General features: G+C 39.9%; 4 protein-coding genes across 13 annotated transcripts; 1 reads left to right on the plus strand and 3 right to left on the minus strand.

The window, feature by feature from the left end:
• Nucleotides 1-34,384: 34,384 nt before the first annotated feature.
• On the minus strand, nt 34,385-69,945 carry GPBP1 (GC-rich promoter binding protein 1). Of its 5 annotated transcripts, XR_010887018.1 has the most exons (14): nt 69,722-69,850; nt 67,766-68,812; nt 66,940-67,007; nt 53,521-53,640; nt 47,322-47,445; nt 46,620-46,843; nt 45,835-45,901; nt 43,569-43,753; nt 42,607-42,747; nt 41,900-42,064; nt 38,910-39,094; nt 35,454-35,556; nt 35,016-35,325; nt 34,794-34,869 (listed from the first exon to the last, which is right to left on the minus strand). XR_010887018.1 is itself a non-coding variant. In XM_067316495.1 (13 exons), exons 4-13 carry the CDS (start codon nt 53,581-53,583, stop codon nt 34,711-34,713), a joined length of 1,416 nt encoding a protein of 471 aa, XP_067172596.1. In that variant the 5' UTR covers nt 53,584-53,640; nt 66,940-67,007; nt 67,766-68,812; nt 69,887-69,945; the 3' UTR covers nt 34,385-34,710. The 5 variants fall into 5 exon arrangements, 4 of the variants coding, with proteins under 4 accessions (XP_067172596.1, XP_067172597.1, XP_067172595.1 ...); XM_067316495.1 differs by lacking the exons at nt 35,016-35,325; nt 69,722-69,850 and adding an exon at nt 69,887-69,945 and having other exon boundaries at nt 34,385-34,869; XM_067316496.1 differs by lacking the exons at nt 35,016-35,325; nt 69,722-69,850 and adding an exon at nt 69,879-69,945 and having other exon boundaries at nt 34,385-34,869.
• A 20,281-nt stretch (nt 69,946-90,226) lies between these two features.
• MIER3 (MIER family member 3) lies at nt 90,227-112,486 on the plus strand. Of its 3 annotated transcripts, none has more exons than XM_067315325.1 (13): nt 90,238-90,315; nt 91,054-91,078; nt 93,032-93,177; nt 95,158-95,292; nt 96,724-96,844; nt 99,058-99,143; nt 99,328-99,400; nt 102,045-102,196; nt 102,655-102,736; nt 104,839-104,933; nt 108,013-108,140; nt 108,320-108,465; nt 108,561-112,486. In XM_067315325.1, exons 1-13 carry the CDS (start codon nt 90,307-90,309, stop codon nt 109,016-109,018), a joined length of 1,656 nt encoding a protein of 551 aa, XP_067171426.1. In that variant the 5' UTR covers nt 90,238-90,306; the 3' UTR covers nt 109,019-112,486. The 3 variants fall into 3 exon arrangements, with proteins under 3 accessions (XP_067171428.1, XP_067171426.1, XP_067171427.1); XM_067315326.1 differs by having other exon boundaries at nt 104,842-104,933; XM_067315327.1 differs by lacking the exon at nt 91,054-91,078 and having other exon boundaries at nt 90,227-90,315.
• A 6,376-nt stretch (nt 112,487-118,862) lies between these two features.
• Nucleotides 118,863-124,982, minus strand: SETD9 (SET domain containing 9). 3 transcript variants are annotated; one of them, XM_067315610.1, is made up of 6 exons: nt 124,824-124,978; nt 123,676-124,040; nt 122,378-122,501; nt 121,355-121,470; nt 120,200-120,305; nt 118,863-119,005 (listed from the first exon to the last, which is right to left on the minus strand). In XM_067315610.1, exons 1-6 carry the CDS (start codon nt 124,907-124,909, stop codon nt 118,918-118,920), a joined length of 885 nt encoding a protein of 294 aa, XP_067171711.1. In that variant the 5' UTR covers nt 124,910-124,978; the 3' UTR covers nt 118,863-118,917. The 3 variants fall into 3 exon arrangements, with proteins under 3 accessions (XP_067171711.1, XP_067171713.1, XP_067171712.1); XM_067315611.1 differs by lacking the exon at nt 118,863-119,005 and adding an exon at nt 119,012-119,989 and having other exon boundaries at nt 124,824-124,982; XM_067315612.1 differs by lacking the exon at nt 122,378-122,501 and having other exon boundaries at nt 121,355-121,531; nt 124,824-124,980.
• A 3,524-nt stretch (nt 124,983-128,506) lies between these two features.
• Nucleotides 128,507-197,561, minus strand: MAP3K1 (mitogen-activated protein kinase kinase kinase 1). 2 transcript variants are annotated; one of them, XM_067315652.1, is made up of 21 exons: nt 183,349-183,540; nt 165,918-166,024; nt 153,972-154,122; nt 151,147-151,353; nt 149,254-149,454; nt 148,301-148,417; nt 147,590-147,738; nt 145,074-145,195; nt 144,273-144,354; nt 143,956-144,136; nt 142,782-143,072; nt 142,217-142,338; nt 140,885-140,976; nt 140,426-140,615; nt 138,827-140,102; nt 137,600-137,752; nt 136,108-136,270; nt 134,375-134,506; nt 133,150-133,292; nt 132,509-132,640; nt 128,507-131,197 (listed from the first exon to the last, which is right to left on the minus strand). In XM_067315652.1, exons 2-21 carry the CDS (start codon nt 165,971-165,973, stop codon nt 131,048-131,050), a joined length of 4,110 nt encoding a protein of 1,369 aa, XP_067171753.1. In that variant the 5' UTR covers nt 165,974-166,024; nt 183,349-183,540; the 3' UTR covers nt 128,507-131,047. The 2 variants fall into 2 exon arrangements, with proteins under 2 accessions (XP_067171753.1, XP_067171754.1); XM_067315653.1 differs by lacking the exons at nt 165,918-166,024; nt 183,349-183,540 and adding an exon at nt 197,065-197,561.
• Nucleotides 197,562-288,358: the final 90,797 nt, after the last annotated feature.

A 288,358-nucleotide genomic window follows, 5' to 3' on the forward strand; every position in this document is an offset into this window, starting at 1 on the left:
CTGTGTAATCTCAGCATCCACCAAAGCTGCTCAAAGTTACACTGAAAAGAAATATTTACATACTCCAGTGGCAGAGTAAGTGTATTACTCAAGGCTGAACTTCTATAAATTAGTCGCATGACCAAATACAGAAGTTTATGAAACCATTACTGACTCAAGTTAACACATACTGAAGTAGTTTACTGGACAAGAGTCAGCATACACTAAAACATGTACTTGCAAGCACAAAATAATGAGTTATGTATCAATAATTTCAGTTAGTCGAAGTTGCTGGCAAGAAACATAAGAGATGACTGAACCAGAAGCAACATTTTAAGAGTCGAGAAGCACAGTGATGATGTGAAAACTTTGAGAATTGAGCGTGACTTTGTAACAGAAATTAAACACTTAGCTACATGTAGCTACATAAATCAGAATGGCTCTACTACTGCAAGGATGGATAGATTATTCAGGCAGGACATAAAAGTAGCTGAAATCAGAGGTAAAATATTCATTAAGAAAAAATGCTAATACCAGGGCAAAGGGAAGTTGGGAGTAACGAGATGAAAATGAAAGCTACCTCAAAGTAGAAGCAAAACTCGATGACTTTGTGCACCCTTGATTAAGGGAACCAGATAAACTCCATCTCGGAATTCCTAAGGCACTCTATGTTAAATAACATTTTTGATAGCAAATATTTTCCAGAAATCTCTCTAGTTAGTGGAGGTCAAGTATGAGTGGATAATAGAAAATTAATACCCTTATTCAAAGAATAGATGGATAAAGTGAATTAGACAAGATAAGATCCATTAGCGAAACTTCAATGACATTTAGGGTTTTAGAACAAATTAGGAAAGGGAAGCTAATTAAAGATAGAGTGAAACAGAAACTGGGGAAGAATGCAACATATTATCAAAGGCAAAGCCAAGCTAACCTATTATCTTTCTTTAGGAAGAAAAGCAAGCTTCTTGACAAAGCAAACAAAGGAAACAAACGTTGATAAACATCAGCTACAGCATCTTGTGGAAGATTACTTGCTCAGTCAGAGAAGAAATTAGTGCAAGAACTGTTAAAACAAGCATGCAGCTAAAGGAGAGCTGTCAGCAAGCTGTGCTGGATGAAGAACTGTCACTGTGGAGGGAAGAGTCCTCTCACATTAGTCTTAGGGCATACCTGTCATTTAATATTCTCACTAATAACCCTGGGATAAAGGCTATAGAAATCTATTGGTTAAATCTATCAATACAAATCTGAAGAAGTAGGAACAGAAAAGCAGCAGGATGCTCTTCAAGAAGCAGGTGATCTCTGAGCCTCCAACACAATGAGCCTCCCACACCAAAACTGACCCCTCAAGTCAGTGTTTCCTTGGTTTCCAGTGACAGGCACATCTCCCTCTGTTTTGTGAAGCAGGAAAACTCCCAGAGAAGGACACCATTCTACCTGACAAAAAGGGTTAGGATGCCAATGTTGTTGCTGGTTTCACAGAAATGTAGGTGCATAGGAAGACTCCACTCCTGATACAGAGTTGGACCATGTCTTGTGACTGACCATGAGCAACTTGGATGATGGAAGCAGTCAAAAGAGAGTATCAAATTCAGTAGTTCATACAGCCATACCACTATGGTACTGGGAACCAAACAGCTGGAAGCAAAGAAGGATGTGGGTACACTAACCGACATGAGAAGAGAGAGGTATACTTGGAAAGTGTCAGCATGGTTTTGTAAGGGAAAGTCCTACTTTATAAACCTCTTGGAGCTCTCTGGACAGATCAGCAGGCATGTGGGTGAGGATGTCTGGTTGACAGCTACAGACTCTCTGAATTTCTAATGCTTTCAGCAAGGTCCTTCACCAAAGACTTAAGGAAATGAAGCAGCCATGACTTAAGAGGCAAATAATCAGTTTTTACCTTGAAGGGAGGTGACAAGTGGAGTTCTGCAAGGACCTGCACTGGGACTTTTGCTGTTCAGCAAATTCAAAGTGACCTGGAAAAGGCAATGTGGTGACAAAGTTTGCTGATGATACTTATTTATTCATGGTAGTTAAGAAGGCCAATTCTCAACAATTTCAGAAGAACCTCACGAGATTGAATGACTGGGTGGTAATAATATACAGATGAAAGTCAGTGCAGACAAAAACAAAGTTAACCCCACAAAAAATAAGATCCTAATTTCAGGTGTCAGGTGATGGATTCCAAGCTGACCATTACCACTGAAGAGCAAGATTTTGAGGTTATGATAAGTAGTTCCATAAACATGTCAGCTTAGTGTTCAGTATCAGTCAAAAGAGCAAACTGAATATTAAGAACTATTGGAAAAGGAACAGAGAATAAAAAAACAAGAACACTATGCCCCTGTATAAATCCAGGGTTCATCCAGAAATTGAATGTGTGTTGTTCCACTACTCTCATCCTAAAAAGCACATAATAGAACAGAAAAGGCTTCAGAGAAGGGACAACAGTGATGCTCAAAGGTGTGGACTGTTTCCCTCTAAGAAACAACAAAGTTAAGACTCCTCAGTCTGAAAAAGACACAGGTGAGGAACAATATGACAGAGGTCTACAAAATCATGAGTGGTAATGAAAAAGTGAACAGGCATCAATTATTCACTGCATCTTCCAATCAAAGAATTAGAGTGTCAAATGAAACTAATAGGAGCTAAGCTGAAAATAAAATGAGTTGATTCTTCATGCAATGGGTGGTAGACCATGAGAAAGCATTGTCAGGGATATTGTAGTTATCACAAGTTTAGATGGTTTCAAGGGGAACATGGACATGTTCATGGAAGAGAAATTCACTTATGGTTAATAAGTATATAGAAAACCCCACTTGTCTCAGGAAGTCACTGAGCTGAAAATAGCTGAAAAGAGGAAATATTAAGGAAAAGTATCACATCTGCTTGTCCTACACCCATTTATGGCCATATACTTGTCTACCAGGAGAGATACCATAATCAAAAAGATGCTTTTCCAGGCTATCCCTTGTTCTCCATGTATGCCAAACCACATATTTTGGCTGCAGCTGGAGACAAGACACCATCCGTTTTCATGTGTGATCTACCTGCATGATGTTGGCATGGAAAGGCAAATGCAGGATTAAGATATGTTAGAAACATTTCCATCAGAGACTGAACTAATTTTCCTTATACACAGAAGAAAGAATTGTAAGTTTTAGTGCAAGAGGTTTTTTCAGGGCTTTGTGCATCGGCATTTTTACTTCTCAAGTGGAAGTGTATAAATATTGGGAGTGTATAAATCTGGAACACAGACTGTCTTCTAGGATGAAGATGACAATGGAAAGCCTATCCTACACTAAAAGAGCTCATTTGTCCAGTGTAGGAAGCAAAGACAGAGATGATATGCTGTTCTGTATGAATACATCAGGGAATTAAACACTGGGGAAGGAAAAGAACTAAATAAAACAAAGGCCATCAGTTAATTCAGCCTGCAAATGGAACAGGATTTCTAACCAGATTCTTTCAAGGAGCAGTGAGAACAAAAAGATCTATTTAAGATCCATTTACTTTTAAGATGGTGCTTAATGATGGTTTATGAATAAGATTATATGATTTAGTTCCTGTGACAGAAGAAAACACCTATAAGCCTTACTGTCCTATCAGTCTTATATCCCTAGAGTGAAATTCAATTGGCGAGCAGGTAGGTTTTCCCTGTATTCCCTTTATTCATGCAGCGATTACCACAGCAAAGTTCTGCTCCAACACCGATGTTTTCCAATGCTAGAGCAATGCAAGCAAGCAACAGTCAGTGTCACACAACGAAAAGCAAGTGTCTTGGCCTCACCAGTGAATATTTAGAAGGGATATGCTTGTGAAACATGCACTCATCTTGAAGTAGGAGTTAACAGCACATACATATCTATACTGAACAGAGGCAACATAATTGGCCAAATCTTTCAACGCACACCTTTGGAAACTCCCACCTCAGAAAACTGCCACTGTTTCCTCCTGCAGGATTTATCAGACAGAAGTAACTGAAGTGCTAAATGGATCTCAGGAGTTCAGCCAACATAGCCTTCAAGGAGAGGTGCTGACTCAGCACCAGAGAGGGTTAATAGCTATGTCCCAGAGCAGGGTGATGGTCCCTTACACTGTTTACTTGCCCCAGTCTAACGCTAAGGGGCATAATACCACCAAACATTACGTAACTGGGCAGTTATCTTGGGTAGCCACAAAACTTCAGAGAACAGTCATGATTTCTTTCAGAGATAATATTGGGTTTTCCATTCTGTATTCCCACTCACAAACAAAACTTCATGAAAGGTGGCATGAACATCCTAGAGGGACAGAGACACAGCATCTGTCAGGCAACTCATAAAAAACAGTGGGGTCTGACTTTCCAGGAAGGGCATTTAGCATCAGTCATAGAAGGACTAAGCCAAGCAAAGTCTACAGGAAGAGGTAATGTCTCATTAGACCAAACAATATAGCTGGGGAAGAGGCAACAAGTTTTTTGGCATGCCAGTCCTTCTTCAGGTTATTTGGCACATACTGGACAAAACATCTGGCAAGAAAATGTTTCTCTCAAGGCCTATATTGAAGTGCCTTAAACCTTTTCATTTTCCTAATGAATTACTTTTGTTCACAGAGCATAATACATGTCAATCATTCTACTGTTCTCACAGTGTCTAAGCACTGGCTGAAACTCAGAGGATTTTACTAAAAATGGATGGACTCCTTGGAGTGGGAACATGTAGAAAGGCCTCTCTGCCTACAGAGCATCAGTTCTAGAGGATTGTATCCTATCCTGCCACAGGACTGTTTTTGTCCTTCTGATGTGTTGCAACATCATTCCATACACTACAAGGTATGGAATCACAGAAAGAAAAGAGCTGCAGTTACTAACAGACAAAACCAAAGATACAAACTCACCTTTGTAGCACAGTTATTCAGTTTACTGGCACTCAGAAAAGCACAAAAACCTTCTACTGATCCACTTATATACTTCATGAAATGCTTACTTAAAAGCTGTCAGGGAACATTTATTGCACTAAATCTGATCGCTGGTTTCCCTACCCCAAATGCCTCCACCTTGCCTTTCTCACCGTATTCAACTCTGCGTGCAATGACTCAAGCTTCCACAGAAACAGGAGAAGGAACCTCTGCTCCTGGGTTACAGATCTTCAAAAGCCATTCCCATCAGTTCTGGGTCCTAGTTCAAAAATACCGATCTGCATATAAACAAGCTGTGATCATGCTGGCCCTTCAAACTGAGACTCAACAGTATTAATTGTATACCATTATTTCTTCCTAAGGTGCAACATACACATAGAAAGGTTCCCCAACAGAGCCATTCCAGCTCATTACATATGGAACTGGAGCCTGCTGCTCAGCATTTTATACCTATGCAGTACTTACATTAGCATGAATGCTAATCAGTGGCTTGCAAGGTTAGCCTGGGATGCAGGACACCCTTAGTCATTTCTCACTGATACTCAGTTCATCACTTAAAAAGAAAACAAAACCAAAAAAAAAAAAAAAAAAAAAAATCCCACACAGGAAGAGCACTTCCTTACATAACAGGAGTACTTAATATGGTTAAGATAATGAGGTAGCTCTATATATTTTTTTCTTGTGGGCGAGTCATATATATAAGTGATATTATTCATTCACAACAGCAATGTCTGTATATCTATTCACACTGCTGCATTACAGGCTGATAAGGAAGCAATGCAGCCTGACCTATCTGCAAAAAAGTGCTCTAGCTGAGCTCTTATCTGTGCCATATGCTACAATGGTATCTTCTCTGATTTACTATCCAGCACATTCAACTCCTATTACGTACAGTCTAGAAGTATTCTGCATTTTCCTTCCTTCGTAGTAGTCCAGTGGAATAAAAGCTTTTTAACTTTCAATTCTCCCCTTGGCCTTTCTGGGAAAAAAAAAAAAAAATCCTTAACATAACAGAATGACAGAGTATCTGTTAAATGGAAGACTACTGAGTAGGAAAGATTTTTTTGTTCTCATGTTTATTATTCCCTTACTGGAAATTAAATACATTTGCCATCTGTTAGCTTAATGACCTAAGGAACACATCAGCAGAGCCCTGTCCTGGCATCACCTGTGATTGCACTGGAAGTCTTTTTCAGAAACAACAAGAGCAAAACGAACAAACAAAAAGCCCTGATAGAATTAGTGGAATTGCCAGAATGCACACTGGGGACACAGTCATTAAAATGTTACAGAAATAATTTCAGTCTGGAAATTATCTATGACCTAAATGCCTTTTATAGATTACCAATTCTAATGACTATTTTTCCTTAATGGCACATTAAAAGCAGCTTTCCATCATTTTTAATTAATTGTTGAAAGCAAACAAACCTCCAAACATCTGATAGCATAGCCTCAATTCTGTAAACCTAAGTATATGTTTAATTTTACTCACATGAATAGTTCTTTTAACTTCATACATATAAAAAGCCCAGGAAACCAAACACATTCATATGTGCTTGCAAAATAAGAGCCAAGGATCATCACCAACCTTCTCTTCTCGCAGTGAAAAATACGTCCTTTCTTTTTGTTCCAGAGTGCTTGTGGTGGAGACTAGTTAATCTCTTTGTTGTTAGGTTGGGATGGGGGAGCAGGAGTTAGGAAGCAATGTATGGAAAGAAGGAGAAAAAGAATAAAATAAACATTTCACAACAATCTCCAATGAAAGCTACCACAAGACAAGCCAGCACTGCCAGACAGATTGGGTAAATATGAATTTCAACAAATTTCCTCAAAGATGTGGTCCTGCTTTGAAAAGCAACTCCATAGAAATTGATTGTTTATGGTTTGTGTTTATTGCATCTCAACAGCTTCATCTTAGATATGTTCGGTTTAATAGAAAAAACACAAAGCAAACAAAATCCCTTCCTCAAAAATGACTTCCCAGGAGGCATTAGAAAGATGCAAGATACAAGTTTATCATATCCTGACTTAGAACTATTGCTGAAGTTTTATTACTTTCAGATCCTGATTTGCAATTTAGTATTACTGTACAAGGTTAAATAGCTGCTGTGCACAATGACATGAATGACTACATAACAGCAACGTGCAGTGATCTTTATGCATATCTTGTACAGGGAGCAATACAACACTGCCTGAGACATATGTGAAACTTCAAGCCAAAAGAAGAGTGCATTGTAGTCAAGCAGAAATCAGTCATTGTATATAGGTATTTAGGAACTGCATGTCTGCCAAGGGCTTCATGGTTTTCTGGGCCATATTTCATCAGATGAAAGTATATACACCAAAGTATTATCTAAGCTAGAATCAACCACAGTAAGTTCCTAAAAGCAAATATTTACTAGTCAGATCTAAAGACCTGATGTATCCTTCAGACCTGCTAGCCTTTATTCTGGGTTCTTGCCGCTAATTAAATATGTCAAAACTAGATCCTTTCAGGAGAATGAATATAAACATAGGCTTATAAAAGAAGCCACAAGCCCGACTACTGCTTTAGAACTTATTAACCAAAGGGAACAGGCAGGCAACCAGGGAAGGCATTTCATGAAAACACCTGACAAAAGTTGAATGTTGGGCTGCACAAGGTTATTGGCCTCTGTTTAGTCAAAACTGGTTTTGCTACCAATTATTACAGTAAAGCAACAACAGTAACATCAAAGTCCTCACATATCCTTGACTACCGTCTCCAGCCTGTTCAGCCCAGGCTGTGAGGGCAGCATGGGAGCTGTATGGGACCTTTTGTCCAGTCCAGGAGAAGCTCATTAGCCAAGCAGCTGTGCCAAGTCTCTTCATCTACCATCTGCCCATCTGGAGAAGAGGTTCCCACACAGCATTTTTCACCTCTATTCCAGGCTTCCATTTTGTTTTTCTCTTCCACAGATAAAGGACATAAGCAGACCTTCTCTGAGAGAAGCATGGCAAGAACTCAAGGGAGCCACACATGGCAATTCACAACGGGAAACAGAGCACAAGAGCTCAACTGCAGCAAAACTGACAAACAACTCCCAGCAATTTCAGCACAGCTAGAATTACAACCCTCAAAGCTTCATGTGATTGATGCATTTCTTCCTTACACTCATGCACACACTGTGGGAGAAGATTATTATTAAGGTTGAAAAGTCAGCATGTACAAGGTGGAGAGCACCAGAATTAGAGTTGCATTTGCAACATAGGCGGGACAAATGTTTTTTCTGTCCTAAGAAAGTCTGACGTTTTTGAATCACTTCTCAGCTTGATTTGAGGGAAAAAGCTGACATTTTGAAAATTGCTGTTGGATTAGTAATTGTTTTCCTTTGATATTTTCAGAACATGTTCTGATTTTGCCTTTTTCTTTTTATGAATTCTTTCCAATAAGGTAAATTTTCAGAGTAAAAAAATCATTTTGCACTAAAAAAATACAAAGTTTAGTTTCCAAATGAAAAGAATCAAAAAATGGACAGTTTCAGACAATTTTGAAGTTTTTGTCCAGAACTACTGGATTGGGTGGTTCTGTTAAACCAAACCTTCCCCTATAATTTTTTTTTGCTCAATCAGCATTTCTGATTCTCTTTGTTCAGAATGTGTCCTCATGTCTTTACTGCCCACTATTCAAACTGTACTCAGACAACATTATTATTACTCTCCCACTGAGTTTTCCTATGGCATTCATCACTAGACTATCTAACCAAACCTGTATGTGAATGGATTTATTTCCACGCTGCCCCTGCTGAGCTCTATCCGAGGCTCCAATGGAAAGAGGGCTCTAGGTAGCCCAGACCCTTGTGCCCAGCCTAGCCCATTTGACCCCTTCTTGTCCACTGCACTCAACATTTTCTTGCCCCAGGCACATCTTTAGCATCAATTTATAGCCTTATCTAGTCCTCGGCTTCACTTCTCTTTTCTCATCCCAGTGGTATTTTTATTTTCTAGCCAGGGCTAATCTGTTCTCTCTGGGTTTGTTGTCCCAAGTGATTTGTGTCTCTTTGCATTCAAAGTTCCCTGCCTACATTCTCAAAGACTGCTGAGCAGTTGTGGCCAAAACCCTCCCCACCCTCCACTGATCCCCTTCAAAAATACATCCATACATGAGTCAGCTTGAGACAGACTCCCAGCACTCAGAATTTCAGCCCATGCAGTTAAAATCTGGCCAAGTAATAAGAAAGTAAAGTCTTCTAATGGAAAGCATTAAGCAGCCTTAATAAATAATGTATTTTTTTCAGCTAAAGAAGGAGACAGACTTTCTACAACACAAATCTGATTCTCCTTCTTAGAGGATATTTTCATCTCTTTTACTACTCTTCTCCAAATGCTTACTGTCCTCCTCTGACTACACTGCCTCTGTACTGCCTCTTCCCCCAATCCCTTAGTCCCTTCTGTTCCTTCCCACATTTTAGGCATGTATCATGCATCACCAAAAAAAGGTGAAGGTCTGATCGACTGTCCTCCTCCACAGTGAAGGAAGACATTGTGCCATTGCGAAAGCAAGCTTAGCTATTCATGAAGCATCTATTAGTTGTGGCAGGTGATGTTAGCACTTCTATTCATTATTAGTTCATGGATTTTAGGGGGTTAAATTAATTTAAAGATAAAGATTTCCTTTTCACCTCAAGTGAGACTATAAAGCAAATAAGCACAGTGGGCAGAGGTTATTGGTGATAGGGACTCCAGATATGCATTATTTAAAGCAATGGCCCTAAGTAAGTCAAAGGCTTTATATTTCAGAAGTTGCCTACAAGTTCAGCAGCCAGAAATCATGCTGCTTTTATGGGAAGAGGGATTACTGCTGGTAGAGAATATCAAGCAGGCAGGACTAGACAGAGAGACCAGTTACACTGCTGTCCACTAGTGTTGGCAGATTGTAAATTCACAGGCTTTGAATAGCGAAAATAGATCAGCCTCTATCAGTGCATGACACAGGCCAAATAACATTATTGTCCTCCTATGTTATTAAAACATTTCTTTCAAAAGACAAGCAAAAAGGGAAGAAAGTATAGAAATAAATTTGTATATTTCCTATCAAATCATCTAATGTCATGTTCACAGCAGTTAGTATAAAAGCAGAAGCATCCCAGAAGCAGCACGCAGTAGGCCAAACTGAAAAAGAGCGGCTGCTCACGCTGGAGGCACTCCGTTTCCCAAATGATCCTGCTCATGCTACAGCAATGCCCAGAGACACCTGAAGCTAATCTGAGGGCCCCTTTCCAGCAGGCACTGTAAGAGCCCATAGCAAGAGAGAATCAGCTTATAGTCTACAGAGATGAAAGCCGAGACGGAAAATACAGAAGCCTAGAGAAGTAAAGTGATGCCTAATATTACCCTACAGGACAACAGCAGACTTGCTTTTAGAGTCTGCATCACAAGCGTAGAGGAGTGTACCCAAACAGGCGCTCACAGCACACAGTCTCCCAGTAAAACTTGACAGCACTGCACAAGGATTAAAAGGCAGCTCTGTAAACTGGCAAAGGCTAAAGTGCACTTAAACATACTCCTCTGGGAATACAGCAGCACAGCTGCTGCACATATTTCAGCACAGCTAATGTCCAGGCTTTAGCTGAGACAAAACTGCTCAAGAAACTTCAAAACTTACTATTATATTCATTAAAAGGTGTCCTTGATGGTGGTAGATAAGAAAAATAACTATTTTGGGCTAATAGTTATTATCTAGTTTAATTAAAGAGCTGCCTAGTTGCGTGCAGATGAATATGCAGAGAATACTAAGCACCACAGAAGTTCCATGTTCCCACACCTTTTTTTCTGTTAGGAGAGTATTAGAAGTATATTTGAACCAAACAGTTTGGCAGCTCTAAAATGGAGAAGACCTACTTTCTTCATTAACTGGGTCAACAACTGCAAAGTAAAAGCATGCCAAGGACTTCTAAGACCCCCAAACTGCTAGCAAAACTTGAACTTCAGAAAGTATCTGTCTAACTTCAATTAGGCTTGAAAATCATTTCCAGTATACAGGCATGTAGTAAGGGTCATCTGCCACAGACAGAGGTTACTAATGAACTTAAGTGCTCAGATATGGCATGCTAAGATGTAAACATAGCTAAGATTACATGACTAGTGTGTTACAAGAAGAAAGACATGAATGTAGAGGATAAATGCAGCAATTGTTGGTGACTTCTTGTCAGCAATCACATTCTGGGCATCTTAAAAAGTGTCTTAAGTACATGAAAACACATTTTAGGTCCCACTTACATAGAAACAATGCAGAATTTTATATAGATTATGCCTACTCAGTAAATAAAATGCCTAAACTAACACACTGTTTTCCTTCAAATCCAGAATAACCTGGGAAGATTCTGCAGCACTGCCATACAGCAATATTACGCATCACCTAAATGAACAGGAAAGTATATAGAACTTCTTTTGGGGGGAAAAGAAATTTATTATTTTGTTCTGCAAATATACTCTAACCCATGTAAACTGGCATTTAAACACCATATATTAGTGACATCTAAAAGCATGCTGAGGCTGGATAAAGAGACAGGAGAAGTTTGGCTTTTACATATAAATGTATCAGGAAGATGGGAGGAAAGGATTGGTGATTTGTTAACAGGATTTATTTCTGTGCTGTGCATTGATTTACAACTGCATAAATAAGCAATAGTCCTGGGAACATGTTGGTTTGCTATTTGGGAATTTGAGGAGGAGGAAGGCCTTGAACAAGCAATGCCATGTTCCAGCAACATGCATTGGATTATCATCCCCAGACAGGCCACACAGTTTGCAGGAGAACTTGCTGCTCCCCCCAGGATTAAACACTTTGGTACAGTGGTGCTCTGCTCAATATTCCTGAGAAGCTGCCTGCTTCTGCTGCAGGTGACAAGTCACCTAAAGCCCTCAGCAAGGTTAGACCACATCATGCTTGCTGCCACATGCTGCAGCCTAAGAGCATGGCTTACCCGTAACCTGGCACACTCACTGCACCAAAATGTATAATGCTAGAGGACTTCCTTACTCTCCTGTGGGAATTCCCAGCTACCATCCATCCTTCTGCACAACAGAAACGGCAGAAAGAGGAGAGACATGGTGCTAAGACCCATCAGGGTGTAAGCATTAAAGCAGGATAAACATGCTGCATTGAGTGCCCAGTATGCACCAGAGCTGGGATAAAATAGGACATCAATGTGAATGGTAAATCTACCATTATTTACAAAACAAAATTACTTCTAAGGAAACACCACTTTTAATGCTCTGCTTCATTTTTGCTACAAACCATAGGGCCTGCAGAACAACATCCTCCTTTATGGAGGACCAGTCACTAGAACAGCAGGATTCATATTCTGCATCCAGAAAAGCGCCTGTTCCTAACACTGGCTCTTGCACATCCTGGAGCATGCTGCTCCCCATCCTGCCGAGCACAACACTAGGGTCAATCATGGTGCTGGGAGGCTTGATTGGGAGCCGGAGGGGGTCCCGCCATGCATAGGCACCCAGAACAACAGACTGAACTAAGCACTGATGAGGAAGCTATGAAAAAATCAAAGGTTGAACAAAATTTAGCAAGCATAAAAGTAGTCCAGATCCATTCCAACGGCTAAAAGCAAGCTGTCACATGCAATTTCTCCTTCTTCACAAACACAGTTGTTACATTTAAGAAATTGTCGTGTGTTCTCTGCTCACCCATCACATACTTTTCCTAATCATGCTTGCATAAAATTACAGGGGAATCTGACTGATTTAGAGGAAAGGCAGAGTATGTAAAAATAGTTAATCTATCTTTGTTTTGTTTAATATTTTTAATTACTTCATTGCATAATATTAAAAAGTCTGGATATGAACCTATTAGCTCAGAATGGCAGAAGATAAACAAGAGATATGAGCTTTATCAGGATAAGATACACACTAAGTCCATTTCATTTCCATCAACCATGCAATCTCCAAACAACATGCTATTTGTATGCACTTGAGGTACTTCTTTCTGGATCAGCTGGTTTCAGATCACGCTGGTGATTTATGAGACGCTACGCTTACAGGTCATGCTAACTTTAAAGTGCATGGAAGAATGTCAGCTGCAGAGCTACACCAGTGATTTGACTTCTTTTTAAAACACTACTGGGAATTCCATTTAAGCAGGCTGGTTCTGTCTGACAGCCAAGGTGAAATTTTCCAAGATGGGCCAAGCAAACAACTCTCAGTTACCCAAAGAAACAGTTCTACTCTCTTCTCAACAAAAAGCAAGTGTGTGTGTGGGGGGGGGGGTTGGTTTGTTTGTTTTTGCCAATGTAAGGAGCTGAATCAGTTCACTGAGAGGTCAGACAGCATCCGAGCTATTTCAATGGGGACTGGAGGATGGAGGACCACAGAGCCAGTAGACAACTGCCCCAGAAGTAAAATTCTTTTGCAATAGCAATGATCTGTTAGATTGGCTCCGGCAGTCTCATGAAACTTCACCCAAATTTGTATCTCATTCTCATTCCCAGATTAGCAGAGATAAAGATGGCTAGTGAACAGATAAAAGATAAGGGCTTTCTTCCTAACAGCTTCATCTAGCTGATCCAGGAGTATCCTTAAACATAGCACTAGATGTTCCCAAGTCAGAAGAAATCAGATCAAATCTAGGATCTTACTGGTTGATATTCAGGACAGGGAACTCCACAACAACCATTACCAAAAGTAGATGTATACAGTAGTTAATATCTTATCTCAAGAATATCAATTTTGAGAACTAATGATGAAGGAAAAAAACACAGTAACTTTCTGAAGGTGTCTACAACGTGCATGATTATCAATGTCAGATTGCAAATCCATATGACCTTTTGTAACACACTGTTTAAATCAAAGCCATTTTGCTTTGTTCGGGTATAAAAAGCCTGGAGTAAAAACAAAAGGAAACAATGGCAAAAACTAGCACTGGATGTACACAACAGTACCTGTTTGGGGAATAGTTGAATTACAAATTCCCAAGTTAATGCAACAGAACAAAGATCCCTTTGTAAGTACAAGTGAAATTATCTTTTTTAAAGTTGCTCAAGGCATAACTCTCTTTCCCCAGCTTCCAGCTGTTGCAGAGCTTAGGGTTCACTGATCAGTCTTTCAGAAGGATCCCACGATATTCAACTTTTCAAATCCAAGACTTAAAAATTATTCTTTTACTGGCATTTGGGATTGACCTTAACTCTTCATGATCCAAGTGTGCTTTGCAACTGAACTATAAGTCACATAAAAAGCCTTTTGAAACATTACTTTTCTAATGAATGGTGAGAGCATCACTTGCTAGCAGGAGTTTACTGCATATATGTATTCACATAAACAAACAAACTTTGAAGACTGTGATGTAGGAAAAAGCCCTAATTTAACTGAAAACTTTTGATTCATTCCTGTTGTACTGGAGACAGTAAAAAAGCTTCAGTACATTTTATAAAGAACCCCAAATGGTTCCCAAAATCCACCTACAATAAAAAATACAAAATAAACAGAACCTCGTGCTCCAATCCCAAGAAGAAGGGTGACAAAAGAAAAAGAGAACTTCAAGTTTCCTGTGGAGATTTGCTTGTTTGTAGCAATCTGGTGGAGAAAAGGTCTGTTTCTCTGCTCCTGCTCTCACATTCTGTCTCCTAAACAAGATACAACTCTAGAGCCAGGATTTCTAGCTGTTTATATCCACCCCATGATAGCTTTGGAGATGAGATAGCTTTCAGTGCACCCGCTGTAACAAGATCCATAACTAAACAAATGCACATGTAATCAGGCAGGAATAACGAAGAACTCAAACAGCAGTGTAGCTGGTCCACGTGAGCTGACCTAATGCTATGTTTCAAAATAGAATCATTTGAGATTTCTGTGGCTAGTTGCTTCCATCCTTTTTGACCTATGCTTGGGATGCAAATTAGAGTAATTTTCATCTTTAGACAAACTTTTTTTTTCAAGGAACAAAATAGCATCAAGAAATAAGCTGGACCATCCTAAAGCACTATCACCAGGGTTATCCAGTTTTAACTCCAGATAGCATTGTCATTGCTTCTTTGACAGCAAAGGAGAAGGAGTGAAACAAAGTGTGAAAGGAACTCTGTTCAGCAATCCCCTTTGGACAATTATAACAGGAGTTTCTCTGATACGCCCTCAAATATGCCAACCTCCTCTTCACCCCAGAGGAAGGAGTGATGTGACAGGATCTAAAGGAAAATGCACAGCAGGTTTTTCAACATTAGCCAAAAAGAATCTCCATAGGGGAGTTGTTTGTATGTCACATAAAAGGGCTGAAGAGGGAAGCTCCTCTTAGCAAATCCACTGTAAGGACAGAATGACTTTTACAGCTCAGAGCCTGCTTGAAAGGATTTGCTTAGGGCCGAGCAGGAAGGACACTAGTGCTTCCAGGCAGTGCTGATGTCCAGAGTTAAATGGTGAAAGAGTGTTATAGCTTAGACAAATCCCAGAGCTACTGCAGAGAGTTTATCGTACTGGAGGCCATAAGGGAGCACAGAACTGGCAACTCAAAGCCAGGCTTGCTCTAATCATGTTCTCTGTTGAATGGCCTGAAAAATTTGTGTTTGTGTCTCCCACAGATAAAGTAGCAAGTCTCAGACTGTACAATTGTGATGAAAAAAAATCCAGACCTGAGCTATTTTGATTCAGGAAGGCTATCAATCTCTGAACCCTTTGACTGCTGCGGGTCAAGACTCTCAACTAGATTTCAATCCCCTTTCAATCATCTCCCCTTATGCAAACAGATGCAATATGACACAAGATAGTCCAAAACAGAGCTAACTGGGAGAAAAAGGCACACAGACTACCAGGAGTCATCCCCAACTGAATCTGAGAATTCAGTTCTTACAATCAGCATGTCCCTTGCACCCTTTTATTCTCTGCTCCCCAAAGCATCTCTAAAGAATTTTCATCCATATATTTCACTGTTCTCTCCTCCATCTCTGCCAAGATACTATACTATGATTTTATTATTTATTGATCAAATCCTGGCTTATGTAATAAACTTTTAAAAACCTCCCACCTTGAAATAGTGTCAGGATGCCCAGAGCATAAAATCAGTGTCCCGTTCTAAAGACCAGCAACACTGATCACAAGCTTGACAGCGTCCAAAAACATCATTAAGTCAACTCAAGACAGAAAATTGAAGTTATTATGAATCCAAACCTCACTAGAGCTACCCATAAGAACAATTACAGTTCAGACTAAGTCCATCTAACTTTTAGTACCCTGCCACCCCCAGTAGCCAGTAACAGAAGCATGGGTGCATGAAGAATTGAACCATAGTGATTACTCCTCAGGACATTACCCCAGCTTCCAAAATTTTGTACCTACAGGGTTTCCTGAACCAGAAACAAGGTTTGTGTGTTCAATTTATTTCCATTATTTGTCTAATGACTTCATGAACCATTTTGACTTAGCTGTTACTCACTTTGCTTCAACTCGCCATCCGATTTTCTGGATGCTTTCCTATTGCTATCACAATCCCAGAAGACAAAGGACAAATCTAAATTTTCACGGCTTCATCCACACCAAGCAGGAAAGAGGAAGCATAGGAAAGCATAGTGAAGACACAGTCAACTTGCATGGATGCAAATCAAACCAGTATAGTTATACTGGCTACTCTATTTCATGTTCTTTGAACCTCTAGGACTTACTTTGGCTTCTGACTGCTTCTCTTTCATGTGGGTAAGAAACCTGGCAGAAGAAAAGAGACAGTAACTCTCATTTTGTTGTGAGACTTGGTTGGTTTGTAGTTCCAGGTGAAACCTGAATAAAAAGAGCCCCAAACCATGCAATCCATACACTTCAGCCATCACTACTAACTTTTATCCTAACCAGTCTCAAAACAAGAATATTCAGGCTGAGTAGAAGAGGATGAGAACTCCACAGGCTTTAGTTTGTGCTTGGAGAAAGGAGGTGGAGGGGGGAGGACAATACCCACTTCCACAGCACTGAACGTGGATCCATATTTTGCTAAAAATTGCTGTTGTCACCTAATTTAATATCATTGCAGTTCAAATGAGCACATGTTGGTAAACAAAGACGCAATGGAGGGGCAGCATCCTGTTTACGTTTCATTGCAGAATGACTCATTTATGGTTCTTCAGCAGGGCAGAGGCTGTAATCATACAAAAGGTCAGCAATTTCTACTAGGGCTTTTGCATTTAGCCTGATAGTGTTTAGGTTAACAATTCCAGTGTTGATATAATCCTGCTGAGCAGTCTTCATCTTTCCTGGAAATCAAGAGCTTGACGTAGATGGAACTTTTTTAATTTAAGGTATGGAAAATACTCCCCATGTTTCAAAAGAAAGTTAACTGTCCTTGAGTACAGCAAATGTAATCCTTCTGCAAACTATACCCTCTGATGGATGCAGAGTATATGTTCTCTCTCACAGGTCCCTAAAGGACACAGCATTGCCAGACTTGAAAGGTGAAGGGAATGAAAAAAAAAAAAAAAACACCTTGAACATTAGTGGCTTTGTTGTCAAATACAGCTGGGGGAAGTTCTGTCATTGCTTGGTTAAATAATGACAAGTGAGCAAATAATCTAAAGCACCTTCCCTTCTTTCCACTCTGGAATCTGTTTTCTCAGTTCATATACCATACCACCCAGGTTCTTCAATAGCTTTGCATAAAACTGGAAACTTGAGCTTTTGATGTCAGTGCATTATGTATTAAATCAAGTTATTTACACATTGTTCTCACAGATATAAGGAGGGAGGTATTTTGCTTGGTATGGGGGCTAAGAAGAGATTAATGTTCAACAGTAAAACATTTGTATTCTCCCCTGTTTACCGGGGAAAGAAATCATAGGAAACCCAAAATGCTTGGAGGGGGAAGTCAATCTATTTATTCACCTAGTGGTCAGTTTTGTTTTGTTCTTTTGCTAGTAGGAAGAAAGACAATGGCCTGTTCAGTTAGTATCAGCCAAGGTCTCACATATTTCATGAGACAGTCACAACTGTTATCATAAGTTCAAGCCCAATTAGGGCTGTCTTGTCACACAATACAGTCTGAAACTAGTGAATTACTACCTCCATTTCATTCCCTCCCCCCCCCCTCCCGCCCCTTGATTCTTTTCTCTCTAATTAACCACAGTTTTTACAGCTTATAACACAAATACCTGCACCGGCATCCTTGACTGCAGCACCTTCAATTTCATGGAAGAAGTTTGTGGAGAAAAGAAAGGTGACTGCTAGTTTTTGAAGCACCTCTTTCAATATCAATAACTTAATTGCTTCTTCAACATACCAACTTAGATGAAAATTTAGCTGAGAAAAGAAGGCATAGGAAGGAATAAAAAGCAGGAACATATGCAGCGTTACAACATATCTCGTTTTCAAGCAAACTGAAGGTGGCTATAGTATTTAGGATTCAGCACTCCCTCCTCATCTATCTTATACCCCAGTCAGATGATCAGCAGAGTTATAAGATAAAAGGCCTGCAGGATCAGCTATTTAACTGCAGCATTAAGACAACTAGCATGAAATCCTGACACAGTAGGAGCTAATGGCACAACTCCATCAGTTTCTGATAAGCTAGGATTTCTTCACGCTTAGTGTTTGCCTGAAATCTAATCTTGAGCTTTACGTTTCTTACGTATTAGTTAGTTTCTTGTGATCTCAATTCAGTGAAAGTCAAAGTCACAGGTAACACTGCACATTTAGGAAGTGCTTGTCCCCTGTGTCCACAGGAACACGTTTTATGGAATTTGTGTGCACGTCCCCAAATGTATCTATTGATTTAGAAGTTGACACTAACTCTTAAAGATTGCATACCCTCCCAAGGTTTATTCTCTTCAAATACTAAACATGAGTCACATATACCAGAATACACACAAAGAGCAACCTTTCCCAGCTGGTGGAAGAGTATGATTTTACAGTGCTACATGATTTATATTATGATCAAACAAATATGACTTCTGAGAAGATTAAGAGCTACTTTGCAGTCTCCAAATATTCCCTCACACACATACTTTCAAGCCAAAGATGTCCTTAAATCAGTAACTACTTCACAAGCCCTCAAAGAACCAGGATGTAATTATTAGAACACCAGCTCCTGATTAAGGACTTGTTTAAAAAAGGCTCATTAATTTGCATGCACATCTGGTTGATTATGATGGAAGGAAGCTAGTAACAAGTTACACAGGGCACTGGCTCCACTACTTAGTGTTTGTAGTGACGAATATGTATCCATTAGAAAGAGAACTGCGACCTATTTGTCTTCCAGCTCTTCCAGGCAAGGATCTTAACCCCAAAAAACTCAGATCTCTTATTTTCTCACTGGCCTCATAAAAAATAACAATTCCATGCAATTGTGTCCAGACTGTAAAGACAGTCACAAAACACAAAATAATTCAAGAAACTGACCTGTTTTCAAAGAGTATATAACAGGAGAGAGGAAGGCTAACCTAGCTGCGGAAGTAACTTGCTTTGAATTATCCACTCCATTACACTGCTACATGAAATAGGGTCATTTTAGAGCAATATTAAAAGTAGCAGTATACAACTGTAAACATTATATGAAGGACTGCTGATGGGAAGAGAACCCAGTTTTAAGAGTACATTTTAATAAGCAGAAAATTTTAATCATAATTTTACTTGCACTGTGAAAATGAAGTAGCCCAACCTTACACCAACGTTATAAATACACTTCCTGCAGCATGCTTTTGCAGCTTTATAAGCCAGGGGTATGTAACTTAATTATCCCAGGGCAACTGGCCAGAGGTCTGTTTGAAACCAGAAGGAAGCTAGCTAAAACTACAGCACTGCTTAAGCAAGGCGGAGGCTGTTGGAATAGGAATTACAGGAATAAAATACATAGGAATATGGAGGCCAGTTGACCCAGCAGTGTTCCTCCAGTACCAGCTAATGTGACCACAAACCCGCCACAAGGATGGATTCCTGCCTAAAGCAAGCACAGGCGCCAAGAGAAACGGTTCTGTATCCAGTTCTGCCACTGAGTCCTGCGCATATGTGAGCTAGTCACTTTGGCTTGTCTCTGGTGGCTGTGGAGGGCTGGCAGGAGGTAACTACCATCTGATTTTAAAGACAATGTATCTGCCCTCAAGCTGACTCTGTTTTGATGAAGCATTCTATAAGAAATGGAAAAAAAAATTAAGTAGTTGTGCAGGGATGTCAGGAAGCCTCATATTCACCGGCACAGTAGTAAAGCAGAGTTAACACATTCATCCTTCCAGTTTCTTTTGCACTTCCTCCAGTTGTTTACCACATCCATTATTTTAGGTTAGACTCCCGTGCTTTCACACAAGCAGCACATCTTGCACACAAAATTCCTCATGTTCTTAATTTTATTAGTTCCACAAGATTTCTCAGTCCCAGGGACTTATGCCTCAAATAAATGTTTGCATGCTCTTTGGGTGCACTGGCTCTCCCTTCTCCCATTTGAGGAATATTTGACACCATCATGTCTTTAGACACTAATCTCTACTCAAATACAAAGATTACACCTAGAACATGAGCTTTTCACCTACTGCTGATTCCACCCATTCTTTAACTTTTTCCCAAGCTGCAATCATTTTTTAAAATATTCACTTGCTTGTTGTATTTATCTTGGCAAAAATGTTTCCGTGTTCACAGTTAAACTTTCAAAAGCCTGAAGAAATCCAAGAGACATACACCTTCTTCCATCATCTCAAAGGCACCTCTGCAGCTGGTATCACTCTTCTGTACAGGGGTTAGAATGTTCTTTCCAAAAATCGTTTCTCTTCCCCCTCCCTAAGGATCAATTCTCACACTCCTAACAACAGAGTATTATTAGATATCTAGATCCTGGAGAGCAGTTTTTATCTGCAAAAGGACCACCACTGATGTGGACTAATGCCAGGTATTCAGGCCTTTTAATATTTTCCTACAAACCTTTCACAAAGAAAGCCTGTTCCTCTGCCTTCCTATTCATTTAATTTTAGGTTTGCTTTCCTTCCTGTGTTCCATATGCTTTTATACTGCTAATAAAAACTAAGAACTGATTGCAATGAATATACACAGCTCTCTATTGTCAATAGCTGTTTAGCAACTAGCAAGAACCAAATGCTCAGAAGAACAGCAATGGGTTCCTCAGGGGATTATTGCCTAATCCATTATTAGGGCCGAAGCTTTCCCCAGCATCCCTGTAACTCTGACAGCGCTACAACCAGAACTGACACACTGCAGTTCACAATGTGTGTTTGCATGCTTCTGCGGTGTAGTAATTGGGGCACTTCAGCAACTAACCTGCTCCGGTGAAGTCAACAGGGTTTAACCATTTTGAAAGATTTGGTTCCATTCTTCTCATTTCTTTGTGTCCAACATCCCCTCTCTCTCTCTCACACACACACACGTACACATTCGCACGCTGTTCCTATTGCAGAAAGGAGACAGAAAATAACCCAGCAGCAAGACTGGTTGGCAGCTCTACAGTAGCCTCCCTTCAGCAGGGAAGCAGCTCTGCAGAACAGACCTGCACGCCTGCCACGAGACAACTTGTTTCAGCACCTCACAGCCTGCTAAAGGAGCAACCGTACCGAGAGGAGGGCGCCTCACTGCACAGCACAGCAGCACACATCTCACAGGGCCATGCAAGGCTCCCTCCTCCAGTACTTAAATCAGCCATGTCAACACTGCACTGACACAGAGCCCCTGAGCCCAGCTACGGCTCCAAGCTCCTGGAGAGCCTGCACAGCGAGGATCCCAGCCTGCATTCAGATGCAGGTTTCAAATAACCCTCAGGGAACAACATGTGAAAAAGCAAAAGCCCACAGAGTCCCTGGAGAACCGGCTCACACACGGCCCTTGCCCCTGCTGCCCTCCCTCTGCCCAGCCCTTGCAGCACTGTCCTAGATACCGTCCCCACAAGGGAGGGTGGGATCTGTAGGCAGCCCAAATTCAAGTTACTCCAGGAGGCAATAGGAAATGCAATGAATATGAGCCCACTCCCCAGCCCAGCCGTTACAGACAACCCAGCAAGACTGAACCTGGCACAACTTCTAATCATTTTGCCCTATCACTGTTCCCCATCAGTATGGCACAGAGAACAGTTTCCTTAAATCTTAAGATCTTGGCCTTGTCTATTCATATTGAAGACAACTGCATACATCAAGGTCAGATATACTGCAAAATTCAGAAGAGTTATAATGTAACCTACTCCACCCAGTGCTCTTGTTGATGGATGTAGAACCAGAATACAGTAAGATTTAAAACAATCATAAAATGCAAATCAGCATACTTAAAGAAACACTGTCAGCTAGTATTAGGTCCAAGAAAATCTTAACTTTGTATATAAACAAGGTTTTTAGTAAGAGCCCAGTAGGAACGGAAATATTTTCTTGAGAAGCAGGAGAGAAAAATGTTTTAATCAAGCTGTCTCTGTCTGGCTGCGAATCAAATATTGTTCTGGTGCATGGGAACTGTGCAGTTTATATAACCTGACTGTAGAAATACTAGACAGATCAGAAAGGAAAAGTGAAAGTTGCTCAAATCAATATGAACATGAAAAAGTCAAAAATCAATACAAGAGAAGTGACTTATCTTCATCGCTCAATTAAACACAGAACAGAATAAAGCTTTAACACCTGCAGGTAAATCAGCTACAGCAACCCTGGTTAAAAAAAACCCTGACTCTGACCTTTTATTTTTTTGATATCATCAGGACTGATAATTAGGAAAAAATAAACAATGTCAATAAAAAACTAAATTTTATAAAAGTGTATTTGTATTCTATTTAGGAAAAATCTGATGCAGAAAAGCTAAGAGCTGCTGATTGATGATTTTGCTTCAAAAATGTAAACCCAGTGTGCATTGTAACATCTATAAAACCAACAAAACAAATATGATGAGTTCATTAAACTAAATGTTCACTTTAACCCCAGCATATATTAATCTGTGTACAAACACTGGGCAAGAAGAGCTTTCTGTTTCTCAGTTACACATTGTGGTTTTTAGACATATGGTAAATAACCTTATTCAAAGAAGTCAGAGACAGTCTTTCTAAGTCAGCCAAGTCACTGCTCAAACATAAAATCACATACTTCTGGGGGGGGGGGGGGAAATCTGCTTTTTGTAAAAACCCTGAGAAGTGGAACCATTTGTCATGCATTCAGTATGTATATTTGGGAAACGTAACTTACAGAGACAGCTTAATTCTCTATACCGCTTTTCATGCCTGGGGAGAACATGGCAGAGGGAGAGACCATCTTAGTTTTGTTAAAAAAAATAATGGTTTGATGTTTTTCAAAGTTACTACATGATTTAATATACTGAAAAATGATAGTGTCCTTTACCAGAAGCAGCCACTGATGAGATATTTTTAGAAAGATACGTGGTCATTATATTGGCATAAGTGCCATCTGACGGCATAGGAAGGAAACACAGCACAATTACTCACAATCTACTTTTCCAGGTCCTTGCCCAGGTGAACTTGTTCAGTCCCTACACCCCACACTTGAAAATAACCTGCGAGCACTCAGACCTCAGTGCAGAGTCTATATTTTGCCTCACCAAGACACAGTTTTAATCAGTAGCAAACATATACAGCCCTAACTTGTTATGACTCTTTTGAAGTAATCCAAGCCAGAACGGAGGATAAGGGTATTTTTTTTTGTTTATATGAGGTAGTATGTGCTGCAGTCTGATGCTCCTCTGAATATTCTCATGTTTCTTCAAACCAGGCGCCTTTATCAAAGGCTGCAGCTGCTGTAATGACTAACCTGTAGCCTTCTTGGGAGAGCAAGCTCAGAAAGAAGCAAACTCATTACCGCAGGCTGAGGCCCAGGCCATGTATCTCATGGCTTTCTTGAAGAGCGAAATTTCCTATTGATGGGTTATGTGTAGTTCTCCCAGTTCTCCCACCACAGTGGTAACAAGAAAGGATTTATTTCCATCCTGTTGGATGGGCACCTCCTGCTCTTTTCCAAGGAGTCTGAGACAGCAGCAGGCAGCTTTATTTCACTTGAAATGATCCCAAGACAAAATCCAGCCTCTCCAACTTCAGCTGCAGGCTCCATGAGTCCCCATAGCTTTAACATAAAAAGACCTTTGTACTGTAGAAGTGCCAAGCCACCATTACACACGTAGCCTTTGATTTTTATTTAGAAAAATCTTAAGCAGCTTTCTAGCCCAACACAGTTCCATTCTGAAGAGCAAAAAGCATGAACTCGCAAATGAACACATGACCTAGGATTCTAGGCCATTTAATCCAGGATGCAGACACCTGCAGCCTCTCTTACTTAACTAGTGTGATGACCAAAAAACAGCGAGGAGAAATGCTCTCCTCCTCTCTCAGCTCAAGAAACAGAATATTGCCAAGACATACCAGAGACATCCTATCATTTTAATACATCTTATTACCTATCTCCCTTAAGTTTGGGCAGTTAAAACTGCTTTTATTTAAAAGTCTAAAAATAAATCATGAAGTCTCATTTTCAACAATGGTGAGTATCTGTTACTACTACTGCTTAACAGGAACTGGGTTGCTTTCCATCTTTGAAAAATGAGGCATTTGTTCATCTAAATAAAGGTGCTTAATGCTAGACACCCAGATTTGAAGATTTTGGCCAAAAGCTAGGAGAATGTTACAACTGTTGAAAGCTTGTTTACAGCAGGCACAGTTTAGTATTAGAGCAGCAGAGCAGGAGAGAGTATGTGAAGAGAACACCTTATAAAAAATCCAGTGGAAAACTCCTATAAGTGAGCTGCAAGTTGTATGTTTACTTTAAAAAGCCATCTCATCTCAACTTAGATGAGAAGCATTCTAACTGCAAATATATGAGAGCATGTTCCAATTATTTCTTTGCTGTCCTCTAGTGTCAGCTTTTTATGCTAAACAATTGGAAGAAACCTTGTTCTGTAGCCCATTGCAATTTTTTTTTTTTTTTTTTAAATGAACGAATGCTTGTCATATTGTGAACTTCAGCAGGAACATTGAGGCCTCCCTGAAGAGAGGCTAAATTTTGATCCAATGATAAGTTTGAGACAGTGCCATTGCAGCACATGAATGCAACTAGAAATCTTCAAGTAGAAGATTTACCCCACAGGAAGAATCACAGCAGAATAGAGAATAAAATTGATTTTGCTCCCAGCTTTTCTTTAAACAAATGTTCGTTCATGCACATCATTTGTGTAACTAAAACTATAACAGAACTATCTTTCCCTCCTGACTGTTTACAACATACCTATATATGCAGGTTGTTCTGCTTAAGAACATCTCTAGCCAAATCCAACCTATACTAAGCAGTTTTACCAGTGGTTTCAAGAGCAGAGTCATAAATTTTACCAAAGTAGAGCAGCTCTATAAACAGTACATTTGTCTCTGCATTTAGGGTTTGGCACAGTAAAGTATCACAAAAATTAAAATATTTATACTAATTTAAAATTTAAAAATGTAATTAAAAAAAACAAAACCGCAAAAAACCTTAACCAAAATAATTGTTGCACAAAACCTGCAAGCATATCAGCAGAGATCAGAGCTAGCCAAAGATCTCTAGCACCCTCTTCTGGTTCCAAGAGTACACGCTGCACACTTGCAACTAGAAACATCTCTACTGTTTAGGGAGCACCAGTTATGATATACCTAGATGCTTGCTCATGGGATATTACTGCCTGCACGCAGTGGCACTGGAGTGGACAATATCGAACATCCTACCATTTTAAAAGTTTCAAGAAGAAATTTCAGCCCTTGCAACATTGTTCCTATCAGTCTCAGGATTCATTACTTGTATTACTTACTGTATCAGTTAGAAGCTGTATGTCCAGGGCCAGAACCTTAATATACACACGGTACAGACACAGGGAAAAATTGCTTACAAGAGGCAGAAGGAAGAGCAGAGGACATTAACATGCAATACAGTCCGAGAGCCCGGCAGAGATCAGAGCAGTCTGGCTTGTCAAGACTCCTCACTGTTTTGTTTCATTTTGGAAGGTGTTTTGCCAGACACCATCTTTGGGAAAGAAGAGAACAACGTAATTTTGCTTGCCTCCAGAGACAGCACAGAAGAACGTATAAGGATGCCCTTTTCAAAACTGAACGCATGAATGTCAAAATATGGAATCACTGGCCAAAGGCAGGTGCCATCCTCTTTAAGATAAACGAGAAGTGATGCATAGGTTAGGGGTGTCTACATTACAGAAGGCTTGAAGGCGGGACAAGCAACCCATGTTTAAAATAACCGGGGCAGGAAACAAAAGGAAGGAAGGAGCCAGAGATGATCCATGATGGGAGAATATTCTTGGCAACACTCTGAGACGGGCAGGGCAGCATTGTGCTACAGCCAAAGAGATGCTGCTGATGTGAGAACTAAGTTGGTGAAAACAATCTCAATGAATATGCTCTAAATGGACAGAATAGGTTATACCTTAGAGATGTTACCCAGCGTAGATCTGCAGTATTTAGATGCAATACCAGAATCTAAAGATTGCGGAAGATTGAGACAGACAAGATAAATTAATACTTAGGAATTGAAACGTGAAACAGTCAAAAGATACTATTTAGAAATAAGAAAATAGAAAGCAGAGCATTGATTGGGAAGCTTGTTCTCTCAGCTAAGCAATACCACTTCCGCACTGCTTGGAGCCATTCATTTTTCTGCCTGTAATGCTGATACTTTACTTCCTTCAAGCAAATTGCTCTGGGGGCCAGGCTACACAACATAAAGCAGATGTTTTCCTCCTGGTGATTGGGTACTCCAGAAATGAGTAACTACAGCTCCCTTCTGGTCTCTTTTAATCATATTGTTTTTTTTCTCTCCCTGTAATGCTTGGAGAGTAATAAGTCCTAAGCGTAGTAAAGTCCAAAGCCCTGGACTTTCATCACCTTGCGTAGATACAGAAAGCACCCCTGAGGGACCACCATGCAAAGAAAAAAATACAAGGCCTTGACCAAGCAGCTGGAAGGGGAAGGATACAAACACAGTCCTGTCATGGCCCAGTACTGACTTTACTCTAGGACTTTGGCTCAAGTAAGCCAAAGACAAAATGATCAGTGTATCCCCAGGTGGTCAAGCCTTCTTGCATGACATGACCAGAAAGAGATCATGGCATGAGACAATACCATCAAGGTGTACATCAGACTAGAGAGGTCAACCAGATGCCTACACAGCCAAACACAGAGGCTCCTACATGTACTCCAAGCTAAGCCACTACTCCCCATACCATTAAAGACCAGGAAAACTGACCATTAGCACAATCATTAAATCTGTATACATCAATGTGTGATGACAACAGCAGTCAGCATATCGTCTGGGCACAACTAACATGAGAAGCATTATTAAATACCTTTTTCAGTGCCACTCTCACCCTTACCATGTGGCAGTGCCACTGTCCCTTACCATGCAGCGTTCCTCTGCAAGGCAAGGGCTCACTCTGCTTACCTTAACACCCACCCCTTCATACTGGTTCCTTTCTCTAACTGCCTGATTAAGCCAATTAAAATATTTGTGCTTTGTTACCCCACAGCTCTGCCAAGATTATAGTAGTTTCAAAGGTCATTAGAAAGGTTTCTTCTTTGCTGCGTTTTTTTATTTATTGGATAAAGTCAATCTGTCCTGGTTTGGCAAATCCTAACACAGTTATCTCACATAGCAAAAATTCTCACTGCGCAGGGAATCCATGCAAGTGGTGTATTTTTATCATTTTTTCCTAAACAATTAACACTGAAACAGAATTGGTCTCCACTGGCTAGCCCTGGACATACTGCCTTCCCATACATTCCCCACACATACAAGTCCTTTGGACACTGCCAGCGGCAACTCATTGCTCAGGAAGAAAGTGAGAACTTCACCACCTTCATTTCATTCACTCACTTGCGCATTTGCTCTTTGACAGGGATTAAACACCATTAAAGCAAACACTGACTGCATTCTTGTACTTACCAGTTTGCAATCAACACAGCACTGGAACCAGGTTTGCAGGTCTTCACTGCACTCAGCAGGTAACTAGCAGTGCCACCAAAGACTTCCAGCTCAGCCCAGCAGCTCTCTTCCCTCTCCCACAGCAATTACTTTCCATGAGTATTCTTCCTTGCAGCTTCTCCTCCCCAACATCTTGCTTAGTACTTGCTCCCCACAAATTCTACTCAGCACCCTGCCACTCCTCCAAACCGCACAGCACTGAGACCTGCTGTCTTCCTCACACTGCTCCTCACAGCTGTCTTTCCCAGCCAGCCTGCAAGGCCCCCTTGCTTCCCCCACCCCATCAGGCTGCTCAGTCCCACCTGAGAGCTAACAGGCAGCTGCTAATTAGCAGCTGCTGCACTAGACTGTTGAGCTAACCCCACCTCAACTCTGATCTGAAGCACTGTCCATCTTTCAAACATTTTCCTCAGCTGTTTCTGCTAAGAACATTAACACTGAGCTCCTTCACTGCCTAGCTCCATAAGCTGTGTCTCTTTACAGTCCTCTTTAACCTGTTCTTACTATTTCTTTTGAAGTTGTTCTCCACCATTAGAGCAGTTCCTGCTCCAGCCTTACCTCACCACATTTGCTCCTCAAAGCAGCTCCCACTGTAATCCCTACCCTTTCATCCTGCATCCAGGGGAAGAACCCAGCAAGTGAATCTTTGTGGTTGAAGACATCTTGGTCTATGTCCTGCTGACTGTGTCCAAAGGGGGCAGCTTCTGGGCCTGTTTTTTTTGCTACTGACTCATTGGTTCTGCACCACAAAATAATCAGCCTAAAATACAAACATGAGAAGATAAGCCTTTAAGAAGTCTAATAGAAGCCAAGCAAAAATCTATCTGTATATATTTGCTAAAGAAAAATGCAGATTAACTCACACTGTAGTTGCCTAGTTTTGACCAATGCATGAGTTAAGCCATGCTGCATATGCTCTTTTGATTTTGTTCATGTAACAGCCTCACCTCTTTAGAGAGCTCTGGCCTCTTCCCCCTTTCTGCCCTACTGTAACAATGGTGCACCCTTTATGTGAGAACATTTCTGCACCACTGGGTTTATTTAAAATATGCCTTCAACCCTTACCTCATAGGACTGTTTTGAGGTTCACTCTTAAATCCTGCAAGGATTTTACAGAAGCTGTAGCCCTTTTCCCTAATCCATTTTTCCCATTTTAATTTTCCCCTTCTAACAATAAACTACTCTAAAATCAGGACCACCGTTGTTAAGCAGTAAGAAACATATTGGAAGGAAAGTAAGGTCAAGCACTTGCAAGATAAGAAATACAGAACTTGACTGAAGGCTAAATAACATAAGCCTGTGCAATCTTCAGACCCTTGCAGACATGCATTATTGGTTAGTCTTTAACTGCACAAACACACACCATTCACTTGACAGCACACCTGCCTTACTCAGTAGTTTGTTTTTACCTACCTAACAAATGTTGTCCAAACTGTACAAAATTCAAAACCACTGGCCTCCTCACAAGTATATCTGTACGGTTGTACTGAGGCCTTACCCAAGATAAACTTCCCTTCACATTCTTGTGATTAGCCCATAACATTATCCACTTTCTGCAAAGTCATAAATTTAGTATGAAAATTTTCAGAAACATCTACTAAATTCAACATCCCATTGACTGCGGGTTTCAAATAAACTATTCTAGTTTATAGCTAAACTGGAACATGAACATAGTCCCACATTTTCAGAATTTAACAACTAATTCATTAACCTCAACTAATCAAATGATTTTTTTCTGTACAAAGATTATTTATGCACATCTACTTCAGAGGTGGACAAAGCAAAAATAAAACCATAAAAAGTAACTCAGAGCAAAGTGCTCAAGTAAACAGTTTGTGTAAAATATCTGTGTACTTAACACTCATACTCCAGCTTCTTTTTGAAATAGCTTTCCAAGGTAGATGAAAGCATCTTGCAACTTTTGGTAATGAAGCGTTTTATAGCTTAACACAAACACTGGCTTGATTCAGTAGGCTACTTATAATGCATATCAATTCCTTATGGAACAACTCATTTCAGACATTACCATTTGAACAATCTCGTTACCTAAAGCAATGTTACAGGAAAACAAACAAATCTGACAATCGATGAGGAAGTCCTTCTGTTTGGATATAATTTAAGTTCTGTGTATCCTGGGTAGGAAAGAACCTGGATACTCAGAAGAAGAGTCACCAATGATACCAAGAGATATAAATGGTAAGAGTAGTAATAACTTATTTTCTAAAAGCATTCTACAGTGTTTCCTTGTGTACATGTATGCCAGATCACTCAAGTCTTGATAATTTTTTATCCATACATAAGGCAATATCACAACCTACACATCTCCAGTTGTTTCCTGAAATGCGGGATCCTAAAAGACTGCCTAACTAGAGACACTGAAGAAAAGGAGGAGGATAGGAGATAAGTGCACACGTGGACAACACATCTCAAAAAAGTCTGCTAACAAGAAACTTCTTTGAGTGACTGTCCATATGCTATCTTCAGCGGCTGACTCCAAAAAGCAATACTATATAGTTATAATGGAACAATGCAGAGTCCTCCACACAAACAGTGATTCCAGGACTGCTCTCTACCAAGTGATGTTTTGGTTCTAAAAGATAATCCAGTAGTGCAACATTTGGAGAAGGCATAAATAAAACTGGAGATTTACGAGAATAGACACTTAAGCTCAGATGGGATACACTAACTCACTAAAGGTGGTTCTGCTTCAGCAGCCTTACAACAGGAAACAACACGAGATGGAGCACGCAAAGGTCAGGATAGCACAGAATTCCCAGATACCAATCTATCATACAGAGAAGAATAAGAATCAAACAGAAGTCACCATACCAAAACAGCCATACTAGGATAAGCCAGATCAAAGCAGTACATCATTTCTTACTATCAGCTAGACTGAGTAACAGATCAGAGGAAAAGCTACGTCACCTGCCTTCACCCAAATGTGAAGCACTTATGGCAAGAAATCAGGATGCTGGTTTGTTTCAGAGAAGGTCAGAAATTGTCTTCTGATATCTGATGCAAAGAGGTCCACTTCAGAATATCTGTAGACTTAGAAGATGCTAATTCAGGACACCACACTGTCAGTCTGGTAGTGCAGGAAAATGAAATAGCTCGAGCTACGAGGGTGCTTGAAGTTTAACTTCCGAGAATTCTGGATCTGTTGCATCAGTTCCTAAATTTGACCGCTTCCTGGCAGACTGGAAGGAGTTTGCAGTTCTTTACTTATGAAGATGAAACTCTGTAGTGCATTGTCTATTATCACCTGAACCAGGAGTCTTCCACATCTCTTAAGGGGAACTCTTTCCCTCATATAGCCCCAGGCTCCATCAGGCTGATGTGGAGAAGCTTGTCTGAACATCAACCACCTTACCACTTGCTGAGAAGTATTCCCCCATCTTCAAAGCAGGATCCTTGATCTGGATAAGACAGGATAGTAAATGGGCATTTGCTTTGTAAATATGGAAGGGATTACAATTCCAAGGGATTGGTAGGCACTGAATTTAGTATCAGAGCAGTACTCTCTGCTTACAAATAGTAGCAGGTACAAACTTTTTTCTAAAATTGAGGCTCTTGTCACAAGTAAAATAGTATAGATGGATATTTTTCAGATGCAATTGTGTAGGAGAACACAGTTCAATCTCCTCCATACTTGATAATATTTATCTAAGATTGGGATTACAAGCAGAAAAAATCTCCTTCAGAATCCTTCAAGAATCAATGGACACCTTTACTGTAATCAACACTGTTTGTAGCTTCTCTTACTAGTTAAGACAGAAAAAGGCCTTCTACAAACTGATGACAAAGGTCTGTGGTCATTCTAGATGAGATAGAGGAGCCACAGCTCCCCTACTATAAATAAAAGTACCCTTCATACCATTGGCAGCCAAGAGTGTATATTCCCTCATCACCAATTGATCAGAAAACTGGTGATTGATTGATAAAAAATTCCCCTCCTCAAAAACAGGATGGGAAAGGGAGCCAAGAGGATACAGTACACTCTCAACAAAGACAGGCTGGATAGAGAAGAGAAACTGCAGTAATTACTACAAATCATACATCAGCGCCAAATCTGTACGAGTACTCAGTGAATACTTTCATTAAAGTTGAGCTCTCTGGACCCAGCACTGACAAACTCTGTATCCACTAGACACTAAAAAATGTCTGTTAATCCTTTCAGAGCATGCTAGAAGCTAACTAAAGGAACAGGCAAGCTTAGTCCAACAACTTTTTAAGCCTTAAGATTTTTTTTTTTTTAAGCCTGAAGGCAGCCATTTTTCCAAAGAAACAAAAACATATCCTGGAAAAGGATTATGATACAGGGAAGACAGAAAAGGAAGGCTGATGAACAACTAAAATTAAACTGCTCTGGGAAAGGAACAACCAAAGGCAAAGATGAAAAATTTGTATTGTTAAATATTAGTGAATCAGCATTCACTTTGCTTTATGTACTCATGTACTGAGCAAAACAGAGGGAGACAGGGCAAAAGACTGTCTTCATACATTTTATGAAAGCAAAACAAGAAAAAAATAAACTTTGTTCCAAATGGTTTGGCTTATTAAATCAATGTCCCTATGTATTTTCATGACTTTAGCTGTGAAGAGGAGACAGGATTCCTGATGAACTACTGAGCTAGCTAGGAGGACAGCAAGGATTGGAAGACATTTCCCAAGAAAATCAAAGTTGAAAGCTCAACAGAAAACTACTGAGAGTTCCTCAGTGAGTGAGTAAAGGAAGTGTTTCTTAATAAGGGGGGAAGAAAGAGGCCCAATGCATTACTCAGCTTTGCCATAACTAATTATAATGTAAGGCTATCCAGTTCCTTAATGGAAAGATCAAAGCTTCACCACTTCTATCTCTTACTACAATGAGGGGCAAACAAAGTAACAGAGCAGACAGATAACCATTTAGCTAAGGGTTACAGTTACACAGAACTTTGACACCAGTTTCTGCACTAGCAAGAAGGGTACTCTTACAGTTTCTGCATGTAGAGAAACAGAAATATTCTGAGTACAATTATTTGCATTTTCTCTAAAGAGAGTATTCTCTATAAAACCTGCAAATTTCCCAAGTCCATAAACTTAGTATAAAATAAGTGTTCTACAATTATAGAATCTTCCCAAAGGATGGGAAGAGATGACTTGTCACTAAACTGAAGACAGGAAAAACATTGAAGTCTATGTCCAACTTTGAGAGATGTCAAGGCAAGAAAGTTTTCAATTAGTAGCAAAATGAGTGCATTTACATACCACAAAGTAGGATAGGCAGAAGACTCTGTTGATAAGATGAAACAACCAAAAAAACCCAATAAAAACTGCATCAAGATGCCAAAGTCAATTAAAAAAAAAAATACGCTGTGAGAAAGGGGGAAGGGAAGAAAAGATCTGCAAGGCATACAAGTACCTAAGACATCATTATTGAGATGGCAGTTTTCCTTTAAAAAAAAAAAAAGATCACTTTTATCCTTTTAAGTTTAGACAAGAGCACAGCATAATACTGCAATATATACTGCCAAAATTAACTACACCAACACTTGTATGCCTGTTCCAAATAAAAACCTGACTTAACAGAAGCCTCTATTTAAACTAAAAAATAAAAACTAAAAATCCCGAAAACCCCATACTTCACACCCTTGTTCCAAAATTTTTAAATGCCACCATATAAAAAATCTTTTCCTAAAAAAAAAAGTTTAAAACATGGAAAAGGACCTCAACTTTATAAATATTTTTCCTTAAGTTTTACATTGCAAATGAGTAAGACAGTGCAGTTCAAAAATATCTTGAAGGAGGGAATGTCTATATATAAGCTATGTTAAAAAAGTATGTGATGTCACCAAGAGCTGTGCTTACAGATTAATTCTATGTACCATTTGTACAACCCTGGGGAAAATATTTAAAGCTAAAATGAACCAAATAAAACTAAGTAACACAAAATTAGTTTAAGAATGTGTGATTATAAAGAAAACAAGTTTTTACAGAAAGTAACTGAAAAAAAAGTGCTTATTGCATAGATATACTAACATTGCTATAAAAGCATGATCTGGTGACAAAAATATTTTTACTCATTCTGAAATGCAGTGACTGCTGCCAGAGTACATTTAATGTAAATGCAAACAGAACTGTTACTAGATTTAAAAAACAATACCCTTGATGCTATGCACTGAGACATTACTCTGTAAATCAGTTTATTTCCCATGTAGTGGACAAATCCAGTCAGTGTAATTATTTTTCTGCATGTGAATAATTTAACAAAGTGTTTATATTCCCACACAAATATGTTCACAGTGAGAACACTGGGTCTTGCAGTACCCCATAAAGCTTTCAAATTAAAGGTTAGTTCTAGAAATTTGGAGCTGTAACATTAGGGGGGTTTTGCTATAACAATGACTACACTACAAATGGCTAAAGAGTAATTATGTGTGGAAAAGTAGAACAGTACAACAGCTCAATTAAGGAAAAGAGTTTTAGTGCACTTTGCTCATTTTAGCCAACATGCTACATTGCCCTTTTTGCGTACAAAGTGGACTTGAGGATTTACATTGTAAGAAAGAAATGGCAAGCAAAACACTGTGTCAATTGCCCTTTTTTTCCTCATAGACTTGGACATTTTAAGACAGAAGCTTTGCAAGACATTACACAATTCTTTTTGTTTTTATTATTAAATGAGAAAGTCTGATTTGTTACATTGTCACATTGCTAGTCAGAAACGCTGCAGTGATGAAGAAAGTCAATGCTGGGTCAACCCAAGTCCTCATTCTACAACATTCGTTTACAAAGAAATTATAGTAATGTTCAACACACTCAACACAACATTCCTCGCTTTCTTCAGAGAGAAGTCCCATCATTCTTTCTCTAATGGGGTATGTTACTACATAAATTAGATTTTTTTTTTTTTGAACAATACACCCCCAAATTTTTGAGAGATCAAAATGAGCTTCTACAGATGTTAGAGAAATCTTCACACATCATCATCATCTGATGTATCGCTGCTGCTCGTCTCAGAATCCTCATTCTCCAGAGCAGGTTTGAAAGTGCTGTTTTTCCAGGGGCTAAATTTAAAATCACAGATGAGGCCATTTTTCAAAATGCCATTTTTCCGAAGGCCATTTTTTTGTAACTGAAATGAAAAAAACAAGATGTATTTAGAGAGACAAAAAGCTAAGTACAACAATTAAGTTTCAATATTTTCTGTAACTTCATCTACGGGCTACAGTAAATCTACAGTACTACCTATTATACGTATACACACAAAGAAAAATTCACCTGAGTGCCTTCACTTCTGGATCAGCTACCTGGATCCAAGAACCTCCAACTGTGCTAAGTTAGGTTCTTGCAGTGAACAAGAGTTTTATCCTCTTCCGCTTCCTCAGATTCCTTGCCCCAATGATCGCTCCCACATGGTCTCTCCTGCGATATAACTCCCCTTTTTTCCAGCCTGCTGCAAACTTCTGTACTAAGGGGGGCAGTGTCTGAGAAGAGGACGGGGCCCAGGAAGGAAGGATGGGTATCCCATTCTCTGTCTACCTGACGCAGTTGGAAACTTGAGGATGGAAGAGAAAGGAAACAACTGGTTCTGAAAAAAACCCACAAAACTGAAATGTCAATCTCCCTAACCACCAAAATTACTGGAGATCCCCCTCAAAGATAGGTATTAAGGACATTAACCTACAAGTTCATAATGGAACATTAACTTAGCATCACCTGTTCACTAATGACTTTGAATTCCCTCATCTCATCCTCTGTTAGGGGAGCACATGTTTCATCATTTTCACTGTCTTCCTGCCAGCCCATCTCCTTTAACAACCTTTAAAATAAAAAGAACAACATTAAGGAGTTTGCTTCATGCACTTGGACTTTTCAAGTTTTGCCTAGGTAGATATGTAAAGATCTGTAATAAGCAGATTAATCAGTCCATAATTATTACTTTTTAAACAAAGAGCTCTTATACAGAAGCATACATCTTAAACTTTAAACATAAAGCACAGAGGCTAAAAAGCTATCGGGTCCTTCACAGCTGACCTTGTTTTACCTCTACAAACTTGATTTCAAAGGTTGCAAAAATTAAATGGCTAATAGTTTAACAACAGAACATATTCTTATTTTCAAGCATATATCCACACCATCGCTCGCATGTACCAGGTATTACATTTCCTGCCACCAGGCTTGGCCTACAAAATACAGTCTGCCCTCTCTGCCATTCCACTAAACGTAGGGCTGCAAAAGCTAAATTTCATATCATCTAGGTTCAAGAGGTAGACTTTTCTTTATTAATTGACAGAATTCCAAGCTATAACTGTTCATAGCATAAGCAGCCCAATTTTTCAAGTAAACTCTTATGGAAACTAGCCTAAAAAAAACCTGATGGCTTTTCATATCCTGTTTCAATGGAATGGCTGCTTTCCAGAACTACAGCAATAAAGAAAGCAAAAGAGACGAGAATTTGGATCATATGTATGTTCAGCTGTTGATGCATAGGGTCTCTCTTAAAAGCAATCTGGAGCTGGCATTATGAACCTTACAGCCCATTACACTGATACCTCTGCAGCCAAGAGACTTACGTAAGAAGGTATCCAAGACAAATGCATTGAATACATCCAATGACCTTGGCTAGAATACGATATTCATCATATTCCCAAGGTTCAAGCAGCAAGAGAGCAGAATCTAAGCCAGAGTACCTTCATTTTAAAGCAAGAAACTTCCCTAAAGAAGAAAAGAAAGAACGCACTTCCTTTGCAAAGCTGCTCTGGTGGAGCAGCAGTAAACCTCTTTGCAAGTGGTGTGAAGCAGCAAAGACTCACACTGAGCTAGTCTACAGTTTTGTCCTGGATATTAAGAGCAGCCATGAGGAACGCTGATGGTGTCCTTCTACGGCAGCCAACAGCAGAGACTGTGTCTCACCTCAGACCCACAATGTCTTATGCATCAAGTCTGGAGATGGGGACAGTGCACATAGGAGGAGCTGCACTGCTGCTCAGTGATAGAACAGGCAGGCATGATTCAGGACCCAATGGCCTTACGTAGTTTCTTTTCTAGCACATGCTAATGCCAGAGCCAGGAGAGATTTCTTGGCATTTGCTTGAGTATCACCCTAAGGGCAGATGCTGACATTCCAGCATAGACATACTACATCCAGGAGTGAGTTTTGGGATGAGGAAAGCAGAAGAAATGGAAACAGATTCCTCTGATGCCAAGAGGTTTCTAAAGTACATGCCAGAACTGATACAGGAATCCTAGGGCTGAAGAACACTGAAAATTTGAAAATATAAGTTAGATGAACTGACAATTGATGTCACATCAGCTACTTCATTTAGCCAGATACCAACAAGAAAAGCCCTTCAACATAACCCTCCCCACACCAAACTCTAATGGGTGAGCACTGGGCAGACCAGCAGATAACCAGTGACAGCACTGACAATTGTTAAAACCAAAATAAAAGGCTGGAATTGGAGGGGGGGAGAAGGAGAGCAGCACCACACAGTTTTTAAAAGAGGAATTAAAGAAAAGAAAAAAAAGGGTTTACAGAACAAATAACAGAAATGGCATCCTCTGTAATGTTTGGACCAAACTGGACAATGTTACAATGAGGAACAGTGTAATCATCAGAAAGCTGGAGAAACAATACACAAGGCTTTTTTAATAAGAGAAAATGTGCATTTGTATATATACATACGGAAAAAGACTCTCCATTATGCATGGCTAAATTCAGTTCAATGATAGTTATATTTTTAGCAACAGTAATTTGAGTTAAAAAGTTCTACTGCAAGCAAGCTGTTAATACTATTATATACAACATAGAGAAGAGTTATACAGCTTCTGCTAATGTAAATAAAATTTAGGGTAATAGCTAATTAACTTTTAAGCAATGTCATCTAAACTTAGCAAGACCACTGTCCCTTTAAAGCAGCACTAGACTTCTAGAAATGCTTGAAATAATGTAAACCACATTAAAAAAAAAATCTGAAATCAGCCAAAGTTGACACCAAGAGGACGAGTACACAATCACTGCGTACCACAACTCCCCCAGCGGAAGGTGAGCCCAAGACATGCTTCATACAAGATGTGCCAATACATTTATTAGGTATGCACAGCTATCCAAAAATTCAGCTGGTCACTTCAAGTCAGATTTATCAGAAACAAGCTTACCATAACATGCGTTTACATGCATGTAGAGGTCACAGCTGAAGGCCTGGTACAATACAGAGACACTGTATGTCTCCAGAACACCACAAGGAAAGAAGCTTGCCCAGAAAGCTGTGAGGGATACTGTTTGAAGTGACCAATGAGATTTAGATTTGACTCCTACCTTCTAGTCTAATATTGCTGTTAATAACCTACAGCAGCGAAGGATTTTTGTCTCCGTTGCCAGTGGAGGAAAATAAAGGAACAGAACAGAGCAGGGTGCATTTCACTTTTCATACTCACGAGGGAAAAGAGGTCATGAGAGTTCCCTTTGTAGGTACTACAAAAGGAAAAGTTCTCTAGTCCTATGTGTACGTAGGATCTATCACTAGAAAAGGATGCTGCATTTCTTTAGTTACCAGGAACAGCAGGAATTAAAACAGACCTCAACAAGCTCACCTCTAGACTTTCAGAGCCATGATTTCCCAGCAGCACCATTCTCTATCAGCTGCTACTACAGTTACTTCTATGAGACTAGAAATGTTTCAATCCTTTTCTGAATTTACTTCCTCCCTTTCCATTGTCTTATGATATCACTGACCGAGTCAACTAAAGTCAGCTATATAAAAGTAATTAATTTCTTTATTTCAACAATGAGGAAAAAGTGTTAACGTAAGATGTTAACTTGAGCACTTACAGTACTATTAATACAGACAGGAATTACATACATTGTTCTTTCAAGATATGCAAACAACACTATCAGAGAGATGAAGGTCATAATGCAGTTTGTTTTACTTACTTATAAGGAAATACATCAAAACTTACTAAAAAGCAAGTTTAAGATGTCAGTACACAACTCCAGTAGAAGCAAAGTATATTCCATGTTAAATTAGAAAACATCTAAGCATTAGGCTCTTACAGTATTCTTATGAAATATTTCATACATTCTCAGTTTTCAGATTATGATTTCTGAGCTGGTAAGAATTTAAGACAAGTTCACTTACCATGAAGGAATACCTTTTATATAAGAGTACATACCTATGTTCTGCCTCAAGTGAGCTTGAAAGAACATTCGCCTGCGGGAAGGTTGAAGATCGAATGATCTGTTGAGATGTAATCGAATCATTTCCATTCTCTTGTGGAATTTCATTTTCAAAGTTTCGGTTTATATCTCTCTCATGATGAGGACTGTTGCTGTTATGCAAGTTAAAGGAGTCATCATCCTGTCAAAAATAATCACATAATCCCATTCATAAATAATCCTCTGCAAATGCTGAAATTCAGTGATTCTGTTTTATTTAAATTACTTTCAAATGGAGAAACTCTATAATTTTGTTCATACTTCAAGAGTTTGCAATACCTAGATACTACAGAAATCTTAAATTATGCCACTGATCAAGTAAAGTAGAAAGCAGTAACTCCATGCTCTACCTCAAACTGTTTTTCTACACAGTTTGTTTCAAACATCTTAAAATCCAAACTTATTTAAGTTGGCTTTCATATTTTAAGAAATGGTAAGTTATCTGTTGAAATTACTAACAAGGTTTCTAATTAAATAAATATCAGAGCTGTGTGTGTCAGGAACAGTTTGAAAGCAAGAGAATTAAGTTTACATCATTTAAGAGGCAGGCTACAGCCACCATACTGCAAATAGCAAATTCATCTGCCACAAATTCAAAAAGATCCAATGTTGCTCTTCAAATCCAGCCAACATCTTCCCCTATACACACACGCACGTACCACAGCACTTCTCAGGCTGTTGTTACAGGAACTGTAACTTATCTAGCCAAGAAATAAGAACTAGGAAGAAAATGTATTTAAAAAGCTGATTGTTTAAGTTCACTCAGATATCAGAAGCTCTTAAATCCTTTAGCCAGAGATGTTTCTTTCGATTCCACTCATTCAGCAACTTGTGACTCTTATTCAGTAACTAGCCAAGTAGCCTTAGAAGTTTTACCAACTGTAAGAAACAAAAAACAAGAACAAAAAAGAAAGAGTAGGATTATCTAGCTAACACCCTTTTGACAATAAAATCCACACATGTGGTGTGTAACACCATTATTCACTGCAGGAGGCAATCACTCAATCAGCCAGTTCCACACTTGTGAGAAATCATACTTCAGAGTCCAGGATCAAGACCATCATCATCATTTCCCTTCTGTTCGCAGTGTTATCTGCTTCCAAAAATTTTAGAACAATGAGCAAGAATTTAAGAACAAATATCCCGGTAAACACATGTTCAGCTGTTAAATTATAAGCCCAGAGAATATGTTGTTCAGATGATCAAAGACAATTCATAGAAATATTAAACAATTTTAATATATTAGGGCAAAGTAACTTCTTGCAAGCATGATTCAGCTGCTAATCATGATTTGCTTCATTATTTTAGAGATGAAGTCTGTTACAGCAGGCTTTAAAATCCCGTCAACAGGATCATATTATGAAAGACTTGTGTGGATATCTCCCTATCCACTCAGGTGCACACTCTGCCTTCTCTTTATGATCATTAAAATGAACTTGAAAGTAGGACAATTATTACAAGTACATGATTTGTTAACCTCTAACCTCTTTTGATGTCCATTAGTGAAACAGCAATGGCAGGGAACAAGATGCATGGACCTAACAGCAAATACTCCAGACGACACCTTATGTATACCTGTCCAAGGACATTAAGACTTTCCGCAACCAAAATGCTATTTTTTTCAAAATATACTAATTCTGAAAGTCAGCTGTGTACAATGGGATAACCAAATGCCTTTGGTATAAGTATCACAAAGATATTAAGAACTCAAGACAATTTCAGGACCAGAAACTCCCAAGTTCATATATGATTTTGCAGAATTCTGAAGTTCAAGGTAGTGCTTGCCAAAATATCTTTTTAATCTTAAATCGAACTCCTCTATTTCTTAAACAAAAACACATGAACATCACACCCAACACCCACCTCAAGAAAAGCATGCTCAGCCATATAATACTTAATGGAAAGATACAGACCATTCTTAACTGACACATATTTAAGTTGTACAGTTCCATTACAGCAAATTTTATTAGAAAACATGAAACAGAAACAGTGTCAGAAGTCACTCTTCCCCTTATAAGGGACACACACTGGCATCACTTCTCTTATTTCTCGAATCGCAATAATCCTTCCTCCAAAATACACATTTTATTAATTTTGCTGATTTGTCATTTGTGCCTTTTTCACACTCTAAATCACTTCACTCATTTACAACAAACATAGGATGAAGCTATTTCAAGCCTGGAAAATACACTACTTGACTAAGCATGACAAGAGTGCTTATGGCTTGTTGCTGGCTGGCAGCACTGACACACTATATCCTCAGGTGCCAGCTAAACACCGCGTAAGCTGATCCATGCTGAAAGAAACCTGACACTTTATATCAGATACAGAACAGGCCTCCCAGCTCTCAATTAGGAAGTAAAAAGACAGGTTATTCGGTGATTCTGCGATTGTGATGGTGTTATTTAAATATGCATAAATCAAACTATTGCTCCTATGACTAGACTAAGAAGAGAGAACTTCTGGCTATCTAAACACTCCAATTAGATAGGAAACAGTCCGAGAAGTAGAACTCTAAAGGCCAGGATCACATTTTTTCATCAATTGTTTTATAGGATAACAGACAGTCAAGATGTGAAACACTGCTCTACAGAAAGATTAGGTTAGTGTACTAAGCTTATTTATTCTTTTTATTGTTGCTTAAGACACAGGACTAAGACATGATGCTATTCATATATATGAACAGATCCTGCGGGGGGGGGGGGGGGGGAACCATCTAAGTAGCACTGGTGAAAGAAGTAATTGGGATAACTTTTTAAAATTCATCAAAAGGTCATTCATTTCCTGTATTTAGAGATCCAAGGCCATGACTTGACTGTAGCACAAGTTTCTCAAATGAACTTATTTTCTTGGCATGGCACATCTGTTTACAGCCAAAGAAAGAGTAATTTATGTTCAGTCTGAAACCTGACATTGCTTTATCTATAGGAGTTATGAACCAAACTACCTTCTCTTGCCCAGCATGATTCTCATCTTCATGTTCCTCTTCCACTCTATCTCGTTTCAAAGCTTTCAAAAATTCACTCTTCTTATCAGTCCGCATTCTTGTCAATTTTGTTAAACGAGGCTGACCAACTTTGTCAACAGGGGATGAAGAATTTGACCGATTACACTAAGGAAGGGGTGAGAAATAAAATAAGAATATTAAAAGATTATCCATTTAGAAAACTTTGAATGAAAGACAAAAAGCCTCTAAAGCACCTATAGTTTCAGGTTTCATGTATATCCACATTCAAAACCAGAGAGAACATATTTGTATTTCAGTGTGTGTGTGTGTGTGTGTGTGTATATATATATAGTGTATGTGTGTATACATATATATAGCATGATGCATATTTATGAATTTATGGAGATGCAGACTTACGGAGCACTGTTAATGAAAGGTAGACTTCCATGAAACATATCATACATTAGCAGTTTTTAAGTTTAAACCTATGAGGTTATACTTCCTAATGCACCATTTTTACTGCATATCAAACCTACAAAGCAAACTGTCAAGCACTCAAAAGGCTCCTGACATTCCCTTCCTATTTATTAACTTCCACAAAAATAATATTATTTAAAAGTTATACATAAATGTATTAATCCAGTCAAATAATCAAGCTAAAGAAATGGACAGATTTGATAAAAAAGAAAAAAACAAACTTGCTTTACCTCTTTCACTGAATTCTGTGATACACTAAATGCCTTGGCAGTTGATTTGAAAGCACTGAAATTGCCAATACTGTATGCGGATTCATGAGGAAATGGATTCCCAAGTTTATTTTCTTTTGTTTGGCTTTTCCACTGTGTTGGCTAAACAAAAGTTTAAACAAAAATTTAAAGACTCATTAACTACAACAGGATTGTTTTCAAGAATCTTTAGAAAAAATGATTAAGCAAAACTAAATCAGCAAAACTAAATCTACAACTATAATTTAATGCAAACACCTTTCTCTTGTGGAAAACAGACTGCTTATAAGCAATTTATCCTTTCTCAAATACTGTTCACACCTTTAACATAAAGGGTTAAATTTAAAAACAATCAAGACCCTGATATCTTATGCATTAAGAACTGAAATACATGAGCTTTTCATATCTGAAAGTAGTGTTTTTAATGTAGTAAGAGAGTTAAGAACAACTCCATGAGATGCCTTCAGGGGCACAGAAAAATTCCTGAAGGAAAACAGGAAATGAACAGGGAATGTTGCAAAAAGAAAGGGACCAAAATGACACTCCTAGGTTGCAACATCACTACATCAATAATTGCGATAAATTCTGAAGGTACTTTTATGTGAACTATAGTTCTCCACTACGTATTTACTCTGTTAAAAACATATAGACAAAAGGCACTGCTACTCCATAAGTTAGAAAAATCCTTCTCCCACTCACTTGGACAGCTCTTGCACATCTCAAAAAAGCTAAATCAGAAATAGAGATCAAAATACAGTACAGTTTAAAACGAAAAATAAAGAAAAGTGTTTCCAAACACTTTGGGGGTATGCTGCAGTTAAAGTACGCAAGACTTGAAAGCATAATACTCTAGGAACAGTATTCTTCGGGTGAAATAAGCACATTCAGAATTAGGGCATGATTTTTTCAGCATGTTGTTCATGCCACCAGTATCCAAAACTTACTTTTGCAGGTGGAGTGGCTGGCTTAGGGACTAATCCTTTATAAACACTTGTGCCGGTTCCATTCTTGACTGACTGTGAGTGAAGACTTCCTACAACAGGGAATCCAGATATCTGTAATTCTTTAGTACTGCCCTTTTTAATGACCAGCATTCTTGGAGATCTAGACTTAGGATTCAAAGGATACTCTGCAGGCGGGGCAGGAGGAAGAAAAATATATATTTTTTATTATATAAATAAAAATACACACACACACTTTTAAGTTTCCAGTTCATAGGGTACTAGGTGGCCATACAGTCCAGAGCAAACAGGAACTTAGTCCAGCATTAGCTTCATCAGTAAACACATTGTACAAAGTTGGATAAATAGAAGTTCTGCTTCATTTTCTACAATCATCATTTGTAACATTATTTGACTTGGCATAGCAGGAATTCTAGCTTTTGGAAAGTAAAGTTATTCTTCAGTCAAAGAAGAGAGCTATATAGCATTTGTTTGCAAATCCAAATACTGTTAGTTGTTAACAATTATCTAATCTTCAAAAGATTATAGTTTTTATATTTCAGTTTAAGGTTACTAAAGAATAATTTTATATATTTATTAAAAGCTCAGTTTAGAGTCAAATGTTCCACACTGAAGCTCTATAAACACGAGAAAAGGATGTGTACTACTCCAGACCATGGCAATGACAGCTTTCTCTACCTCTATGCCTCCGCTGGGTGTAACAACACTTTTGAAGCTCATCCTATTATTTCCAGGCTCAAGAGAGCACTAATTAGAGAGATACAGTCAATTGCCATAGCCACTAAGCAACTGACACTTAACAGTCTCAAGAACACCTACAAAACAGATCTAAAATTTACAAAAAGCAAAATAACCATTTTAACTGATTTTTTTTTTTTTTTTTTTTTTTTTGCACAGGTCTTTTAATCCTGCAGTAATAAACTTTCCAAGATCATCTCTTCTCCCTGCAAGCATTTCTACTTCATGGGCAAAAAGTGTCAGTATATCCTACATTAAAAAAAACTTATCATGAAAGAATAAATTATTTTAGCTTTGTTTAGCTGATACATGTTACAAAACTTATGTAACAATTGTGTATTTTGCTTTCACTGAACTTTGTGAAAAAAACTTTCTGTAACGCCAACATGGTCACATCCCATATACACAAGATAAAATGGCATCAAAAGCATACATTTTTTAACAGATATTAAAAAGGATGGTAAAATTCCTCCTGTCCTGAATATTAAGTTTCCTTGTGCAGGGAATAAGAACAGCCTTAATTTCAGTTTTTCAATTATAATACAAGGCCTGCAATAGCAGATATGTAATAAAGCAAAATACCAAGCTATAAACTTTAACAAGTTACTGCACTGTAGGTTACAGTTCTATTTAGCTAACAGAACTGTTCCTTCCTTCGCTTGTGAAGAGTGATACCTAAAACCTGGAAAACTTCTTCAAATCAAACTGAGCCACATTATGCAGCAGAGTGCTACAAAGACTGTAAGTCTCCTGAGTTGCTATGTAATCTCCCCAAGACTTGGTTAGGAAAAAAAATTAAACTATTACTACCCTTTTATATAAAGGGAAATGTTCTTTGAGTAAGCTTATTGCTTTAAAAAGTGTACAGTCTAACACTGCCTTCCTCTTAGAGCGAATTGTGTATTCAAAACCTACAGAACTGTAAAGTAGTAGCCAAATACATAAGGTAGAGATGAGAAAATAACCCCAAACTACAGTTCAGTTCACTGCCCACTCATGGTTGGCTCTGGAGTAAGTAAATAATTCATAAAACACAGGCAACATGGCTGAAGACATTTGCTTCCAGAAAGAGACCTTAAATCTCAGCAAGCTAGCCTGCTCTCTCCAGCCCTCCCAGGTTTCTTTGCAAGTTCTTCTAAACATCTCTACTCAATTAGCAGCTTTCTTTTATGAAGTCTTCAGCTAGCTATTACATCACTAGCTTAGCTAACCCACTGTCATCCCATTTCCTCTCTGGAGGGGAATTCTTGACGTCTTTACAAAAAGAGGTATACTACTTCTAGGACAAGAACCCTAGCTGTGCCTGCATCCACAAATCAACAGAACAATACCCAAACAGAAGTATTACCTCTCTTATGAAAAGGTAGTTACATTGTGGCAATATCAAAGTTTCCTCAAATTCAAACCATACCATTGTAATATTCTAAAAAACAAAAACCCCCATCTGTTTCAAATAAAACAACTTCTGATCTCTGCTAGATTTTTATATTACAAAGTCAAAAATACTCACCCCACACACCTGCAGCTAAAGATTTATTCTGGTTTGGTTCTCTCTCATATTCAGGATTCAGTGATGGCTGAAAGGAAGTTTGAACATTATTAAAAATGAAATTTAACAGTAAGTTTTAAAATCTGGAATCAATGAAATAAAGAATCACAATAAAATCTGAAGCATACCCTCTGCTAACAAAGATTTTTAAATAGAGACAGACTAAACACTTCCCCCCAGAACACACCCAAGTAAATCAATGCTCACTTGTTACTTTACCCTTCTCCAATAAAATATCTCATGCAGTACTCAACACAATTATATGAACTGTGCAGAGAAAGCAAAAAATAGCGACGTGCAGTTCTTCAAAAAGGAAGCCTACTCTTCCTCTTACTTCCTACAATTCTAGGTTGAAGCGTGTGACCTCAAATGGCAGGTGGCAGAAAGATCACTTGTTAGTACTTCAGATTTCCATTAATGTAGTCATGTAGAATTTAATACACACACATGCCACAGTAAACTGCAGTAAGATATTATGAAAAACTTAGAATCCAATTGTAGTTTCACTTATAAACACTTGAGCTTCATTTAAACACTTAGGTGACAGTAACAAAAACAACAGTAACTGGAGATAAAAAGAGAAACAAGTTAGTGGACAGATGACTAACACCCTCTTACCTATGGAAAGGGTGATCCCTTATAAGATGATCTGTAACTGCTGAAATCTCATCAAGTAGCTTGCAATGGACAAAATGGCACTTGCAGAAACAATGAAAGCTTGTTTATTATAATTACAATTAACTTACAAAATCCTCAGCCTCAAACTGTTTGGGTTCTTCCTTGTCTTCCTTTTTCCCAGTTTCATTTTCAGGTACATTATTTTCATGCAGTCCTTGGCTTTTTCCACAGTGGAAAGTGCTGGTACGAGCGCGAGAGCCTCCGCCATGATATCCCGCACGATGGTTTATATTTTCTGTACCATTTCTGCCTTGTGAACGCCAACCATTTTTCTCTTTTCTCCCAAAATGTCCTTAGATTTTTAAATTTTAAAGAAATGTAATTACAAACAGTTTTGAAAGAATGTTCCACTTTTGTAAAATTGTTAGAGGAGTTTGGCAAGCAGGTCTATACTCTGGGATGCGATAACTTAGTTTACATTCACATAAGCAGCAGGGTAGAATCTCATAGAACAGTGCTAGAGAAAGAAGACAGTAGTCTGACATTAAGACAAACGCTTTTTCTGACTGCTCATTTATGTTGCTGTCTAGAAAATTAACTCCACATTTTTATTCTTGCTAAAAGAGAAATACACCAGCAAGCACACTACTCCAACCAACTGTTAGTCATGCTATCCCGTCCCAGAAAAAATGTCTTTCCTATCTCTGTTCTACTACAGAATAAGGCATCTAGCACAGGACAGCTACTATCTTCAGATTTTTTTCTAGCCAGAACGCTACTAAAAAATAAAGCAAATATATACAAGATGTTCCATGAAAGATAAATCATACCTCCATTATGCCTTCCAATATTAGGATCAAACCCATCTGAAGAGTTGTGTCTTCTGCGATTTGCTTCATAACGACTCTCTGTCCACGAAAAATTTTCAGAATGTTTCTCAAAGTTCAGTGATGACTGGAAAGGAGCATAAGTAGTAGACGGAGATATCTAATTACTAACAAAACTGAGTTATCAGAGCTGATGTGCACATTATTCATGGTATATACAAACCATTTTAAAAAGGACTTTGAATGCCAGCCCATATAGTAGCTCTCAAGTATGCATATGTTCAGAGTTACGTCATTACCTTCCAGGCTAGTAGAAGCTACATCTTCCACTTCAGGGTACTGAAACAGAGTTGCTTGTGTCATTGTGTAACAAGGAAGAAGGACACAGGGTAAAAGTCCCAAGTGTTTTGGTTTGGCAGCAGAAGAGAGTAAGGAGTGATGCATGTTGCAGTAGAGTAAAAAAAATGGGGGGGAGTGAGAAAGAACATAAGAACCCAGTTTTGAAGCCAGGACAGAAATATGGGATCTTGATTTGGGCAGTCAGAGATTGCACGTGTGCACTGCACAGAAAGCTAGGAGAGGCTCCCACTAGAGGCAGCTGTAACCAAAAGAGCCCAGTTTATAAGCCTTGTCATTACAATTTAATACGGCAAATGCAACTAATTATGAAATACAAATAAAAATCTATGGAAGAGTTGAAAGAGTTCAGATTCATCACTATACTTCAAATTATCAGATTGTAAGTAGACATCAGAAATTTTAAAGTAATAAATACTTAATATATCAGTAGGAAGTACTTTATTAACTAAAATATTGTGTTGAGAATAGCACTCAAAGTCAGAAATACATCTTTACTAGAATTCATACCTTAGGGTATTAAACATTAAAACAAAAAACAAACAAACATCTTACAGCAGCTATCTTTCCTATTATTTCTGTCTGGCTTTACTATTTTAATACTATAGCATTTCTTTCACCACCACAGCTCAAGAATTAAAGAACAAATTTTTTTTCTACAAAAGTAATGCTTAGTCTTACTGTTGGATGTACCGCACAACTGCCGATGACAGAGGAAGACTGTGTTCCCCAGCACCTGCCTGTCACACAATCCATTTGGTGCAGATGAAGCAAAGCCCCCTTCTCTCTAGTACCAAACCTACTGAGCACATATATGTCCACAGCGCTGCACCTGACCAAAAGGTCTGGCACTTCCAAGTGCCATATTAGCTGTGAATCATAGATGAACAGCTGTGTGAAAAGGTACCAAGTCAGAAAAGTAGATCTAATGACTTCAGGAAGTATTTGCTTTACTGCACAAGTATCCATTTGCTGCCTGAAGCACTTTCCCTCTCCAGATCTGAAGAATATCCAGGGAAAAAAAGGACAGTAATAATGGCTCATTCACATAATCCTTGGGATCATACAGCCCAAGGTCCATGATATACCAGTTCTTATTCTTACACATTCTGAGTCGAGGCAAAAGAAAAAGGTGAAACATTCTATTCTGATAGCAGTGTGTCTAAGATAAAATAAAAAAATCAGTTTGCCTCCTGTCTTGATCTAGACCTCACTTCATCATGAAATATTATCCCTGTAGAATCCTCGGAAAATATTTCTAAGTTTTAGCTGCTACCTTTCATACCCACCTATGGAGAAAGAAACAGAGACATCCATTCTACTATACCCAAGTAAAAGGCAGTTCTAAGTTTTTCAGACTACATCTGAAAGAAAAAAATCTCTGTATGGTTCAGAAGGCTTGAAGTAGCCTGAAAGGTCCCATGTTTGACTAAAAGGATGCCAATTTCTGGTTCAAATCCTCAGAAGGAGGCAGGAAGACAAATGAAAGAGCAGAATAGTAGTACAGTTGAAAATATTTAATGAAGAAAAACAAAAGGAAATAGGCAGAAAGGTTCTGGCTTTAAAGGAGCAAATGGGATCATAATTTCACCCTGTAAGTTTAAGATAAACATCTAAAGGAAAATCTTTAATGTGCACTTGTAATTTAGAGAGGAGGAAAACAAGCACACATAAAAAAAAAAAAAAACACCACCACACACACTTAACCTGAAGTCTAAGGAAATAAGGAGAAAGACTGAGCCTCACCCTTAGAAAAGAGATTTATAGAAGGATGTAGCTGAGGTGATGATAAAAGGACATTAGAAGAAAAAGTAAGGATAAGCATGATCGACAGGGGAAACTTCCCGAAGGCAGGGGGAATTGTTCATCACTATCATTATGGAACCTCAAGCTCCACATTTCTCTCTCACCAAAAAAAACCTGTCTGTCACATGCTAAATGCCATTCATGTGAAATTTAGTTTTAGAGACCTTGTCATCTTGCAAGGGGCATCTCAAAAGGCCATTTGTGACAAGGTTTGAAATCTGTATAGCCTAAATGCAAGGGTCATATTAACACTGGTACTAGTAAACTTAGATTAATAGCAGCTACAGCTCTTCAGCTTGGAGTTTGATGCTGGCCTGACTTCATTAGGCTGACTGCTTTTTGGTGTTGGTTTGTAGCCGAATAGACATTTCATATAGGCATTATTTGTCCTGTTTGTCACATTAACCTGTGAATTTTCCTTGTCATCACCTAGAGATATTGTGCAACCTTCATGACTACCAATACAAACCTTGACAACATGATTCAAATTAACCATGAATAATGCAGGTCTGAAAAAGAAAGCCTGAAGTTATATTCCAAAAATTATTAGCTATTAAATATTAATATAGCTAATTTAGAAGTACTCCACTGGTCAAAGAGAGCAAGAATAAAAGCCTGAATCACAATGTAAGAAGTTCACCTATTTTGAGAAAAATGTGGCAGAAAGTGGTTTTCTTCTTATGCCCCCCTCTCAAGACACATGGACACGACAGATGGCATCTAAGTTCCACTGAAGATGCCCTCAGGAGAGCTCAAGGTGGTATTCAAAACCTACTGGCTAAAATTCAAGCTCAAGTAGCCTAAAAATAAGTTTAAAATACAAAGCGTATTTCCAGATTGTATAAAGTCAACTTGAGAGGGACAACCCCTTATCATTAAGCTCTGAACAGTGAATTATTTCCTTGACAAATGCAGGGAAGAAAATAGAAAAACCACAAAAAGCAGTCAAGAGATCTAAATAGTTAAATTATCATAATGAATCTTTCTATTTCAATAAAAAAAAAATTTATAAAGCAAACTTTGAATAAGCTACCAAAATTTAAGCAAGCTCCAGATTTGTTGATTAAATACGAAATTTTAGAAGATAACTCCATGATCATTTACATATGAAGACAACTTTCTAGTATTCTCTTTAGAGTTTAGCTTTCATTTCTTAACTTTTAAAAATACATTTTCATAAAGTTTAATTGACAGGATTTTTTTATATATAGTGTTCAAGTTGTACATGATTTAATGCATCTCAATTCACTAAGCTGTGTGCAAAAATTGTGCAGTTTGCATTTTCCCCACATGATGGAGGTATCAGTCTATCAAGCTTTTTGTGCCAAAGATGACAGTAAACTTTGTAATCAACAGGAAATCTACTGGTTATTTCTGGAAGTTGAGAAATTATCTGACTTAATTCAGCTAGTCAAGAAACAAAGCAAAATGATTTTCAAGCATAAGAAGTCTTATTGCTTGACATGAAGGAATAGGACAACCTTGCAAAAAGCATGAGTATACCAGCCTGTTTACAATCTCCTCATACATATTTTATAGGAATGCTTTCAGAGAAGTTTTCTCCATATCCCAAGCTGCCTACACTACTCATGATATGTTCCTGTTTCCACCTGCCCAGCTGCAATACAATACTGACGCAAATACTAGATTTGAACTAAAGCTACCCAGCAGTGGGCTTCGCTATTTAAGTTACAGACAGATGATATTAAAAACAAACAACAACAACCACCAAAAAACATATACACAGCACTTATCCTTAAAAGGAAATCATCAGCAGTAAGTGAGGTGGATTTCAGCCAAGCTGTTATCTGTATCAGTCACATTAAGAAAGCTCATTCACAATCCTGATTTCCTGGTATCTGGTTCTTCCGATGTCAACCTTTTACCTATGCGAGGGAAAGCTTCAGCTATTCAGGACTGAAGGCAACTAAACCCCCAAAGATGTAATACCTAAAAGGTCCTCTTCCAGGAAATAAAAAACTGACAGGATAGAGCTCAGTTTCTCTTCTTAAGTTTAAAGAATGTTGATACCATAGCCTCATCCCACCTCCACTCTGCATGGAACATGAGACACCTTGCCCTCTTCAACCCATCCTTCATCTCAAGCCTTCTTTTCTGCTTTTCTCTGCAGCTAAATTGTTGAGATACGGAAAGAATAATAAAAGGTCTGTTCTAGGAAATGATGGGGTGGAGGCAGACCCTTCTGAAAGACCCACATTTTTGAGGAATGACAGAATGAACCTTTTGCTATAAATTAGGAGTTACTACAAATGGAATAGGACCAAACAGGCACTTTTGAGTGCTTAACATCCAAATGTGCTGTATATCATGGAAAGCTAATCAGCAGGGAGCAGGTGAAGCAAGGAAATAAGCTCCATTTCAAACAAGTGTAAGATGAGGCACAAAAACCGTAATGAAGAAGGCACCTGTGTAACCTACTGTTAAGTTTTTGGAAAAGATAAGAGAGCCTACCTAAATCCCTTGAGGCAAAGATTCACAGGAGAGAGCATGATCCACAATAGATGCTTACAATGACATTACCTACAATTCAGGAAGGAAGTGACAAAGAAGAAAAAAAAAATCCACACCTGGAATAGATTCAAATAGTTCTGGGGTAGTGCTGGAACTTACTTTTATCCTGCTCTATTGACATTTAAAGTCAGATTATTCCAGCACTTTCTTGAAATATGCAGAGAAAGAGTGTTCCGTAAGTGTGATACCATCTTAATCTAAGATCTGATTACTGTTTCTTTAGGTAGAGGTCTATTAAATTGGAAAAAGGAGATCACAAGCAGTTAAATATCCCAGAAATCAAATAGAATAAACAGACCCCAGTTATCATCTAGGAACAGATAGGCCTAATGTTCCCTGAAAGACAACTGACAGTTGCTTAAAGACTATACTAAACAAGATAGCTACAATTAGCGCAGAAGAAAGAAATAAGAGTAATATAATGACCCAACTCAATGACTCAACTTTAAAAAATGTACGTGCATATAAATGTTTATATATAAATGTACACTCACTTAAAGCAGTGAGGACAAAACTAATACTGACTCCGCATTTAACAATAGCACAAGCATATAGAAATAAGTTTATAAGGGTTATTTTGCATGGATATGAAGGACAAGAAAGTTCCATAAATACATTAAAACAAGGCAATGACACTCTCATAGCTGTAGACCATTGTGGATATTGCATTCAAAAGGATTTATAATGAAGATAGGTTTCTTAATAGAAAAATAATACAAACAAATGACTGTAATTTGAAATATCCAGTGCTGCCTCTGCTTCTGCATTCACCCAAGATTTTTTAAAGAAATATAGGAGCATAAGGCAGATAACAAAAAATTAAGGAACATTTAGATGAAACAGATATATTCAAGTCTTCCTAGAATACTTATGAATCCTAATGATTCAGGGATCATGCTTTCTTGTTCCCAAGCTAACCGTCCCATTGCATAAGGTAAATAAGGCACTGTAGATAAAACAGCCACAGGGAGGACACACAACTGTTTGAAAGCACCACACCCCAGGAGTACTTACAAACATCCCACTAGCAACTGAAGAGCCCTTTCAGAAAGTCTATTTCTTTTTTTTCTTTTTTTCTTTTTTTTTTAAATATTCAGACGACAGAATAAAGAATGCTTTTCTATAAAAGGTATAGGACACTAAAGAGAGCAGAATTAGAACTCAGGACATCAAACACATACCTCTGTCTCATTTCTTTTAGTATAAAAATACAGCAATTCAGCTTAAACTACTGATAAAAGTAAACTCAATTTGACAACAGATCTGACAATGTGTCTAAGCATGTATTTCTTTTCATGAACTCAGCAGCATGGACAAAAAGAGAGATACAAACTTGACAACCAAGGTCCAACTATTTAAAAATCACAGCAAGATTTACCAGATGTCATCTGTTATCACTCTTCATGTATTCATACAGAGCTTTATATTTTTACTATGATTGAGGTTATAGCATTTAAACTTCTTTAATAATAAGACTATCTATTCAAAAGGACAGCAAAGAACATACCTTTGTTGATGATGGCGGAGTAGGAAAATTAAGCCAGGCTGGAGCAAAGTCATGCTGCGCCATTTAGGTCCAGTCTCTCCAAATCAGTGAAACAAGGCTTCAGCACCTCATGGCAAGTCCCTGTAATTGGAAAAAAAAAAAAAAAAAAGAAATTAGTACATTTCAGATGTTTATCTTACAAGATTATTATACTCATGATGTTTCAATCATTATTTCCCTTCTGTTTTCTAGTACTATTTTGTCAGACAAATCTGTTTTTGAAACTAACATAACCTCATCTGTCACTATGGCAGCACACTTGCTCTTTTAATACCAAAGTATCACAGTGATTAAATATTTTACAGGTATTGAAAATAGAACCATACCATTCACCTCATTTATAAAAGGAAATTTAAAAAAATGAAGCATCTAGTGTGAGGTCAGATCAGAAAGCTGTGGCAAAATTAGCTTGTGAAACATTTTCTGGTCCTGTCTGGAATGAATTAGAGAAGCTATTTCATTCGCTTACTAGCAGAAGCTAATTTTTCAAGTTAGTTTCTGAAAGTTCATCTCGGAGGCCATACTAAGGTTCCTCATGAAAAGACTGGATGCTCAGGGCCACCAAAACTCCCGAATTTTCTCTAGACTCAATGGAAACAGGGCATACAATTCCAGAAACACTTCCAAAAATCCAGTAAAACCCTCTAGTTTCAGAACATTTTTTCTTCTGGAAAAGCCATCTTCCCTCCCCTCCAAATAAACAGTATTTTCTAACAAAATAAAAAGCTTCTGTAGATTAACTATCTTCTTCATTACTAGTAAAAACTCAAAGGTAATAAATGACATCCCAAAAAGCAAATAATATCTGCTCAAACACTTGCACCCATACTTCTAACTCAAACTAATCTGCAGCCACAAAAAAACACATTTAGACACATTAAATCAGTTAATTTACTACACGTGGTATGCAAAATTATACTATGTTTAAGCTTTTGCAAAGAGAAAAAAGGCAGAGACTTTGAAGATAACACTGAAAACAAGAGTCTCCCAGTAAAAACTATGAAAAATAAACCAAAATACAGTATCTTGTTTAATTTGCTTAGTTTACTAAGTTAACAGTTAAATTACTAATATTATTGCACAAGCATTGAGATGCAATGCATTTTGTGGCTTACAGAAGATAACTGACCACTTCAGGTCAGGTCCTTGCCAGCAAGAAATCCTGCCAGCTTTTGATCATGAGAGAAGACCATTAGAAGAATGGGCAAGAGAATGGCTTAAGATATTAAGACCCAAGAGTACTTTTTCTACCCCATGTTCTCCTCATAGATGGGAAAACATCACTCAGTAAGCAAGAGAATACAAGATAATGTTAACTATATAATTTGAAGCTGAACTATAGCACAGAAAGGGAAGAAATGGATGAAACTACCTAAATTACAAGGACATCTGAACCACGGTCTGTAGTTAGGCAGTGCAAAATTGTCAATGATGCAGAAGTATTTTAAGTGTGATATACACACAGTTAGAAACTCAGCTAGTGAAAACATATTTAATATCCAAGTGCATTTGCTTTGGGGCACCAAATAAACATGTATTCCACCTCTGCATAACTCCCCTTCCTTCATATGCAGCTCTCATTTCCAAGTTGGAGAATCACTAAATCTTTAGAAAGGATAAGACAGATATCAGTACTGGAATATTGGCACACACACACACACAAAAAAAAAGATCTTCAGACCAAGGCACTTACAGTCTAAAAAACAAATGGAGAGACTCGGCATAAATGTACTGAGAACATAAGAATCCAAAAAACATTATCAAGTTATTGGTGAATCAACTATTAGGAGTGGGACAACAGAGGCACTAACAATGTGATTTCTTAATATATTAATCTTACTGTTTATAGAAAACTAGCCAAGTTTTCCAATACTACTATCTATCCAACTGTCATGAGAAAAGCTTATTCTTAACTCATTAATATTCCTAGCTTTAATCTTTTTCACATTAATTAAAAGTTGAGGTGAGACTCTGTGACCACCAAGTATCCCAGGACTGGAAAACTTTTACCAACCTTTGTCTGAAGCTTAAATGCAGGCTTAAATCCTTTAATGCGGACTTAGATGTTTATCCTCAAACTATGATTCAAATCTCCACATTTTCAGTTCTTCAGTTAAAACCTCTAAAATGTTTTTTTGATAAAGTCACTGAGTTAGATGATTTAATTCCTTTCCTCCAAAGCACAAAAGTGAAGTGACAGAGAGAAACCTGGACGTAAAACCAAACAATACTAACAAATACTTTAGTTTATCAATCCCAAGTTTTACCAGACATAATACATACAGATCACCACACATCATCATACAGATGCTACCCTTCCGAGGTTGCCAACAAGTCTGCCCTAGAGTGTATATTAAAATAAAGAGATTTTCATTACAAGCATGAGCTCTGTTTTAATAACCTAGCAAGTATTAGCTAGCTCTAGGATACTCTACCAACCATATCTTCCTGAGAAGGAAAACTGAGAACAGATCACAAAAAGCAAGAATGGAAAGTCAGCAAGGCTACTCTACTGCCTCAGGCTATATTTGTCTTAAACAATTCAGTCAGCCTGGTTGCCAAACATCAGTTTGATTTTTGGTTGCTTTTCAGTTTAAGTTAAACCAATGATACAGACTACATCACTTTCTTCTGCAATGTGTCCCAGTACCAAACTTCTCTTCCACCATCAGAAAAGTTCCCTCTGCTACAAGATCTGACCTAAATCTTTTTTGCTGCTATTGAGCTCTATTACTTCAAGCTATCTCCAACAGTCTGGGACATTTTTGTATACTGCATCCTCCAAAGCACTTGCAACCTCTACCCAGATTAGTACTATCTACCACTTTCATAGCATTTCAATATTAAAGTTATTAATGACAAAATTGAATACAAGCAGACCTTTGCAGAAATTCAGATACATGCTTCCAGCTTGACATCAAACAAGAGCTGCCTTTACAAAGGCTGAGGAGCTGCTATGGCAGATAAGTAATACTGATCTTTGACAGCTGGTTTCCCCGCTACTAGTTGATACTAAAGCAATCTTATTTTAGTAGAACACTTCTGCCTTTCAGAAACATGCAACAAGACTGTCACTTTTAACTAAAAATTCACCTTAACTATTTGAATAGAATGAGGGTTAATAGCACCCATACGAGCATTTACAAGAATCTGCTTTAATTGTACTGACAGACTATGAAGAACTCAGGTGTCTGCTAGCAAGTCTTCTCTTACATATATACCATACAGCAGATCGGCTACTTCATTAATACTGACAGAACAGCTGTTGTATTCCTCACATTAAAACTGCTATAAGAATTAATCTTCTTCAGGTAAATTCCACAGATCCTAACACAATGCCTCCACTGCTTTCAGAATCTCTTTTGATAACAAAAGATTAGGCTCAAAATTCATCATTTAGTTTAATTCTAGTAGCACAACCTCAAAATATAGCTGCTATTCTCTAATTAAAAAGTCATAAATGCTAACTTGGTTCAGTCTATTATTGAAGCAGCAGAGTTGCACAATTTTAAAAAGGCAAGAAAAAAAAGGTACTGAAATACTGCTACCCTCATACAATTAACATTCAAATGCATTCAAGTCTCTCTAATCAGACTGTTCAAAATATTCAATTAATCTCAGGAATAATCTCAATGCTTGATTCAAGAGTTTCACAGTGACTTTAGAAAGGATGTCTTCTATAGACAGTCCATAGATTCATCTAAATTTTATGCTTTGCTGTGTACATGGATGGCAAAATGTTCTTCAATTTTGCTTATTGTGGGGCATTTGAGAGAAGCCTGTAAAACACTGTGTTTTAGGCAGCACGCAATAATTGCTCCAATAGCCCAATATTTAACTATACAAAATTAAACTCACTAATTTTGTGAGGATCTTCAACAATAAGGCAACAAATGTCAAACAATAATGAACAGCAGGTTCCAAAAGATGTACAGTGAAAAGATTTGTTATAAAGATAACTCAGTAACACAACTTTGAGCCACAGCAGCAACTGAAATAAGAAAAACATTGCACCAAGTATGCTGAGCCAACATCCAAAAAGATTTTTTTTTTATGGTTTGATTGGTAGGGTTCTTTTGTAACAAAGTGTTTTTCACCAGTTAAAGTAGCTGGAAGCACTCATTTTTCACTTAGTTGCCTCATCTGAAAAGTATTTGGGAAAATGCAATGTATCACCTTTCCTTAAAATAAAGGTGACACTTGAGAAAAATGTAGCAGAGAGCAATTATATGAATCAGAAATCAAGACTTCTGTGGAAAAGCTAAGAAAAAACATCTAGAGCCAACTCACAATAAAGAAGACTGACCTAAAGAAACAACTCCTATCACTAGCTTGTGCTACCCTATTAAAAGAAGAAATCAAATCTGAAACAGCATAGTCAATTTTCCATACGCTATTTTTTTGTGTGTATGTGAAAGTACCACCACAGAACATGATCCCATTTAAAGTAACAATTCTGAAATTCAGAACTTCACTGAATACAACAAGGAACTATTTTAGTGATCAGGGACAAGAAAAGACTATGAAAAGAACTTGGCTTGCTTCATCTCACCAAAAGAGGGCCTAAGAGGTATTTAAACAGTGGTTATGAATATCTGTTAAGGGGTAAATTCCACTGAAAAATGAGATGTCTGTTAATCCAAAATATCATAAGAATCACAAGACGATAACGGTCACAACAGACTGCGGCTAGAAATGTAGTAGTTTTAAATATCTGAAGAACAAGATTCTTGAACACTAGCACAAATGTTTGAATCTTTGCCAACTGTTATTATGTTTCAAAGTCAGAAACTAATAATTGTAATTAAACAGTTTAACTTATAACACAATGCATGTACACAAAGATAATACTGTAATAATGAATCCACCTTTCCACATCTCACAGCGTAGCTACACAAAAATAAAGTTCATGACCTTTTTTCCTCCCTCTCTCCCCACTGAATTATGCTTCTTTAAGCCAACATAGTGTTTAAAAATCAAACATTTTAAGTGTGAAGAACACACACTGCAACCAATACATAAATTGAATTCTTAATTTTTTTCTGCAATAGAGCAGATAGAATTCAGCATGGTACAAAAAGCAAAAAACAGACTGTACTGATGGACTTGCAGATGAATTACAACAAATTGCTTCTTTAGGCTTCATCTTATATTACAATTTTGACATCAGATGCAAACTTTAATCCACTAATGCTGAGAAAATTATGCAACAGCTGAAATGACTTGTTTTACTTACAAAGCTTGTTTGGAAGCTAAGAGCCTCCATGTGGTTAACACACAAAACGGGCATGAAATACACAGATAAAGGAGAAACCTGAAAGTGTTATGCAATACATCTTAGGTTTAACAAACACACGTACCCACATTTTAGTAAAATGTGCAGTTTCTTGTGGCAAAAATAGAACTTTTTTCCCCTCATGTTCACCAGAAAAAAAGAATATTTGTCCTAAATTAGGGACATAAATATGTCCAGTTACAGATTACACCTTCCTTCACTCCTGAAAGATTTCCCTAAATAGGCAGACCAGGAATACAGGGCAGCATTTTTCTAACCACTAGTGAAGCGTAAGAGCATTACTGGCAAAGCATAGTGTAGAATCCAAGCAAACATCTGTTAGTCCCGCTCATATCTCTGCGTAGCACATTAAAAATCGGAATACAATGCAGACACATACCAGACTCATTTACAGACAGGGTAACTGAAGAGTCACTACAGACAGAATCAGGTGCATTTATTAACTCACTTAGCTACAGTGATAAACCAAGAAGCAGTTATACTGGCAAAAGCCATGGAGCAAAAGGATAAGGCAAAGAGTTATGTAGAAACGTCTGCCTTCCCCCAACCTCCCCCCCATACCAGACATCTATAAAAAGCTGGAAATAATTAGAAAACATTTGCTTTAAAGCAAACAAAAAACAAACAAACAAAAACAGAATCAGATATTGGAACCATTATGATCTAACCGGACTTGCTTCATACACTAGAAATGCATATAATGTCTCCTGCACTGCACCTGCCAACATAGTTGAACAGTAGCATCTTCCTTTACAAAGATCTCCAACCTGGTATTGACAAGAAAACAAAGGTTATGGACACCTTGAATGAACTGGTCACACAAAGATAAATTTAACTGATCACTGTTATCCTATTATAAACATGTTCCTTTTTCCAGAGTTTTCTAGCTTCACTTCTATTCATTAGATCTTTTTAGCAACAAAAATCTTCTCTCTGAATTTGTACACTTACACAAGACCAGGAACAGACAAACAGCATCTCCGGAGCTGCATAACACTCATCAGGAGTTGGAAAAGTGACTCTCAAAAATCCCTCTCAACGGAATCTGCACTGGCTGCCTACATGGAGAGAGTATCAGCAAGCTGCAGATGGGAAAGCCCACAGACAAGGAGGAGTGAGGATGGCAAGAGAAATGATATTCCAGGCTACTGCAGGGACAGAGAACGGATGAAGTAGTTGTAGCCCAAACGTTCTGAATTTTAGTTCTGTTTTGTTTTCTATAAACAGGCCAAATAAGAAAAAGCGTACCTAATTATTAAATAACAGAATGCTGAAACAACTGTGGCATATAATGTAATCTGTATTGACAGTGAACTGTTGTGATTTGTTGAAATTTTCATTTTTGTTTTTTAATGGTTTAAGTAGCTCTAAAAAATGCAATACTAAATGCATTTTCTTTTTATATTTAACTATAAACATGACCACAATTTTGTGACTCATTAGAATCAAGCTTTAAAACATGTAATGCTACCCTTATTTTCCAAGGTCTACATCTATTAAGGATTACAGTGGGGATGTCTCAAGTGAAAACGCAACTCTTCAGCTTATCAAAGGCAGGGTTACGAACCTTAAGCCTCTCCTTGTAAAGAAACATTGCTACCTTACAACATCCTTTTGCGAGCATATTGTCTACTATTGTATCAATAGTTCTGATAGTTCTGTCAATGGCATTAACAAAGATAGTGTCTCCCTGACTGTTTTCACATTCACAAAACTGTAAATAGGAAAGCATGTTTAATTGCTTACTAGTTCTAAAACTGGAAAGTATCTTTTGAAAAATTAAGACATAACACTTATAAATATTCTGAAAGACTAACTTGTATTTACTTAGAATATCAAGAAGTTTTATCCTGTAACTTAATCATAAAATTTTCTTTATTAGTTCACCTCTTGCTCTGGTACCTTAGAAATTACGTGCTTCAGTTTTAAACATTGAACCTCCTAAAGATCAGATAGCATATCTACCATACAGGCAGTTACAATCAGATGTATAATATTATATGTATATATCCTACATAATACTCAACACTATACAATAATTAGGAGTTCATATGCTTATGCCTTTCCCATCACATAAATATAGCATGAACAACTACACTGCTGTAATTGCATTTAATATATAAAATATAAAATACATATAAAACATAGCCCAAGAGTGTTCTGAACCACTTGAAAAGAGGTAGATTCTTCCCTTCATGTAACTTGTCAAATCTGACTGTGAGCCCCAAAATAGCTCTCTAGATTCCATCTCTTGGAACATTTGTGCCAGACTTAAAAAACACACAAAAACCAACCAACCAAACAAACAACCCCCCACAAACCCACAGTTGCAAAGGACTTAAAGGCAACTGCCTTTCTGGTAATTCCTTCAAAGAGCATAGAACTTCTAGGCAGACTACTCCCTAAGCAATGCTGTCTTTTGCTATCATAAGAACTTGAAGAAACATCTCTATAAACACTTTTCTGACAGTTACTTAAAAATAATGATAAAAGAAAATGCACATACTCTAAAACAGAAGAAAGCATATCAGAACATTTAAGATGACAAGGACATGAGATCAGAGACCATCCCCCCGCAATTTTAAGGGCATGTTGTTTAACTTGTCTAACCAGTATTTAGCTGGCAGAGGAAGGACAGTCCCAGTGCTATTCTCAAAAGATCCAACCTCTGTTCTTATCATGAGGGAGGTACATACAAAATAAAAATATTGCCCTAGCTCAGAAAGTTTTATTCAATAATTAAGACAGGTTTTGTTACAGTTGGTGAAATACACCGAGTCCATGATAGCATCATTTGTCTGAACTATCAGAATAAAAAAGAAGTTTTGCTTTTTCACGATGTCACTAGAAGGGGGATATGATTAAAATTGGTGGCATCACTGAAGTAAGGGAAAAGCTGGTCAATACAATAATAGCCAAAACACCAAGAATCTAAAACTATAATTTATTAAAGGATCATATGCTTTTAACCATCTCAGAAATTTACCTTACTAAATTAATTCCATTTAAATGGAGCTGACTAAAATTTTATAGGAAAAATAATTTTTAAAGTAATACTAAAAAGTACAAAACCCTGGCAGCTGAAACAAGCCCACTAGAAGCTAGAGACGAGGAAAAGTAGTTCTGTGTTTTCAACTGGGATACTTTTCACGCACTCTGAATATCCCGAAAAATTTTACAGGAGAAAGTTTCTTTAACACAATTATTTCAGAGATTGTTAGAAGAAAATTAAGATAAAAGGCAATTATAAACTCACAAGCTTCAGGTATTCTTACCTATTTAAGTGGAGCAGTAAGCTTATTAACACAAAAAAAATTAGAGAAGCTTCAAGCCATGAATTCCCAAAGCTTGATCCTGAAGGAATACATGAATTCAAATTTCTCAATGCTCCCTAAAGACCACTTAAAAACTTCAGTGTATTGATTTGCATAGAGAAATTCAGGAGCAGCATAAAGACGTTGAAAGCACATGGATATCTGCACATACATACACAGTCTCCAGAAAATCTAGAATTACCATGTATGCATACACTATGATCTTTCACCCACTGCCTCACAGACTACTATTACCATAAGTATGGCATACCAGAGACCATGTATGGGAACCTTAACTCCACCCCTCAGCTGCAAGCTCATTTGATAATCCACCCTCACCTGTCATCTAGTTTTTAGCATAATATTTGTAAGTGGGGCAGAAGAAGGTTGTAAGCCATCAGCATCTTGCATTACACTCTACAATACACTACAGCATTATTATGATGCACTAGATGAAGAATACAAAGTTATACATTATTCAGTGGCTCAGGTTTGTCCTTGCTCTTGCTGCTGTTCTGCTTCCTTGGTTATGAGCTACAGCAAGTATTTCAAATTCTTCAGTCAGGAAGATAAACCAAGCATATGTGAAATTCAGAGGGGCCCACTAACCAAGTCCATATGACATTTACCATCTACAAGAAGGGAAGGAATTTTCTAGAAGGGAACTGGAAGAGAATATTCACTATCAAAGATATGTCAAACTGACTACTGCATTTCACAACAACTAAAGAGAAAGCTATCTGTCAAGGTCAGAAGTTTTCTGGAAAAATATCATCATCAGGCAAAATTCTCACTAAAACAGAGCAACTCTTGAACAACCAAGCTGCAGACCCTACAGTTCTCCCATCTCGGGCCAGCTTCAAAAACTTGCTTCATCTGGTCTAGCATTAGCCAGTATGACATCTACAAAATTTTGCTTTTAACTAGGCAAAGATATATGCTTAAGTCCCCACCATCAGACGACACAGCTTCTCCTCTTTGTGAACTGAAATGTTCGTAATTTTTTTTTAATTAAGTGAATTAAAATAATCTACTTCCACAAAAGTTTTTTCTTCTGTTGCAAAACATTTTCTCTTAAACATCAAATTTCTTTTGTGATGCGCCCTTCCCCATTATCGCTAGTCAAGAGCAGCACTAATTTAAAGAAAAGTTTGTTTTAAACAACACTTCTGGTCTAAGACCTTGTACATTGCAATTTTTATTCCCTCTTTGAAGACATGGCTTATTAGAGACCTTGCTTGTTCTGTCATTCATTTAGTTTGAACAAAGCAAACAAGCTAATTTCAAGTTATTTTGCTGTCCAAACACAAATTTTACAGAGTTTTTCAAACTCAAAACATTGTTTCTACTAATCAAAAATTTCTGCAAAAGCATGACTATTTGAACTGAAGATTATTTCCCTCATCTTTTCTCCCTGTAAATGCACAGCCACACCCCTAACAACAGAATAAACTTAAATCTTTACAGTTAACCTTTAATGCTTTGAAAGCAATGTATGGGTGCCCCCCCCATTACAATGTACAAGAGGGCTTACAGACATCAGCAAATTTACAAATAAGGTGAAGTGTGGATATGATAATTCTCTCAAGTTCTTTGGTTCTCAGAAACGCATTGTCAACAATTCTCGTCTCTAAGTAAAAGGGAGTTGAACCTTTAAACATTTTCTCTCCCACAGGTTCAACAGATATTAAAAATAAGTTTCTAACAGTCCAATTGAAGCCCCCTCCCTCTCAATTGTGCTACTGTAGACCAACTAAAATCTGCAGTTTTAGTTTCACTGTTCCCACCATCCATCACAGAACTGTTTTGACACGAATTTTGGCACTGGACAATGAGGAAGAATAAAGAAAAATATCCATTCTTTTTTTCTTACCTCTTGTCTCATCTAAAAAAAAGTATGAAAACTAAGGTTACCTGCAGACCACCAGGGGTGGGAGGATGTACTCTGTCAGAACTATCTGAACACCTTCTAAAGTCATATGCCATACTGAGAAATGAGTATATGGAGTCAAACTACATTAGTCAATCTTTCAGTCATCGAAACCAACACCTTCTCTAGTATAGACACAGCCCTCAAACCTAATTTCACAGCGAAAAGAAGAAAAAAAAAACAAAAAAGTCTGCGTTTCTACCTAGTGCTCAAGTACCTGATGAGAGGATGACTCAACTGAAGAGCACTACCTTTGTCCTGTATAAGGATCTAGAAGGTCAGCATACTTTGTAAGACATTCATGTTCTGAAAATCCCAGACATGTCCCTGCTCTTTATCATACTTTCATATATAGATATGGTTTAAATATGGTTTATGAGCCACACAGATTAGGACACTTCTCTGAATCAAATATATTACTGTCACAGAAATCAAAACACCTTTTAAACAGATATTTGAGGAACAAAATTAACAAGAAAGCTTAGAAAGACTTGTTCATTACTTTTATTCCAAAAAGCTTCTTCCGCTGTAGCAGAATCTAAGAATAAAAAAAAACTACTTCATAACACAGAATAATTTCATATTTAAAGGGAAAATACAACTGGGTTCCTTCTGCTTGAAATTCTACACTTGCAGTACCACATAGTAGGAAGATGCATATATACTTATCTTTTTTTCCTCTGCAAGGGTCAAAGTCCAAAAGCTGAAGCATTAGTGCAATAAAATTGCCACTTAGTTCAACATACATTATGTAACAAAATCACCAGGAATGTTTCTGCACTTTGCAGTCTTCACAAGGAATCTTAAGAAAAAGCTTTTGAAAAAGGTGGTAGTTTTGACATATACCAAGAGTATAATGCAGAAGGACAGTTTCAACTGTTTCCCAGAGTATGTTTACCCAAAGTAGAAAACGACTATAGAAGAGTTGATGGCACCAGATTTCTCCCCTCTGTGTACAGCTTATCACTTACTGTGTAATACTATTGCACAAAAACACACAGTAACAAAAAGTAAAAAGCATGCTAAGTCTCATTCAAGTTTGTTTTTAAACAAGGTCTGCAAATAATTCTCACTACAGAGGGGAACTTGCTCTTTTTTCTTTTCTTTTTAGTACTAAGAGTAAGTACTCCAGAAGTCCTCCATGGACCAACATTCTCAAACTATCTTATCCACACAATTTCAGCAGAGGAAACTCACAACAATGGAAAAAAATAACAAAGTATATTAGCTTGTAAAGTACTAGCAAATCTAATTATCTGCACAGTTTCCCTACATCACTTTATAGATTTAATTACACTTCAGCTTTGTTGCAAGTTTAAACTCTGCTTACACTTAAAAGCTTCCAACAGCACAGTTCATTCCTACAGTAGAGCAACCTACACCGTTTAAGACACCTTTACAATACAAATGTACCCATTTTAGGATTTTACCAGAATAACTGTATCAGTAAAAGAGCCAAGCTGCTGACATTATTCCAGTACAAAAGCTATGTTTACAACAAGGCTTAAAGTATAAGCTCTCTGGGGCAAGGACCTTATCTTCATACTTGCCTGCAAACCACTTAGCAGACTGTCAGCACTGTACAAGCAAAAACCTAAAGAAGGTATTAAAATGGACCAGCATGCTAGGCATTTTCTCCTCAATGGGCCTCACCCAAAACTATGAATTTTGCTCAGGGTACACAAACACAGCAGTAAAGCACACCTGACTCTCAAATGCATATGTAGACAAATAAGAACTGCAATTATGAAGTAAAAACACAATGAAAAGAGGAAGAAAAAAAAAGCTGTCCTACTAGCAGCCAGAAATGTATAATGAAAGAGTTAATTTAACAAGACTAAAAGGCAAACTTTTCAACAAATCAACAAGAAAAACAGAGTCCAGAGAAAGAAGTCACTCTAAACAGTAAGTGTTCTACAGAGGGGGATGCAGCTCCCTGATTTCAGTGACAATCCCTTGTCAAGGGGTGTAAGTTTCTCATACTACTCAAAGTTAATAGCTTAGAAAAAGTATCACTTTTTCTAGGAGCTGAGGCACTTGTATTACTATGTGATGGGCAAGCAATAGACAAAGCTTAATGAGACGGTCACTTACGCTTGTATTCTTTCCATTTACCAAATGGTTTGAAGCAAAACACAAGCTACTCCAACTAAAAGGAGGAGGAAGATAATATTTCTCTTTTGGTTTACTTCCTCTATAGGTGGCTCAATTCATCCAGTCTAAGCAGTCAATTCCCAGCCACAGTAAGAGACTCAAGGAGAGCCCCAAGCCACAGCCAAGAGACTACAGAAAGACTCCTATTTATGTTCCGCAGTCTTCATGTTTTCAAAACAGCAAAATTAAAACAGAAGTTAAAATAACAAAACAGCAAGGCCATTCAAAGAAACCAAAATACTGAAGCTAGATCAACCTTTAGATACTGACAAGACAATTCACAACATAATTACTTCAGTGATCCTAAAAATTTATTTAAAATAGTGATTTAAATGTGAGTCTTTTACTTGTGGTCAAAATAAGTCACAGGGAAAAAAACCCACCACAGTAATCCTTTGACTCCGTTTCTTATGCTTAAAGTCACTTTTCTACTAGGCTTCAGTACAAGATGCCTTCCCAAACATCTCTGCAGTGTCCTTAGAGAGATTCAACTGTTTTTATTGCTCAGTATTACTGGTACTTTAGTACTGCAGAAGCTCTGAAAAACTAAGAAAAGGTGGCTACTAAGGTATATGTGTCACTTTTACCAGACACTCAGCCTACAGTCTACCCAATAATGCTTTAGTTATTTAAAGCTTTATGAATAATGGGGGAGGGGTGAAGAATTTAATAAAATTACCACTGACTTTTGAATTAAGTTGTTCTGTCCATCTTAATTTTCTTTGAGGAAGTAGCAATTCAGCTGAAAGCAAACCTGCAGAGAAATTATTGTAAATACATTTATTTCAGTATTTAAACTATATCCATCTTCAGAAATGTTCCCCCACTTGGGAGGAAAGTTGGGGAGCAAACAGCAATACTTCTAACAACAACATTGGTTAGTTAACCAGCCTGCCGGTACCTGAACCCTTCCAGTTTTTTGGGTTTTTGATTATGCTATAATTTACAACTAGATTCATATTTATTTCCATCACAGAATAGGAAATTACCCTAAATGCAACCTGAAAACATCAAACTATTAAAAAAAAAAAGTTTGCATATGCAGTAAACAAGTTTTTGGTAATGAGTATTTAGCCTCCATAAGTGTGGGAGGAGAAAAAAAAAAGTCATGCTACATTATGAGACCTTCATGTTGAAAAATGTCTAATGCAAATGCAAAGGCTGAAACGCCATTCAACAGACTTGAACAAGGAGCGCAACAGATCATTCCTGAGATTACAATATCAACACAGAGAAAATAAGTGACCTAGAGATTCAGTCTAGAAATATGTATTTAATTTCCTCCCTGCCCCTCAAAATTACACTCATACTTATGCACTGCCCTTTTCTGTAATACATATATGCTTACATTTCTTAAAGATATTTATTCAATTAATTATTAAACACTGCAAATGAAAATTAGATTCTGCTAGCTTAAAGTTCTCAAAAAAATCCAGCATCTTCTTTTTCACTATTCTACTGACAAAACATTTACGCAAGTATAAATTGACTAATGAACACTACAATACTTACCTAACCCAAGAGGACTGCACAAGGTGTTACTTCTCTGTGATTTATACTTTTCCAGTTTGTCTTCTTTGAGATAATATCCCAAGTTCTTGCTGATACTACATTTGTAGCTGTTTGACATAGATTTCACCTCACAGAATCAGCTACCCATTCTTCCTGCTTACAGATTCCACAAAGCTATTTCCAAAATTTGCCAAGTCTCTGACTTTTCTTTTTTTCCTCTCACAGCTTTTTCTCTTCTTTATTCCATGTACATATCACTATAACAAGCATCAGCTCCAGGTGAAATAAATACACTTTTTATGCCACAAACAGTAAAGCTGAAAATCCAAATTTCACATCTGAACTGAGGAACATTTCCTAGCTTCAGATAATAGAGGCATCTGTAAACAACAGCTATCTGAATACCACCATATTGCTTATTGGCAACAACATTTTTCAACAAAAATATTAAATAAAATATAAAAGAAAAAGTGATAAACAATTTTCTATTAGACTCTTCATTTAGAAAATAGGTTTCATTGCAAAACAAAAAAAAGTTATGTCAGAAAAACTAAAAAATAAAATAAAAGTAAAAATATCTGCCATGAAACTTTTCAACAATGTCTCTCCAGTGACTCAGGCTGCTTTTGACCTGGAGCCAGTTAACAAAACTAGTTATGCCTATGACTCAAACAGAACTTGGCTTGGAAAAGAAAAGTAACTAAAAGCAAAAAAGCACTTTATTTTGACAGCAGAAGTATTCAGAACTTGATAAATTTAGCCACGTATCCATGTCATGTGGACAAAAGTGTCCAAGGGCAAGTTGTTCTGCACTTCTTTTCTTGAGAAAGCTCAAGTCTTCAAATTTTCAATTCACTTCCTAGATGTCTACTGATTGTTTCAGAAGCGTTTTCAGGAGGAAGTACTTGGACAAACAATTCCAGGTCAGTGTCTGATACTTCTCCCCTTTCAAATGAAGCAACTGCTGCAGGTCAGTTTTCACCTTTCTCCCATTAGCTGAAGCAAAAGGCTCCAAATGTCCAGAACTCTCTTTGTAATCCAAATTGCCTATGGGAAAAAGAACCAGAACAATCAGTTTTTCCTCCGAGATCTGAATTAACATTAGACAAGTACATAAATCTGAATCTTAACAAGGAGAAACACATGCAAGCAGGCCACCAAACCGAATACAGAAGCATCAGTTAAACCTTCATTCACGTGCTGGAGAAAGAAGTAAGGGTATTTATTAGGGAATACAGCATAACAGTGAAAAGGTTCCCCTGTCCTTCTACAAACAGGCATCTCTTCCAATTTCTAAGAAGCAAAAACCAAACAGAAAGGAGGGGGCTCGCTTTTTTTTTTTTTTAAGGGAAAGGAAAAAAAAAAAAAAGCTACAAAAGGCACCAAAAGAGGAAGCCGCTGATCTGGATTAAGAACGCCCAGTAAAAGCGCAAAACAAAAACCAACAAAGACCAAAATCCCGAACGGTGAAGAGCTGCCCGGGGAATCCCGAGGGCACCCCGCCGGGGAGGGGGCGCCGAGCCGGGCGGCGCTGACAAGCGCAGGCGGCTCCCGCCGGCAGGCAGCCTGCCGACCGCGGCCACGCTTGTTTTCGAAGTGTCTGGGGCCGCGCACGCAGCTGCCCCGCTCGCCGCCCCCGCCCCCGACGGCGCCTTTTGTTGCCGAGATGCGGCGCGGCCCGGCAAGGCTCCCCGGGGCCAGCCCGCGCTGCGCGCCCGCCCGCCCGCCGCCACGGGCCCTCGCCGCGCCGCCCGCCCGCCCCGGCCGCCGCCGGGCCCGGGAAGCGGCTGCCGCTCGGCGCCCGCTGCCCTTCCCGCGGGAGGGAAGGAGGGAGGGAGCCCCCCGGCGGCGCGGCGCGGGCGGCCCCGCGCCCGCACGCCGACACCCGCCCCAGCCCACGGGCTCCGCCGACCCCGGCGCCGCCGCGCTCCTGCCCCCGGCGCCGCCAGGCCGTACCTGGCGGGCGAGCTGGCCCCGGGCCCGGCGGCGGCGGCTCCCCCGAAAGAAGCGGAGGGTCCCGAGCGCGAGAGCGCCGCGCTGCTCCGCTCCGCTCCGCCCCGCACACGCGCGCACGCACCACCCACACGCTCACCGCACTCACACACACACATACACACACACCGCTCGCCTCGCTCCCAAAATGGCGCCGCTCCGAGCCGCAATGCTCTGCGCGCCCAAACCTCGCGAGAGCCGCGGCGCCGCGGGACCCCGCCGCGAGCCAGGGGCGGGGCTTCCAGGGGCTCCGGCCGCGCTGAGGAGGAGTTTCCAAGCCCCCCCTCTGCCGGCGGGGAGCCCCCCTGCTGTGACGTCACGGGAACAATCCCGAACGTTCCGAGCGGCTCCGAGGGGGAATCCCCAGCGCGCGCACACGCGCGCGCGCGCGACCCAGCTGCGGCGGCCCCGCCCGCGGGGACTCCCCGCCGCCGCCGCGGGGGCGGCTCGGCCGTAATTAACCGTGTGGCGGCGCCGCCTCTCCGCCTAGAGCTGCTCCTCGTCCTCCTGCTCCCTCGCTGCGCTGCCGCGTACCGAGCGCCGGCGGGTGCGGAGCGCGGCGGCGCCGCGTGTCGGGAGCGCGCTGCGGGAGCGCAGCGAGCAGCCGCCGCCTTCCCCGCTCGGAGCCACGGCCGCGGGGGCGGGCGGCGAGCGCGGCCCCGTCCCCCGGCTCCGGCGAGGGAAGTGCGCGGCCGGCTGGCGGGAGCGCAGCGCGGCTGCGGCGGAGCCTCCTGCTGCCTGTGCTTGCGAGCAGAGCAGAGCCGCGGAGGGCATGCTCGTTTGGGCAAGACTAAGCAGGGCCATTCAGAAATATGTAACCAGAGCTAACAAATGCAACAGAATTACATCACTGCACTAAATGGATTGGAAGCGAGTAAGAGGAAAAGCGGCTATAATCACCTTTTTAAAAAAAAAAAAAATGAAACAGTAGTTTCATTAAAAATAGCTTAAACTTATAAATGTAGTGAAAATATGTTTCAACCACTTGCAGTTATTCTATTTGTGCCTTTTTGGAAGAAACATAATGGATTTTGCAGCCCTCGGCAGGGCTCTTAACTAAATGTCTAAATTAGCTTGTTGCAATTTTGAAATCTCATTTCCATTGCAGGTCAAATTATTTTGCAATGAATTATATGAAAAATTAAATATACTAAATTATGTTTAAATACCATTAGGATACTGGCATTTTTATATCTTGCATTTGATTCTGTATTTTCTTTTATTGGCAGTTTCCTTTATGAGATTTAAATTATTGTGGGAACTTAAATTATGGACTGATTTTACAATAGTTTTCTGACTCCTGCACAGGTTTTAAATGTATTTTAAACGTGTATATGCTCTCAATCAATTTTTATCATTTGATAAAATTATTGGAAAACAAGAATTAACAGCTGAGCAAATTAGAGAGTAGAAAAGTGCACAAGCATTTCATCTAAAAAAACTTGAGAAAAACCCAGAAAGTTCTACAGTCTCATTTACTTTCTGGCCAATTCTGAGTAGTCAACCCCAATTCTATTAAATTTCTAAGTACTCTACAGCAATGGTATTTTTTTGGGTGGCTATCACAATCTTGATTGCATTGCAATCTTATTTCTCTACCCCACCCTTTAAATTGTTTGGTCTTCTATTTCCATTGACCTGTGCTGCAAAAGCTTTCCAAGTCCGGTGAAGGAGCATACACCTTGCCCCTCAGGTACTTTCCAGGTCTGTTGTCAAGCCTGGAAGCAGAGGCAGAGGCGAGAGCAGCACTCTGACAAGGAGGCTGACTCTGAACCTTGGCACTAGCAGCAGAGGCAAGTCTGATGGATCTATGTGTGGCCACTAAGACCATTAGTACCAAAACTGTCCCTGCTTTAGAGTTTCGTTATTAAAATATTTTTCAAAATAGTAATTTATAACCTACATATTGATGAATTTAAGACTTTCTTATATGTTGCAGTGGTACCTAGGAACTAATGGGTTTTTCCAGTCAGGAAAAGTCATGAGAAATGTCTTACAGGACTCACTATGCTAAGTGCTTCAGACACATATAATAAAGAGAAAGCTCTGACCAAAAGGAGCATATACATGACCCAAAGAGACATATAAAACCTAAAATATGATGGTTAACAACATTTAGAGAAAATGAGATAAAAGGTGAACTCAAAGCAACGTGAAAACAAAGTATATAGAGTCACAAAAGCAGAATCTTCAGTCCACCCTGACAACACACATTTAAGGCAATCTTAATGATCTGAAACGATCTTTCAACTCTGCCCAGCTATTTTGAGCATCTTCTGGCTTTGTTATACATCGTACATTGTGGATATCAAAACAGATATAGTATGTAGCAGGATACTATCAATTCATCCATATCAATCCCCCCAATAGGCTACTGTTTGTGTTGCTTCACGCATAATCCTTCCATTTCCTTCCTGTGACAATAACCACATCAATATTAGTAACAGTAACCACAGAAAAAGCTGTAATAGTCACTGGGGAAATTACTTTAAAGTAGTAATGGAAAATAGGTTTGATTCATATCTCTTTAATTGTTTCATAGAAGAATGCATAATGACATTTCCCCATCAGTGAAAACAAGGCTTTGAGCCTCCGAACAGTTGAGGTGAAGTCCTTGCCTTACTGAGTTCAGTGGTAAAACTCACACTGACTTCAAATCAGAGTTCTCCTATTTTAGCACACTTAGGTCACATGTTGGGGGGTTCAAGTTGTTCCAGCAAGGTCAACAGGACCATTCTTAGTGTGTGAAGATTAGTTTAAAGGAACTGGCATAGCAGTGTGAATCTGGTTTGTGAAGAGGTGCCTGCTATGCACAGTACAACTACACCAGCAGATTCTCCTAATATACACACATTTTATACCAGCAAAACAGTGCTTTTACCAGTACAGGTCACTCTGCTTTTGTGGAAATGATTATACTATACTGATAGAAAGCATATATATTCCTATACTGATAAAGAGCTCCTAGTACAAACCTAGTCGTTGTCTGTCACAAGGAGCAAGAGCAAGGACAGACAGATTGTCAGACTGGTAAACTTGTCAAGCAATATTTATGGCAATTTTTGTTGTAAAACATGTTATTTGGTCTTCTGACCCTCAAACTGTACCTAGATCTTCAGAAGTATATACAGCACAGAGGAGGGTGGGAGCCTAGGAAAAATCTTTAGGCCAATAATAGTTTCACACATGGCAACACTCTAAATTTATAGAAACCAAAGACAATTTGAACACACTATTTTATTTTACATGCCAGGAATCCTTCCCTGGTCACTTACTGGCTGTTCCTTCTGGTATTTGCTTCTTCTGCAGGCAACTGGCCACTCCATCCCACCGTTCACTATTAGCATTTCATATACTGTATGAACTCCCACCCACAGCAGGCATATCAGGATGCATCTGCTCATCTTCTGGCCACAACTGGCTCCTCCAAACTGTTCCTAAATCTTACCTCTTCTGGGAACCAACTTCCTTAGCCTTGCCCAACCATAAAGTTCAGCTTGACACCAGAAATGTCACCCAGATTTCTTTATTCGGGGAATATGGCAAGTAACAAGCATAACACCATGTGCTGCTGACAAAACAGCACACACGGGGGCCCAACCATTCAGCCACAAATCTACAAATCTCCTTCACATACACATAATCGCTTCCTTATACAATGTATCATGATCATCTTTGTAATTCATTACTTGTTTTATTTGTATGCTAAGCACATACTGAAGCTACAATCTTCAGTAGCATCATGTGTTTAAGTCACATTATCTCTCTTTACATACTACATTTGGACATTTCTTAGGACGTTCAGCCCTCTTGTTTAATGCCACAGATATATGCAAATGTGTTTGATTATGGACATCCTGCTTTTTTAACCTGTTATCTTGCTGCTTATTAGTCACATTATCAAGTTTCTTCCTACTTCAGCTGCACAGCTGTATTAATTAGCTTTCATATGTTTCAGGTCTGCATAGGTGGGAACTTTAAAGTCAAACTACCAGGAAGACGGGCATGGGAGGAACGCTGGAGAACAGGGCCCTTGTATAGGGGGTTTCTTGTCATTAGCCCTTGCCTCTGCTGGGCTTCCAGGGTCCACCTGGATATACAGGAATCTGCCAAATGAAAACTAGGCTCCTTACCCTTTTCTAAAAAAGCTAATGGACACTGGTGGAGTCACATAAGACAGTTTGAATTTTAACATGATTTTGCCTTTAGCGAGCACAAAGCTAATCTGGAAGGATGTTAGCTGGTCAAAATCATTGGGTTTAACTAGCCAACATGATATTTAATAGGATTAGCTGTGAACAAGATCACATTTAACATCATGCTAGGGCTATAAATGGATGAACTGTAGGAAATCTTCCTGTAGTAGTTTTAGATGTTACCTTGCACACATATTTATTGCACGCTTTCTCTGGAGGTTACAGTCCCTGTAGTATAATCAGTAGATGTGGATGTTTTCCTGCATGTCAGCTGCTTTTGTCCAGTCTGGCAATTAGCCCTTACATACCACCACTGGAGTTTCAGTAAAACACCAGCCTTTGTGTAGGAGCACAAACCATTACCAAATTCAGCCTGGGCCTGGGTTTCATGGACACATTCCAGTTTTTACTAATCAGGTGGTTTTGGACAGACATGGTATGAAAGACAAACATCTCATGGGTAAAACACCATTCTTTTTATTTTTTGCCATTTGTTTGAACATAGACAGGACTAGACTTATTTTTCATGGGTGAAAATTGAAATTAAGTGGAGATTAAGGCAAAATACATATTGACTCCCACTGGTCTTTTCCCTATGTATCAAAGTCTCCCAATTTTCTAAACCAATATTTTGTTCAGCTTCACTTTCTAGCTACAGTCACCTGCCTGTGTGATCCAGAGACTCTTGTGTTGATCTGTTGTCATCTAAAACATGTCACTTGGGAAAAGTGAACAGGATCAGTACTTCTTCATTTATTTCTTAGTCTTACTTCTCTGGGTGTTTTATACTGTCTAAAAAAAGGGAAGTTGATTTAACAGGAACCTGAAGACATCATTAAAAGCTGTTTCCTGGAGGGGCAAGTTCATAAAGGCTTGGTAGAAGAGAGCCTTCGGTTGCCTTCCAGAATTTTGCCAAAGCTCTGGCAATGCAACATGCTGCATTAAAGGGGCAGGGCAGAACTTCCCTGCCAACATCTGACTGCCTGGACTGGGCGGACTGGGCCGTGCTGCTAAGAGCAGCAGGAGGCGTGCTGTGGGATCAGCTTCTAAAGAGCATGAGGTTTATAATTTGATAAGAAGGTGAACTATAGTTTAAAGAAAACACGCACATCATTGACTATATTTCAAAGTACTTCCATGGACAGCTGGTAGTTTACAGATAACAAGGAAGTTCAGAAAGAAGCATTACAACAGAAGATGACAAATACTGAAAAGCTACTACCTAAATTGCTGATCATTTACAGAAAATAAAATATGTAAAATAATGCAAATATAAACAATTAAAATGATTTATAGTTAGAATTTTTGAATGATTTTTCCATTTTTAATGTAAAAGTATAAATCTGGATTCCAGAACCTATTTATGACTTGCTTTATTTTGGCGAACACAAAAATCTGGTGTTGCTTCATTGTTCAGAATACAGTTGAATTCCACACTGTTGTGTCCTAATGACTGACCACTTATACATGAAAAATGTTTCATGCAAAGTTAAAACTGGGCAGTGTTATTTGCAGTTAGTGAAATAAAACTGATAAATGGCTCAGTGTCATCTAAACCACAAGAATTCACAAAGATTTGAACATATTGCAATATAAAATGGTGCCATCGGTACACAAATGTTATAGTACGCCCTGCTAACAAACAACTTGCCTGAAGCAATATACATTTAATAGCAGGCACTAAAATTAAAGCATTAAAGTGATCTAAATTTAACAGAAAAAGCTTCTGGAATTAGGTAGGCTGAGCAGAACATTCTTGTTGTGGAAAGCTACTATAAGAGGTTATGATGACATTAAAGCAGGAAATGAATGTAGAAAAAAAGATGACATCTCCTTATGAACAGTTTTCTTTTGTTAAATGAACTTGGAAGAGTAGGCCAACATATTTGCCACAGATGCTCAGACATGTTTTTAAAAGTCTTTTTAGTGAACCATGATGTAAGCAAAGGGTAAATCATGTGGAATTTAGACAACAGATGAGATTTAAGAACAAAGATAATTACTGGTTTTGAATGACTGAAGTACTTCTGTGTAATATGATGGGGAGAAAAAATTAAACCCCTTTAGCGTATTCATCCAAATTCAGTATTCTGGGACTATATGTAATTTAAGGTTAAATTTGGGTTCAGCTCAGACTACAGTCCCTGAGATAAGTGAACAGATATGTAGTATAGCTCATATTCACGGATTGTTTATATTAGTACACGGAAGCATTGAACAAATACAATGAAATAAAGATTTACAGGAAATGCTGAAGTATAAGAAATAAAACCAGAACCATTTTAACTCCCACCAAATACTAACCCCCCATACTTAAATACAAGTCTTAGAGCTCATTTTAATATGAAAAATATATAATGAATTTAAAATTCAGTCATTCACTGCTCAAACTTTGACTATGTTTAGAAGTGTGAGGCCAAAAGTTAAAAATGTATTTTGGCAGGCAATTGAAATGTCTTTGACTTTCATTTGTTCTATGTGTAGGATACAAGATACTTATGCAACTAAATTATACAATCAAATAGTTAATTTAGCAAAGAGTAAAGAAAAAATACGGAAACATATTTAATTCTTTACCATTAAGCTTGAATATGGTACAAAATATTTACTGCATACTAAAGACCCAGTATGCCAAATATACAACGAGTTTGAACCAAAAATTGGGCAACGAGTTTGAACCAAAAATTGGGCAGAAGGACAAAATCAAAATTTTGATATAACAGATTTAAAACCTTATTAGTACAGATTTGATTTAGAAAGCTTCTGATGCACTGAGCCCAATATTTAAAAAACAGGAAGAAAATGACCACCTAATTTTAATAATAAAAAACAATTCTAATGTATGTGCTTTTCAAAGTAAGAATTCCTTGGTACAACCACAATTCAAACAAACAGCCCTTATTTCAGAATTTTAATTATCCTGCAGCTACATGTTTACAATATGAAATATTTTAAGTAACAAAATTAAAAGCATGTAATGGTTATACAAAAGTAAATAGCAACACCTAATCATTATTATTTGAAGTAACACAAGGAACATTAGTACAAAGTATTTGTGTTTGTCTATGTATAACTACCATCTCTTCTAGGAAAGGAAGGTAAGATTACTTCTCCAGTTGCTACAGGATTTCAGTAGACCCACCGAAATGCAGGGTCTACGTACATAAACAAGGCAAAGGGATTTGACTATATTAAGGAAGTGACCATTATCACTTGCATCATAGGATATATAACCCCTAATTATTTGATTTTTCAAGAGTGCTGAGCATCTCAGCATCCACTACACTTCAATACAACTGACAAGTGCTAAACATGCCTGAAAATTGAGATATAACTGCTTCTTGATTCTTTTCTCAAGAACACTGGTATTAAAATTACCATTGACTTTGATGGCAGCAGCATTCATTCTGTGCTAAGGCTGAAAAGAAGCTGTAGGTAATGGGAATTCATACTTTGAAGCAACACTTATGTATTTATTTTGAATGACACAAGTCTAAATTTGGCTTAAATTACTGAAATTTCTCTTTCTAAAGACAACAACTGTTTCTACCTGAAAGAATCAATATTTTTGTGACACTAGTAAAAAGTCAAGTTAAGAACCCAAAGGCTATTGTTTTGTTATACTAATTGAAAGGTTAAAAAGATTAAGAGTCAAGTTTGTAAAAGAACAGCTTCTCCATTTCAAGTTTTTCACCCATATTGTAATAAAAAATATCCTGACTAGTAACTTTTTCTCCTTTAACAGTAAAAGCATCCATCTCCAATAAAAAGATGCAGAAACACTGGGTGATTTTAAAACAAGGGTTATATGAAACTATTTTTAATGGTTTATCTACCTTAAGCAGTATTCATTTTACAGAAGTTATCCAGCTAATGAATCGAGGTTAAAATTGTGCAACTATTCCCTAAATATGTCCTGACTGAGTGCTGTCTACATATTTATTCTGCTGAAGGATAAAGTTGTGCTATAAAGCTCAAAAATAGTAAGGCAAGTCCTACAGATAATCAATTTCTGTTCTGTTCCACACAGGAAAGTGAAATAAGAGCAAGTGAATACCCACTGTTTTAAATTTCACAAAGAAGTCAAAATAGTAACAGTTAATGATAAAGAACAATGTCAATGAAAAGAAGCCATCTGAAGGGATTATAAACTGAACATCCAATACTAAATTAATAATTTTTCATAAGCTACTTATCTTTACTCTATCCTTCTTGCTACAAAATGAAATCCCTCTATTTTCCCTAAAATGTAACTAGCTAACTTGTGAACTGAGAGCATGTTAACTTTGTAATAAGGAAACCAGATGACCAGTAATGATGACAGGATCTGGCATATACTTAATATGATCAGATCTCATATTCTAAAGCAGGTTCATTTCACAGTCAAATCTATTTGTTCTGTCCCTTTTTCTTCGAAATTTAAATTGACACCAATTTAATATTTTATTTCTCCTATTTTTTACAACTAGATTCATTTAGAAACTTTTCACATCCAAGCAGTACAGTATTTGAAAGGATTTTCTGCAGGTTTAGTTCACAGTCAATATAAAAATTGCCATGTTTTTTAAAAGTTTATGCAGTTATTACAGAGGCTTCCTTTAGGAAAGTGTCCTGGCTTAAGTGTTATTTCTGTATATGCACAAACCTGATGAAGGACTGCAAGCCAAAAAGACTGACAGTCTTTTCCCTGGTCTAACCAATAGTATAATCTCTCCCTACCAAAAAAAAAAAAAAAAACTTGACACACAATTCTATGCCATTTTTAGGTCTCTTTATTAGAAGCAGTAGAAGCCAAGATTGTTGCACATGCCATACACTGTGGGATGTAACTCACAATTCAAAGGTCTTCTGCATTTTGTGATGTGAACCCAAAAAAGAATTGCTGTCAAGGTTGATACAGTAGTCTCAGCTTTTACAATTCCTTACCTTTATTACCAATCAGCCTTTGGAAAAAAATTTGCATCGCATATAAACAAAATAAGATTTATCTACAAGTATTTGCAAAAGAGCCTAAAAATAGTTTTCTGACTAGCAGAAAGTCCCTTCCATATTTAAGCCAGGCTGAAAAGTCCAGCAAAGCTCAAATATTCTAGAAGGTTAAATGCAAAAGGTTAAAAAGAGTGAAATCTACCTCTTACTCAGCTGCTCTTCTTTGTCTATTTTTCCCTTCCTGGACAAAAATAGGCAGCAGAGGTTTCTCCATATCTGTTGCATGGTGTTGTCATCTTAAACTCTGGAAAAAAAAAAAAAAAAGGAAATTGATGACACAAAAGACTGAGAATAGGGCCAAGAGAAAATGAAATATCTTCTCAGAACTCTCTTCCTGGAGCTATGTTATCTTCTCTTACAGGTCCCAGTAAACAGATTTACCAAGGCCTTCTCTTACTTGTTCAGAATTGGGAATTCAGACATATGGTTCCTTCCTATCGGAGACCTGCCCAACACAGATGACACTTTTGTAGTGGCATTTTTGCATGTTGCTATTCAAAACTCCTTGTACTTGGATGTTCTTCAAATAAGTGAAAAATAATTCCAATTTTGAAAACCCTGAAATACAAACTTCAGACTATTAAGATGATGCAATGGTTTCAAATCAGCTTTGTCTTGCTTTTATTTTCCACTTCTACCAGAGATCCTGCATTAGACTTTGGCTGAGTTTTTTAACTTTACTGTGCCTCAGCTTCCACATCTGTAGGATACAAATGATTGTGCATCTTAGTGAACTTTCTGAAAGACAGTGATGATACTTTTTATAAACTTGGTAATTATTATAACTTGGATCAAAAGAACTGGGGAAACACCCTCAAAACACAAGTGCAGGGCTTCCTGTTTAGGAAACATTCCTGCTCATTCCTTCCAAAACCATGATATCCTATTACATTATACTAACTTTGCCAGAATGGCTAACAGCATTACTTTACTAAATAAGTTTCCTGCAAATATTCTTCAAATTATGATGGTTATTATATATGTGCTTTAAAATAGTCTGAGACACACTGAAAAGCATGTTATTTTTTCCATCATATATTGTGACACATATCTGCAGATGCTATAAATGAAAATTAGCAAGGTGTAATACTATACTTATGAGAAATTGATTTTAGTCATGCTCTCAATTGTTTACATTTTAATCACACACACGCCCTTTCATTAAAAAACACCTACACTCCTCTTTGCCCAGCAATAAGGCACACAGATGAAGCACTTGGTCATCCGTTTTTCTGCGCATGGTTGGTTAACAGTTGTTTTCAGTTGAATTACAAAGAACTGGCATTGCTGTATGCAGACATGCTGCGCTGACCGGTGGTGAGCAGAAAGCTGTTTTTTCCAAGAAAGCTGCCACTCCTGGGGAAAGCTGGGCCTTCAAGGGCACCTGGACTTCATCGCCTTCATGCCAGCATCATCCCAGCTCCTCAGCCGTAAAACTGGGAGGAGCACAGAGCCCGGCCCGCGCTCCGTCGGGGACGCGAGGCTTCCCGAGACTGCCCGGGGCCCTGCCGAGCAGGAGCCGGCGGCGGGCGGGAGGGAGAAGTCCCCTTGCTGGGGAGGCTGGGCAAGGACCGGGGAGCTCTGGAGTCCGGGGAGAGGCAGAAGCGCTGGGCAGGGGCTCCGTAAGGAAGGCGTGAAGGAGGCGGAAGGGCAAACCGCCAAAGTATGGGCCACCAGCTGGCTTGAGTGTCAAACAAAAACCGTGATTCCAACTAAGGATGATTCTGAGTACGATGCTCAACGCAAAGCTTCGTTTTCTGGTAAAGGGGAGCTGAGGTAGTGAATTGGCCAGGGAAATCGGCCTCTCTAAGTTCCTTTTTATTTGCAACTATGTATGCTTACATATAAATGCAAATTTTTAAATTCACAAAACAAACCATAAAATTTCTCCTAAATTCAAATTTTTGTTAGGTACACATTACGCTGTCTCTTACATAATGACCTGCGATGTTATCACATACATGTGTTGTGCGTGTCCAGAAGCTTGGGTAAAACTTCCCCTTGCCAAAAATCCACAGGCTATTGGGGAACTTCACCAAAAACTAGCTGATTTGCCTATTCTTAAAATTAAATTAAAATATTATTAGTAATAATATGAAAAATGAATTAGTTAAAACTTTGATTCCATGTTGTTTAGGGAAAAATTAAACTTCCTTTTTTATGAAAATAGAAGACTAGTAAAAGGCTCGGGAAGGAGGTAAGAGAAAGAGTACTTCCTTTGAAAATCTGGCATGGGAGGTAAGCAAGCAAGCCTAACAAAAAAAGTCTGACTTTATTACATCATATGTAAGTTCAGATGGTACTGCAGAAAGTCATACAGAGAGATAGACATATCCAGGGGATTTAAAACTTATTTTGTATATAGCTAGGGGATTAAAAAATGTATTTTATATAGCTAGTCTTACTGCAAATATGGTCCTCAAAACCATGGTATCTGAACATTGAGCAGTAATAAGTGATGTCACGAACACATCTTCGCATCTCTAAGCTCTCAAAGAGCACAGATTTGTGGAAGATGGTGATTTGTATATTTTACAACATATTCTCTATCTTCATGCTACTAGGAGCAATGTGGAAGATGAATAGATACAATTCAAGCTGAAGGAAGTGAAGTTTGTGATGGCTCTGTCCTATAAGGCTACCTCTTTCCTAGAAACGTAAACCGTGCTGGCACATGGCCAGCCCTCGCATTACGCTGCTGGGATGGTGCCGGCATGCCTTGTGCCCTGCTCGGGCCAGCAGCCTCTTCGGGGCAGTTCAGGGACTGCAATGTCCAGGGGGTCATTTGCAATAGGCAGTTTGTGAAGGAAGCAGAGGTTTTACTAGCAGAGATGTGGACAGTTCTGTGCTTTCTGGTGTTTTTAATGTCTAGGAAACATTCCTGAGCACACTGAATTTACTAGTAGAGATATAACCTAAAGGTCTAAGGCCAGCTCCAGCTCCTGAATAAACAGGCTTTACTTTTTGTTGTGAGGAATCCCATTATGCCTAAGAAAACGGGCTGTCTGAGGCCATTAACCTAGAACTTGTGGCAGCGGGTTTGCTGGAGGAGTGCAGACTGAGGAGAAGGAGTATCACAACATTTACACCACTCAGACACAGACTAAATGTGGTTATGGTATTCTCCGAAGCAGCGGTGTAGACATGTTGGATGTACCCACAACAGTCTATAGGAAGGAGTGCAGAGAGTCAAAAGACTTCTGCAAAATAGCAGGCATTTCTGGCACACTCAATATCATCATTCTTTAATGTAAAGGAGAAAAAAAAAAGCTATCTATCTCAAGAGATTCTTTTCTAGAGCTTTTGGCACTCATTTTGTGTCTCCTCATCTATAACTCTTTAGCTTCACCACGTTATTGTTTGGGTTTAAAAAAACCTAGATTCCTCCCTTTTAATTCACTTTAGTTCTTTCCTTTTTCGATATGCATGGATCTGAGTGTAATTTTGACGATAAAAGATAGTCAAAATACAGAAACAAAATTTATCTTCCTCCATTATTTCAGAAAGAATAGGTTAGGTAGATTTGTGTCCCATCTTCTTTGATTCTGATTCAAGAGAAAAGACTAATTTAAATCCAGAACTTCACACACTCTTGCATGCCTCAGCAGCTCTGGAAAACTATGTTTGCATTGATAAGCCTATTTACTCTGTGTGTGTGTGTGTGTGTGTGTGTGTGTATATATATATATACACACATGTGTGGAAGAATGGTTAAGCGAGAGAGGGCATGATCTCTTAGAAGTGAGCAATCCTGCCTTCATGATGAAGGGAGGGCCTCACGTCTATGCGAACTGTCCTTGAGCATTCCTAGACCATTACAAAGGGGGAAGACAAGTAGTGGTAAACAAGTAAGGGAGGGGGCCGACAAGCCCCTCCACATGAATAGCAACCTTGCACCAATCATATATCCGCTTTAGGCGTGTGAACAGAGACTGTAAACCAATCATATAGCTGTTGCTAGCATATGCTCTATCGCCTGTCTATATAGACTCTGTAAAAGCTTGAATAAAGGGAGAACGATCATACTCACATTGAGACTCCGTCGTTACTCCGGGTCCGCCTCCCACTCCGACATCTGGTAGCAGAGGATGGTTCAGCTCGACTAAGATCTCCGAGACTGCGGTAAGCAGCTAGAGGAGGGGAGTGGGAAACCTTGGCTGAGAGAGGTGCTAGCCCAAACTGCAGCAGGCTAGACACTGGTGTGGGGTCGCGCCCCTTCTCTCAGGTGCAGCAATGGAAACTGACGCTGCGGCCGCGTTGCTCGCCGGAATCCTCTCTAAGAGAGGGATAGATGCCCCGGCGAAGCAGGTACACGATTTGATCAAGTTGGGACGGCGTTGGGGTCACTTTTCTGACACCCACCTGTTGTTTTCGGTGTCTGAGTGGCGAGACTTTGGGGGAACAATGTGGCAGAAGACGATTGAGGGAGGCGAGAAGGAGGAAAAGGAAATAAAGGCTGTTCGCGCACTTTGGAACACCGTGTTAGAGACTTTAATGGCAATGAAGGCGGAAAGGGAAGCAGCGTCCACAGTTGTCCAAATGTTGGGCCCTGGAGCTTCCAGTACCAGGCCCCCTCCGAGCAGGCCGGGCCTGGTCTCGCGGTTTTTCGGACCGCATCCAATCAGGGGGCCCACGGGCCCAGCGTACCGGACTGTCGAGGAGGCACTGCAAAGGGCGCGGGAGAACTCTGAGGGGGGGGCATCGTCAGCGCCGTCACCCGCTGCGTCCCAGAAAGCGGAGGTTTCCTCAGAGCCGGCTGGTCCGAGCTCTGAGGCAAACGCGGAAGCGCACCCGGAGGAGGATCAGAGAGGGGCGGCGGCCGCGCCCCTTGCTGACCTCAGAGACTTGGGAGGAAAGGAATGCCGACCCCCTCCTAGTGCTCCCCCCCCGCCGCCGCCTAGCAACAGTCCCCTGCATCCACCGTTGCCGCTGTCTACGCCACCTCAGCGGCCGCCTCTACCCTCCTTCAATGAAACAACCCGCTCACGCCAGACTCCATCAGAGTACCCCCCGCTGCTTTCGTCCAGCGAGTCTTCAGGGGATAACACGCCTGACACCAGAAATAAAGTGCCGCCGTCACCAGGAGAAACCGTAAGAGTGCTGCAGGAACTATCGGAACGTCTGAAAAAGGTAGAGCTGCAGACACAAGTCCCTCCCTGCTTAGTAAATCCCCTCGCCGAGCTTCCAAAGGAGTCTCGCTGGGGTGCTATTATCAAGAACGCTATAGTGGAAGGCCAGTGGCAAGCCACCGGAGGGGTGGGCGGTTCCGCCCCGCTGGCATTTCCGATATTACACCAGCACGGGCAGGGAAAATGGGAGCCACATGATTGGAAGATCTTGCAGCAGGCCCGTACGGCCGTCTCCACATACGGGGTCAAGTCGGAGGCCACTCGACAAATAGTTAGTTGGATCTTTTTGGCTGATCTCATGTGTCCATATGACTGTAAAAATCTGATGAGACTCTTGCTCACTCCTACACAATACCTTTTATGGGTTGCCTCTTGGCAACAGCGGTGCAACGAGGAGGCGATGCGCCGGCAAGGGGACGGCGACCCGTTGAGGGGAGTGACCCCTGACATGCTGACGGGCGAGGGACCATACGCGAGCTATACGACTCAATCTGGTTTTCCGCCAAATATGCTGCAATTGTCCGCGCGCCTAGCACTGGATGCATTCCTCGGGTTGCCAGGAGGAAGCAGCCCGTCTTTCGGCAGTCTGCTTCAAGGGGCCACGGAGAAATATAGCAACTTCATAGACCGACTATGGGAAGCAATCATGCACCACCCTGATTTGTCTGAGGAGAGCAAAAACCAAATGTTCAAGGTGCTGGCTTTCGACAATGCCAACAAACTAACCAAACAATTGTTGGCCAGCTTACCCAAAGTGGCTGGAGTGGAAGAGATGCTGCTGAGAGTGGAGCGAGCTGAGGCTCAGAGGCAGGGATCCACAGTTGCTGCCGCAGTCCAGGGGGCGGTCCAGGGCACGGTCCAGGCCACAGTTAAGGAAGCGATACAACCGTTGGCCGCCGTAGTTCAAAGAGGTCGACCGCGGGCGAACAAAGAGCCTTCGAGACGCCCTCCCGGCCAGCAGTTCCGAGGAAGGTGTTACCGTTGTGGGGATTCCGGACATGTAAAATCCGCCTGCCCAAGATGTGGGAACCACGGCCCGGGTATTGGACTAGGCATGAATCCAAAAGGGTTAAAGGCTCTAGAGCTATGGCAAATGGATGTCACACATATTCCAGAGTTCGGTCGATTAAAGTATGTGCATGTAACCATTGATACCTTCTCCAAGATGGTATGGGCAACTGCATTACCCGGAGAAAAGGCACAACATGTGTGTGAACACCTGTTGGCCTGCTTTGCCATATTGGGCGTGCCTGAGCGTGTAAAAACGGATAATGGACCTGCCTATGTCAGCCAAAAATTTAGGGCATTTCTGTCACGATGGGGGGTTGATCATGTTACAGGAATTCCACATTCACCTACCGGGCAAGGGCTAGTGGAACGCACCCACCAAGTATTAAAGGACTACCTCAGGAAGCAAAAGGGTGAGGAGACGGAGGCCCAGCAGAGGCTGCATCGCGCACTCTTCACCCTGAACTATCTTTGTCTCATGGGCGACCGTGAGGAACCCCCGGTGATCATTCACCACCAAAATCTTAAGTTTAATAATACGACAACGTTACCACAGTTTAAAGTAATGTATAGGGACCCAGTCTCTGGAATATGGATTGGGCCTGCCCCTGTTGTCTTTAATGGTCGAGGTTATATGTGTGTCTCCACAGATCGTGGTCCAGTGTGGGTGCCCAGCAAGAACGTGAAGCCTGTCTTGACTCACCATGACTCATCTAGTGAACAAGAAGACAGAGATCCTGATTCTGGGGATACTGTTCCCAGTGGTAATGACTCTCCACAAGATTGAGCCCAGACAAAATATGTGGGTTACCTGGGCAAATAAGACAGGGCAACAAGCCTTCTGTTTGTCCCTAGCTTCCGCTACACAACCCTTTAGAACCTGCCTAATAGGAGTCCCCAGCTATAATGTAAACAGTTTCCAGGAGTACAGCACGGGACACTGCAGCGGCAGTCCGTCGACCGCTAACTGCAGTGTTGCACTCATTACAGGCCTGAATAGAACACTGCCATGGGATCCACAGGAGCTAAACCTGTTGGGGTCAATGAAAATTGGGAATATGTCAGACAATTGGACTCAAACATGTATATATTTTGGAGGACCTGCCCTCACTGGCGTGCACCCTTACCAGTTACTTAATTGGACAGGGTGGACAGATGTCACCCCAACAGCAGCTTATTATGACTATCAAAACCGTGATTCATTCTGTGGCACCAATGGCACAAGCTGTCAAGGGCTGGGAGCCCTTGGAGCTGAGGCAAAAGGGGGGCACCCAATCTGGAACAATAATACCCCAAAGGCCTTTCCACCAGACGTCTTTTTGATATGTGGTGACAGGGCCTGGCAGGGAATTCCGAAAAACGTAATGGGTGGTCCATGTTATCTTGGTAAATTGACACTGCTGGCACCAGATAAAAATTGGTGGAAAAATATAATGGGGAACAGGACCGCCACCCGTAGTAAACGGGCGGCCATAGGGCTCTCACCAAATTGTAATGATAAGGTTACCCTACTCAGCCCTACTGAAAGAGTGTTTTTGTCTCTCTTTGTGCCTGGGGCAACAGCAGGCAATGCCTTAAATCAAACAGGACGATTGGCTTGCTGGGCAGAGAAGCAAGCTAACGTCACCACTGAGATAATAGAGAGCCTCTTAGAGGACCAAGGTAGCCTGCGACATACTATTCTGCAAAATAGGGCTGCAATTGATTTTTTGTTATTAGCTCAAGGTCATGGTTGTGAGGATTTTGAAGGTATGTGCTGCATGAATTTGTCTGATCATAGTGAATCCATTCACAAACAGTTGCAGTGGTTGAAGGAGCACACAAGTAAAATCCGTCAGAACCATGGGCTATTAGACGAATGGTTAACTAACCTGTTTGGAAATCTGCCACAGTGGCTGATAGGGTTGCTTACTGAAGGCTTACGCATTCTACTAATACTTATAATTGTAGGTTTGTGCTTCTGTGTAGTATTAAGCTGCCTGAAGAACGCTCTGCTGAAAGTAGTGCACCACGCCTGGATTGCTCATAAACAAGAAGGGGGAACTGTGGAAGAATGGTTAAGCGAGAGAGGGCATGATCTCTTAGAAGTGAGCAATCCTGCCTTCATGATGAAGGGAGGGCCTCACGTCTATGCGAACTGTCCTTGAGCATTCCTAGACCATTACAAAGGGGGAAGACAAGTAGTGGTAAACAAGTAAGGGAGGGGGCCGACAAGCCCCTCCACATGAATAGCAACCTTGCACCAATCATATATCCGCTTTAGGCGTGTGAACAGAGACTGTAAACCAATCATATAGCTGTTGCTAGCATATGCTCTATTGCCTGTCTATATAGACTCTGTAAAAGCTTGAATAAAGGGAGAACGATCATACTCACATTGAGACTCCGTCGTTACTCCGGGTCCGCCTCCCACTCCGACATACATGCATATATACACACATGCATGTGTATATATGTATATACACACACATATATATACACACACACACATATTTTGTTCAGCCATCATTAACTCAGAGTCCCTATAACACGAACAAAACAATTCCACATTGATCTTCTGCTCAGGGAAACCTGGTGGAGAGCGTGAGTACACCCACGAAGGCACAGGGCTACCTTCTTTGAAGGGAGATCCCAGGCAACCTCCGGATGACGCCATACCAGGCTGCAGTGAACCACCTAATTTGGTTCATGCTAATTTGGTCTCCACGCTACACTTAAAGAGAGTGCCCCACTCTCACCTCTGTTTCTAGACAAAAATACTAATTGAGAAAGAAGTGATACCACCTGTGCCCACTTCTATCTCCCTCAATCAAGTTTACCCCCGTAACTCCACCATCTGCACTGTTTATCTTGGTCTGTTCTCAGTGAAAATCACTGTAAGGTAAATGTGTTGTAATAACATGGAAGTAATTGCACTAGAGACTTCAGTATCAAAATTCAGCCTCCGCTCAGATACAGGATCACAGCTGCCTTTTTCAAATCTTCAGAATGCAGATTTTTACCATCATTTTCCTTTTTTCCTAGGTATTTGGATCTGCAAGTATCTGTAAGCTTTTCTGTATAACTACAATTTCCAGGTACAAAATTGAATCTCAGTAAAAGACAAAAATAGAAAATGCTCATTTTTATCCCTGACATAATTTAGAACCAGGTAAATTTTAGAACTTGGTATATTTTCTTTTTTTCCTGTCCTGCAACCCCCTGTCCACTACAATTTTGAGCACTGTAATTTTTCAAGAATCCTTGCTGTAGCTTACATGACAGCTCTGGATCACACCTAATGACCTGCTGGGGTAAAACTGTGAGTTTATATTATTTTATCCATGTGAATTCTAATTAAAAAACCCTCTTTGATCTAAATCTGATAACAGATTCAAAAGTAGCATACTAACCGCAGATTTCTCTGTAAAATTGCCCACAATACAACTTGAAAAATGATAGCATTAAATGGTTGACAGACTAGAATAACATTAAGATTGCCAAGCAAACTACTTGGGAAGTTAGGAAATAAATGTAATCACATATCCAAGTTGGGGAGCACTTCTATTGAGAGAAAGTGTACTGAAGTAAGCAGATATTTCCCTGAATCAGGGCCTAGCTGCTGACATGACTTTCTAAGCTATCATGTTGATTAGATTAACAGATCCATGTATTTGTTACACATTCCATCTGCCTGGGAAGCTTTTTGACTTAAGACAGCTGAAACCTCAAGGGACCCGGGATATGCGCTGGGTTTGGTGTATCTGGAGGGAATGAAACTGAAAAGGGCTAAGAGGCGTTACAGTGGGTTATAATGACATTCCAGACCAGCCAAAGGAAAAAAAAAAGTATTAAATCTTCCTTACTTTTTAAGTCATGAGTACATGCACTATATTCTGACATATCCAAAGAAAAAAGATCAGTGTCAAGACAGACAAGCTAATCTGTGTATGCAACTTCTCCTTTGGAGAAAGGAAAAGACAGATCAGGGATCAAAAGAGGTACTGCTGGAGCTGCTTGCGACCATGACAGCTTTTCTGAAAATGAGTTCTGGCAGACTTTTGGGGTTTTCATGTTGTGAGCATCTAATACCCAGGTATGCAAAGAGCAACCCTCTGTATGTAGTCTGTAGGTACATTCACCTCTTAGGCTGCTACGTAGTTTGGGGGTGCACAAACGGCTTTTATGTTGGTCTAGAATCATCAGATTCTAGTGCAGAATTTGACACAACATAATTTACTCCATTTCTCACATCAGCATGTCCCAGTAGAATAAATTAACTGCACAGAGCTCCACTGCTCAGGTACTTAAAATAGCTTGGGATCTCTGTACTGTCTGCAAAGCTGACTTAGGACACATCAGGGAAACTGCTTACTTCAGCATACAGTCTTCAGCCTCTTGAATTCCGAATATGGGACAAAGTCTGGAGAACTGGTAACTGTAGGATATACTGCAATTCCTTGGTGCTGCGAAGCACACTCTTTCCCCCTCAAGCAGATCAGTACTCGATATAGCAAGCGTGGCGCACACAATTTTGGCTAGTAGCAGAGACATATAATTTCCGAAGTTAAGAGCATGAATCTTCACAGCTTGGGCTAAAGAATCAAGCTGCAAATGGCCAGATTCTCATTTCCGGTGGACCGGGACAAAACATACCACTAAAAAATAACGGAATACGCACCCACTCGCGCACCCGATGCGCCAGCCGCGGCAAAGTCCCGCCGGGCCACGAAGCAGGGGCAGGCGGCGCGGAGGCTCGGCCACCCGCTCCCCCCCGACACCCCAGCGTCCCGCGCCCGACGGGGCCGCCCGAGCCGCCACACCCCGCGGCCGCGGCGGGGGGCTCCCCCGGGCCGCCCCCTCCCGCCAGGCCGCCCCTCCGCGGGCGGCGGCGGCGCGGAGCCCCACAGCGCCCGCCGCCCCCGCGGCCCCGTGCGCGGCGGGGGCCGAGCGCCCTCTGCGGGCGGGGCGCGGCAGCGCCGCGAGGGCCGGGCGCGGCGGGCGCCCCGGCAGCCGGGGCCGCGGGCCGGGCCGACGCAGGAGGTGGGGTCCCGCGGGCCGCCCCTGCCTCCGCGCCGCCTCCCGCCCCCGGCCCCGGCCCCGGCCCCGGCGCGGCCCCGGCGCGGCCCCGCCGGCCTGCCCGCGCCCTCCCCGGCCGGCTCCGGCTCCGGCGCGGCGGCTGCCATTGGCTTAGCGGCCCCATCCGGGCACTTGGCGCAGCGCCGCTGCTCAGCCCGATCGTCCCAATATGGCGGAGGTGAGCGGGGAAAGCGGGCTGGGGCGCCGGGGTTGGGCCGGCTCCCCGCGGGGCCGCGGCGGCGCCGGGCCGCCCGCGCCCGTCTCGCCATCCCCGCGAGGCGCCGCCGGGGCCGGCGCGGCGGCGGCGGGGGCCCGCGGCGCCGCGAGGGGGGCGGCGGCGCCGCTCGTGCCCCGGCAGCGGGAGCCTGCGCGACTAGGCCGCACGGCGGGCTGCGCGCAGCGCGGGTGCCGGGTTCGCAGCCCGCGGGCGGCCGACAGGCCGCGGCCGGGCGCGGAGGGGGGCGCGGCCGCCGCGCCGGGCCCGGGGGCCGCGGGACGGGCCGGCGGCGGCGGCGCCGCGGCGCGGGCAATGGAGAAACGCCCGGCGGAAGGGAGGAGGAGCGAGCCCGGGCTGGGAGCGGGGGAGAGGCGGCGGCCGGTCCGGCTCCCCCGGCGCTCGCTGCCCCTGTCATGTCCCGGCCGGGCCGGGCGGAGCGGGCAGCGGGAGCGGGGGGCCGGGCCGCCGTGTGGGCGCCGGGGCTCTCTCAGGGCAGGAGAGGGGAGCGAAAGGGGAAGAGCGGTGAAGGGGGCGCGGGGCCGCCTGCCCGGGCGGGGGCAGGCCGGCGGCGCGGGGGACGGGGCGAGGGAAGAGCGCTGGGGGCGGCGGGCAGGGAGCGGCGCCCGGCGCGGAGCCGCGGGGGGGGCGCGGCCGCGGCCCCCGCCCTCACTCTGCTCTGCTCTGCTCTCCCCGCTGCAGGCGTCCTTCGGGAGCTCGAGCCCAGGTTGGTCCTCGCCCGCCGCTGCCCGGCCCCCGGCCACCGCCGCGCACCTCCGCGCCCGCACGCCGCTTGCTCCTTCCTGCTCCCTTGCAAAGTTATCCCCTCCTGCCTAGTAGCTTTTTAAGTGCTTCCTATTCACGTAAATAACTTCAGGCTGCCTGGTTTTTCAAAGAGAGAGATGTGCGTTGAGGAGTTCTTCTGTTAACTCCCATTGCTCAAAACCGTATAAATGAGAACAAAGTTTTTGTAGCACTTTTAAGTCAGCATCTCAGTAAAGCCGTGTAGTGTGGAGAGAGGCCTCTTCTCTTGTTACTGATAACTGCAGGCTTGTGTAAAATTCTGGCTTCTTGATAATGTCAGATAGATATATATATATACACACACACACAAACATAGTAAATGTCTAGCAGTAATTTTTATATATATTTATATGTGTGTGTGTGTATACACACATACACAAAAGATTACTGTAAAACAGTTGATAGTTCTCTAAAAGCTGTAGGATCAGGATGTAATATCTAACACTAGAAAAACTCAATGTGTAAATGTAATTATTGTAATTGCAGTAGTATTATCAACTATGTTGAGAGATCTATGAGACTATAATGCAAATAGCATGTGAATAAAAAGCATGTTTGTCCTGAATGTTTCCCTGTGGTACCATGAACTTTCACAGTGTTCTTTTAACCAAGCTAAATGCACAAAGTTTACCTTCCTTTCCTGCATATAAGGAATACACTTAGCATAATTGCTAAAAATTAGGCTTTAAGACTCAGAACTGTTAGCGTATGTGTCTCTTCAAAAGTTAAAAGTACTTTGAAGAAGGATACTTTTTTTTTTTTTTTTTTTTTTTTAAGGAGAAGGAACTTTGTAGATATTTCCTAGATGCTCAGAAGATCTCATATGGAAATAACACTTAATAATCCTTTTCTTTACTGCTTGTAAGCCAAACATTGCAACAGAGCACTAGTATGTAAGAACTAGAAAGGGAAACCAGAAGTGAAAGAAAAATATCCTAATCTGTTTATTTTCTCCATCCTGAAAGCCATAAGAAAGTGAACATGAAAGAACAAAACAACACTGTTATTTTGGTAATTTTCACTTGAGAACACCGACTTTGAAGTGCAGAATATTTGCGTCTTTAAAAGTTGTAGAATGTAATGATAACCTTCCCAACAGGTGATAAAATTCACTTAAAATAAGAACAGCACTTTTTTTTTTTGATGACTTATGAGTAGCCTCTTGAGTAATGAAAAAGTGTTGGACTACAGAGCTGTCACAATAACTTGTTAATTATTGTGATCCATAACCAGGGTTTTGTTATTTCTGTTATATTTTCCTCTATTTTACTTGAGGCTCTACTATGTATGTTCTTCTTTTTTTGATCAAGTACTAAATTAGTTTTAATAATTTAGTCCCACAAATGAGATATTTCAATCTGCAGTGAGTCTTGCTATTATTTTGTTGGTACTAGGAAACTGATTCATAACCCATTAGCTGTTTACCAGTGGAAAGGTATACTAGTTATCATAGCTGTAAATCATATAAATGTAATCAAAGGCTACAAATCACGGTCTCTGATTTGTAAGGCACAGTTGATGTGCTTGCAATATTTAAAATCTTGTGACGTGTATTTTTTACCTTAGTGATGATTTCAGTGATGTTTTGGACACTCCTTTTAATCAGTAAAACTTAATTTGGGATGGTACTTTCTGAGACTTTGTATTGTACTGTGTACAGCAAGAGAGAAAGTTGCACCTATTGCTACTTACAAACACAAAATGGAAGGTCACCTAAAACAGCTATATTTGTTAGGTAGATAGAAGTTTATTACCATTACTCCATTGAGAGTTCTGACCCTGTATGTAAAAGAGTGCATATACCCTTATCTTTTACTGCAATGCAGTTTCATGTGTTGGTGTAGAAAAAATGACTCAAATTAGGTTTTTTTGATAGTTGGCTCTTTATCCTCTGAGGATCATGACTTTGACCCTTCTGCTGAAATGCTGGTACATGATTATGATGATGAACGAACTCTTGAAGAAGAGGAAATGATGGAAGAAAGCAAAAATTTCAGCTCTGAAATTGAAGATTTAGAAAAGGTAGGAGTGATTTACCTTCTCCTAAGCGTTTGTATGCGTTGTATCTGTTTTAGTGAAAGCCTGCTCTGGAACTTGTATTGCATAATGCAGTTTCCTGCAAAATGCCTTTGCAGCCTGTTAAAAAAAAAAAAAGAAAAAGTCAGGTTTAATCAGGATGTAGTGGCGCATCCTCACAAAAAGGCTGAATTTAGCTTCTGAAAGCTATTAGTGTTATGTTTGTTTTAAATCCTTCCTTTTCATTTAATAAGGCTTTCACTCTCGAAGAGAAATTACTGAAGCTGGTTTGAGAGTTATATTATCTAATATCAATTCTTAGCACTTCTGATTTTAATAAGTTGAAACTAAGTTAAAATTATACATAGCAAATACTATTAAATGACAGCTGGCTTTGTTTCATTCTATTGGTCACTCTCTGTTTTTCCAATTTGGAAACAAACAGTCCTGTTTTAAGCATGATGGATAACATTCATTTGCATAAATGGTGGTTCTCAGTCTCAGTTTTGTGAATTTGGCATTTGATGGGTGTACAAAATAACCAGCATGCTCTTTGGCTTCTCCTGTTCTATTTTACACTCTTTAATTACTTGTTTTTCCTGTTCATCCATGCCAGTGCATCTCCCCTTTTAAACACCCGTTGAATGCTAAATACCCACAAACTGATGTTAGTTACATTACTGTTCAATGACCCACTTACATCACTCAGCATAACTGCAGATTTTGGTCAAGAAACTTCCAGGAAAGTGTAATTTCTAGCATCAAATCTGAAGCTGTGTTTGTGTATTCAGTGTAAAAAATATATTCTAAATGTGGAATTGACAGTGTTTATACTACTAGATTTTTGTCCCGATACCTTCCTCTTTACAATTACATTTTTGCTGGTAGAAGCTTGCAATTATAATTGTGAAGCAGTTTGCCAATTCTAGTGGTTAAAATGGAGTTATTACTCCACAAAATGATCTTATTGCTTCAATAATACAAGGAAAAAGAACTGAGAGCCACTCATCTTAAACACTTTATTACTTTAGGTCCCGATCCTGGAAAGACTTGGACATGAGTTTATGTTTACCCATTGTGAAAAGTCTTTGCAGGACTAAGACCTAGCTGACTAAATAAAGCAAGTAATTTAATCAATATATGAGTTCAACAAGAAATTTTTAAAGGTAATACAACTTTTAAAGGTATAAATATTGGAAATATTTCTAATTCTTTCATGGCTTGGATCAGGTAACACAGAAATCTCCAGGGTTTGCTGTTTTATTAATTTACGGTAAGAGGTATAGTATGGTGACATTGAATAAAAGGGGTTGAACAAACTGTTGGAAAAGCAAATTATAAACAAAGTCATTCCCTTGATTTTTACCTTCTGTATCATTAGCTGTCTTTCTCCTATTATATTCCCAACAGTCATTATAAATATATTGTGCAGGAGATGGAAAGGAGGAATAAAAAGTTGCTGTAATGATTTGCTTTTGGGGTTTTTTTGAATGCCCATGTGCAGCTGTTACTATGTAGGACTAAAGAATTCAAGTTTTTCTGCAGTTCTTGGTTGTAGAGGAATTGTTACATTTTTGTATTTTCCATCCTGAAGATATTTATCTACTTGTATATCTTCTATCTTGAAGGAACATGGGTAAATTGCTTATGCTGTATAATGTGAATCAGATAATGAGCAAATTTTCAAATAAAAGCCTAAACTGTAATTGATTAGCTTTGAAAAAGTCTTGTTCATTTGTTTATCCAATAAACAATTTTCTTCAATAGCCTGGCAGGACTTCCCTGTACACCAAGACACATGTTTATGAATTATTTTGGTCATGTGCCTGAAAATAGTAAAAAACTGTAATGAAGTTTTCTACTTTCAGTTATGTTTTCCTTTGTTTTTCACTTTTGTCTTTCAAAATGCGTCTTATCCTCTTAGGCCTGAACTGTTTACAAGTATTTGGCATAATGCTGAAACGTTTGTAAATCCTCTTGTGTTAGGAAGGAAACATGCCACTGGAAGATTTACTGGCATTCTATGGCTATGAACCCACGATTCCAGTTATAGCAGGTTCCAGTGCAGATAGCTCTCCAAGTGAACTTGCAGATGAACTTCCAGATATGACTCTAGATAAAGTAAGTCCGAAGCATTTTTGCCTGTATTACAGTTTAAAAGCAGAAGCCCATGTCACCTTAAATTATGTTTCACTGTCTCCTGATGTTACAAAATACATATCTTTGACACTTAGAATATACAGTGGAGAATTACTGTATTGTTCTGAATTCTTTCTTCTTCAAGGACATTGAGAATTGATTCTAAATATACTTACTTACAAATACGTAACAATTTCAGTCGCACTATATTACTGCAGTCTTTCAAAGTGCATCTAAAGAACTTAATATGTTTCTTTAAAAAAACAGAAATGGGTTTTTTCTGAAGAAGTCCTACATCTTATTTTAATGTATGCAAACTCCAGAAATAATAATAGTTCTGGCTTCCAATACACATGTCATGCATGAAAATTTATGCAGATAACTTGAAAATGCACTCTTGAATGCTTTGGAACGTTCCTTTCAAATACATATCGTTTGGAAAGTTCTCGACTTTGGGGGACAAGAGAGAGATTATTTTATCTACAATGACTGCGTGCATTGCATTGCTGATGTAAAATCCTGAAACTTCTTTTTTTTGTGATTTGCAGGCTTATTTTAAATTCTGAAACTTTAATCTGATTTTTGGCTATAAGGCATATGCAGCTAGTAGTTTGGATTATAAAATCTGTAGGTGTTAAATATATCTTTTTTTTTCTTTACTTTCTGTAAGTATGATGTAATGGTAAACTCCACAGAAAGTAGGGTATAATGATGGCTCTGCACATCTGATTCTCATTGGGATTCATGATTGTGTTGAGGCTACAAAAATGTAGTCGGCTTGTTGTCTAATACAGTTCTTTCCCTCCCTAACCTCTATACAGGGGGTTCAAACATGTCGTCTAATGGAGGAAGTGTGCCTTTTTTCTTCTTTTTTTTTCTTTTAAATCTACAAAAACTTCAATTCTTTGTGTTCTGGGAAGATAACATGTCTGTTACCTGTAATTGTCTTCTCTGCAAACGTTTACAGCTATTCTTGGCTGTGTTTTGTTTTGTTTTGCTTTGTTTGCAGAGTTTAGGGGCTTAACAACCTGTTACGGTTTTGATAGATCTGTGACACAAAGTGTGACAGGTCTCTAAGTTTTGAAGCAATTTCCACTGGCATTTTTCGTTAGAGGCAATTGGAGGAACCTCTGAGATTGATGATTGCAGAGGTTGCCTCTTGTATGTTTGATTTTAAAAGAAGAGGAGGGGAAAATGAAGAACTCCTGTGTTCAACTCTGAAGTTAATGGCTATGTTCTCAGATTTAAGAGAATTGAACTAGCTTTTTAATTAAGGGAGTACAGACTGAAATTAGTTTTGGTAAAACAATTCATTTTAATTAACGGGACTTATGATTTGCTGAATCTAAATGTGTACTAGTTTATGCTTAATAGTCATTCTGAGGTTTTATTTTTTGATTTTTAATGATACAGGAGGAAATAGCCAAAGACCTCTTGTCGGGTGATGATGAAGAAACACAATCCTCTGCTGATGACTTGACACCATCGGTTACTTCACACGAGGCTACTGACTTCTTTCCTCGACCGTTAAGATGTAGGAAACCTTATGTCATAATAGAATTCAATACAATCTATGTAACTTTTTAGCTTAAAATATCAAAAGAACAGAATGCTGCTGACTTTACTGGGAGTTGAGGAATAGTGGTTTGCAGGATATTCTGCATGGGTGTTGTCTTTGGTTGGTATTACTGATTACCGAAAAGACCTATATTTTTGGTTCTGTGATCAAAATGAAAATATAATTAATATCTCTACAAATACAATAGCTTTCCATAATTAGTAGTAATGTGGTGTTGAGGAACACACTCCATGATTTTTGATATATTACTGAATGATATGAATATGTAACCATTCTTTTAAATAAGTGTTCCTCTACTAAAATTATTGCTGCTATTTTTAAGCCAGTGGTTCCTCCATTCAGTCTGAGGATGTGAATTGGGCTGTGATTTCTCTGTGGTATTATTTCCCTTCACACATACAACACTGTTCCATCGGACCTCATTGTGGTGTTATATGGGATTGGGCCCATGAACCCAAGACCACCAAAGTTTCACCGTCCATGGAGCTATTATGGGCAAGATCTGAGAACCAGGAGTACAGTTATCCAGCTTGGGCCAGGTATTCCTTGTTGCCTATTGCCATTCCATAGGTCAGTCATGTCCTGGAATTAGAGCAATACAGATGACTTCGTAATGGTTTTAGTTTGAAAAGTATCTTGAGCTGTTTCTATCAGTTCTTCATCCTTCTAGAGAAGAGGGATGATAGAGAGGATATGCTACCTTAGTCATCTCCAGTTGCAGTCCTTCCCATGCTGCTGATTATGTAATGTAAGACATTCATATAGAAAGAGAGATACAAAACCTTTAAAAATGGTAATGCCTTTTTTTTTTTCTTAAGCAAACCCCAAACTTGCTGGCACTTAAATATTGCTTGTGAACTGTTGATGAATGTGACACTAAAAATGTGGCAGCTTCATGGAAAAAGATTGATTTGGCCCTCACCTTGCTGAGGATTAAGGTCATCTTTGTTTTCTGCTATCATAGTTTTCTATTAGGATGTTACTCTTTCTCTGTTAGAACCCTTGATTGGACATTTTAAAATTGAATATTCACTATTTCAGGGAGAAAAATGTCAGTTCTCTGTGCTGTTGGCAATTTCACCTTTCTTCTAGCCCTGTCAGTTTCTCTGATACTAAGATAACATTAAGTTACAAGATAAACATTTCTAACATTTAATTTACGATATCTTATTAAACTTGAATTAGTTGGAAAAAACAGTTGCATATGATTATCCAGGCATGTTATTAGATAATGCATTCATGTTAGCTTCTGGCCTGCTACTTTTAACAGCAAAAAGAGGTAGACCTGTGATTGTAGGAATAACTACAGCAGAACAACATCAGTTCATGCAATCTAGAATATTGTTTCTGGTGTTGACCGTTCTGGTTAGTCATGAAGAAGAAGTTAAAATTGCAACCATACTCGTGTCTTATTATTGAAGTTTGAGAATACAGAATAACTTTAATCTTCTCATAACCATAGATTCCATTTTATTAAGGATTATAAATCTGTAAAATTAGTTACTTCAGAACCTGATACCACAGCATTCCAGGGACTAAAATATGAATTACTCTATGAAGTACTGTCTTTAGTTACTTGAAATGTTATGCTGTCTTTCTTCACAAGAAAAAAAAAAGTAGAGAGGAGTAAGCAGTCAGCTATATTTTGCTTGATGCATTCTGTACATCTCTGCTGTATCTTCAGGTTGAGGCAGTCTTGTTTAAAAGAATGTTTTGAATGTCTATTAAAGTCTTTGATTAAAGGTTTTGTTAGGCAATAAATACTTGCCTTCAATGTTATTTCTTTGTGATTAACTGGGGCAAAATCATAGCCATGGTATTTTTCTGTTCTCTTATACCTTTTCTGTAAGGTATAAGCTTTTATTGAAAAAAATTGATGAAGAAAAGTTGTCTTATTTCCTTTTGACTGTTAGAAATATAGTAGACTGACTCAGTTGCAGTGATGATAAATGTTTCAATTCTGCAGTATATAAATAGCTGTACTTTCTGACTTCATGCTATAGTTTGATAGAAATGTAGATTAACAGATTCTTGATCAGTGTTTCCTTGAATAAAAACAGGTGCTCCTTTCAAAAGTTAAAAAAAAAAAATCTAACAATTTTTTTGTAGTTCTGTGATTGACTGAAAATTCTTCCTAGCTAAAAACTCGCTTCTTTATATGTCTGAAGCAAACACTACATGTGATGGAGATAAGGAATCAGATGGTGAAGATGTGGAGGCGGACAATGGCAATTCATCTGAAGATCTGAGAAAGGTAATAACTATTTCTACAAAAAAGTTAAAATAAAAACTTTATTATTAAGAAGAAATAAAATTTATAGTACACATCGTACCTTAATTCTGGAATTCTGTGCTGAGTACTATGTTATATGGCAATTTTTTAATGTTTCCATGCATTAAATGTTAAGCTGATAGCTTTGTTTCTGTTATGTCTTCAGGAAATAATGGTTGGTTCTCAGTATCAGGCTGAAATTCCACCTTACCTTGGCAGATACAGTGATGATGAAAAGGGTAAGTTCTTCTGACTTTTTATCTTATGCTTATACATAGTCGTTGATGAAAATATTTTTCTTTTAAATTGTAAGGTAGAAAGTCACTGGTTTAGTTAAAGTATCGGAGACCTTTTTAAAAAAAGAGTACTAGAGAACTGAAGAGACACAACCAAGTACTTATTTCTCAGAAACACTATTCTAAGACTTTGAGATGACATTCTCAGGAAGACATTGGGGAGGGGGTGGGAACACAACTTTAAGTCTGAGGTATCCAGTAATCTTAGGAGACAACAAACAGAATGGGTCGAGAAGGAAATATTTTCCTCAGAATATCATAACTGGTCTAAGGGCATGATTTGCACTGAAAAATCTTCAAAACAGTATTTTTCTTTGCTTTCCTTTTGGCAAGCCTAACTTGTATAGGTTACAGAACAAATATGAAGAATATAAAGCAATAAACTGTTTTAAAATTCCATAGCACAAGCAGAAGGTGCAAGTCGTGTGATATATTTTGTGTTTTATAAAGTACAGTATTAAAAGTATGATGCTATTCCAGTGTAAATTTGGGTTAAAAATGCAATTGTGGTAGGGTGGGGGAAAAAAAGCTTTTAATAAGAGTTTTATTATGTATCTTTAAAAATCTTCACTGTGAGGAAAAGCATAGCACATACAGCTGTGGAATTCAAAAAGTAGATATTGAAAGAAATTTGCTTATGGGTGGAACAGCCATGAAATTAAGGAACAATTTTGGAGAAATGTTAATAAACAAAGGGCATTCTTTTTTTTTTCCTGCAAGTTTTCAACATTCTCTAAATTACTTGTTTTCAAACTGTAACTTTTTATGAGAATATTATTTTAGTCAAACATATCAAGTCTTTTCACCATTATCCACTGCTTTTCAAATAACAATCCTTTGCAACAGAGAAGAACAAAGTTTAGTACAGTATAGAGGTGGAAGCATTAGCAAGATGAACATCTCTCTTGTGTTGCATAAAAGATATAGGGGAGTTTGCTGTTTTCTGAGATTTAAGCATGATGCTTACCGGTTGTAAGAGATAGAGGATTAAACCAGTGTTTTTTGGATACTCCTGTAAGTATTTGCATTTTTTGACTTTTCCTTGGCCAAGAGATAGAGAAGGGCCAATAGCCAGAAGATGAGCAGGAAGGGCTTAACTGACAACTTTGTCTGGAATGAAGTGGTGCTAGAGAAGACCAGTGAGAGTCTTGTCCACTGTCACGGCCAAGAACAAATAGGTAACTCCTAGCTGGGAGAGCCTGAGCAGCTCCCATTGAGAATATCGGGTGTGGATTCCAACAAGAAGTGCTGGGTTGTCTTGTTCGATAAAGGAGGCTGAAGCTGAGCTGGAGTGCTCGGAGAGGTTGGACCTCACTAAATGTGTGGAGGTACTGTGTTTGGAACATTGTGCATACTGGGTTAAACAGGCTTTGGGATTTTAGAACTACTTGGCAGTAATTGAGGAAATCATACCCTTCTGTGTAATGGTGATTCTGTGAAAGCTTCTTCTGTACTCCATGAAGAGCTGGTGATGGCAAACAGAGGTTTTATGTTTGCTATGTACTGCCAGCTACTAGAATTGTCCTAGATAGCAGTCTGCTCTTTTATAAACCTTACTCTTTTAATGCTTCTGTTTGAAAGCTTTCCCTATTCTTAAGCCATAACAGCAGTTTTTGAGGAGGCATAATTTTATTCCTCACTTTCGATTGATTCTCTTCACCTCTTGTACTGTAACAGCCATTATGATTATTGTGTGTGTTGAACTGGATAACTCTCTAATTTTGTATTGCTAATTTTGTATTGCTAACGGTACATGAAAGATCATGTGTAATGCTAATCACATCTATTGATCAGAGTAAAGAACTTTTAGTTTGATCTAGAATTTAAATGTGTGTGTAGGCTGACAAAGGTCCAGGCCAACTCTTGTGTATTTCCAATATATTGTCTTTCAAATATGCTACTTGCATATCCACATGTGATTTCAATGTACTTTGAAGTAGAGTAAAATTTAAAAAAAAAGTAGAGATAAATCCTGATAGCTTGTAACATCTGTAATGTAGCCCATAAGGTTAGTTGTTAATGACCAGAAAAAGAAATCATAATATTGATATCTAGATATCCACTCTGTTTTGGCAAACACTAGATTTTTCCACTAAGTTTTGGCAAATTTTAGCTGAGAATGACCAGTTAGCCACCTTTCTCCTTTTTCTTCTGACATGTAATGTTTGAAATATCAAAGTAATATCCTCCTCTCTTACTGTAAACTATAGCTTATTTGTTAAAAACAAGGGAATAAAACTGAGTGGTTTTGCTAGTTTGTTTATATGAAGATGATGTGCACATACACGTAATTTGACTTGAATTATCTAGCTGTCAACAAGTTGCTTGTCTGTAAAGAATCTCTGTCTTCAGAGCTCAGTCCCTTATCTCCTCCTAATGGAGCCTGAATCTCTTCACCACACCACGCTGCAGGGCCTGTCTCTTAACTCAGGCTTCTGGGGAAAAAGTGAGCTGCATTTACAAGTAGCAAGATGGTGCTTGATTTGACTACTTCTGTGTTCCTGTTTTTTGTCTTTGTGAAATGGCTTTTTTATGTTACAGTCTTAAAAATGTCATACCTGATGTTAATAGATTTCTCTTTTAACAGCCTGTGAAAATGAAGACCATTTACTTTGGAAACCTGATGTGATCTCAGAAAGCAAAGTTAAGGAATACCTTTTTGAAACCTCTTTAAGAACAGGAAATGAGAAAATGATTGGCAGAATTCCTGAAGGAATACATACACGGGACAATGAACAAGTATGTTTTGTATCCTGCTCCATTTGTGACACATTGGCTTGTAATTAGCATGTTTTCTTTTTCTTTGGTTGTATTGTAAAGGCAGCAATATTCAACTTTTTATTTATATATTTATTTAATTAGATGTTAATGGGTCAGGGACTTATTTGTAATTTTAAGCCTGCGCTTAAGCTTATGAGTATTCGAATGTTGGCAGCACTGGGGTCTGTTCTTGGCATTGCCATGTTCTTAACAAATCCAACTTTTTTAATAATTGCATATAATATTTTACATTTCCTTAAATAAGCCTTGTCTCAACTTCTGAATGGTTTTCCTTTAGCTTATTTTTTAAACTTTCATCATGTATAATGATAAATTATCTATTTTGATAATGGAAAGGCTGAAAGGCTAGTTTCAGAAGTTTAGACTGGATATTTGCAAACTTTAACTCTTTAAAAAGACTTTCTTCTATTTTGTAGGCACTCTATGAACTTCTCAAAAGTAGCCATAATGTTAAAGAAGCAATTGAGAGATACTGCTCAAATGGAAAGGCATCTCAGGGTAAGAAAGAGAATACTTGATTTTTCAGAAATGTGTCCTTGAATAAATAAATAAATTTGTGTAGAAAAACCTTAAGTAAGAATTAGAATGACAAGCTTGTCCCTTTGCATGATGCCTTTGGCACAAATTAAATATATTCTGACAGTTGACCAGCTGGAAATTCCTGCTAGAGAAATTTGCAACTCATATAAAGGTTGCAGAATCAGCTTTTATACCTTTTATCCCCTCTTTCTTCCACTGCTGTTGTGAGAACTGGGATAGATGGCACAGATCGAGGAGCGAGAGAGGAAAGCCATGATTTTGCTCCCACAAGGCAGCTCTCATCCATATTAGAGTACTTTTTGAGATCATGGTCAATTATAATCTAGCAATATTTGTACCAGAATCAGGAGAACATAGCTGCTTATATAAATGAGCCCCACTTTCTTCCTCACTGCACAGGTACTGCAGTATACTGTTAGTACCTTGTGTTACTTCAGCCTAAACTGGTTCCTTCTTATAGTTGGGTAAAGTGAGCAGAGCTTTGTTTGAATTTACAGTGGAAAATGAACTTCTGTCCTGTCTCTGACTTTTATTACTTCCTAAAATGAAAAACAGAGTTTACCATTTAGCAAAGATGGGTTTTTGACCAATGTTTTAACATATATGTGTTGCATAAAGCTGAAGTGAACTGTGAGCACTGGTAGAAATAGATAGTGTAGCAGATACTACTTGGAACTGGATCCAAAGGGGACTTGAGTGCTTACTAGTTAGGTGCTGTAAAAGCTAAGTATCTATGGTAGAGCTGAAGGGGACACTAAGGAGTAGCAGAATGGTGTTCCAGAAAGCTCATGTGTGAGAAGAGAGTGCATAGAGCTAAACAATAAAGAAATACCAGTCGCAAAGCTGTTTCTGAAATCCCACACCTCTCTGAGATATAGGTTCCTTGTTCAGGACCGAAAAGTACCTCTATCCATTTGTGGTTCAGAGCTCCGAATTCTGTCCTGAGGACTAGTACTTGCACTTCACAAAAAAGTCAAATGGGTCTTACAATATCTTAATTAAAGGTGGTAAGGAATGATAATGCTGTAAGTGCCCATCTTTTAGGGTAACCATTATTCTATGATCTACTCTACCCACTTAAGTTCAGCGCTGTTCTCAGACTGAGAGTTCCAATCCACATCTCAAGAGAATTTCTTAACCGTGAGACTTTACGTGGGGATCCGCTCTTCTCTTTGAAGCTGGGGAACTCTGTAGAAAGGAGTGCAAAATTAATGGGGTGAGAAAGCAGATGGTTTTGTAGCTGAGCGATTATCATTTTCATCTGGGAGCAGAAAGGTCTCCGTTCCAGTATCCACTTCCAGAAATGTTTTGAAATGTTGTGGGTTTTTTTCCCCATTGACTTTAAATGTCATCTGAACAGAAACTTTTTTATCACCACTATGAATTTAAGATAACTGAAATATCCCTCCTTTGTTATATCCAGATGCAAAGCCATAATCAAAGCAGGAAAGCTAGAACAGTTGAGACAAAACTGACCTTTTCATATAATTTGAACTACTTTGTCATAAAACGTGTTATGAAATGCTGCAGCCATGCAATAAATCAGCCCCTTTTTTGATTCTTTTTTTTGTGTGTGTTTTTAATTGTAAAACTGAAATTCAGTTTTAGAAACTATGGGCTTTGTAAAAAATTAAAACAGCTTGCTTCTTTACTCTCTTTTTCCAACAACCGTTGTTCTTTGTAGCCTCTGTAAGAAGAGATACTTCAGAAAAATAATCTTCTCGATATCTTGATGCTTTTTTCCAAATCTTGGGTTTTTGATGACAAGTTTCTTTAAAAAGAAATAGGAAATGAACACTTCTAATGTCCTTTGGCGTTGCCCATCAAAGGTGTTATAAAGACTTATAAGGAAGAGATTATGATTTCTAAACAAGAATGTTAAAATTTAAGTAGGGTATCTGTGCAGTAGGGGAGAGAACATGGTTCCAAATAACTGAACTATTGTTTTTTTACAGTGCATTTGGATTTTCATGCATTAGCAGCACAAATATTTTATTCTGTTTCTCTAAAAGGTTAGCTGGTGAAAATAAGTTTATTGTGTTATTTTTGTAATTGTCTAGAAGAGATGACAGTATGGACAGAAGAAGAATGCAGAAGCTTTGAACATGCACTTCTGATTTATGGAAAAGACTTTCATCTCATACAGAAAAACAAAGTAAGTGGTTTACAGTTAATAGAAGAATTGGTAGATGATGTGATGCTGAAAATCTGTTAAAGCAATACACGTCAGAAGCCATGCAGAAAGGGTGAAATAAGAACCAGCATATTACAACCATCTTGTCATTTTTGTGCTAATTTTATCTCAGGTGTCATTGGAAAAGATAGGGGTTGCAAGATGAGTCAGTATATTATCTCTGAAATCTACTTGTGTTTACATTACTACCATTTATGAATTTATATTATAATTTAGTTTAAAAGTCCGCTTCTCAGAAGTAGTGTATACTATTTGCATACAGTGGCTGTGTGAGGGAAAAATACATCTTTATGTAACCCGTTTTTGCCCTAGTCACCAGAAAGGTGTAATTCTGCTGAAACAGACTTATGCCTGTATTCCCAGAATGAAAAGTGCTGTAGTCATCTATCAGTACTCTGGTTTCTAGCTAATGAAGGCGTTCTAATCTTGATCTGGATTGCTTCTGATTGACTCCATTCCCCTTGAAGAATAGCGATTGTGTTCTTTATCAGAAATATGTATCGTTTGGTATAGTTGACAATCTGTTTAAATAGATGTTTCCAAACTTTCTGTATATTTCCTTTACCTTTTGATGCCATCTTGAGTTTTTTCTTTAGGAGACTAGCCTTTTTGTCATATTTTAGGTAATGTTTAAAAGGGTTGTGGCTGCTGTTGGAACAAAAGTCAGCTAATTCTACTCAATAGTTGGCTGAACCTATCTTAAGGCAAACGTTTGGGTAGTTCCAATTTTAAATGGAATTTACTAATAAACAGTAATTCAGCAGAGATGCCAAAAAAAAGACTTAAAAATACTTTTTTACAATGTGCAACAAAGTACATGAGTTAATGTACCTGTCACGATGGACCAGAATTTGTCTAGGGAATCCACTGGTTTTTTACTGAGAAGGTAAAATGTCAGAAAGTTTGGGGAAAGATCTTTTTTATTGACAGTTTCTGGTACCCAGGACAGGCTGATGTCAGTTCTGTATGGAAAGCATCAGTTAGAGGAGATCTAGTGCATGGAGAAATTTAACAAGAGATGCCTCTTTATCACTGGTACTACAGAATGTTAACTGGGAATTTGGATACTAGGTGGTGCCTACATACATCAGTTCATTTCCTTCCTGTCTAGTACATCTGTGTCTCAAACTAGCAAGGTTCTTCACTATACCCAAGGCGTTTGGGGCTTGCCTCTGATGCTTCTATCAGTTTGATCAAACTCTTAACATAAATATAGTTTACTGCCAGACTATATCTGAATATAGTTGCATATTCTAGCTTATAATAAAACTTATACTAGAACTATGGGCTTTTGATGATCTGAAATATTTCTGTACCTAATAATGGATATATTTCATAAGGACGTCTACCTAGACTTCAGCAAGGCTTTTGACACTGTCTCCCATAGCATCCTCATAGACAAGCTCAGGAAGTGTGGGTTAGATGAGTGGACAGTGAGGTGGATTGAGAACTGGCTGAATGGCAGAGCTCAGAGAGTTGTGATCAGAGGCACAGAGTCTAGTTGGAGGCCTGTAGCTAGCGGTGTCCCCCAGGGGTCAGTACTGGGTCCAGTCTTGTTCAACTTCTTCATCAAGGACCTGGATGAAGGGACAGAGTGCACCCTCAGCAAGTTTGCTGATGATACAAAACTGGGAGGAGTGGCCGATACACCAGAGGGCTGTGCTGCCATTCAGAGAGACCTGGACAGGCTGGAGAGCTGGGCAGAGAGGAACCTCATGAAGTTCAACAAAGGGAAGTGCAGGGTCCTGCACCTAGGGAGGAATAACCCCCTGCACCAGTACAGGTTGGGGGTTGACCTGCTGGAAAGCAGCTCTGTGGAGAAGGACCTGGGAGTGCTGGTGGACACCAAGTTAAGCATGAGGCAGCAATGTGCCCTTGTGGCCAAGAAGGCCAATGGTATCCTGGGCTGCATCAGGAAGAGTGTTGCCAGCAGGTCGAGGGAGGTGATCCTGCCCCTCTACTCAGCCCTGGTGAGGCCCCATCTGGAGTACTGCATCCAGTTCTGGGCTCCCCAGTACAAGAGGGATGTGGCACTATTGGAGCAAGTCCAGCGAAGGGCCGCAAAGATGATTAGGGGACTGGAACATCTCTCTTATGAGGAAAGGCTGAGAGAGCTGGGCCTGTTTAGCTTGGAGAAGAGAAGGCTGAGAGGAGATCTTATCAACGTGTACAAGTATCTGAAGGGAGGGTGTCGAGAGGATGGGACCAGACTCTTTTCAGTGGTGCCCAGTGACAGGACACGAGGCAACGGGCACAAACTGAAACACAGACACTTCCATCTTAACATGAGGAAAAACTTTTTCACTGTGAGGGTGACAGAGCACTGGAACAGGTTGCCCCGAGAGGTGGTGGAGTCTCCTTCTCTGGAGATATTCAAAACGTGCCTGGATGCAATCCTGTGCAATGTGCTCTAGGTGACCCTGCTTGAGCAGGGGGGTTGGACTAGATGATCTCCAGAGGTCCCTTCCAACCTCAGCGATTCTGTGATTCTGTGACGTAGTAATGGTTTGTTCTCTAAGAATCTGACTTTGCATAGCAATCTCCATTTTGGGGTAAGAAACAAATGGTTAATGTAGATTAAATTATACCTGCTCAGAAGACTACAATTTTGTTTTGTTGTTCAGATCATTTACTGTTGTGCACATTTGTTGTCAAAGCTTCAGCAGTTCCTAACTTTACCAAAAGAAAAAGTGCCTAAAGTCTTTCTTGCTTTATTTTTCTTAGGTTATTGATTTGCCGAATTTCTTCCTTCTTAAGAGAGTGTCTGTTGTGTAGTATAAAATTATGTAGCTTGTGAGTTGAAATGCTTCATGTGTAGATATGGTTTTAATCTATTTTTTACATAAGACTGAAGTTAGTACAGTATAACAGATGTAATACATACTTGAAACTGTAGATCTCTTTAAAATCCATAACTGAATTGGCTTTTTCCAGATCCTAGAATAGTAAAATTAACAATATTCTAGGAATATGGGGAATGGGGAGATGACAAAACATAAGTCTTTGCATTTCTTTTGTCCATTCTTCTTGCTTCCTTTAGGTAAGAACCAGAACAGTTGCTGAGTGTGTGGCTTTTTACTACATGTGGAAAAAGTCAGAACGTTATGATTACTTTGCTCAGCAAACAAGATTTGGAAAGAAGAGATACAACCATCATCCAGGAGTTACGTAAGTATAAAGTTTTTGGAATATATGTTTCCTGTTGTAAATTGTGAATGTAGAAGATCATGTTTCTCTTCCCAGCGTTGCAGTGTAATGCTGCAATGGCAGTGGCAACTCAAATCCATCTTCATTTTAGGCCTTATTTTCATGTTAAACAACCCATTATAAATGTAATGTTCTTCTAGGGACTACATGGATCGCTTGGTAGATGAAGCAGAAGCGCTTGGTGGAGCAGTACACTCTTCAACCTTAACGTCTAATAATAGAACAGAGTCCATCCCTGATCAGCAGCTAAGCATTCTGAACTCTATCACTGCCAATGAGTTGACAGGTAAATCAAGAAAAAAAATTAAGTGTAAGGTGATATCTTTTTGTTGTAACTATATAAGTCACTTTTATTTACATTTGTGTTCATCTTTTTTCCAGCATTGACCAATAGTGTAGCTACAGTCTGCCACACTTCTGATGTCAACTGCCTGGATGATGCCTTTCCTCCTATGGACAGCTTACCCCGAGCACCAGTTAATCATGTGCCTGTTGGAACAGAAGAATTGCTTAACTTGCCAAGCAATGGTGAAAGTGATTGTTTTAATTTATTTGAGACTGGCTTTTATCATTCGGAGCTTAACCCAATGAACATGTGCAGTGAGGAGTCAGAAAGACCTGCAAAGAGATTGAAAATGGGAATTGCTGTCCCAGAATCTTTCATGAATGATGTCTCTGTAAATAACCTTGGTGTGGACTTTGAGAACCACACACATCATATTACCAGTGCCAAAATGGCTGTCTCAGTGGCTGACTTCAGCAGTCTATCTGCAAATGAGACAAATGGTTTTATCAACACCCACACTCTACACCAACATACCGCCCTTCACTCAGAATGACTCTGCGGAGAACTAAACAAACAGTGGGTACTTTATGCAGTAGTAGTAAACTTGATGGGAGCTATCAAGTTTGCTTAGTCTTTCACTGGAAGTTTGAACTTTATGACATCAGTGATGTCTTTGTATGTATAGAACTATATCTTGATTTATCAAGAGTAATTTCTTTTTTCAGTCCATAAATGTGGAAATGTCGTATGATGTTCGGCAGAGTTTGGACTAAGAGAACTCTGTGATGCAGCTTTAAGCTCTGCTTCAATTTTTTTTAAAGCCTGTAGACAGAGGCCACCATTTCAAAACCAGCACAGAAGTTCTGAACTGATTGGAGTGGCTTTTTAGTCTAAGTTACTTTTGCCGTAACAGATGCAGTGGAATAACAATGTTTACAGGTACCAATCCTGATCCCTGCTCAATGTAGCATTTTTTTTTTTTTAAATAAAGGCAGGGATGGGTTTCTTTAATTTAAACTGCACAAACATACAAGGATGTTTTTTTAAATGGAACCTTCTCTCATGTGATACTAAACTAGAGCACTTCAGTTTACAAAACAGCAAGTTCATCTTGGTGGAAGCTAGCACAAGGGACTTAAAACGAGTAAAGTATGAAGACCTACACTTGGATGCTGTTGCAAAATTATAGGCCATGGCTACCTTACACAGAAGTAATTATTACTGCCAGAGGTGTCTGTGTACTTTAAACTTACTGGCTTAAACAGATGCATTTTAGCCTATTGTATTCTGATGGGTTTGTCCACAACTTTGAAGAGTAATGTAATCGTGTAACTTAACTTTTCCTAAGGCAGCTGATGTTGTATAAAACTACAGTCTGCACAGCTTAGGATTTACCACTAAATGGTTTACATTTTGGAAGACATCTTAAATTGTTTGGAGCACTGCAGTTCAAAGTGTTACAGTTTTGAGGGACTATCTAGTTTAGATAGAAGTAGTAGAACCTTGAAGTATATATTTGAAAGTTTTTTCTGTAGTGTGGATTGCATTTGCTTGTTTTGGCAAGTCAGCGACTCAAAAATGGCACTTCACTACCCTGGTCAAATAGGAAATGACAAGAGTAAAAATATTTCCCATTAAAGTAACTTTAACTTTGGTAAATTTTTATTCTGAACACTGAGTGCAATTTAGCCATCCACAAAGTTTCTGTCTTGAAAAAGATTGTTCTAATTCTTCTGGAAGTGTCAAACCAAACATAGTATTGGCTTGTAATAGGTTCTTGTAGCGTACAACTTTCAGGGTTTTTTAGTAAGAAACTGCAATTTATTTCAGTAGGGTTACGCCTTTCCCTCCACACTTTTCTTTGCACTGTTCATATCACAAATCTAATTGCCACTAACTTGTTTCATTAACTAAATGACTAAGTTTGACTCCATTGTTGATATTTGTAGTACTTGCTTCAAGGTTATGCTGAGTAATTAGAAAGTAGTGACTTTAATATTTGAAAGGGAAGAGGGTATTTATTATGCATACTGTGAACTGCATTGACATCCTGAGTTTTGGATGCAGCATATGGAGTTTTCTTTAAAGCATTGTAATGAAGATTGCTTTGAAGTGTTTACGCAATAGCACATTTACCATATTAAAAAAAATAGTTTAGCGCAGTGGACAAAAGTAGAGGTAATTGTGTAATCAATTCTTAACTTATACATCTGAAGTATGTGATTCTAATAAGTACACAGTAAATAACAGGTAGCCTTGGCCCTGTGTTGTACTCTGACATTTTTAGCCAAGTTGTCAGCTTCTTGTTGCTGTGTTTTGTGCTGAACTTTGTACCTTGTTTCTTTTGTTTATGAATCAACACATTTTCTGTAATTTTGTAAAATACTGGCCATAATCTTTCATTGTTATACATTCAAGTTTAACTATGGGTTTACAGTGAGTGGCTGGTCTGTATAAAAATTCATTATACAAAGATGACTGAATGCTTATACCAGTTGCACTTAAATGAACATGCCCATTCTCATTAGCTGATGCAGTAATATATTCAGTTTATCTATGCATTGCTGGTATCTTAATGTAGACAGAGACTTGTCTAAGGTTTGGGTTGTCAGCAAGTTGAATGGACACTTTAGTTATTTAATAAAGACTTTTGACCAAAATTCAGAAAATGATATGAGAGAAAAATGAATTCCGGCTAGTCTAATAGATTTTTAAATGCTGATCTTATTTAGCCTGTTGGCTGACTAGCTGGTATCGTTTACTTTTAATTCCTTGTTAAAATGAGGCAATAATTTGCAAGATTTTGTAAATATGTAAATTCTTCATATCTTTTTAGATATCTATTTCAATATTTTCTGACTACTTCTGTGTATAGTAACATTTTTGTGCATGCTTGATGTGACATTCATAAATTTGTACCACTATGACTTTATCCATGTAAAATAGCTATTTATTGAAATTTTTCTTTTAAAAGCTGGACTTACTTATTTTTCTCTCAGTTTAAACATTTAAATGGAGAACTTGTTACTGTTTATTAAAAGAATTGCGTTTTGAAAGTCAGCATGAAGATAACTGAATCGTAACCATATGAAGAAATATTGCTTTGGTTCTTAGATGGTGAAGCACAATTCTTATAACAAACTGTGATGAATTCTTTGTCCTTTGCCACACTTTTTCTTCATACAAACAAACCAAAAATCCATAATGGGCAATTGCAGTGTTGGTAAATGTATCCTTTTTATGTACAGGGAATCTGAAGAGGATAGCTGATTCATTTAGAAGTGTAACTGGTGCTGTGATTATAGCAATACTTTTACTTTTGTTAGTCATACATCATCTTCTCATGCTAGATTTTTAAATGTTTAGTTTTCCTCTTGTCATGGTCAAACTGCTGAATTTACTTGAAGGATGTACAATACTGTTTGAGGAATACTAAATTGTGTACAATTAGGTCAATGAATTGTGCAATTGTTTCCTGTTTTTAAGTTTTAAAACTGAGAGTCAAAAATGTATGAAAACGTCAGATCCAATAGAACATAGTGATACTACTTAATTTAACCAAAGTCTCTAGTGAGTATTTCAGCTTTGAATGTAAACTAATGGATAAACTGACCAACAGGGACACTATTTTGCCCAGCATTACAAGCACATTGTCTACGGACGGGGAAACTAAATACAGTAATTTATAAAATAATGACAAGGTTACTATTTTTTTTACTCCTATTTTTCATTGAAAGAAGGAAAATACTGTCAGCTGTAAAATACAGTAGGTATGGTTATAGTCCTCTTAATAAAACAGAGATTCCAGTTATTCTCAGTTCAAAGTAAGTACCCTGTGCATAACAACAGACTTAGTGACAATCGGAACAGGTTTTAGTATCAGATGTTCAAGAGGAAGTCGCTATTGTTGCATTGGTTTTAATATTTGTACATAAACACTGATTTTTTTGAGCATTATTTTGTATTGGTTGTACTTTAATACCTGGTGTACAGTTCCAGAAATAAATGTCTGGAAACCTTTCTTCACTTGTGAAGCTTTTCATGCATCTGCATCATGTTTACTGCTTCATTTTCAGAATTATTTAGCAGTAACTGAACACATTTTAAGATGCTCCAGAGAACACTAAACTGCACACTACCGTTCTTCCTAAGGTTACAGAGGGAAGAGTGAAAATGTAGAAGGTATGTATGTAGATAGTAATGATTTCCCTCAAACACTGTGGTTTAAGCAGTAGCAAGGGCTTAGATGAGGCTTAAAAGTAGCTTCAGAGTAACTAATCACTGCAGTATAACCCAGTATTCAAGCCACGTGGTAAGCTGAGGGAGGGTACGCTTCAATTTCTTTGTGGAAGAAAACTTGCCCAAATCCTTAAATCAGTTTAAGTCCACACATCAGGCTAGATTATAGGTGTGGATACGAAAAGTTCTACTGTGCTCAGCCTTTAGCTAGAATATTTGAAATACTAAGAGCTTCTTTGCCTATGTTTGCTTTCCATCAAGAAAATAGATACTAAATATTAGAAGTAATACAGTGCTTTTCAGGGTCCAAGAACTTAAATACCAATTCTGTCAAAGAATTAGCAGTGCAACTGCCTAGGCCCAATGTCCTTGTGCAATCGCAAGCACAACAAAGCTTCAGGTAAAGAAAGGATTTATTTTTTTAATTAGTTTGCTTAGTGCAAGGTGATGTAAATCTGAATAGCAAAAGAAGTAATTTGTCAAGTAGTTTGAGAAAACTTCCCCTCCTCCAGGAGCTAGGACAGATAGAGGTGTGTGGGGGGGTCTTTTTTCTTTTCTTTTTTTTTTTACTGATAGTTGCTATAACAAGCAAAAAGAAACTACTTATCCAAAACTGCTTACAAGCAGTACCTCACTTCTTCTAGTGGTTGAGTGTAAAGATCAAAGTTAAATGCTGGGGCAGAGAGGGGTAAAACAAAACAAACTGTAATGACCAACCCCATCTAGTCCTTTCTTGTTTTGAGACAACTAATGGTTAGTCATTTGATGTTACAGGCTTTAAATGGTTTTAGTATCTGTAATTCAAAGTGTCAAACACCCACTCAATAGTTACTTAACCACCTATATTCCCATTAAAATAATCTCAGGACATAATCACTTCTGCTGCTGGAAAGGTTCTCAGCCTCTGAAGTCTATATGGTACTTAGCTAATCTGTGTGTCAGTCTGAGTTGTGTCCAAACTCAAATGCAAAATGAGAGAAGGCAAAGACTAGATAGATACCTCAACTTCAGTTCTTACTACTTTCCTGGAATTTTTCTCCTCTGAAGCAAAAAAGTAATTGAAAAGTAATGTAGTTTCCAGCAAATCTTGGCCTGCTAATATGGAAGGAAGCCAGGGTGCCTCACCAAAAACATGCTCTCCTGGTACCTTGGTGCTATGCTGAAGTCTTGGGCCTCTTCCTGCCCTGGTGTGTTGGTCGTCTTCCCCTGTAGCTGGTCCTTATCCCCACACCCTCCTTTGCCTCAGTTCTAGCACGTCTGACTACTGTGCAAACAGATTTGATTCAATGTATTAACTCGGCAGAAAAAAAATAACTTGCTTTTGGTGTGGTTATTGAATTGGCTGTGCAGTCAGGTGAGCTCCAGAGCTAGCATGGGGAAGGAACATGGGGCCAAGGAGCACAGCTACCCACAGGCAGCTGGGAGCTGTTGGGTAACTACTGAAAGCATCCTGAGGAATGGCCTCACAGGATACAGTGAGTCAAACTAGCAACTCTTGGCCACCAACTATAGACTTACTTGCTTGCTCTTTCTGACCCCTCTATGAGCTGTTTCAACTCACTTGAAACAGCAGAAAATAAAACAAGAAAAAAAGTTTGGATTTTTGTTGCTGTTTGTTACCATGCTGGCAAGTTAGACCAGCTCACCATAGGGTCTGATGAACAGTCATGCGGGAAGACATGATGGCTTTGAGAGCAAGGAGGAGGAGAGAAGGATAAGTGTAATAGCATTTACCCACATCCACATACACTTTCCCCTCTCAGTGCTGGAGCCATGGGAGTTGCTCAGGTACCTGGGGAACTGTAGCCTCAGTGCCTACACAAGTGCCAGTTATATTATATATACATATATTATATATATATATATATATATGTACATATACATCCTTGAGTAGCACAACCGATTTTTTTCCAGTGCCTGCCAAACTGATTCTCGGTACCCCTGCATCTAAAGCAGTGGGACATGGTTTGCCTTGCTCACACACGCTCCACTGACACGTGCAGTGGTGATGTTTCAGCAGGGTTAAGAATGAATCTCATAAGAAAGGTGGCCTCTGAGCTGCAAGCAATTGCCTCCCAGCCTAGTCCTCCACAATGAGCTCTCATCATGGTTTCTCCCCATATGGTCCCACTCAGACAGGGATTTGAAACATGAGTGGGCTAAGCCAGGAAAACTGACAAAGGTTTTTTTCATGTCCAGTTACTCTAAATCATACTCATGGCTGTACACTAGAGATCAAAAATCCTATGAGCATTTTTTCAACCCAGATAAAATAATACTAATACTGGGCTGAGCTGTACTTCCATGCTTTGGCTCTCCTCTCCATAGGGCTCTAAGGGGCAGCTCCCCTTTTTCCCAGCTGCCTGAGGTACTTCCACCAGACACCAGTGTACTGCTCTGGCTTGTCTTAAACCATCATCTTTTCTGTAGGCAATTCTGCTAGTGCCAGCATCTAACTAAACTGCCCCTCTTTCACATTTGTTCCCTACTCTCCTCACTTTGTCAACTGCCATTTTCTCTCTGCACCTAAGCAGGCTACAAGTGGGCTTACAAATATTGGAAACTCATAACCTTGTGCGAGCTCCTTGGCTGCTGTGACCCACTGCAAAGGGGGCTGAATTTGGGGACCTTTGGGGTTCCCTTTCAGACTCAGTACACCCTGTGCCTCATCAGGGTTAGCAGACCAGCCAAAAAGTTGTCTGTCTCCTCTGTTCTACAGTAAACCTTTTGGTACAGGACAGTCATGCTGCCAGTCCCTTCACTGACTTCACTAGCTTGATTAGGATTTGCTTTTTATAACTAGGTTTCCAATTCTTGTGCCAACACTTTGCAGCTCCTTCCTACAGCAGAAACTCCCCTCTCTTACTGAGACAGGTCATCTCTCAGTTCTTGCCAGGAAATCTCTAGCACTCTTGCTGGGTTTGTTAGCTCACCTCTTGATTCTTCAAGCACCTCTGTTATTTTTCCATCTTGAATCAACAGGGATTCCAGTTAACAACTTGCCTCCTGGAGAATTACAGTCCACTGTTTGTTACTACCACCTTTGCCTTTTGTGAGCTAAGCAGCCAGTCAAAAGTTAGGGCCTCACAGACCAATTTTCTTCAGAAGAGACTGATGAGACCAGCTGGGTATCTCTTGATGCAATCATCTTATTTATTCTAAAGTCCTATCCTAATCACTTCCTTCCTTCCTTCCTTCCTTCCTAAGGAGGAAATCTAAATCAAAAAAGACGACATTTAGACTGGCCAGATGAAGATCCTCTCCACACATTGAAGTAACTAACTGCTTAAAAAAACCACAAACATAACAAAACCTCTTCAGAAATTGGTTTCTTCTTCCCAACAGAAAAGGTGGCAAAACCAAAAGAGAGTGCTTACCATTCTATCCTTCTGATTGATAGTACTAACTGAAGACAGATGAAACGAACAGGATCATGATGCCAACAAGTGATCAAAAACAATCTCAAATAAAACAGATTCCTCCACTGGAACATCCACAGAATCACAGAACAGTTGAGGTTGGAAGGGACCTCTGGAGATTATCTAGTCCAAACCTCCTGCTCAAGCAGGGTCACCTAGAACAGGCTGTCCAGGACCCTGTCCAAATGGCTTTTGAGTATGTCTAAGGATGGAGACTCCACAACCTCTCTGGGCAACCTGTTCCAGTGCTCTGTCACCCCCACAGCGAAGAGGTTTTTCCTCATGTTCAGATGGAGCTTCCTGTGTTTCAGTTTGTGCCTGTTGCCTGTCATCCTATTGCTGGGCACCACTGAGAAGAGTCTGGCCCCATCCTCTCGACACCCTCCCTTCAGATACTTGTACACATTGATAAGATCCCCTCTCAGCCTTCTCTTCTCCAGGCTGAACAGGCCAAGCTCTCTCAGCCTTTCCTCATAAGAGAGATGCTCCAGTTGCTCCATCATCTTAGTAGCCCTTTGCTGGACTCATCCCAGTAGCTCTCTTTCCCTTGTCTACCATTAAGTGTACAGGCATATAGAGCTAGAATTAGCTCAGTTAGTCTGCATTTTTAGGCAATTACAATGAAAATTCTCAGGCAAATCATCTTTCAAGACAGATACTTTCTTTATTGTTCTTTCTTCTGAAGAAGCAGCATGACATTGGGACTGCAGTTTGGAAGTACCACCTGATTGCATCTCTTCCACCTACCAGCGTTTGGCCTTCTATAGCCATCAGCAGACAAAAATCAATTGCTGTTGCCAGTTGTAGGCCAGATTTTGCTTTCCTTCATGTTGGATCAGCCCCTAAGGCAGGCTGTAGGGCTTCAGTATTTCAGCAAGGAGAAACCAGTCCCATGTGTCTTGTTAGCGATATGCAGCCTGCATTTCAGCAGTTCTCCACTATTGTGCAGCATTCACATCCAAGAGAGCACAACTGCCGTAAAGCAAACCATTCTTAATAAATTAGTTGTAAATGTAGGTACCACAGTTGTCAGACAGGAGTATACTTTCAAATCTGGTCACTTAAAAATGATTAATAAGTGTATAAGGCAGACAGCTATAGCAATCCATGCCTTTGCATGACAGCATCTCAGCCTAGAGGAATGACAATAGCACTGTCCTTTTCTCACATGCTGAAACTAGTATTCCCCACCTACCCATATACCTTGACCAATATACAAGCAAAACAAAAGCCGCAGTAACTTTTATTGCTTTGTTACCTCCTTGAGCTAAGCAACACTGCAGGCATCCTGACAACCAGTTTTCCCTTCAGAGACCAAGAGATGCCCAATAACTTCCTCCCAGAAGGGGCTAGGGGGAAAAGGCTCTGGAGAGAAGGGACCTTCCGAGTGGTGGAGGACTGGTGTCCTCTTTAGTGGATTGGAGATCACTGTGATAACATATCAGAGCAGGTGGTGAAACACAATAAGGACTGTCACTAGAAGTGTCCCCAGCATCCTCATAAAGCTTGTACAGCCTTTGCTGAGCCCCGCACCAGGGTGCCATAGCTCTGCTGTTCAAATTTCCCTGAAAGAGCTGGCCTTCTCTGGCTGAGGACTTCCAGATGAATATGAAAGACAAGTTGCAGGTGTGGAAGTAGACCAATAAAGGTGCTGAAAAGCTTTGTCTTCTGCAAAGGAGACTGGCTGCTTCTGTAGCTAAAGCCCCCTTACCTCCCTGGTCACCACCAGTTTGGTTAGGACAAACCATTTCCCATTACTCTTTTCTTATGAGCTTATGCCAACCTCAAATCCATTCAGAAGCTTGCCTGGACTTCTGCAGCAAAGACGTGGGTTATTTTTCTTTCCCAAGAAAGCTGTTTAGCCTGACCCAAAGATTGACAAGCTGTCTCTTGTTCACTTTGTGAAAACAGTTTGCAGACAGCATCCAGAATTAATGTGGGAATGGCTGGCTCTGCTTATGTCAGTAACTCATTAAAAAATATGTAACACATTTGTTTGGCATCACTTCCTCTAGTTACTCTGTAACACGAAGTTCTCCCTCTCTGAGAATAAAAGCTATGAAAGATGACACATGCCAGGAAACTTTAACTGAACCACAGAAATTAGGGTTGGAAGGGACCTCAGGATATCATATAGTCCTTCCTCCTGCCCTAAAATAGGATAGCTAAAGTCAGTGGCTTAAGTCAGCTTGTTTGCGACAGTGCACCATGCAGGCACATCAGAAGTGCATACTGACACTCTTCCAAAAGGCTTCATACAAGATTTGGACAACTGGGTACATTGAAATACTTTCTAAAAGACAGAAGATACCAAAGGGAATGGAACCAACTCCAAGGAAAACCAAACAGGAACTAACAATTATCATAAAATGCTGAAGATCATCTGAGGAATACTTAACTAGAGGGAGGCAATCTTTACAAATTATGTCCATTGTAAGCATGAGAATGAAATGGCAAAAGATTAAAACTGAGTCACAGTTATGGACAACTAAACAAACTAGAAGATGAAATGACATGTCTAGAACTTACATTTTAATTTTATGAGCTATTGTATGGACAGCTGAAAACCAATAAACTTTAAATAATACTAGGCAGCTGAGAACCTAAGGACGTAAACAGCTTAAACCTTCACCTCTCCATCAAACATGGAGTATTTTCAGAGAAATACAAGCCTCCAGCTCACTTTCTAAATGGCAAAGCACAGCTCTCCATTATACAAAGATGTCATGAAGCTTGAAGTACATACACAGTTAATTTATTTTAATAAAACAGATTTCTTCAGTCCCTCAAAGTATTAATTGACAACAGTGAAGTAATTGGAAAAAAGTTCCTCTCCTTGCTTGATGTCTCTGAGAGTAACAAGTACGACACACCTCAGGCAGCTGCAGAAAAGAAAAAGAAAAGCAAAACATGGGAAAGTGAGCAATCAGATTTCATTTTTAGTTTCTTAAATTCCTCATAGCAAGGAGCTAAAACAATGGCTCCATCTAGATTATTTAGAGTAACGTGTAAGGCAGGCCAGGCAGCCTGTGAAAACGATGGTGAAATAGAGATTGCAAATATAAGCAAAAATGGTATTGTTACCAAAAAAAGCACAGCCCACATGTGTATGGGCAGATAATGTTTCCACTCATACAACTATTCAGAAATGAAATGGACTAGTCAAGACGTGGGAAAAAGACACTAATACAGACAGGGTAAGAGGCTACAGCAAGGTTAACGGAGCAGAAACCATTCTTCTAAACATGCCTACTCACAGGTGCTGGTTGGCTGAACCAACTCTTAGCCCAACAACATCCAGAAAGACAACTCTGAACTGAAATCAGTCTCCTGCTGTAATGTACAATGAGGGGTGACTTATCCCTATGCTAAATCCTATGCTAACATCGGTGTCTGGCAAAGTTTTCTTATGACTGTTTTAGGAATACCTTCCTCTTCAAGTTTCATAAATAAATGAGCATGTCCTAAAGCTGAAAGATGTGATCTAGGGAGGAGGGTACATTCTTCTGATGACGCTGGATGTGAAAGTGAAGAACACCATCACCCTACACAGTCCCCACTATTCAGAAATGTAGTACTCCCCCACTTTGAAACAAATCAAACAAAAAGATTAGCAAGGACTACAAGCTTTTTTACAAGAGAGAAAAAGATTGATAAATTAGATTACCAAAGTTATTAGAACTGTAAATATCAATATCAAAATGAGCAGCTAGAAGCTATCTCCATTTGAAATATATACTGAAAAACATTATTATGGTAATAGAAGCAAAATATAAGTACTGATTTATAGGATTCATAAATCACACTGTAGTGCAACCATGGCTTGTAGAACTGTCTTCTGAGCTATGCAGATATCATTTGTGAAGCTGTAGAAAAAAAGGAACAAAAAGAAATAGGGAGTCCTGTAATTTGCTTAAAATGGGTCTACTCAAAGAGCTAAGACTTTTCCTTACATATGCACACTTTCAGGTAACTCATCTTTATATGGGAAAACTTTCCTATTCAACCATGTTGGTCTTCACCTACAGGACACTTTTTACCACACAAATCTATGAACTCTTTGATTCACTGCTAACCTCTGTATGTCGTGGCTGTAGACGATGTTTGGAAGATACTGTTTCAGTTCTACTGGAAAAGATCCTGGCACATCAAACTCCTGATAACAGACATTGGCTGCTTTTTCTAGGAATAAGAAAAAAAATGACTCTATGATACTAAGAATTTCTTAGATAGGGTTTAGAGATGTGTAAAAAGATCAAATGTACTGCTGCAAAAGTAGCACCTGCTTCACCAGGCCTGAAAACCATGCTGAAGTTACTTGTAAGTCTGCTTGTAAGTTAAAAAAAATAGTTAAAATAGTTATCCTGGTGTCAATTTTCATGGTGGCAAAAGGTGTTGTAAAGACAGCCAGGGAGAAAAGCACCATCTGTCCAGCAGGGACAGGGGAGTTTTCTTTACACAGACTTTGGATTGGGAAGAAACAGTTACATGGGACAGAGCTTTGTCTCCATTCCTGTCAGTACCTGGTTCAGTATTCCAGCTGCCTTCCCTGATGCTATACTGAGGCAGGATATTATGAGTGTAATATAGGCTCTGCAAGCCGCTTACAGGCTAGGTTTGGTAGCCATTAAACTTTCAGTATTTCACAGCCATACCCCTGAGCCACTTACTCCCCCAAACCTCAGGAGCAACACATTTTCTGAGGAGGAAGAAATAAATAGTTCCTCTCTTCATGTCCCACAGCTATGCCAAAACAACAGTTTCCTAGATTTTGTGCGGACATTGTTTATTTCTTAAGGAAGTCTAAAAAGTATTATAATCCAAACTTAGCAGTGTACACGTTCTTTTGCATATGGTTTTCTCAAGAAGTCTACAAGAACAATACTGCAACTCTGTGGACCACCTCAGTCCTTCCCTAGATATCCTTTCCCACTGTCTCACATTTTGGGATGAGTCCTTCTCATTCTGCAGACCAGCAGGGTGACATCTCGGGGACTCAGTGAGAAAAACACAAGGATACTTGAAGAACTGTTGCACTGAAGGATTCTACCACCCAACTGTCGTAAGAGGCACAGAAATTCTTTATCCCATAACAGTGTTTAATTTTTTTTAAACAGCCAAACAGCAGTTTTGTCCCCCAACATCAGTTTCTGACTCTCCATCCCACTCCCAAAGTAATTTACACCCATAAAATCAAACTCAAGTCTGGAAAAATCTACCTGGCAACTTACCATATGAGCAGTTGTTAACATACTGTCCCACTGCCAGTGGGTTTTGCAAGGCAGCCGTGAGCCAGCTCACATCACTCATTTGAAATGGGCCAAGTTGATCTCTTCTGCTGCAAGACCTGGAATGACCCACAGTATTAACTTGAATTCCTTCCCTTGACAGGTGATCTGTACTTCTACCTGTAGAAATAGCCATGGTAGCTGGGTAAAGTTATAGCTGTCCAATCCACTTGACAGATACAATCATACTTGAAAAAGATATTACTGATACTTTAAAAAATACACTAAAACCTTCCATGAGTGTGTGGTTTCTATCTGACTCTAGTGGAGGAGCCAGCATGAAAACGCCATGGACAACATCAGAAATCTATATCAAACATTACCATTACAGAACTGTCAACACATCTTGTTCACCTCTAGAGGTGTGAAGGCTCATTGCAATACCAATTTCAAATTCATACCCAGAGTTCAAACCAGGTACAAGTAGGCCCTTATTACCCTTTTTACTTTTTATTCATAAGATTTTAGTTGTTACATTTGCACACTACACATTACACTTCAATGGGAGCTAGAACAGCCAAGTACATGGCAGCCTTAGGCTTGCTGTGAAAGCTTACTGCTCCCATATGATGTGCTGTTTATTTCTAGACCAGTGCTGGAGTTGCCAGATTGACCCTTTAGGTGTTAGTAAGCCCATACAAAGGCTTCTTTTTCCATCCACCAAGCAGACTTGATTAAAAAGTTCAGAAATATTTTGAAAATGGTATGTTACATCCCACTCCTATTAAAACTATTTTTTTTCTACAAGAGACAGTCTCTGTGCATTGGTTTTCATCAAGAGACATCCTGTTTTCTTTACAGATGGAGACAGAAGTGCTGTGCTGTTTGTATTACAATATAAGACACATAGAAATAGTCACAGATAGTCACAGAAATATATCTCGACTTAGGGTCAGACAGCATTATTAGTACCACCTTTTAAAATATCAGTTGAGTGACATTCCCTTGTTTCTTTTGAGCACTTACCTGTACACTGCTCTAGATAGTCCTTTGTCATTCCCATCAATAAGAACACCATCTATGCACCTAAAAATAAAGGGATTGCCAAGGGACTGGAAAAAGATGGGTTCATACTTTCTGTACACTGTACCTGTTGCAAGACAGATATGATTATTTCAGAAGAAAATAAGTTAAACTCTCAGAATCGGTTTACCCAAAGGAGACAGAGTGGGTAGGAGAAAACTTTTTGCTTCTTTATTACTACTGTCTGTGTGCACTTTTCAAAGTGTTCTCTCACACAGCAAAGATCCTCCCGCTCCCCCCTCTTCCCCCTCCAAATCAGAGGTTTTGCCTGATACAAGAGAGGGAAAATGCCAAAATGAGGGGAACAGGCAAATCATTTCAGCAGAACATGCCCCAAATACCTGGACAGGATTTAACTTGTCCTGGCCTGGGTTCAAAGCACAGACTTAACAAGTCAAAGGGGGAGGCTGGCTTGCAATTTTTCATGACATTGTAGTCTGGCATCCCTCACACCCATTGCATCTTCTGCAACCCTCTGCAGAAAACCTGGGTTGAAATCTTGCAAGGAGCTAGGTGGAGAAGGCCCTGCTGGCAGGCTACACTCGCTGCCAAACAACAGGCAGGACAGCACAGACCTGTTATCTCCACAGGGTCCCTTCCCCAGCCAGCAGTTTCCTTCCTACTCCTGAAAAAGGAAGGCATTTCAGCTCGGCCATACTGACAGAACTACAAATCTGTTTAAGCAATATAAGCAAATATAGTTCCAAGAAATAAGGAGAAGGAACAGAGAAGCACTGATCTGCCAAACATACTTTATGGAGGAGAGTTTCATTGAATAAGGGTTTTACTTTCATTCTCTAATCTGTATTTCTGTGCTCTGAAAATATTGGTAGTCTGTCTGTCAGTCTGTGCAGAGACCTCAAAACCCCAGTTTTGCAAACATTTCTCCAAAAGAGAAATCCTGAAGAATCAAACTGTTTTCTTCATCTCTGTGAAATTACTCCTGTGCGCTTGTTTAAGGAATCTGGATCAATTTTCAATCAGCTAAAAATCACACCTTGAGTATTCAAAGGTTTTTAAAAAAACAAAACAACCTTCTCCCACCAGAATATTGCTTTCCTTATTTGGAAATAACTCTAGTCAGTTTATACGCAGAAATATTCATCATAACTTGTGATTTTGTTAAGGAATGACAGAAATACAACCTGTAAAATAAAAATTGGTGTGGAACTTTGACAACACAATTAGATGGTTGGAAAACACACCTCACTTAGTCAGAAATAAGAATAAAATTTCATTACCAGGATACATAGACACAACGGTCCCTTTTGGCACAAAACCTTTGGTAACAAAGACTCCAGTTCCAGCAGAAACCAGTGAACTTCGGTCTCGAGTAATACTGAATCCTAGTGTATTAAACAGAACCTCCTCTGGACTAAATACGTGTTTGCTTGGATGGTGACATGAATTTACTTTTGATCTCTCCAGCTCAGCAGTCACTAGTTCCAGATATTTGCATTTAATTTCAGGAAGTAAGGCCAAGATATGTGTTTGTCTACTAAAGTCATTCACGAATAGAGCTTTAAATACTTTCATTAGTGTTGCAAAGACATCTTCATCAGTGATAATTTTGTCTTGGGAGTTTTCTGGAACATATCGGAGGGTCCTGTAAAGAAAAAAAAATATTTAAGATTACATTTTTCCTAAAAAAAATAAGAGACGTTTTACAGGAGCAAAGAAAAAGTTATCTGCGGTTGCTTTAAGCAAATCAAAACTGTAAAGAAGATAGTTTCATACCTGTCCACCTATGAAACCACCATCTGATGTATTTACAGCAACAGATGAGCTGGTTAAACACCCCTGAGATCTTAGTGACTGTTTTATCAAACATTCATTACACTTTTAGTGAGAAGTAGGAATATAGTGACTGTTTTATCAAACACTCATTACACTTTTAGTGAGAAGTAGGAATAATTTTTATACTGAGTAAGGACATTTTAATTAATGCTACTTATAACGATGCTCTACTCATTTAAATTCAAGTAAGAACTATTTTTACCTTTAAAAAAGGACCAGCCACATCATTCTGTTGAAAAAAAAATCCATCTGGCTACTTCCAGCATTGATTTTAATATTAAATACCGTTTTAAATTATCCAATTTTTATGCAAAGTGACATTGAAGACCGAAACAGTTTTTCAAAGAAACTAAACCCCAGTGAAAAATTACACAGACTGCGTTCCTGCAATTACTTAAAACAAAACACAGCAGGAATTAACTCAGGCTCCTCGACGACCGGGCGGTCTCAGTAAAAAAAGCCCCCGCACCACGGAGAGCGGAGCCGCTTCGCACCCAGCGGGGCCGGGGCCGGGGCCGGGGCCGCGCCGCTCCCTCCCCCGGCCCCGCCGCCGCCGCCGCGCAGGGCCGCGCCGCCCCGGCGGCCGCCTCACCTGCGCTTGCGGCGGAGGTTGAGAGCGACCCAGGGCACGAAGCGGTGCTTGTAGGAGTCCCAGCGCCGCCGCAGGGCGCGGAGCATGGCGCGGCGCGGAGCGGCACAGCGGCGCGGCCAATCGCCGCCCCGGCATGGGCGGCTGCGCGGGGCCGGGGCCGGGGCCGGGCGCGGCTCGCAGGCCGCCGGGCCGGGGGTGGCGGCTGCAGCCTCCCGTCGCGGCCCGGCCCCGGCCCCGGCCCCCGCCTTTTCCTAAGCGCTGCCAAAGGCGCCGCGGCGGCGGGTGACGGCGGGCCCCGCCGCGCAGCGCGGCGCAAGATGGCCGCGGCGCCGCCCCCCCGAGCGGGGCTGGGGCGGGTGACGGGCGGCCGCGGCGAGCCTCCCCCGCCTGCGCGGCAGCGCCCGCGAGGTTTCAGCCGCTTCTTCCGCGCTGGGCTTCTCTCTCAGGAGCAGCGGCCCGGCTGTGGGGTGCCAGAAACACTCGGCAGCCTTTCCTCGCGCACGCTGCACCCCTACTAGGCCATGGGTATTGACTGCAACAGTTTTCCTAGATATGTTCAGATACCTTTGGAGGTCTGCCTTTCTGAGGCCCAAGACTTGCTTGGTGCTCTTATGAGCACGGTATTTCGTTCCCAAATTATTCTTTACTCATAAGTCGAGAAGCTGTTAAGAGCTCTCAGGCTCAAGAGCAATCTCACAACGCCCTCGGCCACCGCTCTGCCACAGACTATCGTGATTGCGTTCCGCGCACAAGCCCCAAGCACCAGAGAATCGGACAACTGCTCCGGCAGCACGGTGCTAGTCGCAGCACAAGCCCTGGCACCTGGGAACAGCAGCACAGAACAGCATCTCACAGGGACAGAAAGTCAGGGCTGTTGGACAGAAAGCAGAAAGTTGGTGTTCACTGTGACAGTGGAAGCAGCCCTACAGCAACCTTCACATTGGCTTAAAACAGCCCTTGGTGTACTCCCCTATACCCACTAACTGTTTAACTGAAATACTGAACTCCAAGTTTGCCCTTCCTGTAGGCATAATTTAACTTGTTTTAAAACCAGAGAACCCTCCTTCCACAATACCAACTGCAGGCATGTGCTGCACAGCACAGAACTGGGCAGAATTACCATAGAAAGAACATGACAGCAGTGGCTTAGTTATTTATACTTCCATGTAGCAGTAAATACAGCTGTACTTGCACTGTGCATCATTTTAAATGCTAAAGGTCCTATTCAGTTCCTCTGAAAAGATGTAAATGCAGAAGATACTATTTTTCCTGGAGTGATGGACAAAAATGCATTGCTTATATTATGGATGAAATAGGTAGGATGACATCCTCACTGAATGAGGGGTAGAGAAACAAATTAAAGGAAAACCAAGTCCTGTACATTAAAAACATAACCCTGCAAGCTGCACAGCCAATGAAGTTTTGTATTCTGTAAATGTGTGACCTTCTTAATGTTCAGGTTCAGTAAAACGTGAAAGCCTTTTCACTCCCCCCACCCCCAAAAATCCCAGAGAAAAGCACACACACTTCTCTGTAATTAAGGTGCTCCTAATAACTTTCTTCTTTTCTTTCTCTTATGGGTAAGGATTTGAACTCACATTGCAACAGTAGGAATTTCTTTGAGAGGGACGGACTGATTCAGTCTCCCTTCTCTACTAAGGTATCTACTTTCATAAAACCTGTATCCTTAGATACTCATCCTAGTTTACAGTTTTAGTTAGAAACTGCCAAGGAAGTTAAAAGTTACTGGAAAAACAAGACAGAACATGACAGCATGCATCTGACTTTTAGGAAACCAGTTTAAAAATTAATCACAAGGAGCTGGTGTTTGAAAATCGGTTTGGGGGTGAATAGAGAAAGCAAGCCTTAAATCACTGTCTAGATTTATTCTCCCATATCTGGATCTGAACTTTGGCCAAGGGTTCAAGATTGAGAGTCAGGCCCACCAAAGCAATAAGGCAAGCAGGAAGACTCACTTCTAGTGTATTTATAAATTGCTTCTTGATTTACTGCATATCCACTTTACGTCTATCCCTGGTCTTGCACATCTTTTCCAAGAAAGGGAACTGAACAACAACGAACTACAAACTGAAGTAATTCAGGGAAATAAAAGGAAACAGCACAATATGTCAGACAGCCTCAACCCTAGGCTGAGTGAATGTGCTTTCCTGCCATCTTCTGGACTTTCTTGGTCATGACATGGAAAAAAGATCTCAATTTGCAACTGAAATTCTAAAGTTATGTAGCTATGTATTGAAGTTTTAATGAGAAAATAACATGCACTTATGCCACAGAATATGCAAAAGAACACTGTATTGTGGCTCTTAAAAGAGTGACTGTCATATTCGTTTCAGCTCAGTTAGGAACACTAAGCAGTGAGAGAAAATTTCATTAGGGAAATACACTCTCTCAGAAGTAAACACAGTAAGGGCAAAATAACCAGGTACCCGAGTTAACCACTTGGGAAATGTAAAGAGAAAATATATGAACCTCGTGACATTCCAAGGAGCTCTGAAAGCAAAAGTTACACTCTGCAAGAACTGGCAAAGATGAAACACTGTCAAACCAACCAATAACCACCAGATAGAGCGCTGACTGTAGTTATACCCACCACAGATATCAAAATGAGCACAACTTACTATCTGCTTGTAGAAGCACAGAGTATTTCCTTTGCAAATTAAGACATTTAGTTCCCTCAGTATGCATCTTTTGGATTTACTGCCAACTGCAGGGACAGGCGATCTCTGCCTTCCCTTGTTCCTAAAAAGGAGACATTACAGCAACATTCTAACTACCACAGTATTGTAAAATTCAAGAATTCTACAGTAAATTAAATGAAGGAAAATCTCACTTATCTTTTATTTAACCCTTGTCATGTATTTTTCCTAAATTCCTGTTAATATATTTTTCAGCTTTTAAAAATTAGATATTATAGCTTAATTGAAGATTGCTGCTGCCCAGTTTGACTGCTGAACTGATACATTAATCTGTATTTGCAGAAAATCACGAGTAATGGAGCATATAAAGAGACTGTTCCTTCAAAATGTGGAATTCAGTACAAAACAGACTGCAGAATGCTTAATTTTCAACTTTAAAATGTCAAAAAATTCAAGAGAAAAACAAGCAACTGAAAGAAGCCCTATCTTTGCCATACATTCCAGATTACCTGAATATGAGAAAGGTTTGTTACGATTGCTACTTAAATCAGAAACAACAGAATCACTTCACTAAAAGCCATAAAATAGCACATTAACTTCCAAGACATACCTTAATGGCTTCAGAATGGATCTAAACCAAATTCACTCACCTGATTTGGCAATGAATAACTAGACTTCTGTAGCAATGCAAAACTTGGTCATTTAATGTTTGATCTAAAGACATAAGCAAAATGAGGTTTATAGAGAATTATCCTACCAGAAGTTCCTATCTTTATTATCAATTAAGTGGGGGGGGTTTTTTGTTTTGTTTTTTTAAGTCTTTGTTGCAACCCTTTATCTTAGCTATCTTAGGTATACTAATAAATACATCAGCCTATATTCATATGGGTCATTTCATATTAGAAACTAAATCTTGATATATCAAGTGTTGCATATGAAATGTGTGTAAAAAACAATGAAGTGTACCAGAAATACTTTATTCAGATTGGTAAACTGAAAATATTTACATTATAAACAAAAACCAAATTTTTTCAAAAACTTTTATTTACTATAAAGACAAAAACACCAAAATAGGTACAAATTATACTATATAAAATTGGTTCAATGGGGTAAAAACTTTTAATTAAAATATCTTGATATATTTAAAATAACAAAGGATACAATGAAGCCAAATTTCTTAACCCAGAGATTTCTGTAAAATTTGCTTGCACAGTAAGGTGCTAATAGAAGTTAGCCCTTAAGCCCTGGAAGTCTTAGGAATCAGTCACATAGCAAATATAATTTCATTGTGAAAGTGAACTTTGGTAGAAGAAACTCTATAGGACACCTGAGGTAGTAGAAACTGGAATAAACAGCAGTAGACGTTATTTACAACTTAAGTACCAAATAACATTAAGAACACAAAAAATAATTACACAATACAATTTTCAGTCCAGCTTTGATCCAAAGAAAATAAGAATATTACATCACATCTGCATTTTAAAAACACCACAATTACCAGCAAGCTGAGGGAAACGCAAACAAACTCAAACAAAATGCATTTGGACATCTAGAGGCAGTTTGAGTTTGAAATGTGGTAGGCATGGTGATCTACAAAGTAATACTGATTAGCTGAGGTTCATCAGTTTATACAGTTTACATTTCTGCCAGAAACAGTATTAATCTGACAACTGATCTTCCAGTACATGAATTGGCAAGAGTGCATCCTTTAAAGCTTGCACATAAGAAAGACTTGGAAACAATCTTATTAGAATGAGAAATTCTAAAGTGGTCAAAAAAAGTCAAGTACAAAACAGTTAGAGCTACCAAACTTCACATTTCGGTATTATCTTTTTAACTCTTCAAAGTCTGCTAATCTTTCAAAACAAAGGAATGTAAAATTTCCAAAAGAAATACACATTCACAACTAATGACACTGCTTTTTATTAGTATGAGCACTATCATTCCTGTAAACTTATCTTTAAGATGTTTTACTTCCAATTTGTATTGTACATTTTTAATGTACTATAGCTTATTTAGCTTGTCCTGAGTCTTTGAAAATAACCAATTCTATTTCAGTCCAACAATTCAACTGGCTTCTGAAGAGTTAAAACATGAACAGTATTTTTTTTAATGGATTAAACACAATCAGTACTTGATTTAAAAAGATCCCCCCTCTTAAAAAGCAAAAGAAAAGCTGCCATTTTCCTTCAGAATTACATGCATCAGAATCTAAAAATCTGCCCTTAAAATAATTTAAAAACTGTTTTTTTTCCTTCTTTTTTAAAAAAAGACACCTGTTAAAAAACATGAGTTTTGCACTACAGGTGAAGCTTTACTTCACATTTTACTTTATCTTGCTTTTCAAGTCCAAGCTTATTTCTTGTTAAAGTAAATACCTTTCTTATGGTAATATTTTTAACATTTTCAAATTAAATGATCACTAATGGCTACAGTAAATAGATGATGTACGGCGGAAGGAAAACAGCAGGTGAAATTTTTGTATCAGTGGAGAACATGACCTCAATTTTGTTGCACAAAGAATGAGATATACTCATAGTTGGCACCTGGTCCCACTGAAGGACAGGAGAAAGTCTCCCATAAACTTTCATGGGAGCTGGGTTTGGATCCTTTGACATGGAACTTGTCTACATACTTTGCCAGAAGAAACTGCTATATGAAAAGAAGGCTCAACAACATTTAACATGATTCAGATTGTAAGTTGTTCTATGCATAACAATCTTAGTTTTTCTGTGTTTTTTTTCTTTTTTTTTTTTCCTCAAATAACCTGCACTAGCAGAGCTTGAAACACTGACCTGAAGGTGGCCTCTTATTTTATTCCAGATTTCAAGCAAACCTTTTTTAAAAACTCGTGTGTCAGCAAGATGTTCAGTGACACTATTTGCATCTTTTTATAAAGGTTATTTTATTTTACAAGATCACCTTTCCCTGAACATTAAAAATACAATGAAAATACAAACCTTAATTTCAAAAGAAATTACATGGCCAGCAGTAAATGCACAGTGAACCACAAGAGCCTCCTCTTACTTTAATGAAGGCAAAATGTTTTTAAAGTATCTATCAATGCTTTGTTATTCAGAAAACTTACTTTGTATAATCAAAAGGGACAGATACAGAACTTTCTTTTAACCAGTGCTGAAAACTGACTGTAATTGCAGAACCCTCTGCTTACATCTACATGATGTGAAATGGAACAGTGATTGCTATATTAAAATAGATCCTGAGCCCCTCAGCTGCTAATATTGCTGAAAAAGTGCTCCAAATAAAATAAAACCCACTTATCTGCTAAATAATTTTGCAGATTTAAAGAAACCTAGAGCCAGATGTTTAAAAAAGGCACAGTTTACATTTTTCTGCTCAAGTTGTGAAATGTTGCATACAGAGCTTAGGTAAAGATCTCGATTTGTCAATCACATACTTAGGTAGGGTCCTCCACGGGCCTTAAGTCCTTGATGTATCATTAAGGCCAGCAGAATAATACAAGCTGCTGTGCTTAAGTGCACTGCAAAACAGGTATTACATATTCAGTAGCATCTTCTTCAGTATATCAACCTTTTACATAATTAGCTACCAAGTAGTACGGAAGACTGGGTGTTTCAGCAGCTCCCTTGATGGGGGTCTGTCCTGAGGTTGAAGTTCTAAACACCGAAGAGTCACATCTCTTAAACCAGGAGACAGATGTGAAGGGATAGATGGAGCAGTAGTTGCACTAGCAATCTGAACAAAAGGAAAATAGGTTTTTAGGAGTCAGTACTACTTAACAAACCCTCAAAATAAGTCTCAACAAACTGCTAGTTTTCAGCTGACCTCAATTATACTATGAGCTTTTATTCACATAGGATATTTCCTACTGCAGTTTCTCTGCAGATTACATTATTGCTTCCAATTTACAAAATTTACTTTTTGGGTCTTAAGTTCCCTTTATGCCTCTTTCCTCAATAACATATGCTCTCTCCTGCTTTTCATGGTCTCTGTCTCTCTCCTTGCACTTTTCTCAAACTTTTCTTCCTGCAGCAAGATTCTGCTGTAAACATCTGCTAAGCAGACCACAAGAAATACTGTTATGCTGCACTTAGGGGTATTCTTTAGTCTACTATTTGACATCAGTGTTAAGTGGCATAATGCAAGCAAGCATGGAGATACATTAAGCTAAGGGATATTATGTTATGGTATGTTAAGCTGAGTATGCTCTCTTTCATTATCTTCACTATATTTCTGCTACCACCACAAAGTGCAGATCTTGTTCTCAGATGGAAGCAGCTCACTCTCTAAATTAATTTTGTTTTTCGCTACATCAAATTAAGAAAGATGATGCTTTATTGGGAACACTAGGCTGACACCACCAGATTCACACAGACACAGAACAGAGACACTTAAATCTCTTATCGCAAGTGATTTGTACTGAATTGGAACACTTGAATATTGCTGTGCTGTATCTGTTTTGTGGAAGTGTTTTCTTCATTCATGCCTGCTGTTCAACTAGATTTTTAAAAATAAATGTACCTATTTCACTTTAGTAAGAAACATGAATACCAAAAACAGGTGAAAATACAATATTTATATGTGGCATGTCATAATGATAAACCTGTTACAGCAAAATCTGAATGCTAAATATCAGGTTTCACCAACGGGCATTCCCCATTAGGATGTAGGAATACACATAAATGCTTTATGGCAGTAGGAAACAACAGATCATGTCTCTTATGCTCCCCTATTTTACAGGGCTGCTCAGAGTCAGGATCAACTTCATTATATGTCTTTTTTTTTTTTCTTCCTGTTACATTACGTATTCATATCTTAGAAAGCCTTTTCTGGAAATTATTGTTGGCAGCCATTTTTTTTTAAAACAAGCAAATATGATTATGCTTGTTATCAGTTTTGATTTTGTACTAACAGCTCCAGTATAAAGACAGGGCAATTATAACAATCTCTGCTTGCAAAACTTTCTGAAATTTACATTACTGTATATGAAATTAAGACTAATATCAGTGTCTTCTGTAGTACATTTGTAGCGACGATGTATCTCACCTTAAATATCAGGGCAAGATGATTGGAGTGTTTCTCCGCATTCCAAGGAGGTTTAGCACAAGCCATTTCTATAACAACACAGCCAACGCTCCACACATCACAACTCCTACCATACTGCTGACCTCTCAGAACCTGAGCAGACAAACAAGTCAAAGCTCAGGTTAACCATTTCCAAGTTTCCAACTCTGATTTTTCAGTATTAACTACTGCTCGTACAATCAAGTGCATTTCAATTAACATTTCAGGTTAACAGAGTGACCAGTGACATAAATGCAGGTAAGATTTATATATCTCTATTGTAAAGCAGAGAACTCGGACATAAAGGGCCAGCAGAGAACTCGGACATAAAGGGCCAGACCAAGAGACAAAGCAGAGTATCTTGCAGTAGTTAGCTTTTGACCAAATTGTCATCTGTGCTTTAGTAACAATACTCATGCTATATCCCACGACAAGCTACTTAGAACAACATGGGAAGCAAGAAATGGAAGTGTCCTTAATGGCATATTTGTATCATTCTTATTCTTTAGGACAAGTACATTTAAAATACTTTTGAAACTTTTACGGCAGTTTCCTCTGTTTGACTGTATGAATTAGTGTGGAGTTCAAACTTTTTGATGCAACTTCCAAAACTGGTTTCTTACCTCCGGTGCCATAAATGCAATAGTTCCCAACAACTGTCCCTGAAACTCCCCAGCACCAGTTCCTTTTGATGCCAGCCTGGCTGCAGCTCCAAAATCAGCAATTCTTAATCTATGACCTGTGCTGTCAATTAGCAAATTGGCACCTGTCAACAGCATAATAAAAAACCTGCTAGTTGGCTTTCTATCAAAGGCAAAGAACGAACAGACAACCTCCCTCCCTCCATTTCAGAATTGTTAATAGTTTGACATTCCCCACCCCCAGTAGCAAGGAAATCTAGAAATCAGGGACAAAGTCTAATAATATGCCACTTTTGTGTTACGCCTGAATGATACTGCACACAGCTTGAGGCCATCTGAGAGATTTAGAGAAGCAATCAAACTTTTCAAGTAGGGCAAACATGGGATTCTGGAATGATGCCTGGAACTGGGAGAAAGAAAGAAAATGGTGATTCAAAACCCTGGAGGTTTTCACTGCCTGCTGCTCCCTATGAAATTTAAAATTTTTATCTGATCCTTAGGTAACCTTCTGAGTTCTCTTAAAAGGGAATTAGAGACATAGAGAGCTTTCCTATTTTAATGAAAAATACAAAAAGCCGTAAGTTTGCCATCATTTTGTTGCTAGTTATCTGGATCTCTCTCTACTTTATGGACAGTTATAGTGACATTAAAGGTAGTAAAAGTTTTCAAGACTGAGATTTCCTAGTAAAGTCCAAATTTTGTTTGTTAAACTAAATCTCTTGGATATGCAAAAATCAAGTCAAAACCAAGAGCTTATACAGTATTAGCAGGACATATAAGTATCTCATAAGCAAAACTATTTATGTTTAGTTAGGATGAAGGAAGAAAACCCAACAGAATATTTCTATGCATTAAAAACCTGACCTCTTTTATTTTGTCTTGTTCAGATTTTGCTGTCATTTCAGGGTAAATATTTATGTGAATCTGACTAATCAGTTATTAAAACTATATGGTAATTTGATATTTTATTTGAACTAGTCCAGAAAGCCAGTTTTCCTAAACCTTTGGCTTGGATAGCAAATATCCTCAAATATGCTATGAGCATTCTGACTAACTTCCGTGGATTAAAGGTTAAGTGTGATGAGACAAATCCAAAAAAAATCCCACTCTTGAAATGGTATCCAAGAGAAGCAATAGGTCTTAAACAGGAAAATACACAGTACTTTCTGAATACTACTTGTTAAATAACATTATAAATAATTTTTACCTTTAACATCTCTATGGATTATCTGATTCTCATGGAGGTAAGAAAGGCCACGTAACAGTTGTTCTGTATAATTAATAATTACTGATTCTTTGAAGGCTCCATATTTACTTAACAAATGAGCAACTGAGCCTCCTAGAAGATAAAAATGATACAATTTAATCAACATTTATACTGGAGACTAGTAAAATGCAGCACCGCCTCCTAAAATTGGAGCTTGATATTGGTATTCCAAACTGACAACTAGCTTTCTTACCCACCCCGCAAATATGTTAAAGAGTTCCATAAGCAAAGAGCAAAATACTCAATTACTTAGTTACTTTCTACCTAGAAGAGTATAAGTTTTAAAAAACACATCTCTTCATGCTTCCTACTAATTTCATCTTTCCTCAAAAAAAAAAAAAAGCACACGCACGTGTAAATACACACACACAAATATATTAGTGTACCAGGTATTGTTGATGATTAGAAAAAAAACCTACATATATTTATCCAGATCTTGCATTAAGTTTTTCAAGTAGAAGACGACTATCTCTCTCTGGGGCTATATATATATGTACACACACACATGCAGCCTCCAGTGTATGTTCCCTCTGAGGATCTTAATTTGCTTTTGTTACCATTTAAGTATCAATATATAGAAGTCTAGTATACAAACTAGGAAAAACAGCATCTTCCTCTTTCTTTTCTAGAACTGGTATATAGATTTGTCAAGTTTTTGAAGTTGCACTGTGCTTCTTAAAGTACTGTAATATAACCTGGGCTAGAATGAAGTAAGGACAATTCCTGATATTTTGTTATCTAAATAATACTATTCAAAAAAAAAAATCATATTTTATAAACATTTATTTTTTTAAAGTCAGCCTGAGTTTCAGGAAAGTATTTTCTGCACCACTGCTTGTAACAACACATACTTGGGCTTGCTGGTTAGCACTCTGGTATTACTAAGTGGTTTCTGCCAAAAAATGTGTGTTAAGGTGCAATGCTTTATTTTGTAGGAAATGAGGTTGTATAAAATACCAAATCTGGTCCCTTGGTAGACTAGACAACACAATCTCACAACACAATGTTATTCATAAAATGAATAAAGCTCCATCTTAAGGTATATGAACTTTCTTGTCCCCTGCTCTATGCAATAATTAAAAGTTCTCACTATTTATTACTAAATTACCAATTAATAGATTTAGGCTAAGATTTGAATGTATTCTTCCTGAAGCCTACTAATTATTATAAAAAGATGACTTTAAGTTCTCAAATGCCTTTGCATGTCCTCTCACACAATTTTTATGAAAATGCTTGGGAGAAAAACAAGTGACAGGAATTCCAAACTTTCAAGTAAAATTATTTTTAATAACCATTTAAGATTTATGCAGCTATAATGAAAATGATATAGCTTAAAAATATATCAGACTGAAGCCTCCCTCCCTGCTCTTTTAGATTCAGAAAGTAGTAGTATTTTTGCTCAAGGTTTCCAACTATATTAGCTGTATGACAGACAAAGTATGGAAAAGTCCAGATTAAAAAAAAAAAAAAAAAAAGCCTGTAAGAATACCTCTGACCACTTAAAAGCAATAAAATGTTCTGTAAACTAAACGTCTATGCTGATTATCAATGGCAATGAAGGTACTAATAAATTTGCAAACTGAAGCGATACATGGAATATTTTGCAGTGTGAAACTACACAGCTCAAGATTCAACTTATGCTTTCATTTTCTTTAGCACATAATGTTGTTTACCTGCCATCCATTCAATAAAGAGATTATAGTTGCTCTTCTCACATGTAGCACCCAACATTCGAATGATGTTAGGATGGTTTAGATGACTCATCATCCTTATCTCTTCTCTCAGTGCTTCAACTACCTCTTCTTGCTCAGAGGATGTGTTCCGGACATATGTCACCTGTTTCAAAAATATTGTATTGTATATTGTACCTTTCATAATTATCAGACTGAGTCCTATAACCAATCCCTGCTTCTATACAGTAATGAGAACAGATCTTGTCCTGCCCCTGTTCACCATCTGGACCTTGCAAATGTTTTTACTCTCAAGGCCCTTCAGCTGAGAATGTATCTCCATGTGAGACAGTCATAGAAACGCAAGAGTAATCTCCTAGGGAAAATACCAACAGAATCTCTGCAAGCGTGGAGTGGAAAGATCTCCCTCTTTTGCTTAAGCTACAAAAGTGTTTTTCTGACGTTGAAGAAAAGGGAAAAGATGATGCCTGAAACTGGGTTCTGACAGTGATGCTATGTGCAAAGTTATTTTAATCACACTATTTGCATTATGGCTAAACCTATTATCCCAGAAAGCTGAGAGGCAAAAGCAGATCAAAAGTCCAGAAATGGATTTGGAACGAACCCCAGCTCCGATCCCTACTAAATCTGAAATAATGATATGTTGCAGAGAATTTCCCCTGGGCCTCATAATCATCTCTTTTTCTCCAGGAAGCACCTTGAGGACCACACAGATAGTTGTACTCTTTCACAAGCAAGAGAGTTTCAGAGGAAAAGTACCTGATGACAGATATTCTGTCCCTGATTAAATGATGTGAAACTTCAAGTCCATTGCTGTAAGTTTATTTTAGAACTAATAAGAAAATGTTAAAATTAGGATTCCCTCCATGTTGGCATCACCGATTCAGACCTAGGTCACCTTATGCCTAAAAGATTTACTCAGATATAGAATCTTCCAAAATTCTGCATTAAGCATGTGTATTTGGACCTTTTTTCCCCCCATTCACACTTTCATATCTAAGCATTTAAAAATTAAAATTACTTGCCTTACAAAGCTGGGTGTAGGATCAGAGGAAACAAGCACTAAACTATCTTCCACTTAAAAAAAAGTTTTAAGATAAAATCTTCACAAGTACATGAGGGGAAACTACTTTAATATCTAACCAGCAAATAGGGGATAGATTTGGAATAAAGAGATTTGGTTTTCATTCTTAACTGTCATCAATTTGTGACCTTGATAAAAGCAAAAATGCATTTGAAAAATATATGAAAGGGCTATATAAAAAGCACAGTATTTTTCACTTTAAGGAGAAGTGAAAGAAACTGAAAATACTATGTTAATACTGTGCATATAATTTGTATTATGTGAGTACACATACAACAGGAAGCAGAGGAAGTAGGGAACAGTTTGTGAAAGCAGAGATCTTTTATATTTAATATTCCAAAGAAATATTTAGGAACAACTAGAATATATTCAAGAAAGTGAAGTATTTACCTGTTTTACAGCCATTAATGTCCCTGTTCCTACATCCTGAGCTTGGTAACAGGAAGAAAAAGCTCCAAGGCCTATTTGCTGCCCTTTAAGCCATTCTGCATCTTCTCTGTAATGGTGCTTTGCTTTGGTATGTCCAGGCAGAGTTTCTGGTGTCTGGAAATTAAATTTTAAGTCAATTCCATGTTTACTAGCATGCATCTAAAATTTAAACATTCTGGAAGGATACAAAATACTCGAGTTGATATGCTTCTCTCCCTTACAGTTATTTGTAGTGCATGTTATACATGTTTCAGCTGAGATCAGAACACCAGTCTTCTATAATCCACACACTCTCACTGTACTTAAGAGAGTGCCTCCTCTAACTTACTAACTGAAGGTGAAAGGCAAGCATAAGTGCAAAACATTCTGGCATTTCATGCTTCACATATTGCTACCTCACACAAAGGATGGCAAAAACAGCATATGTTTCCCCCCCGTTTCCTTCTCTAGTAACTATACCTTTCCTAGGCTCACAGCCTCACAAGCTTCCAACTCCCATCTTACTCCCCCCTGCTCTAAGTAGATATACCAACCACTCTGCAAACTTAAAAAAACCCCAAAAAACGAAAACCAAAAACCACACACCTCCTTTCTCTCTATTCTTATCACTTGTGCTTTTGACTATTTGCTAACAAGCAGATCTTTCTTCCGACTTCCAAAGTATCTCATAGCTTCTCTCTCAAGATGTGCTGGCAAAGTAATCTCCTCCTACACTGTCCACTTTTCTTTCAGATATAATTTGGTTTTGCATGATTGCCTTCAAAAGTAAATCAGCATTACAACCCAGTACATTTCTATTCCTGCTTAAAAACATTATTCTCATTTTCTGTGCCTCCATACTTAAAATCCTCCATCACCTTCAGCATCTCTTTGTATCCTCCTTCTATTTTTGCTTTTATACTTTGCCATTTTAAAGGCTGGTACATGACATGATGCCTCTCTTCCAAATACTTTCTCTAAACTTTTTAATAACAGTCATGGATGGATTCTGTTAGTACCCTGAACCGGCAGGCTCTTTATATTGAAATACTTCTCTTCATATGTACATTCCAACTTCCAGGAGAAGGCATTGAGTCTCTATATTTGTATAATGTTAAGAATACAACAGCACAGCTTTATAAATTTAGTGAACCTCAATTCAGACTTAAGAAAGTCACAGTCTGTATGTTAAATTTCCAGTATACTTACATCCTGCTGAATAATTATGATATCTTCACCATTTTCAACCTGTAGTTGGGGTACTGTTGGTAGTGCATCTTGAGATGCTGACATTGCCATAGCAATAGCTAAAGCTTCCTCCTCTTCAGCTTCCATCTTCTCCTTGCATTTTTGATTATGATTTACATCATCTTTGTAAGTATCATCATTTTCTGCCCGCTCAGGAGAAAGCACTGCAACTTCAGACTTGAATGTAACTGTGCCATCACTTGTTGGCATGGAAGCCTCAAGTAGATCCTCAATACTGGAATTGAGTTCTGCATTAACATCCAGCCGACATTTCTCATCTACTGGTGTGAACACTGTCTCTTCACTTGGTATAACCACACTGCTATTACTACTATTGCCATCACATTGTGAAATATCATTCAAGTCAAGTGTCATACTGTTTTTCGAGGTTTCTCCCTGCTTGTTCACATCACTCAGGATGGGTCGAGATGGCTTTGGCCTGTGTATGTGACTGGATGGCAATGGCCTGGCCTGGGTAAAAACTGGAGAAAGTTTCTCTGGTTCTTTATTTTCAGAACAGTTTCTTTGAAACTGGAGAGAAAGTTTCCGCTGTGTTTGAGGAGAAGGTGAAGGGATTTTGCAGGGAATGAATCCCTGAGGTCTGAGTTTAGAGACATCTGTTACAGTGCCAGCTGGTACAGATGGGTTTGAAGGAGACTGAAGCGTTGGAAATAGTGACTGGGAATGACTGGATGAGGGAGAAGAGTTCAAACACTGACTGTGGGGCTTTCCTTTTGTTTGAATGGCTGGCTTTGGTTGCTCAGTGGTTACTGATGAAACAGGAAGTCCCACAGCAAGGCCAGCCAGTGTCTCAGAAATGTCCTCTGGACTGGCACATAATTTTTTATCACCTAAACCTTTCCCAATTTTCCCTGATAATTGGACAGTATTGTTAGGAGTATTATTTTCTGTAGCTTCTGGAGAGTTATCTGGTACAGGCAGCTGCAAAAAGTCATCATGTCGACATTCCCCAGAATGCATTTCTTCCATGCCTAGCTGGATGGCTTCCGCAATTTCCATTTCATCTGCTACTGCCATCAGACGTCGACGCATCCTTGCATAATGAGTAGACCTTGTCACACTCAGCATTTCTAACAGTTTTACAAAAACATGGGGCACTCTTGCAACCATTCTTGCTGCACTCAAAAATACTCTCCGGGATAGTTTACCAACCATCGAGTGTGAATTGTCAATTGACTGCACAGCAAAATTCAAAAGAGAAAGAAGCTTCTTATACCTGCAAGTTAAAAGAAAAAAAAAATTGTCGTATACACTGATATGCTCTGGTTAATTAGTGCTAAGAAAGCCATCTCAAGAAAGTGCACCTGGCTGTCATTTTTGCAATAGCAAGGAGACTTATTGCTGCAGTGGTGTTTCAGAATTGTTTAACAGATCACAAGTTTTTAAAAATGGTAACTGTTTACTCTGAGAAGTAGGCCCACTTTTGCATATAAAGAAACCATACTAGTCATTTAGAGTTAAAGTGGCCAAAACAAGTGTTTTTGAAGAAATCACCAAAAGCTTTCGACTACAAAGGTAAGTCAAAGTGTAAGCAAGTACCTGTCTACTACAGTATCAGCCTGTAAAACATCCCCACAGACAATGTGGGGATAAAATTCACCAGGGAATTCCAACAGTAGTCTGTCTATCAGACAAAGTCTCCCCAGTAGTGCTTGCCAGTTGCTAGATTCAGTCTGGGTTCCAAGAATACAGGTTAGGACATAATCAACACCACCAATACCGATGGACCCTATTTAAAAAAAAAAAAAAAGTTGATTATGAATACATTTAATCTTTATTTAATCTAAATTCCATGAAGATCAGAACTGTATCATATAGAAATACATATGTGCCCAAATTAACTCCCCCCTCCCACATTCTCACCTCCCACCAAACTCCCAAGAGCAACACTGTTCTCTGTGCCATTTTGATTTCTGATAAAATCTGTATTAAATTTTAGACACTTCAGTATATTCGCTTGTACTTATAATTCATTTATATATGAAGAGCTATTATTACCAGATTTAAGTATTTCTCTCCCAACTGCCAGCTCTCCTGCTTGACCTTTACACATCTCCAGTAGCGTTGAGACTGAAAGTTGACTTGTTCGACTAAGAAATTAAAACCAAAAGTAACTCTTAGCAGATGCTTCTGAGGAAAAACATTCTAATCATTACATTTCAATAATCATTAGCAATAGCTTGAAACTCTGCTTGGAAGTTGGTTTCACATCACTTTATGCCAATACACTTATATAATCCTGTAAGCTACCAATCGTTATGCTATTTTTACAGGACACTTCCAGAAGCTTAAGTGTCTATCACTAATAAGTAAATAAGTGAAAAACAAACAAATCAGTTTCTTGCTTAAATCATCATATCCACATTTCCCAAATTCTTTGAGACTTTCAGGGAATAATAATAACAGGGAATAATATTAACAGAAATTCAACTACTTGTTAGGAGCTCATCCTCTTGCACAAAGCAGCTCAAACCCTGCAATCCCACACTACTTAAAAATAGAAGTATAGATCTATTTCACTTATTCCTTTAATTTTAGTTATTCTATTGCTAGACAAGGAAAAAAAACCCACACCCACAATGCATCTCTGGCTGTAGTTTCAGAATCAATGATTCTAACCAATGCTGCTTAGGAACTAAACTGAAAGACAAAAATCTAGTTGAATCACTTCTGCACCTAGTTCACAGCACAGCTGCACAAACGGTTGGTCTGGCAGAGCAGACAGGGTAGCCTGGGACAGGAAGGCAAGGCCCTATGTAAGCCAGAATTGCCAAAGCCATTCTCTCAGAAGAGCCATCTCTTAGCAAAACACTTGCTTTTTATTACATAGCATTATGTTAAGCCTTAAAGAAACAGAAGTACAACAGCTTTCATTGCAGTGAGAAACATGTACAAATATATTTAATATGTAATTTGATGACAGGTACTTTCTGAAGAGTTTTAAAGGGCAGTCACAAGAATTAGACCTGAGCAAACTGAGGGGGAAGGGATGATTGATGACAACACCCAATTTTTTTTTTATTTTTATTTTTTAATGGGGAAAAGGCCTATTAAAGGAGGACATCATTTAAGATCTGCAAGTGCTGGAAAAAAAATATAATCAGGTGCCTTCAAAACAACAGAAATGAGAGGTCTTTCGAGACAAAAGTTGACTGGCAGCAGCTAGACTTTAGTGAAAACATACCATGATTTATTTATAGTCATGACCCATATGTTTTATTTTATCACCATGATTTGGTTTCTTGTTTCCACATAAAATAGCAGCAAATGAAGTTTCAAGACACTTCAACAGCAATCTAAAATGGATTTGAAGTTAATGAGTCACCATACCTGTTGGCATCTGCACATTTAACTAATATTGTCTCTACAACTGGCTTGAGAAGTCGCTGTAATTTAGTCCTCTCTGCCAAAGTATGACAAGGAGTATATACCAGCATGGCTCTTAAGGTTTTCTAAGAGAAAGGAGAAAAACAATATGTATGACATTAAATTAGCTATGCCAACATTTTTTTTTTTTTAATGTTGGAAATTGGTTCATGTAAGTTGCATTAAAAAAATACCAGTGAAATGTTCAAAGGATAAAAAGTGTACTATATATTCAGTTTTAGAATTATTCTTTGAGATTGCTAAGAATCTGGTCATACAAGTACTGTTAATACTAAGCACTGTAGCAAGCATTTTCTTATATTTGGCCATTACAGTCATGCCAATTTGCTCCTCCTGAGGATTTTATTCAGCTCTCTTTCAGATAATGGTTAGACGTTAAGAGCCATTCAGTAGTGATGAAGCACAATTGCTAGGATTCTTGTCTTCATATGTCTCCTCCTTTTCCCTCCCCTTCAAAAACCAAGTCACTTGGAAATTACTAGAATACAATGAAGAAGCAACTACTTACTAAAGCGGCAACATAGACTTTGTAGACAGGGTCGGCACAGACCATGGACAGCACACTGCAGCAGGATTCCACTACAACATCTCCTGAGATACTGGTCTGAGATGACCCACTAGCTGCTCCCAGAGCTCCAGCACTTGTGTTGTTCCCATTGCTGCTTCCAGAATTTCCAGTGCTTTCACCATTAGCTAGTAACAGAGCACCACTAACATCATGCGAAAGACGTCTAAGCGCCATCTCTCGTATATTCCAGTTTCGAGAAAACAAGCAGCCAACCAACTCCATTCCAAATACCTGCAGAGAGAAAAAGTAACATTGCAAGAGTCAAATTGAACAATACTGCAACTTAGGTATTTAAGAAGAGCAGCCAAAAAGAACAAAGAAATGTTTTGGGTGGAAAAAAAAAAATCATCTTATGAAGTCTGACAGCAAAAATATGACAGTAGATACCCAGTCTTAAAAAAAAAATCTTGGATGGAAATGAAGCATCCTAAATGATCATACATCAGTCCTCAAAATACTCTGCTATACAGAAGGGCAGGGGGAAGGACTGTACAGGCACTCATTAGGTATGGAGATGTGATGTGATTCAGAATAAGTTTTCTAATTGTTACAGGTACTCTGGAACTGTGTCAGAGTTAAACATTCATACATTAGAAGTCTGTCACGGCTCTACCTCAAGCTTATTTTCATGTCTGAGCAAAGACAAAAGACCACCCCGTTATAATATTTTGTTTCACCAGATGGAATTGGTAAACACCACACTTCAGCAACCCTCTTCAGACAGAATTAGTAGCATTAAGAAACTCATTCTTTCCTCTACACATACCAAAAGACACTCTCAACTCAAGCTCCTGTGGGTGGTTTGTAGTTTTTCTGTTTGTTTGTTTTAAGCAAAATTGGAGGTGTAAAACAAAACAGAACTCTTCTTATTCCAAACTGTTCCAGAAGAAAGTTCCTCTAATGACCAAAAGCAGTAACAGGAAGGCATAATGATTTTCAGTGTCTTTCATTGCTGGCCAGTAGGCACAATGATCACACCTTCTCCTGAAGATACATGTAGTTTTCAATTAGGAGCTGTAGGGATTGCCTTGTAATTTGCCAAAAGTGACAAAAACAGGAAAACAGTTCAAAACCAGCTTTTACATTTGAAACTCCTTTTACAAGGTAAAATTACCTGAATCCATGGCTCAGCTAAATCTTTATAGGCAGAAGGGATCTGCTGGACCCCATAATGAGTAAGGTTAAAATTACTATCTTGGGTTCTTCTTTGTGATCCAAGCATGGATTGCTGTTGAGTTTGTTGCTGAACCACACGAAGAACAGAAGAAGAATCCACAGGGCTTGGCAATTCATGACTATAAAGGTAACAACAAATTACGTGAATTAACAAAAGAAACATTTGCTGAAGTAAATACTTCAGAGTATTTAGGAACGTCAGCTAAACATCCAGAAACGAACAACTCACTACACTCAGTAAAACTAAGCGCTTACCTATAGAAATCATGTGATCTCCATTTAGATCTACAAAGAGGACATATAAGTGGTTCTCTGTTTCTTCTACATTCTTCTGCCCCTGAAATACAGCAACAAGAAAATAGGTATTTTAAGTTTACAGCGTATCAAGCCAGAAGATGGTGTTACTATTTTTACATTTATTGAAAAACATCAATTTCAGGAAAAACACTCGTCTGAATTGAGCCATCTGCAGCAGTCAGTATTATAAGAATGTGTTTTCTTTTTCTGAATGCAGAAACCTTTCAATTTTAGCACTATAATTAATATTAAAAATTGTTATTAACTGGAATAATACAGTTCTTTCTATACCTCAAACATAAGCAGGATTTTTTCAATAGGATTAAAATATGGAGGATGGACTTTTATTTGTTAAAGCAAACTGTGTAACTATTTATGTAACATAGTACATAAACAAACTCCATAATTAACTACGTAATCCAAGCCAATAGTGGATGGCTTTCACGTCTTTTAATGAGAAGTCAAAGAGGGGTAAAAGTCTTTTCCTAACCTTGCTCTAGTTGGACTTTATCTTCTCTCTCAGGCAGCACAGGTTCAACCTTTAGCCCTGCAGTTAACTTTTTTCCTCAGAGCATCATATTACAAACTTGATTCGTCAATAACTGATAAACCAAGAACTATCAATACCTAAATGATGCCAAAGTCTCAAAGAGCTATACTCTCTACTGAAGAGCAATTTTTTTTTTTAAACAAACCACTAAGATTTAATACTTTTGAATATATACAGTTACCAGAATTGAGACAAAGATGACAACATACATATTGACATGCAATGGTGGTGTAACTTGTTCCTGCAGCCATCTTCACATACAGTCAGGCTCTCTTCATCCAGCATCCCTAACAAACAAATGGGGCACATCTGTTCTTCTTCATCCTTCATACTATAAAAACAGATATTTGAGATTGTAAAAAATGGTGCATCAGAATTCAGAACAGACTTTAACACTGAAAAAGATCAGCCTCCAGTTTGACACAATCACCTCTGAACGGCGATATGCCGTTTGAAAACCATCTCCCAAATCTCCTGAATAAGTGAGCAACCAGATTTTTAGAAGCACTGAATACATTGTTGAAATGAAAGGGAAAGTCATAAAATGCACAACATTTCTTCAAACTAGGTCAGATACCAATTAGGGACCGAAAGGCCTGGCCTTTGGCACTTGCATTTTTCTCCCTAAGGCTTCTTTAGACAAACCAACCTTTGCTTTTTTACTTAAAGGTTGGTTTTGAAAAGTTAAGTTTAGGTTTTGAAGGCTACACACATTTTCTCATCGCACTCCTTTCAAGGCATCAGCTCACAAATTAGTCTTCAACTCACCACAGAACACTAAATTTTATTTTATGAAGGTATGAAATTAAAAATATTAACAGAAGGTAACAGTCACCCTAAATTTTCTGCCATACAAGAAACAGACAAAACAGATTCATATACACAACAAAAACACCTACATATCCCATATAGGTTAAAACACCCAACTCAGAGTCTTAGATGTTGTTTCCTTTTATTTACCCCCACTAAATAATTATATATAACCAGATATAACCAGAGATTTCATCAGAAAAAATATTCAAAACTCAAAGGATGCTTAGCAGAAACAAAACACACTAAATCTTCTGTAACACTATTTAAATGTGGAAAACTTAGTATTATTCATAAAAAAGATTAAGGTACAATTGGCATGCGTCTAAAAAACTTGCAAGAGCCATATATTTGCTTAGCAGCAGTAATTTTTTAAATAAAAATATATTTATGTAGAAGTGAATATATAGTCACAATGTATTTCCTTGCATTTTGAAATGGTTGACAATTTTTTTCCTTGAAAAATCCATAGAAATAAGCTTACAGGGAAAAATTCAGTTCCACAGCATAAAAAACACAAGTATTAATTTTATTTTATATTTTTGAAGAATTAGTAGCAAACCAAAAATAACTGCAAGTCGCAGTAATTATCAGAACTCACTAAGCTTATGTCAAACGAAACCAATACTCAGTGTTCTCTAATACTTACATCATGCAAAATTAGACTGACACAGAACAGCATCTCATTGAACCAATAATGCTATGAACTAATCATCAGCTGTACTAGCAAACAACTGAAAAACCTTTTCTCCTGCCAAAAATTAGAACTAACGTAGTGAAATCCATAACCCAATTAAGCTATTCCTATGGAAAAAAAATCTTCCTGGACAAGATATCTAAACAGAAGGAACTGGCCTGCCAGTAATTCCAGAGTACATTTTGTATTTAACCAGCTGGTTTGTATCATTCATTTACAGTGACACAATTCGACGTTTGGAAAAATAAGTACAGGACGGTGGGAAGTTAAGGTCACAATCTGGACATCAGAATTACAAACCTGTCTAAATATACTGATCTAGCTACATGGCTATGGTCAACGTAACACACCAAGGTACTTCTTAAACTAGGTTTCGCTTTCACTAAAGAAAGCCTCCGTTTTGGTTGTCTTCTACAGGTAGGCCTCTGTATGCCTAGTTCATTCATCCCACTAACAAATTAATGCACAAAACACTTATTTAAGAAGTTAACTAAGATCTTTGCAAAAATCAGGGAAAAGAATACAAGCAAAAGCACTCAAGTAGTAAGAGTTAGAAAAAGCCCAAAGATTCAAACATCAGTTAAAATTGAAAAATAAGACATCTTTTAATATGGTATAAACTATAAAAATCATGATAGTTTAGTAATTCCTTTAAAATAGTTTAATCATTCATTCTACATGAAGAGTGAATACTTTAAAAATACATATAAACACACACACAGAGTATGTTTACCTGGAAACTTTTCAGTATATTGTCACAGGCACATAAACATTTCTCCAAAGTAGTAGAACTTGCTTTCAAAAGTTATTAGGACAAGAGGAAAAGAAATGAAATCTTATTTCTTCATTTGTTAACATTTGCATGCATGCTGTATTTGAACAAATGCACACAAATACACAGGTCTCCAAAGTTAATATATGCTCCAGGCTTGAAGATGATGGCTTACATTTTTAAAATTTATTTCCCAATTCCAAAAAATTCTTTTCACAGCTCCACCTAAATTTTTTTCAAATATAAGGTATAAACTGAATACGCCCACTTGTTACCAGAATGATTAATGTATGCTTGACTCTTGAGTGTTTGCAAATACAAAGATTTAACGTGACTTGAAATGAAAGCAGCTTTGAAACAAAAAGAATAATGTAGGTGATTCTAAACCTCCAAAATTAGAAAAAACTGCAGAATAAAGTTTTTAATTCCTTTAGAAAAATACTAACCTGTTTTCTGAACTAGATGTAGAAGTACTAGATGATGACAATGTATGAGAATTTGACATGCGTGAGACAAACTTCTGGATGGTGTTACGAGATGGAGCTTTGATCCTCGAGCTACGCCTACTGTGATATTTCTGGAACAAACTCTCAACCTGACATCAGAAAAAGATAGCAACAGTGGTGTTTATGCTATGAATAGCTTGTATGTAAAGGTAATGCTACTGAAGCTTAAACTATTGCTTAAAAAAAAAAAAAATCTATTCACCTTCACAATAATACATTAGTTGCACAGCAGTAGCAGGAATTTCAGAAGCCTTACTAATAAGTAGACTGCAAGAAACATTGTTTAAAACAAAAAGCTATTTACTTATCAAAAATTAATAGCTTTAAGTATACACATAAATACTTCTGAACACCCTTATTCTGTCTACCTTTCAACTATCAGTGAGACAGATATACAAATTTGAGATGAAAACTCAAGATTTGTATCATTTACTAAAGCTCTCTATTCATTCCTTCAGTTATTCCTTTTATTTGCAGATTTTTTTTCTATTTACAGAGCTCCTGAAACTGAATTTAAAATATAATTAAAAACACATATGTTTATTGCTTTGAAATGCAGCAAAGTGGTCAGCAATTTTAAAATAACATCCCAAAGATTTTTACCTGGATTTTATTTTAGATCTACTGTTAAATCTATTAGGCATACATTACCTCAAAATTCTTCAGTGTCTTTCTCCACAGCATTGGGTCCGAGGGTTCTAGCTGGAATACTCGCAGCATAACGAACAGCAGATGAATACAAAACGTTCCACGTCCACAGCTACAAGTCTGCAAAGAAAAGTATCATATGTTGGTATGTTAGGGCCACGTTGTCTTGTTAATTACACATTTAAGTGCATAACAGATAAGTGCATGGGGCCAACTGCTAAAAAGGAGAAAGTAGTTAGTGTGAAATAGTATTTTATATATTGGGCACAAATATCTTATGTGAAAATGTGAATTTTCAAAATGTCATTCTGAAATACGTACAAGAAAGACAACAGTTAACTAGAAGCTACTGCTGCTTTTCATACTGAAAGGAATTTATGCATGTAATCGGACATCTGTAACATGATGGCAATCAAATTTAAATGAGATGCTTCTATTTATGCAAAAAACTTAGGTGTTCCCAAAGGCAGAGTCACAGCAGTACTGGGAAAGTCTATTTGGACCTCATTATGGTGTTAATTACATTATTACACCCGTAACAGAACTGACAGGTGTTTGTTACACATTTATGTGCAACATATATTCCATGAATACAGGAAATAAAGTGAGTGAGAAACTAGGAAAATGAAGTGGCCAAATTTCAGCCAAAATACTTTATATATATAATTAGGATCTATGGATAGGAATGAGACATATACAGAATAAGCTAAATATTAGTAACAACTTCCCAATTAAAGTCTATTTGAGAGGTACTCTAGATAAATCTAATACTTGCTGCATATTTGACAAAAATACAGTCTGGTAATTACAGTGCATACATTACATCTTTTAAATGTTGCTTTACACACCAGTTCACATGGGTTTGTGACTCTCATTTTATCTGCTCTGGTTTTGTACAGTTTTTCAAGACTAACTATAAATTACTAAAAACTGCATACAAGAAAAACATTCTCTACCTGAGGCCCAATAAACACTCTGTATTTATTATCAGGGCTGTCCCCTCCAATTAAGAACGAGTTGGGTCCTATCTGCTGCAGCAGGTACAGCCTGGCTCTCATAACTTTGTTGACACGGCGATTTGTTTCCTCAGGGCTATATGGAGAGAAGCCATCTGGAGACGGAGCTCTTCGAGGTGGTGTTATTCGTCCACTCTGAAACTACAAAAGTGGTTCCGTCAAGCACTTCCAGGACAACAGTGAGTTTAGCTATGTATTTCATTCTTACTGACAAAGAATGAGAGTCCCCAAAACTTGAAGAAACTACAACCTGCTTAGACTATATGAATTTAAAAGAATTAACTTTCTTCCATGCCCAGAACTAGTGGACAGAAGAAAAACTGAAGTTTTATAATAAGCTGCTTGACGTTATGACAGAAAAGAAGTCTCTTAAATTGCTTCTATTTTCAAGTCTTCATTGGTAGCCTTATTGTATTACCAAATTAACAGGTACAATTCAACCAGAAGATCGTCATAGGTCTATGACTAGCAACACAGGAAGTTATTATACAAGACAGGATTTCTTTATTTGTGAAATATATTAGCATTATACCCTTATGACTAGAGTTTATAACAGGGGACATATGGCCAATGAACAGTGTAAGAAATTTCAGAGAGAAGGAGAAAGGATACATCTTCCCCTCCTTTTCACAAAGGAAACAACCTTCAGCTCAGGATGCTATTTTTGACTATGGGAAACAAAAATCACCACCACCAAGTGAACCAACCCTTTTATTCCTTTTATTAAGATCTTCTTCATTTAAGTGTCTTACATTTCTAACATGAGTTAATGACTCTGTCCAATTTCAAATCTTCTGCTTTGATTGACATCCATTTTGATTTTTAAATCCTGACACAAAGTTGTAATTGGCTCACTGTGCATCACTTAATTAGAAGACAGACTTCACTTTTTCACATGAAAAGTTAATATAAAACAAAAAAAAGAGAAAATCAGATGGTTTGGTGGGGTTTCCTTTTTTAAATTTGAATTTCTCTTAGCAAAAGAAAAGGAGCTGTACCATGAACTGTAACTTCTAATTTGTCCCCAGTTTAGCAGAACAGCAGTAGAATGTTTTACTTGATTTTGGAAACCTAGTCTAGAGCAATGGGACAGTAAAACCAGTTAGATCCTATTCTTACTTCAACTGCACTGTGAAGTTGTAGATGAATCACCTGAAGCTTAACTGTGGATGAACATTTTTATAACAAACTATTGCTCAAATATTCCATTCTTGATCTTCTCTAATGAAGCCAGTTATTACAGCTAAAAACTTTCCAGTCTTGATCTTCTTGAATGTAATGGTATAGATTTTAGAAAACATTCTAATGATGCATATACCTAAAACTTCCCTAATATATACATAAAGAGCAGCCCTGGAACAGCGAATCACAAACAGCATACTGGTAACTCCTTTCTTCAGGAATCTTGGTCCAGTGTCAACAAGCCTATCCCCTAAGGAACATACCTGCCTGGAGAACTGACATTCAGGACTAAAGAAAAAAAGCAAACTCCTAGCATTTCTTTGTGTAATCAAGCTAACAGAACGTAGGTATCTCCAAGACTGAGTATCTACATTTCTTCATTTATTTCCTACAAAAAAACTCAAGAGAATGACTGAATTAAAAAAAAAAAAGGAGGGGAGGAGAGAATGATAAAGTTTCATGCATGAGAGAGAAATGTAACAGGAGATATGCTGTGCAGACCTCATTCTCTTAAGAGATATAATGTGACAACCCCTTTACATAGGCATCCTATCCTCCCCAGGAGGATTAAATATCAATATCCTGTCATCTTTAGGCAAAGTATCACAGAATATAGCCAAATTAATAATTACATCATAGTTAGCAACTTACAGGCACTGGAGATACCCTTTTTCTTCTGACACCGGGTGATTCAGATTTAACAGTCCTAGAGGATGATGAAGAGGAGCTACTAGGAGAAGGACTACGTCTTCCTTTCTGAGTAGGTGAAGAAGCCATGTTCTGTCCTTCAGCCTGAGATTCTAGAGATAGTTTGTTCATTTCAGATCCATCTGCTTTCACTGGGATAGGTTTCACCACCTTGCAGGAATTAAAACACGTGTTAGAGTTACAAAAATAATCACTACATGAAAACAAAACAAATTCATCAAAACTTAGGTTGGTAGCATTATATAATTCATTATTCACACATACAAAGTCTGCACATTCCTTAGGTTCCAATATTAACATCTAACAGGGGTTATCTTGTTAATCTATAAGCAATACAGAAAGGCAAGAACTTTCTTTCCTGTCTATTTGTGCCATTTATGTTAGTTGTGGCACAAACTGATTTGACTCAAAGTGCTTCTCCAGTTGTCATTCATGGTATCTCAAAGGACAGCCACTCTGCCAGTTGAGTAGCAGGATTAAGAAGAAAAGTTCTACTACAGGCACTGTCTGCCTATTTATTATTTTTATTCCATATCTGTTACATACAGTATATGTAAGTCAAGAAATATTAGAATTACTACTTCCATAGCACAATATGACTGCTTACTGCAATAAATAAATAAATAATTGCTTTAAAACCTGGAAACAATACAGCAGAATTAAGGTGATGCTATGTTCTATAAGAACTACGGCCAGTTTTTCTGCCTGCAGTACAACTAAAACAGCCATGCCACTTCTGGGATTTGAGCTAATTTTTATGCACAATGCTACCCTATCTGAACAGACACAAGCAGTCACTCAGAGCCAGCACGTACACTTCTAACACAGCGCTTTATTGCACCAACACTGAATTTAGACACTGGGATATGAAATATTTCAACACAACTTTCAGGTGCCTGGACCTCAGAATTCAAATTATGCATTTACTTTAGGCATCTGAAGGCCTACGTAATGCTTGAAAAGAGTAAGGCCCTCAATAGATTTAAAAGCAATCACGCCAGGCAGAGTAGATTTTAATTCTGCATTTCTCCATGATTTAGCAGCTTGACTCAAAGCTAGAAGGAAGCTTCAAGCAGTGCAGGGGTAGACCTCTTCTAGAAGGTAGCAGAGATCTCTGAATTAGGCCAAAAATGGAAGGGACCCTCCCTGCTAATGCCATTAAGCAAAATGTCTATGTGACAGCTCAGGGCTTGAGAAGGGGGAGACATTCAGGCTCGATTCCTTTTCTACCTCATGATTGGACTTTAGCCAAAAGACTAAATACTATTTTGGAACAGAAGCACTTAACTCATCCCACTAAAGCTATTCCATTATCAAGAAATGCATTCCAGTTTAAGCAGGCTATACAGAAAAGAGAAAAATTAGGCATTTGTGGCTTACCAGCGAGAGCACTGCCTGAGAAAGGGAAGACCTAGGTCTATATTCTTGATCCAGGCACTGTTTATTTTACTTTGGGAAGTCACCATATTGAATGTATACTCATTGCAAACCTAAACCTCAGCTTTTCAGAAGACTTTGCTGTCTTTTTTTTTTTAATTGCCATCTAATTATGAAAGTGAACAGGCTAAAAAAGTATAAAAAACAATGCAGATATTTTTCCTTCCTACCAGTTACTGTAATGCTTTCTTTCTTTCCCAAAAGGTCAGAAGGCAAGTGTATGTGCCTATGGACAAGTTACTGTTACCAATTGCTAGTGCTTGAAAAAGAATTTAATGTAGAGTTGTAGTAATTAAGAATCTGGAGCACAGAAAGTTATATTAAAACCCCAGAAACCTCAAGGAAAGTGGCTGAGCAGGGAACAACAGTTTCAAGCTATGCAGTAACCAAAACCCATTAAAAAAAACCCCTTAAACTATTTTGTCTGATATGAGCTTTAAGGTGTTGGGTTTTGCACTTGCAATATTCTCATGACAGAAGCTTAACTATAATAGAGCCCTCTTTTTCATTCATATTCTAAAAATGCTGACCCCAAACACTTGATCAGATCTTAGCTTTAAATTAGCACTTCCAGCATGTGTTACATGCAGTCATAATGCAGATATACTGACATGAAACTAATTAGTTAGCCAGGGTTATACTGAATAACAACATATTAATATTACAAAAGTAACTATGTTTAATTAAGTTTTGGGTTTAATCTATCTGCAATTTCTTAAAATTACTTCCAAACCATTTACACAAAAGCATTACCCAAAAAGGCAAATAGAAATGCTCTGGCATCCAAAGTTTAGCAGAGTTAAGACTTCTGTGAAGCAGTTATTCAGATTTACTTTTTTTCTGGTTCTAGTAAGCTCACGGTTTGTTTTTTCCTCTAGCAAAACTTCCATGCTATATACATGCCCATGCTATGACATGTGGAAAACTTTACTGGAACACTTTCAAACTCAGAAAATATGAAGTCATGCAACCCTTAAAAACGCAGGGAGTACAAACCACTCTGGTGCAGTTCTGTACTCACTGCAAGTTAAGATTTTACCTAATGAGCAACAGTTCTTTTAGTTGTTGACATTAGAGGGCAGTGTTGATACAGCAATGTTTTATATTAAGCACAGCTATTGGCTTTTTTCTCAGTAAAACTTAATACATATGTACATTTCAGAAAGTTGCCCGCAATTTCCTGTTAAACAGCTCATTAAAATGAACGAAAGGATCACAACTAAGAGTCCACGAGTTGCTTAGATAACAAAGTTCCTAAAAGAACGTCTGCACTTTCAGTGACTTTCATTTGTAATAATTACAGATATTGCCCTTCCTTGAATGCCACTTACCACAGGGCCTCTCCTGCTTCTTCTTTCCAGCCATTCATGCTTCCAGGCTGGCATACACGTTGCCTTGAGTTTCTCCCTGATCATGCGCTCTTCTGGGCGGTCATCCATTTTCTGCAACCCCCTGAGGGTTTCTTTATTCTCCATGTCACGGCTACATGAAAGAAAAAAAATTCATAAACATAAATACAGTTATTTTTAGTTAAAGCATAATACCACAGCATTCTTAAATCTTGTGCCATTCTGCCCTCCCTCTCTTTGCAATGCAATTACTAAAACACTAATTCCAACTGGCTACGGCAAGCCTGTTAAGTATTACTGTGATGAATTTGCTATTTCACAGTTTGGAGCATACCTGTTTAGAAGCATATTTCTTTAAAATGTGCATACTGCTTGGAATATTGGACACTCAATAAAAAGGAAGGTCTTGGCAAATATTTAACCAACATAAAAACTACTCCATATATCATTCCCCAAATGTTTCAGAAGTGTTGTGATTATTCATACATTTACTGGCAATTCAAGACTTGCAATCTCATATTTTAGAACAACTTACATAATGCATATAAATTAATGCTAAGTTTTCATCTTCATAGGATGCACATGCATGCAGCTATGTAGTGCCTCTTCCCATATGTGAACTCCTCTTCAAAAAAAAGGAGTCTTGTAAACTATTACACAGTATGTTTAAACTAGAAGTCATGAAAGTAAGGCTAGTGTCCTTGTAAGTTGCTTTCTGAATAACTGATGATTCAAATACACTTTTAGTCAGATATAACTATAGCAAAATTCACAGCAAGTTCATATCTGTAAAATGAAAGTGTAATAAATCTGGCTCATACTTTTTTGACCTACAGCAAAGTAGCTGCAAGTAATCACAGGCACCACCACCAACAAAATCCCTAAAATACTCTCAGACATTGAACAACAAACGTGAACAGTCTGGAAGATTTCCTGATCCTGTTGAGCTATCTGCTAAATCACCAAGAAAACCACATTCTTAAAGGGCAGCACATGATCCCCTGCCATCTTCTAGGAGTTTGTCTTTTAAAAGTAGTAAGCTTTATTAAGCCAACTCTCAGAATTAAATTAATTTTTAAAAGAAATAAAATCATAAGTCAGAGTGAAAGATAAGGACATATAATAATTTAGGTCATGACAGGCATTACCTCTAACATATGCATTACATTCCCTGCAATAAAAAGATATTAAAATTAAAATACCTATCTTCATCAGCAATGTATTAATAAGGTTTATTTATTACAGTTCTTTAATTAGAAGAATGAGACGTTTTCATTGGTCAGAAAGCATATTCATGTTATTTTTTTTCTCTCATTGTAGAGACAAAGGAAACAAAGTATTCTGAGCCAGGAAATAACTTTTCCTGTGCAGTGCTGAAATGTAATAAGCAGATGGACACTAAACAAAGCAACATCTTTCAAGCAACATCTAAATGTATCGTTAACAAATTGTTAACAAGTTTGATTTTAGACACTCAGAATGGTGTCTAATGATTAAATACTTTCAGAAGTTTGTAAATAAAAAGAACTATCCACTTAACCTCTGAAAAAACCATGCTTATTTAAATGGCAATGCTGGCTTACTTTCAAAAGTTATATTAATGACATTTAAAAAATGGAACAAAAACGATAATTTTTCATTTTGTACTATTGCTTTCTAGAAATAGAGACATAAAAATTAATAAAGTGAAAGACATTTCAGCAGCAGGAAGACACCAAATTGAGAATACGCCTAAAACCTTAAAATATAAAATAAAAACAGCACTGTCTGAAGTCTTATAAAAAGGGCTGATTTTACTTTTTCTTTTTTCTTAGTCAAAAAAATCAGTTCAAAGACAAAAGGATCTTTGCCTTCATAAGAACTGCAGGTACAGAACAGACCTCCAAAATATAGGCGCAAAAATAAAGTTAGTCTCATTTTTATATTAAAATTAATTCCATGACATGAACCATTTCAGTTGTATGAATACTTTGTATAAAAGACAGAAAGCACTATCCCAGCAGTGAAAGAATGGCACAGTATTCCATTTGTTCATATAACCATGATTAACTTCCCAAGTGATATAAAAAAAGTCTTTTAGAGGCCCTTGGACTTGAATTCATGAACAATGTAACACAACAGAAAAGGCTTCACAGTCTGTACTTGTTCTCTAAAAAGCAGAAGCAACTATCTTCCTCTCTCACATGACAGTTAAACCAATCTACTCTTGCCTGCACAAAGAACTCTTGTGCTTTTCTTCCAGGCAGGTGGGAAAGACCAGAGTTTGAAAGCTTTTGCCTAGTAAACCAAGATATTTTTTGCTGAATTTAAGTATTGTGCACTTTCTTATAAAACGCAGTTTCTGAAAAGGGTTCAAGAAAATTTCATATTAACTCAAGCTTGGGTAAAAGTTATAATTTACTGAATATTCTTATATTACTGGGTCTGTGGAAAAGAAAATATTTTTCCCATGAATGCATAAAGTCCCCCCGCACACTGCAAGTCATTTTATAAAACTGAGTTTGTCCACATTTTATGGCCTGAACCTACAGTTTTTATCTAAAGCAAAACCCTCAAATACGCCCATCAATTTAAATTTTGCCTACATAACATTTGCTGGATTGCTAGTCCCCATATCACTGCAATTCAGCACCAAGAAAAAACAATAAAAATCCCAGTGCACTTCACCAAGGACTTGACCTTGCAAGGTAGAGAGCATCCTGATCTTGATATAGCAAAAACTACTCATGAGTCAAGTTAAGCATGTGCTTAAGTGACTGCCAGGTGCTGGGGGTACTTGATCTGAACAGCAGTAAGAGGACTAAGCAGCAGGCAAAAACAAAACAAAACAAAACAAAAAAACCAGCACCACTTCTTCCCTGTCCCAAACAAGAACTCAGAACATCCTAGCTTGGCCTAAGGAACCTGATATTTCTCCACATCCCACCCTTCTGCTTAAGCAGGGAGCAAGGATTTTGTTTGTTTCAGTTTTTCATGACTTGAAATAAAGGAAATGAGAGTTTTTTCCAGATGCATTTTAACTTTAAAATTTTTTTCCCCTCAAAACAATAGTAGTATTAAGCATCTTTTAAATTATTTTAATTACTATACATCAGTTTTAAACCAACAGATGCCAGTTCCTATATAATTAATCTAGAAATTCCAAAGAAACTGGAGCTAAATTGGAATTCTAAAGTACTAAGCCTCTGTATTTAGTGCAATAGGAGAGCTGCACAGCAAGCCTAACAATGTGATAACTACTGTTTTTTAATGAATAAGCCCAACTGTCTGCATTAATATTTGCATTATTCACTCTGAACTATTTGCTTCATGAACTATAAAACTATGTATAGTAAGGTTAATGTACTGCATGGAAACAGTCTAATGCAACATCTTGTGCAAGACAGACAGCAAAACTTAGCTCTTTTTCCCCCCTCTGTTTTAATTCTGAAGACTTGCAAACAGTAATTGAACAGTTAGATTATTAACAACTGGTTCTCTATGGATCAATGATTCAATATTTTAACATGAGGTATGGAATACATATGTTATTTAGCAAGCCATTGTGAAAAACAAGCAAGTTTTACTTTTGAAAGGCTCAGTGAGTTTAATGCTAATTTTCTAGAAGTATTTTTCTTGAAAAGGTAAGTAACAGTCTAAGCAGCTGAATGGTAGCTCCAATCCATTTTCCTGCAATTCTCAACATTTAGAAACCGTTAGTTAAACGCCTTGGCTTCTCTGCTATCTCATTTGGACAAACAACTTTTGTCCATTATCCACACTGGACCAAATTTTCTTATTAGCTGTGAGAAAACAGGAAAAAGGTCTGGCAAGTTCTGAAATAGGAAAGAGTCAATTCGCCAGTAAGAGGGAAGCTCTGCCTTCCATATCCACAAATATCTGATTGTGAGGAGGAAAATAATAATTAGCTGTTATTCAAGTAATTTTTTACATTTGTCTGAAACACATTAGCAAGAGTGACTTGCAGACCAGTGGTGGTCAAACCACAGCCATAGTAAATAGGCATGAACAAAAGTGGTCAAACAGCAGCTCTACCAGGGAACAGTGTGTTTAACAGTAGGTTGTGAGGAAAAAAGCATGAGATCAGAGTGAAAGACAGTGACCAAGACTGAAAGATTACGGGAGAAACTGCATACTCTGCTCAGTGCAAATGCCAGATACGGTGACAGTCAATGCGGGGGGTGCACAGAGCTCACCTTGGGAATAGTAAGCAAGAATTAAGAACATGGGCACCCAGCTATATGCAGCCCAACCCTCAGCAGGTCATGAGAGTGCTGGGCTCATCCAGCTGGCCTGGAGGTGTATGGTAGGACAAGACTACAGCACGGGGAAGAGGGATTAAAAACACAACTGATCCCTGAATTGAAAAGGTGTGCTATTAATGTTTTAGATCAACTTCTGGCCACTAATATTTCCAGTAGTGCTCCAAATTTTTCATTTGAAGTTTTTTTTGTTTTGTTTTGTTTTAACTGAAAGATTTGGGTAAGGCATGGTCTGTCTTTCTGCTAGTCTACAGTTCTTTTCCTCCTGGTCCACTACTGCTTACCTTATCAGGGAATGCAGCACCAGCAGGTAATCAATTGTGTCCATACTGACAAACCAAAATATAAAGTATGGCACATTCCATGAAAATGAAAATCTTCACAGGGAACTTCCTCAACTTGATACTAAATGGCAGCAACTGCTACTTAATAAGGACAGTATTAAAGACATTACTTTACAGAGACTAATGGATATGGCTTCTTAAAATAGTTAAGGAGAGTTTAACCAAATGTTATATAAAAGTGTGAAACTAAGTTCTATCCTTCTGTTAGACTAGCTGACAAAAAGAAAAATTTGTATTTATTTTTTTCTAGCTGCCTCAGCTTCTCCAACAGCTGTTCCATCACCTTCTCTTGAGAAGAATGTAGATTCCTCATTTGGTCAAGCAGCTGTCCACTGAAGCTCACAAGGGGTGTGCACTGAATGTCACTCTACATCTGCTTGTTCTTCACTCACATTAGAAAGATTACCACTTCTTGCTTACGACAACATTTAGATTAACCACTAAAACATTTTGCATTATAAACTCCTTTCAATTTGCATCAAGCAAACAACTTACACAATATTCTCTATGCATATTTTAAAATGTGTAGTTACAAACTATAAATACATGTTAGTTTGCAGAAAATGAATCAATCGTGTCTGGAAGAAAGGAAACAGACAGAACTTAACACCAGGTAGGTTTCCATGGAACTTCCTGCTGAAAAACAGGATCAGGTGAGAGCCAGTGCATCTTTACATCAAAGTAGTTTTAGGAGCCAAAGTGTACCCTATTTCTTCCAGCATTCTCCTGTAAAAGGGAAACAGGCCTGTAGAGACCATGAAAATACGGAAGAAATAGTAACTTTCTACAATTTGGCTCTAAACCCAAAGTTATTCAAAACCTACAGCTCCATTAGTTTGGTAATAATCATTACTTGCTGGAATGTTTTCTCTCTCAGTTTGAGACTTCCCTTGTCTTCTCTCTCTCTAGCCATTTGCCCTCAAAGAGCACTACAGTCAAGCATACCTTTGAAAGTCTGACACGGCAAAAGGTGTGCGATCAAAGAGCATCTCACTGATAAGAGGACAATACTCACAATAGAAGCACTAACTCCACAAACTGAATCACTGTTAACTGTGGTTAACAAGAATCATTCACTCAGTGATGAAGGCAAGACTCAGATCTTCAAAGTTGGATGTCTAAAGTTAAAGATAAATAAGCTGTTTGAATTTCCCAATTAGAAAGCAATAGTTTCTTAGCTCTTAGGAGATGAAATCCATTTACTTGAAGTATTTAAAGAACAGGTTGGATTGCTTGCTCTGAACCCATCTAGTCATGCTTTATTTGAGAACTATTCAGTACTCACTGAAAATGAGTTCTCCTAAATAGCAAGCCAAGAAATATTGGCCTCTATTTACACCAGATATTTTCAACAAAGCTAATGAAATGGGCTTCAGCATGCTTCTTAAGCAAGCTAACTATTAGACGACTGAAGCAAATATTACAACAGATCCGAGGCCTCTCTAACACCTCTTTTTGTTTAATCTCCAGTACTAACTCAGATGCATCAAGGTACACACACACTATGGTATTTTTGAAATGTACAGACAGCAGCTCAATCACATGATCTCATACTCTTTGCTTTCAGAACAATAAGTTTGCAAAGAGTCTGAGATCTTCTCTCTATAGAATTTATATTAAAAGCTTATTCCTTTATAGAGCAGAATTTCTAGAAATTACAGTCTCTCAAAAAATACATCAATCATTTATAGCAATGCATGGCGATCTGAAGCCACTAGTAACTGTATAACAATTCTTTTCATAAAACTATGTAATGTATTAATATTATATCTAAATTATGACAATACAGTTTGCACAAAGCTTTAATAAGTTTATGACTGTATGACAAACTTCAGATACCCAGAGAACAGAATCCAACATGCCCAGTTCATGCTGGGGCCACTGAAAAGACCCTGCCCCCATCCCTGTCTCTCATACTACCATGAATTACTCTGAGAACTGCAGTAACGTCATTAAAAAGAAAGGATTGCAATATGAATGTTCACTGACAGTCAGGAATACAATTAGTTCATCTGCACAACATTAGAAGGATCACAAGCTTTAAGTATAATGAAGTGAATTTTTTCACCAGGTTGAAGCGCCAGAGCCCTCCTGTATCCCTTCTGAAGTATAGGACCAAGTTTCCATCTGGTCATATCTCATCTACTCAATGCCCTGCACTTATAACAGCATCAAATTCTTTGAATGTGGTACACAGTTTAATCTCTTAAGCACCGAACTGATTCTTGAAGTCTGTCAAACCTAAAACCAGGAGCATTGGGCAAAATGTAACTGGTTAACATTTAGAAGTGGTCAGGTCAGAACTGGTAACACAATGCTCCTTGCTGATATGAAGTCCTATGAAGCCATTAACAGAAAAATGGGATAAAAGTATGATAAAATTCAAAATATAAATCAAACAGCTCTTAATGCAGATTTATTATGTCTGTATATTGACTATATGAGAAAAACTATATTAGAGTTAGTTTCTGGCCTACTTTGAAAGAGGAAATTGTTTACGGCATGTTGGATGACTGTCAAGACAGAACGAAATGACTCCACACAACATGTAGAATAAAAGGTTTCTTGGACAACTTAACTTCTCTATCCCCAGAAGAGAAGAACAGACAGTATAAGACATTTATAGCTTGGATCAACTTAAGATAATAAGGATAAGCAGATAAAACCATACAGAATATTCCTATCTCCAAACAGAATGGATAGAACGATAGCATACAAACAACCTGGACACGATGAGCTAGGTAGATTTTCAAGAGCTACAGCATATTAAATCACTGTTGGAGGAATTACAAACAAAGGGAATTTAGACCATTCTGGCACTGTTCAAAACAGCAGAATTATCAGCAGAAAAAGCGTTGCAAGATTGCCACTGGAATGAGAATTTTAAGTTCTCTCAGAAAGAGACACTCCAAAAAAAATAAAAAATAAACCACATAAAGCAAATATAAAAAAGCTTATAAAAATTTCTAGCAAAGAAACATAATATAGCATAAGAAATTTAAGTCTTAATGATTCTTTAGACAGTAAATGGCATAGAGGGGGAAATGAAAAAACAAACCAACCCTTTTTTCAAAACAAATAGTATTTCTTTAAACTATTTGAAGCAAAATTCAAAGTTCCAAAAAAACAATCTCTGACCTTACAGAAGAAGACCAGAGACCTAGAAAGACAACTTTAAGAATGATTTGAATGTACAGTTTCATTGCTAGAAATCAGATTTTTCCCCAGGGTTCTGTGTTTCATAACATACGCTGCTGAAAATTACAACAAATTATTACTTTCATCTAGTAGTTGTATTAAAGTAGCATTCAGGAGCTCACTTGGTCATGAACTAGGACCCCACTGTGCTAATCAACCTGATTTATTTTATTATTTATATACCTTCTCTGGGTTTGGTTTTCTTATTGGGTATTCCGCTTTTTAAGCTAACGTTCAATTTGACAAATACATGGGCAAGCTATGTGAAAAGAGAGGAAACACCTACCTGAGTTATATTGGGAATGAATATCATTAATCTGATTTATTATTGAAATCCTGTACCATAACAAGTTACATTAAGTAAGCACTACACCTTGCTAAGAGATGTCTGTATTATCCACTGACACCATAAACATCAGAGATCTCAAAACGTCCTTGTCCTGCAAAGAGTGACGCATATACTGAACTTTGGTGCCATGAGCCAAAGGGGACTAAACAGTTCCACATGTATATCTGGATCAGGCATAAAAAGCTTTCCTGGGGTCCAGAAATAAAGCCAAAAATTTATTGGAAGCCTATTCTGAGTAACTGCAAGCTGTAGAAACACTGCCCTGTATCAACATATTGGATCTCTTCACAGACTTATGATAGATAACTGTAGCCAGGATATTTCTTATCAGAAGAAAGTCATGGGTAAATTATGTTCTTGCCATGAAGACCCAGACTTAGGATCTTCCATCCCAGAACTCCTGCACGTGTAAACACACTGTTGCATGTTATACGAGGTGCCCCGTGCTGCACAGCCTCCCCGTGGAACAAGGAGGAGCAATTTAGTGATATGTGTCCAGTTGTCTAGACACAGGCCAAGCACACAGTAACTACACCCACTCTAACAATGGTAGCTACTATTAAAAGTGTTTATTTTTGTAAGATAACAACAAGCTACCATGACATGAAGAGAAAATGGCAGGAAAAGGCATTCAAAACTTTTGCTAGCACATGGCTTAAAATGGTTATTGGTTCAGTAACTCCTAATTTTTTTTTTTTTTATCCAGACTATGCAGAAACAATAATGCAGGAATCTTATCTGTTGAAAAGGGGAATATTTAGTGAAGCAATCTTAAAAAATAATTAGCAATAAAAATCCAATAATAACCATATTAGCCTGTGATAACAAAGCAAGGAAGCAGCTTACAGGACAGTAAGTATATGGAGTACTCCTTAACAAAATACACCACTTTTTCTTAGAGTCCTCAGTGTATTCTTGACTGTGAGGTTTTATTTAAGCTTTGGTGTATTCACATCCCACTTATAACACAATGTACTTTAGCTTTTAATTTATATTATGCATACTGCTATGTCTCCATACACCTTCGAGATATAGTTGCTGATACTAATTGCAAATTATATATTGTCAGAGGGAAAAAAAGCAATGAGTTTTCATCCCTTGCAAACGGGTCTCAAATAAAGGAAAAGAGACTTCTTCTGTACTTGCTTAAAAATAGATTTAAAAATTGCAGAAACACTTTCCTATAGTGGCATGAAAGCGTAACACTACAGAAACATCACCTCACAGAAGCTCTAGCCTGTTACCAGTGATTTTGAAGAAAGCTGGACAGAATAAAAGCCACACTGATATTCATCCACCTCCCACTATTACATTACCCAAACATTCTGGAGCACGTATTTATATGGTAACTTGAACAAATCAAACTCTGCTCTCAACTGAGACTTTGAAGCCCCCAAATATATTGAAAATAAGTAGTAATATTTTAAAATAATGAACATTAGATCATGCCAATTGCACCTATGTTTTAGCAGAACTATGAATAGTTTCTTACTGCTATTAATAAGTTCTTTCAAGAGCAATGGAGGAAAGTTTTCCAGAACTGGAGAATGAGTCTTCTACTATGCTTTCTAATTGACAGATAAAATTAATAGGATAACCTCAGTTCATAATTCCATTATGAAATCTCCCCCCCAAAAAGTAGTTCCAGCTTTCAGGTATATTCTTGCCAGACAAAAATTGAGTAGCTGAATTTACCTATGCCATCTTTTACTGATTTAGAAGAAACAGGGAAGGAGAAAAAAAAATTGTGAAGCATAAAATTTATAAGCAGGAATAAGCATAGACAATCTGGAAGATAAGTTTCACGAACAAAGAGAGTTCAGAAAACTACAAGAATGGAAAAAAGTCAAACAACTGAAAGTTGACAGAGTCCTCAAACACCACGCTTGTTAACAAGACTCATAAGGAAAAGTCTTCATTCATCATAACCCACCAGCACACAAAAGAGCCATTCTGTTTTAGAAGAGGAAGTGCTCTTATATTGTTCAAGCTACAAATAAAGTATGATTACATAAAAGCATATACTCGCATATTGAGAGAACTATATTCAACAATATTGGTTAAAAAATTAAGTATTGAAGGTATTTTCAATGAGAAGCATACCAAGTATATCTGTAAGATGACCATCTGTGGCACTAGAATATAGAGATAAATGTGTACTGTAGGCAGAGGAGATATGTTTTCAGAGATAATGATTTCTTCTCTCTCTCTCCCTCACATTGGATTTCTTTAAAAAAAGGGAATTAAGTAATAAAATTACAATGATGCTTTTAAAATTCAAGTTTGGCCTCATTTGAGACTTAAGTCTTTAACACTGACTAACATCAGAGAATAAATACCATTATCTAGTACTTTATAAGAGCACATGATGTCAGATCCTTCTCAAATTATCTGCCCCTTTAAACTTCTTATGTAGAACATATTAAACTACTTTCAACCATTTTTGTAGCAACCTAGCATTTTATCATGTTCACACAGTAATATGCCACCTTAGAATGAAATCATGTTTTAAATTGTGGGCTATCCTGTTCATTAGTGCTGGTAAAGATCTTCAGGGCAACTGGTTACTATGTATACTGTTTTTAGTACAATTTATTTTCCATTTTGCTTGCTACCCAGTTACTACCTTTGGCTTTTACTCAAAATCTGGTGATACTTTAAAATTGTCTTTTTCAGCTGTTTATTATAGCCACCTTCTCTTCTCATAGCATTTACTACTATATATAATACTGCCACATAACTTCAAAAGAACAGTTACTTGTTTCTATAGAATTGATTTGGTATCATTATTTGTAACTGGCAGGTTACAGTAGTATATTTAGACTGGAACAACCCAAGCAAACAGGCTTTCCCTTCAGTCAACTCTGCCATGGTTGAAACTTCTGGCACTGGAATACAGAGACGGGACAGTAACATTTTAAATTGCTGCAATCCAACTCTGCCTGCCAGAGCCCACAAAAATATAAAAGTCTCATAGAAACTAAGGAAAAGGAGCAAACATCAGATTGTTGATACGGCAACAAAAAACAAGATATCCCGATTAGCCCAAGTTTCCTCAAATCATTGTTTACAATATTACAGTATATACCCTCTTTCCAAAATTCTTGCTGATTTTGAAACATTAAGGCAACAATTCAGTGGATTAGTTATGTCGCAGGCTTTATGCATGTGTACCACTACTCAGAACATCATTCAGGTAGCACACAAATAGGCCTGGGGCAACTTAAGCTTTTCAACTAAGATAGTCTAGATAGATCTGTGAGAAAGATGCCAAGCCACTGACTAGCAATTATCAGGAAAAATTTGGTTTTAAGAATTGTCATGTAGTCAATCCATGCTAAGGAAGCCCAGAAAGGTATAGACAGGAAGCAATCATTATCCTTCTCTTCAGTATCCTCAAACATTGCTTCAGTTGAGATAGAAGCATTCAGAGAGGTCCACAGATTCAAAGAAAAAAAAAAAGTGAAAATTAATGTGTGCTTTCAGATTTTTAAATTGCACTGCCACATAGCTCAAAGACAAGATTGTATTTGTTCTGCGATACCATACACTAGGCTTTTGTGGACTATTCATGTAATCTCACCAACACAATCCTCAAACAACCATCTTCTTCCCACAGTTGTGTTGCTCTGTTTACAGATCAAGTTTGAAATTTAATAGAGTAGTTCTCTGGAACTCTGACACCGTCAATAAATTTGCATTAAGAAATATAAAATAAATATAAATATAAATAATATAATATAAATATAAAATAATAAAATAATAATAGCAAGACCTTTTCATGAATATTCCCAGTCTCATCTCAGGAGGAATGCCGAGATGCTCTGACATCAGCTTCACAAGGCCTGAACAGGTTTCCTTGCCTCATCTTCCCCCATTTCCCTCCAAAAAAAGAAACTCATTAAAAAAATCTGATATAAAGCAGTTGCATTCAGCTTGTGATGAGACGTTAGAGCTGACTTGAGTTTTATACTGAAGTGAAAGTAATGTATTACTTTTAGACCAGAAAAACAAGATATGGAAATACTTTTGACTTTTTTTTCATTTGTTAGTAAAGTTAATGTTAAGATATACATAAGGTTAAACTGTTTCCAATATGCCAAAATTAGAGAAAAATATTTTCACAAGGCAAATTAAAGCTATATACTAATTACATAAACTTTGTTAGTCCCTGTATCAGGAACGCCTCATTTACCCAAGGATCATAATAAAGTGAAAGGTCTTCACCATAATTGTAATTTTTTTGCCACCAATACATTAAACATTTTAAAAATCCACACATTTAAGCAGAGTCCGATAAATGAAGTCCTGTGTATGGGACAGCATGTTCTTAGCTCTGTCAAGCTCTACAAGAAAGACAAAAGAGCTTTAGACGCTGCTGCTGAAGGGCCTGTATTGCATGTGTCCCATACAACATGGCAAATGATAGGAAAATATAATCTTGCTTACAGTCACACTTCACAGAATCACAGAATCGCTGAGGTTGGAAGGGACCTCTGGAGATCATCTAGTCCAACCCCCCTGCTCAAGCAGGGTCACCTAGAGCACGTTGCACAGGATTGCGTCCAGGCGGCTTTTGAATATCTCCAGGGGAGGAGACTCCACCACCTCTCGGGGCAACCTGTTCCAGTGCTCTGTCACCCTCACAGTGAAAAAGTTTTTCCTCATGTTAAGACTGTGTTTCAGTTTGTGCCTGTTGCCTCGTGTCCTGTCGCTCAGCACCACTGAAAAGAGTCTGGTCCCATCCTCTCGACACCCTCCCTTCAGATATTTGTACACGTTGATAAGATCCCCTCTCAGTCTTCTCTTCTCCAAGCTAAACAGGCCCAGCTCTCTCAGCCTTTCCTCATAAGAGAGATGCTCCAGTCCCCTAATCATCTTTGTGGCCCTTCACTGGACTTGCTCCAGCAGTGCCACATCCCTCTTGTACTGGGGAGCCCAGAACTGGACGCAGTACTCCAGATGTGGCCTCACCAGGGCTGAGTAGAGGGGCAGGATCACCTCCCTAGGCCTGCTGGCAACACTCTTCCTGATGCAGCCCAGGATACCATTGGCCTTCTTGGCCACAAGGGCACATTGCTGCCTCATGCTTAACTTGGTGTCCACCAGCACTCCCAGGTCCTTCTCAGCAGAGCTGCTTTCCAGCAGGTCAACCCCCAACCTGTACTGGTGACTGGGGTTATTCCTCCCCAGGTGCAGGACCCTGCACTTGCCTTTGTTGAACTTCATGAGGTTCCTCTCCGCCCAACTCTCCAGCCTGTCCAGGTCTCTCTGAATGGCAGCACAGCCCTCTGGTGTATCCGCCATTCCTCCCAGTTTTGTATCGTCAGCAAACTTGCTGAGGGTGCCCTCTGTCCCTTCATCCAGGTCCTTGATGAAGAAGTTGAACAAGACTGGACCCAGTACTGACCCCTGGGGGACACCGCTAGCTACAGGCCTCCAACTAGACTCTGCGCCGCTGATCACAACCCTCTGAGCTCTGCTGTTCAGCCAGTTCTCAATCCACCTCACTGTCCACTCATCTAGCCCACGCTTCTTGAGCTTGTCCATGAGGATGTTATGGGAGACAGTGTCAAAAGCCTTGCTGAAGTCAAGGTAGACAACATCCACTGCTCTCCCCTCATCTACCCAGCCAGTCATTCCATCATAGAAGGCTATCAGATTGGTTAAGCGTGATTTCCCCTTGGTGAAGCCATGCTGACTACTCCTGATCACCTTCTTGTCCTCCACATGCTTGGAGATGGCCTCCAGGATGAGCTGCTCCATCACCTTTCCAGGGATGGAGGTGAGGCTGACTGGCCTGTAGTTCCCTCGGTCCTCCTTCTTGCCCTTTCTGAAGACTGGGGTGACACTGGCTTTCTTCCAGTCCTCAGGCACCTCTCCTCTTCTCCATGACCTTTCAAAGATGATGGAGAGTGGCTAAGCAATAACTTCCGCCAGCTCCCTCAGCACTCGTGGGTGCATCCCATCGGGGCCCATGGATTTGTGGGTGTCAGGTTTGCTTAAATGATCTCTAACCCACTCCTCCTCCACCAAGGGAAAGTCTTCCTTTCTCCAGACTTTCTCTCTTGCCTCCAGGGTCTGGGGTTCCTGAGGGCTGGCCTGAGCAGTAAAGACTGAAGCAAAGGCAGCATTCAGTAACTCTGCCTTCTCTGCATCCTTCGTCACCAGGGCACCCACCCCATTCAGCAAAGGGCCCACATTTTCCCTAGTCTTCCTCTTGCTACTGATGTAGTTGAAGAAGCCCTTGTTGTCCTTGACATCCCCAGCCAGATTGAATTCCAAACGGGCCTTAGCCTTCCTCGTCACATCCCTGCATACTCTGACAACGTTCCTATATTCCTCCCAAGTGGCCTGTCCCCCTTTCCACTTTCTGTATGCTTCCTTCTTCTGGTTGAGTTTTGCCAGGAGCTCCTTATCTGCTCTAGAGGGATGCAACAACATTGCAGCCCTCATCTGTATGAACTTAGAGCAAACTAGCTTTCAGATAATTGCCTCTTGCAGTCAGTACAACCAAGATAACAGAAAATTCAGCATAGCGTAGAAATCCACCCATGAACTTTTGCAAACACTGAAGCAGTTGGCCCAAACTAGCAGCCTATGCAACTGTAAAATGTCTTCATTAAATTTAGTTCAGGACAAGATGCAGTTACAACAGTGTGACAGACATTTAGATTCATGAACCCTTCTGTTTCCCTTTTCAGGAAAGGGGCATAGTTAAAGACAGTGTTTTAGATATATATCTAACTACTACATGAAAGTAGGAGATTTCACATTGAAGCCTCAATTGAAAACTTTGTTTTATATGAAGTTCAGTCCAAGATAACTACTTTCATTAAGCTATTAAGAAGAGTCCCCATGTCATGCATGTCATCACCCAGGATGCAACATTTTCCCTTGTTAGCCCGTTAAAAAAAAGTAACTCATTGAATTTAACTCCAAAACCAAGTAAAGTTGACCATTTTATTTTTAGTATTCCAACTAAAGGATGTCCTCATGCAATAAAAGGGAAACTGGACATGTAAAGTCCATCTCTATTTGATTACTTGAACAAAATAGTCTCTGAACTACGAATTTTAAACTGAGTTGGCTTAAATAAAATGTGTATCTAGCAGTCATATGCATGCTAAGGATTAGGCCTACCCAGTACAGCGTGTTCTCAATATAAGCTTTTTATTCCAACTTATTATTGGCAGAACAGTGCAGCAAAATCAACTTCCATCAAGTCTCATTCACCTTCACAGAGACCTGATTTGATTTAATCCCATGGTTACACAGACACATGCATACAGCTAGAAAATAAGAAAGCATGTGTGCAAGAATGACAGCAAGCATGTACCAGCACCATCATGGAAAGCAGCAGTCACTTCCTCATCAACAAATAATCTGGTTTTCAACTAGAACAATTTTGCGATCCCTTTTACTATGTAGCCATATGAACTTATGTGCCAGAGGAAGGGGATGATACAGGCACAGGACTGAAAGGACAAGACTGCTTTATTTGGTGGCAGTACCATCTTTCACCACAGTATGGCCTAACTTCTGTGCATCACAGAAAGAAGACAGAATACCCTTAAGCAACCTACAAGACAGAGACTAACTCCCTGTTGTTTCCTATGAGGAGGATGAATTAAACATGAACAAACTTCAGCTTTACATGAAAGCGTCCAATTCCTCCACACCAACACATATTACACTCATTTAGGCCAGAGCTGAACTAGATCCTAAAACAGCAATATCAGAAATGCTGCCTTTTGCAACATAAAACAGCTCACAGTGGGCTGCAATAAAGTTCTAAAAGTTTCTAGTCTACTATCAACGTGTGACAGGGCTGTTAAGTTATTTTAAAACACTATAGAATGCTATCAAACTGAAGGTCATAAAACATTTATAAAATTAGAAGTCTAATAGGGAGATTACTGAAAATTTATTCTAGGAGACAACACAGAAATAGTAAATACCACAAGATTTTTGTTTGTTTGCAAAGTAGCTTTCAAACATTCATATAAGAATGAAAAGAAAAAAAAAACAAAAAAACCAAGAACCCCAGCAATTTTCCACAGTATTCATTTGACCCAAACCCACATAAGCAAGGCACCAAAGTTCCATCTGTTACCACTCCCGTATCTGCTAAGAACATTCCACATCTGTTAATTTAAAGCCAATTTATAGTTGTCATGGATACTTTAAGTTTTTCAATTTGTTCATGGATATAAATCTCTACCATAAACATGTAACAATTTTATACATTAAGATGCTTTTAGGCATGAAAAAGTACACTATTAAAAAATACAAAAAAATATAAAAAACCCAACCCCAAACAGCAAAGAGGCCATAAAATACTTCTGTGCAAGCAGAAACTTGGATTTGCTGTTAGAATATTCTTATATCATGTACTAACATTAGAACTAGTGATAACAGGCATGAAAACACATTAGGTAATTTAAATACCAAGGCTCTGAATAAAGAGCTATACATGCCACTACAGAGGAAGAAGGGACCAGAAGTTATCCTAACCTGGTTAGCGATCTTGTCGAAACAGTATCATATCCCGTCTTCTCAGCAGCAATGTCAGTTTAAGGAGTTTCTACTCCCCACCTCAATTATTCATTTCTATTCCTTCCCACAAAACTTGGAGATAGAGGAGAGGAAGAGAAAACAGCAAATGCTAAACCAGATTTGTCCTCCAATCTATTTCATAGCATGGATCCACTACAGATGCGCAGGAAAAGCAAGAGGATGGCATTTCCGATGAGCAGGCTTCAGCCGTTCTTTCAGCAGGTAACGGTGTGGCACTCCAGCCCCACACAGCACATGTACACTGCATCACGCGTTTGATCCGGCAAAGAAGCCGCCCCAAACACAGCAATAAAACTTACAGAACTGGAGAGCACCATTTCACAGGAGGGAGAAAATTTCGTTATTAAAATAAATGCACTACAGAAGCAGGGACTGCAGTCCCCAAAATCTGAAGTTTGCTTTCCTTCAACCCAAATTTACTCGGCAAGACAGCAAGGTTATGACCTGAAGCCATGAGGTTAGATGTACTGGAAGACTTTGCACTCTGAAAGCTACCAACAGTACTTTCTTAATTTTTCTATTCAAGAGATCACTCCCCAAAATCGTTATTCTCCAATGCTTCCTACCTATGGTAGGGAACATAACACATTTAAGTTTCCTGGACAGAAAGGAATGACAAGATAGTATGACTTGAAGACAAGAGTAACAATCAGAGCTGATGGGAAACTATAGCTACTGTGCATTCACAAGGCTTCTAGCTGCGCGCTTCTATGACTCTAGGAGACCAAAAGTCCCCCTACCTCTGTATCCTATATCAAGCAGCAACTATCTGCTGACACCATGGTAAGAGTAGGAGAACAAGTAGAGTGATGCCTTCCTCCTTGCCCCTGTATATTATTTCTTCCTCAATTACCAATACAGAACCACAGAAAATTAAGGGAATGCTATCAAATGCAAGCTAGTCAAAAAGCAAACAAAAAAAGCCTAACACTGACCTAAATACATTAAATGCAAGAATGGAATGGTTAAGAAGTCCAGTCAAATACATAAAAAAATTGTAGATAACGTTATAATCAGGTTGTAAACTGTCAAATTCTTCCAAGGGTGATAAAATATCAGTTTCCTCACAAATGATGAGGCTATAACAGAAATGCTGTTTGTGTTTGTATCTTGGAACATGTTCCTAGGAACCTTAGCAGCTCTTCCTGCTCTAGGCATTGAAGTAACCTACAAAGCATAAGAAACAGTTCATAATTTCCTGCTCTGCAAAGCTATCAAAACTGTTAAGTCACTTTTTCAACATTTAATAGGCAGACAGGAATGGAATACTGTACCTAGGTACTGATATTGTTTCATCATCATGCTGAAAATTGCACTTCACCTTTGGAGGGAAGCTGACATCAGAATTAAGACAGAAAGCAAAATAAAAAACTCCAGCCCCAAACTCCTGAAGGCATTAACAACAAAAAGGCTCTCTTCCCAAGGCCTAAATAAAATAGGACATGCATTGAGAAAGATGCCTGTTCACTGAGAATATGATTTCCTATGTAATAAGCAAAATACTTGTGCAAATCAGTTTGTGGAAGGATTTTATAAATCCAAAAAAAGGGGTTTTTTATATTTTATTTATTTATTTTATAAACTGCCGTCCTAATGTCTAAGCATGTTTTATGAAGCAGTTGCTTTTTGATGGATCATTACATTCACAAAAACAAGATCACTGGTTTGGACAATGTAGAAATACAGTTCTTTGTTTTAACAACTATAAAAAGAGAAATGTGTGGGGGACAAACAGGATTACGTGACTTCTGCCAGTGAATTGTTATGAATATCAGAGTACGCTGTTGACTAAAGGTACATAATAGTTAAACGAAGTTAGTAGATAGTACGGTATAGTGAAATTCAATTCTGTGCTGATCCCATCTGTACCATTCCAACTCCTCCTGAGATGACTCATTTAAGTAAGGAATATAGTAAATATGACAGAGATGTTAAGAACACAACAGGAAACAATAAGTTGGAGATCAAGTACTTTCTTTCCTTGCACCACCGAATACCTTCTTTGGGACTGTTCTTTGCAGGAAGCATTCAGTCACTTTGCCTCAAGCCGATGGTGAATTAAATGTCAGCTAAAGATTCAGCTACATGAAACAAGCTAAAAGAAAGTACAAGGCACTTACTTGTTGTCTGTCATTTATCTCGTAAGACTTTTACAGTGGTATTCTACAAAAAAAGTCATCCAGAAGCAACAAACTCAAATTTGCCTAGTTATTTTACAGTTCACAAAAAAAAAGTATTTCCCTTACAAAATCATCCACTTCATAACAAAAGAAATCTTGTGCCATTCGTATGTAATGCAGCTAGTTAAAAGTGTAACAGTAAAGAAAAACGGTAGCCGATTTAGGAGATACGAGTTACTACAATAAGTAGACGCAGACTGTTCATTCTGCTACTTCGCAACTTCAGTTTTACTGGGTATTGCACAAAGAGTAACTACCTATATTTATCCATAGAACAGCATACCATGCTCCCTCCCCATAGCAGGGCCCAATAAGCAGAGAGGTGTTCACACTTATATAATTAGCACTAACTTTAAAGCAACATTCTAACTGAGAGGAAGGCACAGCATAAGATCTAGCTCACGCCTGAAAAAGTTGCCAACAAAAGTTATGAACAACATGTTAAGCTAGTTAGTTATCTGTAGTTTTTCCTCTGTATAAAGGGCGATAGAATTCAACTGTATGAGGACAATAAACACAATTTCTATATCTAGTTTATCACAAAGCATAAATGCCTCCGCTGTTGGGGAAGGGGCAACAGTTTTCCTTGTTTGAATCTTGAACACCTTCTTGTAGTTTTATTTACTCACCAAGTAGTACAATAAAAAGCAAAAAAGATGACATTCCACTGTATACCCCTACGTTGCTTCACAATTTGATTTTATCATTAAAGGTAAGGCTTCTAGTTGTAAGACATACTGTTAACTTGCAATCAGATTAAAGGACATCAGATCTACACTGGTCTTAATAGTAGCCCCACAAATCAAACACACGATTCTATCCAAGACAAACAATTAATACTAGATCTGGAGAAAAATATGGCAAACTAAGAAAATTAGTCTTGAAAAATATCATGGAACATTAACAGAATTCCGTCTGGTACCTGTATTTTTTCAAAGGACTATATACTTCCCTCTCACTTTACTACACGAAAATCTTCCCAAACTTTGTGACTAACATTAGATTAGATTAAAATAAGTCATCTTTAAGTTATCCACATGTCTCGTAACTGTCACTTGTGCCACAGAGGTATGTGCTAAAGATCGCTGACCTACTACTTGTTTATTAATTGGCAATGAAATGAGTTGAGATAGGAGACTGAAGCACTGTTTTCCCAGGAAGTGCTAAAAATCAGACATGACAGTGATCTTTCAAGACTATTTAGACCTGTATCAGGAATTACTTCACACAAAATGCAAAGTATGCCATACTATTTGATAGGTATGTGTAATTTAATTACTATTATCTCCTCTCATCTACTGTAATAGAACTACTTTGCTACCTTTCACTTGTGAAACCAACGTATACTGCAAACCTGAAAGGCCTCCTTACTTCAGCTGGGTCCAAAGCTCTGTTGATGAGCACCAACTACGAAGCTGCTAAAGCAAAAACAAACAAAACTCCCCACACAAACAAACCACACCCCACGAGGCTGAATCTGTGGAATATGTTTAAACTCCCATATTTGTTTCCTACATTCCTTTTAAGCTTTACTCTTTAAAAGTAGCTTCCAGATTTCTCATTTCATAGCAACTTCTGTGTGTTTTTATGCTAGTGATTCTAGGACACCTTTCTAACTCAGCTATGAAAAACAATGTAAAGTGGTAATTTGATGGAAAATTTCATACCAACCTGCAGGTTAAGATTTCTGCATCTGCAATGAAAGCAAACTCCGTAATTCTACAATCTCTGATTTTACAAGTTTAAGAAAGTATTCCAGAAAATGAAACCAAGTACTCTGCAGTACCTCCTTAGTAGTAAACACCATTCAAAAACGTTTTATGAATGTAAGGCTTCCTTAACTCACAGTATTTGACCTAGACATGGGTATAATTAAGGAAGAAAAATATACTTTATATTTTAACTTTGTGGTTCAAACCCATCTATAAAATTTTGCATCTATTAGCCTCATATTTATTCCAGGGGAAATTTTCAGATTATTTCAGCAACATTTAGATAAAAAAATTATTGCAAGACCCTTTTGTGTTGCTAAGAGTAGTGTTATTTAAATTAAGTGTTTCTTGAGGGGCTGTGCTTTCAGAAGAAAGCTAAAAAGCCTCCCCTACACATCTAACACAGATCCTAATTACATAAATATTTTGTCCTTAACTTTTATCCTACTGTTTACTGCAGTGAAGAACAATTGGGAAAAATACGTGAAACATATGCATACAACAAAGGCAAAAAACAGAAGAATAGACCATAAATGACAATGTTGAACCAGCTCCAGAGCTTCAGTAAAGCCAGGACCTGTCTCTTTTCCTCTCCACCTCCCACCGTCAGAAGCAAATCTCTGCAAATGCAAACCACAAGTTTTGAGGCTGGCCAAGAAATCATCTTCTTTTACAAAAAACTCCCAGAGCCTGATATTTTGCAAGTTTTACCATTTCACTTCAGGAAGAAGCCAGAATAGAGTTCCTCATCCACTTCACAACACAAAATTCACCATCAACTGAGATACTCTTTTTGTACTTTGGTTTTAAAATGAATTGCTGGAACTAGTGCATATGTTTCTGCAGCAAGTTTTTATTTCAATTCATTGATAGTTTCTCACAAAAATTCTCCAGTAGTTTTGGACACCATGATACGCCATGATAAAGAAGAGACTAAGTGAATTTGTGCTTTCAAGCGTGTTTTAATTTGGTTTCTGGAACTTCCCTAGTTCATTTTTTTCACTGGTCTGTAGTGAAGTTAAACCAACATTGACAGAATCTCATATTTTCAAAAGCATGTTATAATTTCTTAACAGAATATCAAAAAATGATCCTTAAAAAATACAGCCCTAAAAAACCCTATTGCTTTGCCAAGAATTGATGAAAAAAGTCACCTATTCTCTCTTCAAAAACAAAAGGTTTAACAAAAACATCTCAACTAAACTACTTATTTTGAGAAAATTAAACAAGTTTTGACATTCTTGGAAGACTCTTAATTACTTCCAAATTACTAATGCAAATATATTTAATTTTGTACACTCAACCCTAAACAGAGCCAGGATAAGCTACATCACTTAGGGCAAACTGGTTGATAAGCACCATCTTCAGTAAATTTGTTCCCAGTGCCATCTTGAGAAAAAGATGGATTTACATTTCTGAAGAAGGTGAAAAGTTATCAGCAACTGTTGTTCTGAATCGCTCCCCTTCCCCCCCTTCACATTTTACAACTGTTTCAAAAGCTTCCCAACTCATGTGAAAGCATCCATAAAAGCAATTTGGTTTTCTAAAACACCAAGCCTCCAAAAGCTGTTAAGCGCTTTCCAAACTTAGGCTTCACACTTAAATACAGCTGAGCTCTAGAATTAGTTATTTAAAATCCAGTCGTCACTTTCTACACATGCAAATGTAACAAGTGCACAGCAAGGAAAGAGCATAAAACGCATTCTTCTTTAGGAAACATGCAAATCGAATACTGACAAGAAGGAGAATACAAAGCTATTAATTGAAATTAAGAAGAAATTTGAGTAACTTTGACCAAGTGATTTATTCTCCTTGAACATTCAGGAGAAGCATCTGTCTTCTGTTGATGTTTCCCAGAACACTAAGAATATGGTGTTTTAAAACTTCAATATTAAAAACAAACAAACAACAACAAAACAAACAAACAAGAAATACCTCAAAACACTGAGTAAGGAATATGATGGTTACTTTGAAAAAAGCCTGACCACAGGAAAAATGAGACAGTTATGAATGAAAATCCAACCGGCTATGGAAAAAACTGAACAAGAAACATGAACTCATAGGAGTTGCACCTATTAAGGTACAACACAAGAGTAGAACATTTTCATTGGTTGCTACTTGTTGAGAAGGGGAAAAAAACCCACAAACTCCTCTTCCCCATTACCTAAATGACAAATTGCTGTTAAAAAATTGCTTTCACCACATTCAACTCTCTCCCCTTAAGTCAAAATCTACGTTTTAATGACCAGTGTAGAGGCATTTGGCTCATTACAATATTTTTGGTATGGTTTGTGTTCCTATGCAAATATCAGCATGTAGTTAAGACCTGGGTGAGGCCTGACTCATCCAGTCCTTTCTGAGTTTTGGATTTGATGAAGCCCAACTTATTTCTGCTAGAATTGATTCCTATAGTTCTCTGCACATTCAGTTATGCAAAGTCATCTTCAAGCTGTAAAATCTAATCTAGTGTAACTCAAAAATGCCTATCCTTTGGCTTTGATTTTTTTTTTCTTCCTTCTGAAACAAGTTATAGTTTCTCAGTCTTTGTACTGGACTCAGACCAATCCACAATTTTTAAGCTGACTCCATTTATTTGCAAGCAGCCATAACTTTACTTAGTGAAATGAAAATGAAGAGTTAGTTTTCTTCAAGAACATGTATTCATATTTGGAATGATCAAATCAGTTCTGCCTTAACTAAGTTTTCCTCCTTGACTTCAAGATGTCTAGGTGTTTTATGAAGAAAGAATCATAATCAAAATAGCTCAATGCATGTTGTCCCTACCTTCTGACAATCTAATGTCAATCTATTTGAGGATTTAAAAATAGAATCCAAATAAAAATCAGTAGTAATCTAAAGCAGGATGAATTTTTAAGCAACGCATTTAAAGTAAGAAACATGCAGGGAAAATTCCACACTCAATGCCTTTTGCATAAGCATTTCAACAGTACAGGAGAAGACTGCTAAAATAGTTATCTACTAACTATCATCTACTAAAACTTAAATTCAACTTCTGTGCAATGATATTGAAAGAAAACAAAATGTAAAGACAGAAATGTGTTGCAGCTTCAGACATGCAAACATTATACATAAACGGACTGTGATGTAACGAAGCCACATTAACATAGTGAAGTGGAACTTTGGACAGAACAAAACTAAGGCTGATTATTCCTGTCATTCAAATGATGCACTGAACAGACTGACACTAGATCTGCTTGCCTAAACTGAAGAAAAAAAAAAAAAAAGGCCACGAAACAGTTAAGATAAAAAGGCCAATAAGTCATTAAGACAACTGACATGACTACATACCAGAATGAATTGGAATCATGCAGAAAATTCTAACCTACCTATTAATCAGTATCTGTCCTACTGAATTAACTGAGAATCTAATGCGTGGTCAAATTGCTTATGGAAGACTCTCAACCTGCACTTTTACCCTGCCTTCTTTCAAAGCTGGAAGAAGCTGAGTATCTGTTACCAAAACAAGTAATACTAGGCACCCAACTTTGAGAAAGCCAGACAACATTTGCTGACTATCATAGTTGGTACATTCACGGAAGTGGCATGCTCAGACTGTCACAGCATCCTCTTTTTTTTGTTGTTGTGACTCCTCAGAATGTTCTTGTTCAACACACACTGACCTGAAAGGAAAGCCTTCTAGTATGGTCAGTTAATGATGACCCTGCTTAAGACACTATCAAAACCAATAGAAAATATTTGTGTAGGGGATGGGGAAGGACAGGAAAAGATAATCCTCAGAAACTTTAAGAGTTTTTTCATTACAGTAATCTTCTGACCAATTTTTTAAATAATTCCTTAGGCAAAATGCTAGTTTTCACCTCTTTGCATAAGTATTTTGGGTTCTGTCATGTTACTGGTTTTCAATGAACTCCCACAAAACAGTACGCTAAAGGTTGCCAAACTGATGTAAATCATTAATTACTAACAGCAAAATGGGCTTTAATGAAACCTAAGACGATTAAGCATTTTGTTAAAATATTAAATAAAAAGATATAATACTATCCATGACACATAATGCATAAGTTCAAAGCAAGGGTTCAAACATTCACTCGGGTTCTCTAGCCTTGAAGTTTAAATTTAAAGTTTTTCACATGAAGAGTGAATTAACTGCTAAAACAATATGGAAGCCTATGAGACATTACACAGGAGTTGCTCTGTTTCTGACCTTACATTTTATATTACCTGGGGGGGAAAAAAATTGAGGTATACGTAGATCTGTAAAATAGCTATTGCTGAAGATCTCCTTTAGTCACGTTTTTTATTCTCTATGAACTTAGGATGCAACTTGAAGCAGCAATATTTTCTGTTGTAATGAAATTGTCCTAAGAGTGTGGGAAATAAAGTGCAAAGTTTCACTGCACTAGCTCAAGAAAAAGGAAGTTATATTCCTCATAACAGGAAATATTTTCACCCAAAGAAAATCAATACCAACAACTGACAATATGAAGCCTTTCCCTGAGCGCAGCGAACAGAGGCAGCAGTTTGCGCAGAAGGGTGCACGAAGGGACCTTCATTTCTGTTCCCTGTGGTGTACGCTTCCTCAAGTATGGTTGTGACACGCCGCAGACCACGTTCCCCAGCAGCTGTTGGAGTTGCTGTGTCAGAGGCTGGGACCCAGACCGACCCTCTGACAGTAGATGCAGCCCCACAGGTCTCAGGCTGCAGGGAGTGCTTGGGGCCTCTCCGGGAGGCCTGGGCTGGCAGCCAGCTCTCCTGCAGGAGGTGTGCTGCTGTTGGCGAGCTGTGTCGTCAGGTAAGGGAGTTACGGGAGGAGGTCAGTAGGCTGCGCAGTGTCCGAGAAGCAGAGCAAGAGATAGACAGGGTATTCTCAGAGACTGTACAGCTCCAGGAGTCCCAACCCCCTGCAGCAGTAGAGTTGCCAGAGGGCTCTGTGCCGTGTGAAATGGCACATCATAACATCGCAGAAGAAGGCTGGAAACTGGCCACTGCTCATAGGAGGAGGAAGGCTCCTACTCCTCCCAAAGACTTGCAGCTGAAGAACAGGTTTAGTGCCCTCCAGGATGAGGAGGAGATGGGCATGCCTGCCAGGGAAGTACCTGGGACAACAGACCCTGTGCCTTGCCGGAACGCCCAGAAGAAGCGGCAGGTGATTGTTGTGGGGGACTCCCTGCTGCAGGGGACGGAGGCATCTATCTGCCAGCCTGACCTCATGTCTAGAGAGATTTGTGGCCTGCCAGGGGCTCGTGTGAGAGATGTCATGGAAAGACTGCCAAGGTTTGTCCACGCTTCGGACTATTACCCACTGCTGCTCTTCCATGTGGGTGCCAATGACACCAAGGGCAAACTGGAGACCATCAAGCAGGATTTCAGAGCTCTGGGGATGGTGGTCAAGGGTCTGGGAGCCCAGGTCATCTTCTCCTCAATCCTGCCAGTGAGGGGGATGGATGAGAGGAGGAGGAGACAGACTTTCCAAGTTAACGACTGGCTGCGCTGCTGGTGTTGGCAACAGGGTTTTGGTTTCTACGACCATGGGACCCTGTTTGAAGATCAACAACTTCTGGAGAGAGATGGGATCCACCTCACGAGGCAGGGCACGTGTGTCTTTGCCAACAGGTTGGCCAAGCTGGTAAGGAGAGCTTTAAACTATGAAAGATGGGGGAAGGGGAGAGTTATAGTGCCAGGGTAGCTGGCAAAAGACTGCTCAAGTCAGGACGCCTCCAGCAGGTGAATGCAGCCAGGGAAGTGCGCATGGGATGTGGCTATGGAGGATCCTCTTTTACCCCTCCTGGGAAACCTGCATGCTCGATCACCTCTCTGAAGTGCCTGTACACCAATGCACGCAGCATGGGGAACAAACAGGAAGAACTAGAGATGTGTGTGCGGTCACAGGGCCATGATCTCATTGCCATTACAGAGACATGGTGGGATAGCTCGCAAGACTGGAGTGCCGTCATGGATGGCTACGTGCTTTTTAGGAAAGACAGGCCAGGAAAGAGAGGTGGTGGAGTTGCTCTTTATGTGAGAGAGCAACTGGAATGTATTGAGCTGTGCCTAGAGGTGGATGAAGAGCGAGTCGAGAGCTTATGGGTAAGGATCAAAGGGCAGGCTAGCATGGGTGACACTGTGGTGGGTGTTTACTACAGGCCACCTGATCAGGAAGAGGAAGTCGATGAGGCCTTCTACAGACAGCTGGAAGTAGCCTCACGATCCCAGGCCCTGGTTCTCATGGGGGACTTCAACCACCCTGATATCTGCTGGAAAGACAACACAGCTAGGCACAAACAGTCCCGGAGGTTCCTGCAGAGCATTGGTGACAACTTCCTGACACAGGTGGTGGAGGAGCCAACGAGGAGAGGTGTGCTGCTGGATCTCGTACTAACAAACAAAGAAGGACTGGTTGGAGATGTGAAGGCTGGGGGCAGCCTTGGCTGCAGTGACCATGAGATCGTGGAGTTCAGGATCCTGCGAGGAAGAGGCAGGGCACTGAGTAGGATCGCAACCCTGGACTTGAGGAGAGCAAACTTTGGCCTCTTCAGGGACCTACTTGGAGGAATCCCATGGGTTAGGGCCCTAGAAGGAAGGGGGGGTCCAAGAGAGCTGGTTAATATTCAAAAATCACTTCCTCCAGGCTCAAGAGCGGTGCATCCCTATGAGTAGGAAGTCAAGCAAAGGGGGCAGGAGACCTGCATGGATGAGCAAGGAGCTCCTGGCAAAACTCAACCAGAAGAAGGAAGCATACAGAAAGTGAAAAGGGGGACAGGCCACTTGGGAGGAATATAGGAACATTGTCAGAGTATGCAGGGATGTGACGAGGAAGGCTAAGGCCCGTTTGGAACTAAATCTGGCTAGGGATGTCAAGGACAACAAGGGCTTCTTCAACTACATCAGTAGCAAGAGGAAGACTAGGGAAAATGTGGGCCCTTTGCTGAATGGGGTGGGTGCTCTGGTGACGAAGGATGCAGAGAAGGCAGAGTTACTGAATGCTGCCTTTGCTTCAGTCTTTACTGCTCAGGCCAGCCCTCAGGAACCCCAGACCCTGGAGGCAAGAGAGAAAGTCTGGAGAAAGGAAGACTTTCCCTTGGTGGAGGAGGAGTGGGTTAGAGATCATTTAAGCAAACCTGACACCCACAAATCCATGGGCCCCGATGGGATGCACCCACGAGTGCTGAGGGAGCTGGCGGAAGTTATTGCTTAGCCACTCTCCATCATCTTTGAAAGGTCATGGAGAAGAGGAGAGGTGCCTGAGGACTGGAAGAAAGCCAGTGTCACCCCAGTCTTCAGAAAGGGCAAGAAGGAGGACCGAGGGAACTACAGGCCAGTCAGCCTCACCTCCATCCCTGGAAAGGTGATGGAGCAGCTCATCCTGGAGGCCATCTCCAAGCATGTGGAGGACAAGAAGGTGATCAGGAGTAGTCAGCATGGCTTCACCAAGGGGAAATCACGCTTAACCAATCTGATAGCCTTCTATGATGGAATGACTGGCTGGGTAGATGAGGGGAGAGCAGTGGATGTTGTCTACCTTGACTTCAGCAAGGCTTTTGACACTGTCTCCCATAACATCCTCATGGACAAGCTCAAGAAGCGTGGGCTAGATGAGTGGACAGTGAGGTGGATTGAGAACTGGCTGAACAGCAGAGCTCAGAGGGTTGTGATCAGCGGCGCAGAGTCTAGTTGGAGGCCTGTAGCTAGCGGTGTCCCCCAGGGGTCAGTACTGGGTCCAGTCTTGTTCAACTTCTTCATCAAGGACCTGGATGAAGGGACAGAGGGCACCCTCAGCAAGTTTGCTGACGATACAAAACTGGGAGGAATGGCGGATACACCAGAGGGCTGTGCTGCCATTCAGAGAGACCTGGACAGGCTGGAGAGTTGGGCGGAGAGGAACCTCATGAAGTTCAACAAAGGCAAGTGCAGGGTCCTGCACCTGGGGAGGAATAACCCCAGTCACCAGTACAGGTTGGGGGTTGACCTGCTGGAAAGCAGCTCTGCTGAGAAGGACCTGGGAGTGCTGGTGGACACCAAGTTAAGCATGAGGCAGCAATGTGCCCTTGTGGCCAAGAAGGCCAATGGTATCCTGGGCTGCATCAGGAAGAGTGTTGCCAGCAGGCCTAGGGAGGTGATCCTGCCCCTCTACTCAGCCCTGGTGAGGCCACATCTGGAGTACTGCGTCCAGTTCTGGGCTCCCCAGTACAAGAGGGATGTGGCACTGCTGGAGCAAGTCCAGTGAAGGGCCACAAAGATGATTAGGGGACTGGAGCATCTCTCTTATGAGGAAAGGCTGAGAGAGCTGGGCCTGTTTAGCTTGGAGAAGAGAAGACTGAGAGGGGATCTTATCAACGTGTACAAATATCTGAAGGGAGGGTGTCGAGAGGATGGGACCAGACTCTTTTCAGTGGTGCCGAGCGACAGGACGCGAGGCAATGGGCACAAACTGAAACACAGACACTTCCATCTTAACATGAGGAAAAACTTTTTCACTGTGAGGGTGACAGAGCACTGGAACAGGTTGCCCCGAGAGGTGGTGGAGTCTCCTCCCCTGGAGATATTCAAAAGCCGCCTGGACGCAATCCTGTGCAATGTGCTCTAGGTGACCCTGCTTGAGCAGGGGGGTTGGACTAGATGATCTCCAGAGGTCCCTTCCAACCTCAGCGATTCTGTGAGATGCCACTAAGAAAGCTTATACTCATCAGCTCTGCTTCAGCCTGTGAAAGCATGAAGAAGCAACAAATTAAATCAGATTACCAAGCACACTCACCATTTTCAGTAGCTGTCCTAGTTTACAGTCCCACTTGTGACCATCCTGCTTGTGTTACTACTTTAAACCTTAGAGTCAAAAACAACTCACATTAACATGACATAATAAGACACCTACTCCATTACTTGTCTAAAGCTCTCTTATTATTACAAACTCCTAATCCAATTTCATTTTCCCCACTTTGCTAGAGGATGTGGGTTCTATTTAAAAAAAGTGGGGGGAGGGGGCATCCACACCCGTTACAACTCTGAAAGTGCTTTAGCTTAGTGGCAATGTCACATATAAAGAGATTGCAAGAGAAATCTTATGTCAAATCAATGCACGGCTAGAATGTCTTAAAAATTTAGAACTTTACAGTCATTGAAAAGTATTTGAAATATGCAGATTAGGGCCAATGAAAAAAAATACCATTCTGAAAGACCTTTAGACAAGACTTAAATGTCTTTAATAAAAAGGATGTAAAAAGCATTTACTTTAACACACAGATAAGTCATGTGTTAAGCTATTATAGTAGTCAAAGATAATTATGCAAACATTTGTGATCACTAAAGATGGCTTAGACTCATTTTACTTCTTACCACAAGGATTTGTATCACAGTAGCAGCCCCTCAGAAATGAGACCATAACTTAATTGTCAGAGCAGCAAGGGCTACTTCTTTAAACAGGTGCATAAGTGCTTTTCAGATCATTAGGAAACTACATTGCATACGTAACAAGCAAAATGAAAAATCAGTTTCCAGTAAATACTCTTTGAAATATAGTCAGGGAAAGCCTGTGCATGAAACAAGTCATGCCCTGGTGTCTTACTAATGGACTGTTTGTGGAAATACTTCTCTGAACAGGTTAATCTTATGCTAGGCACTGAAAGCAGCCTGGCTGGTAAGCAGAAGCAGAAGACTGACATTACCCATTGAATTAACTGATACCTGTAAGCTTCCAGGTAATAGGATACAGAATCTATGACCAAGGTGACTGAACCCTAAGTCCATTCAGGCATCAGAAGAAAAAGCCCTTGAACTGGAACAAGGTTGGTTTCAGTCCAGTCTACATAGACTGATGTTCTTCATTTGTCCTAATAATTCTATCCTGTAAAACTAAAGACAGTTATATAGTCAGTTGAATTTATATTCCAAATACTATCTGAATATTAAGATACAGGATCAATCTGTATCTATTTCACCACAGCAGGCAGAAAAGGGCAACACTTGCAAGCAAGAACTCACTCATCTACTTGCTTAATATGCCTGGATTAAGCATTAGCCAGCCAGCCACTCATCTGCACAAAATTAGAAGCAACAAACTGCTATAAGATTATTAAATAGCACAGTTCTCAATACTTATACCCTGACTGCCCATTCATAGCAGCTGAAGTACTCATGTAGTTAAACTGAAGCAGCTAAACATATTTACTCATGAAATTATAGATTATTTTAGTAACTACAAAAAAAGTATACAGTAACCCAACAAATCCTTATCAAAAGTTGCCATGGTAAGAATTAGCTATACTAACTGCTTCCCTCATGACAGCCAGCTTTTTCCCCACCTCACAGTTATAAAAACATGCATTTTATTTGAACACAGAAAGGGAGTAAACAGTGCTAGACTCATATTCTGTCATTTCCCATTTCCTCTGGGGTATCAAAATGCAGATCTTACCACAATAAGGCTCAGAAACACAGTAAAGCAGACACTGGAACTTCAGGAGAGAAAGTGAGATGTTTGTTTTCTAAAGTGAGTTTAGGGGTGGAAAAAAAAAAAGAGCAAATTTTATTTTTTGAAACTGACTGCAGGCAAAATTGAGGAAAGACTGGATAGACTGACTGACTGCTATAGCAAAGGCCAAAAAACCTTGTCTAATTATTGTAACTACAATGAAAACATCAACTGCGTTTATGCAATTTTTTTCAAGAAAAGAGAAAAATAGTTTAAAAGGTTTCCTTAAGGCAAGATCCATAGGCCTGCCTTGTACCTTCATCAAATCATAAATCTGTGTGTCATCACTTTGGCTAGATAAAAAAAGCATTTTGAAATCCAGAGGCAGCTGTATCTTCTCCCAAGACTTACTGGACATACCTAATGAAAAAGAGCTTGTTCTGCTTAAGGTATCAGCTCCCATAACGCAAGCTATATTCTCCCCACAGAGGGGAGACAAAGCACAGCTGGTCCCACTACTACAACCAGTGGAGATCTTTTGCACAGATGATAATGCTTCACTGATTTGAGATTCAGCTATTGCCAAAAAACAAAAGAATGAAGAAAATCCACACCCTTCCATCTACTTTTGGCTCTGTTCCAAGCCAGTTTACCTACCTATCAGTTGTGCAATTCAGGGAAATGCGTAGGCATCTTGGCTCTAAGATCAGAGACACATTTAATGTAAATTTTGCACAAATGATAACACGAGAATGATAATTTATTCATTAGTCTTTCTTTTACAAACATGAACAGAGTTGAACTATTTCCCAATAAGCAGAAACAAGCAAACTGAGTATTTTTTCAAGATGTTATGGCTCCTATGGTATAGCTATTTGTAAATAAAAAGGTCCTAGATGCATTAAAGGGGAAAAAAAACTACATTCCTACTTTCGACAGCTTTCACTGCTGTATTTTTTGAATTGGGGTCTTAACCATACATAGAAACTCACCATTTTTAGCATTTCACAAATCAGTGTGTAAGAAAACAGTACTGGCATAGCCTAGGATGTTTCTGCCTAGGCATGCTAACTATACCTAAATTTATATTACACGATAACATGTGGAGATTCTGTTAGACCTCAGAGGTCTTGCCTTAGTAATTCAAGCTTCATCACTAGGAGATCTTGCATCCTTCTTTCCCCCAAGCTCTACAGGGGCCACCTTCCCAAATCTTCCTGTTTCAGCACCCTGTGAAATCTCTTCCAGCTTGTTTGCCCTGTCAGGGATCTGCATGTACTTTCATTTCTCTCTCCCCAAATTGTGTTCTCTATCTAAGCTTTCACTCCCTCTTCTCTAGCTCCTTTCTTCCACTTCCAGTTCTGCTCAGGATTGCTGCTTCTCCTATCACCACCTTTCTCCAACTCTCATCATCTTGTAGATCTCCAGCTTACTCCTCACCCACTCATTCCCCTTCTTTCCATTGCCAGTTTCTCCTTTTCTAGTCTCAGCCCCATTTTTTTTCTTCAGGCTGGTATTCTGCTACCCATTATGTTACCCCTTTTTCCAGCTTCTTTCATCCTCGTTTAGGTGCCATGCCCCCCTTCCTCCCATTCTGTCCTCAAGTCTTTGTGTTCCTACTCTTTGGAGTTCTCTTCTTGTCTGAAATACAAATATACTGCATAAAGCCCTTACTTCTCCTAAAGTTCAGGCTATACGCAACAGCCATAACTGTTCATCACATTCCTCTGCCTGAAATATCAGAGATGGCTTGCCTTACTAGTCTTATGAGTCACATACTAGAAGTTCTTGTATAGCTGAGGGCCACAGGATGCACAGCACCTACCCAGAGTTTGTGAGCACAACTACCTTCGTTTCTAGCACAGCCCTGCTGCCAGCAGCCTGATAGACTTGATGAGCAGAAAAGCTGCACTCAGAATCCTGAAAGAGTCACCTGCAACTCAAAAAAGTGGACATAGTGGTAATGTGGGTCCTAACTTTTCTCTGAATTGGGATTTAGGTTTTGAACGAAACTCAAACTAACGAAGTGTCATCTGCTTAGTGCTAAACCTTCATCAGGCTAAGGCACCAATACTACAAATTGGATAGATCCACAAGAAGTGGTCATTCACTCACAAAGAATACCAATTATGTCTGCAAGACTCCACAGTTGCATAAAAGGTTTCACTAGAGGTTCAGTCACAAGATCAAAACCTGTGTTTTTGTTTAGGTCCCAATTACATAACAACACTCACACATTCCTAAATAGTTAAAGACAACTGAACTACTTATGCATAGTGCTAAGCTAATGCAGCAGTCAAGATGAACAGCTGTTCATTGTCACAAACACCAGCTATAACTATTAATCAATCCTAGATTGGTTGTGGACCATAGCTGGCTGGAAAGTAATAACTCCCCCCCCACACCCCCCGCCCAGGTTATTTGTCTATTCAAGAAAGTCAGAGACCCATTTTGATGAAGTTCCTACGGAACTTAGCATACATGGTAAAAGCTGGCAAATTTCCTGTTAGCTCCCCTTTCTAGCTCCTCAACAGTCCACTTTGTGGACTGAAAGGAAGCCCGAAGCCTAGAAGTCCTAGCAGTGCTCTTCCCTGCAGTTTTGGTTCTCAGGGTCTACAAGTGGCCTGCCCAGGCACCAGCCTTCTATTCCCATTTGCAGTGGATTTTAAATATAGGAATTTAATTGCTATATAGTCGATTTCAAAATAGTGAAGCCATTGTCTTTCTCCCCATAGCTTCACTGTGCATCTTTACTAATAGTACATCTGTAAAATACTGCCACACATGCAGCTCTGAACAAGTCAGAACAAGCACACAGTAGAGCATACTAATTTTCTGCTGAGGTACTAAAGGGAAGCATATGCTTCAGCATGTTTATTTGGACAACATTGTGTACCGTTGCTCTTGAATGTGCTGAAACTTAACTACATGCTTAAAGAAAAGACTGAAGATACAGTAGTACTGCTCCTCTTACAGCATGTATGCATGTGTTCTAGAGACTAAATATATACTTCAAAATTTTCAGTGCAACTGATATGATTTCAAGACCAAGTATAGCTATACTCCAAATGAGTATTTCAAAAAATAGAATGTTAAACAATTTCATTAGTTTAATATCATTTATTACAGAAAACAGGCAAGAGATTTGCGTAAAGACAGTGTAGATCCAGATATCTTTCTGACAAATGCCACAGTTTTCACATAGGCTTTTGATATTATTAGTAAACTTACACTATATATCGCATTCTAAGAGCAAGGGTCAAGAAAGATTACTGACACTGGGGTACAGAAAGTAAACATTTGAAAGAGAAGATGTCATCAAGATCTCTTCTGTGGTCTTCTGGCAGGGCAACTCTCAGCCTAAAGCCTTCCAGCTTCCCCCCCTCTCCCCCCCCCCCCAAAAAAAAGTCCAGGTTTCCATTGTAGAAGAGAAACAAAATTTGTAGGAGAGTTTAGGATAGCAGTGTGCAATCTCTGATCTTTCTCAAACAGAAAAAAGCTCGGCCTGAGAGATTCTTTTGGGCTGAAATTATGTGCAACCAAGGTAGCACTGTTGCAGGAAACAGGAATAATAAGGGTACCAGAAAACAGTTCACATCTGTTTATTCTACTGATATGCTGCTTTCTAACCTTTTATCCCATGTTTTCCAATCCCATGGAGAATCACTTAGATGCCGAAATGGAACGATTTTCCTTACATAGGTACTTCAAAGGCAGAAGACATTCATTCTTTTTCTGTTAAAATCAAGTCCTTGACTACCAACAATGAAGCTGAAATTAGTGAAAACAGTTCTGAATGGAGCCAAAGACGACTTTTGGCTTCTGAAAAGAAGGTCAGGTGATGGCGTCTCAAAGTTATAAACAGTAGGGGAGGAAGGGGAGAGAGAGCTTCCTTACTGCCTGATAATCCTCTATCTGACCTACTGCTCCCCTCATCACTCCACAGACCTCTGCTAGGGTCAGAGACAACAGACCCGCAGCAGCAGCTGGAAGCAATACTCAGATATTAGGGCTCTGTAACCCATTCCAGCAATTGTAATTGCCATGTATCACCTGAATTAAACACTTTTCCAGCCCTTATTATTTCTCCTCACTCAGCCTGTTGAGGATATCTGTGTATGTCAGTTTACAATACTTAGCACATCTGTACATGTAAGCATCTTCCAACTTTGCATAGATGTAAATGTTTTGTTTAATTTGAAATATTTTATTACTTAATTCTCTGGTGGGATTGATTGCCTTCTTTCCACGAAAAAAGGTGGTCTGAGTGTCAGTTTGCATGTCAATTTGCAGTGAGAGAAACCAAAACACTTCAATCATCCAATCTTTTCTATATCAGTTTGGCACACTGCACTCTTAAAATGACAACACTGAAGAATATCTGCATTGCAGTCTGTCAGAGATCTGCATGCCTTAAAGGGTTTCATCTCATGCCTTCTTGTACACAAGGTAAAAGAAGTAGGGAAGAGAGGGAGCAGCTCCCTCTCCTTCCCCTTCCTGTAACACTCATTTAAAACATACAGGGAACATTCTGCAAGTCTTCAAGACATCTCTACCCAGCAACTCTGATCTTCCTCCTAAGAGTCTCTGGGAGCAATGACAAACACGCAGTTGCAACTCAGCAAATTCTCGCAAGGGGATCAAACTGGAACTCCCACTTAATTTTAGGGAAACGTTTGGAGAAGGTGTGAACAAGTCTGTGCGGAGCAGAAGATAGCAGTGCAGGAGTTCCTGGCTGTAACCTTGAAGATTAGCAAGCAATACTACGTTTCCCTTTAAAAGGGACCTTGCTGGAAGCCAGAAGGCACAATAGCAGGGCAGGCAGCAAAGAGTGACAACATTTGGTTCACAGTACGTAAGAACTAATTTCCACAATAGGAAACCTAATAGAAAACCCGCTGCCCCTGCTTCTCCCACTGGCTGGGGCATCTGCTCTACCTGCAGAGCTCTGGAAATGTACCATATTGGAACTGCTTGTTAGGAGTACGTGGAAAATTTACAGTCAAAACCACAATAAGTTATGTATATTCTGTATTTACAGAAGAGTTCATTTTTCAGAAGTATATAGAGACATTGTTGAAATAACTGTTTTTAAAAATAAACTTATGCATATTAATACCGTTTCAGGAAAAACTGTGCCCAGCCCCACTCAGTTTAGAATCCAGCTGCTGCCACCTACATTTTAAGTCTGAACTTCCTGAGAGCTGTCTCACTTCCGCTCTCAAGAGGTTTTGAATTTTACACAAATATAGGAACCATCACATAAATTATTTATATGAATAATCCAACAAAATTAATAAGCAATATGGATCCTTAATATGGGACGTTCTTCCAAATTTAATATTTTCTTTTTGGAAAGCATTAGCACTACTTCAGTCAGTTTCCATAATAATTAAACTGCAAAGCTTTCTCACATTAAGCAAACAAGTCTTTAGTCATAGACTAGGAATCTGTAGAGATAATTACTAAAAAACCCTCCAAACATTTCAGATATTTTATGGAAAAATTTAAGATACCTATTACATAGCTGGTGATAAAGTTACAACTTACTAATATTCCTTTCAATTTAATTTTCTTGTGTTGTACCACACCAGACAACTCAGTCTAGAAACTTGAAAAAAAAGAAAAAAACTTTTACAAGATATTAGCAAACAAAAAACTGTCACTGACTGCACATGAATTTTATAAGTACATATTCAGCAAACAAATTACTTTGCCGTAATTCAAAGCAATTAAAATATTGTCTTAATCATGACAATAAACAAACACTTGCCTGTTAGAGTGCATTAATTTGACAAGGTCAGTAAACTCTACACAAACTGCAAACCAGAGGTCAATGCAAGTTTCACCACACATTTCAGATACAGGCATTTTGTATGCCCCTTCAAATACAGGGCAGGTAAATATTACCTGAAGGTAATGGGGTGACCCTATTTCCACTGACCTTTAAAGTCTTCTTTTTAAAGAAAATAAAGAATTACTAAAATAACTTTCTGCAGGCATTTATTGGTAGTAGAATGGGAGGAAAACATTGATAATTTGTTTAAAAATAAACCTGTTTCTCAAACTGGGATCTTTTTAAATTGGATTTTTTTTCCCCCCTTCAACACAATAAATATTTATAGTGAGCCCTATCAGTACCCGAGAGGAATAGTTCTGAAGATACAAGCATGATGGTCATAGGATGTACAAAAAAGATCCTCAGGGTAGTGTATTTGACAGAAATAACAAGTGAAAAGAAATGCATATCAGTGGGTTAAAACAAGAAGTTTTAGCTGCATACCCTTGAGGGTTGACTAACAGTTCACAAAGGGACCTGATCATCATTGCTGACAGCTGAGCAAAGACTCATTTCAGTCTGCTCAAAAGCAAGATGACAGGATGCTTAGGAAGAGGATGGAAGAAAGCTCAGAAAACAAAATGTCATTAGATGTCAGTGTGGTCTAGGAGACACAGTCCTTTTCTCCAGTACTCTATTCCCAGTTTGGCCACTGACTTCCACAGTGACCCTGGATAAGTTAGTTAAAGGAAGCCGAAATATGCACCAGCAATAAATAGTGTGAAATCTATTGATGAGAAATGCTAGAGAAGAACTGAGGTCACCTGGTGACCTATGTATATTAGTAGCCATTCCATTACAAAATACTACATTTAATACTACCGTAATATTTCAGAAGGCTGTTGTTCATGCTTACGATTCCAGACAATCATGAGTCAAGACAACCTCTATCATGATAAAATCTAGGAGGAATAGGGTGAAAGTGTAATAGATTTGGATGAGAACTATGTTCATTTAATCTAAGACACATATCATGCTGTGCTTTTTGAAACATTCTGTCAAACACCGTTGCTGATCTTTCTGAAGCAGTCTATCAGGAAAAGTTCTCAACTTCGTCTGTTAAGTGTTCTAGAAAATTTAATGCATTTCCAGCTTTTATTAACACAATCAGAAAAGAATTTCATCAGTCTCCAGACAGAATGTAAACATTTCCCAATTTCAAATGATTCTTAAGTATCAAGTAAAGAGAGCTGCTGGGTTTTAGTACATTTTTCTGTCAAGACCAAGAAAACTTCTGATCTTCAAAAACAAAAACAAAAAACACAAAAAACTATCTTCCAGAAAAGGAAAAAGAAAAAAATCAAGAAGATTCACTATGGAGCCAGATTCTCAAATTCTCAATCCTGACCAGACCGGAAACAGGAAGTGTTCTGGAGGCAACGGGCTCGGCCTGGGAGTAAAGATAAAGTGGGAGGGAAGCAACAGAAAGCAACTTACCACATAACAGCATTCTCCTAGTCACCTAGAGACAAGTAATGAAAACCTCTTAAAAGGCTTCTGTCTGCTTTGCCTCAATCAAAAGAGCAAGTTGTAATTCTAGAGTTTTAAGTGAGAGCAGAGCAGATAGAAAGTAAAATAAGATGACCCTTGGGTTTTGACAGAGACTTCTCTGTGAACACCAAGATTAGCATTAGAAACTCCAGAACTCAAAACAGATCAGTTCTCTATCACCACTGCTGCTAAAAACTAGCTTTAAAAGTTTGTTTAAAGAATAATTACGTGGCGGCATATAATTTCTATTTTAAACAAACTTGAGCCAAGTTTCACGAATACTTTAAGCCAGCAAAAGCCAACAGAAGCATTCCCACAGTCACCCCACCCCCAGGCATTTCCATTCTGCCTCATCCTCTCTCATGCACCAGCACAAGCTTTTGCACAGCTGCATCGTTACCTTTACTCCAACTTCAAACAATAACAAATGCATCAGCACACTAAAAGATACAGTGAAGTTCAAGTCCATCACATAGATGGAAAAACTGATCTTAAAAAAGATCTTGGACTACATACTTGAGTTTTGGGTAAGGCACACATCTACGAGGGTATCTTAAAGAACAGCACCTAGACTCCTCTCAGTGAGGGTGAAGACTGAGCCTTTAGTGTCACTAAATCCAATGAGACAGAAAGCTGCAGATTAGTTAGTTACAATCTATTTACTTTGCATAGGAACAAAGAAACTGCCATAACAGATCAAACCATTTAAGCAGAACCCTTCCACTTGCAATAGCTGAAAGTGATAAAAATCAGACACTGTAGAAGGGGACCCTCTTCCAAAAATACTTTCAGGCCACAGAGTGTAGAAGAATCCACATAAAAGGTAAGAGGTGAAATTTCTCTCACACTAGTATTCAGCTTAAACTGGAAGGAGAAAATTTGGGGGCTTATTTAAGCAGCTAGTGGAAAAAAAAATCCAGCATTATGGACTTGGTTAAAACATACAATTTTATATTTTACCTTAGCTATATTTATTATATTATATAAATAAAATTATATAAATTATTATATAAATATAATATTATATATTATATTTAGCTAAGGCAAAAGCTAGTAAAGCAAATTAGCTATATTTTGACTACATGAATTGAGACAGCTATGCTGAGAACATTATCATTTCGGTGAAGAAAAAGTCAAAACTTCATCGAGCTGTGTTTTAACTATTCCTCCTCTCCCTCTGTTCCCATCCTGCTGCCCAGTTCAGTACTCCGTTCATGTATTTCTGTCCTCCTTTGGAAGTCACAAAACAAGGAAGGTTCCACAAACCGATAAGCAGATCCAAAACTGACAAGCTTTTACTAGTATTCTTGTAGAGAGTTGAAACTTCAATCTCCTAGTGCATTTGTGGTGTCTCTACCAGTCTCCAACACAAACAGCAACTGCGGAAAATACAGAACTATCTACAAAGGTCTTCTTGCATCTGAACAATATAGCAAGTCCGCTATATCTAGTATACATTTTCAAATTCAAACACTTAAACTTTCACACAAATCACACTGTACATAGTCAATGTACTTAGAAAAGATCAACCGCAGCATTTCCTGATTTTTGTTTTTATAAAAATGAGGTTATTGGCAGTATTACAAATCCTATATTCAGGAATGTAAGTTAATAAGTCACCTACATTAATTTCAGACATAAATAAAAATCAGTTAGATGGTCTGAACATTTTAGAAGAACCACACAAAAGGAGATGTATTTTGCCCTCATAGATCTCTCCTAAATCAGCAGTTATAACTTAAGTTACAAGAAATCATACTGTAGTTATCACTGAATTGTTATAAGCTTTTACACAATCCGAATCAATATGCTGTCAGTATGAGACATGGAATAAAGGATTTGAAGTGTGTTATGCTGAAGCTGCATTTTCCTGTTAAATTAACTCTTCTTCTCTTACAGTGATATGAAAAGATCACTTACAACAGTCACAGTTTTTACTGAAAATATTTGATCTACCACTGTGACAAGCAAAATGCTTGAGAGTTTACAGAAAAAGTTTATATTTACGTTATTTATTGCTTAACAGCAAAGTCAATTTAACTTTTCAGCTTCATTCTAAGGCTCACACATGTCTTCCAGTATAAACAGAAAATCTGCTAAAAAAAAAAAAAGTGACTGTAATACCAAAAAGACTGACAGGGGGACTTTGGAGCAAGCACAGTATCTTTTAAGCAATAGTCTACTATATCCTATATATCCCTATAGGAAAGTATAACTAGCATATTTAAAAACAGAATAGAAAATTTTCATATAATATATTATTTTGATTATGTCCTTCAGTCTGCCTCTTTAAATAAAGACCATCTGGAAAATAACTGCAAGCACAAATTTATTTAGCTCATAATATACTGTGACTGTTACTCACATACACATTAACCTCCCTCCTTTGGCTAGATCAGGTTAATTAATATAATAAGGGCACAGAGATGTTTTAAATTCTTGATATGGCCTGACAAAGGAGTACTCTAACATCTGTTTACTGGTGGCATGACATACAGAATTACTGAGATATTCTATAAATCTTCTAGTAGAGTATTTCCGAATAATCGCTATTAACGCTGCTGTATATTTTCAGCCATACTCACAATAAAAACTAATTCAAAATAGCTTATCTCACTGAAATATTAAAGAGAAAAGCTTTCAGCATTTAATGTTTTCTATGAATTATTACATTCCTACTGAAATGTGAGAGAGCATTCTTATGGTGGGGAGAGGAGGAAGGGGTTTAACTTGTACACATACTCAAAACACTAACTTATCCAAATGTAGGTACTGGAAATAAGCAAAACTGTCCACACGAAAGAAAAAAATTCCACAGCTACTCTGTCATTGCTGCTGTGGAATTGACTAGCAAGGATGGAGTCAATATTTCAGCATGATGTGACATACATATATTGACCTTCCTCCAATATCCAGCCTAACTTCCACTGAATATTGGCACGAAAAAGCTTAAGTTGTTTTAAGTGTGTGTTTTGACAATGTTTATTTTCCTTGAATGTCATACAACTGGTTACAACCATATTATGAGATACAGTACAATACAGTGAGATACAGAGTTTCCTTACTTGATAGAGAAAAAGATGATGCTAAAAGCCATAAAATACAAGTCACTCACTAAAACTCACACCACATTTCCCCCCCTCCCCAAAACAACTAAGATTTCCTACTAATCCTTCTGTAACTAAAGTGAGATTTCTTATCTGTTAGGACAACACCATGTCAAGTAGTTCTTACACCGCCCTAGAAATAGACCAAAAAATCCATCAAAAATGCCTAGAATTCATATAAACAGTACACAAATAGGTCTAGAAACCATCTTTGATTTCTTATTACAGTATTCCCAAGATAAGTTAACCTTTTAAAAGATATCCTTGAGGTTTTAAGTGCCATAAGACATATCTAAAGAGAATAGACAAGTCATCAGTTCAAACTAGAAATAGATTTCTTATGAGGTTTAAAGAATCAGCCAGACACACTCTTAGTTAGCAGCATTAAAACAGGTCTTCTGATGGTAGTACTAGGTCCTTAAGCTACACAGTTCATGTCATATGAAACCTTACTAAAAATCCATATGAAATTACCAATTACACACCAAAATTACAACATCACTATTGCAGTGCTTTCCCGCACACATAACAGTTAGAGCTAGCAAGTGCCTATTACAGTTAAAATGTGCTCTGAAGCACCTAAAGAAACTGCTTCACCAAGGACATGCTCACTTTCATTCTGAATACTTCTACATATGTCAAATATGCATAATATAAACAGTTCTATGCAACCTCGAGAAATTGGACTTATCAAACAAAAAAACGGAAGGCAAACATGGACTACAAACACACAGGCAGTGAAAAAAACCACTCAAAGGTATTATCTAGACTAAACAACAATAAAGTTATTTTTCTCTCTCTGAGAAAAAGAGCGGATATTCATGTTTGAAAACATTTTTCCTCTTATTATTAACCAAAGAAATCAGTTCTGCAATATCATGTTGCTTCAAATTGAAATAAGACTTCGGAAAAGTGAGCCTTTTTTTTTTTTTTTTTGATATTTAATTTTGCTTAGCGTCGCTTCCCTAGCAGCTTGCAAGCTGTAAGGTACTCGGTGACCACGCATAGCACCGGCGCGGCGGGCACGGGACACCCCGCTCCCGCGAAGGAGACGTGCCTGCGAGGCGCCCGCTCCGGCAGAGCCGCCGGCCGTTAGCGGGGTCAGGGCGCCCCGCGTCCGCGCGGCTGACACATCCGGTCGCGGCCCCGGCCCCGCGGCCGCCGGCACACACGCGACCTTCAAAGGCGCTCGGAGCCCCTCGGCGGCGCCCGGGCAGCCCCTCGGCGGCGGCGAGCCGAGCCCACCCCACCGACAGCTGCGCCCGCCGCCGGCGCGGCTCGGCACGGCACAGGAGGCGCCCCGCGCTGACAGCTCCCGCCTGGCGCCGCCGCCGCCCGGGCGCCCCGGCGGCCACGCCGCCGCCGCCGCCCGAGGCCGGGCCCGGGGGCTCCCCGCCGCGCCCCGGCAGGGCGCCGGGCGAGCCCTGCGCTCCGCTCGGGGCTCCCGCCGCTCCCGCCCCCGCTCCCGGCCGGCGGCGGGCGCCCACGGAGGGCGCCGCGTACCCTCGCCCAGCCCGGGGGCACCCGCCGCCCTCCCGCGTGGGCGCAGCCCCGCCGCGGCTGTCAGCCACGGCCGCGGCGGGCGGGGCAGGGGCGCCCCGCGCCTCCCAGCCCGGCGCCCCTCACCTCGCGGGCGGGGACGGCTCCATCCTCCTCTCCGCAGCGGGGTCGCTCCCCGCCGGCAGCGGCTCCAGGGGCTCGGCGCAGCGGCTGGGGGAGGCAGCCGGGCTGGCGGGGCTGGAGCGCGGCCCGGGCGCGCAGTGGAGCAGCAGGGTCTCGGGGGGCTCCGGCGAGGAGGACGAGGCAGAGGCAGCGGCCGGGGGGGCGGCGGCGAGGAAGAGGGGCGCCTCGGGCAGCCGGTCCAGCTCCACGCTCCGCACTTTGCGCAGCTGCTTCCGTCTCCAGTCGGAGCGCTGCTCCCGGCAGCCGCCGCCGCCGCCCGCCTCCCGCAGCAGCCCCCCGCAGCTCCCGGGCGCGCTCCCCGCGCCCGCGCCGCCCTGCAGACTCCCGGAGGCGGCGGCGGCGGCCGCTTCCGCGCCGCTGCCCGAGGATAATCCCGACGACGAGATGCGATTCCCCGCCGCCGCCGCCATTTTCTCTGGCGGGTCACATCAGGCTCCCGAGCATCGGGCGGGGGGAGGAGGGAGGGGAGAGAGGGGGAGCTGCCGCTCAGACTAGCTGCGCCAGCGGCGCTGCCTGCGCAAACGGCGTAGGGAGGGGGTGGGAGCCGGGCGCGGATTGGCGGCGGCGGCAGGCGCGGGGCGGGGCGGCCGCCGGTAGGTGCAGCGGGGCGGGGCCGCACGCCGCGCCGCTCCGCCCCGTTCAGGTGTTGACGGTTGGAAGGCGCCGCGCCCGCGCCGCAGCGGCCGGGGCAGGCCCGGCCCGGCCCGGCCCGGGAGCCGGCGGCAGCGGCGGCGGCCGGGGGACGAGGGTGCCCCCGCCCCCAGGCGGCTCTTTCCACGTGCAGGAGAGGACCGGGGGCTCCGGCGGCGCCGCCAGGGTGTGGGCGAGGCCCCGCCGGGAAGGCTCTGCGGGGAGCCGCAGTCCCGCCGCGCGGGGAGCGGGGGGTGCCCGGCTAGCGGCGGCCGTCTGCGGTCCCCGTGCCCCAAAGTCCCTCCCTTCGGGCCCTGTTCAACAGCGGGGAGCCAGCCCAGAGAGCAGGAAGGGAAAAGCTCGCACCGAAAACGCCCCGTGCGTTGCGGCGGGCCCCGCCGGCGCAGCGCCGCTCTTCCCGGCCGTACCTGTTCACTCCTCTCGGCGGCTAGCACGAAAGTCAATGTGCATTTTTGCTTGCAGACCTCGAAGGTTCCTCTCGGAGTTGCCCTCACTTGGCGGTCGCTGCTTCACCCGTCTGATATTTTTCCAAGTCTGTAACTACTTAGAAGCGTTAATATCTTGGAGAACACCCATTTCCATGTGCGCGTGCATACATGCATCTAGTGCAGATTATAGTCTGCCAAATATACCTACTGCTGCAGCTATTTCCCAAGAGACTGGGAGAAAGAGGAAAGGCAGGAGACATCACATGACCAGAACCTTGGGGAGGTCCGAGTAAAATTTACTCTTGGTCTAGATTTCCACTCAACCACAGTTGGATAATTTTGCCTTCATCCTCTGAGTTGTTAGAGAAGGGACTTTAAATTTTTCCAAGAACAGAAGGGGATATATTGCTGTCAGAAAGGTGCTTTCTTGCTGCCATTAAACAAGTCTGTATCTATCTATCTGTATCAGAATAGTATCGGTACACACAAGGCCTCAAGGTCACACTAACTAAATCACTTAGATGATCTGTCAAGATGCCACACTATCATTATGAAGGTTTTTCAGTGAAGGATGCTGTGAGGAAGTCAGCTTCATTCATTGTCATGTTGTAAGTAGGGTGCCTTTGGGATGCACCGTCATCTAAATATTCTCTTGTAATGCACAACACAGAGTTATACATTTAAAGAGAAATTCATCCTGAATTTCATAAATATAATATTTGATATTTTTCTTATTTAAAATCACAACTAAACAAACTTAGGGACAGTGTTCTGGCAGGTTCCCAAACTAGGCCTGAGTGGAAGACCAAAGAGAAGTATGTGCTTTGTAGAAGTGGGAGGAGATTAACCGCATGCAAATTCTGAAGCAGATGGTTGAAATGAACTCAAATTATTACCAGCTGTTGGCAGTGTAACCTGCATGTACACAGGGCCCTTTAGTCTTCAGTAGGAAAAAAAAGTGCATAATCCTATCTTTCAAGATATTCTTCTCTACCATAACTCCCATTCACAGAAAAAGAACCTATGCCTTTAAAACAGGCTGAACAGAAAAGCAACTTTACAAATTTACAAGACTCTCTAATGCCTAATCTATCACATGGAGAATGAATATGCCTTTGAATAGCAATCACTTGGTTAGAAAGGGATACAGAGAAGAAAAAGAGTAAGTCTCCGATAAAACTAGATGCAGGAAATAGGAATGCAAACACATCTTATTGATCTAACAGAATCCTAGAGGACAGATCTCCCAGAATGCCAAAGTTCCAACAGGGCTTAAAGGAGAAGGCAACTTGGGAAATTAGAGGCAAAATGTCAGAATGGGAAATGGGTACTGAGGAATGTGCATATGTACTGAGGAGAAATTTTTTCTGAAAAGCAGCTGAAGAAGAACAGGACAAAACCTGAAATTCAGGGACAATGGGAGGCACCTGTGTAAGAAATAATTAAATATGGACAAGTGCCATCCCTATTAAGATGCTACTGTGCCACTTGAGCAAGGCCAGTTCTATCAAGGTTTTGAGTTAATCTTTGGATAAGATGGAAAATGAAAAGACCTCACTATTTAATCATTAACTAATCCATGGCATGCCTTATAAGAGCTGTTTATCCCCTGATTAGTGACTTAAATCCAATTCTAATAAATTATATTCATCCTATTGTTTCAATTTTTTTTTCTCCACTCTGCCTTGACCAGGGGAACACAGTGGCACATGAGAAAATACCTGCCATGCTTCACTCCAGAGTGCTAGATGATGCAGTGCCTCTATGCAACATAGATTTATACAGAATACAGAGACACTGTATAATAGAGGCACTACTAGAAGTACTAAATTCTGAGAACATTAGTTGAATATTCTGACTTGGGTGTTTTCTTGTGATCTGCTCTTAAAAATCCTTTTGCCTTTAATGAATATGAGTGGGCCTGACTGTAAAAAACATAAAACTTCCTGAAGCACTGAGAAAAAATATATTGAGTTACCCCTTGCACATATTCTTTCTTAGTATGTCAAGCTGCTGAATTCCAATAGGCTAATTTAAAATACAGTTCAGGAGGGTAATATGAAACCTAGAGCAGTTTTCAGTGGGCCTGTTTCCCCTAAGTAATAAGTAGCGGCACCCAGGATTTGTTATGAAACAGAAGCCTTTAGCCTCAAATTAGCATCGTGCAACATTTGGAACATCAACTGTTGTAGACAAAGAAAGTTCTGTTTGGGAACACTCTAAGTTTTTGCAAGCCAAGGAGTTTCCTTATTGCACAAAACCTGTAACAGTGTCATGAATAACCAACAATTTTCAACATGCTAGAGATAGGAATCTGCCATGCCTCTGAATACATAAAGCAGGCATCATCATCCACAAACAGAATAAATATGAGAGATAACACAGTCCATAGCTTCTGAACTTGACTAAACATGCAAAAAGATCTTTAATACTGTATACAAACTAGATTCTCCCTTCCTTATTTTTCTCTGTAGAAAGAGTTATCCTCACCTCGATCTTCCATTCATTCTTTCCATTATGAGAAAGGGGAAGCAAACCTGTTCCTAAGCCATCATTCTTTTCTGTTTAATTCTCTGTGTAAGGGAGAACTCAAGCAACTAAATGAGGACCTAGAGACCAAGGTCCTTTCAGTCCTTTTTTGCAAGGACCTGCTGAGACTCTGCTGGCATCTCTGTTGCTTTTAAAAATGCTTTTCCACCTTACTGGCTCTCAGCTCTTACTTCATAGCATGACAGGTGTGCCTTTTAGAAGCAGTTTCACCTCAGAAACCAGGTTACTATATAACTTTTCAAGAGAGAGAAAGCCAGGAGAAACAGAACCTGTTACAGGGTGTCTCTGTATTTAGTTCAGACATTGACATAGTTAGGGAATGTCTAGCCTTACTGTTTTTTAAGTAAGTATTTTTCTTGTTGGCTGTGCCTTTTAATTTCAGCATTGATTTCCAAGGAAAATGCATTTGAAGGTTTCTTTCCTCACATTTCACTTCACACAGAACTGAAATCCTGTTAAAAATGTACTCTGGATCAACAATACTTAAGATTACATCTTGACCTAGGTGTCAGACACATTATATAAGAAAATAGCTGTAAATAAAACCTCTTTTTTTTTTCTGCCAAAGCACACGGTTCTCTGTTTCTCTCTAGGTATTGACAATACTGATATTTCTTCTAATAGCCCTGTGCTGTCATAGTTATTAATTTTCTTCCTGAAGCATCTAGTCATGAATTGGGAAACCTTTTGCTCTATGCACCATATGATCCAAAGTACAAAGGTTCCCAAAGGATTTGCAGTAGAAGTGCGAAAAACAGGCAAGGAACGGAGCAATCAGCAAGCTACATTGCAGTCCCTGTACAGCAGAAGTCTATCTGCTGTCTGGGACTTTTTGTCAGCAGTTTGTACGACGTGCATTGACTACTAAAATCAGTTCATTTTGTGATCTCAGATAGTTTTTAAAATGTCAATAATTTGTGGATATTCTTCCTGGCTTTGCTACAGAGGATTTTTCTGACCTTTGATAAGTCACTGTCCTTTTGTGGTTCAATTTTCCCAACTGTAATAGGGTAACAAAAATATTTACCTACCACAGGCCTGTTAGAAGACTGAGGGTTTTAGTATTGTTAGGTTTCCGAGCGATCTTTTGCTGAAAGGAAGTATAGGAATGAAGTGGGCAAGACCCGTTAAACTTATTCTTGTACATCACTGGGGAAGAGCTACTGAAACTATTGCAGCCATCAGCTCTTTTTCTGATATTCTTCCAGGCTACTCAACTGACAACATAGCTCCCATCCTGATCTGCAGTTACATGTATTGCAAGCACTGCTATCAGTGCCCTCTCCAAGGGAAAGCGACTGTACCATTTCAGACTCAGGAAACTACCAAAAGCTTAGTTGTCCTTTACCTTGCTGCTACCACTGGTTCTTATGTCTCTTTCAGTTTAAGTGCTTATTGTTCTGTTCTATAAGACAAAGGCATAGGGAATAAGCACAGCCATTAATACACCATGGAGGCCATTCTCTATTGGGAACTATAGATTTCCAAATTACGGGGGAATAGATGAAAGAGTTTCACTCTGATTTTGGTCTCTAAGGAGAATATGGCAACCTACTGAAAGTGAAAGGGAGCATGAAGGGTCAGGATGGAAGAAGAACCACTTCTGCCCTCCTGCCGAAGAGGACCCCCTGTTATTCTTTTCCTCTCTCTGCTGCTCTGTCATCCTCTTCTGTCAACAGCAGGATCATGCAACACCAACAATAAACTGTAGTTACTAGAGGACAGTAACATGACAATAGCATAAACATCCCATCATCAGCAAACACAAAAACTAGGCCAAGTCTTGTTGGTGTGTCACAGCATGGCTGTGGGCTGAGAACCCACAGTCTAGTGTGATGGGTATATTCAGTGTATACCACACAAGCTGTATGAGGAGCCTGTAGAAGGACAGCAGACTAGAAGGACACAGTTTGACAACTATGTCTCTGGACAATTGCCTCGCTAGATAATTACCAGACAGGCAAGGAACTGCCAAGTGCACCCTCCACAGAGTACCCTACTTGCTATGTCCAGTGCCAGGGCATATCTGAATAATCATTTCTGGGTACAGTAATGGTGGCATCCTGCCTGACACATTCTCTTCTTTTTATTTTTGTTCATCCCACCCTGCCTCTCTAGTAGTATTGTCCATGTGCTTTCATTCATAATGGCTAGCAATGGTGGCAGTGCTGTTCTTCTTCTTAAATCCATCATGCACAGTCTGCCAAGGCCCTCACAACTGTCAGAAAGAATAAGAAAATCCAGCAGCGACATTAGTGCCTACTTCATCATGTGATTCCTTCATGCCAAACCTGTCAATTTGCTGGCACCATGGCAGGAGCAAATCAAATAGCTTTTTTCCTGTAATGATGGCACAGAGTCCATAGACCTTCAAAATAGTTATGGAGACTAACTTTTAGGAATTTGCTGATCTTTTGTGTCCAAACAGCCAGATCCTTAATATACCCACCTTTTTAGAAAAGGTTGCTTCATTTTTTTCCTAGAATCTTAAACATCTTATTTCCTACAGCAATTATACTATGTCCAATGCTGTTTTATTGCTTGCATGCCAGTGTCAGTCCATGTGAGCAGCGTTTCCAGAGCCACTTGATCACAGTGTCTCAAGCTATCATCTAAATTGAACATTCTCCAACTCCAAAGATGGCCTGGACAAGAATATTAATTATTTACCTATCCTAAGACAAAATGTTTTCAATGCTGCATTAGTTCAACAGTTTTCTCTCCTGTGCATGCATAATTACTTGTAAAAACAGCCAGTAGTCATGAAAACTTTTCCCAGGCAGTGTTTCTGGAAGAAGAAATACTGCACCAAAGAATCTGAGAAAAGCAGCATTTCAGTCTTACTGTTTGATTGGTATTAAAACCAAATATCTTACCTTTATATGGCATGAGCAGCTAGGTCCATAAGAAATACAAGAGCAAAAAAATATGTCTTTCCAGAACACAAGAATTACCCATCTTGAGATCTGATTTACTAATGAAAAGACATTTCAGAAAATATACTATGTATTCCAAAGTATAAAAACACTTATTGAATTTGATTGTTGTTCCTGGGGTTCCTTTGTCATTCACAGGGCTCTTGCTGCCCTATACCATAGCTTCCTTTGCCAAGCCTGATTCATTTACATTTTTATGACATTTATAGAGACTAATGAATCTCAACTATGAATGAATCATCGGTAAACAAATCCACAGCTTTCTACATACTTACCTTCATTTTGTTAGATATTAAAATCATAGAAAGTAGATGTTACGTTAGCTGATCATCTTTGACATCTGCAAAAATAAATTCCTGAGCATGTATGATAAATACATGTGCATACTATAAATAGATGTATAACATATATATGTTTTTTATCTGATAGACTGTTTTATACATTGCATTTAGCTTTTGCTGATTTCATTTCATCCTGCTGGTGAAACCTAAAAACGTGTTAGGGTATAAAATTGAGCTGACTTCACATGCTGTATCTATTTTCTCTGTGAGAGGCCTTGAGAAGCAAAGAATGACCTTGACTGATGATGTTTGGGTGGATTTAGGGGAGGGCATTAATTTAATGCTTACTGAGATAGGGTACATAATTTATTTTGACATATTGCCCATCTTCCTCATCAGAGAAAATGTTCTTTGTGGTTTAAGCCAAAATTTTTCAGATTCTGAACAATAACTTGCAAGTCTCAAGAGCATAACTGACTACTTTCTGTTTAACATATTGACCATGCAAACCACTTCCTTTCAGTTGCACAACTGCTTTTCAAGAATTGTGCCATAATCAAGTTTGTTGAGCATGGTGCTAACAATGCAAGTCAGATCATTACTAAAATAGGTATTGCTATTTTCTCTTGAATTTTGATAGAAAATCAACACAATTGAGCTGCTATTCCTAATTTCTGATGCCCTAGGCACAAGATTTGGAGGTGACTTCATTTGCAAGGGTTAACAGCAATTTCATTATGTTAACTTTATTAGGTAGTCTCTAACATCTTAATCATAAAGCTGCAGGCATTTTCTGCATTATGTTAAAAAGAGCAATCTTCCTTTTAATTTTTATCCAAGATAAGAATGTGTATTGACATATTTACATATTGGGCACAGAGGTTTTGATGCTGTAACTATTTGTTTGCTCTGTTTAATCAGAACAAAGAATCATTCTTAGAGTGGTAACATACCTTGCAGTCTACTACAGGAACTACTGCAGGCCCCTTTCCAATAGCTTCTTGCATCCTGTGGATCATACCCATTCTACTGCAAACATTTACATCTTAAATATGGAGAGATATTAAATATAAAAATAAAACAGGTGCTGAAGGAGCTAAATAAAGCTAAAATTAGCTCCTCCTCTTATTTTCCTGTTCCTTCAACTAGAACTTTTTGAGGTTTCCCAAAATTTTTTTATATATTAAAACTCCCCATCATTACTACAAACTATGGCAATATATATTCCTTCTCCCTCTTTTGCAGAGAGCTCAGATTTATGTGGTTTTAGTTCAGCAAAAGCACGATTGCAGCTACATTTTACATTAAGTATCAAGAAACCCTGGCTCTCCATGCCAGTTAAGATACAGGCAGGCATTAAACTTCTAAGAAAAGGTACTTTTCTCTTGATATATTGAAACAGCCTCATCAACCTCAGGTTAATCCTTTATTCTCTTATTTTACCAATTAGATTTTAATAGAGTAGATTGCTGTTCACTGAATCTTTAATCAGTAGATATCCCTCTTCTCTCCCTGACTAATAAAGCCCTTGTTCCTTTCCACACTCCCACAGATCCTCCTAGAATTTCAACACTTGGCTTTGTTTTTGTGAACCTTCAGTCTCATCACAATGATCAGATATGTACCTCTGTAGTGCCCTACACTTGTCCCCTAAGATTGGGGTAGTATAACTACCCCCAAATAAATAAATAAATAAATAAGTGTGTGTTTGTGTGTGTGTGTGTGTGTGTGTGTATGTGTAGTATACTACTACATGAGAATCTAGATATCAAAGATCACCACAACTCATCTTTTCACCATCCTAAACTATCCAATGTTTGAAGTAAGCTGCAAAGCATTTGAAAAGTATCACTTCAGAAAATTATGTAGGAAGAATGTTGCCAACTGGAAATGACTGCAGGAATGGGAGACAAAAATCCTGTTTTGTAAACCTAGCATTTCCCCTAATATGAGTGGTATAAAGTAAATCATTTACCTTTTTATGTCTAAAATAAAACAGCAGTATTTCTCTGCCTCATGTGAGCCTGTGTATTAATTAGTCAATAAGCATAAAATTCTTTGTAAATAATTATTATTTTTCTTTCTCAAAATTATCTTTATTTCTTGGCTTTTAATTCTAAAACTCTTTCTAATGAAAGCTTATTAGAAAGGTATGTAGCATAAGTTCCTGTCTCCTTCCTCCTCCCCCCTTTTTTAAAGTACTAAAAGAAGCTAAATACCAATGCATTTTGATGATGTCATGAAAGCCAAAGTTGTAGCTATGAAAAGAAAATGTTTCTATCTTTTCCCCCCAACAAAGCATGAGATAAAAAACTACTGTTTGGAATAATAATGATTCATATATGTGGACTAGAGTAGCTTTATAAGCCTGTGAATGAGTTTGCTTGAAACCATAACCAAAAGTAGATCTGATGTCAGATGCATGTTACAGAACTATGTGAGTGTGTTCGTAGTCTGTGTTGGTACATGGAAAGGCATTCCAACTATCTTATTTTAGTAATTGTACCACACCAAAGACAACAAAGGCTTTCCTGAGATTGAAGTGTATGATGCTTTCAGAGCAGGTTCATTGTGAATATTCAGAAGGTCGTAGGTCTGAATTCCTCTGATGTCTTGCATTCTAGTCTTGCTGCAGAAGACGGGAAAGTGTGAATGAAAATTTTGCTAATAAGCTGAAGCTTACTGTATGATTTACTGAGTATTTTGGCATTCATTGATCTAGAAAAAAATACATGAAGGTTCTGAAATTACAGAGAAGAGGCAAAATTTGTCCACTTCTGTTCACCCCTCCAATCACAGCTAGGGTTTTGGAGAGTGCCAGTCACAGTCCCAATGGCTCAGCTCCACTGCCTGGGAAAGGATGCTGTTACTTTTCCTGCTAAGGTCTTTGGACCCAGTGAAGGCAATATCTACCTAGAACCCAACTTTAAGGGTTCTGGATCTTGTTGCTATGTGAAGTCCAAGCTCAGAAGAACCTTCTCAAAAATGGAAGGTATTTTTCCACATGAAGTAAAAATAAATCAAAATACTGTGTGTCATCCCATGTGTCTAATGATAGGTGTGTGGCATATTGTATTAATACTGATACAGAGATCTACTTAAGCAATATCACAAAGCACTCATTACAGGGGAAGAGGGTTAAGGTTGCCCCACAAATTTAACATGTCATTCTCTGAATTTCCAGACTTATTTGTACAACAGCAATTCAGAAAGCACACCAAGCTAAATAACTTGCTCAACATCACACAGAAAACTCATGGCCTAAGCTGGAAATGAATCAGATCAGACCATCTGCTCCGGTCACCAGGCACAAGCACATCACCTTGAGGGGAGAGGAAGACGTTACTGGGCTTCCATGCCATGGCTTGGGCTGCCTCTTTGCCTCAGCAGTGAGTGTTTCAAGACAGAGATCTAGTGCTTTGTTTAGTGCTTCTTACTCAAAATACCATTGATTGCAGTAACATAGCAGGTTGGCTAGATATTGTTTCTGATTCAAGCATTGAGATACTCTTACCGGAATCCTTTGAGACTTATCTAAAGCAGAATATGTTTAACTCTCCTTGTTGCAAACACATGTGCTTCCCTCCAGAATTGATAGAAAGTCTTTGACGATTAAATTAATTCCTCTAGGTCATTGAATTCTAGTATGCTTGCTTCCTGTTCTTGTTACAGTCAGAAAAAACATTAATATTTTAAGCTCTAATAATTTTTAGATAGAATGAATTATATAAGGCAGTTTGTAACAAAATATCATAGTAAATAGCATAGCTTTTTTTGCATTTCAAGAACAAGCACCAAAATTACAACTGCAGTCCCAATGCACATTGGACAATGACATAGCTTAATTTTCACTGGGTCCAGGTGGTAGAAATCTTGACAAAGGGACTAGGAAGTCTGTCAAAAAAAAGAGGCTGTGGTGGTCACGCCCTCCTCTTTGCCGGCACTGGACTCAGCAAAAAGCGAACAGAGCTGGCCAAGAATGAGTTGATTCAGCGTGCTCTGCTGAAAAGGCTCTTAAGCTGTTCCAGACAAAACTATGAGGAAGGATGACAGTGACAACACCATCTATCCTTCAGACTGAGTTCCCCCCTAGGCTTTGGACTACTGCCAAAATGAATCATCCCTACTTTAAAATATGCTAGGAAGTCCATGTCTGGCACAGATTGTTCCTTAGTTCTTTGTAATCGTCCTCTGCGGATGCACAATCTGTTGAAAGCTGCAAATATGGTTTATATTGCAGCACAGAATAACATGTGGTTGAAGTTCAGGTAAAAAGACTGGATCTCATTTGCTATTACATTCATCTGCATAGAGTGATACCAAGTTAAAACAGAAGGAGGTCAAAGCCAGTGAGAATTGGCTGTGACCAAAGTGCTTGCTTCAGAGAATTTTGCTCTGCCCTACTTGACCTACAAATATAGTCCCTTTCCCCTGTACAATTGCTTCAGGCTTTTTCTTTGGTCTTGTTTATACACAGAAGCTGTATTGATTTAACTAAATCACTTTCTAAAGGAACATATCTAAACCAGAGCAATCCCCTTGCATGAACACTCAGAGCACTCCTGAGTAATTCTAAGAGGTATGACCTTGCATTTAATATCAACAAAGTCTCTCATTTAGTATTTTTCATCAATAGATCTCAAAACACTTTATAAAGTATGTCACTGCCATTTACTTTGTCTTGCAGAAGGGGAACAGATTAAATGATTTGACTACTGCAGGCAAATAGAAAGCTGGGAGTAAAAACCTGTGTCTGTTCAATTCAGTGTTTTAGCCACAAAGCCACATGGGGTTTCCAAGTTTCCCTGCCATGACTGTGCTTTGAGGATCACATTTCTGCTAACCTTGTAATGATGTACTAGTGATTTCACAGTAATCACAATTGGCTTTAAAACACTACAAAATAATAAGCCTTATTTGTTGTTCTTTAAAGTGTTTTTTATACACTGATAGCTCCTAATAGAGCCTACATCTCTTAGAACATACTCGCAAGGCATAAAAATATTGGAAGTGTCTGTAAAATATCTAGAAATTCTCCTCCCCATCAAAATGAAGCCACAAAAAATTTGCCCCAAGGATATGTTCAGCTGATAAAAAAAAATCTAAACGACAAAAGCCAGTGCTATGGCAGTAAATAAATCGGCCAGAATATGAGCATACAACAAATTTAACAAGGAGCAAGAAGCAATAAAAGTGGTTGTACTGAAACACCAACCCATTTTCCATCCAGCTTTTAGGATTCAGAGATAAGCTTAGCTTCCCTTTTCAGTGGGGCAGTCCTAACACTGAGCTAGTGGGCTGCTAACAGGTATATTTTCTGGTGAACGTTCCTCCTCTGTCACTGGAAGAAGATAACCGAGACATGTAGTGGAATCTCCATCCTTGGAGGTTTCCAAGGCTCAGCTAGACAATGGCCACAACTGACCTGGTTTAATGCTGGCAATAGTCCTGCTTTGAGCAGGAGGTTGGACTAGATGACCTCAAGAAATCCCTTTTAAACCACATTTCTGCAAGTTCTGTGGTTTTAAACTTGACATGAATGCAGAGGATCTTACACTGGGATTGGCTTGTAGTATCTGAGAAAGCATGAGAGTGGATAAGCTGTTGCAGAATTGGCTGAGTTAGTAAAATTCTTGATCTCAGAAACAGAAACATTTGATTTGTAATGGGATGCTATCTGTTATGGTAGGAGAGGAAATCATCTGTTTTTTATATTAGTTAACTGTCATATTATATATAAGGAGATGCCAAAACACTTTACAAATAGGTCGGTCATTAACCCAGTTTTACAAATGAACAAGAAGGTGAGTTCCTGTTACAAATGATACTTAGCCCTTTTCTAGACTTGATCTGGCATTCTTCTCTCCCTTTGCAAGAAAATTGCAGATCAGCACAGGCATTGGCATGTGTATCCTTTTTCTTTGTCCTGCCTTTTTGCTCAGTGCTGTTAAAGGCTAACTTGCAAGAAGGATCCTGCAACAGGAAGGGTACTGCAGTCTCATTTAATTGCTAATCCCTTACTAGACCTGGGAAGGCACTTATGTTTATTGTTGCAGGGAAGAAATGAAAGCAAGAAAAGTACAAACATCCACGTTATATGCTATGTAGGGCATAGCTATTATGAAGCCACCACTTTTTTAAAGTAATATGTATTACGCATTATTGCTAATTCAAGCCAGACAGAAAGAATTAAGGGAACCATTATTTACCCAGAAGTGTAATCACACCTAAAGCAGTGTTTGGCATAGTTGTTTGTTAGTTCTTTGGCTAAATTTTGTTTGGATAAAGAAGCCTTTGAAGAGTTCTGATGACGTCTAAATGTCCTGTTCTGCTGTTTTCTAAATTAATTTTTCCTGTGCATTTTAAGTTACTCATAGTGTATAAATTGATCACATGGGGAGCAGTCAGACCTGAAATGATCAGAACAAAATGCTTGTGTTGATTTCAGCTGAATTTTTTCCTTAAGTTTTTCACTTGAAGTGTTAAATAAAGATTTCTAATTCCAAAGAAAGTCAGATTCTGAAATGAAGAAATCCTTCCACAGACAGAATTCCTCTACTCAAGTCTGTTACTAGGCACATCCACAAGATTCTGGAGAGCTCTTACAGAAAAGTAAAATCTTGGCTCCATTTAGGTTATTGGGAGTTTTTACTCTGACTGCAGTTGTAAACTTTGGGTAAAATTATTTTTTAAGCAAATGGGGTGCTCAAGTACAAGGCCTTTCTTTGGGGACACCTTAATATATTTGCTTTCAAACATTTCCATATATCTCTGTACAACTGCAAGCAATCTTTGTATGTTGCTCAGTTTTCCCAGAGTAGTCGTGTCAAGTCAAGTAGTCAGCGTGATGAACAGTTGCTGAAGTGAAAATAAAGCAGAATTAGGATCAACGTTTATCAAACCTATCAAAGTTATTTTGCTTAGAGTGCAAGTTAATGGTATTTTTCTGTGTTTCCTGATAAGCTCATTCATAGAACAGTAACTTACCAGAAAAAATATGTATACAGCAATAGAAAGTCAGAAGCAGACTGTATCAGCACTAGCATGTTGGAGTTCTTTTTGTTAAACTTGGATTTGTCATGGTTATTTTACAACTCTGAAATCATCACTTGAGATATGGAAAAGTAGCAAGATGCTAAAAAGAAGCTAGGGCTGAATGAGATGATGTATGTAGCAGCAAATGCAGAATAGGCATTTCTGAAGACTGTAAGTCAAGGGTCCTGCTGATTTTGTTGCTACATATATAGTATTAAATCCTTTTATGCAACTGCACATAGCACTATCAAATGAAGCCTAACTGACAAACTGACAATTCATGTATCTGACCTGATGCAAAACATCAAGAAAACTGGATATCCAATAAAATTAAGTGAAGTACTAAGTTTGATAACCGTATTTTTGTTGGAAATTCTGAAAGATACTTTAAAGCACTTTGACAAGGGAAAAGGACATGCAGGCTTTGTGACATTAATATATATTTAAAGAAGAATACGACACAGGAAATGAAGATACGCATAAGAAAGACCTTTCTGCAAATAAAAATTTGCATATAAATAAATAAAAATAAATAAATAAAATACAAATATATATACATAAATATAAATAAATAATAAGTATAAATAAATATTTGCAGAAATAGCTCAAGGGTTTCTAACTGTTCACATTTAGCATCTCCTAAAGTGCTTGTGTGTGAAGAAAGCTCTTTTGTTGCTTAATTTCAAAATAAAGAAAACTATGTTTTTCATTAGTTTCTTTTACTTTAGTTTTTTTTATACACAGTGATTTTTTTTCACATATGAAAACCAGAAAGTTTTGGGAGCATGAACCTCCAAACACTGGCACTGGACAATGCATATATTCTCCTTTTATGGCTTTCTGAATCGCAAGCTGCATCACACTCAGATCCTTTGCTCTGATCAGAGCTATTTCTGCATCCAAACTGGATTCCCATTACACATGACTAATCTGCTAGGAGCAGATCTGTTCAAGATATTACCAAGCTTCTGAGCCCAGCAACTTGGTCTCAGCATCCCAAAGGTTGCCGTCTGCCCAGCTGTGCCTATTCAGGTTTTTATACGGCTGGTCTAAACCAGAATCATGAAATGACCCTGCTTAAAAACCGAACAAACTCTCCGAGACCCCTGACTCCCAAGCAGAAGTGCCTGGCTTAGGCTGGCGACTCTGGAATTGCTTGCTGTGTGCCAAAGGCTGAGCGGCTCACGGATCAGCCGCCGGAGCAGCGCGGACTGCAGCTTGGCACATGCCCCCAAACTCTGCTGTGAACTGCAGCTTCTTCGTGTACATCACAGGCAACCCTGCAATTGGGAAGTGGGCAAACAGCTGTTAGTGGTGACCTAGTCAGCTATCCTGAGCTAGGCCTTTCCCCTGGTGAATCAGAACCTTTTTTAAAGATCGCCTTTTTTGTTTGTGTGTTATTTTTCGAGTCAGATCATAAGCATAGCAAGTTTAAAGAGCTGCAACAGCTACTGGCATGACTGAGGAGATGGTAGTCTCTAGCCCAGGGCTGTGCTGATAACCTCTAAAACCACGCTGTGTTTTGACAGTCCTGATGTGCAATCAGTCAGAGCCCCACTCTAACACATCAATGGAATTTGGTCCACTTATTTCAAATATACATATTCAGTCACTGTTATCTGCAGGGAGAATGCCCAGCTGTCCCTACATTGATAGCATTACCTTCTGCCAGATGGGCTCAGCAGCAGCCTCAGGCCCTACAAGCTTTTGCATCCTCCTCAGTAGTTATTATTCCTAACGAAAACCTCATTAGAGACAACAGCACATGCGTGCAAAGGACAGCAACTGCTGGTGTCCCTCGCAGGACCAAGTCCCAGCAGTGCCCAGTACCGAAGTCACTGGGGGGAAGCCTGGGAGACCTGGGATTTATCTGGAGCTCCCCACATCGATGTGCTCTTGAAGAAGGGGACTGTCTCCTCCACATGGTGATACTCTGCTCTCTCTGCTGTGCAGCGCTGATCTTACATGGTGCCTTGAGGCTAGGGGTGGCCAGCTGGTGGCTCACAAAGTTCAGGGCCATCCACCTGGCCAGTATCTCCAGTGTGGCCGCCATGCTTGGGAATTTTGATGGGCAGTGTCTGAAGGTAACTGATATCAGGGCTGGGCTGGCAGGGAGTGTGTTAGGCCTTCACCTTCCTTCCCTGCGGAGTGAAATGAGCCAGCGCAGGCTGGCGAGAGGGCCAGGCACAGCCCATCTTACCCTGCAACAGAGTAGCGGGACCTAAGAAATCACCCTCATTTCTGTCTGAACGACTTCTAAACCTCCTCGCTACTATACCTTGCTACTATAACCTATAAACAGAGGTAAGAAACAGAGAGTCTACTTGCATTTTATGACATTTGTTTAAACAAGTTGCATAAAAAACACCTGTACAGTGTTTCAATAATCACTTTGATGGCAGACCCTTCAAAATCAGAAGTGTCATTTCTTCACTGCCATCTGAACTATGTAAAAAAGGCTATGTCTATGTGCATTTAAATGTAGTTCAAGATCTTATTGATTTGAAGACATGATGAAAAAAAAGGTTAATTTACCTGACATTAGAACATTAAAGACCTTGCAGAAGATGATACAGATGACTGTCGCCACAACACTGTTCATATTTGTGTCTTATAATGCTGCAGTCAGTAAATAAAAAGAAAAACAATTTAGTTTAATGTTTGCAGACAAACATATCACCCTATCTGCATGCTTTGGAGAGACAGGAAATCCTCTGGCCATAGAAGCAGCAGGAAAATAAGGGCCAATACAAACTCAATATGGAGGGCAGGCAAAGAATGGACAGGTCATTTTATAAACATATTGATGTGTTATAAACATACCCTTCTCTTGGCTTTCAGCTCAATGATATGGCCCCAGTTACCAAACCCCATGTTCATCAGCTGAGCTATTCTGTCTGCCTCTGGTCGGGTGGTGAAACCCCAGGAATCTCATGTACTTGATGGGAAAAAGGTTGAGAAGTGTGAAGTAGCATCAAGATTTATCCATTATGCCTCCTATCAAATTCTTGCAATTAAAAAACATGTCAGAGATAAGTGTTAGTTTCCTAACATTATCTACCTAACTCAATGGTAATGTTACTAAAACCTTTTTTATAGCAACCCCCTTCCTCCCTAGTTTTCCAGCAATGTTTAAAAGGAGATGTAAACTGACAGCAATGACTGTCGCCAAGGCAGACTCGTTCATGTGTTGCTTCAGTGTTGTGAAACTGGTGTTGTGAAACCAGCAATTGAAAGGAACCCATCCCAACACACAAAAAGGGGTATTTGTGCTACTGACTTGAGAAAGAAAACTCAGACACTTTAAAAATAAATAACGCCCTGGGATGTTTTAACTTATTTCTGTAATTTTTGACAATCACATACTGATTTCAAATCTTAATACTATACAAAACTGCCAGCAGTGAAACTTGGCAGGGAAATAACAGCTGAGACAGTGCTGCAAACACAATATACAGACAGTATATTTTGTAAATGCAGAATAACCATTCAAAAATTAATTATTCTTTCAATTACAATGCATTCACTTCTTTTAATAACCTTTTGCATAAGAACAGTTCTAACAATGCCATTTTGGAGACCAAAATTCAAAGATCTGGAAGGGAATATATTGGAGTCCCTTAGACCAATTAATATCTTGTGCGAAGGAAACACACCTTGTATGGGCAAGCTGAACTGATTTCAGCAAGGATTAAATTGATTTAAAGGTATGCACACTCAGGATTTACACTACTTAAAACTAAGCCAACTTTTAAGTCTCCTTAGACCTATATGATCTATACAAGCACTTGTCAGCTGGGTGCTGTCTCTCTTCCGTAAGTATAAAATGAAGGCAAAAGATACATTAAAAACAGTGGTGACTGTGTCTAAATATGATAGACATACTTTGCTATATATAAGAAATGACCAAAGGGGTTGATAATATACTCTTTACTCGTATGAGTCCTCACTACCTAATTAGAAAAATCAAGTTCAAGACATGTCTCTTGTATCATATTCTTCTAAAAGAAAAAGAAAGATTATCGATACTAAGTGAAAGTTTTCTTTTGATTTCTCTTACTTTTATCATTTAAAGCCTCTCTAATTTTTAATGACCTATTCAGAAAGTACAAAGAGAAATGCACTCTAATGCTTGTTATAAAAAGAACAGGAAAAAAATGATTTTAAAACATTCCACTCATGCATTTGAATTACTATTTGTTTTCTTCTTTTATAGCTTTATATTCAGAGAGAAAATTTAATAAACATTTCGACAAAAGTCAGTTATGGCTGACCGTGTCTGAAAATTCAGAGTGAAAAGTATTCATCATTTTGCACACAATAGGTTAAAAGTTAGGATAGTTTCCAGGTTGCTAGTTCAGCTCTGGCATTGATCACAATAGTAATAAAAGAACTACTATCTGATTTCTAAATGTCCATCTTCTTCCATTTCTTAAGGGCTGCATATCCACATCTCTACTGTTATACAGCTGTCAGTCTGAGGAATGATCATGAGAAGAGATCATCTTTCGAAGTGAGAGGTCAAGAGATTTCCAGGGCAGGAAAGCATTGCATCAGTAGGACTGTATTCAGAAATGGGTACTATAGTTACTTAACCTTTGATGTGCTGCTTAGGTATGGGAGCTTGATAGTTGGTTCAGTCATGATAGTCACACAGAACTTTTAATAAACTCTGAAATAGCTTTATCAAAAAGAGACTTGGACCCTAATTCAAGCGGTTTATTTTCTGACAAACCATGTATGGCTTTGTTGCATAGCAAGAGAAATTTCAGGCTTAATGCATCTCTCTTCTCAATTTGTTTCTCATTGTATCAATTACCTCTAATAGAAAATTGAGGTAATAATTATCTTTGTGCCTAGAAATATAAAATAACCCAAAGGAAGCCTTCCCCCACCCCACCCTGAAATTCTGTTTGTGGCAGCTTAATGCACAAGAAAGCATTATGTTCAGGGAAAGGAATTTGCCATTTATATAAGATTACAGTGTTCTTACAGTACATTGCTGCTACGCAGCGTGTGGTGCCTTGTCCCAATTCTACTGTTAGATCATATTGGCTACAGCTCCACTCTTCTATAATGTACTAGATATTGCTAGGAGCAGAGGGACAGAATCAGGAAATATCCATCTTAATCACAATGTTTTGATTAAAATTTGCACTGGAATGAATGCAAAAACATATTCCTATGGCACTTACATTAAAGGCAGAAGAAGGTTAATTTTCCTTTAAAAACATACAGGAATATATAGATATAGACATGTGAGAAGGCAGAGATGTTTAATCTAAATAAAAGTTTTTCTTATACTGATGTGATTGTTCTAGGTGAAACATGCTTTCCTGGACTGAATAAGAGAATAAAAAATCCAGAATCTTCCATTTTGACAGGATGTATTTTGCAAAATACTGAAAATGGCTTATAAAAACTTTTGCCACTGCTTTATGTTGTTGGAATGGGCTAAATTAGTTGAAGCTCATGGTGATATCTGTCCTCAAATGCCTCCTGATGTCCCATTATCTGGGTATCATTGAACAGATTACTGGACTGGCCATGAAAGCTGTCATATCACAGTCCCTTAGGAAGTGCTAATCACATAAGCACATGCAGATTTTAACACTACGCCAAAAAATCTTTAGGACTGTCTATGAATCAGTTTTTGGACTTAGATCCTCAGGTCCTGAAGGATTATAGAGCACATGTATCTGGATTTCTTTAACTTGATTTAAATGCAAAAGGCTCTCCAGTTAGCTGGAATTTTAATGCAACAGGCTGTTTTATCTTTCAGGAAACTCATCATTCTCAGCAGGTTCAGCCTGCTCTGCCGAAAGCACTGTTTAGGACTTCAGGTGCCACTGTGCATAGCATGCTCCTAGCAGGTGTGAGCCAAGAGGAACAGAGTTGCTCTCATGAACTCCAGCTTAACTGATGTACAAGCATGATTAAATATCATTAATCCTTTGGTTGCTTTGGAGTAAAACCCTTTGCATTTGCATTTCAATATGTACACTTTAAAATTTATCTGGAAGCACATTTGTGAATACCCATTACAAAGTTGCACTTAAATTTATATTCTTGTGCGCTGGAGACCTGAACATCGGAAAATTTGTTTCAAGATGTGCATGATTATAAATGTGCGTTGCTGCGGATGCAAGGCTGTAGCGAGGGCATGGTACACAGTTGCCAGGACATTGCACACCGGTTGATCACAGAGAAGGAATAGCCCTGTGAACCGGCAGCTTATACCGAGCTGTCAAATTGCATGACTATGCTGTGTTCTGCAGTTCATCTTTTCCTGTCCTTCGATGAGAACTTACCTCCGGGCCTTCAACGCCCGGAGCCACTCGGAACCCGTCAGTACTTAGGGGAGAAAGGAAAGGAGCAGAAAACAGCACAGATAAAGGAGACTCTGAGGTGAAAAAATACCAAGAGAGAAAAACAAAAAAACACCAGTGGAGACAGAAAGCAGGCAGAGCAAAGGCCTGGTTCTTATCTTTGATAAGAGAACACGCATTATTTCTGCATGTTTTGAACTCATGTGCTGTGATCACAAGCATATGTTTACAAAATTCAGGGTGTTGTGTGCCCACACTTTGGAAAGCAAAGTTGAATGGAATAAAAGAGAAATGTAACAAGGAAGATGTAAAAATGTAACTTATTCACACTTGTTGTGTATTTACTACTTTCCTTTGATTGATCGGAAGACGCACTTAAAACTGTTTGCCATTTTCTCTTCCAGAATTCAGTAGAAAGATTGATCATGACACAATATTCGAAGCAGTGGTAGGAATTCACAGAAAGACTTTTAAAAATGTAAGTGCTGTCAGAAACTTTTATTATAAGAATGCCAGCAGTAAAAGCCGTAAGAGGTACAAAACAGGCTGTTAACAATCTTTATGATTAATTATAAATATTTTATTATACGAGGAAACAACACAATCTACTGAGGATGTCAGAACATCAGAAGCTTGTATGTTTGTACTTTTCCCTAATTCCAGTTTCTTTGACAGGCATGATCTGCTTACATAGCTCTTACAGTTAGAAATTTTACAGTCTATCTGTTTCAGCCAGCAGTTTTCCCTAATTGTAGTGACAGGCTGTGGAAGTGTTAGCTACATATTTGGGTTTCCACCAACTAGTCCTCTGCATCTTTACATTAATTTAGAGACAACAGATATTTTGGGAACTGTAGTAGTAATTCTATATTAATAGAAATTAGTACTTGCAGTCTTTTTAAGGATCTGCAAACTAACCGGCCCCACAAAATGGGGACAGCTTTGTTTTTCTCTTCTCTGAGGATATTTGTGTGCTGTAAAATATGAAACAGAGTTCACACTCATCCTGAGCTGTCAGTACTTAAATCAAGTGCCTCAAAAGCAAACGGGATAAAATAATGCTGCATGACCAGTAATAGAAATGACATGTTGCTAAAATGTCACCATATGTTACTATTTTGTACACTTCAAAAAGCAGCATTTTAGCCTTTAGAGGATGAAAAATAGAGACATTTCTTTGGCTTTCAAAATGTCATTTTCAATTCCCCAACCATTAGAAAAAATGAAAATTTTAAATTAGTTCAGAAAGGCGTCATGTTTGTCTTTTAGTGAACAGTACTTTGTCAGACAAAAAACTAGAAAATATTCCGACAACTGGAAACTGTCAATGTGATGAACCAAACAGCCTGACATCTATTTCTATCTCTAACTTTTATGATCTGAGAAAAGATGTCTTTGCCACTCTCTGCATTTAAGACCACTGATTTCTAAAGTGCTCATTCTCTGCCAAATTCTAAGCAGTGATGTATAGCATCAAAACAAAACAAAACTGCAAATCTCTAATTGCTTCAGACATACGGGCAGAATTTCCCTTATTTTACCTGATATTACAGATTAAGATGAATCTTTCAGAGAGCCACCCTTGGGACTGTGAGGGACCCTTGGTCTCCAACCAGCGATTGGGTCTCTGACAAACATGAGCCAGTGCCACACCTCAAAAAAGAAATAAGGACTCATCCAGAGTCACTGCAGCTGAACTGATGGACTGGTAAGAAGTGAAGAAGTCCTGATAATTATTTATCAGTCATTGTTGTAATTAGACAGGTAAAAATAATAACTTTAATCCCCTTAAAAGTAATTTTGAGGAAGCCAGGTTTTATAGACACACAAGAAGACAACCACAAGGCACACAAAATAGGATTAAAACTTTGTGACACACTGAAATATAGGTAAATCCCCTGTGAGGGTTTGTTGTTGACTGTTTGGTGCCCACTGAAAGACTTTGAGCCATATTTCTATCAGCCATAATAACCCTTTAGCCTGTCAAATCGACAGATCTACAGGTGGTTTCCAGCCTACCCAGACACTGAACACCTGACAGCTTTATGATTAAATCAGGCCCAGAGAATGAGATTACTGTGCAAGGCATGAAGTCCTCTACAGTATGATATCCTCGCTTCCAATGTATGTATTGGACCATTTGGTCCTTCAGTGTCAAATGTACTGTTGTGGCCTTTCCTGAAGGTAAATGAGGCATATGACTGACTACATGACCACGATTTGATTCATATCCGAAAGGGCCATATGACTTAAGATTTTCAAATATATGTTTACATTCATGTACCTAAATTCATATGTGGCAATTAAATAAGTAGCCTGATTTTCAGAAGTGAATTCATTTGATCTTTTTAGTGCTCACAGTCAGTAGCCCTTAAGCTGCATATCTTATAGATATGTTTTTTTTTAAATGACCGTGTTACAAAAGTCTCTATAGATTAATTTTCAAGTGTTTTGCTCATTATTGAAGAGCTAGATGGGATTATGCATAACATGAAAATCTGTGACAACCTTTGGTTAGATTTAAGCCTACAATTCCACTTTGATTCAAATATCTTAAAACATGTTAATAAGGGCTGGTCTGCTCAGTTTCAGTCCTCATTCAGGCACGTACAACTAGATCCTGATTTGTGTTTGACTATCCTAGAGACAGTATGTGCAAAGTTACATTGTTTATAGCTTTTCCTTCAGACCAAGTACAATTAAAACAGAGGTAAAGACAGAATTAGCTAATTCACTCTTAATAAAGCTCCACTCTGTATATTTACCTGCACAAAAAGTATCCATGAGCACAAAGCTCATTACTTTAAGCAAGGTGAGACCACTTAGCATCTCATAAGATTTGGCCCTCAGACTTCAGCTTTCTACAAGTACTCCTGCTACACTTATTGGTCTTGACATAGAGCCATGGCCAGACTTTTTGGGAAGTGAGTCTATTTTCTGTTTGATCCTGCTAATGACCCTGTTAGTATAAGATTGCCACAAATACCTCATAATTGTAAGCATTCTCCTTTCAACAGTCGTATGAAGAAAGGAATAGTGTGCTGCATGCTGTTGTATACTTGCAGAGCCTCCTTTTTATAGATCATGAAAGTGGCTGCTGGACTCCAGGTAAGATGCATGGCATTTTGTTTGGGTAGTAATTATGTACTAGCTGAAGCAAATACCACACACTGATGCTTTCCATGGGAATTTGGACTGCATTAACTTTTTGGCCGTGGTCTGACACTATTTTTGGAAGCTTTATTTAAAAGAATCCAGGAAATCAGTTTCATTTTAGTATTGGCTTCTATTAATGAAATACAAGTGATTTCAGTTTGTTTAACTGTCTTGTATATGAACACTAAATGGGAAAGATTTTCAGAGTGTGGCCAGGTTACAAAAAGCTTAGCTAGCGGAGTTAGCTTTCAACAGGCAATCTTTCTGTCTCCATGTAATTAAGGCCTTTCTCCTTCAAAACCCACCAGGCCATATTCACTTCTTCCGTTTTCCGTGTGACCTTAAACAAGAATATCTTCTGGGGCCCCAGGGTTCAGAACACATGAATAGCTGTTTATGTAGAAAGTAGAATAATAGCCCTGAAGGGTCTTCTTTCTCTGCTAGATTTAACTCTGGTCAAGGTACAGGTCTATCACATCCCTGCCTACTGTTAGATTTGTTAAAAGTAGGCATTTCCTCAGACCCAAGTTCTTCACATTATTGAGTGAGGTATTTATGTCAGATCTTTTCATAAGAGAGCTTTCTATCCCCTTTCCTTGCACATGTGAGATCACTCTGCATGGATGGGCACAGGCTAATGCATAAAACAGAGAAGTAGTACTGAGGATATCCAAAACTGCAGTCATAGCAACATTACCTTGGGTATTTATTTCAGGATTAGGCAAGCGACTTCTCTCTCTGCCACATGTTTTTCCTCATTTGTTGAGTAGAGAAAGTCAGTTTAGTCTACTTATATCCTTTCATACTCTGGGAAAGACTGCCCTGTAATTTACAGTGAGCTGTGTTTAGTTTTGCCTGAGAGTTTGTTTGCCCTTACAGCATTAAAATAGTTTGCTTGAGGTTATGTTTCCTTCTAGGAGAGTTTCTTCTAAACCTTTAATTGGAATTAAAAGCAGACCAAGAGCTATCTTGCACTTCACTGTGCTTATTTCAAGGTATGCTTACTATTCCTAATACTGGTATTTTTAAACTACTGCCAAATTCCTCTGAGAGAAGATTGAGATTCTATACAAGAAAGAAAAATGTTGAATACTTACTATTAGAAGAAACAATGCAACCAAGTACAAGTCAAGTATCTAGCCAGAATAAAAAAAACAACTAGTATTAAATTCCCCCCTTGTCTTCCCCCTTAAAGGCTCACCCCTTAGGAAGACCTGCTGGCAAAAAAGTGTCCTATATATATATAAGGGAGAAAAACAAACAAACAAACCACTTTTATTAGAAGGAGTAAGGTCAGAAAATGTTCTAGTGAATACCTTGAGGTTTTGATACAGTAATTTTTAGGATTTGCTGTTATAGTAGTCTACTCTAAAATGAAGTATGTTTTGCTTACTCTGCTGTTGGACATAACATTGTTTTCCTTTTCCCACAAGTAAGTAACTAGGACTCACTAAGAACTATTTTGTAGCTATAAAATTTTTAGAGCTGTGTGGAGGATTTCACTATAATATCTCACTCCTAGAAGAAGGTCTTCTGACTACTTGTGAATAGAAAGAAAGCTGATGGATTCAAAAAAAAAAAATTTTATCTATCATCTCCTGCATTTTCATAGCCTTCAGCCGAATATGTTGCTTAGGTGCATTTAGAAACCCAGGTAAGTACTGTGCAGGGTAACAGGAAAACCTATCAGAGCAAACTGGCAGCTAGATTTGCAAGCAACACTCATGTGTTGCAGTAAGTAATTTCGGAGAATGAATAATGTTAGTGCACTTACTGCTCCAGAGTCAGTCCAGGCTCCTCCCAAGGTATACGTAGTCACCCAAAATGAAATTCATAAAGGTCAGCATGCTGTGGTTGTTTGTCTTTAGGTGGGGGAAGAGCTGCTTTTAGCTGCAGTTGGCTGCTGGGAAATATTGTCTTCCATCTGAACCTCCTCATCTGAAGGTATCTAAACCAGTCACTTTGTTTCACCTTTTCTTTCTTTCTTCCTGCCTGTCTGCCTTTCTTTCTGTCTCTTTTTTTTAAGTGTCACTTCACTCCACTGCCAAGACATGACAACCAGTTGTAGACTGCTTACACAACAGACTTAAGTTAAAATCCTTGTTCTGGCTGATGCAGGTGAATAACCTCACCTCACATTCTCCATGTTCTAGTTTGGCAGACTGAATGTGGCTGGTGACTCCCTCTGAACTGCACTGCTTTGTGTAGCTAATAAAACTTTCTCTTTGAGATGGGACTCTAACATCAGTGCTTTTCATCTCAGGCTGCTGCTATATAACCATTCAGGTACAGAACTTCCATCGCTCGCCCAAAAATACTTAGTCATTTAGACTAAAGAACAGTCACACCAGGCGATTGAGAGGCCTCTCATCTCTCCTGACCTTCCAGCTACACAAATTCTCTCACCACTGGACTTCTTGGATGGTAAAGATGTCTGCACCCATTTTGCACAGATGGGTGCTGATTGTGCCTAAAGAATTAGGTCACCTAAGCAGGAAATACTTATTTTAGGACTCTTGCTTTGGATCCTGCCAAAGATCCAGGTTTCAGCTGTGAGGCAATATGGCTTCATGCCAGGGCACTGATGGGAAGTGAGGGGCCCGGAGAATGGAGGTGCAGGTTGGTGTATCTCCATGGAGGCTGTGGGCAGTAGATGTGGACAAACAGGCAGCTTTGGGAATCTGTGATCAGTTCCTAGTCTGTTGTATGGAGATGAGAGCATTTTTGTACTTCAGTAAGCTACTATAAGGGTGAATATGTTGAAGAGTATCAGAGGTTCATGTGCTGTGACAGATCTTTCAGGGAGAAGTAGCCAGCTTCTCCTTATTGTGTAAACTCCCACAACACTGCTACATGTTTTTACTTAAATAATAGTAAAATAATACCTTGCTCTTTTAAGCAGTTGACCTTCAAGAACCACGAGGAAATATTGCTAGCCTTATTTCAGAGATAGTGAAACTGAAGTATGGGGAGGTGAAGTGATTTGTCTAGTCAAGTTAGCTGTGAAGGAAGCCTAGGTTTCTTGAGATGCATCTCAATACTGGACTGTGTAGAAGGTGAATTAACATGGCAGGATTTAGCCAGTCAGAAAAGACTTGATCTCACAAGCTATTCCCTGATCTCAGACGGTGAGATTGGAGCCAAACTGAAGTTCTTATGATCTGTTTCTTTCAGTCTTTGAGCTGAGCACTGCTCAGAAGGCAAGCTGCTGAAGAAATCTATCTTTTAAGTGTGCTGTAATGTTAATTTTTCTGTTTCTTAAAAAGAGGCATTTATTTGCATGGGAACCATTTGTGTAGCATTTTGAAGTGTGTTGCAAATCACTCAGAGTACACTACTCACAGTTTGGGTATCTCTATTCTCTGTAGTCAACACAGTCCTGATTCTTCCCTACTGCTTTTAAGGAAAGTTGAAGCTATGAAAGTTTTATATCATTAGAAGCAGCATTTTCATACAGCCTGAACAAGGAAATATCATACAATATGAAACTGGGTTATAGTAAGAGAAAAGGAAGTAAAAATTATGGGAATGAGGATATTAATTCTTGCACATAAAAATGTTTCAGGGAAAATCCAAGGGAGATTTGAAGAGCAGGGCTACCTATTCCAAAACATGGTCTGAAACATGCTCTGCAACACAGCATGAACAATTGCAGAGGCACATCTCTACTGAGTGAAGGTGCATATCAAGAGCCAAGTGTACCCATCAGCAAATTCTGTACTTACAACTGGCACTGAACAAATATTAGAGGTCTGTGGGAGCCATTGCATGTCAGCATACATAGATTATATAGCACACCATCCACTGAGCTGCACATATGGAAATATGGAATATGAAAATGAAATGTGCATTTAGCACTACTGACCTGTTTGTGAGAAAAACTGGTATTACCAAATACAGGAAAATATTGTCTGTGCAATATTGACTCAGTGACCCAATGGTCAGGCTCTCAGCCAAGATCCTAGATGAAAGTAATGTGTGAAGATGCACGTACTATTGATTGGAGCCAAAAGCTGCACTCTCTTTAAAGGACTACATGCCAGCACAAGCCGTGTGGCATGAGTACAGGTATCTGTCATGTCAGTACAATGTGACAAGTAAAACTGTGTCCTCTCAAGCATCTAAACACACTAGAACAGCTTAACCCTGAAAATCTGATTGTCTTCAAGTCTGCAACAGTTATTTGTTCTCTGTCATTGCATACCCACTGGACACGATTCAACAGCATATAGGTAGTTACGATTTCCTCAGTGTATTCCTCTTATGAATCCATTCCAATATAATGACTTCCAGAACAGTGAATATTTATAGCACTCTCTGTAAAGATGTATTACTTGATGCTTACACGCGCTGTTTGACAATCACCATATTTTCTGTACTTCCCATGTAGTGGGCCAAATTTTTGAAGTAGGTCAAGTTCTCCAATACTCAGCCCTCAAACACAACTGGAAAACACTTGGAAAAAGTGTTCACTCAACAGCTAACCACTCCCGTAGCGGAACTGATGGCCAGATTCCAAAAAACATATTTTTTTGGAATCTGAAGGTAACCTGACACATATTGAAATATGCTTCTTTTCTCTATATTTATTATGCAGAAGAAATCTAAAAGTAAATTCAGCAATTCAAACCTTGATGTTCCAGACTGAACCATGTCTAATTTTGTTCCAGTTAATCTGAAATTTTTTTACCACAAGTCTTTGAGCACTTATGAAGATCTGAGAGCAAATTCTAATATGTATTTGGTAACTAATCTCATCTGAAAATACAGTTCTGGTTGTATTTTCTAAGTTCTTGCAAACATTTTAACCTATATCACTTTGCCTCAATGTAAATTTTCTGAACCACTTCATTGATGATGAAGATTTAGTACCATCACATTGCTATACTTAGTATTATTTCAGGAATTCATAAAGAAAGAAATTTTAATTACTGGTGCTAAAAGAAAGGAAAACAAAGCAGTCCATCTGAAACAATCCTCAGGCATGAGAATATTGTAAGTAGACCTAAGTGTTGCTGATGAAATTAAAACTTACTGGTTTCTTATTTCAGTTTGAAAATTGCCTGAAGCTGCAATGTGAGTATTGTTTCCTATCCATGTGACTCCAGCTCTCTACTGACAATTATTCTTAGCTGTTCTTGAGCTTCAAAGGTTCCCTTTTTCCTATATTTGGTAGCAGAATACAAATTCAGATCTGCATAATCTCTCTTAGCTACTAATCCATACTCAGAAAAAGTAATGCATTTTTAGACCTCTCTAAGTGCTTAGAAATGATTTTCGAAGTCTGAAAAGCAGATTTATAGCGTGCAAAATTGGTCTTCCAGTGAGCTTGTTATGATTCTTACAATACCTTGATTTGAAAATGTAACTGCAAAAGCAAGTAACATTAAAATTAGAGACAAAGTGTCCAATTTAAAGCTTTTTCAGATTAACCAGAACAAAATTAGACTTTGGTCAATTTGGAACACAAAGTCTAAAAGTGTATTTTAAGTCTCTATATTTATTTTTAGTTTTCGTCTGCATAATAAATATGGAGGAAAGAAGTGTATTTCAAAACTGCATGCTAAGGTCTGGGTCATATGCTTAAAACAATATTATCTCAGTGTTTTAATTAACATCAAGCAAACCTGACAAATATCTATTTTCTTTGCACATCTTTCCCATTATATATAGAAATCCATTTGATTTTAGAGGGGGGGGAACAAAGTTGGTAATAACACGATCCACACCAATGGATTTCAGAGCAATTTACCACTGTTTTGGAGGAACCTCAAAGCTCCCTGCCGCAGCGTGTAGCTGTCAGGGAGTCATGGTGCCCATGTGTCCTGAACTGGGAGCTGCCACTGGGGACCTGATGGCAGATGTGCACTGCAGCAGACAGCAGTGCCTGGCAGCAGCACCCGGCTCCCAGCCATCCGTGGGCACTGGCTGGCCCAGCACAGAGGGCCAAGGAAGCCACCACCTGGCTCCTGCAAGGTGACAGCTGCCAGGGTCGCTAGTCAGCTGGTGGTGCTGGTGTATCGCACCTGCGCACTGCATTGAGCCTAATCAGATCAGATCTTTGCCTTCACATTTTGTTGATAATTTGCACGGTTGGCACCTCCTGGGCCAACCGAGTGCAGCCCTTTGAGTGGAAACTGAAGACGTCTCAATAAGTCATAGGCACTGGGAATCACTTCATGTTTTATACCTGTGAATCCTTTTTCTAAGGACCACTTCTTTAGTCAGCCAAGAAATCAGTGCGGTTATGTCTAAGAAAGGAGCAGTCCTGTGACTACGGCTGTGCTGGATCAGGCCCAAGAGCAGCAGTCATGGTGAGAGGTTGCTGTTTAGCCGCAGGGGTGCTCTCTGGCCCTGCGCATGCCCTGCAGCAAGGAGGGATACACGACACCTGCGAGGCATTTAGGGACTGTCATATGGCAGTGGTGTCCCCCCAGGCCACTTTTTCTCTTCTGTTAGACCTCGTTAGATGCTTCTGAGAAAGTGTTTGTACAAAGTTTATTTTCTTAACTCCAGGAATAGGTTGGATAATGCCTTGAAATGTGAAGGTTTCTCTGCTATCTGCTGTGAATTTCAAGTGTAATTAGAGGTTTGCAGGAGCAGCACAAAAGGTAATCCATTTGGAGTCTTCTTGAGCAATGGGCCTCCTTTGATCTTGGGGCAGTAAGTCTCACAGATTAAAGAAATGTTGCAAGACTGTCGCTCTTCGACATCATCAGATCTCTGCTTCTCTGAAGACAGACCAAGAGGGGCAACCTGTTCATGCAGTGTGGATGCTTCCTGGGTGACCGTGGCCCAGCTGTGAGGAAGAAGTGCTGCAGTGCTGGCAGGCTGGGGTCACTCATCAGTTGTGGAATCAGCCTGAACTGGGCTAAACAACTACTACTGGTGGAGAATTTTTATTTCCTAGCATTTTGTGCTCATTTTGCACTGGAGCAAATGAGACGAGCTGTAAAGAGAGAATCAGAAATCTGTCACATTCAAAGCCCACGTTTCATACATCTTTGCATGAATTCTGACTTGCCTACATGAAGAAAGCCATGTCATACTCTGACAGCCTCAAGTTATTACAGCTAGGCCTATAAAGTGTAAGCAAAATTACTAACCTTCATGAAGAGCAGCCAGCCAAAAAAAATCTCTGAGCCCAGTCATTCCTTGTACATCCGAAACCTCCCCAAAATCCCAAACTAATAAATGGGTTGATTATACTATGCCTGAAGATCAACATTTTGGAGCTATTTCTGACCAGCCAGGGAGGAGGAATGAATTCCAAAACTGAGGAGCCTTTGCATAGTGCAGCCTGCCACAAGCCCTCTTTGGGTTGAAGGTGCACCAACCCGAGCTCCCCGCTCTGCTGGTTATTAGTGCCTCTGGAATCCCTGCCTTTGCAGACAGGTAGCTAGAATTTTGCCCAGGGTCACTCTGCTTTTGTAACAGGAACCAGGTCGCGTTCCCCCCTGCATGGACAGATTGTGTTTTAGGCTAGTGCTTGGGCCCGCTCAGCAGTGCAGCTGACACAACCCTTTTGCATTCTGTGCTATCTGTAACTGAGCATTTGCTCCTTGCTGTTTCAGTAACTTCTGAGTGAGGGAGGTTGGTTAAAGGAAGGGATGGATGAGTCTGAAGAAAGCCAGACACCTCATATTTTCCACCTGTGAGTTGAATATCATCATATTCAGGTAATATGAAAATTGCAAATCAGTTCAACTATACAGTAAAAGATTCAATGGGGATTTTTCTCAAATGATCAGTCTGTATTCATCTTTAAGTGCTGTGTAAATGACAAAAGTATGACGCTTATACAAAGGGTGATATGTTAAGTGCCTAGTAGGTCTGCTACTTTATTCTGAAAAGGATTACAGGACATCTTAGAACTACTCAAAAGCAATTCTAGTGGCTTGTCCAGTTTGCTCACAACAGCCTAAACTTGCCCTCAGAAATACCAGAAGGCTGTTTTAACCATAGATTTGATAAGGGGTTGAACATAACTGGTTAAAGTATGGAGTGGCTCTCTTTGAGATATATTCAAGCACCTGGCAGCGTGAGGTGTCCATAGCAGGTGCTGGATTTGCTATAAATGGACAATTTATAAACAGAGCTGACAACTGGGAAAACAGAGCAGTGGGAATGCTGGCATTCCTGAGCCCGTAGCTGCTTTCCTATCAGATGTTCCCTGGTGCAGTTAGTGATAGCTACTGTGCTGAAAGGGAACCAGTTGGCTTACATGTAAAAGAGTGCTACCTCAATGCATGTGAGAGCTACTGCTAGATATTTTCAATAGGCCAGTGCAAATTAGTTTTTACTTTTGTCCTTCCTTAGGCAACAGTATATATTGGTTAATTCCTGCATTAACTGCTCTATCTGCATTTGCTAGAAGGAGGAACCCCCAAAGAGTTTTACTCAGACTTGCTTTTAAATGTTATATAGGGTTTTGTCATTATCTGTGTAAACAGTTTAGCTAGACATATGTTTACACATCACACATATTTGGAACAAATTGTTTTCACTAAACAACCCTTAAATTAGACCAAAGCCTTCAGCGATTTAAAAATACAGAGCATCCTTCAAAGAAGCAGGGCTTGTGGAGCTTATTTTAGCAGATTAGCTGTAAGTGAGACACTGCAAAGCAGCCAGCTGAGAGCCAGGGGCTCAGCCCATCTTTCCACTCCATTCACGCTTCATGGATTAGATGATCCTTACATTCATTTTACTTTCTGAGGCCAAGCGACTCCAGCAGGAACACAGGCTTCCCACCACTCCTTCCGTAGGTTCTGATTTGTTTTCTTTGATCAGAAACAAACCAAGGAACAGAAGAGAAATGGAAAAATAATGCTAACTCCTTTTTTTTTCCCCTCTTGCTTTGAGCAAGGAGATCATCTGGGCTGGCGAAGACAAGAGCTCTGGGGTTTTAGCTGTTTCCCTCAAAGCATAGGTAGTAATGCATATACTCTCACTTCTCATGATGTGCTTGCAAACTCACTGTTTTTCTTCTTCAGTCGGGGCTATGTCTGCTTCTGTTTTGCAGTCAGCTCTTCTCCCTTCTTCTCGTTACTTCCACATTCCTCAAGAGTTCAGATAAATATAGAGGTGCAATCTTTTTTTTTTTTTGCAGTCCTGGCTGTAATAATGGGGCTGCAGAATTTACCTTTTTTTTTTTTAAACTCTGACGTAGTCATCTTAACGCTATATCAATGGCAAATTTTCAGATGCCTTCTCCTTTCTGCTGTTTTTCCTTCTTTGTCCAGAAATGGGGGGCTAAAACCTACCTCTGCAATTCCTACCTGTTCTAATACAGTAACGCACTTCCTTGTCAAAGCACCCATTTAGGGCACTGGGGACACAGTTTCAAATCCTTGCTCTATCTGATTCATACTAGGAATTGGTTTAGGAGAGACTTTGTTCTGCTGAAGTTGATTCACACTGTGTAAGTAATTAAATAATCATTGGGATAGAAAGAGAAGTTTTGCCCTAGGCAGTAAATCACTCACAGCAGGAGGTTTTTCACTTTCCAGGTGGAGTGAAGCTCTGAATATCAGAATATCCATAATATCTGTGATTTCTGCAGCAGGGGTTTGTAAGTGTGCTCTCTCTTTCCTTCTTTTTGTCCAGAAACTCATTCTGGGAGCCAAAAAGCATTTACTGATGCAGCTGATATTTTGATTTGCTGCTATTTTTGATTTTAGCAGAGTCACATTTTCAGGGAATAACTGTTTCAAATAAAAGACTCCTAAGCAGTTGTAGATGTGCTAGCCAGGATACTGATGAGCTCTGACAGACACTAATTCAGAAAGAGTGATGGCAGGTTTTAATGATGGAAATTTGGATGGTTAGTACTCACGGTATTGCTCTCTCTCTAACTCTGCTATTTATAGTCCTAAATCAGTAAGGCCTTTAAATGCAGCAATTTCCCTATGATTTAATAGGATCATTTACTTGCTCTCATTTCTGAAGATCCTTAAGTATTTTGCTGGATCGAAGCTGTGGAGAACAGGCCATGAAGATTTTATCTGCAAGTTCACAGATGTGAATCCTGTGAAGTATTTGACCTCCTGATTTACCACGGATGTGGTGCTGTAGTGTATAACGGGTTATAGGCTGAATATCCATAGTGTCGCCTACCACGATGTAACAGTGACATTAAGTATATGCTTAATTTTAAACATATGAGTAATATCTGCTAGCAGCAATTGCTGGTTTTGTATTTTTGTGACTTGTTTTCAGTTTGGTGCCAGAGGCAGCTGAAAATCATTTAAAGATGTGCTTAAATTCAATCCTATTCTGTAAAGTTCTTAAGCATGTGCTAAACTTTAAATATATATCGGCTACCTTTTCCAAGCAGGATAATTTCCACAACAGATCAAATTCCACTTAAGAAGGAGAATGACTATGATAAATTTTTCATTCAGCCCATGTAGTACAGATCTGTGAACTTTTGTTGACTTTTTGGTGGTCTCATGCTGTCAGTGTTTCAGTGTCCTCGGAATTTTAAGAATGCCTCAAAACAGGTTATATTCAACCCTGGGAATTCTGTATTAGACCTCTCATATTATCAGATGAAGAAGAATTAATTATAAAATTAAAAATTAGTGTTTGTTTAGACAAAAGTGATCAAGATATATGACTGTTATACTATATGTAAACAAATTATATGTATATAATATTTTTATATATAAAAACAAAAATATATAATATACCTATCTGGGTCATTTACAAGGGACTATTTCTCAAAATTGAAAGTAATTGTAAGTCAAATCAGTCAGAAAGAAAAATAGAAATAGGAAACTGTGACTAACAACTGAGGGTTACTTAAGAACATGTATAGCTTAAAGGCTAAAATCAAAACAGAAATTTAAAAACAGCTTGACAAAAATAAAGTGAAAGAGCAATAAAAATGAAAATGTAAAATTAAAAAGGAACAGGGGAAGTTGATAACGATGAATAAAAGTAGGAAGCCAGATGTAGAAAACTAATAGGGGAAGGAGAAAGACACAAGAAGGAATATAATGTGGGTAGCAGCAGATGTTCAGGATCAGAAGTAACTGATAAAATACTGTGTTGAAATCGAAGAATTATCAAAAATTATGAAGGAATGTCACAACTGGTCAATATATATTTTAAAAAAATTATTCATTCCTGATAATAACAATGAAACACTCCTCATTCCAAAGATAATATAGGATAATAAAAAACCAGAGCTATTAAGTCATTAGTAAATCATGAAATCAAGATAACTTATATGGGAACACTCATAAAGGCTTGTGCATCAATGCAGCTGATTTTTAATACATTCTGGAACCCTGGAGATATTCCACAGGACTGAAAGGCAGTTAACGCTGATCTAATACTTAAAAGGGGAAAAAAACAAAGTCTAGGACTCACCTTGTTCTTGATCTTAGGAAAAATAATGGAACAGTTGATACAGGTTTCAGTTAGTAAAAATTACAGACATGGCAATATATTTTAAGCTGAGAAACACAGATTTGTGGTAAGTCAGTCTTCCCAAGGTAGGCTGCTATTTTTTTGAGATCGTATGCTGTGTGCTCATAGTAGAAGTGTTAAGATAAAAAGACATTTAATTTGGTTCTATGATATTTTTGTTAAAGCATTAATAGTACATCAATGCATTAAATAGATTCAATATTCTACTTAATATATCTCAAATGTAATTCTGTGTGAGGATTTACCAAGTAAGTGTACTTCCACTGGGGACTATGACATTTTATAATTTGATCAATGGCTTGGAAAAAAAATGTTATATCATTGCAAACAGAATTTGCAATGACATGAAGATTAGCAAGTAGAAGAAGACAGGTTGCTGACACAGAGTGCTCTGGAGGGCTCTGTAGTGTCGTCAGTGGGCAAGCAATGTGTATTTCAAAAAAGCCAAATATAAGACCATGCATCTGGGCACAAATGCAAGCCAGGCTTACAGGACAGGAAAACAATCACTTGAAAAAGGACCAGGAAATTATGGTGGATAATCAGCTATACAGGAAATCTCAAATTAGAGCAAGATGTTCTAATTGTTTTATAGTCAAGGTCAAAGCCCAGGAGCAGAGCAAAATTGGCAACCTCCTTGCAGAGCGAGGCCTCCACTTCTTGCTCCAGCAAACCAGGAAGGACACAGTTTCCTCTCTGCTGTGCAGGGAGAATACGCCATCCCTAGATCAGTTGTGTAGGGCTGGAGAAGGTTGTGGAAGGAGGTGCCAAACTGTCATCTACCACCATAAGGCAGACAGCACTTCTGTCTGTATTAGTGCAGCTCTTCTTGGAGTCTTAAGCCTTCTTTGAGTAGCCATACTCTGAGAGTGGGATTGAAGAGGTGAAGGTAGCTCAGAGAAGAGCTCTGAGAGCTAGTAAGAGACAGGAGAGCATGCTCTGCTGGGAGACACTCCAGAAATTCCTCCTATCCAGTTTACTGAAGAGGAGGTTGCATCTTCTGTATGTCCTCCAGCCCTCTTCCAGGAAGCTCTGCTCTCTTTTAGTGCTAGTTCAGAATGTTTTCTTGCTTTTCTAGGTCTTTTCTGCACTGCAGCCTTTCTTCCTCAGACTGCTGCCCTGCTCTTCCAGCCAGCTGAGACTTCCCTCCACTCCTGCACAGCTCAGGTCTTTCTTCAGCTTCTGCTAGCTGTGGCACTCCTGCAGTGTTTTGGAGCTTCCCCCAGTGTTTTCCTTGCACTGGAATGCTCTCTGAGCTTTCCATGTCCTGTTTTTAGCCTTTATCTATTTAATTTTTCAGTATTTTTACATTATGTAAGAAAAAATCTCCATAAAATCTTGCAAGTGAACCTACTTAGGAAAGAAGCAGTTGTATGTGACAGTAATGGCAAGCGACTCTGCCTTGAAGGAAGCCAAGCAAGCTTAAAATGAGTATAGCTAGGTCATAAATTAAATTCAGTCAAGAAGATCTGTTGTTCTGTTTTCAAGCGGAGCTAGCATGAACCACCAATGGGAATGAGAAGCTATGGCAGTCAAGGGAATGATAGCACTTACATTGTCTTTTAGATTGATATCCAGCAAGCTTCCTTCAGCAGTAGCAAATTACCATATTCATTCATGTTTGGACCTTGAATGAAATAATACATTGGTTGCCGTGGGTCAAAAACTGTTCTGAACTGGAGCAACAAATCAATAACTATCCCAAAGTAAATCCATAGTACCTAATTATCTGATGCTAAGATGCAGCACTCATTTGTCTTCTCTCTGGTAAGACTAAATTACCAGTTATATGTCATCTCACTAGGAACACTTTTTCCAGGTAACAAGTTAAACTGAAGTACATGAAGAGCATGTGGCTCTGTTAGAGTAGAAACAAGGGCTCAGTAACCAGCTATACAATGCAGACTCAATGGGTTTGAATAAGTCAGGGCTTGCAGCTTTGCTACAGGTGTTGCTCCTCCAGGCCTTAGTGAATGACTTCATGTCACCTTAAGTTTGATCTAGACAATCTCACAGATCAGTCAGTTCCTGTTATTAGTATCTTTCCCTGGAAAAAAATATGAGGAAATTATGCATTCATGACTCTTGTTCATGATGGCAATGCAGTTCACTTTAGGTATTCAGCTTTGGAGGAACAGGAAAGATAATATGGTCCCTACATGAGTTTCTTGTAGAACCATGCAGTTACATGAAGCACTGGGTTTTAAATAGTACATTATATCTCCCAGCATCTCAGTATGTGAGAAGAGCTGGTTTGTTGACGTTGATGAATGTTAGGAGTGACTCTGATCCTACAAGCTTAATGGATTCTGAATCTAAATTAACTAAATCTGTAATTTCAGGATTGAGAATGAAACAGCTTTTAATCTTTGTTGTAAGACAGCAGCTTTTCAACTGTTCAAGTTCTTTTCAGACCTGTTGATTAGCACAGGGAAACAAGGAGATGGCACAGCAGAGGCTGCAATACCCAACAGGTTGCTGATGCCCAGAGCACTCACAGACGTCATCCCAGTGAGGAATGTTGCTGAACATGAGTGCTCCCGGCTTCCTGAGGGCGAGCACGAGAGCTCAGGTAGGCAAGGGCAGGTCCAACCCCAATGTACTCTTCTGTCTCTTCCATCACAGAAGCACAAGAAATAAAATCAGAAGAGTGTAGGAGTTCTCAAGGAAAGCACTGGGCATTGTCACACTTCAAACTCATATTCAAGCAGCTGAATGTATCAGGCCACAGATATTTTCCTTAATCAACCCACTGCAAGAACATCAGTCTCTTCAGTATCTAGTCTTCTCCAGCTGGACAGCTGAGAAGAAATCCACCCCTGCTCCAAATCCTCCGCTAGTAGGTCTGATCCTAGGATACCTCTGTCTAAATATTTCTAGAGCACTTAATTATTGAAGACCACCATTGAATCCTTTACTGCAGCAATATACAGGCTAATACCTCCTTCTATGCCCAATAGTTAGTCTGGCAGTTTTTGATTTGGGAGTATTTTTCACCAGGTTACTCCAAGGAAATCTAGACAACACCCTTTAGCCCTGAGTAACCTTTTCATTGTGTGTCTGTAATCCTCCCATGGGAATATGATGATTTCCCTACAGGGAATGCTAATTCCCCAGCACACGCCAAGTCTCATATGAGGCAGAGTGCTGGGCTAGGAAACTGTAGTTGGGATCATCTGTGCTCTCATTGAACCCACACTTCCAGATGTCTGCTGAAGGGACCCTTCTACTTCAGCTTATGAATGGGCAGAACTTGGGATGCTAAAGGACTACTTCTGTAAACCAAATTCCTGCTACTAGCATTCCTATGCCTTTTGCCATCTTCATGATGCCTTGCATGTGAGCAGCAGATAGAAGTAGCCTGCCTGACGTCTCATTAACATTGCTTCAGTGACACTCTAGCCCCAGGCTGGAGGGTTCAGGTACTCTGGGCAGAAGAAAAGCCTGAATGGCTCCAAATCGGCAACGGGAAGTCATGGGGTTTTTTTTGACTTGGCAGTCAGGATTGTTTGGACATTCCTAATCCTTGTTGTCCAGCTGCAGGAAGAGTGGGCAGGACAACTCAGAGCATGCCTCTGTATGAGTTTTCCTACCCTGAGAAAGAAAGAGGAATCCAAGTCATCCCTCTTCTCTTGTTTGCTGTCTTGGCTTTAAGAAGGGAAAGATGTGAGGCGTACCAAACCCTGACCATTCTTAGGTTTGTCTTGGAAAGACCCTAGAAGAAGCTGAGATGAAAGCTGAGGTGGAATTTATTGAATAACAGTGCTGTAGTCCAAACTTTGTCAAAAAAGCAAGCTGAATTTGTATAGCTGCCTATCTGGTGACAGATATCCTCAGTTATACGTGAGGGCTGCTGTTTGTATGAGGCTCTTTAGAAACACTTATATATTTATGAGCAGACATTTCCTATTACAGGTCTGAACTAGTCCAAGGAACATAATCACCTAGCAGTTTGAAACCTCTGTGTATCATGTCAGAAATAAAGCTGGACATAGTTTCACACAGTGAGTGCCCATCTCTCCTTTGAACATCTTGTTCCCCTGCTTCTCAAACCACAGTGCATACCCTTTCTCTCTATGGGTTTTAGGAACTGCTGTGTTTACTTACAGGACTCTAACTGTGTGCACTGAACTCTGCTTAAAATCCTACCCCGCACATGCAAATGAGACACAGACCTAGGGCTCCTGGCAATATGCCACTGAAGCCCTCCGACTGCGCAGCTGATGCCCCAGTGTCCTAAACTGTGCTGCATCCTACTGGGCCACCAGTACTTGAAGGACGGGCTTTGTTTTAGAGTTTTGCCTCATGAATAGTGATTTGTTCTGTGGCGACTTCACAGTTGTTTTTCAATGGGCTGGCATGTGACAACATGATGTTTCCAGTCAGTCTGAGGCCTTCCAAACCTGCAGCCATGATGAGGGAATATTTATATCTCACATGTAGAGCGGGTCAACATTTTCTAAGTTATCTTGGCTCTTTTTCCCACCCCAAAGTGTTCTGTATGCACTGACTCTTTCCAGAGGGGAGGGAAGTAGGAACTGACACAGAGTTTGTCGGATGTCCTTTCGTGTCCAGCATCCTGCCTCTGAGAGGGACTAGGTGTAAATACTTCAGGGGAAGAAGCAAGAAACTTTATAAATGAATAATACGTTTATTAACCAACCACCCCCTGTATTTGTTAGTTGATGATTTATATCACAACAATAGATAGTTTACCTCTCTTTTTTTTTTCCCTATCTAAATAGGGAATACTAAGTTCCTGCTAGCTCTTGACCACAATAATATCCTCCAGCAGTGAATTTCCAGGATAATACTAAGGAAAAAGACAATTTCCCGTTCCTCCATTTACAATTGGTTGTCCTTCCATTTCTTAGGCATGACTCTATTATAAGAAACGTCAACAGGCCCCTCTAGTATGCCTTCCCAATCTAGGGAGCTATTTATATGGATTTCCAAATTCTTGCCTTTAATTTAACTGACTGTAATCACTCAGCCACTTCTCCCGTGCCTTAACTCCCACTGTCCTTTGAAGATTTGTTTTGCTTTCAATACACTGTCTCTGACTCCTCTCTGATTAATATTTCTGATGAATTAGACATTCATTTAAATGCAGTTTTAGTGTACCCGTTACTATATCAGGTATATTGCCCCACAATTATATTATTATATTATATTTGCCATATAACTACAATTAAAGGCAATATCAGCCTACCTAAGAGGATAAGTATTCCCTTCCTCCATCATTTATTAAATGACTTTGTTGGTCCCAAATGTCCTCTATTTCGAAATAGAAGTTAATAAATAAAATTCATTTTAATAAGATTTTCATGTGCAGCTACAGAAATATCATCACAGAGGAGATCTTTCAGCAAAGTCTTCCCAGTGTGTTCAGCAGCATAAAAATGTGCATGTTTCATTCCTGAAATGCACCACTGAAACTGATTTTAACCCATGCCTTAGTTCACTGGAGGAAGAATAGGACACTTCTGTACAGATTCACAAGGCAGTTTCTGTGGAGGGAGGAAACACCCTTCCTTCAAGTGATACTATTAAAGCTCATTAAACTTTGAGCAGTACAATGGTAGTTATTATGAAGACATTGAAGAAAATGCTTGAGCTCCTCCTCCTTGATCTTTCTAGCCAACCTGTTACGGACTATTTTAAGAAGAGAGCTGTTACTGTGTCTAAACTACCTCTGCAGCACAAACAGAAAGCATGTAACAGGCCCAATCCTCGTCCGAATCATGTGTTGTGTTCTTATACTCCATTGACTTAGAAATGGTATAGAAGGATGAAGAATAGGCTTTTCAATATGTTTGTAATGTGGCATGTAGGAAATGACCTGCTGAAAGATTGTAAACATTGCACACATTCTCAAAATGTTAAGAAATGAAGCTGTATTTCAAATATAGTTTGTTAAAAAAAATTAAGATAAACATTTTTTTAAGCATTAGTGTTGATGGGAAGCTTTCCCATATCCCACCTTATTGGGCCCAAGTCTTAGCAATTAGTTTCAGCTATCAAATTGTTGGCCAAGTTGCCTTCTCTCTTTTTTCAGTAACTTTATTGGCAAAACAATGTGCACCAGGTCTGCCAATGATAATAAGGTATGCTAAATAACTAGGTACTGAGCAAATTTCCCAGTAGTAATGGGGTTTCACACAACAGATTCATCTTTCATATAGGCTATTCCTGAGAAGGAATTAGAGATCGCTCTAATAACACATTAGAGTTAAGCGCATAATGAGTTTTTGGCTTTATGATCATACTGATAAATGAAGAGAAATAGATGTAACTGAAATGGAATTTTTCACTTTTCTCAAAAAAAAAAATCTCCACAAAATGCTTGGTTTAATTTCACCCAAAATGTTTCATTTAGTTTCAAGTTAGATATGTTTTTGTTGATCTTTTTCTTCAAGTCTAGATCTATTTTAAAAAGAAAAGAAAAGGTGGAAAAACAAAGTTACGATAACTTGGAAAAGCAGGACTTTTTTTTTCAGAATGAATCACAGCAATTCAACATCTTCAGTGTGAAATATTTTAACTTTTTAAAAAAATTCCCTTCTTCTTTTCTAAATGAAGATGATTGCTGAATCCAGCCAAAATTTGCAAATTGCTCCATTCTCATACTGCAGTTCCAGTGAATTTGCTGTTAGCTGAAATGATTTCACCTCCTTTCACTCTCCTGAATTTGAAGCAATTTTTGAAGTGTTTCATCTTTCACCCAATTACATTCTTTTGTAGTCTTTTCCTCCTAGCCTTCTAAGTTCCCATGTCCTTATTTACGTAGCCTACAAAATATTCATTTCCTTTTGAGAACATGGAAGCCTTAATCATGTCTGATTGTGCAATAAAGACCTCAGGAAAAGAGTTAGTTCACCAGAATCTATAATTCTTAAGCAATCCACTCAGATCACCCACCTCGGAAAGGCTCCCAGTGTGCCAGGAAGGCACTACTGTTCCAAAACGCAGAAATCCATAGCTTGGGGGACGGTGCTGTGCAGAGCCACTGGCACCTCGGCTGACCTGGGTTAGCACTAATTTGATGTGACCAAATTACAATGCATAGCTCTGGCCAAGAAAAGAGGAAATGAGGTTCAGCAGCACATAATACAGAAGACTTACTGACTGGCAAACAGTTGATAATCTGATTTGAACAATGAAATGTCCCAAAGGACGGAAGAAAAAAGACAGTTTGCAGTAACCCTCTTAACTACATTTCATTTTAATATATAATGTGACACATCAATAAAGTATAGAACTAGCTGACAGAGGGGAGCCATTTTTTCTGCAGCTCAGATTGTATGCCTGGTAACTATATGCTTCAAAGGCCACCTAACAGCAGAGACTATGCTGATATCTATATATCTAGGTGTATTTATTCAAGAGCGTGCAAGCCCTCAGGGAATAAATTAGTCAGTTTGTGGGGAATAGGGTCAGGCTATTCTAGAAATGCCAGGCCATTTCATGACCTAATTTACTCAAAATTTTGGGGCCCTGCTTTATGATTTAAGGTCCAATACAACAAAACCTTGATTTGTGAATGCTCTTAATAACTTCACATCACATACTCACCACATAGGCACAATCCTTTCAAGGGAGTGTTGTTTTTACCTCTTGAAATGTGTAATTCCAGTTCTGATGAGGTCAATGCTAGACAGCGGCCCAATCCTGCAGGGGACTCAGTACCTACTGGAATTGCCAACCACAAGATGAGAGTGCCTAGCACCTTTCAAGTTCAGGCCCATGTAGCACAAATATCTCTGAATCTCTGAAAGGCAAATATGTGAGCTAATCACAGTAACACACACGCATACTCCCAGCAATGCAGTCCAAATGGCATTATGTTTATGAAAGATATTTGTTTAAGGATTGCTGACTTTTTTTTCCTAATAACTTATGCACTCTATTTGGCAACCTGTGCTAATTTCAGTCTTGGCCTCAGATTTGGCAGACTCCAGAGACTTTCCCTGTTTAACTGCTAAAAACAGTGAGAAGAAGAAACCACCTTTGTGCTGTGCCCAAAAGTTATTGCACCTGTGCCGTGGGCAACCCCACCTCCTTGGCTGCAAGTGTGCAGATACGTTCCCAGGTCCTTATATGGAAATCAGTCCACGCTGATCTTGCACAACTCACTTTATCTTGAAAAGAGGAATAAAAGATGCTGGCACAGAGATGGTTGCCTGAGCTTAAGCTATGCCTGATGCACAAACAGACACACACACAAAAGTATTTTGCCTCTGTACCCATTTATGCTAGCTTTCTTCTGAGTAGAAGGGCACTGGCCTTTCTTTTATTCCCAGGTTCTCTACACACAAAAGTATTTTGCCTCTGTACCCATTTATGCTAGCTTTCTTCTGAGTAGAAGGGCACTGGCCTTTCTTTTATTCCCAGGTTCTCTACACACAAAAGTATTTTGCCTCTGTACCCATTTATGCTAGCTTTCTTCTGAGTAGAAGGGCACTGGTCTTTCCTTTATTCCCAGGTTCTCTACACTTAGCCATTTTGCTATGCTTACCCATCACTACTTTTTCCCCTTCATCCTCAGTCCCATCTCTTCTTCGCTTTTGGTCTCACTGCACTGAGCATTTAGCAGAAGAAGCACTATGAATTTCCCAGGTGCATCTCTTTCAAGTTTGTTCTCTCTTCTCTCTTTGGTTTCAAGCCAGTCAGTTCTGCTGTCCCCTGTTCAGTTCTGCCCCTCTTCTGCTGTTCATCCTTGACATTCTTTTTTCACCTCAACCATTGTCAAATGCCTTTCCTTTCCATCTGCCTTTCATCCTTACCTTCTGGCCAGGATCTTAAAACAAAGACACATATGCTTTGGTGTGTGTCTGCCATTTGTTGGATGCCTTCCTTTTTGCATGCTGTCCTTCCAAGGCCACGCTTTTTTTGCTCTCTCTCCTTCTCTTTCAAACAGGTGATCAAGTGCATCCTTCAGGGCAGGCCGGGGCACCTTTCCACTCTATTGCCAGAAGCCAGATATGGAACTCCATTGGCAAAAGGCAAACTGTGGCCTGTTCCAGCTGCAGAACATGCTGTTAACTAAGAAACTATTTGCATAAAAAAATCCAGTAGAGTTCTGTATTTGCCCTTCCAGAAATCTCCACTATGCATTAATATATTTTCTCTAAACATTTCCACTGCAGCTACTCCTGTGCCTGTCTATATATTGCACTTTTAGCAGATTTTCCTCTTCTTAGTCTTACCATATTTTCTTTTCTTTTTCCTTTATGATCTTTTCTGTCATTCCCAGCCACCTGCTCCTCTTGTCTTACCACCCCATTTAGGACATTACTCCCCTTAGAACTCTTTCTTTTCGCTCCTCCTTCTCTCCCACCTTATTCCTCTACTCTGCTCCCCACAGAAATACATCACTGGGCATACTGGCCCTTCCTGGAGTCTATTCTCCTCCCTGAAGACGCTGATGCCAGGTACCTGAGGTTTAGCCCCTGGGAGGAAAGCCCTCCCCCTGAGGCTGAGCTGCTCAGAGAAGCAAGAAGAAACTTCCACTCCTGCACTGCTGCAAAATGGCTCAAGAGCAAGGAGTGGGTAGGAGAGGCCAAGAAAGCACTAGGCAGTCCTTCAGGCCTGTGCTGGGGCACTCTATGGGAAGAGGATGGAGAGGAGCTCGGCTGCCTCCCCCAGCTGGCCACCTTGGGCCCTCCCGGTCCCAGGACCCTCTGCAGCTGAAAGCAGTCGTTCTCCCCTATGGGGTGGGAGGAGAAGCTGCTGGCTGGGAGATGAGGTTGCAGGATATGGGCCTGGTCCACCACCTCAGGATTTGGCAGCCTGGCACTTCACCCTTAAGTGACAGATCTGTCTTTTTTAATGCAACAGCTTGTACAATAGGGTCCCTTAACCAATATTGGCCTTTGACTCCACTGAAACAAAGACGGTGAAACAGCAAATAAAAATAAGAGGACTTGGCAGGAACTCACCAGCTCCTACCCACATCCTTCTTCATCAGTCTTCTTTCTTTGCTATCTCCAAGCTTCTTCTAATCTGAGAAGACTTTTCTTCAAAAATGTTCCCCCTCTGTCCCCCTCTTTTTCTTAAAAAGCCCACTCTGCTCTGGCTTCGTTCCCTCCTCATTCCTATACACTCAGTTCCCAGAAGGGAAGCCCACTTCTCCTCTCATCACAGTATCCATACTGTCATTGCTAATCATAACAAGGTCACTTTTCCTACTTCTTGTTCCCATTGTCTTGCTTTCTTATCCTTGTGCTCTCTCCTTAATCCTTCCTAGGCTGAAAAAAAATTGCTATTGCTGATCCTCAACTCAAATGGCTCAGAACAGAGCTCACAAGGGGGAATTTCCATATCTCTGCTGAGACTGAGGTTATTCATTGATCCAGTCTTCTGTTGAAGGAGCGCTGAAAAGTTTTCTCTACTATAATTGCAATGTCAAAGTGAAACACAGTGGTACAATAAGACATTATTATGAACTCCTCCTCATGCTTCAGGCCAGATCTTCCAGCAGCTTGTCATTTATACAACCCAGAAAGCGGCCATTCCCTGCAGCCTTTGTGGTGCCATTGGACCTTCCCAGATGGGACATGGAGGGCAAGGTCTTCTAACATACACCCTCTGTCTTTGGAGCAAATCAGCTGAGATCTACAGGAAATCAAGGTCCCTTCTAGCCAGGATCGCATTTCATATTTTGTAAGCAGAGGTGCTGCCTGAAGGTTATGAGAGTCAATAGCTAGCTGTTGCTTTTGAAAAGAAGGGCACTCCTTCCATTCTGTGAGGAATGAGTACAGTTCATTTCAACATATTCCTGTAGCTCTAATCTGTCTGTAAATGGAAAAAAACAAAACACAATTTAACAGATGAAAATACCGCAGAGCAAGTAGTGGTAGCCTTGGCAGTAGGCAACAGGAAGCTGGCAAGGGAACTGTGGAGATAATTTCCATATCATAATTGCTGTCCTCAATGCACTCCCAATTGCTCTGAAAAATCAAAATGTACATCTCCAGCTTCTATCTGAAATCTGAAATTTTATTTTTGTTGTTTATACTTGAGATTAGAGGAACATGATCTGAAATGAAATGATGTTACTTCACACCCCAGCTGATCACCATTATCACTAGCTGCATAGCCAAAATCCTCTTATCAGCTTTCCTTTTGGACTCATTGTATTTTCATTATTGGTCATGCGGAGACCCTGCTTCAAAAAGCAAAAAGGTGATGATCTCCCCTATAGTCTGGTAAGTAGGGATGTGATCTTGTGGGTTCAATTCTTTCTCCTCATTCCCAGGTATATGCCCTAACCAGCAGTCTGGAGTCCACCCAGGAGCATCCTAAAATATGCCTAAAACAGGCGAGAGCCATCCTGAACAGAGCTGTCTGACTACATCTACACAAATAAACTAAACAGGGCCAGGCCTAGGCCTGAGCAGTGGCATGCTGTTGCCAATATGGTTAAATCACTAGACCTGCCCCAGCGCGCTTTTGACTGTCGACAAGCCACGCTGTCGCTGGTGGCCCAGGCCCAGTTTGGGGTCAGCATGGGCTGAGGACTGTTCACAGTAGGTGTTCGAGTGTGGCCACCTGTCCTTGGAGACAGAGTGAGGCCATATGAATGCATGCTGTGCTGTGCTGGCTGCCCTGAGGGTTAGAGAAAACATTTTCTTTACTAGAATAGACATAGTTTCTCAGTTTGTCTTAGGTGTGTTCTGGTATGCATAAAAAATCATGATCTTCAGGGGATTTAGGCACAGGGGCACTTAATTTCTGAATCTGAAAGAGCCATGGGCGAAGAGATAGATAACTAGATAGACCAGCCAAGAGAATAATGCTATTGGGCATGCAAGATAGCACAGCTACAGTTGCCTAAGGATGTTTTTACCAGAAACTGTAAGTGCTTATGGTATTTCAAGTGCCTCAGCAGGTTAGACAGGTTTTTTGAAAAATTGTTTTCTTGCAGATAGGCACCTGAAATCCATTTGTGCTGCACTGAAGCTCCTCAGTGCTGTTTTGCGTCTCATCCAAATCTTTCATCCTGGTTTGGATATCTTTGTTGAATGGTCTGATCAGCTCACATTTAGATCCATTCTGAAATTCTGCTTGTAGTATGTTTCCCATGTAGTGCTGGTCTGCCAAGTTAACAGTCTATCTGTCACTGTGATGTTAAAATAGCTCTTTTTCTTTTCCTTATAAGATGCTGCAGAATCAGTAAAGCAGGGTGTGCTGTGGAATTGGTAGCTGGAATTTCCAAAAATGTCCATGACAATTTTTGCAGCATCACTGAGCATCCTGGCCTGATTCCTTGTCTGTTTTGCATTTGTGTGGCCACATCCACAAAAGGATAGGGTGCATTATGCATCTCCACCAGTAAATTCATAAGGCAATGGCTGCTGTAACAATTTCCATCATTTTGTGTGGTTCCAGGATCAGCCTCTTTGCTTTTCACAAGGGCAGAGCTAGACAGGTCTCAGAAAGCTTGTGAACTGTGTTAGCAAGATATGCTGTTTTACCTATATGTAGACAATTGTTTCCTGAGCTATCCAATTGTCATGATTTCTGGAACCCACCTTAAAATATCTCACTAGTATGATCATTGCCAACATTTTGTTCTAACTTGATGACATGTATGGTTGTTTTAAAGACACTATTATATGCCATGGAGGATTTTGGCCAGACATGTTTTTTGCCAAAGATTTCTTGTGGTGATCTGGGCAAATCATTTATTCTCTTGGTGCCTCAGTTTCTCCCCTTTAAAATAGAGTAATAGGATCTCCCTACTGGGAATGATGAAAGTCAGCACAGTAAATATTGTGGCTTTCTTCCAGAGCTGGTCTAATGAGACACATTTAAACATCTCAGCTTGGTGGGAATCTAAGCATGAAAAGATCTGGAACATAAAACTTAACACCAATATTCATGTCTCAGTTCCAGAGATGGGGACTTTCTCAGATTTCTCTCTCCCTGTGTTGATCCTGCCCCACTTATGTCAACAGAAGTTTTTCCAATGCCTGAGATGGGATCAAAATCAGCTCCTAGATGAGAGATAATACATTTTTATGTTCAGTTTTTCTAACAACACTTCTCAAGCAACATCATGGCTATGATCTTAATGTATTTATTCTGTCCTCATGTTGAACAATATTGGTGAAAACCAAACAGGAGGTTTCTTTGTTGATAAGGCCCTTGTGGATAAGTGCACAGAATACAGACATTCTCTATATACTTAGGCCTCAGACAATTAGTCATGGGCAAGAAGAGGAGACACACTGGATTATCCTGGGAAACCTGAGAGAATTGAAATTGATATTGGTGAGCAGCCCACAAATTAACTATTTAAATAATTTAAATATTTATCCAGTTTGGTTGTGAGCTTGTTGTGGACAGCATCTCACACTTATGCAAAACTAGTTTATGGAAAATGCCCTGATATAATCTGACACCATGTCATAGCGCATCAGTGATTTAAAGAAATATTTCTTTTTCAGGGAAGCAAATTATCAGGTTCCTACCCCAGACGTGTATCTATCCTTCTCAGGTCAGATATGTGTCGTAAGGTAAGAGTTGTCACTGTCTGTGCATGGCAACATAGCGGTCTTGGACTCTCAGGCACCCAAATCCAAATGATACTGCACTGTACAGTGTGGGCCAAATTATTCTCCAAACAAACCTCATATAACTCTGCCTTCCCCAGCTCAAAGTAAAAAGGCTGTGCAGGGTTAAAGCAGAAGAGACTCTAGTTTTCTGAAATTTCCTATTTTTATCTTCCTTCATCTTTGTATGCTATCACCTTTTCAAGTGTGAGCAGCTAAAAATGGTAATAGCTCTGGTTTGTCTCCTTTAGATTTGCTAATTATCTTATGTGAAATAGGAAGCAGTACAGCATGTTACTCCAAAGCCATTTAAACAATGCATTACAGTATGGATACATGCAAGCATTCAGGAGGGCGATGAATGATCTGTGGAGATGCGTTGGCCAAGTTCAGCCTTTCATTTGGATATTGGATAATGTATCAGGTGCATTATAAATGTTGTCCCCTTTAAAAAAGGAGCAATATAACAGTCAAGAGAGAAGAGATTGACTTTGTTTTACAGAGCAGGCAAAGGGAGATGAGTAATCCTCTCTCAATAAACCACAGCAATTATACAGCGGGTGAAGGATGATGAGCAGAGCTGGTTAAATGAGACCTTTTTTAATGGCGTAATATTATAGAAATAACAGAGTTATATATTATTTATTAAGAGAAGCAGAATCCTGCATGCCACAGATCTCTGGAGAGTTGTTGGTAATAAGTACAATATTCTCTCTGTAGCGATGTTTTGCTTTACTATTAATGGCCAAACTCATGAATTAAACATATCTATAAGTGCAGACTGCACAGCTGGCTTTAAGAAGTTACTTTGTTATTCACAGAACCAAAGAATATGTGGCTGGAAGGAGCTTGGGAGATTATCTACTCCCTCCATTTGCTAGAGCTGTTTGAACATTTTCAAAGGGACAAGCTTCAGCCTTTCCCTCCTCCCCACGGCACAAAAATTTGGTTTAAGATACCTTTCTGCTTCCTGACCAGCTGTGATTGATGGCAAGGTGTTTTTATTTTCTTCTACCTTGATTAAACTGTTATAATAACTTGAAAACATCAGCAAATGAAGGCAGGTTTGCAAGAAGTACAAGCAGCAAAACCAAAAGGTTGGTATCCTTATCATAAACTACATCAATGGCTTATTGAACTGTTAGCTGTCATAGGTGCCTTTTCTGGTGAGTGAAATTAATTGTGCACTGCAGGTTTAACTGCCACAGGAAGGTCTACTGAAAACAGGCAAAATGCTTAAGGTGCTCTTTACGCCAATAGGACAAGAGAAGAAAGCACGTTTGAGAGAGGTTCTTGGAGCAACTGAATGGTGGGCTTAGCATATGGCAAAATATTTGCATCTACAGACTGGCACTTCCCTGCTCAGCTGGCTGGCTTGCACATGGGATTTGCTTGAACTCAGGGCAAATTTTGCACATCCACAACCAGCAAGCTATTTGAAAACATTGTGCTGCCGTTGCCCGTGTCCCTGTTAGATCATTGATCTGCAGCAGTGTCTGAGAGGAAGCACTGGCAGAATGGAAGGGGTCTTTGAGAGCAGAGCTTGCATTAGTGCAGGAAAACCCCTGAGGTGCAGGGAGGCTCAAACTCCAGCCTGCAAGGACTTCAGCAGTTCCATGTGACAACAGTGAAAATCAGTCACATCTGTCAATTCTTCTGTCTCAAAGTTGTCGTTCAGAGGTGAGTTTATAGCATGCTTGCTGTATGGTGCTCACTTTCTGCACTGATACAGAGCCAGCTGCAATTTACCTTGTGGCTAACAGCAAGCAACCTACAAAAGCCAGTTCCGTGGGCTGCGATTGATTGCTCCAAGTGTTGGCTTGGGTAATTGCCTGCAAAAGAATAAGCTTATCTGAAAAGACATTATTGACTCAGCTGCAATGTTCAGAAGGTCTTCAGCAGAGGCTAGGCGGCATTTAGCCTTAATGTGGTATCCAAAAACAGCTTGCTCTGTTGTTTTCTCTAGGTGTGTCTTTCTCCTTTGTTTCCAGGGAAGGACTGGGAAGCTGAATTTCCACTTGTCTAGCTCTAGCAGCTCAGCATGGAAATGTGATGATTGCACTTTGTGTATTATAAACTGCTCCGTATCTACCACATTAAAGACGTAACATCAGCCCTGTTGTTGGACAGTACATTTTTTGGAAGATACCCTGATTCTCCAGTACCTCCACCAAGGGTAAGCTGTTATATCAGTGCAAAATAGGAGTAAAATTCTGACATTCAGATGTTTTACACACCTAATGCCAAAAGGAGAAAGGCAAGCAGATGGTTAGCTGGGTTTTAAGGAAGCTGGGTGCAGGCAGAAACCACACTGTTTATGAAAATGAATCAACTCAGAAGTGATCTGGACTGTCTCCAAGGGTGAAGTAATGTATTATTGACCTGCTAATTTTCTCTGCACGTTTCTATCTCCAGTGGAAATTCCTCTGTTTGTATAGCTACATATTTCCTATACTTCTGAGGGTGAACCAATTTAGTTAGTGGAGTATGTGTCTAGGAGCCAGCAGTCTACTCTAGCTCTGAAAACTGCCATGCTGTATGATTGTGTCTATGTAATTTAAAATGTACTCAGTGGGAGCAATAGGACACCCAAAGCTTCTGCAAATGGGACTGGATTGTAAAGTTTCTCTTGGGTTCCCATTTTTGACATGACTGTGAAACATTTAAATTTCACCTAAAGCTGGTGAAAAAACCACGATTATTGTGCTGTTCGTGCTGTTTGCTCCTGGATGACACAGGGACTGGTCCCACCGAAAGCAGGGGTCACACAGATGGGCAGGGAGCTCTTTGGCTCGGAGTCCCTGTGCACTGGCACTTTGTGGGATGGTGACAAAGTCTCCTTTACCTTTTTGATGCCCCTGAGATGGTTTCCCTCCCTGGCTTATGGAGGGAGAAAAGGAGAACTGTGGGGCAGATAAAGCCTGATCCCCCACGCTCAAAGCAGGACACAGACGGGGAAGGTGTTTTGCTCCCTCCCGTGCCCTGGAGCTCAGCCCTGCTGCTGACAGGCTAGTTCACTCCCAGGCTTCAGTCTGCAGAGGGTCTCACTTCCCGGTACAGGTCTCAGAGGGGCTAGGGCACCCCAAAATCCCACGAGATGCAGCATGAGGTGAGCCTTTCCTTCCTTTGAGGGGCTGTGGAAGTGCAGACTGTCATGTCATGATTCCTATCCTTGCTTGCTGTGATAACTACTATAGAAATTAAATGATGCTATTATAAAAAGCCTGTTTTGGGATCATTGCGGTCACAGCTCCTAAAGGGATGTTTTACAAGGCAGCTGCTTCAGGCTGAGCATGTTAAGCAAATACCGTTGGTAGGAGGGAGGCTGCTACCCTGAGAAAGGAGGAATGGGCTGCAAAGTTTTGCTATAAGAAGGTGGAGACGAGAGCCTGGTCACCTGAAGGCCCAAGAACGGACTGAGAGAGGTCAAAGATATAGCCAGCCCTGAACTGAGGCCAGTGCAAATCCAGTGACATATGTCATATTTGAAATTCATTGGAACACACTGGCATTCATGAAAGCAAAGTTAAAAATTCAGTGACTATGGAAATATTGGCTGCCACAGTATGAAAGTCTTGGGATTAAGCATACAAATAGTAATGGATAACTTCAAATCAGTTTATTTCTGTCTTTCTTAAAGTTTAAAATACAACGAAAAGATAATGAAAATAATCCTTATTTTCAACACTGAAATAGTGTTTCTTTTAAAGAACTGTTACTCTGTTTTCTCTCTCTCATGCTAATGTAACTTTCTTCCTCACATAATGAGCAAATTAAGGACATATGATGTGCATTACATTTGATTCATAATTAGCTGGAAAAGTTGTCTTCAGAAAGATTCCACCAATAATCTGATGTTAATTAGATGCCTATAGTGATCTGTACTAGACCCTCTAAGTTCAGTATTTTCAGTTCTAATTTTGATGAGGGAATAAAACATATAGCTACAAAATTGGCTAAAAAAGATTGCTGAGACTTTGGAGGACAGGAAAAGAGAGAGAGAGAGAAAGACAGAAGAGAGAAAGAGAAAGAGAGAGAGAAAAAGAGAGAGAGAGAAAGAGAGAGAGAGAAAAATTGGGACTGGGAAAAGGATTGAAAACGAGAAGATGACATTTAGTAAGATAGGTGTGATACACTATAGTTACAAAGCAGAGGCCTGTAAAATGCAAAATGGGTAGGCAGTAGTCTTGCCACAGGGTATCAGAGTTATAGTGGAGTCAACAGCATGAAGCTGTTGCAAAAATGGCAAATGTTATTCCATTATATATTAACAGGAGCATCATGTGAAAGTCATGGGAGGTAATTATTCTTCTGTATTTGCTTGGGTGAGGCCTCTCAGCTGGAATGAGGTTTCTACGTTTGGACTCAGCACTTAAAGTTGTAAACAAATAAGAGAGAGTCCAAAGAAGATCGGAGATAACAAGAAAAGAAAACACAGTTTGTGAGGAGCTGAAGTTATTCCGAATAGAAAAAAAGAGGATTGAAAAGGGACATGTTAGCTAAACATAGAACAAAAGGCAAGAATCAACTGCATACCAGCTTCACTAAGAGTGGAATAAGATGTGAGAAGTTTAATTTACAGTCAGTGGAGTTAGATATGAGGAAAACTTTTCTGACTATAGGGATAGTTAATGTCTGAATAGATTACTTAGGAACATTGTGGCATTCCTATCATCCCTATTCCTATATCCAGGGATATCCCTATCCCTGGACAAATGCCGTCGGGGAGTATGCTTGATACTGCCTTATAGCATGGGAATGTAACTGAGGTCTTTTCCAACTGTACAGTTCTACGATTTTATGTTACTTAAACTGTTTCTGTGCAAAACCTCCTCCATGATGTGATCCAGAACACATCAGCTACTAAGACTTACATTTCAATAGTTTCCTTCCTGCATATATCACAACCAGTCTTTTCATTAACAATGACAATGACAAGAGTGTAGGATGAAGATAGCACCTTTTGTCCACAGCTCTCCAAACTCCTTACAAAAGTGAAGTTATTATCCTACTTATTTATAGAGTGGCAAACTGAGTTACAGAAAGGCTGTGGGATTTTTGAGTGTTCATAAAGTAATCTAGTAGCAAAAATGGGCACAAAACCTGGGAGATGTATCTCCCAGCCCTTTCACTCTCTGCCAGACCACACTATTTATCTGACAAATTATGCAGATGAAGGAGTACCCAATTCGCAGCTCTGACACAGCTTGTTTTTTCTTGTAATATATGAAATCATAATTCTCTGAATGCAGAGGAAGTCCTGGCTGTTAGAGATCCAAGGGAAAATTCATTCCACTAATCTCTCACAGAATGTGGGTTAATACAACCTAAAAATTGGGGCCATGATGTTAAAATATAATTACCTATTTCTTCTCTAGTAAAAAACATTTTGTTCTGATTGCGAAACTGTCTATAATTTGATTTGGTAAAGTAAGAATACCTGATGTCAACAGAAACTAATATTGTCTAATTAATTAAACCACCTCATGATGCAATATGTAATATAATATGTTTTCACACAGTATTATGTTTTCACAGTGCTGTCACTCACTCTAAAGGTTACTATCTTTCCTTTCTTTTCAGTACAAAAGCTAACTGTAAAACTTGAAACCTTTCTGGGAAATTGTTTGGGTACACAAAGAACATATGAGTCTGTTTTTCGACTTTCAGTGCCTTCTGAGCTTCATATAAAAACTTTTTTGTCAGTTCCCTTCTGCTCGTAATAGAGTAGATCTACAGAACCAGGTCCTCTAGGGTTGCGGTTTATTTCGCAGCTTTCTCACAACCTTTATAATTGCAGATGTACGTTAAGATAAAGCTTCAGCTCTTTTGCAAGAGTCTGTTATAATTTGTAGATCTTGTGTTGCTCAGTTTGCTGTTTTATAAAGAATGCTGGGTATTCAAGAGCAAATCAGGTTAATGCCATGAAAGTGCTGCCTTTTCAATGTCTTCTTGTTATCTGTTTTTTACAGTGTGCTGTGTAAATGGCTAGGTGGCATTTTACAAATGAGTAAGGAGAAAATAGCCTGGCTATCTTCATTGATTATTGTTGTTTTGATATGACTATCAGTGTTTGCAGTGGAAAAAACATCTAGAAGTCACATGAAGAGATGAACACTTCATTATGTTGGAAGTTCTCTACCTATATGACAGCTTAGTTTGCGTTCCACTGATATTACGGTGCCATTCTTTCTTCTTTCTATCTCCTTTTCCTTTTTTGTCTTCTTTCTGTATCAATTGCAAGTGGTCTGTGCTTGACAAAAATAAAGAAAAGCCATACACTACAGTTCAGACAAAGTAATTAGAGACTTAAAAAAATTTTGTTTTCTATTTTCTAGTTGTAATTAAATTCTCAATATTTCAGGAAAAATGTCTGTAAGAGAAGGTTGTAATCCAGTATGTTAAGTGAACAACCTCATAAAACCTCCTCTCACTTTAGGTAGATTACCTGCTCACAGGAACCTGACTTCCGAAAAATGTCAGAGCAGAAAGTGATGACTAAACCTGAATGCCTTGAGGAAAAGCTGTTCTCTGTTTGCTCCAGAAAGAGCTTTTTTCAAGTAGCCATGTCCAGAACCCCTATGGGCTTGCAGGAGTTAGCAGCCATGGCAAGCTAAATTTGGCCTCTTCCCTGAACTAAATGATGCTCAATAATCAGGATTTTTGAATGCACCACTCAGGTTGGTCAGGAAGTGTTTTTTCCAGTCCCATAAAGCTTTCTGAGATTTCAGAGCTTTTCCTGTACTTCAGAGGACAGATCCATGACCCTTCTGGGTGTGTGTGTGTGTGTGTGCATGTGTGTGAGACTTCAGAAAGGAAGCAGCAGTCTGGTGGTTTGTAATCTCTACTGCTGTGAGGCATTTGCAAACCCCATGAGTTGCTCCACTTCTCATGCCACTCACCTGCCTGGGTCTGTGGGCTCTGCTCCCGGGGTCGATTCAATGGCTCGTGGTCATCACCGACACCAGTCAGGTCCCTGCGCGAGGCCCTGACTCATGGCAACGCACCCCTCACACCGGGGCCGGCGCTAACCCCATGGCTAGAGGTTCAGCTCTTAGGTGAACAAGAGGGCGACAAATCCAGTGGCCTGTGGCACCAAGTCTTCTCCTGTTTTTTGATAAAGCAAGCCTGTTTTACCAATAGTGTCACGCACCACAGACAGCACGACCAGTTCATCCCGGTAGTCCTCCCCAGGAGCTAACGGCATCTCACCGAGCGCGCGCACAACCATCTGCTTGATGTGTGTAAAATTCAGTATGAAATACTGGTCAGGGCAGTTTTTTGTGTTATCTGCTATACAACGCATACTCACTCAGGATAAACAGACTCTGGAATCGCCGCCCACCTGAGTTCACACCTCATGCTGGTGTCAGCTGATAACAGCAAGATTAGCTTAAGCACGGATCAAGACCTCATGTATATAAACATAATATGGAGGGGAAGATGGGCAGAAAGCATCAACACTGTTTAGACTGCTTCAACAACTTTCAGTGTGTTTATGGCAGCATGAGATGGTGTGTGCATGTACATAGCATGTACACATATTGGAGTGTGCAAGGCATGCGTGTTTGACAGACATGAACATGCACACAGCAGCAAAACTTCAGTGCTGGGCAAAAATATGTCTAAGAAACAAATTACATACTGCACTGTTTAACTGTGGTCAAATAATATCCGTCATTTCTTTGTTAATACAGTTACTCATCATGTTTTGTTGCTATTTGTCACTCAAATTATTTGACTAATAATTTTTCACATTATAGATCCACCTCTATAAATTAGTCAAAAAGAGTTTGTTTAATAATTTAATCCCTTCATTGTTTCAGGGAATTGGTGATTAAATTATTGATGGCTTTTTCTACATTACTCACTTGGCCTTACTAAAGCACCTGAAGTGTTGGTCTAAATAAAATTGCTCCCACCGATTTTGCAGCAGTGTAATTAATATACATGCCTTAGTCTGTTTTGATGCAACTTTCTGATGGTATTTGATTTATAACATATCAATTGATGAGCCTGTTGCCAAGCATGCGTGCTTCCCCTCTTACAGTTCCCTTTCCTTGATTTCTAATTAGTGCCTTATGAACAGCATAATTGTTTTTGCATTCATTTATAAAACCTGATCAAGCAGCAAGAACTAAGTTTGATGCAAGTGTGAAATCACCCATGGTTTACAAAGAGTCTGATCATAGTGACACAGTCCAATTGGAGGCCAGTTTAATCTGTGAAGCTGCCTGCCGCAGCTCAGTTCGGTTTGATTTATTTATTTAGGTGAAGGAAAACGTCACTCTACTTTCGATAGGTTTCTCTCCACATCTACGCGGAGGTTTCCCTCCTGCAGGACACCCCACTCCTCCCTGCGCCGTGGGCGAAGCTGGTGCTGCTCGGGGGTGCCGGGGGGCAGAGGAGGCGCAGGGCCATGCTGACCCCACGCTGCAGGCTCAGGGCTGACCCCGGCCCCGCGCGGGGGCACCTGGGCAGGACACAGGCCGCAGCGTGGCCGGGGCCAGCTGGGCGCCCGGGGGACCCCCGGCCAGGTGGCAGTGAAAGCACGGCCGGCAGAGCCGCGAGGCAGCCGGCGCACCGCTCCCCACCGTTGGGTGGGAGCGCAGCTAGGGCACGGGGGGGGAGATGATTTGCCCAATATCACATAGCCAGGCTGAGGGAAAACGAGCGCTGCTTTGCCTCCCGTCTCCGTGCAGGCCAGGCTGAGTCCCCAGGACGACGAAGCTCTCGGCCAGGACGGGGCAGGCAGCACTTTCCCCATGTGCGCATCTTCTCAGCAGCAGTAGCTGGCTGCATCTGTTTTTCTGCTGCTGAACAGCTGAAGGAGGACGTGGTCGCAGCTTCCAAAGCTGTCTGATCTCTTGCAGTTTCTGTAAGCCACCGGGACAGAACCCGAACAGGAAATATTTTCTTGAGTGCTAGGTGCATTTTAGCAGCAGAACTGAAACCACTGATGTCAAGTCTGAAAAACAGATGGCTGATAAAAGTAAAATATAGTTCATTCAGGAAGCACATAAATTGATGCAGCATGTTAATATTTCAGTAGTTGAGGCGGCTGCGCTATTTCTGATACGATGAGACCACCCCTTTCTTCCTGCACGCGAGCCGAGCTGCAGCTCTTGCAAGGCTGGAGACAGTCAGGTTGCTCCTCTCTTCCTCTCAGTCTGTAATCTTTATGTACCTTGGTTGGCCAGGGTCTGGCCGACACTGGGAAAGAAAGCACTGAATACTGTGAGGAAAGCTGTTTTTGACACAGAGATCTTTATAAAGCCAGCAGTGCACCTCAGCATAGGAATGGGCCTTTTATCTGGACAAATCCTGATCATCTCACTCATGTGAGCAGTTGCATCAAAATCAGTGAGACTATCCAGCTACTTATCCACCCCTGAGAAAGGGTGGCCCTTGGCGCCCTGGAGCGCTGGCCTTCCCGCCCTTGGTCCGCGTGGGTGTCCCGGCCTTCCTGGGCCAGCCTGCCCTGTGGGGTGTCACCACGGAGCGACGGGGAGACATGACCCCGGGCGCTCTGCCAGACATCTTCTAGCCTCACCTGCAGGCTCGTGGCACTTAACAGAGGTGAATCGCATCCTGAAGTCAGCCTTGAAGCTGCCCCTTACCACAGAATATAGACACAAACTACAACTCTGTTATCTCTATGCTTTTATGCAGAGACTTGTTTTTCAGATTTTTTTCAGCAAAAACCTGACCAATTTTGACAGAATGGTTCTTTAAAAAGTGGTTTGTTTTTCACTTGGAGGAAATTTGCTCTTGAGGGCAATATCACTTCCTGGTTTGCTCTGCTAATCAGCAGAGATGTGGCTGGCTCTGCAAAGCAGGGCGAGCGTGGTCAGCAGCTGCCTGCAACTAAGTGCAAGCATCAATAGTTTAAAAGTGGGAGTTAGACCAGCAAGCCAAAAGTATATTCCCATGTCCTTGTGAAAAATCCTCATATCACATAACACGACCCATTAAAAATCACTACAGGGGATCACAATTTGATGCGGCTTGTATAATTAGGAGTTGCATGGATATAAAATGTCTCAGATTTAAAGGATGAGTAATAATCCAAATTCCTGCAAGTAACTGCAAGTCCAAATTCCTCAGCAATCTCTGAGCAGTTGCAGCCTGCTTTGAACACGCTTTGCTCAGGATGATGAAACCAAGGAGGCTTACAGCAAATTTGACTCGCCAAAAAAAAGAAGTGTTTTTCTTCAGAACTGTAGATATGGGCTAATACCACAGTTGTTTGGATCTGGCTTTAGACATGAAGTCTTCCAAAGTCCAAGAGGAATGGGGGCCCTTCGGGGTTCAGTGTTGCAAACGCGCTCTGAGGTCTGGATTCAGATGGAGCTCTCAAACGCCCAGATGGGAGCTGTGCGCAGATGCAAGGGTCTGGCGCTCTGCAGTGCACCTCTCCGCAGGGCGATTGCTCCAGCCCCCAGACGGCTCCTTGGTGCTTGTTTGGTTTGGTTTTGCTAAGCACTGCTGCTTTCGGTTCCTGTACAATAGCAGAGCTTGTGTACAGAAAGGTCAACTTCAGGTCAAGCCAGGATCTTTTATCTTTTTTCAAACCTGGTATGCAGACAAGCCTTATCCTGTAGAGATAAAGCAAATTTAGGCATTTTGAAAGAGATGCTGGAAAATGTTAGAAATTAATCATTGGACCAGTATCTTTTGGATCCACTCTTTTTATGTGAGTATCATTAATGCATTTTAAAAGTGGACTAAATGCCAGCATCTCTGAAAATAACACAATAACATACCACAACTGGATCAGAGTGTGTTTTCAAAAAGCATTATTAAAATGGGCTCACAGGATTAACCACTGCGACCGAGGAAAATAAAATCCACATTTTCTCACTGAATGTGAGCTGCACTTTTACCATATAGGGCAGTATAAGTCTCTCATTTTCAGTTGCTAGCAAGAATCAATCCAAACATTTTATCCTGATTTTAACTTCAAGGCTAATCAGTGTAATCATCTCCTGTGACAACTGAGAGAGCTCTGTGCTGGTTATGGCTGTTGTTTTGCTGAACGCTTCCCTGAGAAATAGATTTTGGCCAAAGGCAATGTCATGTGTCGTTCCCCCCCCCCCCCCCCCCCCCGGTGTCTCATTGCTGTGTATCTAAAGTCTGTGCCCAAGGGCAACTTTCTTCTCCCTGGGTATCTGAGTTTCTCTCCATATTTCACGCTGGGCAAAAGATACTAAATAATTCTGACTTTGCTGCTGCTGTTCGCTGATTAGGCAGCCATACAAAGGGGAGTAGCAATCGCACAGAGGATTTATTTCAGCTGCGTGTGTGCTCACCAGTGATGTCTCTTGGTCAGTCTGCTCAAGCGTGTTACAGAAACCTCTTTAGACTCCCAGCCAAGGTCTGCTCTCATCATGTTGGGGCACCATATAAACATGTAACCAGAAAGAGTGCTTGCGCCAAAGATCTTCAGTTCTGCATAGAAAAAGTAGATGAAGGGCAGGGGTGGAGACATGCTCAGATAGATGGTGACTAGAATGAATTTACCCCAAAGAATCAGGCTTAAACCTGATGTTCTATGCAGCATGTGGTTTGCCAGGCTGTGCCGCACTCCCATGTGAGTGTGAGGCAGGAGGTTAAGACAGTCCCAAGTTACAGGAATGCTGGTTCCAGCTGGGCACCCAGTTTTATTTCCAGCTTAAAGTGTCCAAACTGATCAGCTGAGAGGAAATTTGCAGTTAGCGAGGGAAATGCATGAGAAGTGAGTTGTGGCACCAGCCCTGGCACACAGACTCTGCCCTTCTTACTTGGCTCTCCCTGGTGCTCTCGTCTGGCCGGCCCAGTGCCACCCCTACCGGTGGGATGCAGTGCAGGAAGGGAAAACTGTGCTGGGGAGCCCAGCTGCATGCCCCCCTCCTCTTGGAGGACAAAGACCCTTGTTCCAGCATCAAAAAAAAAAAAGTAAATTGTTTCACTGATGCACTTTATTTTATTATTATTGTTTTTTTACAATTATTAATTAAAGAAGTGCCCTGGCTTGCTGAGGTTAAACTTTCGTTGAAGGTGTCTTTTTTGTAAGAGTTGGAAGCAACCTGCACCTGCATCCACTGAAAACAACAGGAATCTGTCCTGAACTTCTGCAGGAGCAAGCCTGCAACCGAAGTGCTACAGTCCATCCATGCACTTTGGCTTCACTTGCCCTAACCCAGAGGTGACAAGACCAGTCCTGGAGCTGCCTAATTAAAGCAAAGGCATTTTGAGGACCATAAAGGACTCCAGATCTGACATGATCAGGCCTTACAGCTGTAATAACAAATGACCAAGCATAGAAAAGAAGCTGCTTTGGCTAAAAAGCTGAGAGAGCAAAGAAATTGCATTATGCCACAGCTGAAAAGTTTGAGTGAAGACAGAGCAAACAGGCTGACAGAGTTAAAGGCAGCTTCCTGGCAAGGACAACCAAAAAACTCTTAGATCTCCAGAGCTGGAGCATGGAGGACTAGGCGTCCTTAGCTCCTCTTTGGAAGATAGCAGTGAAACAGCCCCTGCTGCCTAGCCAAGATTGCAGCTTGTGTGTCAGATTTGACTTACATGTTGGGGACAGACCACAGAACACCATCTGAGGAAGGATGTAAGGGCTAAGTCACAGCATACTGTACTGCTGCCCTGTCCATGCAGTCTCCCAGTCAGCCCTACCTCAATGGAGAAGTTTCCAAGTCCAGAGCCTAGTGGGCTCCGGTGTTGGTTTGCAAGGTGGAAAACACAGCAGCAAGTACTGGTAGCTGTCTGCACCACCAGGCAGGACAGGACCTCCTCAGGGTTCCTTACTCCCCCTCAGCCTCACGATGTGGAGGGTTTTCCAGGAAAGGGAAATGGCAGGGTGCTACAGGTTTACTCCTCCTGTCCTTTGCACTCCCCAGATCCTTTGCACTATATAGTCTGGGCAGTATTTGGCTCCTGGGATAAGCATGAACACATCCATGGAAGTACAATGAGTCAAATCCACCATCCATCTTATTTTTTAATTACCTTAATTTTCTGGATCTCCAGCATGTCTGAGCACCTGCTTATAGACTGCCAGAATTTGGCATGGGAGTGTAAAATGATGGATCCCTTCTGTGTCTCTGGGCTTCTTTACAAAGTGCATGGAATCTGTATTAAATGAGATCACCCAACCAGAGCCTTACAGCAAAAGACAGCTGAAGTAAAGAATATACACCTGCACCAGGCATTTAAGGGGCAAATAATGAATAATTACCTCACCTTCTGGTGGTTATCTGTCACTGGCATGATGCCCAGGAGGGACAGGGGGAATATTTGCCTCTTCAGACTGCAGATAAGGTAAGAACCAAAGGAAAATGTTGCTGTCCTAGGCATCATGAAGGGTCCCCTTGGATCAGCCCTCTGTAAAAGGCATTGTGAAGCCTTTGATTTGCTAAATTGCAGCACCAGCAATCCTGTATAGTAGGTTTGCAATTTAAAACATTGAAAAAGTATTTCATGAGCCAAAAATCTAGTTGTCTCTGGTGTAACTTGGTTGAATAGAGTTACATGGGGAGAGGGTGGAGGCTGTGAATTTCATCAGTCTGTGGGATCTCTTTGAATCTGTCACATTTTCATCATAAAAAAGGAACATCTGGACATATTGTGCAAGGGCCACATTCTGCTTTCAGTTGTGTTGAGACAAACCCAGAGTTGTCCCAATGGGATAATTCAAGATTTACCCCAGGATAAACAAGAGCAGTATCTGTCACCATATTTTTGGCTTTATTGATTTGTTCTCTAAGCTTAATCTGTTTTTGGCCAGCTTGCACTTATTTTCTATATTTTCCTGTTTCTGAATGAAACACAGAAGCAGAAGGGAATATCTAAGAAGTCTCCAGTTTTTCATTCTGTGAGGATTTTATCATTCTCCAAAAACTCTGTCCTTTATCACCGTTTCTGGTCACCTTTTCTACCTTTGGCAACCTATAAATTACTGCTGCTATCTTCTCTCCCCCGCCAAACACACACTGCTTATTCTTCTTTATTTCTCACTTTCACTAAAGAAGAGTGAAGATTAGAGGAGTTTGTTGTTGTTTTTTCTCCACTGGCTCCAAAGGCCTCACCTAAGAAAACAATACAATGCAGCCCACTCAGGGCCGTGCTGGGAATTGTACTTTTCAACTAAATGCCTTTGATGCTCTTTAGAGTATGAAGAATTTAGGGAACAGAAAAATGCTATCAAATGTAGCAGTCTTGCACTTGTTTAATTTATCTCAAATTCCTTTTCTTATTCTCTGACCATATCTTCAATTCTGTCTTCTCTTGGCCAGAGTGAAAATCTGAAACTATGATTTTTAAGAGTGATGAGTGACTTTAAGTGCCTCATCAAAGGGCGTAATTTTCAGACATTCACTCTAAACACCTTATGAAATTCAAGCTTCCGCATGGGGCAGCTTAAACGCTTTCTGTGGTCAGGGTGTGTTAGAAGGTCTTGATTTAAGCATCCCAAAAGGAAGGCACCTGAAAGCCCTAGACGCAGCTGGTGCCTTGCTTTGTGTCCGGAGGTGCTTGGCAGCCAGACCCAGCCTTGCTCTGAGCCGCCCGGGAGCTGGGCCTGAGCTGCAGTGCCCTGACTCTGCGCGGACATTTTAGCTGCAACCCGTCGGCGCACGTCGGTGGCTGCGCGGCTGCTGGTGCAGAGGTGGGTTGTGTCCAGCCGACTGAGAGAGCAAACACAAGGAGCTCCCTCCTGCAAACAGGTACCTTGTTCCACATTTAGCTACAATGTGCAAAGGCTCAGCTCATGCCCATTCTGCTTCTCCTCTTTGTGGGACCAGCACATGTTCTCTCACACCTTCTCTACTCCTTCTACTTAAAAAGGGTCAGAAAAGGGTATTCGCTGCAGAGGCACCTGGAGAAGTATCCACAAAGAATACAGGCAGTAGCCTTTTCTACCTATTCCTCCCTTTCCTCCAGCTCCCCATCCTGCCTTCCCAGAAGGCACCTGGAATCTTGTAATGTATTCTGCTCAATGCCATTGTAATTTTAGGATAATTGGCTTTGTTCCTGAGAAAGAAATGTTCTTGCCCTGGTAGACATGAAAAAGCATCTCCATGCAGACATTTGCTGATACTTCTCTTTGCCAAAACTAGAACAGTGGAGCAGGAGTTGATGCTAAAATAGCTTTGGCATAAGGACAGGCTGATGCATGTAATGCATATCATTAAAAATAGTTAGCACAAAGAATTGGTTGTTATTTTGCTTAAATCAAGCTGGACTCAGTAGCTAATTAAGTACAGACTTTTTTCCATGGTTATATGCAGTTTTCAAATTCCTATAACACAAACTGTTTTAGAGGATAAGTTAAATACAGAATGCATTGAGTTTGGTAGAGAAAGTTTAAAGGTCTACATTTTCCCACCAAAGCTATTTGATATCAGCTACAGAGTGGGTGTGTGTGTGTGTGGAGGGGTTATGACCTCTTTTATTTTTACAACCATTGCCATGATTTCATAATACTGGCAGCAGTCACTTCAAGTGAGGGACTAGACGTTATTACTATAATTATATGCTAGAATGTGGGCATAAAACAGAAAAACTTTTCTATAGATAAATGCCAGTAGCAAAATCCTTTTGTCCAACAAACAGTCCTTTAGCAGTGTTATGAATATTATATTAACCTCAATAAAAACTATGCCAGAAATGTCTACTGTACATGGCGCAAGTTCTGTGTTCTTATAGTAGCTTTGTTCTGAGAAATGAATATACTTAGCACTTAGCATATGCAGTGCCTTTCCTTTGCAGAGCATTTTACAGATGTCCACTCATTAGTCAACACAACGATCCATTGTGGGAGGCAATAGCACCACTTTAAACATGGGGAAACTGAGGCAGGGAGGGTAAGGTTAAATGTATTGAATGTGACTTTGGGTGCCTCCACTGAAATACTGTGGGTATGTCAAGGCACGTGATGCAGGTCCACAGAGCTAGCCAGAGTGCTCCAGCCAGGCTAACAGCTCCTAGCATTTATTACTGTTTGAGTTTCCAGCAAGAAACAAAAGGGAAGGACAAATCCCTCCAGAGAGAGCTGGGTGCAGCCGCCTCAGGGCTTGGGGACGGGGAGGCTAGATGTGCACCTAGCTGCACCCCCAAACCCGGGAAGGAGGCCAGTCCCCACCAGCGCCCAGATAAACCCCCAGTCCCAGCCAGGGCAGAGCATGGCCAGAGGCTCTCGGGTCTCCTGTGCGTGGGAGCTGTACCAGCAGAGTGAAAGAGCGATAACGAGACGAACACGATGAGGGAACAGGGCACTGCCCGTGGTTTTGCTGGGGCTTTGCATCTCTGAAAATCAGATCCTAAGGCCTTCTAACCTGCATATCTAAGCTGCAGAGACACCCGCCTGCCAGACATCTGGGTTCTTGGGCGATGCATTTGGAATAAAAATGCAACCTGGAGAGTTACAAGTCTTGGTTGTGAGATTCAGCATTGAGTCAGGATGGGCCTCCGCAGCATTAAAAAGCGCAGAAGATGGTGGGGGTGGCTGCTGTCTGAATGGAGCTCCAGGCAGATCCCTAAAGACTAGGAAACGCCCATAATCAGTGGGGAAAATTTTAGCCCAAGTGCCTTAGCCTAAGCAAGAAGTGGGTTGGCCGTCAGAGTGGGATTCAGGATCTGGCAATCGTTCTCCCAGCCCTGACCCAAACCCAATCCTCTGCCACATGGAGCTGGAGGCTGCGTGGCCGGGCAGCACCTCCTGCAGTGAGCAAGAAGTTCTCCTTGGCAAGGAGCTGAGCAAGACTTGCTAGCAATTTAGTTAATAGGATTATGCATTTAATAAATTGGATATAAGCAACACAGAATTACTGATCTTTAATTTTTCACTTTTATTTCCCTTTCCTTGTTTTCAAATAAGCTGATGGAGGAATGCAGAGTCCTGTATCTGTCTCAGCAGACACTTAGTGTTTTTCTCAGTGTATTTTATTGTCATTTATATTTTCTATTGGGAAAGAAAAAGGACCAATTAAATAAATAGCATATTACCTTGCAAAAGTAGATTGATTGAACAGTCTCAGTTATCATGTTAGCATGGAATTAGTAAAATTACTTTTTGTGAATATTTCACAATGTCATTTTGAGTACTTCCCCTATTTGTTAAAGAAATGATCTGATTTTGACAGGTAAAATTATTTTTAGGTAGTTGCCTGATAGCATATGGAAACAATGTTGATGTATGGATGATTCACAAGCTGTTATTAACTGTTTGCTATCAGACCTATAAGGTATGTGGGTATGCAGTATGTTCCATAATCTGCTTGACTGACACTTTTATAAACAGAGGATAACATAAAACAAATCAAGTGCTTTGTGATATGCATTTCAGTATAACCGTTTCTTTCTGCTACAAGTCAAGAAACACTGACATTCACAGATTTAAAAAATGGGAAATGGTGGTGAATAATGAGTATGATCCTGCCACCACCAGTTGCATGCATTGTTTATACCCATGTAAATATTCACAGAACAAACTGACTGATTTAAATGAATGTAAATATTGTCCGTCTCTAATGACAAATGCTAGGATCAACTCATACTTCAAAAGTAAATTCAGGTTTGTAAATGTGTGGCGTTGATCAAGACTGCAGTGACATAGCTTTTTCAAGGTATGCAGACCAGCAATAAGAATCTCAACTGGCATGAACATATGTTTTTAGCTGGCTATGTTTAAATCAAAGGTCAGGTGGAAAACAAGCATAACTGCAGGTAATAGGGACAATGGAAATGGAGAAAGAGGTCTGAGGGCAGAACCAGAGACTTATTCAAAGTGAGAGATGTCATCTCTTGATCGCTGACAAAGAATGACCACTGGGCAATTCAGACATGAAGTCCCAGTGCACTGTGTTTTAAAATAACATGAGAGACACCCTTGTAAGGAAAATCTACAGTGAGGCTGCAGCTCAAAGGAGCATTCAGGTCGTGAGGGGACACAAGGACAACGTGCAGCTCCTCTGCACCTTCTGTCTGCAGCTCCCCCCATTGGGGCAGAGACAGGGATGGTGCCTGTCCCTGCCACAGGCTCCTGTGTCCCTCCAGCTCGACTCATCTTCAGACATCCTGGGAGCACGGACATTAGAAACAACGGCTGTGCTGTGGCTGCTGAGAAGGGGAATTTTTGTATCATCATTTGTTTCTGTGAGTGTTTGACAATGATGAAGACAATGTGGGCAGCATAGCCCTGCCAATGACCTGCACTGCCTCTTCTCACTGAGGATGCAGAATTATTTTGATTATAGGATTCCTTGCCCAGTTATCATTTCCATTGTACAGACGGCATGATGTGCAAGACAGGCAATAGAGCTGAAGAATTTACATCCAAAGGTCTGATTCTGCCTTGCTCATTTTCAGGGTAGTATCTTACTCTGGTTTCAGTATGGTGCTTCTTAGTGTAGGCGTTGACAACTTGTGCTAAGTTGTGCTTCCTAGCAAAGTCAGCCTGCTGTTTAAGTGAGTGAGGATCATCGGTACTTACGTGACATACTTCTGGCACCAACTCTGTTTCAGAGAAGGAGATGGAGTGTATAATGTGCTCATGATTGAAAATGAGGAGGTAGACGATAAGAATACCAAAAGTCATGACTTAGCACAATATTGTATGACCCAGTACTCAAGCAAGGATACTGAGTTCCTCGTTTACTCACCTGACAAATATTTTTGTCATTTCTTCCCTTCAATGGCACAGTCTTTTCTAGGCTTACTGTTCACACTCACAAGGATCAATATTAGGCCTTACTCAGTTACTGTAATGGATCTTTATTTCTCATTCACTGGGATTAACACAGCAAAGATCACCAGTGTTCTGGGTGATCATATCTGGATTTCTGGTTTGAAATGCACAGAATTAAATTTCAAAGTTAACTAAGAACAGGGATAAGATAATGTTATTTTATTGACATTTTAATTATCATTTCCAAACTCCCACACAAATTCTTTTTCTCATGGCATATAGATAAAAATAAACAGAAACTAGTTTGATCTCTATTCTGATACACAGAACCAAAATAGGAAGGGGAGAATATTACCAGGGCCTGGTAAAAGGACCTAAATATAGGTCTGGTTTCAGGATCTGTACACCTGTCCCACACTGCCTTGTCCCAGGTTAGGACATGCAAAGATATTTGGTAGAAGACAAGACAATGTCATTTGTGCTGTCTTCATGGTGTGGACCAGCCATGGGGCAGCTTATGGGGCATGTTGACTCACTCCATACCCTGTATTGGTGAAAGAATATCATCCAGATTTGTGCTAGGATGCTCTGGACAGCACTGCATCTCCCAAGAAGAGTAACACAAGAAGTATTTTATAATTATTACAGTATTTTTGATGAAAATTACCTCAAAGTATTTCCCCAAATAAGCAAACATTAAGCCCTTTGCTGCATTATCTTGATCTTCCAGCCTATGCTGGTCATTTTGTTCTGTTTTGATGAAAGACTAACCCAAACCTGGGAGCTTGTTCAGGTAGGTTTGTTCTCCAGGTCTGGTGTTGCATCTCAGGGACACAGTCCTTTGTTTTCCCATTCTGCAAGGAAATACTTATGTGTGAACTTTACAATTTGCATCCAGAATTTCTCAGAGTTTAAAAAAAAAGTGCAATACAATTTCTCATAATATCATACTTTGCAGAAACTGTTTACTACTTGTCTGCTGTTTAAATTGTGCAGAGATGGGGAGCCTAACATACCTCATGTGGGCCACTTTTTGCTCCAGACGCTGGATACCAAGTGGGACCGTATACATTTGCAGCTGCTGGTACATATGCTAAATTTAGAGTAAATAAAAAACAGCAGCTGCAAGGGTACAAACAAACCAAAACTCATTGACAGATGAGAGGGAGAGCCTGGAGAACTCACACTTTCTAGCTAGATTTGACACCGAGGCTGGTCCAGTGTAAGAGCCCCGTGCCTACAAAGATACAATAGCCTATAACGGTAAGCCAAGGCTATGTCCTGCTCAACTCCCTTGCTAGGGAAATCCTTTCACAGCCCTGGACTTTTTTTGTCTTAACATATGCTACAATGTCTCATTATGTAGGAACACACTTCCCTTTAACATGTCTGTCTTCTTCTATCCCCTCAGCCTCCCCCACAAACTTGCCCTGGACAACCACAGTCATTGTGGCCAATGCCAAGAAAAACCCACTCTCCATTTGTAGCCAGTCCTATGTTCCCTGCTTTCTTCATGCCAAGACATTGACAGAGTGCAGGATCTTTCTCCATAGCCATGTCACAGGCTATTTTTTATAGGATTCCCTTTCAAAATGCTAGTGCAGTGGAATTTCATGACCTCTTCCACAGCAACTCCGTCCCATGCATTATATTCAGATAAAAGGATATATTGTGCCTTTTAAGGCGCAGTCTGTGTTATGGGGAAGAGGCTGCAGAAAGGCCAGATTGCACACTCTGCATACACTCTGAGCAGTGAAACTGGACTTTCCCAGGGCAGAAAAGACCAAAAAATTTCAACTGTTTTTCATAGCTAATCTCAGCAAAAATCCTTACAGCAACTTTTATTTAAATGTGCGCTCTATTCTTTATTACGAAGGATCATGGCTGGGACATCCCCTCATGGAAATCCCAGATAATATGGGTCCCACAGAATTTCTGGGCAATGACTCTCAGAGATATCCCTGTGACTTAGCACAGAGTCAGCTAAGGTTTATTGCCTGCATATCAGCCCCTGCATTCCCTGTTACTCTTGTTTGCAGGCAGGTTGCTTAGCTCAGGCTCCTCGCAAGTGTGGCTCTTCTGGCCCTGGGAGCAACCTTGTGTGCTGTTTTGCTTGAGCTAGGAGCTTCCACCAGACCCGAACTGCAAAGTGTATCCTTTATCCCCACGTAATGACGAGCATACGGCACAAACAAAATTCTGGCGTCAAGTTTTCAGGCAGCTCTATTTCTACGCTTATGCAAAGTGGAAAAGGGACTTTACCACCTTATGAGGGTTCAGCTGCGTTTTTCTCTCCAGCTTTTCTCTGCCTCTGTTCAAAGGCCCTACTAGGACATTGCCTGGCAGCCACATCACCTTTGCTGGTGTGCCTCAGCAGCAGTCTCTTATTACTTACCTGCACAGGACTGTGCCAGCTACAGATGATGCAGAATCAAGCACTCTGACCCCAATTCCTCTTTGAACAATAGGGATCAAGAAGGGAGGCAAAGATTTCGCTCTGGCACAGGTTACAAACAAGGTAACTTGCAGTCAACTTCAAAGAGCTTCTCTGAGTGCATCTGTGGTGGCTGGAGCGCAGGCATGATGTAGGTGTGCCGCTGGGGCACTCCCAGTGCTCCCGCTCCCTGCCCCATGGGTATTTTCCAGCCTGGCCTGGTGGGTGCTTCCCAGGCACTCTGCCTACTGCAGTGCTGCAGTGGCTGCAGCATAGGCTCAAAATCTTAGAGGACAAATTAAAGACTTTTTCTTGTAAAGGGCTCACCTCCACAGCTGAGAGTGCGGCACCCAGACCAAGGCTGAATTCCTTCTTTGTCCTAAAGAAACTTATTTAAGCTTTATCTCCTACCCAAGATTCATCCTCTCTTCTACAAACCGTCTTTCACTTTATTTTATTTTTATCTTGGGTCTTCTACCCTCCGCACTCCGGTACTGGGGGCACTCTCTGAGGAAATGGGAAATGTTTAAACTTCCTCGGGCTGAAGACGGAACTGAACCTATGTTTCCCATTTCAGGGGCTACTATGTTAGAGAGGGAACAGCTACCGGCTGCACACAGAAATAAGGGGACTGCTCGGTGTGTATCAGATTTGGGCATGCTAAGGAGCAGTATTTGATATACCTTGAGAGCATTCAGTCAAATAACAGAGGCTGCTACATTTAAGAATAGGAACTTTGGGGATTGCAGTTTTGTTCCAAGGCATCACAATTCCGCTTAAGCCTTCCTTTAGGCAAGTCCTCCCCTTACTGAGACTTAAGCATCCTCTTTAATGATAGATGACCTCGGATGGCATAGCAGCAGACAGAGGGGGAATTTGAAAGCCTTCACCCTGGGCTGGTTCTGAACCACGTCTCAAACCCGTTTAGTAGCTCATGTGTGAATGGGGCCTTTGTTAGTGACTGATGAGTAGGATGTTCAGAGAACTTGGGAAAGTATGCTTGGCAAGTAAACTCACCTAACTAATAACAAAAATGGTCTTCAAATTTGCCAGCCTTCTTTGCCTGAGGCGAGCACAATTAAAGTCAATGAATTGTTTAATGTGAGGAAATAATAAGAGAGGGAGGAAAAAAAGCATACTGTTCCGTGATGCTGTTTTGGAATTTCTCTTGTGTAGATCCTCCTCTGGATTGATGATAAAAGCCTTTGGCATGCATCCCGCAGAGAAATCAAGACGCATAGCAGAGATATATGTGTCTATTGGGAGCTATAGCCTACCTTAGCAGGGGGATGGACTCTGTGATCTAAGGCATTTTTCATCTTTAGCTAGGATGATCCTCTATCTGGCAGACACATATTTGATTTTGGACCTGTTAACAAGCCAGAATGCTTTCATGGGAGCACTCCCAAAGACATGGAGAGTTGTTTCAAACAGGCTGGCAAACTGCAGTCCTCCTCCACAAGAGGCCCAGAGCAGGTGGTAATTATGGGATGGGTGTAGCACATACCTGCCCGTGATGGGAAAAAAACGAGCCTGAGAACTGCACCTCCAACCAGCTCACTCTCTTCCACGTAAAATCAGAAGACAGAAAATATTTTTAATGCTTGAGAAGAGACACAAATCCTGCAGATAAAGCAGGAACTTGATTCAGAAACTGTCCTTGTGGCCTGGACAACATTTCCATCTTTTTTCCATCACTTTTCACTGTTGCCTCTCATTTTAAGGCATAACAGCCCTGAGCATTTTTAAGAGGCAGACATCTTCCAAAAACTTGCGGATTAAAGCAAGCACTATAATTGTCAAATAGATATGGTGCTAATCCTGTGCTTTGGAAAGACCTCATTAATTCTTTCAGAGTTCTGTGTCTTAAATGACTCTTTACACAGAGCTTATCATGGATTTTGTATCTTTTTCTTAGATCATGTATAGGTAGTCTGGATTTGAATGAGAAGAACATATTTCTGGGTGGTAGCATCTGTTATTCTGTAGTTCCTAGTTAATCTGCAATAGATTTTTGTTTTTTAATAGCAAAGAGAAGGAGGAAGGGGAGAGATTGTTAGCTACACCTAACCTGCATTTTACTGTTGTAGAAAACAATCACAAAGATGAAATTTCTTTATTCTTCTGGTCTAAGCTGTTTGTCAGGGTTCAGGAAGAATGAACTTTTCGCCAAAGCATAAGGGTGCACTGTTGTGCAAGATCATTACAATTTGGAATAAAGACACAGTGCTTTGTGTTGAAACAAGGCAGTGGCTGAGCTGCGCCCTTGTGGTTCCTCTGCTGCCAATTATTTCTGGGAGCAAAGAGCTCAGCAACACTGTAGTATGGGCAGTGGAAGAGAGCAAGATGTGATGGGACATTGCATTGGACCAAGTCTTGAGGTATAGCTGTCACACCTCAGAGCGTGCCAAAACCACAGATTTCCAATCTTTTGGGCTAAATTTTATCAGAACACTAAATTTTAAACCAAAACAAGATGAGAAAACTCAGATCTGCTGTGTGAGATTGATTAAAGCACATCTCCCCTCTTTGCAGAGCAAATCCAGCCCCACTTCCAGTGCAGCAATTTTCAGAGGCTTCCTGGGTTGCAAAAATCTCCATGCTGTCCTCTCTGGCTCCCTAGGAAATCCATATTTTATCCATCAAGGCTGGGCATGGGTCCACTGAGGCAAGCCCTCCGCTCTCCCCAGGCCTCCTTCCAGGCGGTCCTTTCGCCACTCCCTGCTTGTGGTTTCTCTGCTGTGCTGCCTCCCGCAGCCCCCCAGCAGCACACACCCAGGAGCTGGGGAGGAGGGCAGCTCCCAGCAGGAGGTGCACCGGCAGCCTCCCTTTCTTCCACCCAGGCATGGCCAACAAGGCAGATACTCTCTCTGTCATACAGGATCACATTTCATGCTGCAGGAGGTATCTTTACTGGCCCCGAGGTGGCCAAGTGGAAGACTGAAGTCTGATTGCTGAAGCACCTGGGAAGTCCAAGACTGTACTTTGCAATTCCAAGGGAAAATTCAGTTGTAACTGCAATTCAGTGGCAGGCCTGGTGCAAAAGACCCTCCGCTCTTCCCCCTCTCCCTACCAATATACTCTGAGGATTGCCAGTGCCAGCACTAACGGCCCAGGAAGCACGCAGCTGGTGCTTCCATGCATGACACAGGCTGCAAGTTCCTTGGCTCTTGTTATCACTGTCAATAAATTCATTCATGGGAGAGGACGGAAGAGCCAGGCAGCTAACACCACTCTTGGGGCTGCTCAATGGCACCACTGTCTCTCCTTTTGCTGTCGATGGTTGTGCGTGTAGAGAGCGTTGTACTTTCCTTGTGAAGATATATTTATGTAGTTGGCAGATTGTGTCCTTACCTCCAGGCAAGCTCAGTGTGGGGTGTCATGTGTATTTAGAATGAAGGAAATAACAGTTCTTCCTCTCTTCCCCTCCTATCCCTTATTAAAAACCTTTGTTGTTGCTTAAGGAAGAGGCCCAGGTGGAAAACAGTCCTGAGCTGTGCTGCCCAGGGAAGAGCGTGAGGAAAGGCTGAATTTCACATGACTAGAATAACTCATGGACCTGTTGGTGCTTGTGGAGAGAGCAGAACTCCTTTAATCACCCTGTTTCAAGGTACACTGCATACTTACCTCTAGTTTCACTGTTTACGTCCCCTTTTTTTCGTCTTATTTAGTGTGACCAGTGCAGCCCTGGGCTTAGGTTTTGTGCAAGGGGGACTCCATTTGTGCACAGGAAGGCATTTTCACTTCCCTAGCATATCCTTGGACACTCATTCAAGACCACGTACTACTCGGTCCTCGGTTTCAATCTCTAAGCATTGAGCCCTCAAGACTCGATGAAACCCCCTTTTATGTGGATGTCCCTTACTCAGGTATAGACTTCGCCCCACTTCAGGGAGACTACTCACGTGAGCAAAGGTAAGGGAGATCCACCCTGATCACTCTTCATCCCTTTTCTGCTTCTGCCACATGTATATATTAAAGGTAACGTCCAGCGCACAGTCTAAAGCTAGTGTCTCTTTTTTTCTCTGCTCTCAGTCTTCTAAAAGCTTTTTTAAAAAGGAGAGCGCTTGGAAGTAATGCTTCAAGCTTGGGGTGCCTGCACTCTCATCACTTGGATATATTCTACATATGGCCCACAGAGACGTCAGGGGTTTGCTCTTAGGGTAGATCACAAGACCTTTTGAGAGACAGAGAGGAAGCAAAGGGGCATACAGGTTAAAACTGTCAACAATGAATTATTCTCGCTTCCCTCCTGGTTTCTTTTTAAGTAGCTCAGGTGATTTGCTGTAGTTTGTCCCTCAGCAAGCTGTGCTTGGCAGTCCCCTAGGCCCTGAAGTCTAAGAAACGCAGCCTTTGCATGGCCCCGCAAAGCAGCCCCAGCTGCCCCAGCTCCAGCAGCGCGTGATGGGGGCTGCCCTGAGCAGCATCGGCGGTTGCACACCAGCTGGGCAGAGCTGAGGGAAAGAACCAGATCCTTTTCCAGGCCTCTACCATGTGGGAGATTAAAGGGAAAAGATGAAAGTATGTGTAGTGTAACAACCTTATTTCACCACTTCATGATGTACAAAGGTCTTCTTGCCATGGAGATAATCTGTAGCAAGGTGGGATATGAGATGACTCTGTGAGTTAAAGATGTTTAAGTGAGAGTATGGTTTTGAACAGAATTTTTTCATAAGGAGAGATGGGTTAAAAAATGCAATAGGGGTGATGCTGTTTCAGGGAAGCAGGTTCAGTGCTTGAGTGGGCGTGGGTTTCTCCCATCAAGTGCAGCTCTCTGAAATGTAAGTTTTGCCTTCAGTGGCCATGGCCCAGGAGCTCTCTGATGTCTGCAAAGGTAGGATGTGCACAGTGGGCAAGTTGGGGCATTGCTCCAAGGGGACAGAGCTAAGGCACTTAGCATGTGCCTTACCTCTGCATTTTCTGGTTTTCAGAAGTTTAAGTTTTTCTGAACTCGGTACTCTGAAGTACGCAATCTTGGCACTGCATTAATGCAAATCTTTGCCAGTATATTTCTTGGTGATTAAAAGAAAGACCAATTTTTCCCTTAATATGCATTTAGGCAGCTGTCATTACTCCCAAGCTGTGCAGGTCACATGTTCTGGTGCCTAGCTGTGGGTAAAAGACCTGCTGAAATTGTGTGGAGTTCTTCCATTTTTGCTTTATACTTTTCAAGAGTGAGCTAGAAATAATATTTAGAGAACAAAGCTGTCAGCAGAGTGGGAGAAGAAACTACAGGCAGCGTTTTTAACCAAAAAGCCTTGACAGCTCCATTCTGTGTTGCTTAGTGTCCCTTGTACAATAGAAACGCACAGCTTGCTCACTCTCACCAGTCCTGCTCCCACCACATCTTGCAACATATATCCATTACTATAATTTCCATCTTAACTTCTCCATAAGCCATTAACTCTTTAGAAGCCATAGCACATACAAGCCTACCTGCTTTGCTTTTACTTATATGTTTATCACTGGCAGTTGGAGAGAAACACACCCTTGCTAATTTTAGCTGAGCTGCACACTGAGCCCAATACGCTCCTCCTGCATCTTCAGCCAAGTTTTCCCAGCCATATCCATGGTCCATCTAGTCTTCCCCCACCACTGGCCAGCCCACGTTTCTCCCATGCCCGTGCAGCCATCACCTGGCTCCCCACCACTTGGAGGTGCTGTATGTCCTAGCTTCATACTTCCTGCTTAACAGGACTTGAATTTGGTGTTATCTTAACTCATCATTTCCAGATTTTCAGAGACATAAGTCTGGATTATCATTGCCCCTCCTGCAAGATTCTGCCCCACATAATGGAGATCAGCAAGAGAGACTTCCACCCTGTCTCCTGATCCCAACACACACACACACACACTCAAGGGGAAGGGGAGGGTTTCAGACTGCTGGCATTTCCCCTGCCAGAGGGCAACCCCTCCAGACACTGGTGTGGATTCAGGAGGGGAAGCGTGGGCTGAGTCCTCACTGTGATGGCATTGCCATCCGTGGTCTATGAATGTTGACAACTTGGTAATTCTGTGAGTTATAAAACTGGCTGGTCCTGTTTGACTCTAAAACTGTGATCAAGAAATTCCTCTTGGGACCTATCAAAACATAACAGACTCTACACATGAATGTGAGCTTGGCGGCCAAAAATTCAGATAGCCCAAGAATCATCAGATTAACAAATGTGATGACGCAGCTATGTTTTGTAAACACACTGGATGCAGCTAAGCTCCCATGAAAAGCCACAAGGCTGTGAAAACTGAAATGTTTATTCTTCCATTGCATTCAAGGACATTCATAAAATAAAACAAAGTAAATAGATGCTGAGACTAGAGGATTCCCAAATATTAAGTAAGGAAGCAAGTCTGCAAGCTGGAAAGAAAAGGAAATGGGGCTTGGTCACTGGAGCTGTTTTCATTTGTGATACCTAGTTCCTCTCCTGCTGCTTGCCAGGACACCAAAACTTCAAGAAGACTTTTACATAGGAAAACCTCAAGCAGAGTGTCTAAAGAAAAAGCTGTTGCCCATGGCAGCACACATTTTTCTTAGTCATTTTGTATGTACTGCTGGCAATAGAAGAGATGTGTGTGTTTTGAGAGAGGATTTCCCCCCTTGCATACTGTCCTAATGACTCCGTGCAATGTGTTTACTAGATGAATCACACACAAAAGTGCTTTGGAGACCTAGGACCTTCCACCTCAGATATACAGGCTGCTCCATGTGTGATTCTCAGTTAATTAAATAGGTCCAGGTAACACTTTATATACACACACACATATTTAGGCATAGCTTCAGGCAGTACATAACACTGCAGTAGCTAATAAATTTATACAAGGCAGCTCCACCTTCCATTTGGGAAAGGAAGCAGAAGGAGGAGTTCTGACATGACGTTACTAGCAAACACCAGCGGCTGCGTTGACCACTTAGCAACCTTCCTTGCTTTTCAACTATTTGTGGGCTCTTATGCTCTCAAATTTTCAAACATCTTCCAAGTCCTGTGCAAACCATCTCCCACCAAATATTTTTTCCTTTTTTTTTTCTCAAAAGTTTTCTACTCCCTTTTTCTCTTTCTTGAACCTCATTCTACCTTTCTCATTGCAGGTTCCCCACTTGTAATGCCCAGTCCCTAAGGCTCTCTGTATAGCTCTGGGGAATCTGCCCCTTCAGTTTTTCCTTCATGTCTCTTCTGAAAGCGCCCTTCTCCTGGCAAACTTGCCTACCTTCTCATCCTCCATAATCCCTACTTTTCTTCTGATCTGAATTATTATCCATGTAATTTGTCTCGTCTTTGTCTGTCTTGTCTACCTTTCATTGCAAGCCCTTTAGAGCAGAGAAGGCGGCTTGCTCTGTCTGTAAAAGTTTGCTACTATCTGTGTCCTTTTAAACAGCAATAAATCTTGAATCTGCCTTGCTATGCCTCTGAGACCACTTAAAACTTTTCTCAGTCTGGGTCTGATGGAAAAACCCTCTGGCACATTCGAATTGCAGAAAGGGTCTCCCAGAAGCCTTGCGGAATGCATGCTGGCTTTGCTGGCAGCACAGCTCTTCCAGACTGCAGTGGGACCTCTGCACCAAGGCCCAGGGCCACAGAGTGTGCTCAGGGTGCCGTGACGGAGGGTTGCTTTCCCTGCTCAAAATCATAATGAAGGAGGCAACAGAAATTGGGGAAAATATTACTATAAATGGAGAGAATCCCATTCCCTGCTGGCAGGGGTATTCTGTGAGTCATGGTTATTTTCTTTTGAATACAGAGCTTCTCTGAGCTGATTAAGTGGAATTAACAACACGGTTGGGAATCCTTACAGATCCCTGTTGCTCTGATCCCCGTGGCTCTTGTTTTACCTCTCTTGCCTTTTGAAGCACTTGAGGAATTTATTAATGAGGCCCAATTACAGAAAATTGTGGGTTTATAATCAACATTCTGGCTAATGCTGGAATGGTTCTTTTAACTCCTTGGGAAATTAAAGCAAACACCAGAACTCACCTTCCCAGGCACATTTGGTCCCCAAAACACACAGAATGAAAGCTGTCCTCAGAGCTGACCAGTTATCCTCGCCAGGGCATTGCAGCTGGGTCACCAATTAGGCATAGTCTCCTGAGCAGCAGTATACCGAGGACTCCAGAGGACTCTGAGCAGGCTCTAGGTGGGGGGGGCATCATGAGCAGGAAGCAATTTCAATTAACTGTCCAACTATTCCCCAGCATTGTTTTTATTTGACCAAGCGATTGGTATTGCGTGTGAAGCAAAGACACCCAGGAAGTGTTTATGCTGACTCTGACAGCTGGGTTGTGCTGAAAAGCACACAATGGCTCCCATCACAACTTCTGTAGGTTCAGAGGGGCTCCTTCACATTATTTAGTTTCAGTGTCCAAAAACTAGCTTCTAGCTTTTTCCACAGACCACAAACCTTGAAAATGGACAGCTGCTGCTGCAGTTCTGAGACCTCATGGTTTGGCAAGGGGTTCCTCCACTAGCGTAGTGACTTCCTCTGGGTGACACTAGGGTCCTGTGAAAAAACAAACCAAACCAATAAGATCCACGAGGAACAGAGGGGCCTGGGTGTTGGTGTGTAGGACTATGCTGCTGAATCAAGGGAGCCAGTGAATGGTCCTAAGGACAAGTAGACAAGTAGGCTCACTCTACAGTCAGCTTCTTCTAGAGCAGAATTGTCTGATCCACTCTGCATAGCACTTGGCAAGGGGTCCCTAAGAGACAATTATTATTCTTTGCAGGGCTTTTTTCCCCATTTTAATGTGTTTGGAAATAATGATCAGGCAGCTCACAAAAGTGGTGTCTATACAGTAGGAAACCAAGCATATATGTTTAACATCCGAGGGTAAAGCATGTGGACATTGATGGTGCAATGCCTTTTGGGATAGTGTTGGTGGACTCAACAGCTAGGAAGAATCAAGTCTAATGAGAATATCTCATTCATGCCACCTCCTGGGAACAGGCCCTGGACAAACTGTTCCCCGAATCAAGGCTGGGTGTTGTCTTGGAGAGAGCTGGTTGGGGCCATCTAAGACAAAGCCAAGGGTGAACTAAGAAATATGGCATGTGGATGAGCAGGTGTCCAGAGGCTAGGCTTCTTTCCTGGCTCTCTTATTTAGCAGCATGGATGTAATGTCTGTCATATAGCCTTCTAGATATCTCATAAAAGCTCTCAGCTGAGGTATTAATAAGCCTTTCTCTTGTTTATACAAATGCCTAATTTCACAGAAGTTGCAGGGTTTTTTGGATACATCTACCTTTTTGTCAAAATTATTTTGAAAGTTATTAGGGTTGAACTGAGAGTCAGGCAGCTCCAGAGAAGTGTGCATAGCCATGGAGGTGGTATGATCACATAAATCCCTCTACGCTAGGAAAGCTGCCTAAAATTAGATCACAAAAACTCCACTTTCTGTTTTTACAGGAGTGCTACAATTTATAAGGACTTCTGGCCCGGAAGAAAATTACTTCAATGTATTCTGTAGTTCAGGGAGAGTATAAAGCTCTAACACTTTAGGATTTCCTGTTAGCTAAGGTTGCACTTCGGCTTGTAGTCTTCTACCACTCCGGAAGTGGAGCTGTAGTTATTCTTATTTCAAAAGGGAGAATATTCCTTTCTAGACATCTTTAACTGCTTCATGAGATGTACCACAGATTCTCTCTCTCCCAAGCATCCAGCTCAGTTCCAGGGAGGTCTACTGGTAGATTGCTGGTTTGGTACTTCTTAATACCTACGTATAGTTCTGCTTTCCTCATCAAGAACCCTCAGTCTAAAAGCTAGCTCCAGCAAAGTCTGAAGGGGCCCATATAGTCCCAGAATGTCATTCTTTGTTATCCAGAATGATCTACAATGACAATGAGAAACATATGCCTTCCCCTCCCCACACCTCAAATATGGCAGTGAGCTGGAAGTCCTCCACACCAAGAAGACTGGATTTCTTAAGCAGGCAGATTGTCTTCAAACTGGTCTGACAGTCGATGTCCTGCCTGGGGAAGGAGTAGATCTTAGCCTTGTAGTTGCTGTCACAGCCTCAGGAAGAATTTCTGGGTCTGAGTACAGGAGCTAGCAATGTGTAGCTCCCTATCCAGCCGTACAAGGGAGCCTCCAGCATGGGCATGGACTCGTGGGCACTTCTGTAACCTCCTGCCACTGAACAGCTGCTCTCTGAGGGCCAAGCAGGGTGGAGGACTGGGCTGGCTCTCCTGGTAAAGAGCTAACATCCATGGCCTTGCACAGACTGCACAGCTCACAAGGCTTCATATACTTTCAGCTTGACGAGGCCCTTTGGGATTCATGGGACTATTAGCATTATTGAGAGTTATGTCTGTTCACAGGGGAGAATATACCCTTTAGACTACATTACTCATTGTGTGAGTCACCATGTTGAAAAACATATGTTTCCTATATTTGGTATATGACCCAATATATTGCACTTCTATCCAGAATTATATTCCATATAAACACCAACAGCTTTTTAATTTTCACTGTATAAGCCCCAAAACACAAACTTAGGTGTACTGCAAACTGATTGAATATGTTTGTATTTTTATTCTTAGCATATCCATTTACAAGACTTGTAGTATGAAGCCAGATCAGCCGTATGCTTGCTGATAGTATCTAGGTTATACCAAGTTTGTATGTGTTCTAATGGAACATACGTTTACTTGACAGAGGAGGATTTCAGGGGTTGGCTAGGTTAAAACAAACAGAAAGAACATTTAACTTCAAGCACTTATGTAATTCCACTGGAACCAATAAGACTATTCAAGTGCTTAAAGCTAAGCACATGCATATTTGTTGGCATGGTTGCTGAACTATTGTTCTTCTAAGGGAATAATAGTGATCCATCATCATCAAATGTAATGCAGTGCTAGGGGCTACTTTCATAAGAGAAAATGGCAAAACTCCCATTGATTTGAATGGAAGCAGGAGCAGGCTCTGACACCGAAGTACTAAGTTTGTGTAAACAGAAGATATAGAGAAAGCTCCTCATTAGAAGTGTTTATGATGACTGTGGAGCCCGGGAGCCTTTTGGGTGTGGAGCCTCAGAGGTAAAGTGGTGTGGTGTGCACGGTTTTCTAGAATTAACTAGTTTAGTGCATGCTATGGCAGTTAGTGTGGTGGATGGCTAGAGAGTTTCTCCTCAGATTCCTCAAGGCACAGAAATCATGTGGAGCATCTGTCATGGTTTAAACTGTAATGCTGGCTGCTCAGGGCAAGCCTTGTGTAATCTTGCGGATCTTCTTGATTAATGATGAAAAATTACTCTCTGTTATCTTTAAAGGCTTCTGTAGTGCAGATACATGGGCATTTTAATCCATCTTGCCTTGACATCATATGAAATTCCACTTCTGTGACAGTGGTTTGGATTTGACTCGTATTAGGGACAACAGAACAAGGGTGGCTTGATCCTGCAAGACAGTGAGGTTCTGGCCTTGGTTCAGCTCAGTGCTCATTAATATGCTGGTAATACTCAAATGAGAAGCCAGTGTCGTTTCCAGCATCTCCTTCTCACTTCTTTCCTCACTAACTTTAAATCAAAGAGTGAGTGAAAACAGATCTACCCTAAATTATACTTATGAAAGACCAGTCTTTCGAATTCAGATTTGCCGTAGTAAAAAGACAATGGTGTAGCTCTTATTAATTCACTTTACTCCAGCATGATTAAGATCATTAGAATCACTGATGCTGAGCAAGGTCATCAACATCAACCCACTAACTTAAGGTAGGTAGGTTCTGACTGCTAAAAATGAAATTCTCTCTAGTGGGTGGTTTCAAAGAGGGCATTAACTGCATTAAAGCATTTATTTTTCACTCTGTACATGTTCACTTCTTGCACTTGACTCTCTACTACAGTGAAATTAGTTTTATTTTGTTTTAGTTTTGCTCTCTGTTTCTAGAGCAGTGGTTCTCACTGTCTTGAGTGTGTGGAACCTCAGGTTTTCCTGATGAAGGCCTGGACCACATTACAAGGGTCCCATAGATGATCACTGTCAAACAGGCAGGTGAATTTGCTTTTCCTATCACCTTCCTCTCACATCCTCAAACTAGTCAGCAGGCCCTGTGGTACACACAGACTTCCAGTTGAAAAGGACGTTTCAGTCAGTCCTGGGGTTTTGTGTTATGAAGGAATACCAGTTTACAGAGCAGCGTTTTAATGCAAGCTAAAACCTCTACTATTATTGAAAAGTAAATAACTGACTGTTCTGTGGCTCTATATCAAGACACAGAAAGCAGCACAACCAAATAAGGGATAAATAGTCCAAGAGTCATTTGAGAATATATGAATTTCACAGAGACTTCAGCTCAGGACCCAAAACCCAAAGAGTATTATCTTTCCTTATGACTGCAGAGGTTATATGCAAAAGCTATTCATCATAAATATCTTGTACTCACAAGTTTCTACATCTTCTTTCACTGTTAGTTCCTCAAATTTGAAAGTGGTATAAGTTCTATTTGTTAATAATGAACATAGCAATTATCGTGTTGGACCTTGGCTATACCTTTGATTCAGCCCTGGGAATGATCAACAGCAGGTAATTCAGAAGGTACAAGAAGAAAACAATCTAACAATCTGCCGCAGGTATACTTCCATTCTGAGTGTTTCCTCATTCCCTTTTGACTCCAAGTATAAATGCTTACATTGCTAATGTATTTATTTAGTGAGTTTTATGATCTATAATGTAATTGAGGGTATTCTCACTACTTAGAGGAGTGCCTTTAATGCCTTTGAATCCCTTAAGCTTTTGATTTCTGGGATATCATGTGGAGGAGACTTCTAGTGCATAAACACATAACCTGTTTTACCTTTATATCCCTTCACTTGAACTAAGTTTCTCAATATTTCCATCTTCACTTTTGTTTATTTTGCTTTTTGTATGCCTTAACTTTATTGTGACAGAATGACCAGAATAACAGCTATTTCTTTAGTGGCATCCTCATATTTCTAGTTTTTATGCCTAAGTGCTAATACGTTCTAAGATTCAATTGCAGAGCCCTGCATTCTGAATAGAAACACTGTGTCTCAATCAAATATTATGAATGTGATACAGAAAACATTTCATAAAAGTCATTAACTGGTGCTTTGCAGGAATCAGGCTAGCTGATCACAGAGGTCTCCGGTTTTAAAATCTTTACATCTCTAAATTGCAATGAGAATTACATTCACATTTTTTATTACCAGCTAAATCATTTTATTCCTGAACTCCTTGACACCTCTTGGATGAATACTAATTGATTTTGATGACCTATTGTTCATTAAGTTGCTGATTTATTACACCTGTTCTTATTGTAGTACCTGTTTTTTACAGCAACTCTCAATCTTTGAAACTAAGAAAGAGTAGGCGTGGGAGAAGTAATAATCCTGTCAGCAAAGACTTAATGATTTTAATTCCCCAAGTTTTGGTATGAAGATCTTTTTGACTAACTCTCTTATCCTTCTGAAGTTTAGTTTCTCAGTACTAATTTCAATCTGATCCCTCCCAGGTGTTGTGGAATTTATTTATAATCTGGGCAATATCACTTTAGTAATAGACATAGCTACTCCTTGAAAGAATTGCTTTGTTACTTATGCTTATAAAGCTGATCACACAGAAGAAGAAGGCTGTCATTTCAGATTATAGTGGAAAGTTGTTAGCTGTTTCAATAACAGTTTACTTTTAGGTATTCTCTAACCTAGCTCCTGACCTGAATTACTGCATATGAGCAGTAAAAAAATTTGACTAGGCACCACACTGTGAAATTTGTTAAGATTAATGGTTTTCATAAGGGGACCATCAACACTCAGCTGTCCCATGACATAAGTTTAGGGTTTTCTCTCTGTTCCAGCTTCAGAGTGATTCTTTCCCTGAATATTCGATTTAGGTTAAATCAGGTTGTTTAATTTGTTAAGCTTCTACAACACAAGTTTGGTGATCTAGAAGGCAGGTTCCATTCTCCCAGAAATGAAAAGAATGAAAAAGAAGAAGAATATAAACAAAACACTTTTTGGCATTTTCCAGGTTCAAGGTCCTTCCAGGTGAGAATGGCTAAATTATATTTTCTATGTGTGTCTGTTTGACATTTTATACTGCAATGTATGTACTTGAAAGACATGATCAGACATGACCAGAAGAGAAGCTGTTAAATCCAAAAACCTTTTGTGTGGATCCCGCCTGAAACATCATAATCTGTTTGTTCATCTGATAATGGGAGAGGCTACACCATTAAGAGAAAAGAGAGTTTTTGCATACAAGCCTTGACTTGAACCCCAACAGCTTTTGACAAACAGTGTAATATAAAACTTACTCCTGGCTTGCATGAGTGTGAGATGTTCTGGAGTTTGCAGAAGAAAAGACACAGCATGTCAAGTGTGTCTGTCTTTTCTTCTTGCAAGCACTTTTCTCTGCAGTGAGAACGGGCTTTTGATTAATACTGTGAAAAGTTCCTTGGATGACCTTCAGCAGGTCACTTGGAAGGGTTGTCATTGAGTCAATGAGCTCTGGATTAGGAGCCAAATCTCCCAGTCCCCCCTTGGAAAATGGAAGATAAAATACTCCTTTCTCATTCCCACTTTGTATTAAATTGTTTTCCAGAGAAGAGACCGATTCCAAAGCAGATCTATCTACAGTGAAGTTAGGGTGTATTTTTATCCTTTTTGATACGGTATAATAATCCAACTGAGTGCCATGATATTCTGGATGATTATGATACCCCAGTACTTAAACTACTGGGACCCTAAGCATGGTTGTGGCATCACAGAAGTAAATATACCCTATATTTTTGTACAGTGTCACACAGTTTATTTTAAAGCAAACTGATCCTACTGTTATGTAAGCCATAGGAGTAATACATGCAAATGCTGTCTTGCTCTTCTTTCTACAGAAAGAGATGGCAGTAGCAGAACACCAAGGCTGGAAATGTTTTGTTTTACACAAGCCTGTGAGAAACAGGAGAACTGCTGCAAAGGATAAATATATCTGACTTCTTTGTGTGCCTTTATTTCAGCAGCTCTTATTGAGGTGCTATTTGGCAATATGTAAGGTTTATTATGACTGTTTTTGTGAAAGCAAGCATAGCCAGAGTAAAAATACCCAAATATGACTCACAAAAGGAGATATCTTTAAAATCTTATAGTGAAATCGCATATTAATTGGACTTCAGCATAAAAATCTCTGCACTCACAGTCTTTCAATGTGAAACAAAGGTCTAAGCTGTGTAAATTCCTTTTGGTTTTGCCATTTTCTTGTATATCCTGTCAGAGATGAGATGCACAAAACATTATTTTCTGGTATCTTTTTCCCCATCAATTCAATCATAAAATTAATTATAAAAGCCATTTATAATGTAGAGAGAAATATTATTCCCATTTTACAGTTAAGGTAGCAACATAAATAACAAGTATAGCAATACAGGATTTTTAAGAAACTGATAATCATGCTTTGGCTCCTCTCACTGCTTTTCTCTACGTGTGGCTATGTCTGAACTTCAGAGCATGTATGTCATCTTGTGTTTATCTTCAAAGTGAAATGCCCCTTTCTGGGGTGTTTGACTAACCAGTGTAATGTCCAGGCTTCATATTTGCAGCACTTCTGTGAAATATATTGCTAGGTAAGCATTTTGAGAAAGATTCCACATTTTTTGTTTTTTGTTGAACATTGTCTACAGATGATGTAAGGATCCCAAGTCTAACTCCAGACTCTGGATACAGAATCATTTCAAGGTTGAGATTCAGTTTTTATGGTGTCAAAATCTCAGAGAGATCCTTGTGAGTGTTCGGCTCCAAACAGTGAGAAGATGGTGGGTTCTTGGACTCTCCTGAGACTGCTACTGTCTTGGGCCACACTGAAACCCAGTTCAGGACGAAAGAGCAAGTTCGCTTTTGATCCAGCTCAGCACTAGGAAGGAAGAAAGGGGAACAGATGTTCTCAAGTGCAATAGCAAGGGTGGGGGATTGATGGGGGATTCTGGTTCAGACGCATGTCAGATAACAATTCACCAGGACTACACTGGCCCAATAACCATCATACAAATTTTGTTGCCTCCTGTTAGATGCCTGCATTTGTATTTTGACACCTTTAGGTAGACCTTGAATTTCAGATGCACTGAGGACCTGGGTCTCTGGCTTTTCAGAGAGTTTAGGTGCACCTTTTCAATCCTTTGAGCAATCTGCAGCATTTTTATTTGCTCTTTTTTTTTAAAAGTGACTTTAACTGAATATCTGTTGTTCTTTGAGTACTGAAAAGCACAACAGTGTTTAGATAAATTGGCTACAGAATCTATTTCATCATAATGAAAGCATTCACATCTCTGCAGAGGATTATTTCCCTGCTTCTGCAGTGCTTTCCACGTGCGTTGGCCTTCCTAGGTTATTTTAATTTATGATTCTTAGTGTAGCTACAGGCGCTCTGCTGCTGGAACAGAGGGTGGTTTTACAGAGCAAACATCTGTGGGGGTTTCCAGATGTAGGAAGAGTATGGAAGTGGGTGTTATCTCTCAATGGGAAGGGAGGAATGTGGCTAGCAGCAGCAAATATTTGGATATAACAAAGCGTGCAATTAAAATGTATCTATACTGTGCGCTTTAGAACAAAATAAAAAGAGGAAGGTAAGGTAAGAATTACCAAACACTGAGGTTCTAATTCAGTAAAAGACTGTAGGATTTGACATAACTGATCATACCCACACATCTACCTTTGGCATTTGTCTGCACCAGATGCTTTTCTGTGTGTACTTAGGTCCTACAGAAGTCAACAAAATTGAAGACTGTGCCTGAAATTAAATGTTTGTTGAAAGTTTGTTTCTTCATTAAATCCCACATGAGGAATGATCCCAAGGGAGAGAGTATGAAAAATCTGCATGAAAGGGAAAATTGGCCATGTTTTTAGTTTCACGTGAACATTGTCCACAAAAGCATAAACACAAGAAGGGACTTTCCCTTGGAACTTCCCATGTCGACACAGCTGGAATTATCAGAGGTGGGCAAAGATCCATACATGGGATGGCGATGTTGTAGGAACAAGTCCCAGATGGCAAAGAGAATTAAAAATTTGGCCATCTAGGATTAATCAAAAAAATCTGCCTCCCTTTTAGTTTCCCTTGACTAACTCAGGTCACAGTTTTGCTGCTGCATCTTAGGCCATGTGGAACATCAGCTGCTAATTTCAGCTACGGACAAGGGAGCCTCCCTCCTACTCAGCACGTAGTGGGTGTCAAAAAGGAGTCTGGCTAAAAGCCTTTTAACAAATAATTAAGCTTTATATCTATTTTCTCTCTGGTTTCACTTGATGTGAAACTGCCTGAGAGATGTGTTTATATATTCACAGTACACATGAAAAGAAAATCAAAACATGGCAGAAACGGATAGCTGGGATAAAACATGTGCGAGGAACTTCTTGAAGCTGGGCTGAGGATCAAACAAACTTATAAAAGTGCAGGGAATGTTCATTATGTAATGAGTCAGCTCAGCAGCTGCTAGGCTCCTCCCTCCCATCTTCAATTTTATTATTGTTGTTCTGAGCTGCTGGCAGGCATTTTGGAGAATTTCTGTTGTCCCTGGATCTCTCTCTCTGCTGGATGAAATTGCACCTGGGCACTTGGTCCTTCTGTTGCCCTTGTGAAATCTGACTTGATGTGACATCTTTTGACAAGATGCAGGTGGCAAAATTCAGAGCAAAGTTATGAGCTCTTTGGAGGTTTGACCTGCTCACTATCCCATGAAGATATTGCTAAGCTAAAACAAAAATGGAAACAGAGTACTAGATCAACACTGACTAGACCTGCAAGTTTTAGATGCTTTGATTAAGTCCGTTCTTTTGTCTCAAGTGTAGAATTCCCCAATCCAGCTAATATTAGTTTGGGACAGTGTGCTTTTCAAATGTTTCCTCTCAGGTCCACTTTGGATTGGACATTCATCATAATCCAGCCTCTAGCTGCATTCTCAAGTGCTGAACACATAAATGTACTTCAACCAAAATGAAATCTGCTCATTTTGGATTGCACTTTTCCTCTCCTTGTTATTTCTTTTAAAGGTCATTTTGACGAAACAAAGATCTGAAACATCAGGCAATAGCCGTCCTTTCTTTTCCTTTTCTTTATTGCTGTGGGGAGAAAACTGAGAAGATATCTCCACTTGATTTTTTTCTGTCTTAACCTCCAAGGATAACCCTAGTCCTTTTTGAAGCAGATGTTCTTCCCTGTGCGTTCTGGTCTGAGCAATAACAGAACTGAAAGAATTACTGGTGGTTATGCTTCACACTAACAAAAAGGAATTCTATGCATCAAAAGTCTTAAAAAACAAAAGATGATCAAAGAAAAGATCTATTCTGACCTTCCCTCCTTGCTTCGAAAGAAAGTGAACTTTGGTAGGCAGGAATAGACAGGGTTCACCCACTCTACATCAGTAAGCACCTTCTTTCAGAGCCAACTGGAAAAATAAAGCCATGTGTAGGACACATGAAAATCCAGGCCTGGGGTGTATACACTCATTTTTCAATAGTCTGTTGAAGCACATTTTCTGGTTAGTGGTGTTGTACCCAGTGGAAGGAATGGACTTCCAAGGGCGCTGCCTGTCTGTCCCCACACGTGCAGTGCCCTCTCCCACAGCCTCTGAGTGCCGTGCCCCCTTTATCCTGTCATCTCTTGTGAAGTGCAGAGGTGCTGCTACATCATTTTACCACCTGCTTTGCCAATAACAGTGTTTTCGTTTTCAAAGCATTTTAGCAAAATTTTGAATGAACCCTTCCAAGGTGCTAGAAGCTGAAACCCCATGTTACAGAGGGAGAAACGACTCTATTGAGTACTAAAAATTTTGCTCCAAGTGACAGGAAAGGGTCATCCGAGCCATGATCACAACTTCAGAACTCCTAGCTCATAGCTTTGATCTCAGAAAACATCAGTTCTGTCAGTGCAAAGAGTCATACTACACCACCGTAGGTATGCAAATATGTATTCCCCCATCACATTTCATAGTGTAGATACTTCGTCAGAAACACAGATCTACTATCCACCACACGTATTTTAACTTGCTGCCTCACCCCCAAATATATGTTAGGCTTAGTGGGTTGCTAAATGAAACAGCTCTCTCCCTCTCATGCTACAGTGTCTTGCCTCATGTCATATACAGATACAGAACTGGAACAGGAAAGCATTAACTGAGTATATTTGTGTTTTATTATGAATCAAATTCTGAGTCCTTTTTTTTGAGTGGAAATCTACTGCACTAAGTCAGCATATGTTTATGATCATCCTGAAGGATTACCACCACCAATCTCGTTATTAAGTCCGTTTCTGCTAACGGTTGCATGCACTGCCTAAATACATAGATAAGAAGGGGCAAGTACGGTAGCAATGATTCCACTGCAGAGCCCCCCCCCCCCCCCCCGAAAGAAAGTACGTCTGTGGGACAGTACAACTGACTTTTGCAACCAGGCAGGAGAAACAGGAAACATCAGGAAGTGGCTAGACAAACCCCCAAAATACAAACATGTTCAGAGGTGATTTACAGCAGCAGGTAAAAATTCAAAACATTAAAGACAATGTTAGCATTGCTTGCGCCAGAGAACCTTGACTATGCAATTCTATATGACTGTTTGGTGTGACTGCATGTAAATCTCATCTATATACTGCAGTGGTACAGTCCTAGGAAAGCCTCACTTCGCCTTTCCAAACAGCCCAGCAGAACACAATAGCACCATTTTAATCTGCACCAAGATTAAATCTGAGCACTCCAGATCAGACTTTTCCTTTCATTGAATGTAAACAATCAAATCTCACTCTGAAGCCCTTTCCTGCTTTGCTCAGTAACAGGCTCTTACATTTCGCCTTTTTCTTTTATTTAATGAACACAGTCTAATTTAAAAGATGCCTTAAATAAAAATGTACTTCTTATTCAACAGGATGTATCTGTAAATCCATTTTAAACTGGCAATATAGAGCTGGAGGAGATCTGACCTGAGCAAGTCTGAGAAAACCCTTTTTAAGCTTTGGGGTCAGATCATTATCTCCTTTGCTCCTGCATAAATCCAGAATACCTCTGCTCATTTCTGCAGAGCTGCTCCAGAGGGGCAGAGCTGCAAATAAGATAAAAAAGAATATTCTGCTTCTGCAAGACTCTCTCATCACACATTTCACTCTTGCAGCAGTCGGCTCCAAGGGTCTTGCTCTTGCTCTACCTCCCACTACCTCCGAGGGCCCTTCCTCAAAAAGCTTTTTACCCCCTTGGAAGATCAGCCACTCTAAAGACTACCCAGAGTCTTCCCCGTGCCAGGCTCCCAGCTGTTGCCTGCAGCAGGCCCTGACTGGGAGAGCCTCCAGCCCCGCAGGGAGCCGCCCGTGCGCAGGGTGGGTCCTCCCGCCTTTCCCACACACCCGGGGGACGCAGATACGCGCAAACGCCAAAAGGCAGCTTTAACCCTCTGCGGCCAAAACTCGAGGTCAGCGAAAGGCCGCTTGTAATGTGACATCCCATGTGCACTGCCTAACTCTGTCATTTGGCAAGCATCCTTCTTTGTGCAAAGAATTTTAGATAGTGTCAGTCATCTTAAAAATGCAGTTCACTTTCTAATCATATCACAGAGAGGGAGGGGAGACGAAAAAAGGAGAAACTGGCAGGGAAGTCAGTCACTTTGGTCTGTAAATGATTAAACCCTGAGTGGTGCTCAGATGTATACATTGAAAAGCTTCGTTTGCCCTCTCCCTCCTCAGGACTAATTTAGAAGATATCAAAGTTTTTGCAAAGACATTCCTAATACTATTGTGCTGCAAATCCTGTCTGATCCAACCTTCAAATATTTATGTAAACTGAAATATGTCTGGAAAGAAGTCAAAACAAAACAAATATGCTACACAACCTCATTCCCGTATATCCCTTCCTCCTCATTTACATTCATGCTAAACCCTCTCCAACTGGCTCCCAACTGTTAGGTAGTGGTTAATGAGTGATAATCGCAGAGCCTATTTCTCTGAGTGCACTGACGGCCTTAGGCCTTGCCAAACAATTTAGTCTAGACCTTTCAGTATTTGCAAAATGCTTTTGCAGCATTTTTTTTATCTCTGCAAGTAAGTCCAGTAGTTTGGGGGTTTCTTTTTGTTATTATTGAGGGTGTTTAGGAAAAAAATCAGAATTTTTTAAAAATTCAAGTAGAAGTAAATCTTTTTGCTGTAGGGTCCAGGGTGTGCTTACATACCATATCCTTCTTAGTTCACAGATGCCAGTAAACTCAGGCTAGATATGTTTAAAATGCTACTTGTAAAACACTTTTGTATCATTGCAAACTGCAGCTGTTTCTGTCTTTGTAAAGGTATGGTTGACATATGCTGCCACTTAGCTTCCGAAAGAAACCGGGACTCTGCACAGCGTGAAGGATGCATGCGAAATGTGCCCCATTCTCATGTGACTCCTATATGTGACCATCTCCCCCTGCCTCAGAGGTGATGAAAGCCTGCAATTGCATTGACTTCAGTGGTTGAGAATGCTCCTGGGCAGGAGGGCTGGGGCTGGCAGGCGGCTCCTCGGCCAGGGACCGGGCAGGACTGCAGCACACTTCTGCTGTGTAATGCCAAGAAAGCTGGAGAACTTCTCAAGAAGTACCTGAAATCTGAAAATAGATGAGCTTTGGTGCTCTCCCTTCTTGTACTTCATCCCTGGGCATTAAGTATATTGTGGGACTAGTCCCTTGTTGCGGGGAGCAGTGTTATTCCTTTCAGAAACTGAAACGTTCTGTCCAGCACTTCTGACTCATGCAGGGCATTTTAAAGGATGTTTTTACCAGTATAGAGCTATTTCAAGCCCTCCAGTTGGAAGGGAGATT

This window comes from Apteryx mantelli, chromosome Z (assembly GCF_036417845.1).
Source record: "Apteryx mantelli isolate bAptMan1 chromosome Z, bAptMan1.hap1, whole genome shotgun sequence".
In the NCBI taxonomy this organism is placed as follows: domain Eukaryota; kingdom Metazoa; phylum Chordata; class Aves; order Apterygiformes; family Apterygidae; genus Apteryx; species Apteryx mantelli.

Excerpts from the sequence above, each read along its gene's own strand:
- GPBP1 (XM_067316495.1), bottom strand. The coding sequence starts at position 53,583 with ATGGCGCAGCATGACTTTGCTCCAGCCTGGCTTAATTTTCCTACTCCG. Across the intron at positions 45,902-46,619 it reads AGTTTGAGGCTGAGGATTTT|CCATCACTGAATCCTGAATA; the intron begins GTAAGTTAATTG and ends ACTTCCTTTCAG. Across the intron at positions 42,748-43,568 it reads CAGCCACTCCACCTGCAAAA|CCAACACAGTGGAAAAGCCA; the intron begins GTAAGTTTTGGA and ends ACTTTTGTTTAG.
- MIER3 (XM_067315325.1), top strand. Across the intron at positions 93,178-95,157 it reads AAATTGAAGATTTAGAAAAG|GAAGGAAACATGCCACTGGA; the intron begins GTAGGAGTGATT and ends CTCTTGTGTTAG. Across the intron at positions 96,845-99,057 it reads CTTTCCTCGACCGTTAAGAT|CAAACACTACATGTGATGGA; the intron begins GTAGGAAACCTT and ends ATATGTCTGAAG.
- SETD9 (XM_067315610.1), bottom strand. The coding sequence starts at position 124,909 with ATGCTCCGCGCCCTGCGGCGGCGCTGGGACTCCTACAAGCACCGCTTC. Across the intron at positions 124,041-124,823 it reads AACCTCCGCCGCAAGCGCAG|GACCCTCCGATATGTTCCAG; the intron begins GTGAGGCGGCCG and ends TTTTCTTTACAG. Across the intron at positions 121,471-122,377 it reads CTATCTAGAGCAGTGTACAG|GTCTTGCAGCAGAAGAGATC; the intron begins GTAAGTGCTCAA and ends GGGTCATTCCAG.
- MAP3K1 (XM_067315653.1), bottom strand. The coding sequence starts at position 197,531 with ATGGCGGCGGCGGCGGGGAATCGCATCTCGTCGTCGGGATTATCCTCG. Across the intron at positions 149,455-151,146 it reads AAAGGGTATCTCCAGTGCCT|TTTCAGAGTGGACGAATAAC; the intron begins GTAAGTTGCTAA and ends CCACTTTTGTAG. Across the intron at positions 140,977-142,216 it reads AAATGTGCAGATGCCAACAG|TCGAACAAGTCAACTTTCAG; the intron begins GTATGGTGACTC and ends TTAATTTCTTAG.